The sequence below is a fragment of the Anoplopoma fimbria genome, chromosome 7 (genome assembly GCF_027596085.1).
Source record: "Anoplopoma fimbria isolate UVic2021 breed Golden Eagle Sablefish chromosome 7, Afim_UVic_2022, whole genome shotgun sequence".
In the NCBI taxonomy this organism is placed as follows: Eukaryota; Metazoa; Chordata; class Actinopteri; order Perciformes; family Anoplopomatidae; genus Anoplopoma; species Anoplopoma fimbria.
Genome location: NC_072455.1, coordinates 17413660 through 17702017, shown reverse-complemented (window position 1 = coordinate 17702017; position 288358 = coordinate 17413660). Strand labels below are relative to the sequence as shown.

Below are 288358 nucleotides of genomic sequence, written 5' to 3'. Positions count from 1 at the left end.
CTTCGGGTTACAGGGTCAATTATGATGGGCATACACTAAAACTTCCACTGTTCATATCTATTTTATCCTCTTCTTAAATTGTGTTTATTTATTTATATAACCATTAAAATGTATTAATTAATATAAATAATTGTAAAAATAATCAGCTTATATTTGGGAATTTTAACAAAATCAAAGAAATGTTTAACTTGTAAGAAAATCATATTTCATAAAAGCTACTTTTTCTGTCGTGAATTTTGCCCTTTCCTACCCATTAAATGCAGCAAAGAGAAATAGGCTTGGCGGTAGCAAATAGCCTCATGTTTACCCCGTAGCACAGAGCTGGTGCCATGTCCAGACTTGTAAATCAGGCCCATTGAGGTAGCATAATGCTGATGATTATGACAGCCAGTCGCATGGGAGTGATAGAGGGACGTTGAGTTATGGGCTTGGGGAGGATGCCCAGAACTGGAGAGTCTCACAAATGGAGAAGCACTTTCACCAAAACACAAGTCCCCAGATGGGGACTAATGCTGCAGTTGGCGGCTGTGCCACCCAAATGAGTGCACATTAGCTGCTCAAAACCCACAGAATAGTGAAGTATGTTTGTTTTTTTATCTCGCAGTTCTGCCGCTTCACTCTATTACTGCTAGATAATATTTCAAAAAACACACAGACTGAATAAAAGAGCAAGAGACAGCCAAAGTATTTTGAAAGTGTTTTTCTGTTGCATTGGCATGCAATGCATCACTTAACTAGATGACTTCAGGATGGGAAATGCATTCCCATTCACTAGCTTCCTAAAGAATGTCACGTTTGTATTCTGCTTTATTCATTCGACTCCCCTTTGCGGATGAGCGATCATTCATTCGCATTGATCGTCAGCCATGATAATATAATCAGGCGTAAAGCCTGACAAGCCTAGCCGGTCCGATAGATCAGAGCTGCTGACAGTAGAGCTATGCACAGGTCATAAACCCTCACCTTCCCTGTTTGACCCCACATCAATTTGGCTCTTTCCAATATGAATGCAAATAACAATGCATTTTTGGTGACATGTTTATGGTTATCTCTGTATCTCTGCTCGCTCCGCCTGCTGCCCCTAAATGTGCTGATGTTACCGAGCTAATGGGAATGAAAAGGGTAACCTATTGCTCACTAGTGGTCAGCTCACCACGGCCCTCCCCTCCAACACCTCCCCAAAACATAAACAAAGCGTCCGAGCATGCCCTTGCTCACACACACACACACACACACACACACACTCACACACACACACATGCATACGTCCTCCACCCCAGTCACTTGTGTATGCATTGAGCTGATAAGTGCTGCGGTTCATTTTCCCCATGGCAAAGCACAGTAAAAACTGGGGAGTAATAATTGCTTTGGGGTGAGGGGGGGAGACGAGGATGGCTAAATATGCTTGATTGCCTCCTAAGCTTTGGTGCTGTGTAATGAAATATGGCTTCTGCAGACAGGAGCTCCCGTGCGATAGCTTTCTTGTCACTTTCTCACTTGCTATTTTTTTTTTTTTTTTTTTTTTTTTTACCCCTTTGCTCCTCTGTTCTGGCTTTTCGTCTTTGCTCACCCGTTCCCTTTGTTACAGAATGGAGTCCATCAAAGCTTGTGTTGCCATTGAACACTTATCTAAGCTGTAATGTAATAATTACGGGGGCCAAATCCAGCCTAATTGAGTATTCCTTGCCACATCATAACGGCAGGCGTCCTAATATTCCTCTGTTCTACAATTTAATTTGTGGATTCATTAGCATGAACAGGGTGTATGGAGAGAAACCAGATAACAAGGAACTTGGCAAAAAAACACTGCTGATGGAGTCAGATTGAAGATTGCTCACCTGGATAATTATGTTTCACTGTCACTTTCACGTTAGGACTCTGAAACTCTAAATAAACAATTATTTTTCCACTAAGGCCCATCAAGACCTTTAAATGCAAAGGTCTTGGCTTGTTTGCTTCTATTTCTGCTATTACATAAAAAGCAGCCGCACACAGAAATTTGACAATCAGCACGAATGAGAAGTGTTGGGCAGATAGACTACTGTAATCAGGATTTTCATAATCATCATTGCCAATCTTCATCTGACCATGCCATAAAGCCCTACAATAATGTCTTAAAGATAATGAGTCAAATTAAAGCTCATGCACTGGAGCTAAATGTTTATCCGCAACTCAATTTTGTTGTAACCACCCAAAGCACATTTCACTCTGTTGGTTAAATAAGTAGCTAATCATTTACAAGAATATTAGACCACAGGCTTGTATGGGCACAGCAGCATCTGCTAATGCATTTAGCAAGAAAATAGCCTGAGAAAATCTACCCAGCACATTAAATGCAAGACTTTTTTTCCCCCCTCTTTCGCTTCCAGAATAACTCACAAGCCTAATTTGTTGTGCTACTTAAAGGAAAATGTAATTACACTTGTTTTCATTATAATTCACAACTCCAATCGATAACTGTTGTTAAGTCATTCTCTACTGCACATGCAATTTTCTGTTCCTTCAACTGAAAGTTGGTTGGGAAACGAGTATCCTGTCTGTCTTAACTATATATTGTGAACGTCCAATAATGGTGCTGAGCGATAAACTAATTAAAATAAACATGAAAATACGAGTTTTACGCCAAATACTGTGCAGTAAACTCCATTGGTGTTATTTTCATCAAGCGTTCCCTGCTGTTTATAATACATGGACAGAAATGTCTGATCTTGACTACATAGACAGGCTGATTAAGCTATTCATCCCTATCCTGTTCCTCTCTGTCTTTCTCATTTAGGCAGTTCTCTTTCCTGAGACGTCAACCACAGGATGAGGCCTGCGGCAGGTAAGAGACTGAAAAGAATAGCTGATGAGCGGAGTACAAGAATGTTCTGACCTCTGTTTTGCATCATTTCCCATGCAAGGCATCAAGGGCGCTCACCTGCTGTGCTATTTTTTCTTTTATGCTTATACATTTATTAGCCAAGGGTTCCAGCTGAACATGAGTCCAAATATCCATCTTTGTTCGAAAGAAGGATTTTATATTTTGAGTTTCGAGACAGGACAGAGTCAAGAGATATCAAATCAAGTGCTAAACTGAATCTTGACTGCAGCTCAATCCCTCCCATCTCCTGTCCAGCGATGGGGGCGGGGAAAAACAGACTATATCTGGCAACCTAAACCTTTTTAAAGTGACTGAGAGAGTGAGGGAGACTGACTGGCACTGATGGGACCAGACTAGGACTGTGCGATGCTGTGCTGCACTGCGCCCAGGCCTCACAAGCCTGATTGATAGAGTGTGATGAGACTGTCACTGAGCAAGGAGAGCAGCAGAGAGATAGGCGGGATGGAGGGAGGGAGTGAAGTGGGCTGACCAGGGTGGAGAGATAGTGAGAAATAAATTTGAGAACATGTGAAGGATGAAGTAGGGGGAATGAAGTGGCTGGATGGAATGTGTTTCGGACACTTGAAGGATGGGGATGTGGAGGGGGTGGGGGTGGGGGTCACTGGAGAAGAGGTGAGTCAGATACTGGAGGGCTAAGGGCTCCACTTATATTCAAGTTAAGTTTGGCAGAGACAGATTTAGTTGACATGATATGTTGAGAAAACAGCACAAATCTCAAAAAAGGCCAAAGGTGCAGTGTGTTTAGAATATAAATTCTGAAACAATTATGACAAATAATGGTTGGTTCATCCAAGTTACAACAAGATAACCCCCACATAGATCTACTTAATTCTGGTTTCTGGTCAAGCTGACTTTTGGTTTTATACGACAAGGTTTTGTGATATCCCTCTTTTCCATTTCTGCCCCTAAAACAATGGAGCTGAATGGACACATTGCCATTTTTCAGCACAAACACAATTATGTTTGATGCCATTGTATTGGTGAATATGAAAAGCATGCATTATATAACCAATGTTTATAATATAAAAAATGAACAATTAGAAAAAATGTTTTAATGGAATTATAAGTTTTCATGCAGTGCAAAACTTCAGGAAAAAAAGCGACATGTGAACAGAAACCAGGCAGCTATTGTGTTTCCTTAAGAGCCAATTAGTAATATAAGTTTATAAAGTTATTTCCAAAAAGTCAAGGTTGGTGTGTGAAATATCGTATGTTGGAAATGAAGCATACAAATGGCAACGTCACAATATTTTTGAACAACAGTTGAATTTGTCGCTTGCTGGATTAATGTAAAAATACTAAGTCCATTTTGAAATGCAAAAGAGCAAAGTTGTTCAGCTACGACTGTTGATCATCAGAACTAAATATTTCCTATTCTGTATGTTGTCCATGTGAATGTCATAAATAGTTACTGGCTTGTTTATCAGTCTATCAGCAACTGCTTCGGACACAATATTAGATTTTGTGGACACATGGCATCTTGGCAGTGAATGGAATACAGGCTGAGCTAAAGCCCTGTTCTGGGAATTCCACAGTTAGTGATTTCAGACTCAATAAAGGCGCCATGTTTTACTTTTATCCTTGCCTGAGGAAAGAAGGCTGACTCACCAGAACGGCAAAGTTATTATTAGTTCCTCACATGTGTGGAGAAAAGCAAAGCGTTTGTGAGTGTGAGTGTGTGTGTGTGTGTGTGTGTGTGTGTGTGTGTGTGTGTGTGTGTGTGTGTGTGTGTGTGTGTGTGTGTGAGAGAGACACAGACAGAGAGAGAGAGAGAGAGAGAGAGAGAGAGAGAGAGAGACTGAGCTCCAGCAGCATTGGTAAGTGCATGCAGGAGCAGCATATCTGCCGCCTGCCAAGCCCTGACCAGGGCACCCCAACTCAGGGCTCCCCTCCCCCCCCTCCGTCCCTCTCTAGCGCGGCTCCCCACTAGTCTGCTAAAGGCAAGGCGACCAGGTGAAATGAGCAATTCCCATTCAGGGACAGGAGCGCCGTGCTGACTCGCCCTGTGAAATGGCTGCTCACTTTGGCAGATCAATGCACTCCCTTTCCCCTTGCGCACTGCCACTGAGTGATAGCCAGGAAGAAAAAGGAAGGGGGGGGGGGGTAGAGAGAAGGGTAGAGAGAAGGGAGAGGTGGTTTTGTGCGTCTGTTTGTTTGTTTGTGTATGTGTGTGAGTGTGTAGAAGGAGTAGGGTGTTAGCAGGGCACTTAATGATATTTGCCATGGCTGCTCTGAGTGAGCGCTATTAAAGGAAAATGGGAAATGCTTTGCATATACTCAAAAGACATGCAATATTGCTGTAGCCTCTCTGGGAAGAAAATGTGGCGTTCACAGTCCCACCGGATATGAGAATATTCAGCCACTGAACTGGAAATTTTGATATGAATGATATTAGTGACTATCATTAAAATGCTTAGTTCTGGCAAAATTAATTCCATATCTCTACAGTGATGAAACTCGTATGTCAAAACATAATAGCGTAGGCACAGGCTGGGCATATATTTTCAAGGGTAAAACTGTGAGATGATTTGATATGTGCATAATCTTGGCTAATTTTCGACCAGGTAATCATGCAGAAACAGTAACCCGGGATTTATTTTACTTATACTGTGTATGTTCTTTGCATACCGTGTCTTTGTTCTTCAAAATGATGACACATAATGTAATAAATCAGGATCGTAAAAAAATATTAATGATGTCAAAGGTGAAACAACAGCATATATTATATCGGTATAACTTGAGATTTATAGCCCCTGAGTCAATTGTAAAATGAATGCTAACTTGTTTATGATCCTCAGTATTACAGAAAATGTATATCATATCTTAAGTTGTTGAAGAATTCTAATTGTGCCAAAGGTACATTTGCATTAGAAAGAGGCAGAACCTGTCCAATTGTCTACTCTCATATATTAAAACCCTCACCATGGAAATATTGCCTCACGCTCTGGCCACATCCTGCACTTGCAGGGACCCTGAATCATGGTTGGCTAAGGATGATTCCAACAATGCACTTTGTTGATTGGTTATTGGTTACATCATTGGCTCATGAGTGCCAAGTGATTCATGGCCAAATCTATTATTTAAATCTCAAAACTCATCCATATATTTTTCATTTCATGATAAATGCTCATGACATTTTGCTCATCTGAACAAAGTCTTCAGATTTGTACAATCTACAGCGTAAGCAGCATAGACACACAAAGAGTAATAGTGATTATTGCATTTTATATATGATTATAATCTTAATAGAGTGTTTAATATGCTCGAGCCTTGCAGCAGAGTAGCCTCAGGTACTAAATCTGTCAGAACCGTCAATACTATTGACCTAATAAACCACGGTAAGTAATCTTTACCAGAAGAAAAAAATACTAATTGGAATATCCAGATATCAATGGCTCTTAATTGGAAGACATTTAATTAACATGAAAAGCAATATGCAGAGAATATGTGCTACAATTATTATATGAAAACCATTATTATCGAATACAGTATTCGTCTATTTAGGGCCACTCTAAATGAAAATTATGATTTATTTATTTATGCATAACGACAGTATATGTCTCAGTTCTACAGCTTCTGGAGTAGTGGCTACTTAGCAATCTTGTTAGAAATCTTTATTTTTTGCTGAAAACTCCCTCATAGTCCAACCAAAATTCTGAACAGAGCAACAAGCAAACTATAGTCTTGTTTTATCCCCTTGATTGGTTAAACCTGATCAAGAATCATATGTCCCTCCATTTGTAATGTAGGGGAACCACAAGGCTACACCTTTTCTTTTGCAAAAACATTTATTTCTGTATTTGCATACTGATGATACAGTTTTATCCTGACTCAAATATTGTGTCTTTATGTCTTTCTCCAACTGGATTAACAAACAATGAACACAAAATATATCCATATAATTCTAAACTGTAAAATATGAGTCCACAACAATTGCTCCACAACAAGACATTGTCTTATCCTGATAATATGACAAGTCGGGATTCAGTGTTTTTTACAGTCTCTCAATATTGTTTAATGTTGACGAGGAAACAAATAACCCATGAATCAATCTCACTAAAACTTCCATCAATTATAAATTAGTTTGGAATCATTTTGTCATGTTTTGTATCCTTAAAAGCATAGCAAACAGCTGTGTACTTCAGTGGAGGGGCAGACTGAAATTTATAAGAAAATGAAATCACCTTACTCCCTCTTGTAAATAATGGAGTGATGGTCTCTTTGCAATTCAGACCACTTCAGATTCATTAAAGTGTGCTTGCCAAATCTATGCTGACTTAAAATGGCATACTGAACAAATTGAAGAAATGCTTTGGCGTAATGAATGAGCAATGAATTAGGGTTTCAGTTTGACTAAGGAAGTACAGAAGCACGTGACCTGAAGTAGAATTATTTTAATATTATAAAAATGTGCCTTTTACATCGGTGTGATAATTGCGGATTGAGTCTTTATAGTTTGGTAGAACACATACTCCAAAGACATTAAATTATTTTTTACAGTTTTACAATTCAATTTCACAAGCTCATTCAATATTTTACCAACTTACTGACTGGCTTAGTGACTTATAGATGGGTTAAAATGAATGACTCATCGAGAAACAAATGTGGCAGACAAATTGGTTTAACCTTTATTGCTACTGTTCCGAGAGGTCCCTTATTCTAAAACTACGGCTACAAGTCAAATTTGTTTCTACTGTCACTGTTCTAATTTATATTATTTTCTCTTGTCCATCCCTATTCCAAACTTCTGAAGTCCCTCAACATCAGTGGAGCCCGAGTGGAAAATATAGTCAGACCTATACAGACATGACAGCAATAAAGTGCACTTGATTACATGGTTGAAAGTAAGGACAAGGAGACAGAAGCCCAGGAAAGAAAATAGAAAAGAGCACAGCCTCTCGGCTCTGATCGCTCTGAACATCTTTAAGTTAGAAAGTCCTGTTTGTGTGCAGCCTTGGCAGGGGCAGGTGCGGGAGGGTTGCATCTCGGTCATCAGCTGTCAAGGCAGTAATGAACAGTGTTTATTAGTAATACCATGCGCTGCCACATTTCAGGGTGTGAAATGTCAAAGTGTCCATTTTCCCCAAGCTAGTCTGAAGCAACACTGTCAAGGCGTCGTCAGTAAACAATAAGAAACGAGAGGCTAGACAGCAACAAGGAGCTTTATCCGTTTCACCCATTACAGTCAGAGTGAGTGGGAAAGAGTGGTAGAATGTCAAGCTTAAAAAAGAAAATACAGATGCTTCTAAAGGTGAGAAATTGTGGAATCCAAGTGGATTGTATTTGGCAGACACATAATGATAGCTGTTAAACAAAACTGAGGGAAGGAGACTAGGGGAGGCTGAGAGAAAGACAGAGAGAGAGAGAGAGAGGCACAAAGAAACAAGAAGACAGACAGAGAGGATACGAGACAGACAGGTAGTGGGACACCTGCTGTTGCGTCACCTGCTGTAATAATAGTGTTGACATTCAGATAGAAAGCACTGACAATAGGAGCGGGCTGATGCAGCACCCAGTATGCAAATTAAAAGAACACATCATGAAATATTAGCTAGCGTCAGGAATTTCCATCGTACACATTGAATACCACTTGACCCTTTGGCATCCCACAAGTGCTTATGTATTACGTGTGTGTGTGTGTGTTGGTGTGTGTGCAGGAAAGCACAGTTGACATATTAAATGAGCTGATTTGCCACTTAAGTCTTCATGTCATAATAGCACCACATATAAGGCTTTGAATGGAACTCTGTTGTTAATGCAGCTTTGTTCATAATGTATATGCACGCATTGCAAAATGCATGGTAAAGCGCATCAGGTGCTCGTGGAGCGCGGCTGCGTGCTCAACCAGGCGATCAAATGTGACTGGAAAAATCTGGTTGGGGGTCTCTCTCTCTCTCTCTCTCTCTCTCTCAAATTAGTACGACATCAGATAAAAATGACCCCCTTCCCTCCAACATACTCAGTGGCTCTCTTACAGTCCAAAAGCTAACTAACCAGCTAGCTAGCCCTACCACATGTACCGTGATTAAAACAGGAAGGAACTGGTAAAAAGCGGTGTGATTCCATGGCTGGCGCTAAAAATGTAAGAATAAATAAACTTTTATACGCACCTTAATACAGCAAAAAAACAAAAAGAACAATGCGTGGCACAAGAGAGGAGTGCACGGCAGGCGCATTAAACCATTGGAAAACAATGGTTTTGCTGGCACACACATTGCTGGTGACGCTTCTCTAGCAACGGGTCTCTAGTGATCAGCTCCTTCGAGTGTGAATGAAGCCTTCCTAAGCAATTAGTTTAACCTGTGCTGTAGTGTATAGGGTTTGTTTTCTTTGATTGGCATTCCAATTCCACTTACACCTCCACCCCTTCATTCTCACTGTCATGCTATCTTGAAAACCCGGGTTAAACATAATTCAAAAACAGAAAGGATCATTAGTTGGCAAATTCATTCTTGAGTTTCCCTTTCATGCACCCCACATGGCCCCTCAGGGCCTATCAATCAAAATCCGATTCAGCTGATATCACATTCACCATTGCATAAATCTCATTTCCTTTTAAATGCTCAGCAGTCTTTTGTATCAATGTAGACCTATGGTGACTGCAGTAGAAACTTTTCATGTTTGAACTCAGTGGGATTTGAAGGACTGCAGACATCAGCAGATTCTCCCTGATGCACAGGTCAATACCTATTATAGTAAAAGCAATAGTCAATATGGTGCTCTCACATTACCAGCTTTGTATGTGGTCGTTTTCAAAAGCTGTGGTCCATTCTACAGCACTTTGGTGATGAATCTGATGGTTTAACAGCAATATGATTGTTTGTCCTGTCAGATACTTTCTCGCAAAATAAAAAAAGGAACATTGAGAAAAGCGCTTCTATCTCCACTATTCACAGAATAAACTCTATTGATACCATCAATTCTCTTTAGAAAGGCCTGTGCACTTTGGAGCTTAGGCTTTTCAAATAACCAATACCATAACTCCCAAAAACACACCTGTTTAGACTTGCCTTTATTTAATCATCTTTAGCATTAATACACATGCTAACACTTCCAAACCTCTAACATACACATATCCTGTTTATACACACATCCACACACGAACAAAAACTTTGTTCTTCTTATCTGGCCGCCTCGTCAGATAAGAGGAGTTCACCAATAAGTCAGCGGGGGACACAGGAGTTGCGCCTCTAACGTCACACACTTGCGTTTGTCCTTATGTGTGTTTCCACACTTGACACTTAAAAACGACCTGCTTGATTGGATAGTGATCTGAATTTTTTTCTCATCAAAGGAGCAGCTGTAACACTTCGGATAAACGGAGGATAAATATTCCCCATTATATTGGGTGCTTACTCTTTCTCCCTGCAGTATTAGTAGACACTGAGATCTGAAGTCAATGCGAGCCAAGCCACCTCAGGATGTAGTCAGGCTTATCAGAACCCAATGCAAGCAAGGTCCCATCTCAGAGCATTCAGACTTGACAGTTAGTGCGTCCTGGCATGATCGGATGAAAGAAGTTGAATTAAAAAGAGAAGTGGTGCCACAGTCGTTTTGCCTCAATGGCTAGCTAATGGTTGTTGTTATGCCCTCCGCTCATACTGAGCTCATTCTGCAGTTACTGATGCCAACACCATTAATATCCACGGGGTCATCGCCAAAGTACAGTGCCCACCCTTCAGTTCCTCCCCAGGTAAAATTCTAGCTCTGTCAGCATTGTTGCATTTGCACTGTTAGCTGCGAGCTGCCAGAGCAGCCATTTCCATGTGAAGAACGTTGTGGAGGCAATATATATATCCTATTGAGCACCTTTAAGAACAGTTTTAAGTTCATCACATTGCAAGTAAACCCATATTTTGTATAGGTCTTAAAGCATTCATGTTTTCTTCCAGGTTTCAATATACATAACTTGCTAACACACAACATGTTTAAATTACACTCACCTGAAAGAAAACATGATTTAATTCCTATTTAGAACATGAGGTAGTGGTGGCACTTCAGCCTCTTGTGGCAGCAAAGAGTATTATAACAACAAACACCTAGAAAAATATTCTTGATTAAAATAAAAAATCATTTTTCATATGCCATATTTTTTTTTTTCACTTGTTTTTACAGTTGTATTTCTTTTTCGGGAACTCAGAAGGATTATCCTGGCAAAAACCTTTTTTCACCTGCTCTCAAGTCGTAAACACAATTTGGATCAGAATATTTCTCACTTGCCTCTCAGGGTTACCAAAGTATCTATCATGGATAGCTAAGAAAATCACAAAAGTCTTTTGCAGAAATATGACAAAAAGGCCGTCAGTTGAAGCGCTATATAGATCTACAATCAGCTAACAACAACAACAACCTTGTTTCGTAAACCCTAGAAGAATCAACATTTGTAATTAATGAGTCCGTAACTTGGAGCCTTCTGGCAACATAATACCTTAAATCTTTAAAACACTCTGTAATCTCTCTCTCTACAACTGTGTGAACACTTTACCAATCATCAGATGCTGTCTTAAGTTGTTTAACTTAATTGATATAAAAATGTGTTGTGTTTTAATTCACCTAACATAACCATGTTGGTTTACACCTGTATGACTAAAAGCAGCTCATATTCAGCTGATATGTTATAGCCTAGTCTCCCGAGCAATAGTGTCTGATTTTCATGCCAGAGTTCATGTGCAATCCACGACCAACGATTTAGATTTGCCTTCAATCGATCAATATCACAATCTTTAGTTCCACTTTCCTTACTATAACCATACCTATAACAGAAATACTAAAGAAAAAAAGAAAAAAACACAGCAGTCTAAAAGGCAAAGAACATTTTCATCAACTCCGGGATAAGCAGAAGTAGTCAATGCCAGTGTTCCGCCTGGCCATACGGTTAGTAAATTAATATTGTTATAAGAAAGGAGTTCCAATTATTGCCATTGTGCTCATCTTAGTTATCCATGGAGGGGAAATTGTAAAAAAAAAATAAGACTGTAGCATTGACTATCTCCATGTATTCATAAAAAAGGAGAAAGAAAGAAAGAACTGCTCTGATTTATACAAGGCAGCAGAGGAGTGCTGGCAAGCTTGAGCGACTTTAAAGTTTTCTATGGGAAATGAGATTTGGTATATGACAGAGCGCCTAATATCCCTTTCGCATAGCATCCTAGCATGTATGCTAATGCCCTGTCTTGACCACTAATACACAGCAGGAAAAGTGGGCTAAATAAAATGAAGTAGGAGGCAGCGAAATATCATTCTGAATGCCTATAACGACTACAGTATCAGCCCTCTCGGATCTGTACTTCTTCATTCGGATGTTCTCATTTGTATCCACACCTGTGTCATTCACAGCCCTACGTCTTAACCTAATTTCATGGTCTACAGGTTTGGATGGATGGCTCTGCTGCAACTTGAACACTGAAGGAAGGAGAGAGAGCGCCATGAGTGTGTGTGTGCACTCACACAAAAAACACAATTGTGGAAGAGCGAATGGAGGAGAGAGAGCGTTGGGGGGAAGGGGCTGCGCTGCTACAATAGCTTAGAGAATTGTAGTCACTGCCAGAAATTAACCTTTTAACCTTGTACTTTTCTGTTAACAAAAATACATTAAGCTCCTTTTGATAGCTGACAGTGAATTGGGGTTTTAAAGACTTTCAAATCGTGTGACTGAATGATCAGAGGCAAAGTTAGTTTTTTTTTGTAATATGCTTCAATTGCATTAAAAGTTTGTCAAAAACACACAACTTTAAGCCGGATGATATATTGCAAAATTCGGTAACAGTAAATGTTATTTACATAAATTATGTGAATGTTGCATGAGCCATAATCAACTTAAAAAGCTAAAGCAGGGAAAACAAGATAACTGAAAGCAAATACCATGGTAGACATAGTATAAAATGTCCCCTTATAACCTTAAACAAGAGAGACATGTGATGAAATAACTGACATATCTTGACTAAGTGTGAGTAATTCCTATTAGTTCTTCTACAAATTGTTCTGAGAGCTTTGTACAGCATTACGCCCCAAAACCTTTTTTTGTCTGTGTAATTTCTCAGTATATTCTTAAGCAAAGTGTCAGCACTGCCCTTTTAGTTTGCCAGAGTATCTTCGGGTGTAATGGCTTATTTAGCCAAACCAGGCATGACAGCAATTATACTGGAGGGAAATCGATTCCAACAAAGCACTCTGCTTGGACAAACAATAAAATGATCAAAGTGACTGAATGTTTTTCTTGCGACAAGCTGCAAAATGAATGTTTACTTTAACCCAGTCGAAATCTGCAATTCTTGAAGCTATTAAGAGTATGATACTAGCGTGACATAAATACACAAATACAAAGATAGACAGAAGAATGAGCATGAAAAAAAGAAAGAAAGAAAAAAAAAAAATACAATGGCTTGAACAATTTTGTTGCAACAACACAAGGAAGATTAAGGCCTTTCACATTCCTTCATTGCAATTTTCCTTTTCCATTGATGTCCACAGACTGCTGCCAAATACACAATTCAAGATAATTGCTTTTCCACACATTAATTGATAAAGTTGGTGACATTTTATTTCAAAAAACTGTGGCTCCAAATGCAGATTTGGTGTCCAGTGTCCAAGCTCTGTGTTATGTTAATGAAATGTTTATTCTTCAATTGAAATGCTCTTGCAAGAAAACTGAAATGCCATGATAGAATAAAACAACACTGTGTCCCCTCATCTTACCAGTAACTTTTATTTTTCTCCTTTTCAGTAAAGACTTTTTAAGACCTCCATGAATAGAGTGGTTCAATATCAGCCTTTGTATGCTAGTTTGAGAAGCAATAAAGTATACATATTTTTTTATTTGTACACCTTCTGTATATACACAGAGAGAATACAAAGCAAAAAGGTGACATTTGTCTGGGATGGAAAAGACCTCCACTGCCGTATTTTATTATCTCTAACCTTGCCTCTTGGGCATTTGATTTTCTTTGTTTCTAGGAATTTTGAAGTTCAGATGAACTTTAGTGAGGCACACAGTTTGCTTCGTTTATTTTAATTACCATAGTAACTCACTTGTGCTGTGATGGCACCATCCTCACTGAAATGTACTGTACTGTGAACAATATTAAAATCATAATGAGTATTTTAATTATCCATTTTCATATTCAGAATCAAACAGTGATTTTATATTCTTAGGATAATAGCACCATATTACGTAAGCCATAATAAGTGCATGTAATTACTGACATAATAATAATGCGTGGCATAATACCGTAGTCCATTGTGCTGAACTAAGCTACGGATCTGCAGTATTATAGTAATCAGTAAACCATAACTTGAGCTCATAAACGTCCGTGTCTGAAGTGTTAGTGACTGTTCTTGTCCAGCTCATTTTTAAGGCTGTCGGCTAGCCGGTCCTACTCGCTGTCAATCTTCATTCCTGTTTCCAGACGCCAGTCTGTCGAAGATAGATCCCTCATATGTCAGAACCACGCAGACCATTTCCCAGAGTCCGCTGTGACAGTTAGGCTCCAACAACCATGAAAGCCGTATATGTGCAGCCCAAAATTACCTCATTGTAGAATGCCACAGACTACCAAATTGGTGTGGTAAAAACCCCCTATCTGTTCAAGAGACACTAAGGGAGCTCACCGACTCTTTTTAGGCAACTCTTTGCCAACAAACTATTAAACATTCTCAGGCAGAAACATAAAATAAATCCATTTTACAGTATGTGGGTAGAAATTGAGTTGAGCATGAATTATCAGGTTAATGGTGTCCATGACATTCGATGGGTTAAATCATAGATTTTGCAATGAAAAATGTTTTTTGGGGGTCTTTTGATAAGGCACTATGGCACCCAAAACACACTCTAAACAACATTGTAAATCTGTGTTGAATTTTTGAGTGTGGTCTTTAATGTCAGCACTCAGTCTTCAAATTTTTCTCCCGTCTTAACAAGAGGTGTCTGAGGCAAGAGTGGGGAAGAAACCCAATTCTCCCTGGTACAATTATAGAAGTGCACTGCAGTCACTTTGCCTGCTAATACACGGTGTGATATTAATTACTGTTTGTAAACAATGCACTTTGCAGAGATTATTGCATGCACTCGGCGTCCTCCATTTGTGTTTGGTAATTCTCACAAGTGATTAAGTGGTGAAGCTAGGACAGCTGTTCAAGATGAGTTCATTGGCATGTTTAATTAATTGCACTTGAGATAATTATTCAATCATTACTTTGATTAATTTTCTGCATCCCAAATAATGCATCAAACGTCTGCTTGATGTCAATAGTTTTCAAAGCGCGAGTAGAACAAGGCTTACCATTTTTGGGAGCCTGATTCAGGACTAGATTCTGCTTTGTGGAAAAAATGATGTCAGCTGGTCATGATATGAATTATTTTTTTATGGCTGCATGGTTGATTTTAACAAAGCTGATGCTCACTTAACAAGCATACCACTAAGGTTATCCTAACACCCCACATCTATAAGGGCTGCATGTATTCCATAGGTTTCCAACACACCAACAACACCCTGTCACTGCTCACTTCAACATTTTGAATCGATTCAGTCCGCATTATGTTTGAAACATGCTTATTCTTCACCCCCTCAGATATGCGGGGTAGTGGCAACATCCAACTGAAGGAAAGCCAGGCAAATCGTTTGTGAGAGATCTTGTCAAACAGATTAATTCCCACCCTGGGCCTCGGGGTTCTGGGCCGTTTTTCTGTCATGCTGCTTTGCCAGGCTCCCTCTTGATAATACCCCAAAGATAAAATTAATTGTGCAGGGAGATGTGGGATGGGGAGCATCTAAAAAGGACCTTGAGCAACACATGAAGCTTTCTTTTTCTCTCCGCTCCTCTGCATGTGAAAACACAGAAACAATCAAACCGTCAGAAGCATGACACATTGCACCAACGATTACTAACTTTGTTAGGAAGTTTCTGGAAGTGGGAAGTCCTGAGAGAGATGAGAAGGGACAGTATCAACCCTCATGAAACATCCTTGTCGAAGAATGTCTAAACTCAAATTACCATCAAAGTGAAATCCCTCGTTTCATCAGCAGTTTACAGAGAGGGTTGGCACACTAATATTTGTCTACAACTCTTATTTGACACTGACAGAGTTCCAGTGAACTAAAGAAGTGACAGTCTGCTCTGAAATAAGTCCACTGAGGGATTTCATTACAACAAGCGTAAGAATCTACAGCCATGCTAGCTTTTCTGTAAGGCTGTTCTAAGCATGGTGATGCTTGGAGCTAAACGTTAGGGTCATGAGCATGCTTACAATGATGATGAAGGGAACATCATTAGTTTTGCAGCTATTTGGTAAAAAAAGATAGTTATTGGACTTTGCAATTTTGATCTGATGGTGGCGCTAATGTTTATGAAAATTCCTGAGATCTGAATGTCTGCACCAAATGTCATGACAATAAACCTAGCAGTTGTGACACATTTTACTAAAATCCGCAGATGTCAACCTCATGGTGGTACTATTGACGAATAAAGTTAGGTGATCACCAAAGTAGGGATTTCAGGATACCAGAGATTTTGTAGTAGATACCAATACTAGTGAAATTCCACAATTACCAATAACCAATTAACTTCCACGGTAAATAACGAAAATATTTAATTACATTAACTTCAACACAGTCTTTAAATATCGTTTGCATACTGTACATTTGTAACAATTGTATTATTATTCCCCTTATGATCTGTCTCAAAAGCAACATTTTACAAGATTACATTCGAACACAACATGATCATTTTATAATTCAACTTCCCCTGAAAATGGTATCCTAATGTAAGTAAGTGCAACCTCCATACTTTGGCTGTTATCCTCGTCATTTAGCCAAGCAGGACTATGCTGCCCATCGGCTTCTATCAGCTAACATTACTAGCTCTACTGCTGAAAATTTCAACAAGTGCTTGTTGTGCACTTTGAGTACTATCAGGGAAATGTTCTATGTTCACTGGGACAATATGGCTACATTAGTCTAGAGCCAGTTAGTCTGGTATCTACAGTAACACGAGTACTATCGGGTTTTCTTAATTTTGGCATCCAATTCTCATGACAACGCTTTATCAAAGTCATAAAGACTCGTCCTCTGGGATCTTTGAATTTCATAGCAATCTATCTGATAGTGGTAGACACATTTCACTGAAAAATAAGAATTTCAACCTCATGGAGGTGCTGCAGGGAAAGTTAGGTGATCACCAAAGAAAAAGGCAGAATTTCATGGCAATCCCTCCAATAATTGTTGAGATATTTCATCCATAACTCTAGCATGGCTAAAAAAAACTATTCCTCCTGGAAATACTGCCCATTTAGCTTAACTGTACAGTATAGCAGTCAACTGCAATCACACTCTTAGTAAAGCAGACCTTTCCCACAACCTCCTGTCACAGCAAACAGCTCAGAACATTAGCTAACGAGTGCTAATCCCTGCTGTGACTGTGTGCAAGAACACAATGTCTCAGTCTTTCATCAGCGCTGGCCCTCAAAAGCCACCCAAAGACCAATTTAACCAAGGCATATTCCATAGAGAGCAAAGCAGAGGAGCAGGTAGATTGTGTGGCAGCTGCACGTTAGTTTTTCAATAGCCCTTTGGCTCTTGAGTTGCCCCTGTCACCTCCACTGGCAGATGGTGCAAATGAACCTTTATTTGCTGCTGCTAGACACTGTGGCAGCCAATGTGCAGTCACACGAGATCTATGTTTGCATGGGTAGAAGACTGAAACAAAAGTCTTGCTTTTAGAACTGCCATGGTCAAAACACATCAGCGACTGCTTCAGAGGTAGATAACGTTTTTATTACTACTAGAGCTTAAATCAGGGTTTTGTCGGCTGCCTTTTTTGCTGTGACAAATGCAGACTAGAGTGACTTGGCTGTTGTAATATTTTCTTTATTTTGTTAACACAGACGTTGAAGCTGTCAGGATTCATAGCGGTGTATGAATAAGAGATGAGATCATTGAGTTGTTTGTTGGTAAGAATGCACATTCAATTCTTTGTGTGAGTTTTCCAAGAATATTCTGTGCTTACAGCAAAACAATCCTTGTAAAAAATATTATGTTTGGCAGTTTCTCTGGATATGAATTTAGATCTGATTTTAGTGAGCGTTTCACACACATACTTATACACAAAAGAAAGAAATACACAATGGTACACAACGCCACATAAACCCTCACAGTCCCTGGGAAGGCCACATCCAATAGTTTTGAGCTAAAGTAGTCGCCGCTGTCACAGTGTGACATCATCAACCATGCTGGCTATGTCCCAGTGGTGTCCTCCTTTGGAGCCAGAGATATCCTTCAACAGCGCTCATCCACTGATGCTGCTGTGTCACTCAGAGTCCCAGACAAGCAGTGAGCAAGGATGACAGCCTGGGAATGAGAGCTCAAGAGCAGGTAGAAAATATTGACGGGGCCCTGGGGAGCAATTATGAGTGAAACCCAAGGGCTTGCTAAAAGGAACCTTGTTTAAGTCTATTGGAAACACAGCTCTGACCCCTGTTACGGAATAACAGTTCTTGCTAGTTAGCTAGTCACAAAAGTAAATTTGAAGCTCAACTGGTGACTGATTAATCATATAAAAGCTATGGGGGTTGTCAAATTTAAGAGTTTAGCTTAAAAATAAATTAAAGCATTTGGCTTTTCTGTCAATCATATAAGATCATGGCAGTGAGTAATTATCTGGAAACTGTGAATGTAGTGATGTGATTAACAAGCTGACCTCTTGCAAGTTTTTTCACTCCTCAGCATTTGTATTTCTAAGCTTATAAAAACCCAACAGGAATAAATTCAATAGCTACCGTTGACACTCAGCACATCACTCTCCATAAAATACCTGCACAAGATCAAGGCAGACAGATAATGGCTTGGAAGAGGACTCGGCTTGCTGCCCTGTGACAGACATTTCCAATTAAAAAGGGTAAATAACTTGAGATTCATCTATTTCACCCTGTCCTGAAATTTATCAGTCCATCAAGCTTTAAATCCGTTCACCCCTGAAATGGTAATATTGCAGATTTGGATTTACTTGCCAAAGAAAAATGTCATATAATTCCAATATCCTGACACTCCTGCTTAAATTTTCCTCCACTGTCTGTATCAGAGCTTTTATGGGGAAACCCAGGTGTGGGAGAAAGCTAGTGATAGCAGTACACCAACATGATATGAACAGTAGCTGGTGGTTGCAGAACTGTTGGATTTGGCTTTGTGCTTAGCCAGTATACCAAGGCTGTTTGACTATGTTCACAGGCCATCAAATCTAAATATATAATGTTTTTCAAAAAAAAAAAAAAGTACGCAGTTTGTATACAAATCAAACAATCAAAGACTTTTACATTCCCAAGATATCCCAAATTGCCTGGCCCAACCATGAATGGCACAGCTGGCTGCACAAATCGCTGCCACAGGTGTGATTAATGGGCCGCCATTGGCACAAAGCTTGCCCAAGTGCTAATAACTGGAGCTGAACTGGAGCCCCATGCCTGAATCCCCAAAACCCAGCCAAATTTGGACCTCTGGTGTCAGAATATTACCAAGTGATATTAAGCTGCAATCATTTGGACTGGATCGGCTACCTGGGCTACTGTAGATTAATTCTTGCACTGCCTTTTTCGATTAACTTCAGCCAGCATTAACAGTTTGCCTCATAATGATAGTGGTATCCACGGGGAGAAAAAAAAAAGTCTTCTTTTTCTGTAAATAAAGTGACATGACTCATTAATGTGATGAATGACCATGCAATTCCCCAGGACCTCAGCATCAAGCCTCTCCCAACCCCCTTCAGGCGTCCCTCTTGTGGGCCATTCCGGGTGAAAGCCGAACATTTAAACGTGTGCCTCGAAGTGCTGAGGCAAGCAGGTCCGCCGGCCAAATGGTTGCTCTTTTCAGCTGTTGAAGCTCCCAAGGACCCATTTCACTGCTAACATCAAATCATTAAATTCGCCCCATACTCAGTCAGATAGAGTTATAGGGAGATAGATAGCGAGACAAAGAGATAGGGTAAAGTTAAAGAAGAAAAAAAAAATATTAGTCATAGTCAGCTTTAATGGTTTAATAGGAGACAATATTAGGTTGGACATAAATAGAATCAAAACTAACACTTCTCTCTAGTCTTGATTCCATCTTGTCAACTACAAATGCAAATTACTGCAATTTTAGTTCATTAGGGTGGGGATCAATACAATAGGATTTGGTTAATGTGTCACTGTCAAAGCGCAGGATTTGAGATTATTCTGCTGTATTAAAGACGTAATTCCATCTCCAGTCATGTCTGAAAATCTCTGATAGCATCATACCTTGAACTCGTTTGAATACACATTTCAGAAGGACAGACCTTTCTGGCAATTTGCTAATTCTGTACAAGGTTTTGTGACTCAGAAAAGTAGAAATGGTGAAATGCGTTTGTACGATCTTTTATGGATAAAATGCATTTTATAAAGACAAACTATCCACAGCAGATGACGCAGTCCTTTAAATGTTCAGTCTCTCTGGTTAAAGGTAACCTTGATGTCCCTAAGTGTGTTTAGAGCCATTGTATCATTTAATGCCACCTCAGAGTACAAAAAGAACTCACTGTAGTGAAATATTTGAGGCCAAGACAAATCATGTGTTTATAGTAACAATTGAAATATGTGCTTTCAGTGCTTTCAGGCATGCTTGGATCTATATTTTTCCTAAATTTCACAGGTCCACACAAACCACTTGATACAAAACATCTTAATATGGTAGCCCCATTGTATCACTGAATGTACTGCAAAACAAACTGCCTGTTGATTACTTGCAATATCTTTATTACTTAGGATCTCAATAATCATCAGACTACACGACTTACATATATTGTGTTACAGTACAATATATGATAACCACACCACGTTCAAGACACTTTAAGAGGTGTTCTACCCTAAGCACCCTTGAAAGACTGCAACAAAAGCCAGTAAAAAGCACTTGTAAATGAATGGAGTTTTATTAAAACTAATATAGGTGTACAGAGGGAGGAGAGAGACAGACACTGAGCGAAAGAATGGCACACTTTGCTTAAAAGAAAGATAGTTGGAAAAAAATAGCACAGCACGGCACATTCACTCCAGGGGTGTTTGACTTTCCTACTTTCATTACTTTGAGCTCTGTAATCTTGATGTTCACGGCAAGTAGAGAGATAGCAGGTGAAGGCCGTCATGTTTGAACTAGTCTCAGTTGGGTATAATATGAACTCACAGCTGCACCGTGCGCCTGGAATCACTCAGATGCAGTACTCTGCGCTTCTTGAAAGAAGAAAGAAATTACTTTATATCAGCTTGCGTCCTTTGTATTCAGAACTTGAATCCACTGGAAATCAATTTCTAAATCAGACATCCAAATACACAAAGAGAAATTTCTTCATTCACAGGAGTATTTGCAGAATCAGTGTTTGTGCCTTTTGTATTGGCGTGGTCACTTAAGATGACTGATTGGATAAACTATCAGCTCTTGAACAGTGTAGCGTAACCTACAAACACTGTGTTGACTGAAAGATTGTGTGAAATGCACCTGCACTTATTAATATGCAGCATGTGGCCCAGTGTGTGCTGCTAATTAATTAGTTAGTCTACGAAACATGTGCCAAAGTTCCAGTCTGAACACCATTCAGTTCCCCACTGATATGAGTCATGCAGTACAACTTCTGTAGAGACTTCTCTTCTCGTTCTTTACCGACAAAAATACATCAATACATCATCATGAAACCTGAGAATGTCTATGTTTTAGTATTCAGCTATGTGCGCTTGTGTGCTCATGCGTCAAGTGTGGGCAACTGTGTGTGTGCATTGTAGAGTTTGGAGGTGAAAAAAGTTGAAGCACCTGTCAGATGCCTCCCTCGAAGGGACGGCTGTTTTCGGCAAAAGGCCCCCCTCACCCGCGTACATGGCATGAATAGAACAGAACGCAAATGTGTTCCTCCTTATGGTAGGTCAAACTACAAGGCAGTTCGGATTTTTCGGGCAGTTTATTACAGGGCTAAATCAAAAACTGAGTTTCAACACAGTGCCATATGAGGCTTTTGCCTCAAGGGCCTGATTTCCTGGTTCTCTGGTGTTTTAACAATGAGACTGTGCTTGACAGTCCAAACTGGGGCCGTCATGTTTAAGTGGCCCTTGAGTTCAGCCTGTTTTATGTATCAAAGTTAAAAGCGCCACATAGTTTCGGATTGCAACTCATGGGAGTGTGGCTGGAAAAATCCTATCAGGCCAATTCAATCAGAGGAAACAAATCAGCCGTGGAAACAAACTTATACCTATCTCTGTCAACTTGTTGATCAATCAAATGTGGAATCACTGAAATACTGTGAAACATCACATTTAAAATATTTATTAATACATGTTGGGAAAAGGATGAGTGTCCATTTCCCAACAAGAAATGGTAGACAAACTTTTACTCAGAATCATTAAGTAAGCAGGAATATTTTAGGAAAAGTGGACAAAAGCGTCCTGTAACTTTTGATAGTCTTGGTATTACTTCCGTTTGACTTCTATTCCAACTGTATTAAATCAGACACAGCACCTGTACAAACTGCTGCCCCAGACGGGATGATCCTCTTAGTGCCTGAGCAATCTGGGACACTATTCCCACTACTTACTTTTGCCAATTTGCTCCTGGGAGCCCCTGATACCTTGTCTTCATTAAGGGAGTTCCTCATTGATCAATCACTGTCAGAGGAGCTGCTCTGTAATTGCACTGTGGCCTAATCATGACTGACGTCTCAACCCCCCCCCAACTCTGTCACAGGTCTCAGGAGAGAGAATGTTCCATGACTTTCACACCTTCGACCTCAAGGTAGGCCTCTCTAGAATTTCCACTCTTGTCTCTGTGGTTTATCTTTAGAGCTATATGGTTTTATAATGGACATTATAACTCAGATTTGAGCATTGGTGGAGATGATGAGGACAGGTAAATTAAGATGGCTGATGTAAGATTTTTTTTCTTCATTTTCATTTTTTTTTTCTTTGATATACAGCCAACTGTTTTCGGAAATTGTGAAAATCAACTTTTGCATATCACCACTAACATCCAACCACTAATGCAAAATCACTGATCGGCCATTATAGAAATACAAATAACAATACATCAATTCATCAAAAGTGGCACAAGACATTTAAACTACAGTACAACAAGTTGCCAATTGCAGTGCTGCAGTATCTGGCTTGAGTTCTTGATAATCATCAATCACGCCACATTTTCATTGTGAACTGATTTATATGTGCTGTAGGACTTGCACTCTGTTTGTCACATTCAGTAAATAGCCCTTTACATCTGCCAAAATGTATTACAGTGAATGTAAGACAAAGCGAAAGTCGTAACTGCAACAAATTAACAGCCTTTGACGTCTTTACTAGCAAACCACTTCAGAAATATGCCTATATAACAAATATAATGTTTTGTTATATTACCCTTGTTAAGCTAAAGACTGGAAATTATCACATTCTAGTATCATGCACCTCATTTTTTTTTTACAGCTAAAACAAAGTCACACCATTTACTATGAAATTTACCTGAGATATGTCACCTGTGTGAGACTGAATAAAATAGTGCTTCATTTAGAAAATGAACAGTGTTTAATGTCATATAGGTGTTAGAACATAAAATGTAACATAGTTACCAAATGTTTTGGTAATTATTCTTGTTCGGCTCTTTGGGTGACAAGTCAAAGGGAGAAAAAAACATTTTAAAAAATCTGTAATTTACAATGTAAACAATGCCAGCTCTGTGTTGACCAATTTAAGTAAAAAGTGTCAAATATAAAACTAAATTACAGTAATACAAGATTCTTCAGGGTATATATGTACAATCCACAGGGTAAAGTCAATCAGTGAAGGGTTTATAGACTGATACATCCAAGTGTTTGACCAGTTTTCATATCACAAATATGAACTAGCAGTTTGTCTTGACTGGTGAAACACAAAGCCTGGTTGCGATAAAGGGAAATTACTCGGTTTTTACACTGACCTCAAAAGAACAGCTTTGGAAAACAAGAGTAGTAGCAATACATTAAAAAAGCCAGATAGCAAGAGTTTGGATTCAAGCCAGTGCATACTCAAAGAATGCCTTTATGACCATTTACTGTAAATATCATCCATGAGAAACAGACAATCTGCATTGCTGCACAAAAAACAACCTTTCTTTAGCTGTGGTTTGTGAATCTACAGCTTTTTTATTATAATACTGTGCAGTTCATTGATTTGCTTTTCTAACAATATGGCTAAAATGATGAGCAGCTGGTCTTGGGACGTTAGTGAATACACTCAGGAAGGGGTAGTGTTTCTGTTCCCCCATGTAAAGGAGAATGAAATTATAATATCCCTGCCCACAGTTAACTTCTCAAAAAGAAGGGAAGTTTGCCATTAGCTCCTTAATATTTGGTGTCACACCAACACACAAGTCTTTGGAGAACGAATTGAAAAAGATGCAAAATGATGTAAAATAGATCAGGAACGATTTTCTGGATTTAAATTGATATTTCTGCCATGATATTAAAACCACTGGGGTACAAAAGTTCTGAAAACTTCATGCAATTATTGTACAATGATTTGTGAGTCTCCCATTTTTGTCACTGAAAGGGGTTTCACGTGGGTTTCATAGCACAGCTTAGTCTCAGTCCTCTCGTGATCTTGCATTAGCACAAGGTTATTCATGCTTACCAACAGCGATTGGACTGAATGCCTACTAAGCCTGCATTAAGGAATGGGTGTATGTAAACCCGGTAAAATTCTGCTCTCCAGATATTTCCTTGCTTTTTTTTATTATTTGGATTTTCAAATCGCAGTTAGCGGCTCATGTAAGGTGTTACGCGTGGATGTATGTGATTTGTCATCTCCGAGAGAAGGCATGGACACAATAGCAAACCCCCCATCCAAATATGCTAATGCTTTATCCCGTGCAGTATTTCATGCAAATGCCTTTCATCGTATATTTTCAAATGTCATTTATATGACAGCTGTAGCACAAGCATCCATAATGTTTTGACTTGGGGGCAAAATTGCAACACGGATCTCGGTCATTGTGAATTCAGCCCACAGTCAGTATAAGAGAAAGTCAGGAATGCTGAACATGATTGTTTTGTGAAACGTTGAACACATGTTGATGATTGATGCTGCTGGGGCACAACATACAAAGGTTGTATGAAAATAAATCTTTTAGCTTTTGGATCTGGTGGGGATTGTTCAGTGTTTTTTTTTATATATATATATATATATATATATATATATATATATATATATATTTCAACAATGACAGGTGGAAGGAGTGGGAAAATAAAGTCATGCAGAGTTAGACTATACGCAGTGCTAACAACACACGAATAATTATCTTCATTTGTTTTTTTCATTTGTATCATCCATACAGTTCTGTAACTTCAACAACTAAAGTGAAAATAAAGTGTGGTATTTCCCTCCAAGTCTATGAGATTGAAGGCACCTTGGCATTTACTAAGCCTGGTATGTCATTGTCTGCAACACTGTTCAGGACCATGTAGTAGGAGGAAAGTTTTAAATTTAAAATGTAATCAGCACAATCACCGCAAGCAATCAGTTCCTCTTCATTTCACCTGATCGAGCCCCCCCGCTAAAACGAGCCTGTTAAATAGAGCATCTTATCAGGCCTGGATTAAGTTTTGACTTTCATTAACATCTGTATTTGGAGTTTAGAATGTCAAAGTTCAGATTTTGGGAAAATATAGTTTTTTAAAAGTCAAAAGCACCAGGTGTTACTATCAAGCAATACTTCTATTTGAAATAAGAATAATTAAAAAATCACTGCGGCACAGGGCTTTGTTCTTTTGGAGCAAAATGCACGCTTTGGTCATACGGAACAGCATAACAACATCTAAACACTTGATTTGTTGAAGAAATACTTTGACATTTTGTGAAATACACTTACACACTTTCTTGCTGAGAGTAAGATGAGAATATGGATACCAATCTCATACAGTAATTAGGATATTTGAGCCAGCAGACATTTAGCTTAGCTTAGCACAAGACTAGAAACAGGATGAAACGGCTAGCCTGGACTACATGCACTTCTAAAGCTCGCTTTTTTAGTAAACTTTAGAGGTGCTGGTTGCAGATTTTGCTATCTCCGACAGAGCCAGGCTAGCTTTTTCCCTTTTATGCTTTATGCTTTATGCTAAGCTAACATGCTGCTGACTAAAACTGCATATTTACAATACAGACACTAGTGATTTCAATCTTCAAATAGTAAACTCTCAGCAAGAAAGCAAACAAGCATATTCCCCAATATGGTGAACTATTTCATTAAAGTCCACAAAGACAATATGCTTCACAGTCAAATCACATAATTAATAATTTTGTTCTTACAAAACTGTGAAGGAAAAAGAAATCAAGACAATTTATGTGTTGAGCAGTTGAGAGAGAGAGTACACTAACATAACTGGGAACAAATGGCTTCAAGAGACCAACACACTGGGACACAAACTGCACAGGTGCAGGTGCAGGTGCTAGTGCCACCTGCACACCTGCCCACTACAGAGAGAAGAATGAGTGATACAGAATCACACAGAACACCACACGGCATTTGAATAAGGGTTTTGCAGCATCAGTAGCAAACTTGCCATGAAATTAATTTCACGTTTAGCAGAAACTTAAATTTGTAAGCAATTTGTGATTTGAGACCATAAAGTCATTCACATTGTTTGTCCACGCTGCCTCAATGGGACATGAATTTAATTGTCTATATTTTATCGACTGCAAGAGTTTTTGCCATTTTTTGATAGCACTGTTTAATGAATAAATCATGGGGTGCAAAATATTGTTTTCCTATTTATGCGGGTAATTATTTTGTGATAAATAGTGCTGATACAGCATGCCGAGGCAATCAACAACTTTAAGGAAAGACTTTATGACTAGAGTGATTTGCAAAAATCTAAACGTATCAAAGTACTGTATTTGCAGTAATTCATTAGGAAATCCACAACATGCAGTGCTGACTGGCCAACTATGAACACATAATGAATACCAGTGTCACAACAGTTGAGCTCATTTGGGGAAAGGCAAACCAAGCACACAGAGGCCACATTGAGGCATTATGAACTGTCGCCCTGTTCACAGAGGCGTGGAGAGGTGAGAACACCTCCGCAGTACATCCTCAGACACATCTGGGCCCATGCCCCTCGGATGATGTGTCTTTTGTGGAGTAAATAGGTCAGCCGTGAATACCTGGCTCATTCCATCTTAAAAAAAAAATCCTTTAACACACTTAATTAAGAGTTTAACTATGTGGAATGACTGAGATTGAATTTAGAAATGTTGGCTTGTTTTTGTTTTTCTAAACTGCTGCACAACTCATACGTCAAGCAAGGGCATGTCTTTCTCACCAATTTCATTTTTTTCATGAATTCTAAATTTTAGGAGAGGCTTCATAAGAGCCGCAGAGGCACAATAATGCACACTTGGCCCACATTTAGACACTGCCAACTTGGCCCTCATTTAGCCACTGAATCATTCAGATTGCACCGCTGTGATTGCTTAATTAAATGCCCGGCTGTGTAATGACTTTGCTTGAAAGGGAATTAAATGTCTAAATGCTGCAGAATCCGCGTTGAGCTGAACAGAAATCAATGGGACATAGTGCTGGAACCCAAGGTGTTTTCCGACTTCTTTAGGGTGAACGCTTTGTATTGATGCCGTCCCTCAGTCAGTGAGTCAAAAGCTCATTCCTCTTAGTCCAAAGCATTGATTGGTGGCATTCCAACAGTGTGCTTACTTTGTGCTTTCTGGTGAGGTCTAGGAAGGTAGCTTACTATGTCTTACAAGTCAGCATTGTGTGTTAAGCTGCATTTATATTTAAAGAGGTTGAACTCCTAACAACATCCTATACTCAAATTTTCTGTAAAACCAAATATACAACAAATACAGGGTCAAAACAAATTCACATCCTAAACAAAGTCCTGCTCTGTTCCAATAATGGAATCTTTAGAACCATGCTGGTGACATGGGTGCTGCTAAACTAAGATGGTGAACATTGTGACATCATACCTGCTAAACATCAGCATGTTAGCATTATTCTTGTAAGCACATAGCATTCGGACCATAGCATTTGGATCAAAGCAGTGCTGTGCCAATAAGTACAGCCTCCAGTCTTAGTATCTCACTCCAATCCTATATTCAGATTCAGTCCCAATCATGTGTTTATGCAACAAACTTTTGCATTTCACAACTGGTTTGAGTGTATAATATGTATTATTCCTAGTTGACCATTAAATGGCAGCAAAACATGGCTACATTTTTCTCAAAATAACTTTCAGTCCAGAATTATCAGTCTTCCAGCATATTGTTTTACCATGAAAGCCTGAAGGCAAACATTAAAACCCAACCCACATGGAAATAGTTCTTGAAAGGAGTGCAGCCAACTAATCTCGCAAACATTTGATTGAACCAAGGACCTTTAGAAACCGCAAAAGCTGGGAAGGGCACACAACTCCTAAAATGACAACCGATTATCAAACTGCCTCTGGTTCGAGACACTGTAATCCCCCAGATGTTGCAGTCTATGAAATATAAGAGTCTGAATTAGATCTCTCAAACAATGTCAGCTTGTCTGCATTCGTAAACCCTCAGCATTTGAGTCACAAAATTAAGTTGACCCCGTCAGGAAGCTTAAGGACATGTAACAAAGCCCCCGGCAGTCTTATTACTTCATCTGCTTTAGTCTCATCTCCTCTGTGTAATAAGTTCCCACTCTAGTAAGAAGACCACTGGGGCTAATAAGGGTTTTATCTGCTTTTGATATTAGATATTAACACCTCATCAAAGTTAAGCCAGCGGTAGGCTCGCGTCCTCCCTCCAAATTTACATTAGCCTAACAATGTCTCAAAAAGAAATCTTATCAAATTCAAATTAAGGACGAGTTGAATAGCCAGAAGGACACCGCTACCCATCACTCAAGGAACATGTAATTTGGTTCTGCGGCAAAGAACACAAGCCAGCTTTGCAAATCACTGCGATCATAGTTTTCATGCAATAACGTTAATACTTTGAATTCCCTCCTAATAATCCTGAGTCAAAACAGAGCACATTTGTAGCATATGGATGATGAATGTTTAGCTGCTGGTTATGAAATTAGTTCTGAGCGACACGATCAGGATTTGCTGTTGTTAAAACTCTATAAATAGCGACTCTAGTCAGACTGTCTTTGTGAGCTTATCCTGAGGGGAAACGCATCTGTAGCATGTGTCGCTTTGTTGCTTTCATCACTCAGCGCAGGTTGTAACCCTGTGGTTAGTTGAAGTCATCTATGAACTTCAATTAAATGCACATCCAAACTCAACATGAATCATTCATGTATCATAATCTGCTATAAGAAAAATATGATGTATAGCTTGTGTAGTAAAGTGTCTCCCTTATTTTAGAAGGCTTATATTTTTGGAAGATTCTCAAGGTAAATCCTGTATCTAGAGCGAGAGTGCAAAGGTTTCAGACTTCTTATCATCCCTTGTGGCATCCTTTGTCAGGTTGTATGAAAAAAAAAAAGAAGAAATATTAACTGGAAAATATAGCTTGGAGAGATAGAAAATAAATTACTTCAGTGTGGCAGGGAAAAGAAGATTGTGATATTTATCAAGTCAAGATGGAAATGCCTGCTAAGTCTGTGCCCCTACCTTGAAAAATTAAAGAGAAATCAAATGCCTTGGAGTACACAGCGATTGTGGTGGTAAAGGTGTGTGTTTATGTGTGTGCGCCTGTTTACTTGTTTTCTCTGGAATTTATTGTTGAGATGTTATTGCTCAATACCAGCTATTTCTGGTGTGATAGATGCAAAAAAAGATACAAGTTTGCATATCACTGTAATGATTAGGCAGGGATGCAACTTTAAGATTCACTCTGAAGTAGAGTAAATGCATAAAATTATACTCTTATGTAGAAAGTGCAAACACAGTCCACCATTAGCCTAACTGTAGTCCTCAGTCTTTTAACACTCAACAGATTTTCAGTGAAACAGCTTGACTGGCAAAATCTATAATTGTACAGATAAGTGAACATGTTAGCTAGATAAAGGTTAAACTATCAGGGATATGTTCTCCATCCATCTAAAGCCAATTTTACACATTCAGCTCTGGCAATAGTGGGTGGGGAAGGAAAAAAAAAAAAGAAAAAACTGGCAAGTCAATATTGATGGATCTGGAGCCTTAGCAATTACCTCCATGTGCAGAAGACCATGTTAAGGTCAGTATTATCTTAGCTCATTTTATGGGTCAGCGCTCTGGCTTTAGCTGAAATAAATTAATCGGGTAAACACTTTAGTTCACCTTGATGAAATTTACAGCAAGTGTAAAAAGCTTTGCATAGGTGGAAGGTACAGTGCCGGAGATTGACCCTTGATATTTTGCTGAACCTTCATGAACTCGGATGGTAAAAATGCAGTCTGTAAATGACACTGAATCCCATGTAATGGAACTGTTACAGTACAGTAATACACTGTATAAATGTAATGGGCCTATTCAATTGTATGTATTTCTTTAACCTATTTTGTTTTTAGATGTTAAATGTTGGCACCTTTGTTTTTAAAAAATAGAAAACCGCCAAATTTATGAGAATATTTAAGAAAATTAAAAAATGTCAAAGCTTGATCAATAATGTGTGTTGTTTCTGCTTCGAGCAGCCAAAATGCAATACACTGCTATCATAGAACAAAGAATATGTGGGTGTGACAACAATTTCTAATATATCTTCTTTGTAACTATCCAAACTAGGCAAACAGCACCAAGCAGAGCACACTATCCAACACTAATAGAGTCCTCAACTCTGCATGTTATTTCTTGACACCTGTATGTACTTCACTTGAGGCAACAGGGGGGAGCGTTATTAGTCAACCAAAACATTCCATCAGCTTTCAGTGCATCGGCATTCTTCTGTGGCCTTCGGCTGACTCGCAAACAGCTCTGTTATGTTCCTAAGCCCAAAATAAATTCAATTTCCAATGCAGTGATCTCCTTAATGAAAAGTCAATGTCCCTCACTCATTGGCATGCTCCCAGGGGGACAGTAAGAAAGATGAATTTATCAGCGGGCCGGAGACTGTGCCCTAGGGGACACCACCCCGTATGATCAAACAGAATGCTACAGAGTGTGTCCAACCAGTCCTCCGTTATTACCCAGCTTGTGCTCTTAATGTGAGCCGACGGAGGAGGGATGACAGTATTGATCTAACGAAAGTGCTATTTATATTCTCACAAATCCTCTCACCAGTGATTACTAAAGAACTCCACTATTGCAGCCAGCCTGTTCTCAATTTGTACAAGTGTACAGGGGGACAGTTTGTTTGCCTCATGTGCATGCAGCGTTATCTTACCATGCTTATTATGCAGAGGGGTCAGCATCCTCTATCGGAGTGCATGTAATCAAGTTTCAATTAATGCCTATTTCAAAACTGATATTTAAACATAAAACACAATTTTACTTAACATTAATAAAATGTTTGCATTCTCCATGTAGCTCAGGGTTTATTGTATAATTTCAGCAGAAGTTCTGCATTGTTGGGCTGCATCCAGTTCAGAGGTTTTTGGTTATTAATAACACCATGTCTTGTCAGCAGCTAACCCCATGATAAGGGGGACATGAGGTTGTTGTCACGGCATATGGTTAACAGTACCATAGATAAGCTTTAATCCCCACTAGGCTCCATGTAATGCATAGCAAAAGTGATGGGAGCACAGGACACACACATGTGTAAACATTGACTACGGGGGGAGAAATAGAAGTGTGTGGGAATTACACACGGTAGGGAAAAGAACATGAAATAGGTTGCTTACAACGCAGATGTAATTCATGATCATCACATTTGTTACTCTCTAAGTGCAGCTCTTGTGTAGCATTCTCTCACATAACAGGGAATCATGTGTACATGCATGAATATATTCTACCGCTGGCAATGGACTCACGAATAAACACTGAAATAAAGAGAAAATTATCAACCACATATATTTAACTGTGGACCTCAACATACTTTGCCTCAACCCTACATACCGTGCATTCTCAAAATAAAGACTTTTAGAATTATGATTTGAAAAAATAATATTAAACGTCACAGAAAGAATTTCGAATTCTTTGGAGTTTTGGCCAAAATGTACATGTTTATATCTGATCTTATATAACATTATTTTCTCTTGGGCTAGTGGATAGTACGGAAATATGGTAGTATTGGATATATGGACAAAGGAATGGAACAGAAAGTGTTGTTTTTTTTGTTGTTGCTTTCTCAGCATTTCTTTTATATGTTCTGCTATAAAGCTATTCATTTGATATTTTTCACAAAAATATGTTATTAGTTTATAGTAGGAATAAAAATATTCTAACAGTTAGTATATGCGCTTAAATGTCTGATAAATAGAGGTATCTTGTCTTCTAATGCAGATGGACCAAATGTTTTGCAGGACACAAAAACAAAAATAAAATACCTTACTAACAATGTTTTGTGTCAGTTATAACAGGTAGTAAATATAGGTATTCTAAATCTAACTAATGAAAAGAAAGAACTACAATTTGAATACCTGCATATATCAATAGGTGTTAAAATCCAGTAACAGTATTTAGTTGGAAACAATCAAAAGTACTGTGCTGATATCTCTATTTCTCTGTGCCTAGAAAAACCTGTGCCTAGAAACCTTAGAAATACATTACTACATTCTAGTTTTTAATTGAAACATAAAGTAAATATGCATTTGCATCTATTGATAACAAGAGTCCACAAAAGGGGCATGCTGGTCATATCAAACTTTTAAAGAATGCTCTGCTAACATCTGAACTCAAACTTTATAAAACTTGAATAATATTATGTAGTAAGATCATCTTTACGTCCCTTGAGAAAGAGCATACTGTCCTTAAAGAAAGGAGTCTAATTTATCGGATCCTTCACAGATAGAGGATCTCTGTTCATCTCAGTCTCCACCGTGTGAGTCTCTCTCTCTAATGTGGCTGTACTGCCCATAAACAGACATTGAGTGATTAGCGCTGCTCTGCCATTGACATCATTTGCATTTTAATAGACCATAATTACAACTCGGGGAAAATAAATTGCAGTTTGAAGAATGTTTGAATTACTCCAACTCTCCGGCTCTCCTTGCGAGATAGCAGTGAGCATATGCAGGAGCTGCCTGGATGGTTAATATCAGGTTGTGAAATGTACAGAGAAAGAGGATTGCAAACTAAAAGGAGCAGAGGGGGACAATGTGGGCTGCGCTAATGTCGTTCACAGTATAAATCAACGTTTTTGATACGAACATTTTCTATAATTTAGGTTTGAAACCCACTGCGAAATGGGTTTTTTTTTCTAAAACAAATTAAAACTAAACTGATACAGAAAAAGAACCTGCTGACGCTTGCTTGAGGATACTTTACTGTATAAAGAGGTGGTGATGGACCGCTTTGACTATTTATGGGATCAAATCTGTGACCTTTCAGCTACAGAACATGTCTCTAATCATGAGGCCACCCTGCTGCCCTCCTGTGGATTTTTGCTTTCTCATTAATGCCTGTGATAATTGCAGTTTGTCCATTTAATATCCCCGAGTCTGTGTTATCGCCGCACCTCACCTGCTGAGATGTGACACCTTCCTGGGATTTGCCGAGGGATGTCTAACCCTGGCAGCCAAAGACCATGTGACCCTGTAAGCAAGAGTGACAACACAATAATACTCCCTGCGCCTAATCTTTCATTGGTGGATTATCAGATTAGAGGCCCCAGTTGTTTATGGGTTCGGTGACTATCGAAAAAGTTGATCTGTCAAGTTTATCTTACACTTGTCGTATCAAGGCAGTGTTGGACCATACAGTTGGCTGCGGATGGAAGATAAGGCCGACATAGCTGAATGAAACCGCTGGAAAATGAGAAACACGGCTTTTCTTTTTACTCTAACGATACACTTTATCTAGTTTAAGAAATGGAAGCCAACAAAAAGCATAACCACTCTTTTGGATTCACTTGATTTCTTTGACCTCTTTGGTGTGACAGAGCTGCCTTTTTTTCATTTGGGAAGGAGATATCAGAAATCATCCACCATTTTAAGACCGGGTTAGTGTTGAGGAATCACAAGTTTCAAAGGGGACATAATCCATCTTCTTTCAAGCTGGCCTCGCTTTGTGGCATTTTCAAAGACTTGAACCAATATAGGTTTCCTATCAATCTGTTGTTTTGACAAAGTAAAAGGATAGAGGGAGTCCATTATTGAACCTTTGGATGCGGTTCACTAATTCCCGCTAACTGGTTTCTTGCCATTAGAAAGCAGTGACTCTGAAGGTCATGGCCTCTTCAGACATGAGTGTCATAAGATATCTCTGAATAACAGTCAGAGATGAGATCACTATCTTTATAAATCTGCTCTTATCGGATTTACAAGCCAAGGTGTAAATGTTTTGACATCGCCCCTGGTAGGATGGGAAGTTCAATTTCCAATTACTGGAGAGGCATACTTTATATGAGCAGAATGATAAACAAGCATAGCATCCTTAATGAATAGAATTTGCACTGTTCTGAGAAAAACCTATACAAAGCTATTCGTCTTCAGCTTATGTATTGTTGGTTTATCATCATTATTACCATTCCAATACATGTTAAAAGGATCTCTGTAGTTGCAATCTTAACCTTAAAGTTGAAATGGAATGAAAAATGCATTTTTAACCCTTTGAGATCACAACTCAAATCATATCATCCATCCATCCATTATCCTTAACCATTAATCCTGTTCCGGGTCACTGATATGACCGGGAAACTGTCATTTTAGTGTTTCCAATTAATTAGCTAGACTGTGATGGCCCGACAAAGTCTATTCTGTACCACCACAGTTCCTAATGAACCGAAAATAGTTTAACACTCATCAGCTGGGCTAGCTTGGCCCTGTCCGCGTGCATTTCCTCTCATTCGGTGCACAGCAACCGACTCTAGTTCGGCTCAGAGAGTGAAAGTGGCTTGCCACTCTGGCCGTGTCAGCTTTAAAACATCCCTCACTCGGACTCTGCCGCTTCCCGGGGCCGTAAACTGAAGTGCTTGCTGCGCCCTCTCCGCCTGCAGGGAGTGACGGAGCCCCCTTTTCCAGGCACAATCATTAACAGGGGAGGACTGCCCTCAGTGTCCATTCTAAGCCAGTGTTGCCAATGTACTACATAGATCATGAAACACCGACCCCGTCTAGTTTACCATGCTTTGTGAGTGTAAACTTTTCTGTTGTGACATCACCATTCATATTCATACAACCAATGTGTTTAGATTTAAGTAAAAGTTCTGCAATCAAACTCATATTAACAAACTGTTACTATAAAACTACCATCAAAATATATTTAAAGTACCAAATGTGAAAGTATACTCATCATGCAGAATGGCCCATTTCAAAGAATATATTAACGTTAGGCCTATATCATTGGATTATAATTATTGATGCATTCATGTGTTAATCACTTTCATTTTGCAGCTGGTAGAGGTAGAGCTGATTATTAATATTGTAAAATAAATTTAGAAAGGTTAAAAATACAATACTTCCCTTTCAGATAGTGGAATAGTGGACTAGAAGTATAAAGTTTCATTTCAAAATTGTACTTTAGAACAGTACTTGAATAGGCTGCATTTAACTTTTAAAAGTGCATATTCTTCTGAAGGAGCATGCCCCTGGACCCCCTTAGAAGGTCCAAGTTCCAACCACCACCGTCTCACAAAATACTGTCGGAAATGTTGCATATTGTGCACCTATTTAACATAATATGCATTAAATACAAAAAATACAAGCTTTTTTATGTCAAAATCAAATCATCTTGCTGTGTGCTGACGTAAGCTTGTACCAAACATTTTCAACCAATAATATACTGACATCCATCCATCAATCAATGTGTAACATTTTGTGACAAGGGAGGTGTTTAGCTCCTTATCGCTTAAATGTTATGCCCACCCACTTTTTAGCGGTCCGATGAAATGCGGATAATTTAATTTCAATCCCTCTTGTTACTGTAAACCACTCAAATATTATGTTTCACAGAGGAATACTCAATACTCATATTAATACTACACTATATTTTCAGTTTTGTGCCAATTATCAAATGTTAACATGCTAACTCACTAAACTAAAATGGTTAGCATATTGAAAATTACACCAAGTAAACATCAGCATGTTAGCATTGTGTTCTTGAACATGCTGACATTAGCATTTATCTTAAAGCACAGCCTCACACAGCCATTACAATGGCTGTAGACTCTTAGTCTTGTCATTAATTTGCATTACTGAATACCACCGACGATGTTGGCAGCAGACGCAGTGACACATGTTTCCTTGCTTTTAGTAAAAAGAAAACAGTTGAATTTACGGGACATTTTGTGGCTTACTCCAGCAGAATCCTCAGTCAGCTAACCTCTGCCAACTATATTCAACATTCACTGTATTTAGTGGATCACATTCATCAAACAGTGGCTTAACTGTTTGGGGATGCATGTCATCACATTGTGATTCATCTAAAGCCCCTTTGAGTATTGGGCCACTGTATAGTGCCAAACAGCCTTAGTGTGAATTATATGTATAAGCACTAGCCTTATAGTTTAGAATAGTAACAGCAGAACCCCCTCCTAAAGGGATAATAATAATTTCCCTATACCCCATTCCCATCTTATTTATGGCACAGCACACTGGTTTGTCACTTCCAGCCAGTGTGATTATTCACCTGGCGAGCATATTATTCTAGCAAATACCACAGCTATAAAAAAAAAAATCATATTTCATTCCAGGGGTTTGATGAGAATGCGCTGAATCCCATTTTCCAAAATATTGAGTACTCTGTGCGACAAGAATATGGCTTCCCTGATTACATTATGCCTCGTAGCGGTGTTTAGCCAAATGTGCATTGCTTGCAAGTATAATGTACAATAGGCTGCTGCAAGTGTGTCACATTAAGAAAAAAAAAAGAGATGGAGGGAAGGCAGAACATAGAAGGCTTAAATTTGTCCGTCACTGGAAATATAACGAAGTTAAGGTCATGCATTTCTAGTTACAGCAGAGTCAATGAAGGTTCTTGAAATACTGAAATGTCTCAAATTATATTATTTTAACTTGTGGCCTTGAAATATTGCAGTGTTTCAGATACTAAGTTCTGGAGGCTGAAAGAAATGTCTTTGTGTGACCCGGTAGGGAATCAGAGTCTAGCCCAGACACGTGGTTTATATCATATTAGTATCTATTTATTCTAATAGGTCTTTGTTAATAATATGGTAAGCAGCTGCGCTAGGATTTCATTATGATTTTACACACACGAACAGGCACACACAGACCTAGAAAACTGTTTTCATCCAGAAACAAAGAAACATTTTTATCTCTTAACAAGTTCTTATTTCAAAAGCAGCCACAATTCTACATTTAAGAACTAAATTATTCCTTGATACGAAAAGAAAAGCACCAGACCGAGACCTGAGGCACAACTAGGCAGTCTGTAGCACAGATGTCCACCACATGGAGTGGACGCATCTCATTTGTTGCACTTTGCGATCATTTATTTATTTCCTAGGTCTGGTATAGGGAAACATCTGTCACCTTTGCCTAAATGCCTGCTTGCATGATCCATAGACTATGTTTCAGAATAAAACACCCCCATATTGTTTGGCTCTTCAGTCCCGAGCTCAGGTGCAGAGTCCTGTTTGGCATTTGGAATGCCCTGCTGTTGCAATAGAGGCAGGCAAGATCCAAACACCTGGAGACCTCATGTGTGCCACCTGAATTAGTATACGTTGCCAAGCCATCACATGGCTTTGCTTTGTTTTTTAGTAACACCTTTCTTTGATTATTATCCATGCGATGAAATTAAAATTAATCAGTCCTAAGAGTATGTTTGCAAAGTGATACAAACATTGTCTCAAATGTACTCTAAATACATATTATTTGAGTTATACATCTATTAGACTGAAAATTGTAAACAATAAATAAACCTGTGCAGCTAAATATGGACAAACTTATTTGTTTATATTTTTTTGAATAAATGGACATCAATGCTTGTGACCTGGAGTGGTCAGTGCCATGTATGGTCTTAGATGATCCTGTGCCATTTTCTATGGTCCTTTTCCCAATGGCAGTCAGCACACCCCCAAAGTAAATTAATTAGATGGGCATAGTGCCACACTTGTGGAACAAAATCTGACACTCGAGTCTGAAGTATTTGAAGTGTCATCTAAGATAAAGGATGTTGGAGAGGTTCTAATTCTCGGAGCCCAGCCCCAAATAGCCATCTGTATTCTCGTTTCTGCAGCACTCACTAAATCAACACACTCGACACGAGCCTGAGGATGCCTCTGCACAATCATGCATGACAACATCAAAGCTTTTCTTTATTGCCTCTGCTCTTCATTTTCCCCCCCTCCTCAGTCCCTCTTAACTGCTATCTGTAGCTAAAAGAAGTGGTAACCACGGCAAATATTATCTTTGGGGTTAGTGCAAACACTGAAAATCCTGGCTGTTTCTTGTCAATGGAGCCAGTTGAATTGAGCCTTGCATAGGTGTGAATTTTAATAGGTGAACCTGCATGCACATGGATGACGGGAAAAGGTTTGTCGCCTAATCTGTGAATCGGTGGCCTTAAGAAAGACCTCCCATCTTCACAAAAAAAAGTGAACAGTGATAGACTGTTGAGCGTTCTTCAGGATCTTCCCCTAATTGCTTGTCTTTGTTCCTACCTCAACTTATAGACAACCATAAATCTCTAAAATGTCAAATGAGCCAAATCCCTAGATTTCCACGAGCGGGATGTTTCAATGATAAGCTGGAACTGTCATTGGGGAGCCACTCAGCACCCACAAACAGATTGAGCAGGCACCCAAAATGGATCTGTCGGCACTTCATTCTGCATATCTCTATTTAATGATATTATATTTCATTTCCCGAGCAAAGAAAACACCATTACCCAAAGCAGTGAGTCGGAACGAGCCATTCTGCAACAGATTCCAGGCCTCCTTGGTGGTACAGTAATTGAATTACAATCGCATGTGACACAAAGTTTGGAAATGATTGTATTTGTTTCCATTTGTTCCTTCTGTGTCACACACTAAGCTCAACTTTGCACACGAAACAATAACGGATACAGCACCTTAATATTGTTAATATGACCAAAGACGTTTCCAGGATCTTCAGTGGACACGTCATTCTCGAGCTTCACTACAAACAGAAATGATTATGCTACATGCACATATATGGGTAAAATGATATGGACAGCTGTCTGTAGCATGCTACACAATGTCATTGACTTTAAATAAGCATACAGGATGACCAACCAGTGGAAAGGTCACAAGAAATGGTCCTCGGGCAGCATTTATGTTGACTTCTAACAATCACTGGACCTATATTGATAACTGCTTCAAATTCATTTCCCTGGTAACTGTGGTTAAGTGCTCTGAAAGCCATTGGGGTTTTGAAAAGTGTGCCCAGTTGTTTTGACCACAGATTGAAAAGCAGTTATCATTTCAATGGGAGCGATATGCTCATAGGGGAAAGGACAAAGAGGTCAACAGAAGTGGAGTAAGTACTCCCTTAGGCAAAAACACAAGGCCATTCAAAAGGCCCCATAGAGAGACCAGAGGAAATTGATTTCAGCTTTATTCCTGTTCGAATGCATAACTCTGCTGAGGGGTGACCCAATGGTGGACCTGTCCACTCAAATTAGGAAACCATTTGGAGGATATGGCCTCATGTGAATGGCCTTTCACACTATGAATATTGCGCCACAATAACATTATTTCACACATCAAAACATCTAGAGGTCATCCAGTGCTCCTGTTTTGTGAATGATTATCTTTTGGTCGGGGCAGGCCCCCCATCTATGGTATCCACTCGCAAAACTGAACAGCGTCACTGTAAAGTGTTTCTGGGGCACTGTCATTGGCACAAATTACATAAAGACATAAAAGCTTCCACTACCGGCTGCATGCATTTTGACAAAGGATGGATTGGCACGTATCCTTTTTCCCCCATTGATAATGGAGAGAGAGTGCTTTCAGTTTTCAGTTCCACTGAGACCCCCCACCCCCCCCAGCACCGATCATCACCCATCATCATCCCCCTGAAAAAGGCAAGAGGGGTGAACATTGAGAGATGGAACATACAGTGCATCAGCCATTTGATAGTTTCAACACCAGCTGAGTTGACATGTTTTGAATGGATATGTAACAATTTGGTCAACTACTCAGTTATTCAGAAGCACAGAGGAAGTCATTCACACCGCCTTGGATGTGATGGTTACGGTTTAATTGTCACACAATCTTTGCTGTAGTGCATCAGTGCGCCTTAAGTGAGTTAGGAGATTGTTTGAATTCCGTGTGGTACAGAAACTATATTAACATGGCCCACATACAATTTGTCATGCAATTCTTCTTTCAGTACATTAATAATATTCAATGAATTAAAGTCCACTGTATATTTTGACTCATCGTTTTAGTTGTTTTTCACCCAAATTGCCAAAAAGCTAATTTTTTGTTTTGTATTGGGCTATTTATTTGGTAGCGAGTAGTTCCAATGCAAACTGTTTACATCAAGGTCTTTGCTTTATCCAGAGTGACTAAGACAACTTTATTGAAAAGACACATTTCTGTTGAATTATGATTTTGTTTTATCGCTGCAAAAATCTGAGCACAACCTTTAGATTACCATTCTCCGCCATCATATAGAGCGCTGCAGGCATGATATATTTTTTGAAGGCCAACCCAAAGGAATAATTGCACTGGTTTCCTCGACAAAAAGACAAGACAAAGACAACATTTTTGGATTATTGAAGAAAATAAGCTCAGTGGCAAGCGCCGGTTTGTGAGTTTATACTAGGAAGTTTTGTACACCAAGATACTCTTCATGAATAAACACCACTTTAGGATTTTTGAAAAGTTAATGCAATCAGCAGAAGTAAAAAAGCTATAAACAAACTACACCAATGTCAAATTAGTCCAAGTATAAACACAATGAGGCTTACAAATCCATGGGCTGTAAAGATTGACTAGTTGGTGTGACGATATTAAATGTCCCCGACAACTTCTGTAGTGTTATTCAGGCACTTGTTATAAACTACCTTTTTTAAGACAAAAAAACTTGTGAAAGTTTGTTGTAGAAAACAAATATGGACATCTGTTAATCGTGTGCTAACCACAGACCTCAGGCTTCTTACCAAAATTCCATTCAAAAACTGTACTTTCCATTGACCCATTGACTTTGAGACAAGGGAATCAGAAGTACAAAAAAATGCCAACTCATTTCCGGGTTTTAGGACTCATTCCTGCAGCCCTCAAAGCTGTTAAAGTTATCCCTTTAGCTCAGTAGAGGTAAAAATATGTATTAGTGAACCAAGCTTTTAAGTGTTCAATTTGTGTCCTATTAAAGGCCATTTCTAAAACATTTGCAATTATTTCATCCATTGTATGTGGCATTCACCTAGTCCCTCTCCTCAGCAAGCTCATCTACAGTCAATGTGTTGCCCTGTGGGAGCTCTCTGCTTAAAGCCACACACTGTGTGTTTACAAGATTTATGTATGTTTTGTTTGCTTTGCCGCTTTAACAATGGCGCAAATCAGCTTCATTTAAGAGCTGGTTTTCAGACCAAAAGAGGAAAAAAAAAAAAAAAAAACATGTTTTTTTTTTTTTTTTACCCACAACCACAATGTTTATACACTACACTACAGTATATGAAGCAGGACAGGAGCATTGGTACGGAAAAGAGGGTTGTACCAACCACTGCTATGTTGCTTCAACACCACGGACCTCGGGGCTGTGCATGCTGCCAAGCTGCAGTCACCCACAGAGTCGTGTGCTTATTTTCTCTGCCCTTTTCTTGACCATATGGAGCATAAGGGTCATAGGGACACGGTGTATCACAGATTTGTCTGTGTGTGAGTGTGTGCTTCAACATGTGTGAGTGTGTATATGTATTGCCTGTTTGCGAAATGAGCCAAATCTGCTCGCTAGTGTCTGTGGGTTTGGCAGCGGGGCACATTGATTTTGTCAGCATTTGCATTTTCCTGCCGGCCAAGAATACTTTTATTAGCTCTACCGATATAGATGCAGAAAGCAGTACATAGTCTTTCCACATTCTGCTGTGTTGGACTAAACACAATGGTAGTGTTCTTTTCTCAGCTTATGATGGGATTCCTTTTTTCCCCATTAAATTCAAAACCAGGAATTGCAAAGCCAGTGTGACCTGTTTCTATTCATATAAACAATGAACTATTCCACGGCACAAGTGTAAGGAAAACCCCAGATGATGAATGTAAATGCCAAAGGTTAAAGACACTATATAGGTGGAAGATGATGAAGTGTCTTTAACTCCATTGCCAGCTGATCGAGGGTCAGCTTGTCAAGAGCTGACACGGTGACATAGAAGCAACCTCTCACTTAATCACCATATTAATTCACCCATCACAAAAGGCCTAATGACACCGCCGCTGGCCGATTAATCTCCGAATTTGATTTAGCTAGTGTCCATTCATCATAACTGACTGTTTCAGTATGCAATCAATACAGCCCTTTTAGCACTTCGGACACCTAGACCTCAAGAGGTACACAGTCATGGTGTGAAGAGTGTTGTGATAAAATAAATGCTTGCCCAGGCCAAAGGTGGGAAACATCAATCAAGTACCAGTGCATACATCAGCAGCAATTTCCCCTCAGGTTCTCTTGAAAGCCTTTTGGGAAAAGAAGCAAAGGGTGGAGAGCAGTAGTTGTCGACACTCTCATCAACAGTGAACATGTGTCTGTCAATTCAAAGCTTCATAAAACATGTTCTTTCTGTCCAAAAATTATTTCATTGGGAACATATACTGACACAGCCTGCTTGCTAGTGGCTCCCAATTGCCTTGTGAAGAGATGTTTATATTCCTGTGTCTTGGAATAAGCTGGGTTGCTAGTGCACCTTGTCAGTATCCCTGCATGCTTGCTCTTGGACACACTCTCGCCTATACACACACACACACACACACACACACACACGCCACCAAGCCGTGGGGCGAAGGCAGCTCTGCTCACTCAAGGGGAAAGTGAACAGCTGTGCCTGTGACAGCTGGAGCAGTCATGACATCCCCTCACCAAATATCAGGGATGGCTTAGGACGCAACGGCGAATCAGCCGAGAGGGGTCCATTTACAACCTGGACGAGAGGCCGAGGCTTTAGCCTGCGACCAGACTGAAGCGACAGAGCTCGCTTTTTCCTCCTCGCATTTGTGGTGATAATGTGTGAAGTAATGAGTTTCTCCTTGGTCTACGGCCCATATAATAGTCCCCCATTTGCTTCAAAACAAGCCCAATGGAGCAAATTAGATAATGTTGTGCCTGTGAAAAATGAGCGGAATACTAATGTATATTTTCAGAAGTCCAGTTTCAAAGATTCCTCATCAGAATCTCACTAGAATCTTGTTTCATTGCTTACATTTCCTAATCTTATCCTGAACAACTTGGTAGTAATTCACTCAGGAGAAAAAACATCTGCTAGCTTAAATAAAAAAAATAAAAAAGATAGAGCTGTTCATTGAGAATTCAGTCTGTTTCACTAACATCGTGGCATGTCAATCATTTCGCCTTACCCTGGAGATAGATTAAGAATGCAATATGCTTTTGCACATAACCACTTTTACTAATCATCCCAGAGTTTTAGTTTTGTTTGAAATATTAAAAATGATGGATGTCTAAAATGTGTTGGAACCGCTTGTGATTGTGAAGGCAGCATTAAAAAAAGAAATCAGTGTACTATGCAAATGAGCATAATCACCTTCAGCCCCTTTAGCACCAGACCGATTTTAATTACACCTTAATTTCATGTATAAATACCCCCAATTCAGAGGAGCTGCCGCAGTAAGCCCCAGCAGAATAGGCTGAGTGGGAGGACTGTATAGGTACAGATAATTACAACTCGCTGTTATGGACTCCTGATTATGTGAGGTGGTGGCCAACATACTGTCTCCAAATAACACTGAATGAACCTCATCGGGGTGATAGATTAAAGTATATTACAGCTGTGACAGTGTTGTCCAGTAAACTAAGCAGTGCTTCGCACATGTCCAAGAGAGTGTCATTTTATCTTAAAGATTCAGCTTGACGAGTCCAGTTACGTAATGCGAACACAAGATAATCAAGACAGCAAGTCTTGTAACTTTATATTGCCAAGAGAATATAACTCTAGGATATATAAAATCAGTCTTACAATTAGGGTTATGTGGCCCAGTAAGAAGAAGCATGGTGGAGCTGGATTTTCCCTTATTACATGTTCTGAAAAGTGTTCAGTAAGTGGAATTTTGGGACTGGCTTATGTGTAAAACAGACCTCTTAAAAATTGCTATCTGAATTTTTCTTTTTCCTGAGTGAGGTTATTTCTAAACCAAAGACTTATGGTCATGTTTGCGGGCAAGTTTGTGTTTCCAATTAAGTGCGATTTGTATCCAGAAAGTTTCCAGCTTTTAATTAACTTGATAACATTAACTGATTTTACAGACGCAACTACATGTTAGCTTTTTTTCCTTTTGATGTAATATATGAAAAAAAAATAAAAAATATATATATATATGGCTAAATTAATGTCGAATGTCGAGAAACATATCGAGTAATACCTGGGAAATTAGCCCAGACAGTAGAAAGCAAAGCCACAGTCCATCTTGAGAAAACATTAAAGTTGAACTATAAATAGAGGCTTTTCTCCTGCAGGGAATGAAGATTGAGCATTGTTGCAAACACCGGAGGAGCATATGCTGAGGCACAGCTTGTTGCGGCCTCAGATGTTCCTTAACAGTTGATTTCCTCAAGTTGCATTTCCTTTTTCACCACGTTATTGTGCTAATTATCTTTCGGCACGTTCCACATGGGTGGCTTAGAGCGCAGACCGCACAAACTCAGCCCAGTTATTTTTTTTACTACCCCAGAAGCACCCAACACAAGGGCTGCTGTACATCAGCCCAGCTGTGTGACACATCGGTTCCTCAACACTATTGACTGTTTTGAAATGCGTACGAGAGCTGATGGAGCATTTTCCAGCTCTGCACTTTCGCAGTCAAATGAGATTTGTGCAGAGCAAATTTCCTGCAGAGTTGCTCTCCCAGTGTTGATATTCAGGTAACTTCATATAGAGAAAAACACATTGAATTGTTTATATCGCCTGATTTGGGGTGATTTGTGTGCTACTGTAGGTTCTTCACCTCCTACCATGCTGGAGGGTTCAGAAGATATGCACCAAGTACTTCTATTATTCACAAAGTACACAGTGATGCCGCTAGTAATTGCCATAGACAACAGCACACACTGACATTGGAGGCAGAACAGCGATGCAGTCAAAGAGAAATGTGTCATTTTATTGCTCGTCACGCGGAATTTTCTGGCTATACATTTTTCACATTCCCCTCAAACACACACACGGCACGCATGGAACCTCTGCTGTCTGCCGTGATATGAAATGGGTCTGTACTTTGTGTGCACACCTGTATACCAATGTTACAGTTAGAATCTGAACTGTTATTCATTTTCTGCTTGGGAGTAACTACTGCGGTTTGACCTGACTGTAAAATCTCCTGACTTCAGCGTACCAGATATGATCTTGACTGAAATGCCGGCATGGAAATTCAGACTAAATCTGTCAGTCTGTGATGATTCTAGTCATTTCTTGGTGGGTCTTTCAAGCAAGTTGATAACAAAAAAACAAAAAAAATTCAGCCCTGTGGGTGTTTTTTTCCTGTAAAAAAATAAGTATAAAATAAATAAATAAAAAGAAATAAGCCGATGCATATTTCCCTTTGTTTTAGGAGAAAGTAAAGTGCTGGCTGCTCTGTAATTTTGGACTTGCCTACTGAGGTCAGGGGTTCCATGCTTGAATGCCCACATTTGCATCTTTGACTCGCTGTGGCCCAGCGAGGAAGAATGAGCTGTTGCATCTCCTCTGATGTGCAAAAGTGAGAATGTACAACAGCATTCACTGAACTACATGCGCTCCACTGATCTCAGCGTGAAACTATTTCACCGCAGCAGGGTATGCCTTCTCTCACAAAATCTATACAAATGCAAAACCACAGGAAAATGGGGCCAGGTTTTAATGGAAACACATGGAAAACTGCAACGAGACACAATAAGCATAATAGTCATGCAAAAAAATGGGCTGGCTACATGTATTTTAAGTAAATAGCACATGGTCGTGCCTATTTTTGCTGTTTCTTTAAATGTCTTTCTGTGGCAGGTATATGCAATGCATTCCTTATCACCTCTGTTTTCCATTCCCCAATTATCATGCAGGATCATAACAACAACAGTAACCAAAGGCATTTGCGGTGGCTGGGCTATATGACCCTTGTTTGTCATTCCCAAGCTACTACGCTCACGATCCATGCAGGCAAGGTGAAATCTGCATCAATTTCTCATATTTACATATGAACTAATGATTTCCCTGTGGGCTGACTGTGGCCTTCCAAATACTCTACGTGGTACAACTGAGGTGATGTATGGCACTAGTGGGCAACTGAAGCTGGTGACTAACCCAATATGATACATTGTTTCACAGCCTAATTGCAGCTCCCAGCTGAATAGGCCATAAGCCAACAGAGACCTACTGACCTTGGTGAAAGTAAAAAAAAAAAAAAAAGGGGCCCCATGCCTCTACATGACCCACTTTGTCACAAAAAATTCTACGCCAGACATTTAACAGCTCTGAAAGGCTATTGTGAATGGCCGTATTTGACAACAGTTACCACAGTGGACCAGATGTCAGGAAAGCTGTTTGTGTATTACATATACAAAGAAGTTAACATCTGCCAGATATCCTGTAGAGAGAACCGTCATGGCAATATTTCTAAGGATAGGGAATTTGAACAGAATCAAACTGCCCTTTATTTATGTGGCATATAGGCCTCTGTACCAACTGTTCAGTTGCAGGATGCAACATTAAACAAACCACATGTCTGTTTGCATAACTTAACCAATACTGGTACATACTGCCGTGTCCAACTACATTAGACACACCTGGAGGAAATCTGCTTTGGTGGTGCTATGCCACCCAAAGATATTGATGAAAAAAAACCACACGCCATCTTTCAAAGAGGCAGATGCTGCCCTCTTTGTTCTCCATCACCCGTCTTCCTACCCCGTCGAAGCCAACAGCTGTTCTTTTGCTGTGCAAGTTAAGGCAGGAAACAGATAATTGAAAATGTCGATCTCATTAATTATCACAGTGAGGCAACTTGCATTGGGAAATAAATGGCTCATTCTGATAGTTTCAGACCTGGGTGCTTACAAAGCAAAATCATATCCCATCTCAAAACCTTTTGCCGATAGTTAGTGCTCTCAAAAGCTTAAAGCGGCATTCAATAGTTTATGTTGACAAAGGATCAAATGACTATGTGTGATGTCAAAGGGGTTGCTTGTTGTGACATTCACACACAAAAAAGAATATGCCCAGCTCTACAAAGCTGTATAGCTTCTTTCAGCAAATTGTTCTGATTTAACTCATTTGGTTTAATCTCACTGCTCTTATAGTGTGGTTTTCTCTATGAGAGGTAATATAAATCCACAGTACGCCACCTGACGTGCACCAAATGGCAGACAGAACTAGGGTAGCAGCCAGCTAGTCAACAAATTTAACATTTAAGGGCTTGAGAGGTATAACAAATATTACATATTATATAGAAACATACTTCCCAAAGAGAAAGAGTGAATATTTGGACGAAAGCTCATTAGGTGGTCAGAAACATGACTCCAAATAAATGCTAATGTTTCTGTTGGACGCGAAACAGGCAACTGTTTGGCAATGTGCCAACTTAAAATGTGATAATATGCCAGTATTGCAGGTTTAACTAAAGTTTGTGGTCACAAAACAATAAAATGCATTGCACAGATTGCTACTATCATACAGCCAAAAGTCACATTTCCACACAAACCCAAGGAAAACATGCAAACTCAACAGAAAGCAGACTACCCATCAACATTAGAGCTGCAAGCCAATGGTGCTGTTCACTCAACCACAATGCCACTACATTGATAATGTGGCTTCAAAGAACACAAATCAACATGAGTTGGTGTTCCTGTTGTATTTTAGCTGCAATTTGAGAGCTTATTTCATCATTGAATAACTTGACTTAAATAGTGAAGTCTGTCAGCTCAAACTTGCAACGTCGCAGATAGAATATACTTCCTTTGCATTGCAACCCCCTGCTGTCAAAGTTTTTAAAAGTTTTTCAGCAACTCAAACCTACAGTATGAAGCCGCTCCTCACAAGAGAGGAAGATTTTATGGACATTTTGTGACCAAGTGCTGCAGATTATATACTCTCACATGGCAGATTTAAACCACCCTACCTGGTCCATTTAGAGAGGTGCCAGCCAGTGTTGCACCTATAACACATACTACAACTCCTAATTGATTTTTACAAGGCAGCTTAGAGTCTAATTGCTGATTTGCCTGGGGAGATTCTTGATCCAAATGGCTTAGCAACTTCTTTTATTTGATGTGCTGTTAGGAGATTTTCATTCATGGGAGAGAAGATGGGATGGGGATTGAATGAATGCATCAATAAACAAGTCTTGTGCTGCATTTAGAGTAAAGACAGATATGAGCACACTGACATGAGCAAACAGATGCATTCCATGTACCTCACGCTCAGTCCACATCCAATTTGAAAGTTATCTTTTTTTTGCGGGTGGCACAGCAAATAGTGTTCACTTTTTGGAGTAGGATGATGATGATAACATTTTTGACATTACATTTTTTTTTCAGATCAGGAGAGCAGTAAATCATTGCAGTGTGTTAAATAAATGCTAAAATTTTCTTTTCAAATTGTTCAAACCATTCAAGACAAATCTTTTACTTGGTTCAAGTGAGGAAGAAATAATTGGATGTGTTTTAGAGTAAGCTACAGTTTTTTAACAAGTTTGACACCAATCCAGGGCAGATGAATAATTGGATAACAATATCAAAGAGATCTTAGTGATAGAACACAGCGCACTTTGAATTCCAATATAACTGATTTAGTTTCTCCTCACTTAATAAGTTGTGCTGTACAAAAGAAAACAAACTGCTTACCCAGTGTGCTTAAATCTTGTCATCTCTACTGCTTTTCACTTTGAATGAAGCTCCTTTCAAAACACATCAATAAATTGCCCTAATGGTCATCAGCACAGAGCCAGAAAATGCATCAATCAGCATTAATCAGTGCAGCAGTAAATCCCATTCATTTTTCACATTATTGAATGGCCATTAAGCTAATGCGGTTCTTTTCAAAACATTGTGTTGAAGGAATCACATGTTACTGCAGTGACAAAGGACATTTAAGTCTTCTGGCTGCAAACACTGTACCTGCTCCATAGACAATGATTATAATACTGACTTTGTGGAGCGGTGCATTTGCCATTTTCCCTTTTATGCTTCAGAGGGCTTTGTATAAAGGTCCAGAATTGTCAGCACTACTGGAATGTAAAGCTTATTCCAGAGTAAGATTAAAGAAATTTAATGGTGCAAAAGGCAATGTCTTATTCACTCTGTCGAAAAGCTGCAGCCTTTCCAGTTATGTGACATTACAGCAATTCACTCTAAGTTGAATCAATGAGCAGGATAGAAAAAGAAATATGAAGATTTCGGAAAAGAGTGTGTGTACAATATTGCTTACCATGAATAAAGCTTAAAGCTGTGCCTTATCAATACATTTCTGTTTTGAGCAAAGTTGCACCCTGGTCATATGTAGTGGTGGCATGTTGATTTCCTCTTGGTTGCACATAAAAATATACTTTTGTCCTTTTAGTTTTGATTTGTTGAGCTGACCATTCTCCTTACAATATTAGCTATTGTCTAATAGGGAAATTATATTTTCATTTTTCCTGTTGGTTTTAGCTCAAAACCTTTGTGGATTTTTTCTTTTCTTTTACAAGATAGTTAAAAATACATTTTAATTTAGTATAAATATTTTATATTACAACCTATTGGCCTATTCAAGCAAAAAGATTGAACTTAAGGTCATTTTGATTTGATGGTTTGCCTTACAAAACCATGCATACTGTAAGAAGTGTGAATAGTGAGCGCTAATAAATGTTTACTTAAAATGCATCCATTTTTCTTCAACCAAGGTTGTACATTCCTACTATATAACCGTAAAGACACCTTGAATAATTTAAAAAAGTGTACATAATCATAATAATATGATACTGATGTAATAACATGCCACTGGGACCTTAAACATAAAACCACACTCGCCATATCAGAGGATCAGAAAACCATGAATTGCATTTTTTAAGCACAAAGGTCCATGGTTAAGTCTCCACCGTGCAGCCCATCTCTGAATAGTTCACACATTCCACGTTGTTTTTGGCCCTCATTTCCAAATCTGCTCCTCAAACCCCCGAGAACTAAACAGTATGGGAATATGATGGGAGTAATCTGACAGAATATATGCAGTTTCATAAGACCAGCCAGGCAGAAAATAGATTGGAGGTTGTGATTTGGGGAGTTAGGATGGGAGTGGCGGGGGTTCCAGAGAAATAATGTGTCACTCACAGTGCCGACTGCTGCCTCTGCAACTGAGGCTGAGGCATGACCCGCAGCCTTTCATGTGATAAAAAACTGAACATTTGTAGCTTTCACCTTCAGCTGCTTTAAATGTTCTTAGAGAAAAAGCAACAAGAGAAAAGAGGTCCATTTAGAAAGCCCTTTTTCTCATAATTTATTTTGTCTGTAGCGCTTTGACATGAGCTCAGTCTCTCTGTATGTGCTTTGACAGAAGTGCAAGGTAATTATTGAAACATATGGATGGCTCAGCCCTCTCTTAACCCTCTCACTAATGATGCTTGGCTATTACAGAAGGGCAGGGGAAGGACACTTCTACCATTAACTGATATATCCCACCAGAGATCCATTCCTTATCTTACACTTGTTGGCTAAAGGGAAGCTGTGGAGCTTTAGAGGGAAGTGGGGAAAGAAAATCTGAAACATATGACCCTGTTCATGTTCATTGGTTCCTCAAAACACAAGATAGACGATGGCCCATATGATGAAAAAGGGGTTTCAGTGAAAACATTGATCTGTTAAGAACCTTGACTTGATATAATCTTTTTGTTTCAGTGTAATGTTCTGCTTCATTCTCACCAACATGTGGACCAAACAAAAGTCTTTTTTCACCATTATCAATTCAGATGGTGCAGACATCATATTGACATCCTTAGATTGCAAGGTGAATACAGCATGTTTAAAAAGGAAACTCTTATTTTCCCTACATGTAATACATGCTGGAAATGTGAAACTGCATTTCACTGCATGTTGTTACCAACAGAGTGCAGCAACCACTGATGGACTAAGACCATTTTAAAAGGGTTGCTCTCTGAGGCTGATGGTACTCTGGGTTAGCACATGAAATTACAACAATTCCCTAATCTTTGCTACATCAAAGCCTTTCCATTGGAAGCAGATTCACTTTAACTCCAGACAACCCACTTCAACTCCATTAACTTTCTTTGCTGAATGGGATCAGGGACGATGCCTCGCTATAATGCCAGCTCGCTTAGGGCAATTTTTTCAGCTTGGAAGCTGCAGCTCTCTCATGTTAATGGACCACAACAATTACCCTCCCCAGTCCATGCAAAACACTGTACATCCCCCAGGTACATCGCAGTGTGACCCAGCCAACTGCAGCTTTTGTTCATGTGGCCTTGTGGCTGTGGGCAAAAGTGATGCTGCTACACAATGCACTAAAAGCTTTGGCGGACAGCAAGAGTCCCCAACACAATGGCTGTAGCCGATCCAGAAGCAGCAGTTGTAAATAGCTTCACTCCTTCAGCTATACGCAGCATGTACACAATTCTGCTCAAATGGCCTTATGCTAAATGGACCTCAGCAGCATGAGATTATTAAATAATGTAAAAAGGATATAACAGACATATATAGCATTTTGAAAAGATTAACTCTAAATACAACTCTAACAAAGTATTATTACACCATGTTTTGCCTGACACGACCTGACTGTGCTGTTTATTTTATCTTCAGGCGGTGTAGATAGAGGGGGCCACTGGTCCAGTTGAGTGGGTGAAACTACGAAAAATAAAGGCCAGCAAGTACATCTGTTCAGTCATTCTAAGTGAAATTTTCTTGTCACCTAGTGCCTATAGACCCTCCTCAACACATTTTCCAACTGGCACATAGCAACCATCTTTGATTGGTCCATAACACCAGAGCAGCTCTTACATCCATCTCTCCCAGTTGCTAATTGAGACAGGAGAAAGGCTTCAGCCATTCCATTCTTTCCCTAAACGACTATGGGACGCTGGAGACCAGATGGTCTGTCTGCGGATGTCACTGGTGGCCAGTTGTTAGATTTGACAATGTGGGCTGATCTGGCATCTATCAGTACAATTTTGCTCCCTTCAAGACGGAGCAACTGGGAAAATAGCACTTGGATTGATTTCATCCCTCATTCGGCGCACAGCAAATATTTTTGACAAAGACATATGGTGGAGAGAAGTGCACAGCAGCAAGCTGGCCAGCCTCAAGCCGGAGCTGTTTTCACTTGATTGTTTCAGGCAACATGCACATTCAGACAAGCAGTGTATGCAATGTTCTCATGCAGGCATGCTGGCAGGCACACATGATGCTTCAGCTCGAACACAGAGGCGAGTGATGGATCTCTGCAGAACCACAAATATTCCTCCCTTACTGTATTATCCCCAAAAGCCTTCCTTTTTTACCCCGGAACCATCATTCTGTTTAAAATTATAATTCAACACATTGCTTCATGCTGGTGTTATTAAATCATGTTCATCATCCTACATGAAGTCACACCCTTTGTCTCCGGACCACAACACTGAATGCCAGATGTTGGCTGTAACATGTCAGGGAAGGAAGTAGCAATGCTGCCTCGAAGCTCCACCTCAGTCACCCTGTCTGCAGCGCCACCAATCTTTGAGAAATAGAGTCTTTCACCTTCAGTCTATTTGGAATTGGGGGGAACCAACCTGACGTTCAAAGTTGCTTGCTGAAGCAGAGTCCCTGTCTGGGCTTTGGCAGCTGGACTGATAGCCAGCCCTGTGGAATGGCAGCTGTTGAAGGGCTTTTTAAATTGCACCCAGGTTGATGGGTGGCTGTCAGGAGGGCAATGGACAGAGAATTTCGAAAAAAAATAAAATAAAGATCAGGGATGGAAGGACGGGAGGGAGGGGAGTGGAGCGGGGAGGACGCTGACCCCAAGGTGTCCAGAAAAAGAAATGTCTCAAATCTTGAAATAATATATAAACTAAAGGCATAGAAAGAATGGTGAACGGGGAGTGGGATGGGGGGAGGGGCACTGCTAAGGTGAAGGGGGAGGGGGGGGTGATATTAGTGTTAGAACAAATGGAGCGCCAAGACCTGTCATCGCCAGGGTTATTTAGGCAGGCAGCACATCATCACTGTTCATCATGTTTGATATTTCCAGACTGTGTTTACATACAGCAGGATAATATCACTCTCTTTGCAAGCTTGATCGCTTGTCACAGATACAAATGGAAATGGCAAACGTCTACAGTGCTCTCGCCCTCCTTTTGATGTTTTTTTTTTTTTTACAGTAACCTTTGTGCCCGCCAAATCTTACCATTCTATTAATTACAATAGCTAAGACATTTCTCTGCTGGCTTTTGAATCAAAACATTGTGAACGCACGATAACATTTCAAATTAAGCGAAGTGGAGATACTGTGTTTTGCCATTTACGGCGCGGTGGGACGCTGTGGGTGTCATATAATATGACTCTTTCAGCCTCACTGGCTAATCTTGCCTTGCTGTGGTTGTGCTGCGCAACAGATGGTGTTTTAAGAAGGTCATCATGTCTATTTCCCCAGTTGTTACACATGCTAGTTTTATAATTTGGCGATATTTAAGGCATAATGTAGAACGTGTCAAGGTGTCAAACTGTAGCTGAATAGACTTGGTGCTTGTTTAATCTATTACACCCCGTGGAGTGTTTAAGATTGAAATGTACTGAGTGGACACTAAGCAGCAAATTATTTTTAATAAACTATCCAATTAGTAGTGTTTAGCATACTCTCACAGTACTGTAGAGTGACTAGCGGGAAGGTCTGCCACCCGGACATTTTTCATACTTTAAAGTGAATACAGTCTTAGGCACCACTATTTGTGACTGTCTATTTTAGGGAAGGAACCTCAATGCCTGGAGCTATTCTCAGTTTCTTACAGGCACAAGAATTTTCAGTTTGAATTTATTTTCTGCATCTCTGCATACTCTCACAGTATTCAGCATAAAACACAGTTTGAATCCATTCTGTTTGTATCGCTAACTAACTGGCCCTGTGAGCGTCTGATAGCACCAGACTGGCTACATTCATGGCCAATTATTAGCCATAAATCTGTGAAGGGCGGTAGGACCTCTGACAGGTGGCTCCCTTATTGCCTGCTGATTGCTGGAGTGTACCTATTAATCATATCCTGTATTCCCCACCGGTCAGGACACCTTTCTTACTGGAGGGATGGATCAGACACAATGGGGCTACCAATTTCCTCTTCCCTAACTCTGTGTTGTGCTTTGCTTTATCTCACTCTGCTGCTTCCCAAATGATGCTCACATTACATTCCTCTGCAAGATATCATTGATGCTGAGCGTCGTTCAAAATGGATTTTCTTAAACTCAAATATATCAGATTTACAAAGTTTTCACACATAAGCTGACATAGACCAATTTAAAGGTTGTGGTAATTACAACAACGGTTCAAAGACTATTTAATATTTTTGAAATGAAGAGGATTTGTCATATCCTAGGAAATGATTGTATGCTTCCATTGCATTCACTGAATCCAGGCACAGCAGCCATAAGCCTGTGTCTAGAACAGCTCCGCGATTATACGCCAGTGAAATGACAGCATACTGTACATCAAACTGCAGCCGTTTAGTCTCAGTAACTCCATGATATAGCTTGCATATAAACTAGGAATAAATTCCCCTTCAGCATTTTGACAGCAGCTATTCAGATACTTAGCCCTCATACTCTGCAGTCATATTGCTCTGCCAGAATCAATTGCGTTGGCAACCATTGCCAAGCCTGAATTTTATCTCCCGGCTGGAAAAAAAAGGGGAAGAAAACAGAGCTTGGAGATATGCTGTTTATCGGTCACACGACTAATTCTCTCTCCATTCCGCTTTTGAAAGTGAACTTGTATTAATCTACAAGACCTTGAGCGCCTTATGCACACAATCAGCAGTGACGTGCCCCTTTTTTCCCCTCTTTCTTTTGGTCAATCTCTGACCTTTTGAGTGCCGCCCACATTTTAATTAATACTAAACTAAAAAGCTGCTCAGCGCCCCCCCTCCCCCAACTCCCATTTCTTCTTTGTTCTCACAACTCCTTTTTTGGTGCCCCAATGATATCCCTGCTAGACATACCACATTGAAGCAGTGACTGAATATCAGTGGTGAAGAAGGTTTTTTGTAACGGCTTGGAAAATTACAAGGGCTTAAGTGTCAGACACATATGCCTGCCAAATGTAATCAGTGGGTAATAAATGTTTGCCCTTTACACTATAAAAAGCAATGGCAGCACTGAATGTGTGCTCAAGCTCAGGGCAGCAGATCACTGCGCTGTTGTGGCTGTGATTAAAGTTATTATTTCCCAACATGGAAATCTACTGCCATCTTCACCCATGCCTCTTGAACTCTTTCCCACGAATGAAATAACTTTCTTATCATAACAGCTTTTTGTGACGGTGAATAAAGCGCAATCTAACATGTGTTTTTTTGTTGTTGTCCTGCAGCTCTTGAACTGTTGGGAGGTTTGCTTGAGTGCTGAAAGGTAAGCTTTTACAATCACGTCTGAAGCAAGAATCGTTGTATTGTCAACAAGAAGGATGGGTCATGACATTTTAAGCTGGGTTTCCATTTCTGCTCAGTCTCAGAAGAACTGTGTGTTAATGCTGGTTGCAGCAGAACGGAGCCTTAGAGGGCAGAGTGTGAAGGCCTCTTGCTCTTTTCTCCCCACTGTTTAATTAGCATGGTCTCAGAGAGTGGGGTGCCGCTTTAGCAATCACGAATCCTGCCCAGCCAATAAGAACTGGTGCTCAACCACGTCTGACAGAGATAAATGGCATGCCGCAACATCTCAGCCTCACCCATCATCTCTGTTACCCGTTCAGTAGTGAAGTCTATTGGTGGAGTGCCACAAATCTAAGTGGGCATGTGGGCCATTCGATAACAGCATCAATCTATCTGGGTGTTTTCAGTGTGTTTGTGTGTGCAGCTTGTTTGCAAAAATTAAGCAGATCTGCTTGTGTTTGTATGGAAAGGTTTGCTGAGCATACATTCAACATCTTGACTGAAGACTCAATAGATGCATTATGGAAAAGTTTAGAATAAAAAAAAAAATACACCCTGAGGACCGACCTGCAAATATGGTGCACTCACAATGTGAGACGCAGACTGAGAAGTAGATGTATTACGCATCCTCCGACTTGATCACGGAAAGCATTTTGGAGCTTAAGATTCAATTAAAGGGGGGATATTTTGGATAAATTCAGAAAATTGTTCCGTCTTTGAAACAAGGGAACTGTTATTCATCCATGCAAAATAATAGATTACCAGAGAGCTTGAACTGAATACATTATATGCAACACCCTGCATTACCTAGTCTTTTGAGCCAGATGCTTCATCTTGTTCAAGGCTAATCGGTCCAGAATATTTTTTTCCATAAAGCACACCTACGGCATATGATAAAAACCACCAAGATAATTATACCCAAAGATGTTGAAGTCACCATGTGTAAAAGTGTAAAGGTGTAAAAGTTTAGGATTACAGCAAAGACGAAACTGAAACAGAAATCCATCCATTTTACAAGCTTAAATCAGGCAGTGGAGAAGCAACAGAGATCACCACCCCACAAATGAATATATCATTTTGAATAAATTATACAATATATTTTAAGAAATTCAGTGCTGTTAATAGCTAAAGATGAACTTCTCAGTTAAAGGCAACTTGGCAGTGAATACCAAGCAAGCAAGGGCTGGGTTCAGAAAAAACCCAGAACTCATTGGGTTGAACCTAATCACAGCCTCCAGTCCAAACAAGGAAAACCTGAGAACCAAGTAAGTTTTAAAGGACTGCTTCTAACTTCATAGATATTTACATTAAATCAATTTGCGTTAGCTGATTTAACTTGCAGGCTGTTTCAGGTAAACGGTAAGATGTGATCATTTTCGTATTTTTTTCTGGATCAATATGTCGAAATTTGTGATGCACAGGGTAGAGCTCTTGCTACATGAACTAACTAGTATTCCTTAAATTCCTGTCAGAGAAGCCCATTTAAGTTGAACTGCACTCTGCAGGTACATCACATTCAGTATGCACTTCTGAGGACAATTTACAAAAATAGTGTCACTGAAATATTGCCACATTGTTCGAAAAGCCATCTCAACCTAAACAATTGTTATGAAGGCCGTATAGTGTCTCTTTATTAAAGAACTGTTTCCCACATCCTGACACTGACTAACACACACTTCACTTATGGGGTGGTTTCAGTATTAATTGCTGCAGCCTTTTCCCCTGTCTCCTGTTCCAGTGGATCATGGAGAGGGAACAGTTTGTAGCAGTAGGGGCATAATTAGTGATAGGCCTTGGACATGTCATACTCTGTTAGTCAGCCTCGCTTTAATTCCTTTGTCTCCTATCTGCTCCTAGCATTCATGCAGGCCGTGTGCATGTGTATCTTTGCTCAGGCGTTACGATGCGTATGCATACGTAATGTATCTAGTAAAAATGTATTTGACCCTATATAATATAATTATGGTAATACAGGAAAGATGTTTCATCAGGAGGTACGTTTGCAGTTACATGCACATTTTTGTCTGTCTGTACTAAGATACCTGTGTGAGTGCCCCTTTGATTTACATGTTGAACAAAAGAAAAACAAAGCATTCTATTTTGGCTTTGTCTCTTAAAACTGGAAAGGCTTCAATATTCAGCCGCCTCGCGAGGCTCGTTTTGGCTATATTTATAGGAAATCTTTTTTGGCTTTCTGTATATCTTTTTAAGCGGTTCCCTGTAGCAACAAAAATCATAAAAATTATGGTGCCAAAAGGTGGACTGGTGATTACTGTCAAAGGACACTTTTTTGGCATGATGAGTGTATGTGTGTATGTGTGTGTTTCAATGTATGTGTGTCTGGAGTTTGCAGAGGGGTTTCTCAGCCTAGTCTGCTGTTGTGAGGGCGGATAAAAGCCGCTTTGAGGCTACAGTATGTGGTTATAGGAAAAGCTCTTCCTCCACCACCTTTCTTTGCTTTCCCCCAATTTTGCCTCTCTCCTTCATCTCCCTCCCTTCCACCCTCTCTCATTCTGCTGCCACTCTACCCGTGCTATCTCATCTTGACTGCCTCTCCCCTCCCTCTGTTGTTTCCCTATCCAATTTTCCCCATACATCCTCCCCACTCCTTTTCTGTAGCCTCTGTCCCTCTCTCCCCATAGCTGTTTTAATGCCTGCGCTCATCTGCAACAGCTCTTCTCTCCGTCCTCTCTCTTTTACTTTGTATCCAATCACTCCTGACCCCTCTGTTTTCCCCAATTTGAGGCTGGCAGCAGTGAAGGACACTGCCTATAGCATGATTAGTCTATGAAACATTACCAGAAATCATTGATTACACAGGCATAAATGAAACTCCATGTCTAGTATACCATTCATATTTCTAGTTTGTGTAGTTAGTGCAGCCTTGTTGCATTACATCAACATTTCAAGAAGTAAATTCATTAATGTGGAGCACAGGGTTCAGGTGTGTGCCCAGAGCCTTTTCAGGGAATATTCCTTCGGCCATAACACATGGCACCTCTGCAGATAGCAGCACTTGTGTTCTTTCATCACGCTATATTAGCCTTACAAAGAAAAGAAAAACCCTCTCAAGTGTGTTTGGAAGTGAACCTTGAACTTGAAGTAAATTCAGCAAATAGTCAGAACTGTATAGCCCTACTAGATTTGGATTATAACCCCATGACCAGATCCTTCAGTCTGAACCATTTCTATTCAAGATGAAATAGCTTAAGTAATTAGTTTGGCAATACAAACCTACTAGAGAATACACTTTCACAAGCTAGGTATGTCATTCCTTAAATGGCACTCTTAAAGGCCTTGCCAAGCCTCAGGCGTGTTAATTAGTTTATCATATGAGTGTTTATAGTTTATTCCTGCATTTTGTGCACATTTATCAGAAAGTGTTGTTGTTCACTATACACGTAAATTGCATGTAATAAAGATTGTATCAGGGATGTGGTGTTATTAAGCCAGACTCTGATCCTTTCCATTACCTCTCATCGGAATTCAGACTTTGAATATGGCCTCAGACCTCAGATACACATCAAAGTCCACTGGTTGCACGAAGCTTTCTTGTTCTTGACTATCTTAAGTAGAACTAATTTTCAGGGTAAATTAGGACTGCTTTCAAACTAACAAATATGGCTGATTGTGATAGAGCTCCACACTGCCTAGCAGCAGAAACGAAAAGATGTTTCTAGGGGGGGAATTTAACAGTTACAAGGACATTTTGGATTCAATATTTAGGGATAATATGCCTTTTCAGGGGATTTATTCTGGTCTCTAAAAACTATTTTCATTGCTTCACCAAAAATGTTTGAACAAACACCAAATTATGGTTTATGTTTTCTTCTTTTGTGTTATTCGTCAGCAGGTGTACAATTCTTAATATGGAAATACAGCACAAAGCACTTTGTCTGCGGATGTATTGGATTACTTCTTAAGCTTAAAAGGTGCAGTGTATATTTTTGTCCAACTTGTATTGGACTAGTCGATATAGTTAGTTTCTTTCAAACACCTTACTGGGCCATCAAATTCAATCAATACCCATCCAATGAGAGATTTTGCCTCAGACACATATTTTAGATGTACTGTATTTTACCCTGCATTCACTGTAAAGCTTGCATTTCTCCAATGTACCCTTGCCCACTCATGCCTCTAGCATCATTTGCCCGACTGTAAGTCACCGTCTACTATTTGAAGAGCCCAGGCCGCTTTGCTTGCTATTGATTTTATTTACAAGGCTTCTATATTTTACTACGTGCAAATCAGAGCAATTGTTTCCAAGTGCATGCATGAATCAATGCTTCCCAGGAGCCCGCGCTGGCGACTGCATGCAGCTCAATACCTCCAATTTATGTTTTAATTACGATGATCTACTAAGTGTTGGTAGCTTGGCCCTGCTCTCACAATCAACATCAACAAGCCTAGCAGCATGCATTGTATTGTACGTTGAATTTTACCATCTACATAGGCAGACGCTGGTTTTGACTCTCAACTGAGATGGAGAATGCAGCTGCAAGGATCTTGCGCCTTTTTGCTGACATGGTTAAAGTTGACTGAATAATGAAAGAAGGGAAAAAGAGATCTCGTAAGCATTGCATTTTTTTTTTCATATCTACAGCACTGTTTTTGTTTGTTTTGGGAAGCCGCATTAAATAGCAAGTAGTGGTTTATTTTATGATTTGCTATCAATTGGTTAGGCACGGAGAATAAAAACCGCAAATGCTCAGCCCTGACCGCCTTGTTTGGCAATGTAGCTCCACTGGATTGTGTACCCCTCCATGCTTGTTCTGTACTGTTTTTGTTTGGCAGAACAGTATATCATTTGATCACTCACCATTAGAAGTGATTGCTCAACTCAGTATGCCATATAACTGGCTTCTGGCAAGCCTGAAATACATAAATTTTATTGACTCCTGTAATTAGGGGAGATCAATAAAAGGCAGTTTATTTCACTGCTTCCCAAGACTATATTGGTTGCTGCACTTCTCTAGGTCTTGGTTCCATTGCAATCCCAATATTATGACATAAAAGCACCATAAAATCCTGAAGAAAATCTTTTATGTTGTATTTTACAAACATACATACAGCAGCACAACAACTTTTTACAATATGAATTCAAAATCGTGAAGAAATACTGCGCTATTTTATGGACAAAGAGACCACCAGGGCTCCACTCTGCTTTCAGAGAATTTCTTTTATAATTTGTTGCTGTTGTATCATGTTACACCATTTGCAGATGCTCCACCAGTAATACCTAATATAATACAGTAGAAAAACGGCCCCATAGTGAGCTGCTGTCAAGCCTCTTAAATTGATAGCTGTGTCTTTGCACACTGCGGGGAAGAATCCCTTTCTGTCAAACAACAGCTGGTGAAGACAACATGATGCGGAGGACACGGACGAGTGAGCCATCAAACCTCCGTCTCTGACAGTACTTTGGCAAGCTACGTTTCATAAGAGTCTGTCTCACTCTGCTTTGCTTTTATGGTGCATGAATCAATGATAATTGTGCTCTGTTCTCACTTGAATGGCAGAAGTATCCCCCGTGCAGCAACAGTCAAAAAAAAAATGGTAGTTGGAGGGATGGATCAAGGAATACCCAAAAATTAGCATGAATGAAATGAATCCCAGTTCCCCAGGGATTATGATTCATTAGCTGGAAAATGTTCCGTTCAGAAGGCATTGGCAGAGCCGTGCCAATACGGCTAATATAATATAAATTATGAGCAGCTATGAAATGCAAGGTTGTGCATTACACATGCCTGTTGTTGACAGAGGTTCAAAGAGGAGTTATGAAAGACAATGAATCTACAAGTTGCTCTATAGCTGTGGCTAACCCAGTGGGCGGTAGAAAGTGAATACGAGATCATTTATTTTTGTTATCAACAATGTATTAAACCCAAGCTGTATAGCACAGCATCTTTTCATTGGCAGTATAGATTTGATCAAACATGCTACTCTAAAGCTTTCAAGCAAACTGTGTGATCAAATCAAAGCCCAAACAACCCTATCCCCAACTCCATCAGGGCCTAATTCCATTCCAAACCAAGCTCCCATTCTCCTTTCCCTTATCCCCTCTGAAAAGCCCAGTGATTAGAAGTAGACTTAAGGTTGACTATGGAAACCCCCCGCACACCTCACCCTAACCAATTCCCGACGGGACCTTCTTGAATCCCCAAACCTCAGCCAGTTTATCAGCATCGGGGGATCAGGCAATCCCCCCCCCCCCCTCCCCACCACCACCCCCTTCAAATGTGTTTCCGCGGCCTTCGGTGTAATCTCTTTGGCTGTTGACAGATCTAGCGACAGGTCAGCTGTGATAACAGGATCACTCAGGTGGAGACAGGGGAGGGGACCACTAAAGAAAGGGACAGAAGCTAAAAAAGAGAAATGTGGCAAAGTGCAGCAAGGCGAGTTCTGCTGGTGAAGTGGAGCTGGCAATTGAGATGAGGAATGAGATTTTTGTGGATCATATGCTAAGCCACGGGACGTAACCAACGTCACCAGGGGTGGAATTTTTTGTTAATTAATCACTAATGTTAATTAGTGATTAATTAATAACAAAAATGCTAAACATTAGCCTGATACAGCTTTTTAAATGTGTTAAATGTCTGCTTTTCTCTCTTTTATCAATGTAAATTCAATATATCAATCAATTTGCATCAACTAAACATCTAAATCTAAAAAACAATTAATAGATTAATCAATATTGTTAAGAGTCAATAAGACGAGCAGCAGCCTTTGCGTCAAATACGATTATTTCCTAACGTTTACGGTGGAAACAATAGAAAATCCAAAATTTGGTGCCATATTTGACATGTTCTGGATGACTGACAGAGCAGAGGGGGAGCTTGACCAGGCAACTTTGGCCTGTCGTCCCCAGTCTGCCTCTTGCTGCATCCACTAGCACTCTGACCTTGTATCTTTTTAAATTGCTATCACCCATAGAGAAAGAAAAAAAAGTGCAGCAGTGGACATAAATAGTGGGAAAAATGGAGAGGTGAAAGGTCATGCAAAATCGAGGCGCTGCAGTGTCAATTATACGCTTGGGCATCCAGTTGACATGGAGCAACACACACGTAAGCCATTACTCACACCACATACACAAACTTTTATAAAACATATTGTTCGCATGCGGACAACACTGGCATTCATACTCTCTCTCTCTCTCTCTCTCTCTCTCTGCTCTCTTTTTCTAACTCTCTCGCGCTCTAACACACACACGCTGAGAAGCAGCATGGTAGGCAGTGACACAAAGCTAATGCCTTGTCACACAGGCTGTCAGCAGATTAGCCAGTGGATTACACCCCAGCCATTAGATGTGCACAGAGCGAAAGGCCACAAACATGGCAGAGAGAGTGAGGAGGAGAGGAGAGGACAGCGAGGGAGGGAGTGCCAGACTGGCTGTAATAGAGCATATATTCTGGCATGGGGCATAGGAAAAACTAATGGAGGATAGGTTAAAGGAGGGGAAAGGAAAAAGAAGACAAATAAAGGCTGGTTAAGTCGTACAAAGACAGAAAGAAGTCAAAGTGACATAAAAGGAGATGTTGGACAGGGACGATGTAAAGATAGGGTCAAGAGAATTTGCAGCTAGACCAGTGGTAACAAGATAATCAGACAGGACAGGATATAAAAGGTAATGACAATGGTAGAGGGGGAGACACACTTAAAAAGGTAGAAATCTGTGAGAGGAAGGCGGGAAGAGGATCCAACAGCACATGAGGGAGCAAAGAAGAGGAGGAGAAGTTGTGTAGTGTGCAGGGGGGGGAAAAAACACGGAACAGAACCAAACGGATGGGAGGAGTGGAGCTGATGAGAGAGACATGAGTGGGAAGAGAAAAAGGGATTTAGGATGCCAGAAAACAGAACAAGAAGGGAAGAGAGGTTGAGGGAGGAGAGGAGAGAGATGGAAATGAAAGCACCAGGAGTAGAGATTAAAAGGGGAGAGATGGGATGTGAAGCACCAGAGGAGAGGATGGAGAATACTCTGCTGTACATTTAAACAATGCAGCACGCAGATGAGACATTAAGATGGTAAGAGGTAGATATGGACCTCTATGTTGAGTTTGGCAGAGGAAATGTAAAGATGGATTCAGTGAAGGACATTGGGGTAAAAATGTTGTCCTTACAGAACCCAGAATCGTAAAGCCATGGTGGGGCCTCAGTATACCTTGTCTAACCTCAAGATAGACCTCGACAGACTTTATGACATGTCACAGTAGGGAAAGCACAGGTGTAAATAATAAATCCAGTTTCAGGGTTCTGGTATTATGCATGGTGGCTCACTGTCACACTGTCATGGCTTACTGGGACGTTTGAATAGAACGGAGCTGTCATTAATGTTATTAGTAACACCTGTGCTTTTCCCACTATAAGTCAAAATGTCTGCTGTAAAAAAAAAAGGTATTTCAAGCCGTGATTGTCCTCTATTATATTCAAGCATGTTTTCTCTTTTTGGTTGGCTTAGCTGATCTGGTGAAAAACTTCGTCAAGGTCAGATTAATGCTTTGTGTCATGTACAGGTGCAATAATAACCAATTTGTCTGGCCACTTGGGGGCAGCAGAACAAGCTGAAAACACAATCAGACACTTAAAAAAAAGATATATGTAATTGTGAACGTGTAAGCAAACAGTTGCAACCACGTTCATTACGTTAGTAATAATGGAAACCCAAGATTGCTTTCCTATAAGCTCGGTTTTTGTCTCCACTAACCCCTAATAAACTGTACCTTTAGCTTGCTAGATGTTCAACATTGTTCACAAGCTACTGACAGCTTTATCTAACACGCAGTGCTGGTCAGGTAGTGTACCGTTTAAAGCTAGGTTGATGCTAGTGGAAATTGCTGGCCATTACTAGAATAAAGAGCAAAGAGAAAGCAAGAGAAAAGAAAAAAGATTGCATGAAAAATGATGAATGAAAGCAGAGTTGGGTGATAATAAAATCCATTATTAATATAAAAATATTGATTACTACAGTTTTAACCTCTGCAAATGAATGGAAATACCCTTATAGCTAAGTTTATAATACAACAGTGAGTTGTATTCTGGAAGTTCGACCCGGACGTACTATTTTAAGTGTTTATCCGGTTACATTGACAAAACAACCTCACCTTAACCTCAATTTGGTTACCGTTCTCATGGTTTTCATCCTATGATCTTTATGAGCAGATAGATTTTGTTAGTCATTATTATGTATGTTCAAATTTCCATTATTTCAATCTAAATATTGCAGGTCATTTTCAGATTTTATCTGATCCTTTTGTAAAGCTTTTTGGTAAATAAATGAGGGGACTACATCTACAAATATTGTAATTAATACTATTATTATTGTTATTATTTAAAACATTCTTATTCTTATTATTATTATTACTATTACAACTTGCAGTCTCTCATTGAGAGACAAGTTGACAAAGACACCAAACAACACTTGTCAAATGAAGACACTCTGCTTTCCTCTAGATGTTACTAACTGCAGATGGCACTGTTGATGGCAGCAGTGTCAGAAACTTTTCAAGCATTTGTCAGTTTAACTTTTACCATGCCACTTGTGTATCACCATCTGCTGTGTAGAATGAAAGCTGCTCCCTGCATTGTGAGGAAATAATGATGCTTAAGCTATTTTTTTTTTTTAGCGTTTCTTTTTTCAATCAGTGTCTGGTTCCAAGTGGAGAGGTGTCAGGCCTTCTCAGTTGGTGTTTCATTTTATGATAATCGACTTCACTGCCCCTAACCGTCGCAGCCACCTACAGCCCCCTCCACAAAACCACTTTGCAGATGTAATGGCATATAATTGTCCGCTGGATTTGCCTGTTAGGAGCTTCATTTGGAGCTGGTATTTGTACAAGAATGGAAGAAAAGATGTCAAGTTAGCAGGGGCTAATGGGACATACTGATATCCATTCAGATTGGGAATTGTGCTCAGAAAAGCCATGAGAAGCACCTCATACTTTGTTTACAGAAAGCACATGTTTAGTGAGTAAATTGCATGTATAGAACGTGCTAAGAGTTCATAACAGTATATTCACTGATTATTCTTGGTGACTGAGGTGGGAAGGGCTTTTGATGTGTCTGTGTTTGCATGCATGCCAACATGGGTGTGTGCATTATGTGTATGCATGCATACATTTGTGCAAGCTTATTTGACAGCAAGGCTGATGTCATTCAGGACCTTTTGCCGCTTGAGTGATTTGAATGTGTGCCGTGGAATGAGCTGAGTCTCAGAAGTGCCGGAGGGAGATGGCGGGGGGCGACTAAATGTGTGAACCCCCGCAGGATATTAAGACAGTTTATTATGATAAGCCTCTGCGTGCACACGTTTTAGCATAAACATACATAAGTACACACATAAACTAATGTGCACATATGTAAAGAAAGAATGACAGAAAGGGGGGCAGATGAAGACGATGAAAATGATAAGGGGACAAAGAAAAGAAAGACAAAGAGCGATAGATGCTATGGAAGACCTGATTCACACAGCACAGTAATTGGTTAGCAGTTCACAACCTATAAAGACTAATTCCACACCAGCCTATCCATAGCCATCTCATGTGGGAGCCATTCCACCTTTTAAGCCGCCTCTCACTTAAAGCGGGCCCAGATGTAAGTCAAGGGGCTGCTTTGGATTAGCCAGAGAAAAAAGAAAAAAAAAGAAAACTAATTTCCTTTGCCATTTTACGAGCATTTAATTTGAAACAATTAAGATATTACAGTGCCGCGGATTCACTACACAGAGTGACAGCTGGAAGCAATCCCATAAACCCCTGAGCCAGTGAATGAGGCACCTTGCTTCTCTCTTTTGCTCCACTTGCTTCTCCCTCCTCCATCTCTCTCTCTGTTATTTCATTGAAGCGTTTAGCTTTAGGCTCTGTTGAGGTGAATGCGCCGCCTTTGTCTCAGCCGAGATCTCGCCGCTACCGCCAATTACTTTAGCAGCTCATAAATGCACCAGTTGGCTGATGATAGAATGGCCTAATTCCCCAAGACTAAAGGGAGAAAGTGAGCACAGAGGATGTTTACCTTCTGGTTGGCTTTTTGCCATCACACCTTTTATCGCGTTATTGGATTTATAGCATAAGTTGTACAACTAATCTTTGGAGGAATGAATGAGAAAGATGCAAACTACTGGGGGCAACAAATAGTAAGCTAATATGCAGACACACACTGTATTGGCTGTGTGGTCAACGTCATGAAAGTTTTTTATTGTCTCTATTGGACATATTTGAATTGGAACACTTGTTTTGGCATCATGCAGTTGTATAATTTGTGGACTTTGACAACACATATATTGATGACCCTTCATGTCCTTTCTGTCCTACACTTGAAGAACTTTTTCCCAGCCTGGCTTTGAATTCCAGCTAGCTTTGTCAACACTCACACATCAATTCACTTCCTCCTCCTCCTCCTCCTACCTTCCTTACTGGCATAGGAGGGCATCGGAGGTGTGAAATTGATGAAGGTGTGCTTGTGAAAATGTCAGTGGGGGATCACTGGCCAAAGGGAGAAATGGAGTGAGAGAATATATTTTGGGGGTTGAAGGGGGTGACAGATAGCGAGAGTGGAAAAAGCTCCTTTTCATGAACACTGAACTGTAAAATGGAGGACCCGGTGCAAACAATGGCTATGGTGAGAGGTTTCTCGTAAATACCCGATGCCAGCACGCACACGCTGAAAGACAGAGACAGAGAGAGAGAGAGGGAGAGAGAGAAAGAAAGGGATGGAGAAAGAGGGAGTGGAGGAAAGAGACAGACAGAGATGATGTTTGTGTCACTATTGGTTTGGGGAAGAAAAGTAAGAGAGGTGGAGAGCAGAGAGAGCTGATCTAGAGAGGGTAGTGAATGGGCAAAAAAACAGGGATGAGATGATGGCAGGAGAAGGTAAAAGGCTTTTAGAGTAGGGAATATTTACATAAATGAAGGGGAGCGGAGGGAGATGGGAAAAGATCATCATCATTTTTGTGCGGACGCAGCCATGTGGAAGATGGAAAATTACAAAAAAGGAATGAGAATTAGTTCTGTAACAAAATTATCCAAACAATGTCGCATCATCACATGAGTACTCTCAACAATATAAATCCTGGTTTACTTCATCTTATCTTCCCTGTGGAGGGTTTGCCATATCAAAGGCCTTCCTAAACCACTTCTTTGGGAGCAGAGGTAGAGTATTTAACTATATGACACAATGAGAGTGTATGCAACAGAGATGTCTTCAAAAACTACTAAATATGTAAAGCAGTTAAGTTTAAAAAGTGAAAACATCACAAGCTAAATAGGACTGCAACATTACCATCAAATGATTGACTCATCATTTGATCATTTAGTAAATAAATAGTCAATAAAATGAAATAGAGAAAATAATTGACAGAGCCTGTAACATAAGGTAAGGTACCTAAGAATTGCTTGTGTAGCCAGACAGTCCAAAACCCAAATATATCCTATTTATGAAGAGATAAAACAAGTTCATGCAATATGTGTTCACATTTAAATAGCTGAAGTTTGGACCTTTGCTTAAAAAGGGACTAATGGTTAGTCAATAACTGAAATTGCCATTGATTAATTTAACAAATTGATTAATCAACTACACATTTTAGTGATAGCTTATAATATATGTACACAGAGCACAGAGACCAAATGTTCATTGTTTTGGGATGTTTCGCATTCGGGAGGAAACAGCACACAATATAAGTCAAAAGCAGAGTGGCTAATGCAGCTATTAGTATCCATGGTGACGGATGTTCCCCGCTAATCGAGGAGAGTGTGCGAGTGCTTCTTACAATTTTACTGCTTATGTATAGCTTCCTTTTTTAATAGGAGGCGCCCTCCACAGCTGTGGTTCTGACTTTGTGCAGGTTGACAATTAAAAGCGAAGTGCTACAGGGGATGGGGAATAGTTGGGGAAAGGGGCTTTGTTGCCATCCACTTTCCTGACTCCTCCTCATTCTCCATCCCAATTTCATCGTCACAGCCAACTTGTAAGGGGGCTCATACATCGAGCACAGAGCCCATTTGCATGTGCGTGCTCACACTACACACACATTCAGGTACATATTTGCATGGTTTCACCGGACATGTGTCCTGAGCTGAGTTCCACAGAGGGACTCTGTCAGCCAGGAGTTGACTCAATCTGTCTAAGCCCCTTTTCCCTCTCCCTCTCCACCTCTATCTCTTTTCGATTATCTGAGCAGGTTGCTGCACACCATGGCTGCTCATGCCATCCCAGTTGATCTCTTAATGGACCTAATTGCTTTTCAGCTCATTGCACCCCCATGCCAACAATAAACTAAATCAAACCGAGGTCCCATCCACGGGCCTCGTCGTGAATCTGATTTCGCTTGACATCATAATAAGGTGATATTGACTACGCATGACTCAGCAGTTCCAGAACAGATGTGTAGGCACGTGCCTCTCGTCACGTCGTGCCCAGTAACAGGAGGAGCTGTTCAGGGCATATAAGAGTTCAAGTTGCCCTCTTTAGGGAGTGCAGACTATTGTGTTTTCATTGACAATATGCTTGTGACCCACTCTGTAGCAGACAATATATTATGCATTGTTGAACATTGAACTATGGATCATCAACACTGACATACCGAAGCAATATATGCTGCCTCCATACAGCACAACCTGTAGTCATGTCTGCTTCAGTGGTCTCACTACTGTGTCTTTTACTGATGGCATCTTGGGTACTCTCGTCAAATGCTACTTGAAAGCTAATCAAAGCTGATCAAACATGTAAAATAAGCGTGCAGTCAGCTCCTCCAATCTGAGGCAATGTCACACTAGACTAAACATGTCGTCAGCTTTAACAGAATTTAGGACTACGTGCAGTCAGCTCTGAAGGTATTGTGACACCAGGCTGCAATCAGCTGCTCCAAATAGAGTTAATATCTAACGGAAAACTGTTGGCCGCACCACCAGTAAGAGCTAATGTATAACCACAATGCTCTTTGCTCACTCACCTCTTTTATATGAGTCATGGGGCCTGACTTGAACTCAACGTTTTATGACAAATTTAGAACTGGTTTAATTTACATAAAATGGTGATGTCCTATATTGCTGTGCACCTATTAAAGTTAACAACATTCAAATAACAATGTCAACAATTGTGTGGTTGTTTGCTCATGTTGCCTGACTTGTCAATCAAATATGGTCAAACTACAACCACAAAGTCCTGATGAAGCAGATTAGCTGAGTATTTCAGTGTAAAACTTACACAAAATGATACCTAAAGATGTTTTCCCTAAATTTAAACTTTGACTTTTTACAGGGTTAATTTAATATTTCTGGATTAAGGAAGCGTTAGAGAGTGTTTTCACCAGGGGGACGTGTTATACGGCTGTCATTGTTTCCAAGTTATGTAAGTCACTGAGTGAATTATACATACGCTCTCACTGATTGTGTAAGGCTCCCGATATAGTTTTCTGACATCAGACCAATTATAACCACATATTCCCCATAATGTACATAATAATGGCTATCAATGCTGGTGAAAGCATGGGCTGCATGGTTATCCATCCATCATGTCTGACAGAGTCTAAGAAGGAGAGAGGTATAAGATGTCTCAGCCAAGAACTACACTTGGGTGTTGGTTTACATTTTCCCTGCCTTGGAGATGTGTGTAATATCACCTTGGCATTTGTCACTTCATCCCCCCCACCGCCCTACCCTCCCTCTCTTGACTGCTTGGGCAGCGTCCATAAACGAGTCAATCTCAACACATTGGATTAGATTTATCCGCTTAAAAATAGATTGTTATCCTGAAGAGCGCGAGTCTCGCTTGATGGGGAAATTAATTTTACGATGACTGGTTTACTTGATCAGGGTTGTGGGGGAGGTGGGGCCTATAAATGTATCAACTCTGGGGCGTTAGGAGCTGAAAACCAACAGTCCTTGTTTTTTGATTCAGACAAGTTGTCTCTTTTCTCCACCGTATTATACATGGGGGTGTCTTTGGGTAGCAGAAACTAGAGTAATGACTTGACTGACAGTCATTTGTAATTCGCCAACAACTTGTCAGGGGTGAAAAGGCCTGCACCCCAGGCTATAGGGAGATTGACAGTGAACGATATTGTATTTTCACGTCTGTCCGTCTCACATTAAATGTGAGACGGACAGTTTTGTTTGTAGAATTAAAAATAGGCTGCATGATCACAAGTACATGTAACTCATTCAGAAATAAAATCCTTCTGAAATAGCTGCAAGGCCCTCCCAAATCTTAAGATATAAACTGGTATGGCAGTTATTGGATTGAGTTACAATGGAAGTGACCTCATCCTATTTAGCAACAAAATCCAGTCTGAGCCTTCTCCTTAGTGTAAAGTTAACTGACAAGCTTCACTTAAAACATTGTTTTTGTTGCAAACTAAACACAAACAACTTTCTTTGCAACTTAAAGAACAACGTGATTGGTTTTCTATCTGTGTTTCCTGTTTGTTTCCGAAATTGTATCCCCACTGAGATAAACACTGCACTCTGTAAAGGAAACCCTACACAATCTATAAATTGATTTGCTTGATACAGTAACTTGCATAGTCCACAAGGCCACCTCTAAAGACAGTGCTGAGAGAAAATGTACCATTTAAGTACAAGGTATCGACTAACTCTAGCACCGTGATAATAAGGTGCTGACAAGGACTGAGTTTTTTGGTAAAAAGCAATTTTCTAAATAAAAGCATTATGAAAGTTATGATTTATCCTCTGGGGATCATGAATATCTGCATTAAATTGAATAGCCATTTATCCAGTAGTTGCCAAAATGTTTAACTTTGGTTCTGACATTCTGTGTAATAATCAACAGCACTCTATTTTAATATCTATGGTGACAGTGATATTGAGCTACTAATGAACACTAGCCCTTACTTAACACATTCTAGAATAGGGCATTTAATTAATCTTGTTCAGCCTGTAAGGCAACCCTCTGTCATTTTTAGCATGAAAAGAAAAAAAAGGGAGATAACTGAACAGGATTTTAAAATAAATGAGAATATTATATGCTAATTAGTTATGTGAAATCTGAATAGTCCCCATAGATTTACTGTGTGGGCAGCTATACAGAAAATACACATACATCAGAAGATCTCCTCACATTATTTAGTCAAAGCAAATGCATACGGATACTGTGTAAACTTTTGCATCCCTAGCTGCATTCGCATTGTATTTACATAGTAAATGTCAATCAGTGATACACTTTACCTGACCTCACACATGTATGGATATAAACATGCCTTAGGCAGTTTATCAAACACTGTTGGCTCATTTATTAGTAATATGGTGTCCAACAAAGAAAACATTGGCCATGTGAGTTAAATGGCCTTCCCACTGTCAAGAGTATTAATAGGCAAACTTCACCACCCCATAATGCTGCATCTCAGCCCAGCACTCTGGTTTTCTCTGTCTTGGATCCCTCTTATTGAAGGACACATGGTTTATAGACTACCGTGTCCTGTTGGCCGACAAAGTTCAGCCATGATAAGCCGGGAAGGAAGGCCCTTGATGAATCCTACCCTTGCACCGATTTATCAACAAGTGCTGCTGTATTACTGCTAGAGATGGTGCCAAGAATATGAAAGCACAAGGCTAGATACAGAGCGGAATTATAACTAGTGTCATCCAATTATATTCAAAGATCATGAATACAGGTGAGGGACTTGAAAAATAAGTAAGACGCCCCCTACAGTCACGCATCGAAGGTGATCGTCGTCAGGCCTCATCATTTCATGGAGGTTTCCACAAGAGCGTTCTGGCCTTCAGTCTATACCAAACAACTGCTTGGGTGAGAGTCAGATAATCAGACATTTGTGATCTTCAGTACATTGTGCCTCGAGACACAACAAGCCATCACTCCCACCGTGTTTTTCCTCATAGCCAGCAGTCACGGGCGATAGTTCACATAACAGTAATTTCATCAAGTTTCTCTATCGTTCATTGTCACAAAACTAACACTTTCTTTTGGCCTATAAATCTGCATGTGGAGGCGGTATCAAACTCTGCCCTTAATAAATGGAGCTCGCTACTATAATTTGCAGGTATGAATCACGATCACAGTTACTCAATCAGACACGTGGCATGTCTGAGTGCAGGTAAGAAAAACAGATCTGCTGACTGCAGTAGTCTGTCTCTCAGAGCACTATTGCTGGATGCTAGATGCGTGGTGTCTGCAGGGCTAGGTTGTTCATCAGAAGGCTTGGGTTGCTGCCACAAAAGCAACTTTTCTCAAAACACAATTGGTCATAGTCATCTGTCTCCCCGGGCCAATGCTGTTATTTTTCTGTAGCCCCTACATCAGAGGACCCTGCACTTGACTGTGTTATCTGGAGCAACATTGTCCCTCTATGCATTGTTGTGCACCATTATGTCTTTTCAGTAACATGGAAGTGAATCAATCACCTCTTGGAATCATTACATGAAATGTGTGATCATTATACATGGTTTATAGAGGTTACTGCTCAGCTTGGCTGCTCTGACAGGCTGACCTTGGAGTACACGATGCAGTATGTGAAGGCAGCTTTCCTCATACAGAAGCAGTACCTTTGATACATTTAAAAAAAAAAAAAAATGGTTAGATGACAGGCATGCACACACATTCAAGACCAGCCTGACAACAAAATCGATGAAATATCTCTACAGGGACCTATATTGTGTCTGTTAGTGATGAGTTTGTAGTAATCTTACGGTACATGTTGGCATTTTTATGGAGTTTGCACTGACATTACTGCCATGAAGCATCCATTTACACCAGGGTTCAACTCTCACTTGCTTGAAGGTGCAATATGTAAGATCTGGACAGAATATTCATTCTAAAAAAAAATAAAGAAATGAACAAATATAATCAACAACATGTGAAGAGGTTACAGAGTTGTCTTTATGTAAAACATGTCCATGTCTTGAATTGAAGAGCTATCTACCGAAATGAGCATGCTAAACAGCTAGCGCAGGCCCGTCCTGCTTTGTAAAACCACTTGTTCCTCAAGAGGCGATAGTGAGTCACTGTAGCGTCCAGTCCGCCCTCCGTTTACTGGATTAAATCCAAAGTGGTAGGAACGAGAAAAGGATTTGTGTTTTCATTTCGTTCTCGTCCCCACCAGGAGACCACTATGCCAGCAGGAGGGCATGGAGGAGTTGGGAGGACGAGTGGTTTCCTTGTTTTTGCCACCTTGGATGTATTCCAATAAACCAACTATCAAAACATAAACAGACCATGAAGCGGCACAGTAAACATACAGATGGCTAACATAAACAAGAGCCCAAAGCCTCACATGAAGATTATAAAGCAGTGTCATGTTAACCATCTCTCAGAATTCCCACAGTTTGGTCGAAATGTGCTCATTTTTGCCCTACTGTTGGTTTTATATAATTTGTAACTGATGATTGTAATTTTTTATTGTATTGACCAAGTAGTAGAGGTGAAATGCTGCCCCCTATTAGTTTGGAGCATGTGGCCAGATATTACACAGTGCACCTTTAAGGACCAGTGGTAGAAAGTAAAGTATATTCACTTAAGTTCTGAACTTAAGTATCCTGAGGCAGGTAGAGTGTTTGAAATTTGACTGTACTTCAAATCATGCTCATCATAGACATTCAATTGCAATTTTACTCTACTAGATCTATTTGACAGCTACAGCAACATCTTTTTCACATTAAGTTAAGTCAAAAACTTCCATTGAGCATCAAATATGATGTAGTATAAAAATGCACCATGAGGTATATATGATCTGATCCGAACTACATTAAGAAAAAGGGCACTTTCAAAAGTTGTTTTCTTGTCATCTTGCTGACATCAATTAAGACTTTTTTTTACAAATTGGCATCATGATGTAGTTGTTTCTGCATCCTTTCTGTCCGTTTACTGCAATTAAATCACCTAATAGCGAATGACAACAACACATTGTTTTTGCAATTTTCTTCACCATTTTGTAGAAATCCCTGTACAGCATGCTGTCTGTTATATCGCAAACAGTATGATTTTACTTTCCTTCATAATAACATAGCTGTAGTATAACGAGCACATGCAGACATATCTGGTGTCACACATGCAAACCATGTTCTCACGGTTTACCACTGGAAAAAATGATATATTCAAACCCCCCACACACACACACACACACACACACACACACACACACACACACACACACACAAATCATCCTTCCCAGTAACCATGTACCAAGTGCACATTCCTGTTGTGGGGGTGAAAGTTGATCCCAAATTCTTTTTGGAAAAGTGGGACCTCGCTGTGTGACGTCACCCCTCCTACTCTCTCTCTCTCTCTCTCTCTCTCTCTCTCACTCTCCTGTTGTTCTCTGCCTGGGCTTTCAGTCCGTGCTCGGATCTCGGCAAACACAGAGAAAGAGACGGACGGACAGACAGACAGAGTGAGAGAAGGAGAGAGAGAGAGAGAGAGAGAGAGAGAGAGAGAGAGAGAGGGGCTGTGTGTCCCGGCCGCACTCTTCACACACAACCACAGTCTCGCCACGTCCAATCCCATGACGACCTGACGAGCCCACCACAGACAGAAACCCCCCATACCCCAGAGAATATATATCACACACACGTGTTTTGGTCCGATCGCCCCCCCGAAGATCGTTTATTGCGTCGGTGACGGACAACTCGGAGGAAAGAACCGAAATAAGAGCGAACAAACGGGGAAAAAAGAAGAAGAAGAAGAAGAAGAAGAAGAAGAACCTGAGGACGGATTTCTTTTCTTCCACGTTATTTCATTCCCCCCCCAGGACTAGACTGTCATTACTGGATGTAAAAAAAAAACAACTTCGTTTTGTAGAGAAAAAAGAAAGGAGAGACCGAGTTTCAAACTGACCGCAAAAATGGTGATAAGGTAAGATTGTTTTGGCGAGTTTTGCGGCTGTGACAGTCGGGGCTGAAGTCGCTGCCGCAGTGGGTTCAGGTGTGAAGTTGGTCCAAACATCAGCTGTAACCAGCTCCACCTGTTTGGACTTCTTATATACAAATAGTGTATGTATGGTGTTTGAGGGATATGACCGTTTTTTATTTATGAGTCAGTAATTGTTATAATGCTTGTTATTATGAAAGTGCGCAACCTTGAACACATGAGCGCTCATCGAGCCGATGTATGTTACTTAAAAACGCCACGAATGATATCAAATACCGGCAATGACGGGTTCATTTATCTATTTGGAATATATATATATACATCTGCATATTAACTCCATCGTTTAATGGGCAGGTGGAGTGTTTCTGTCATGTAGTGCGGTTTGTAGAGGGGACTGATGTTAAAAATCTCTTTATTTTTCCAGTAATTCATCAAAACACATCGTTATACACACGTGTCGTGCTTTTATGTAACGTTTTGTGAAGGCTACAGTTGATTTGTTCACCCCCTTTTGTCATAAAAATGACAACAACCCGTCAAGCAAAATGATTTATTTGAAGCTGGGTGTCACATAAATACAGTTCATTAAGTGGACCCTTTTTGTAGAGTTGTGGAAGCCTTTTTCAGCGAGTACAATGTGAAGAATTTTTCAAAGAGCATTCCTGCAACTCTCCCGAGATCTCTCATCTTATTCGTCTTATTTTTAGAACACGGTCTTATTTTTCAAGATGTTTAAAGTTGACTTAGCTTTTTTTTTTTTTTTTTTTTTTTTTTTTTTTTTTTTAAAGAGCTCACATGTTTGAAAAAAGCAGCAAAGTATCAGTCAGTCACGCAACATATTCTGTCAATCAGGTGAAAGTGAACCTTTATTTCCAGTAGACCTGTGCTCAGTGTGCCAGTTGGGCCACTAGGGGACTCATTCTCCTCAGCCAGTGAGGGGAATGCAGTAGAGAGAGGATTTTAGGCACTATGTAGAAAACAATATTAACACGAATAGAATTTCTAATGCGCAAAAAAAAATACTTTGTATGGAACCATTAGTTTGCTGAAAATGAAGATTTGCTTTAATCTGCTAATTCATTTTTGGATGCATTGTGGTGTAAAACAAAACGCTTTAGAAAGTCTATACGACCAAATGCAAAGAAATATATTTCCAAACAAAAAGGCAGTGATTGAAGGCGGAGTAGGTATTCAAAGGGCAGTGTGTGTGTGTTCAAGCATTCAAATTAGTGTGTGTGTGTGTGTGTGTTTGCTCGAGCCATTCCCGATTTAAAGCCACTAAGCACTTCCCAGCACCTCCACTGTCCTACATGTTTTACGGTTCCCAGCTCAAAACAAATCAGCACAATTTTTAACACAGTGCAATTAACGCCGTCGCCGTCCGTTCGATTTCCAATTTTGCAGTTCAGACAGCAGGCGCTCAAAAGAGGAGACAAAATGGATAAGGTGGTGCTCGCTCAAAGTGCTGCTACCCAAAGTCGCTGAAGGGAGCAAAGTGTCTCAGTCAAGGAAAAGCGGCACTGACGCGGCCATCTTCTCTAAAAACCTTCATCCTCCACTTAGTGGCTTTTCGACATACTCCAAAAAAAACATGTCGTTTTTTGTGAAGAATCTTGATGTACATTGTGAACAGGAAATTCCTTATTATAGTGGGAGAGGAAATAAAAAAGGAGAAATGAGTCAAGGTTTCACTAGTGTGTGTGTGTGTATGTGTGTGTGTGAAGGCTACAAACAGTTCATGGCATGCAAGCCATTACATTGAAAAATGATATAAGGGCTTAGAAAGTGCCTATAAGGGAGTTCGGCCATTTTTGCGTTCCTGCCGATCTACTTTTCTCTCCAGCTTTTTGTGCCTGAAGCACATTCTGAAGTCATTTCCCACATTTTTGACAGTGTCTAGAAGGGACAACAGGGCATTTTCAAGAATTAATGTTGGAGAAGTCAACAATGTCTTTCAGATGTCCTTTTTTACTTCTCAAATGTGCACTCACCTGCCTAACTGCTCCATATGCGGGTGAAATGTTAAGCTCACAGATAAAAGCTCATTGACAGCAATGAATTAAATCTAACAGGCATCTTGAAGCACTGCAGGATCTTTCAACATTCCTTTATCTGAGTCCTTCTTCGGCAAAGCAAGCCAAGCCCTCTTACAAACAAGTGTGCCTGCACCTCACAGTCCCATTGTCTTATGGCACAGTCAAGTAGCTCTGACTCACTGGTTTATTTTCAAGTGCGGACAAAAAGAGTGAGAACAAAGTTTGTTAGTGTGTGTGTGTTTTACGTGTGTGCCTATGTGTGTAAGAGCACTACTTCAGGAATTCCAAGGCCAGGGCCCCTATTACGAGCGCGGAATGAGAAATCAACACTTACATTGCAAAAATGGATACGTAAACATAGAGGCCACAATTATCAGGCGCCGTGGTGTTGGAGCTGGAGGAGATGGAGTGCCAATAGGTCTGTTAGCAATCACCCCTCCCCCCCTCTCTGCCTACCCTCTGTAATCCAGTGGGTGTATTCTAGCTTATTTTGTGCCAGCAACAGTCCTTAACTACCCACTGACTGGCAGACCGGCTGGCTAGCTGGCAGGCTGGGTGGTTGGTGAATGCAGGGGAAGTTTGACTGGTAGAGGTCATGTTGGAGAAGAAAAAAAAAAAAAAAGGATCGGGCAAGGTGTATTCACACATGTCGTAGCGGTGTTGTTATGTGCACTGTACTGTACATTATACATGCATATTACTACATGCGTGTAAACATTTTGTATATCTTGCAGTTAAGTTTACTGATGTACATGAACCGATGCGTGCGCCTGAACGTCACGGGCCTCCAGCCGACTACACAGCCGCTTCACGGCGGCCGGCTTGATGCATTGTGACAAATGAGAAAGCAGTTTGATTTCGCACAACACTGAGCTGCACTCCGGCATAATGAAGTGATCATGACTTTACCCTTGGTTCACTTTGGCCCTGGTCCCGCTGTGTTTTTTTCCCCCTCTCGATTCAATCGCTTCACTCACTTATTTACTTGGCAAGCATTTCCTCCCGTAACCTCTAGTACTGCATAACTAGCGTCAAGGGTGGGTTGCTTGATAAAAACCACCGCTATGGGGCATTGGTTTTACACATAGGGGAGCGCGAGCAGTTTTTTTTATTGATATTCAAGTTGCCACTGGGATGGAATAATAAGAAGCCTATTTTCACGCCCAGGCAAAATCACCTCTACTGTCCATCACCCTGTCAGGGCAGAAAGCTGAGGCGTAAATATTATTTGGCAGTGGGAGAGCACAGTTCTGTAGCTGAGCTTGTTCTTCTCTGTGTGTTACTCTTGTTTTCTCTCAGTCTTTGTATCAAGGAAATTTTTTTTTTCGTTTCTCCACATCCTTTCATCCTCATTTCACAGCCTGCATCTCCCTCAGTGAAATTGTACTTGTATGTATTCTAACACACAAAGCATAATGTCACTTCCAACATGGTTCAACTTCGCCCAGTCTCGGCTCTGCCTCCAGGCTTTGCGTACAGGGGGAGCACCGATGTGTCAGAAACATAGAGGGCTGCTTTTCCGCCCCAGCTGTCCTTTGCTTGTGGATTGGGTTTCAGGGGATATGATTGATGCCAAACGCCTGTAGCCAGTTGTGAAGACATACAGTGGAAGGGGGTATGCCGGTATGGTTTTGGATTGGGGTCAGTGGCACTGGCAGAGGAATGGAATTCTGCCCTTGACCTCCATTTTAGATCCCCCCCCCCCCCATCTGGCAACTAACAGCCTGTCACTATTAGCACTTTGAGGGAGTAAGGACTAATTAGAGGAAAACTAAAGAGACGCGAAAGATAACTCTGGTTTCAAATAGCACAAGAATGTAAATGATGGGGTATATAAAGGTAGCTTGGTAATATTATTTTGAGGACTTTCTGATTGTGCTGCAACCAAAAACATTATTTGTTTTTATGCCATTCCCATTGTCTCATTTTCTCTTTTCTTAATTTTTTGGGGGAAAGGCTGAGAGCAGAATCCACTGAGGTTCATTTGAATAACCGGCGGAATGAGGAAATAAAAGCTGGAGGAAGAAAAAGAAGTGGCGGTCGGCCCTGTGCATTCATGTCACACAGCTTTATCAAATTATTCCACAATAGCAGCCACACAAGTGATGGAATTTCAATTAAACTATGACAGTTTTAGAATTTGCTTGCAAGAGAGCCAGTAGAGGTTGTGTTTCATGATTTTTGGAGTGGGAGTGGACGACAGGGAGGGTCTCCTATTGGAGACATATTTTCCAGTCTATACTCTCCATCTATCCCCCCCCACCATTCTCCATTAAAAGGGAATGACTTAGCTGAAACACTTTTGTTCAGAGGCACTCTGCGGTTAGAGCCTGGAGCTGGGCAAACATGGGGTGTTATGATAAAGGTCCCTGCAACAAGAAGTCAAAAACAGAGCCTTTAGTTGATGGGCTCTTTCCAAGAACAATTACGCTACCTGCTGTGCCAAATAGAAGGGTGCAAGAGATAAGTGCAAGGGAGGGGTGCAGAGCTCACGCTGGTGGCTACCTCGTAAACTGGGAAAGAGCAATGTATATATATGACCCTCAGGGACTGAACCGCTTCAGGGATAATTTTGCAAGCTCTCAAACACCCATACACACACATATGTATGTATATGTATATATATGTATATATATATATATATATACACATGTATATACACACATATATACACACATATATACACACATACACACACACACACATATATATACACACACACACACACACACACATATATATATACACACACACATATATATATATACACACACACACATATATATACACACACACACACATATATATATATACACACACACACATATATATAGACACACACACACACACACACACATATATACACACACACACACATATATACACACACACACATATATATATATACACACACACACACACACACATATATATATACACACACACATATATATATACACACACACACACATATATATATACACACACACACATATATATATATATATACACACACATATATAGGATATATACGTATATATATATATATATATATATATACACATACGTATATATATATATATATATATATATATATATATATATATATATATATACGTATATATATATATATATATATATATATATACATATACATACATATATACATACGTATTTATACACATATATATACATATACATGTGTATATGTATATGTATATACACACACATACATATACATATGTATATATACACACACACACACACACACACACACACACACACACACACACACACACACACACACACACACACACACACACACACACACACACACACACACACACACACACACACACACACACACTGATCGAACACACACGTATATATTCACTATGACAGAACAAATCTAACATTAGGCAAAACATAGCATTTGTTGCTGCAGCAGCTCTGCATAAAATGATTTGCCTAAGATGAACCTAAAATAAGATCATTTGTATTTTTTGGCCATTTGCATTTTTTCAGACCACTGGAATTGGCAAAGAGGATTGAAATCCATTAAAAAGTGCAGTGACATTGCCACATAGCAATTTCACGAATGAGGAATGCATTTAATAGTGGATGGATTTTTCATAATTTGGAAGTGTTTCCCCAATTCATGCCATAATTCTTGAAGTGACACGTGTTGTAATGGGATCCAGCGCCTCCGCTCCGCTCACAGTCCGGCACCCACATGTCCACAGGGAGATCTTTGAACATGTATGTGTATCTCACAAGTAAACTGAGAAATACTGATTAATATCAGCATTTTGTAAGTATTGGTTTTAGATTAACTCTTATTTTATGCATCCCTTTTTTGAATTCTAATACCCTGCATCGCTGCAAGGTTAGGAGTCAACGTTTACATTCTGTGTAACCTCAGCATTCCCTCTCTACTCAATCTGCAATTATAGCTAGCTGCTTTGAAGAAGCCAGGCGGAACTAAAATGACTTTTCATGTCCGGTATAATGACTGCCATTTGGAAGCGAACATGGAGAGAGAGAGGGCAAGAGAGATAGAGCAACAGAGGAGAGAGTGAAAAGAGATGGAGGGAGGGGCAGAAGGAGGGAGAAAAGGGGGACAATCATTGGATGAAAATGGCTTAGGTCACCTCTGGTTCTGACTAGACAGCCCGAATCAACCACCTTTCCATCTGTCATTCCTCTCAGATGAATCTACCACGTTTTGTTCCTTTTCTTCCTTTTCCTCTGCTGCTCACTGAAACTTTCACCCTCTTGTCCCGGTGTGTCCATCTTTCCTGCCATTGGTCTCAATTCATTTGCCATCAACGGAAGCTTAGCAGCTTTAAGGCGGATTACAAGATGAACAGCACAGAGCGAGACGTCGTATATTCTCTTTAGGGTGGGCCACTACTGCCAAAGGCCAGAGCTGAGTGCCGTCACCTGGGCTAGCAGCTGGCTATCTTTTACACTTCCCTCACTAATGAGGCCAGACAGTTGGGGCTGAAGTTATAGCGCAGGCTAGATGCTGTGTTGGTAATCTATTATTTAGACTGTCGTGGGGAGGCTGGTCTCAAGAATTTCATGCATGCATTTTGCAAAGCAAATGGTAGCCCCGGGGGAATACAGAACTCTGTGTGGGAAGAAAAAGAAAAATGAGCGAGTAGTAGACATTAATGTGAGTTGCAGCGTTTCGTTGACCTTCCTATTTCAAACCTGCCAAGACCTGAAAGGAAATTTTGGGGTGTTTTGTCATTTTTCTCATAGTAGAATAGGAATGTTGCTCATACAGATGTGCTTCAGTGGTGCTAGCAATGCTGACAACTCCATCCGAAGTTGTCTTTGTCTTTTTTTTTATTCAGTGCTTATTCCCGCCTTCCTTCCTTCCTTCATTTCTTTCCTGGTTGTGATATTTTAGGGATGACAGACGGAGGTTGTGCTCGCGTCTTCAAACAACCGACAGAAAAAAACTGCTGTATTTTTCCATTCCCTTTTCATGTATATTTTAGGAACTATTTCAGAGGGGTTTCGGGGGGTTGCATCACACCGTTACAGATAACACTGCTCAGACGGGCCTTGTTTATATTTAGTCGGGCTAGAAAACTATGGCGCACATGACCCCGCCGCTGTATTTATAGAATAATTCCAGTGTTAAAATTCCCTTAAGTACCAGGGGTTGCTATGGCATTTTTTTTTTTTAAAACGTGCATTTCCCAAATCATTTATTAATTTCCAAATTTAAGTAGCATAATGGCCTGGTACCAGTCACAAAATCAGCAAATAAGGCATCAGTATCCAATAACTTTTACAGCCCCATGAACCGATTTGGCAATAAACTATATTTGGACCTGTGTAAACGCAAATCTACTCCAAGATGAGATGGCAACAGCTAACATAGAGAGGCAGTTTTAGCCAGAGCAGACTTGGGTTACTCTTAATTGAAGTTCATGCAGAATGGCACAAGATACCACAAATAGCTCAGAGTCGTGGATGGCATAAATAAGCTACACATACCAAACCCCATGAAGTCACCAAGTTATTTATGACTCCACATGTAATGCAGATCCACATCATAATCATTTTATGTTGATATTTGCACAGGCATGAAATACGCCATGAAGCAAAGAAAGGGGCCTATCAAGTCATGAGAGTTGCAGCAAGAGAGATTTGTGGTGGCGTACTTATGCCATTTCATTCAGTGGCACAGTGAGAAGTATTTTCAATTACACATCCACAAACTGTATATAAGAAGTGGATGTAGTCACTGCAATGTCAACCATTGGTTTTTTCGACTACTGTTTTGAATCTTCAAGTTTGTCATTTTGCCCGTCGGCATCTTGAGAGGGTGGACGCTCGACTGAACGCTTAATTAGACGTTTTTCAGTGACCAAAATGTTACAATTAACACTGAAATCACCCTGAAAGGATTAAAGTTGTATGATGAAAACACAGACAACTCCCAGATTGGACAACCCCGTGGTAGCAACCTATCAATCACAAGGTAGCCACGCCCTAAAGCATACCCTGCTTTATCATCGGTTTTACTCTAAATGGGACCATAATTTACGAGGTGAACATCGTGCTGTATTGAAGAAAAGACTTGAAACTAGTGATTTAGACCATAATCTCATTTTTACAATGTATGCTGATGTTTTACATGAAGTAAGAAGTTGGGTCATTTTTCTTACAGACCAGAAGAGTCGCTCCCTGCTGGCCTTTAAAATAATTTAGTGACCTGTAATATGAAGATTTTACTCCACATTTCTCGTGCTGTTCAAGAAAAGTCAATGCCAGGTGTAGGGCAATGTAACCCAAGCTGCCCCACTTATTCCTCCACCTACCCCTACCTTGTCCTTGCATGTGTTCTCCTGTCGATCTAGCCTAAAGAAACATTCCACGAAAATTTTAGCGTCGCTGTAACTGGACACCATCATGGCCTGTGTGGGTGTTTGACAGTGAGAAAGGGAGCGTTTATACGTGGGAATTGGAAAGCTTGGGTGTGTCATTCTCTTTTTCTTTCTTCCAATCTGTGAAAGGTTAATACAACATGCCACCTGGGTTACATGATGTAAGGCAACAAATAAGCCCGGGCTCAGGTCCCTAGGTAGCGAAGGTTAATATGAGGTTTGGTTTAAGATCGGATGACAACATCTTGGGCATGAGTAATGTACAATGCAGGAAGGATTTCGCAAATAGAGGTGGTGGAATTAGATGAGGGTAAGAGAGAGAAAGGGATACACACACACACACACACACACACAACACACATTGCTACACACACACACACACACACGCACACACACACACACACACACACACACACACACACACACACACACACACACACACACACACACACACACACACACACACACACAAGGAAATAGGGATAAAAGAAAGGTTTTGGAGAGTATCTTAGATACACAAATGAATGGTTTGAAGGCCACTCAAGAGAAAAATCCCTACGGAAACCTAACCGCCATGACTGCAGTTGAAACTGAGATTTAGATTGACTGTGAAACAGCTTACTAGCGACTAAGTGTCGTACATATTTGATGGCTTGCCTCAGGTCTAGACAAGGAAAAAAAGCGTCAATTACAGCAGGTTTTATTTTAAAAGTATTACCTCAGAAAGAAAGCTAATTAGCACCAAAAAAAAGTATAATGCTTGCACGGATGGCAATTTAGCTTTTGATGGTGGCCGTACACCTCAAGCTTTAATACCGCATATGAATTTTCCTTTTGCCATAGCTGATTTTCATTCCTGTGACAGCCCAAGAGGAATGTGTGTGTGTGTGCTTTTTACAGTACTACTAAACTCTGATTCCCAGTCTGTGGAAAGGTTCATTTGGCAACCATGAAAACACATTACAATACAATCCCTTCCTTACCCTTCATTCTGCTCTCTCCCCCGTCTTCCCACCCTCCGCTGTTATTTGGAAACCTTCCAGACCGTCTATTGTGATAAGCTAAACACAAAGCTGTGAGGAGGATGTCCTGCGCTAGCTGCTAGCCATATTGTTGTCTTGCTCCTCCGCTTGGACTGCCAGCCTGCATAACACTGCACCAGGGAATTAACCTCTGCTGCCGTTTCTTCCATATTGTATAAATTTCTGCAACAGCCACTCCAAAAGAGCCGCGGGGGGAAAAGTGCTGCAAATGTTGCCAAATTACTGACAGTTTCTCTCTCGCACTAACTGCATAAATACACAGTGAATGGGATAAACAGCTCAGTCACCCTTGCTTGTGGCTGCCTCTAGTGCAACCTTTACAGAAATAAAAGGGCATGACATTTTTTTTAACGACAAGTAAGTTGACGTGAAAGTGGGGAGTTAAATAAAGGAGAGTGTAGTTCAGTGAATGGGACATTACTATATTGTCACAGTTTGTGACCTTTCCCATTTGCTCTGACAAGCCTGGGTTTCTCTCTGTCAAAATGGCCTACGCTGTTTGCAAGCGATTCTTCCCTTCCTGTCTTCCCCCCCCAATATTTGCCATCTGCAGTGACTGCATGACGCCGCAGCTTCTGTGTCATCAGTGACAACACTCTCACACACACACACAGAGGGACTAGACAAGAGAGAGCGGAAGGGAAGAAAGAGGGAGACAGAAGAGACAGTGAAAAAGAGAGCTCACTCCATCCTTTAATTGTGTCTCAGAGTGTCCCAGTGGACTTCATTACCCAGGCATCCAAAGAAATCTCACTTGTTTGCTCTTGGAAACATGTTAAAAGAGTTTGTAGTTCTTTTTATGTCTCTACAGCAGCATGAAGTGCTTCAGTTGGGGTAGTCAAAATGTCTCTGTAGCACAGATCGCGGCATATTTCAAGCAGTCAGTAAATCCAAGGATTGCTTTGCAGTGAGAAAGTTTTGATGATTATGTGCTGAGCTAATGGATCTGATGGATCTCCTCAGCAGGTCCTCTATGACAATATATTTTACAGATGCAGAATTTAAGTACATTTTCATTGAACTTTAAATAATATATTTAAATGTGGGCCTGTTTAGTTTAGAAACTTGGTCAGATTTTAATTTCGCTAATGAATCACTCGTGTCCATAGAAAATGTAATATAGTATTACCAAATGTTTGAATATTCTAAATTTTCCTGAATACTCATGCCATAGTCATTAATCATGTCATAAACTGGCATGTTTAGGAAAATAACACCCTTTCCTTTACGACCTAAAGACAAACACTCGCTTGCGTATACCTTACCGGAGGTTTGGAGGTAATTTTTGACTTCATTAAATCCGAGGCTAAAAAATCTACAGCTTCTCTGCATAAAAACACAGCAGGAGAGGTGATTATCTTTGGAAATTAGCTCACTCATTTAGAGCTGTGTGGATGCAGATGCCTCCGTTCAATGGAAGCCTATTATTCCAAACGACTCTCATTAAGCCATAGTGAAATAAGGCAAGCTGTGGAAGCAGTGAAATAAAATCTTTAGACTGGCTGTGCAGAACTCGGCGACGGTGAGCTACGCTATCTTCATTAAGAGCTCTGACGTCAGAAGTGAAATGCACAAAATGACTGTGTGAAAGAAAAATTGTATGCAGCTGATTTCTGCCTCTTAAACCCTAAATAAGACTATTTAGTGTCTGTGCTCCGAGGCGAGGGAGCCGACAATACAGTCTGAGCTTAATGAGTGAGTTTACCTAATACTGAGGAGCATGAGTCACAGCTGATGTATCATTTCTGTCTTTCAATATAGACCTGCTGATCATGAGCTTCTTTTGAATAACATTCATAGCAAGTTACTTTCCTGATTAGCCAAGCCTTGCTGTTCTCACTTCTATGTAAAACTCATCACCAATATAGTTTTACCATGGCCTACGATACTGGTTCCCACAGACCCTGATGGAAAATCTACATCCATCCCATTGCCGTTGGCAGTCTCCCGACAGCAAACGCTTGTCTGCCATTGCTCAAGTCCCTTCCAGGTAGGCGTGGTCACAAAAAGCAAAATACCTTATGTCTTTATTAAGTGCTGCTTGTAGTCAGCTAACAGATCGCAACGGAACATGTCATCAACCTTCTCTCCTTCCCAATTAGCACCATTTTCCCTTATTTTTATTAAGGGAGAAAAAACCTGCATTAGCCAATTCAGGCCAGTCCGCCAATCATTCATTACTCAGTAAAGCTATGAACTAAATTATATAACTATACTTTGATGAAACACACCAATAATGGTGTTGATAATGGCATTCTTTACCAAATGTATAACAATCTGCATTTAATGGTTGAAATTGGCTCAAACCACCATCTACTGTTTTAAATCAGCCCTATTCTTGCAAAGCCAAATCTGCAATATAGTCGAGCGTTTTGGGAATAATCTACGTCATGAAAGAAAATAATGTTAACGCTCTCTCATCAGACACCGCACCCCACAGCATCTATCCTTTTAACCTTTACATTCACAGCACAGCACAAACCTTTCTCCTTCTCCTTTCTCTGTATTGCAAATGAAGCTTTCAGCTCATTAAAACATCTGGTGAATCAGTGTTAATGACGATAATAATTTGGCAAGAGCAATGTGCTTTTCTACGCTGTGACAGGAGTGTGAAGATGAAGCATTTTGTTTCATTTTTCTCATTTAGCGGCTGGTTAGTAAGCTAGCTAAGATAAGCTTGCTATTTACAGCATTTTTTAATACTAACGTTACACTGGATACAGGAACTGAGCAAATCAGCGGGCTGGTATCCAGACAACCCTGCTCCCCACCGTTAGGAAACCACAGCCGCCAGGAGAGCAGACAGGGTTGAGGCTTTTTTCATAAGAATCCAGTGGTTATATTTACCGCAAGTATTCGACTTATGTTTACCTCACAACTCACAACTACATCCAATGCAGGTTTTGTGAAACTTGCATAAAAGCTTACTGCAGTAAATAAAATAATTGATAATAAAAACAGGATAGTTGTTTTTTTTATAAAAAAGAAAAACAATAAGTTATACGATTGGTTTGATCTGTTCTCGACAAAACCCTGCACTGCAGCTTTTCTGAATATTCCAAGACTGTAGTACATTACATGACACCATAAACAAATGCTGCATAACAAAGCACCAGGGGGCCGTACAGCATCTGGACTATTTTTTTCCCCCCAGGAACCATTTCATGTATTGTGGGAAGAAGGGATAATAGATGGACTCTTGTCAAATGAGGAAAAAAAAATAATGGGTCTCACGGTTTCCTTTGGTCTCAACAACACAGCAGGCGCCCTTCATTTGCATCTCTCATGAGCTTACCTCCTCCCTCCCCCTTTGCCGTTTATTTATGACAATGGCCCCAGGTGGAAATCAGATGACTGTCAAATCGCCCTGATGCTGAACAAGGTTCTATAACGTGCTGGTGCGCACAAACGCAACAGACAGTCTGTTTTTTTTTAATGTTTCCCAGTTTATTACTGCTCTATGATAACCTCAGTTCATAGATTCATGTACTGTTTGGCCGGGGCCCTAAACATCAGTAGCCTGTATGAAGTGATGGAATGTACACATTAAAATTCGATCTCCTGCATCAGTACATCCAGTGCTGGTCAGGACGGCAACTATAAATTTCTGGCCATTATTTTCGATTAACCACACTGACACCATGGCCCATCACATTTCTTCCCATTTTTACCCCCTGTCACAGTGCCGCTATATTTTCAGCGCCGTTTCATTTTAGATTGTCCTGAAGCATGATAACACAGACCAGAAAACCTCGGGACACAAGCCAGCGGGCGATTTTATTAATGGCAGAGCTACGATAACAGTAGTTGTCTACGTCCTCAGTTGGTATCTCGATCTTCAGGCACATCCTTTCCAGGGCCTGAAGAGCAGACGCGTCATATCGGGTGCGAAGGGGCGATGACTTGACAGTTTATCATCGATATGATGGGGAAGTTTTATCTTATGGGGAGGGGAAATAGTTGGCAAATAGACAAAAGTAAAATGAAATAACCTTCATACATTTATAGACCCTATATTTTCATCTAAAAAGAGGCAGTATGCATGTTAATTTTAATGTGCCAGATTCACCAACCTTGGAAGCTTATTAAACATTATATGGGGATAGGATGGATATGGATATGGTCAGCTGCCAGTGGACATTGATAGCAGATGCACAACACAAGAGGAGCAGATATATGACTTTATCAATTGCTCATTCTGTAAAATAATGGCCAGTGTCATAAAGCAATAAACCACTGCCAGAGTTCCAGTGTTATCAGAATATATAGTAATTTCATTGCCTTAATTATAAAGCCATTACAATATGCACATTCACCTAATTGCCTATTTTAAGGTTTGAATATAGTTAGTGATAACTGATATTAAAATCATTGATATGGCCTTGGAGCCATAGCCATAGAGTTCAAAAGGCCAAAGGAGTAAACTGAATCTGTGAAAGCAATCCGACCGCTAAGCTCTTGTTTTGACAGATACAAATTGTTGTGTCTGTGCGGAAATTCCTTCTCTTAGTTCTTAATTAGTTTATTGGTAATCAATATCTCTCTCTCGTCCACTGGCATGTGACACTGAGGCCATGACCCCAAAGGGACCCTTAGACGGTGGAGTTGAGTGGGTCAGTGAGAATTGGCAGTTGCTTAGGCAGACAGGAACGTCCTAGTTTCACCTATAGGTAAGATGGAGGCAGGAAATGAAGAAAGCATCATCTTTGCACGTTGTGTAGTAACTAGGAGGCATAATGTGTCTTTTCACTGAAATTAAGATAATTGCTTTCTTATTTTGTTCTCTCATATCCCTCATTTATTTCAAGGTGCTATTTTTTGTATACATTCTGCAGCGCATGCTAACTGCTGTGACTTGTTATCAATGCTCTTTTAAAAGCAGACCTTCTTAAAGAGCTGGGTCTGCGTCCCTGTCAAATGCTGCACAAAACGCTAGTTTGCCTGTCATTCAAAACTTCTACGCGGAACCTTTCTCCCTGTGATTCTATTTGTATCCTGCTGACATGGGCACTTGTTTGGTAGTGTTTTGTTTTTTTCATTTTTTCAGGAAGATGGGGCCCGGCCTCCCGTTGGGGGTCAGAGCAGTTGACCCTACTCTGGCGAGCTCTCAGTCTGCCTGAGATGATTTTATTCAGCCCCACTCAGTAGAACAGCGGGGTGTGACCCGGGTCGATGTGGCACTGCCAACGCAGATTCCATTGAGAAACCCAAGGCCCATTCAGAGGCGCTGATCAAGGGTGCCGGATGTTTTTGATTCACACTGCTGAGCCTTTTTATATCAAACAGTCAAATCAGTTTGCTAAAATCGTTTTTGTTTCTCTTTTCTGGAAACATGTGATTCAATTAAGCTGGCAGGGTGCAACGGAGCTTTGCTATCAATTTTAAAAGATATAGTCTTTATACTACGGTTCATGTCAAACAAACTGTATATGAACATCATTCAGGTTATTATTTAGCCAGATACAGAGCAGAACAAAGGAGGGAGAGAAGGGGATATCTGGCAAATGAAAAACAATTGGGCCAGGTGCCAGACTCAAGTCAAGCATGTGAGCTCAATAAAGCACACTGTATCGATTTGCGAGTTATTCATTATTTGTTTTGGATGTGGAGAAAGTTCTTTGGAAAATGATTTTGGTGTGCAGTTCAGACTCTGAAATAAATGGTTTGACAGATCATCAATGACCACAGTATATGATAGTAAATGGCCTGATATTGATTTACCTCCCGATACCCCCTCCTCTTCCCATGAGCGGTTATGCTTAAAGAAAGACCAAGCACTCCCCTGAGCATTGGTTTGTTGTCCACCCTGCTTTCAAATGTGAAAATGAGGATTTATTTTGTCCTGCTTCTTGAGTGATGCTTACATGGTAGCATGGTTTCGAGAAAGGATATACATCACACCGCACTTAATATCTACCATGACAACAAACAACCTTACAGGTTGTAATATGCAAGCATCTCAAAATGCTAAAAAAAAAAAAAATGGCAGCTTTGTTTACTGCTTCCGAAATAAATGGCTGAGGCCCCGCTGTCACTCACAGATGGCACTTCCTTTGAGAAAAAAAAACTGCAGAGCCAGTGACTCGTAATAATGCGTTGGCATGGCGGCAGCCATTTTGCACAACCTCCGGAGGCACTGATCGTCACAGAGAGGCGTTGGCATTGTCTTGGCACCGGCCCGACCCCAGGCTTGGAGCAGTAACTGATAGCCAAGCTGGAGCTTGTCAGGCCTGACGCCTACCACTTTTGACATCTGTCCACACCATCTCTCTTCCTTCGTCTGTAGCTGGCCCCAGAACACTGACCTTGGGATCTTTTTCTCTGTTTCCCCTCCGCTCCTTCTATGTCCTCATTTGGCACGGCTTCCATGTGTGTTGTTTCGAGGCTATCATTTACCCTTTTAGACCTTGCTCTGTGGTCAGACATGACTTGCAAATCAATGTTCAAGCAATGACAAGCCCCCCTGCATATTTGGATTCCTGCTTGTATGTAATAAAATCATATGAAAGAATGATTTATGTTAGATATACATTTCATATTATTTTCCCTTGGGAAGATCTGATAAGAAATGTTGTGCAAGTACAAAAAGTACAAAAGTTAATTTGTGATTTTAAAGACAATTATGTAAACCGTAATTTAACTCAAAACTGAAATCTGTCTGCAGACAGTATGAGTTTTTTATTTTGCTGTTTCATGTGTTTGCACCAACAACACAAAAGAAAAAAAAAGAGTAAAGAAAGACAAGCTGCCGCACACAGCCCGGCGTTAACAGGCTGGCAGGAAATGCTTGAAATGATGTGTTGTGAGGGAGTGCTGCTGCTGCTGCCGCCGGAGTGCCGTGTTGCTGTTCGTCAGCCTAAAGAAAGGGTCAGCGTGGCAAGCACATCCAGACACACATATGCCCATATGGCATCCTGAGTCAATTTGTGTTACGGCTGACAAGAAGAATATGGTCATCACTCAGCTTTTACATATGTAGAGGGCCTTCCAGTTTAGAAGCGAATAATTTCATCCTCCTTTGCGTGAGAACCAACACCAACACCCCCCCTATTTAAGCAAGTCAAGGGGGGGCTTGCGAGTTTGTGTGTTTGCACGAAGCAGCTGAGATATTAAAAGCGCTAGTTAGACTCCCACATTGCTTGCAATTATAGATCTTTTTTGCTGAATAGTTTTTTGCCACTGAGTCACCACTTGAATCAAAATCCACAAATCGTTTGCATTTACAGCAGAGTGTGTTGCATTTTCCCGGGTTACATTGCGCATCCTCTTACATTATGCTACTGTGACTCATCGGCAGCCCTCACCCCTGGCCTCCCTTATGAGGTAATTAAGCCCCTGGTTGTTTGTTTAGCTGTCTGCATGTGTGTCCTGTATAAAACACAGGGGGGGCATATGTTCTTCCTACCATAAACCCATTTGAAACAGCGGGACATGAGTGGTGAGGAGGGGTCGACTGTGGATGTGTGTGTGAGCTTGTGCTCTAATTAGGCAGGCAGAAGTGTATTAGCCTCACTGGGCAACAGCCAGCTGGGAGCATCTGGAGTCGTCTTTCATACTCACCAACTTCCCAACCACACACATGCTTGTCCACACACAAAACACACACACACACACACACACACACAAAATTAGAAAAGATATCTATGGAACAGCAGTGTGATAAGAGAGCACAGGTCAGGCATGACGGGTCATATGCGCAGCTATTTAAGTCTGCCACATTTCAAGCCTCCCTCACATCACAGCCCCCACCCATGCCCCGTCTGGAGTCCTTGTTTTAGAGTAACGGTGCCACTCTCACGTCTCTCTCGAAACTGGAATGCCAACGGCAGAGAGGGGAGGACCTCATCCATTCCCAACAGCTTCTGCACTCCCAAAGACGCATCAAAGCTGTTTGAAGGGCCAAAAGAATTTAGTTTCAAAGTGGGGTCAATATCTAAAATAATCCTCACAGCCTCTTGCAATCACTCTGCTCTCCGTGATCGGTTTTGTTAATGACACATGGGAGGCCATTTAGCTTTTATATCGTTGGCATTTTGATTATTTCATTCTTTTAAAACCCGCAACTTCTATTCGCCTAAGTTGTGAAACTTTAGCAGCCCCTGCTATATATAAAAAGTTTTCTCTTGTCAATATCAATGACATACTTCAGCTGCTCCCACTCACTGCATTCCCTCTAACGTCCAACCCAGGTTCCTGTGTAGGTGCACACTCACCGCTCTCCTAGATACATCACTTCCTGTGCACCAGCTAAATGTATTTAAATAAATACTGCTGTCACACACCGTAGAGGGGAAAAAAACTGAAACACTGAGTTGGCACTCTGAGTATTTCTCCTATACAGAGAGCTCAGCGGGCCAGCTGAAATAGTGTTTCTCTGTGCTATTGATTAGCTGGTTATGCCATGAAAAGCCGGGTACAAGACAGCCACTGAGCTCCCTTCCTCTGGCTTACGCTACAGCGTGTCTGCTCTCTCACTTCTCTCTCTCGCTCACACTTTTATGCCCTTTTTTTCCCTCCATCTATCCCAATCCTCTCTTTGTACTGTATTTGTTGCCCTCATTCTTGTGCTATTCTTACGTGTTTTACTATTCCGCTCACAGAGGAAAAAAGCCCCAGCAAGCCGCTTGCAGAGTTAGATCACAGGAACCCAGCTGTTCACAGTCAAGGGCCGCTTCTTTTATTAGCCGTGAGTAGGCCGACCCGGTGGGGCAGCGAGAGGGAGAAGGAGTGGGTGGCAGGAGGAGGAGCAAGGGCAGCGGGGGGGGGGGGGGGGGGGGGCACAGATTTCCCAGCTGTTAGTCCACAAGCTCTGCCCCCCTGTCAGAGATTAAGTAGAACAGCAGGAACGCTAGCACATACACAGCGGCGAGACAAGACAGCTGACAGGAAAGAAAGATTGAGATTGTCCTCCTCAAGGAGGATAGTTGTTGCATACGAACAACCAAACTCTTTAGGTTCTTTGTTGCCTGAGGACTTTACAGTGCTGCACACTGCACCACTAGAACGTACAGTGGGGTAAGGGACAAGCCAGCAACTGTGCAAAGCCTTAATACCCCTACAAATCCCCCACTCCTGCCTTGCGTCCCTTTTTATTTTTCCCTACCATCTCACAAACCCATGCCGCCATTCCGTCTATGGAGGACTTTTTTACTAGTGAGCCAGGGACACAAAGGACCTGAGTGTAAAATTATATTCCAAGCTATATAACCAGACCTCCATTGTTCCATTTTTTACGATATTATTTTCATTAAGATTGCAGGGTTGGTTTTTAGCCTTTGTTGTGCCTCCCCTCTGTATATGCTTCAATTCTAACCACTGTGGAAACAAAACCACTCAAAAGAAGTGGCAGTGATGAGAGCAGCACAGAGTGCTCCCATTTTGTATGATTAAATTTACTGTGACAAGCAAGCTTGCTGTGTTTTGGCAAAACACGTTGCAGTGGGAACACATAAACTTTCGCCCCACATGAGATTTAAGAAGGGGTATCCGGCAAGTCTTTGCCTCAACTCCCTTTTGCAGTTGAAGAAGTAAAGATGTTTTTATTCTATTTGCATATTTATGAGAAATGGGTGTCACAGTGATTAAGTTAACTGGGAGCCAGTTCTTCAGAGTGTGCATAAATAAATTACGTGAAATGCGAAAGCTCCCTTAACCTTGTTCACCTGGCGAAGATTTTTTAAGAATTTGCCTTCAGCAAGATGGACTGATAGTTCAGGTCAGAAGATGGCCCAGAAGCTTTTGAGATTGTTGGAAGATGGTAAAAATGACAAACATCAAAACATACAGGTTGCAAAATGTCTCCTGTACGCATAAAACAACTGTCACAAAGATAAATCCAGAGCAGTCAGGAAATATATTTTTGCCACACATTCATGTCGTGTTTAAAAAACATGGAACCAATATGGACTTCATTACTAAGTGCTTGAGACCAATGTAGCTCAGTGGCCCCAGACAAGTAATTAGAGTTCACACTGAGACTGACTCTAAAATACAGTCATTATCCCAGCAAAAATACAACCTTTCCAGGTCACATCATTTTGTTTGCTGCAGTAAAACAAGTTTATTTCTGCATTGAGCCACCATTATAGTAGCCCCAATCCACTTGCCAGCATTTTATGGAGCACAGAGTGATTGGGGGCGACTGAGAGATTCAATAAAAAAGTGGTAACACAATTGGCTCAAAGCGAGGTAACCGCGTGAGCGTGACATATTTTTTGTGGAATTTGTGCTTGATTATAGAATCTTTTTATAGGCCTTTGTATGCGATGCATGTGTAGAATAGTTTTCATCACCCTAATTTAACAAGCGCCTCCTGAGCGAAGCCCCAAACGACAGCACCAAATTCTTTACAGGCCCCTTAAGAGCTCATCAGCCATCTTGCAATGAAACACTAGAGTTTATATTGGGCCTTCTCACACAATAGTCCCAGTGTACGCTTATTGTTGAGCTCAAAGGTCTTGGCAAGAATTAAACTCATCTTGTTGCTGTCTTGGTGATAACTAAACTGCAGACAGGACGGAAAAAAGGCCAAAATCCAAAGACAAAATATAGGTCTAATGAACTTTCTGCAACCGCACACTGGACTATGGACAGAAGTTCTTCATAACAATGAGAAAAGAATGTACCTACAAAAATGCCCTTGGAATGTGAAATCATTTGTGAATATTCAAATCATCTCCAGTTTCCTCCTGTAAGACTCCTGAATCAGCAAAAAAGTTAGTAAATATGATGTGCGTCTATAAGTGTCTGTTTCAGGGACACGGTTTGCAGTGCTCCATTTGGTTGGATCCGTTGTCAGTTGGAATTGTAGGATAAAGACACGTATTGAGCCTTAATTAAACTGTTGTACTGTTGAATAGTTTTTTATAGCATAAGACCGTTTTGCCAAGATGTTGATACACGGACGATTACATAATGACTCAACTCAATGACAGGTATTTATAGTACACTTGACAAGATTTTTTTTCCCCCATATATCAACCTATGAGCAGATGATACTATGGAGGATAAAAACAATGCTACTTAAGCTTTTGGTGACTCAATGGTGATTCATATTGAGCGTTGGAATTTTTAGTCGTCCGTTTGGACCAAACCCAGGGAAGTGCTTTCTCTTGTTTTTCCCAAGAGGCATCACTTGAATGGGGATACGTGGGAGGATCACGCTCAAACGCTGACTTTCAGCATGAGACGAAGGCTGTATTTTCAAAGACTATGCACTTCATCAAACACATCAGCAAAGAGGAAGGAGAGGATGACCCCACTTACATATACACAACACTACGGACACCACTGCCAATTCATCACACGTAATTTCCTCAGCTCTTGACCTTTGACCCCTCCCCAGGGCTGTGTTTGTATTGAGGGCAACCTGCAACTGTCTGAACTGTCTGTCTGAAGCCTCCCTAAAGGGACACAGCGGTGTGTGCAGGAGAAATCTCCTGTTTAAGCCACTGATGTAGAATCCACCCTTGTGCCCAGCATGTGTTGCTGTCTCTGTGTGTACGTCCATCATTGTATTCTCAGCCCTGTGGTGTTTTATGCATGCTGCTCATTAGCTAGACAATGGCCACACTCACAAACCCTTGGGATGAAAGAAGGGAGGGTGGCAGCAAAAAGAAAAGAGAGGTGAATGTGAAGGTAACGACAGATATATCATTTGGATAGCTCAAAAACAAAAGCGACAATGTATTAAACGAAAGAGGAGGGTTTTTCCTGTTTTTCATAACAACAATCCATGAATAAAGAATCAGCAAGACCACAGTTCAACCCAGCAAACCTGCCTACACGCAAGCCCAATGAGTCAGAATGCCCTGACCTCTTGTGCTTGCGAGACTTAGTGGAACAAGCACACTGCTCCATGCATGCACCAGCCGCACCGCTGCAGCGCTAACTGAGGCACTAGCTCCATCCAGTGTATGCTGGCTCCCCCTCCCCTTACATCACCGCGTCTGGAGGCGGAAGGTGGGGAGGGGTGCAAGATTAATGATGGTGCTAACCGCGTATTTATCATCCGGCTGGAGAGTAATGCGACACCTTTCTAATCTGAATATATTTCATTGGGCTGTTATGGCACTCAGCCCTGGGCCCCCATGTATGTGTGTGTGCTGGTGTGTGCTTGCACTTGTGTGCGTCACTGGAAGTGTATTTGAAAGTTAATCATAGCTGCTCAGGTTTGTGCATGAGAATGCGAGTGCTTGTAAAGGCATGTGAGTACTGTGATACCAACCAGCCGCCATAAACGCTCGCACTATCTACCCCTGTGGTAATTAGATAAAGATGAAGTTCCTCTTTTCAGCACGTTGGGGCCACGCTCCCGAGATCCTCTTCTCTGATTCCAAGCTGCCCTATCAGGCGAACACCTTTCTTCCATCCTCCTCTCCATCTCTTCCTCTCATTCTGTTATTACTTCTTTTTGGCACTCAGCAGAAATCAAGATGGATGTCTACCCAACAGAGATGGGGAGATAGGGAATGTGCAAGGCCAAGATGGGGCCTGATAGGGCCCACATTGGGCAGCCGCCAGTTAGATTTAGTCAGCTTTACTGTGGCCAAGTCTGCCAGAAGTATTGAGGAACTTTGGTGTAGAAAGTCCACTGTTAGGAGGGTCATTCTGGACATTCACAAGACCACACACAGATGTTGAATTATGTAATAACAATAAGCGTTACCCAACTAATCAATGGATGTATTAGAATCTCAAAACAGGACAACAGATGAGTATGAAATCTTTTCTGCATTAATTTTCCTTATACGTATATTCATGTCTTTGGTCTTTCATATGGGGTGAAAGTGTGGTCATGTGCATTTGTACCAAGATAGCATAAACATACACTTTAGCAATGGTAATGGGAAAAAGGATTTGCAAAATGCAGTGATAGTATAGAATATTTGAACATCATCCATAATTAAATGTCTAAGTCCATTGCTAATTACAATCACTCAGTAGGTACAGCCTTAGTCTTAAGACAGTCTTTGTACTCACAGGATTCTCCATCTTAAGCGTCCACAGTATCAAGCATACAGGCTTGCATTCCAGTCAACAATCACAGCGGTGACAAGGACGTCGGCATTTTATGCTGGAAGGGAGTACACACACAAGCATGCTTTCTAGAACAAAGAGGGTTTCTCTCGGAGATTATGCATCTTGCTTTCTTGTGTACCCTTTGCCAATATGCCATTTATGCAAGTGAATGTATTTCAGACTCTAAAGCTTATTGCACGCTTCATTGTTCAACTTCATTGTATGGCAACAAAGAGAGAGAGGGAGTTAGACGAGGTTTTTTTTTAAGTGAGAGATTTTGATAAGGCGTACTAGCAACTAACTAACCTACACAGCTACCCATGCTTGCATTTAACCCATCACAACAACAGTAGTCCCTTCAACACCTGATTGAAACTCCCTTGAGATGCATAAAATGGCTAGATACTCAGTTTACAATGTGATAACAAATGATAGTATATGTTCCTATTGCCTTTACCAAATGAATCAACATTGAAACAGTACCTTCTGTTATCATTGGCGTCTCAGGGACCAATTTCTCAGCTGTCATGTATGAGCTCCAAGTTCATTTCCTCGCCTGTGCAAGAACCTTTTCAACCTCCATCATGTCAAAGAAGAGTAATAGGTCTGGTGCTACGACAGCACTGACTGACTCATGATGTTTCAGTGTCATTTCAGCCCTGAGCATCTTTGGCCAGACTTCAGCGCAATTCCCCACCATAGTGCTCAAATGAATCCCCAGAGGGAGGGGCAGTTTATCTGTGGCAGTTAGCAGCTGGTGTCTGCCCCAAAGACTCCGATAGCCCCCAGCAAGCGTTGCCACTTCAGATGCTAGTCATTTAGCAAACAAGTCAATCATGTGCAAGCCAACTGCCAGTGCCTTTCCAATGTCCCCAGTGATCCAACATGTAGAGATGAGGGGGCAAAATAGAGTCACAGCCTGCTGGGTCATGGAAATCAGGTCAACATGGTCATAAGAAAATTATCTAGGTCTAACCTTCTGTTCTCATAATTTCCACTGTTGAAATTGTTTGTAATGAAAAAGATCAGAGGCCCTTGGTGTCGTTCCCAGTCCACCAATGTTCATTAATTAAAGCCCGTGTCATTGGCCAGTGGATTTCACAACTAAGTTAAGAATTATGACCTGAACTAAGTTTCTTTCAAAAACATCTCTGCACTGAACTATGTGAGTAAATGAGCCAGTTAGACATTCATTTTCTGGAATTGCAAATAAATCTGTGTTGGGAAGGGAATTGAATAGCATCTCTCTGTACTAAACGTGTTGTACTTTTGTCACAGTAGCTCTGAAGATCTTAAAGACTGCAAAAATCAAAGCTCCTTTTGAAATAAATGCTACATTTACTTTTTCACCACATCAGGAATTCAATTTAGTGGTAAACAGCACAATGAATAGTTGCGTTATCCTAGCTTTTGTAAGAAAGATAAAAAGATACATATTCCTCTTGTTCCTCATGTCTTGTCTGACAAATCAGTTTTAGATGTGGCACTGTAGACCAAAGGGCTGACACACGTGGCGTCAATAAAAAACACGAGTTTGAAGACCGACAATGTTAGTGGCATTAACTCACTTGCTGTCTTTTGTTGTTGGGCTCTAGGAAACTTAAAAGTAATGCGTGCACAAAAATGTCACTTCTATGGATTCAATTAGCTTCAAGGAGACAGGAAATGTTTTAGCTTTTTCTTTCATCACGTAGCACAGCCTCGTACTCTTAAATGTTCTCCAGTTTTATTTGCTGGCCATGACAACGTAACCCAAAAATAGCAGTTGGAACAACTGGAGCAGAATTTGCATCACATTAACTCAAAGACCATACATATCTCCCAAGTTTTCTTTGGCTAAAGCAAGGGGCGAATGTATTAATCTATGCCTGTTACAACAGTTTTTATCAAATAGAGTAGAATGATCAAACTCTGCTTTAAAAGGCACTACAGAATAAGAAACTCAATTTAGCATTTGGTCACCATTGGAGAGCTATAAAAAGTCCACTCAGCTAACTCATACAGTAGATACAGTTTAGTTAATCATCAGTTAGTTATACAATCTAAACCTGATAAGAACTGTTAATGGAATGGAAACTGTTTTGTTTCCATTAATTACATAAAATGTTAAAGGAATCAGAACTAACAATCGCCATAACTTCACACAGTCTTGGAAACCACCAACTATTTGTAAAAATGTAACTTGATTTGGATTAATAAAGGTTGGACCAATGAAAGAGCACAGTGATCTTGTGTAGAAAGTTCCATCTTAACTCAAACCGACAATACATTTCTAAGGGTGAATTTCTATTGAATTCACTTGAACAATAATGTGGCAAATAGTGCAATGTCAACAAAAAGACAAGGTTACAATCTGCTGCACACACAGGCATATGCATGCAAGCAGCCCCCCCCCCCCCCACACACACACACACACAAACGCAAAGGCAAATACGTCTCTATCCCTGTAGTGCCCTCCTTGGCAAAATCTCAGTGCCAGTCTCTTAATGAAATGCTCAATTAGGGTCTTTAAATAGGTAATTATGCAGTGCCTAATCCCTTAGCTCCTGGGCCCTATCTCATTTAGATGACACTTGGGCAGGCAAAATGGGAGGAGCAGGCACAGGGGCCTTGGTTTCTGTCATCAAAGCCCCTCAGTGGTGGAACAGGCGGCCCTGTTAATGATAAGGCACATCCAGACAGTCAGTCAACAGCAACTCCCAGTGAGGGCCACTGACAGCATGGGAGATGGCGATGTCAGGCTTGACAGTGTCTTAATCATGTTTTTGAGTGTTCGAGGGTGGATCGTATTGGGTTGGGGGAGCTTGCATGAAGGTTTCTAAGAGGATGTTAGATAGAGAGTGAGGGCAACAAAGACTACTTGTGTGATGTGGGTTCATGGGCATTTTTTGCAACAATTTCCAAGTTAATTTTACATGAAACAAGGACAGAGGGAGAGTTAATCTCTTCCAAATGTCAAATTCTGTATTTTGCTTGATGCAAGGCATTGACAAAACGGTTTTGATTTCCTGTACTGACATTTGTTTGAAGGTGGCATTTGATTTGAATTTCAATATCCAAACTGTGGCTGGAGCAAAAAGGACCTATTCATTCGTTTTCAGCATAATAAAATGTCTTGTTCGAGTGCTACAATATACCATCACTGACCGGGGACCTGTTCTTGTTTGGTTGCTAACGTAGCAATGGCAAGCATTTGTCTTAGTGAAACGACAAAGAGGGAATTGCTGCTTTTGCCTCGGGGTGAACCATTGCTTTTCCTCGAACGAGTTGCACAAGCAGCCTGCACTGCCTTTCATGAGAACAATAGCTTTAGCCCGGCTAAAACACCTTTCAAGGGCGTCCAAGAACTTAGAAAAGTTCAGCTTTTCAAACCTATTAATCAGCTGCACCCACATCAAAGAGCTCAGTAAACTTTAGCAAGGATACTTGAACTGCGGAAATATTGAAACGGCTTTCTAAAATGCTGTTCAACGCTGTCCACCCTGCATGTCCTTTGACAGTCTTATCAGGATATAGATGGAAAAGCAGAAACAACACAATTTCACCTCTATCTGTCTACTCAGCAAAAACATCTCATATCTGTGATAATATTTTTTGTCCCGTTGCCCTCCCTGTTGGCACTGATGTATTTTCATGCATAAAGCTTTTGATAAGCTGCTGGTTGTAATGCCGCCTGTCTGTTCTTTCAGTTGTTGACTCAGGCTTTCTTATCAAATCTGAGTCATGGCAAAAACACCAGTGCACAAAATACACTGAAATACAAGAATGGCTGTCTGTGTCCTCATGAACACTGTCCAACTGTTCGACAGTCAGACTACAGTGACACAGGAAGACACTTATGCATTATTTGAAGCCTGCGGATACAAAATAATATAGAGTTAATATTAACACAGCAACATTTCCGCCTATTGGTTTAGCTTAGATATCCAAAGATCAGCTGCCTGTGAAACATAGGAGTGCAAATATTAAAACATCCACCGCATCACCTTAGGAAACAGATAGTGTACAGTATGCTAGGCTAATTGGAGGGAAAATCACCCACTGTTGCCTTAGTGCAGTACAGCAACCATAATGTGGCGTTACATTTTAGCTCAGGGTATATCAAGGCAAATTAGCATTTAGATAATGGGAGACATTTGGCATTTTAATTATTTTGCTGCCCTATGAGTGTAGCGTGTATGCCCCGAGCGCCTCCTTACATCCTTCATGTACGCCTAAGTAGTGCATTTACATACCAAACGGCTTGGCTTTAAAATGTCACGACTGCACAATGCACCTTGGTGTTCAATTGTTTTTGAAAAGATAAGGAAGCATATTGTTGTGGACTATTGCCACATGTATTAGGGAGCAGCACAATGGCCAGTCCTGTATGTTACAGTTATTTTCAATAGAAGTCTGCTCCCGATGTTTTTCTGCCATGTTGGCGAATGGTAGTGAAATGCTGTTTTGTCTGTTCGAGGTCTGTGTACTTTCCATAAAACGACACGAGCTCAGGCTGGGAACAACCTCCCTCTCACCCTCGTTCCTTTCTCTCATTTTCTCTGCCTCACGGATGTGAGATTATTCATCTTCCCACAGACACACAGTTGCTGTGTTGGGGGTAGATGTCAAAGTGCCAGGAGCATGTGGTGCTAAGGGTATGCGTGCCTACTCTGCTTGTACGTGTCTATGTAGTGCACATGAATGCCTGAGTTTACATTAGTTTGCCTGCATCTGTTGGAGTTGCATGTTTCAGGATGCATCTATTGGATTGGATGCGGATCTGAGCCCCAGTTTGTGCATTTTAGGGTGAGGAGAGTTTACATGCGCCATGTTTCTTATACTCTCATTTTTTTTACCTGCTGTCATCTTTCCAGTGCCCTCCCTCCAGGAAACAATACCTTTAGACTGTCAGAGTGGTCTTGCAACTATTATCTCCCCTTCAGCAGCGCCTGCTTTTACCTCCTTCTATTCTTCTTTCCTCTCCTCCATCCCTCTCACACTGCCTCTGTTAGGAGTACGAGCACAGACGGAGCGTGAGAAAAGCTGGCAGTGAGGTGCATTCCCCCTCGCTTCCCTCCCTATGCCTCCACCTCTCCTGCTCTCTACCCAACACCGTGCTCTCCTCTCGCCTCCTTCCCTCCTCTCCCCTCCACATTACTTTCCCCTTACCCTCCTCTCGCCACCTCTCTCCCTCTCTGCCTCGTTGCTCCCCTTATCCATTATATTTCCGCCCTCCCTGCTCTGCCCTCCCCTCACTCCCCCTTTCTTTTTTTCTGGTTCATAATATGTAACATGATTTGGCCCTCCCCTGTTCATGCGGCATAAATTTAATCCCAGCCATTCCAGGTTGGCTGCTGCTGCTGCGTCTACCATTTTTCTCCCATTCTCTCCCCCCCCATCCTGCCACACTCACTGCCTCCTCAAACAATAGACTCCTCAAGATTCAGCCTCTTTTGCATGATAAGTTTTTTCCCTGTGCTAAATGCTGATGCGCAAGGTCAAGCACGACCCAAGTGGAACCTGCTTGTACTCTAGTAGCCGCCCACACTGTGACAAGCAAACATAACCAAAGAGAAGGCCGCCCAACAAGCAGGCAATTATTTAAATAGTTTACACAGCTCACACGCATGCACAATGGACGATTGTGCTGTGTGCTGGTTTTATCTGCTGCACATTGAAAAGGCATTAGTGGCGTCCATTAGAGTTCAATAGGCTGTTTCATCAAGGTCAAAGGACATGATCCAAGCATGCACGCAAAGATGAAATACGTTGCTTTGCTTTTTTTTCCCTCCTCAGTGTCCTTAAAGCTAACCCAATAGCTATATAACCTTGTGTGTGTGTGTGTGTGTGTGTGTGTGTGTGTGTGTGTGTTTGTGTGTTGTGTTTGTTTGTGGCTGCCTGTGTGTGCACTGTGTGTTGGTATTCTTTCAGGGAGCAGCACAACAGGGCACAGGGATAATCAGTCACTAGACTGCAGGTCAGGGTCTTGCACTGTTGGGACCATCCATCTGAACCCAACAGCTGCTGGGAAACGTGGTGAGAAGAAAGGGACGAGAGAGAGAAATATGGGTGTGAGAGAGAGAGAGAGAACAAGTGGCGAGGTAGATCAGGTAGAGAGAAAAGTCAAGGAGAGGCTTAGGAAAACGAGTGGGAGGAGGAGGTGGTGTATTTCTGTGCTGATGCTACGTGGTGATTTTTTCTTTTTACTAAAGTTTAAGCTCAAGGTCAGTTTGGGTGGTCTGATTTCTCGCGAGGACACAAAATAATCTTTGCACCCAAACAAGGTAATGGTTTTCAAATTGCAACATCCTCTCCTTGAACTATGTTTCCAATACAAACTTGTTTTCACAGCAGTTTGTATCCTATGAAGACATGTAGCCTCTATTTGCAGCGGCAAGTATTCACATTAAATGTCAAACTATCACATAAACGGCACAACAATAAAATTTGATTAATAACGGTGTCCACGAGCTAGGTGAATAAATGCTATTTTACTGTATTTGTTGTGTGAGATTTAAAAGTCAAGGTCATTTTTCTGACAAAGAGGGGGGGGGGGGGGCTATGAAATCTCATGGAGTTATTTTGCAACAGACACACATCTGAGATGGGACTGTGATCGCTTTGTTGTCCTACAGCCGCAGCAGGTGCTTTTAGACCAATTATTAGAAAGACAAATGTCATCAGATGCAATTAGCTTCCTGCTGTGTGTTTCAAGTTGGACCATTCATTTATAAGAAAACGAGATACAACCAGAGAAATTAGTTACATCATTGGCAGCATTTGCTTGTCAAAAATGAGTCAGGCTTGCAGGTGCAACTGTGAAAACCCTGACTTTTCTCAAACACAAAGTCAGGCGGTACCACCCAAAGGATAGTTTATGACCGTGGGAGGCTTTGTCAGGGGAGACGAGGAGGGAGGGGGAGAAAAGTAAATAAATAAGTTTAGCAAATAAACTCCTCTGATGTGTGCTTGTCAGGGTCTTTCATGTGGAGGCTGTACTTGAGGGCATAGCTTAGCTTAGCTTGAGGGATGTTATTACACATGCCGGCTGATCGGGAGCGATGTGTGAGAAACGGCCTTGTCACTCGGTCTTAAATCACACCATCGCGGGCAGAGGAAAAGTAGCGGCAGATGGAAAAAAAGCGTAAAAACATAGATGAAAAAAGCACGAGGGAAGGAGCGGTTAAGAAAAGAAAGAACTACAGCTAACGAAGGGACTTCATGCAGATTGACAGACTTTATACCCTGGCATTAAAGAAAGGACTAGTAAAAAAAAAAAGATAAAAGATAGCTGCAGCTAACATGTGAAACACATCGTGACTGAACCTGAATTCAACCCCTCTTGAGGAGGATGTAGGGATTGGCAAAGGCGGTGGGTGAATGTGGACGTATGAGGGAGCCTTTGATGAGCTTATTTCATAAATCTAGTCATATGATGTTTTAAAAATCCCTAGAGGCCCTGTGAGTGGGTGCCTGACACAGGAAGCCATGTTTTACTGTTACCAAATCTGGTAAATGAAGGGAATTGTTGTTGCACTGCAACCTGTGCCCTTTTACACGCCCTTTGACTTTGAGGCCTTATTTAAAGCAATACTGCATCCTTACGTAGTTTAATCGTATCCCCACACCTGCTCACATCTAGAACAACCAATTGATGCCATGACAAGGGCCCTCCTAGTTCTCATAGAGTAAGACAAGCTAGGGGCAAAACAGAGGGCAAGTCACTGACATCTATTGCATAGACAGGGAGGGAGGTGTGTGCGACACCCTTTCTTTTTTTTTTTTTTTTTTTTTTTATTTACATAATTTTCGTTTTACATAATTTCATTCATTCAAATTGTATAATGCCATTCCTAAAGTAAAGCACTTGTAACATCAGGCAGCCTGTTTAAATTAACAATACAATAACAATACTTTCAAAAAAATCAATCATAAAATCAATTATAATTAAGTACTACAATTAAATTGTTACAGGGCTATGGTGCAATACCACAGCAGCATATATGGTGTACTATGTTTTTTCGTTCTACAACACACACGCACACAGTCAGGCGTAGGCAAGTGAAAGGTTCAATACAATTCATCAAAATCAAATATGTTAACAACCCTTTATTAACAAATCATGCTTTATTCCCTAAATGTCTACCATTGGGCCTTCATCAGGGGGTTTTGAAGAATAGTTCAATTACGTTTAATGTCAGCAGCATAAGAATGGTGGTGGATTCGCCTTCAGTGCAGTCCTGACTCTTCTCCACCTTGCCCCTACTTCACTTCAACTTTACCCCAACTTTCTGAAGCAGGGTTCTGTCTCTGTCAGCATCAGGCCAAAGTCAAAAAGAGATCACAGACTTCATTCCAGTACTAACATATTAGCCTACCCTGTGTGCTCACTACCATAGTGCTGTGTATCATTGCAGTTAGAAAGTGTGCGTGTGGGGGGGTAATTACTGCATTCTTTAACTCTGCTAGTCCTGAGGGAAATAGAATGTCCTGCCTCATAAAAAGACACTAATTCTTATTTGCTGTGCCTGGCTGGGCATGATACTGGGCAACTTTTGAAAAGCCAATGCAGTATGGATCACATCCTCTGTAGTTTCGCTGCGCTTTGTCCTTGCATGTGTTGGGCTAATTACAGAGGGATTGGCCTTAATAGATTTGGTGGCATTTTTGTGGCTGCTTTGGTCTGTTAGTATAACATACTGTGAATCCACTACTCCATTGAAGTTCAATTCAGCCTGTGCATGGGCCTGAAATTAAAAAACACCCCATTTTAAAATCCCCTGGAGCTGGCCAAAGTGAAATTAGTCAACTCGCACGAAGATGGGGAAAAATGTGGTTCAACTGTTATGCTCAGACCCATGTTGAATTTGTTAAAAATGGCACCATCAGTAGCATTATCGTGTCAGCACTTGTTTCCCACTGGTTTGTGCTCAGTTTGCCAAAATATTAAAGCATGTGCGAGAACATGGAAAGACAAAATTGACGTGAAACTGATGTTGTGAACTTGCTACTTTATGGAGCTCATTACTAATCCGCCTGCATTACTTCCATAACAATTCAATTGCAGAAAGGCTGGAATATAAGATAGATATGACTGATTCTTTTGTTTTTTTGTTATCCCCCTAAATAATATTGCTCATCTAAACAGACCAGAATACCAAACACACACGCTGAAATGAGAATAGAGACCAGCCATTATAGAGAGCGTAAACATCCCACCCTCCTTCTCTTTCACATTTCTGATAAGGATCATGGGGAAGGAAAGAGAGTAGACAGCTCAACAGCCCCTTTCTTTTTCTTGCCACACACTCCCCCCCTTTTCTAATTAACATTGTGCATGTTGTCAGGCTTTGTTTAATAATGCATGATTGCTATCAGCAGCAAAATCCTTTGAATGAAGCACCACTGAATGGGAACACAATAATACCACCAGGGGCTTAGGAAGAAAGACAAGATTGTTTTTCTTTTCTATTGTAATAAATGTTCAATGGAAAGCACCAATGCCACCAAAATGATGCAAGTGAAGGTGCAGAGCGCATCGCAAAGTGGCCATGTTGAGGATATAAATGGGCAAAGGTGGTGCCACCTTTGAGGGAGTCCTTTTATATGGACAAATGAGAATAGAAAGGATAATTTGTACTCGTGTACGTGCTCACACATGTAATCAAACATGCATTAGCACAAAAAGCTGCAGCTAAATCCTATTGCCAGATAACGAAGCACAATGCATTTGGCAAACTGCTGCTTCTCTGCCAGGTCTGGCAGGTGGCTTGTCCACCCTTAACACATTAGGAAAGGAATCTGTAGTGCAATTTCCTTGTAAAAAATTAACACCACGTATCAACACCATTACTTTCATTTTTGTTATTAATCAAGTTTTCATGGGGTGTTTTAGCTGTGCTTACATTAGCTTCTCCTTGTATTTACTGACATGGCAAAGCCTCTTGGTTGTCTCACTCTTGGTTACACAACATACAGATGGTTGTGTTTGCCTCCGTCAGTGTGTTTGTGTGTGTTGATGGGTGTGTGTGCATGCAGGGCGTGATTAGAGAAAGGGAGTGCTGCTGAGTACTGTTTCTTGTCACGTCATTATGAAAATTTACACATTAATTAACTCAAAGGCTATCACTTAGATTTGGAGGGGCATATGCGTGAAACAATAACTGGAGGAGACAGACAGCTGTACCTGTACTACGTATGATTGCACTGCAGCTTTATCCCCTCACGCCCTGCTCAGGTTTTTCAGTCCAGTTGATTCAAATCAAATTCAAAGTCGCTACAAACGCTGCTCAGGTGAAAAGTCTGTCTGGTGTGCTCAAATGTATGTATATGTATACGCGGCCGTGTTTGTAAGCGTGTGTATGTGTGTGTCGGTGGTGGTGTGAGCGGGGGATGAGATTGCCTCAAATTGATTCCCTTCGCCACGCGTCCCCCGCTCTCGCGCTTGCTGCCGGCCCTGCGGCGCTCGGAGACAGGTAGTCATGTCTATCTCCCCCCAACACAAATCGAGTGTGACAGGTGCGCTATCTTCCCGTCTTTTCTGCCATTTACAGCCCACAGAAATGAAAGAGGGAGAGCTAGTGCCGAGAAAGAGGATGATTGGTAACAGGGAAATGAGGTACTTTGTCATCATTGCGCCCGGTGATTGGGCTTAGGGGGGGCTTGTTTTTTCTTTTTTCTTTTTTTTTTCCTTTTAGTGGGTGGCGGTCAAATCTGCGGATAAACAGCCCAATAAAATATTATTTCTAGCAAAAGCATTTGTATGCACAGTTGCGGTCTCCTGAACAGACAGTTAAAGAAGCTGCAGACTCCTAAAACTTCTAAAAAGATCGTGACAGAGCGTGTTCTGTGTTTGATCTCATGGGACATAAAGAGTCTGAAATGTCATGGAACACGGACCCTGTACTGGTCCTCCTCAACCAGTCGCAGCAGCTGAAACAACAACATTTTGCAGAACAATGCAGGCAGAGTAGCTAGCATGCTAACCAGCAGTACAGTATGTCATGAAAGCTCACACACTTGGATTAGCGGGGAGGCGTATTACGAGCCCAAGACTACCGCAGAGCATCCATCACCAAGGATCAAGCTCTGGCTTAAGCAAATGGATGACAGAGATCCAGAGCCGGTCTGCAGCTAATACTAGCTCACTGTATCACATTGATTTTCACAGCCAATGTAGTGGCCCCTTCGATAAAGAGCCGAGACATGAATGGCAACACTTAGCCACTCTGTCTTATAGATTGTATTTGTTTGAGCTGCTTTAGTTTGTGTGTTAAAGCTAAGTTACTCCATCCCTTTATATAGACATTTAGAGCTATTAAACCTTCTACTATGGATTACACGTTATAAAAGAAGCATGAGTATGAGCTTCAGATGCATTTGTTTAATGAATGTGTATATCATAAGGTACTGTAACTAAGCATCTTGTATTGCACTTTAAAGAAAAGCACCCAAGAAAGTCCCAGCAGTCTCGCAGTGGTCAAATGTACTAAACTCCTAATTTAAGAACTATGAAATAGCTGTCAGCGTTTATGAATATATCCTATATTTCCCGACATGCAAGAGAGGCGCTTTTTTTATGTGAAACAGATATCAACACTGATCTTAGGAGGACTTAAAATGTACTCTTATTATGCAGCGTATTTAATTGGTGCTCGCGACCAAAGCTGTGAAGACAAAATCTTATTAGTCCACCCTTTCATCTGTGTGGTTTCTCCTTCTCGGTCTCTATCTCTCTCCCTCTCACGCACACGTGCACACGCATTGTGTGAAGTGACTATTCCATTTAGAGAACTGTCAGAACATACCCCGTGAGCACATCAGCCTCTTCCTATCCTCTGTCAGCTCCAGCCGAGGCTGTGTGGGGGTATGTCAGAAATGTGCAGGGATAGATAAAACCCGTTGAGCCAAACAGCTTTGTTTCATTCAGTCCTTCTCTCTCTTCCTCCCTCCTTTTTTTCTCTCCCTCCCTCTCCCTCTCCCTCTTCCCACCCCTCCTTGCCTTGCATAGGCTGTGAATACCCTGCATCTGAGAAATCAGACCAGACTGACTCACAGGGCTCTGTGAGCCAGCGCCACCGAGGCTGCCAAAGCATGCTGGTGCCAAGCTGTCCCACCATGCACAGAGCCAGACCCACGCTGCTGCTGCCGCTGCTGCTTGTCCTGGGTCTGTTTCTCCACCTCGCCGACGCTCAAAGTAAGTGGACCGTTGGCTTTCACATGGGCCTCAAGTGTTGCTGGGATGGGGGGGTGGCAAAGGTGGGATTGGTTCTTTTTTTTTTTTTTTTTTTTTTTTCATTAAACATCATCAGACACATCAATACTTCATGTAACACACATGAAACTTAAATAAATACTTAAAGAACGCATGAAACACACACGCTGATCTGCACTATGATGAGACCGTTGATACACCAGGGAGATATTACCACTGCCAATATGAGATTGCTTTTTCAGTGCTTGTGCACATACATTTGGGTACTTTGCTGACTACCAACCCAAAAACTGTGAAATAAGATCCCAAATGTGATTCAATGAGCCCTTCAGACTTGTCACTGGGGGTGTCACAATACCATAAATCCAGTTGCCGATACTAATGCCAGTGGAATTCCATGATTCTCAATATCCAATTGAATACCATGGTAAAGAAACAAAACAAAACAATAAATCCCATGTACTTCAACATACAGTCCTTACCTAGCGTTTGCATACTGTCATTATTAATCCCTGATGATCTGCTTCAAAAACAATAATGTGTTGGTAACTTGAACATATCCTAATAACTTCCTAATTTACCTTCCCCAATACTCACTTCCAATAGAGCATGATGCATCATAATGTAATGCAATGCAACTGTTAACTGTGCTGCCCACACGCTGCTATCAGCTTACGTTAATAGTTCTCCTACTGACAATTTCAACATAGATTAATAGATAGAGACATTTTCTAGGACGAAGGATGCCGTTAGGCTCAAGCCCTTATCCCGGTACCTGCATTGTTGTAGAAAAACAGGCACCGTCACATATTCTAAATTTTAGCACCGACTTGTTACCAAAGTATCAGTTCTTGTGACATCCCTATTTGGTTCCCCTAGCTTTGTCACATGCAGACTTATTAGAAAAAAACGCCCCCCCATCTGAGTATCTCCACCCATGGGTTGGGGAGCTGCAAAATATTTTCCCACAAACCAACCACAGCGAATTGGGCGTTTGAGGGAGGTGAAGCTTAAAGAGAGAGGCGCATTAAAGCATGTAAACACAATCCCGTAGAAACCCCCCAAAAAAGTATGATCCAACTCTAGCACTGGCAAGTAGTAATCTTAGCATCATATTGAACTTCTCCTCACACACACACACACACACACACACACACACACACACACACACACACACACACACACACACACACACACACACACACACACACACACACACACACACACACACACACACACACACACACACACACACCTGGAAACACGAGCACCTATATTGCACAATGATCCATCTCTTCATCTCATCAGACAATCAAAATGTGTTCAAGTCCCTATTTTCCAACTACATTTTTCCACCGCAAAAACCATCATCTGAACCAGAAATGCTTAGGCCTCAGCCGAAAATCTCATCATGAGAAGTCATTGGAATTGAGTTACTTGACATCAGACACCTGCCCATTGATGTGTGACAATAGTTTTCAAACCTCATTGAGCTCTGGTCTTGCACCTCAGCTCCCCCCCTCCTCCCACCCACTTTTTTTTTTTTTTTTTTTTTTTTTTTTTTACACTAAGTTCCATGAATCATTAGCTTCTGGAGTCACAGAGGGATGAATAAAAGTTTTATTGCTCCCTTTGCACCGACTGAAATCCCCTCAGTTCAGCTGAATATATCTGACTGAAGGGATCATTCACCCAAGGTCATATACAACAGAGCCACGCAAAGTGAAATTGATGGGAGAGATTCACAACTTTGTGCTTGAGAAATGTTCCCTGCAATCTGTTCAAATGTGTTTTATTCTTCTTCTCTGCCTCCCGCCACATATGTCTCACAGCAGGGGGAAGAGGCAAGCGGAGAAATGTAGTCTCCGTTTATACCCCGTTTTATGTGCAGCTCCAGGATTTATTGACACAATTTAATTACGGGACCTTCCCAAAACGGCATTAACAGTCGATAAACGTTACCATTGAGGGGGCTCTTTAGTGGTTATCTTTTCAGAAACTCCCGTCTTCCACAGTCAAGTGTGAATTTACATAACGGCATTTGATGAGAAAAAAAACACTACTGCCAAAACCTTCCCTCAGACAACTGCCTTGATGAAAACTTCCCTGCTCTTGTGTCCAGACATTCCACAGTCAAACTTTGAGCACACATGTAACAGAGACCTGCACAAGTGTAGTCAGCAGCCCCCAAATCATGACGCCTCTGTGCTCACCCACCCCCACCCCCAAATCTCTGTCCTTTAGCTGTCTGTCCGTGAGCAGCTGCTGCTACCTCACTTAGACAGCTGTGCTGGGTCATCATTTCGAAGCCAAAACAAACGTATCATGAGGTAGCCACAGTGGCTGTCTGTTAATGACTGAGGGGGTGTGTGTGGGAGGTCACGGGGGTAAGGTGTGCGTGTCCTGTCTGCAACCAAGGTAAGAGAGCAAGTGTCCGTTCCTAGGCAGAACCACTTCAGGCAGTACATATTAGACCTGGGATTTATTTTTGCTGCTTTCCTTCCCTGCACTGGCTGATCTCCCACATGCACGATGTTTGTTCCTCCCCTTCCCAACTCCCTTCTATTGTTTTTCCTCCTAATCGCTCTCTTGCCAATTTTCTCCTCATTTCTTATTTTTAATTTTTTTTTTTCTTTCTAATGTGTTTCTGCCTGTGTCTTTGTCTTCCCCCCACCTTCTCCCCTTGCTGTTTGGAAGCAGTGCAATAGCCCCTTCCAGCGACTGAGCTGCTCCTTAATTTCCCTCTACTGTGCCGCTGCATATGCATACCCCGCCCAGACACACTTTGTGGCTCTCTCCAATAAAAAAAAGAAAAAAGACCTCCACTCAGTTTAGTCTGCTCCAGACGGACCCAGAGCACCAAAAAATTTGGGTGCATTTAAAGGAAAAGCTGCCCTCTGTTGGTGCTCTGGATTCATTTGTGTCTGAGCGAGCCTCCGGCTATGGACACGGTGGAGGATATGAGACAAGCGAGAGCAGAAAATGGCTGAGTCGGCCTGCTCAACAGATGGCACGGTCCTCCGAGCCAGTCCTACTCACCACCCCACACAGTGGACACTGCAGCCTCCTCTCAAGAAAAACACCCATCAGGCCCAGAACAAACACACATTGCTGTTAATGGAAAGCTCTACCAAAGATGCTCTTTGTGCAAATGTTTCCAGTTCGGACCAGGCTATAGCTGGGAAGAACATGATGGATTCAAAAAAAAATATCTATAGCGATAGGGGGTTGTGTAGCTATTCTTCTCTGCTGGTTTGTTTTCACTCTGCCATTTCTTTTTTGTCTCCCCCCCCCTCTCGTTTTCTCCTTCACCATGTACCCCTCGCTCTACAAATGTGGACCAATTAATTTGTGTGGCAAATTGGGCTTGGCAATAGCTTGAATGAAGGGCATAATTGTCCCTGGTGAGCCAAGGGGACAGATCGCGAGAGACGAAGAGCAGGGAGGCAACAAACAATTCCTCTGTGTCATTTGCTCAACAGTAATGCAAAAAAGGAAGCGTCTGAGGATGAGAAGAGAGCTGGGAGCGTTTAACGTCTCCACCTGGGCGGGGATGAGGCAGGCTATAACTTTGATGTGGGCTTCCGTACTAAATAACTTGGCCGTTAAATAACTGGATAGAGTGTTTCATTAGTCGGACACTGAAATGAGGAAGGAAAAAGCCTATTACTAAATGTTAGTGTCTCAATGTGAGAAGAAAGTTTCCCCCAGGTATCATTTTGTGATTGAGCTACAGTAAGCAGTACATCGACCCAGCCGGATTGAGCTACTTTACCTATTTTTTTTCTCTCAATTAACAAATCATATCAAAAATACAGTTTTATGAATAGGTTTATTGATAAGATACTTCCATAGCGAAAGCCGGCTTGCAAACACCCATGAACATACCATCCCATGCTGTGTTGGACCATGTCAAACCCTGAGTCCAATAGTGTTTTAATTGATTCGCCTCCTTGTTAGTGGTTGGCGTGGTGAGTCCCAGCAACCCAGCATGCCTCTCTTTAACATGTCGAATGAGTATCGACAGGCCCCTCCAGCCTCTGTAAACATTAAGATGTTAACACCCAAACCACTGCACACACACGCGCACTCTCGCAACATCCACAGGCATCAAAATGTATGCAAGAATCCTTTTGAGCGAGCAATCAAAGGTTAACCACATTGGAAGAAAAACGGCAAATTGTCTATTGATGCGGCACTTCTTTTGAGCCATTGCAGTGTGAGAAAAGCAAGGTAGGGCAGGATGGGGGCAAACTTAGTCACATTTAAAACATGATGATGGTCACGTTTAAATGTTTGTTAAATAATCAGAGGAGAGAAGTTCCACTCTCCTGTTGCATGTATATTGGACTCTCATGCTGCTTTTGGGAGAGGAGTCAGTTTTCCATATGTTCACTATAAAGGCGCAAGTAACACATTTATGATCTAAGAGCATCTACGGCTCTATGAGGAGTCATTTGTTGAACAGTACGGCAGTAACAATCCCAACAGCATCTGCCCGTGTTAAAGTCAGTTCTAGTATTTTGTGGGTGGAATGCAGATTATCAGAACTATGTCTTGTAGTGGTGTTTGTATATCTGTGTATCAGGGAGATGCATGTCGGTATGGACAAGAACAACTAAGCATGCCTGCCTGCCTGCCACACGCACACACACACACACACACACACACATAAATAGAAAGGGAGTAGTCCCAATTACATGCATGTGCACAGAAACACATGCACACACGCCCCTGAACAGGATCACCTTGTAGCAAGTCCGAAAGCTAATGATACTCTATTCCCCAGATGACATCAGGCTGTAATATGTATGCTTTATGCATGCCTGGCCTAATATGAATTATTGTAAAATAGTGTTGTATTTGCATATGAGCTTCCAGGCTGTTCTGAAATTAGCATTTTTACAACAGCTCAAATTAAATCCCTCTGCTTAATTTCCCTGCATGCTAATTTGATTTAAATCGAGTCTATTCCTTTCCCTTTTACTCTCATACCCGCACAGAGCTAACATACAGACCACGCACATGCGCTTATTCAAGCACATACGAATGCACAGAATGTACATTTAAGAGCTGCACGCACACACACACACACACACACACACACACACACACACACACACACACACGCACACACACACACACACACACACACACACACACACACACACACACACACACACACACACACACACACACACACACACATTGAATTCGACACAGAAATAAACACAACATAAATCTTACATGTTTGTGTATACACATCAAATCAGATTAAAGCAAGAGCAGAACTGAACTCGTAGCGGTTTTGATCCAACTTTAAATCACTGTAATTCCCCCAGTCTACCACCTCGTTCATCATTCTGCCGGACACTGCTCAAGTGGAAATCTCATTGTTGGCTCCACTCGTTCATTTCGGAACGCGGCTTAGCACAGTGCGTCTTCAAAAACAGCATCAGTATCTACAAGAAGAGAGCGTTTGCATCATGTTCACACTTCAAATAAAAAGCCGTGCAAACACCTTTGCCGAGATTGCCAGCACTTAATTGCAATCTAGTTGTTTGGATGCAGACCTTGTGACAAGACTGGGAATCTGAGATAAAACAATGTTATCAGCGCCATGCAAGATGTTTCTTGCTAGCAGGTTGAACTTAATGAGTCATTATCATTTTCTTCGGCAGAAAATGCCTGAACCAAGTCCTTGTCAACAATGTGCCGTGCAATTATGTTTAAAGGTTGTATCAGACCCTTTATTAACTCTATGAATGCAACTAAAACCAAGTGTATTATTTAAGGCCATTAGCCTCATCTATGGATTGCAGTCATTTTTTCTGGCACTTAGACCACAGAATCACACAAAAGCCGAGCAATTTTCACCACACTCATGACCCTCCCACTTTTAAGAAAAGCAGATAATTACATACAATACGGAGATGTTGTACAGGCCCAGATGCAGGTAATTAAAGGCTAGCTCCCAAGCCACTAACACTATATCTAAGTGCACTTATGTCTGCAAGACACATTGACTTGAAAATGGTGGGGCAATTTAACGATGCTGTACCATTCATGTCTCAGTGTGGGAATATTGACAGAACAAAAGCACCATAATCCAAATTGTAAATCAATTGGAGTGGCAATCAACAAACTCCCAGAATGCCTGTCTCTAAATCCATATATTTGAATACCTTGACATGAAATGACTGGGTCTATCATAATATGAAATGGTATGGATTTCAGTCAGCCTTGTACCTTTTTATCTGTCCTTCGAGCTTTTTAAGGTGCCAAAAAAACAATAGAGGACAACGTTAACGCAGTGCACAAGACTAGGTCTCTATACTCACACAGTCTTTTTCTCTAACACACACACACACACACACACACACACACACACACACACACACACACAAAGGGTACCTTGTAGCATGCCTTTGATGCCGGGATCAGCCGGTGAGCCGAGCACAATGCCAGCTGTTTTGCATCTGCTGGGTTTACACTTGGCATGATTGAGGCCTTGCTTGCATATGTATACTAAATCTGATCACCCTTCATACGCTATGCCAGTTAACTGTATAACAATGCAGGTGTTTCGTGACATTGCCCCAGCGACAGTGCAATTAATAGATTGATGCTGTAGCTGCGGTAATGGGATTACTGGACCAGTCAAGTCTGAAATACATCAGCGTTGCCTGCACGGATGATGTTTTACCGCAGTGTGCAGTCGGAACAATGAAGAGCTGCTCAGAGTACATATCATCTACACGTCCCGTATTCTAAGACAAGGAAATCATTCTAAAATATAGACTGATGGCTCAAAGATGATGACAGTTAGATTTTTCAATCCAAACGCAAAAATGTTCAACTCTTTTAAATACAAAATACAACTCAGAATGGTGCAGTGTGTATGGATTACGTCCATTATGTTCAAGATCAAAATACTCTGCAAGTGGTGGAGATGGTCTGATGGCCTTATTTGCATTATTGCATTAATGGTAACTAATTTATCTACCGAGTCAGGGTGAAGTCATTAGGCACTTTCTGCATAAAGATATTCCAGAATAAACGGTCAGTCAATGCAGCTTTGACTAAAGCATGTTCTCGCCTGCTATACTGTTACAGCTTATTTATTTGATTTGTAAAGCTGACCGATTATAACAAATTCAGTGATTATTAACACTGTGTGGTTTTAAAACACATGTCTTCAGAATGTGGCATTCACTAAGATAGGAATCGAATAACCAGTCTGTACTTTTTATACCGTAAGCAAAACAGGTAAACTTAAAAATATGGTGAGCCAAGAGGTCAATGAGCATGCGTGATGCCAGTAATTATTTGTGGTTGGATTCATTAATTATTCTTCACCGTGTAAGAGCCATCTGGTTATTGCTGAATTCTTCTCTTTGTTTAAGGGTGTACAATCTTACCTTCCTGAATGTGTGGGTTCAGAGGGAGGGAATGTGTTTTTTGTGCACTTTTATAGTTCATATAAGTTCAGTTATAAAAGGCTTTTTGAATTATCTGCCTCAGAATTCATGCATCTGTGTGTGTGTGTGTGTGTGTGTGTGTGTGTGTGTGTGTGTGTGTGTGTGTGTGTGTGTGTGTGTGTGTGTGTGAGAGTGTGTGTGGCCGTGTATGTGAGCTAGCGTGGGTAACACCTGGCCCTAGGCTGGAGCTTTGGTCTCACTCCAGGGGTCCTAAGAGTGCGACACATTGCACTGATCTCGGCGTAGCACATTTGTGTGCCTGTGGGGTTTGTTGAGATTCTGCGGCGGGGTTAATGGTCTAAACCATTCATCTCCGTGGAGTGCCTCGAGGCGATCTCTCAGTCGCAGCCGGAACGCTAACATCCCCACCTTCTTACCTACAGCACTCTCCAATGCTTGACGCCGATTGGGAATCTCTATGCCCTAAGCTCCTCTTGTCACAGTTGATTTACATTCAGTGGAGGGATGGGAGTGAGTGCTCAAAGTCCGTCTTTTGAAGAGACGTCTTAAGCAACTGATACTCTCACACGCACTACATCTGTCACTATTTTCTGTCACTCCTCCCTCCCACTTGTTTGTTTGCTTGCTCACTCATTATTAGCTCACTCGCAAACTTATTCACACACTCCCCGACTTACGCTTGCTCCCTCTGTGGCTTCTCTGCACCACCAAGTGAGTCATGCCATTCGTGGAGCTGAGATTTATTGTGACACACAGCTTTAGTGTGGTTTATTAGTTATGGCAAATGAGAGTGAAAGCCTCCATTGAGAGGCGAAAATGCTCTCACGCCACAGCCAGACCCATAGGCTTTTCCAGTTGAAACTGAGCCAAGCTCTTGTTTCTAATGGCACAGCGCTCTAAGTGCCCATCCCATCACGCCGCAGAACTCAGAATATGCATTCTCACACACACATACACACATACACACACACACACACGATTACTAAAGGGTCCCTGGACATTTATGAGGCGTTTATACAGCATCCATCATAGCATCCATGAACAGTCTGTTTCCCCTCAGCTTTAAAACTCCCTTGGTGCAGTCTTTCATGTCATTCATCATTCTCTCATCAACTAATTAATTACCACAATCCCCTCCATCACTTGAGTCATGATGAAGGATATATCTAGTTAAGTGTAGATTATTAATGTACAACAGAGAGAGGACAGTGGAATCCAAAGTGGTCATTTGCTTCGAAAGGACCTCATCTGGTTTTCCTCCTTCCTTAAGAATCTTTAGGACAAACACATATGCTGACATATTTTGTCACAAACTTTTAGTCCTCTCAAGCTCGATCTCAATCAATCTTTACACAGTCATCCGTTAATCCACTCATCTCCCCACTTTTTATCTCTCCCTCACTCTGATAGTTAGTACAAGAGAGCAAGTATGGGGGGACGTGGGGAGAAGGCTGGTGAGCAGACCTGATGATGTCAGGATTTATGCCAACAAGGATTTCTTTAAGTACACCTTCCAAATAAGATTTTCCTGCGCTCATCCTCATGGCCCTCGGAGAGAGGAAAAAATAAATAATGATCAGACAGTCTCGAAGAGATTCCTCTTCACTTGCTAAGTCTCTTTCCTGCCACTTCCTGGGTAGGACTGAAATTTCACACCACATGAGCTGCTGCCTCTCATTACATGGCACAATTTAATTGGCTGTGCCTCTCCCCCCGTTGTGATTATCCATGGAAAGGATAAACTGTAGATTCCCACAGGGACAACCTTATATTTGGCAAAATAATGGGATTTTTAGGATCTAATGCAATTTTACATATGCAGTAGTATGCACAAACATGCACACATATGCAAGTATGCTCATTGTATTGTTCACACTCCAACACGTACAGTATGTGATAAGTATATGCTAGCATCTATGCACAGTGGTACACATATGCATAGTCTGCGCAGTATGTTTGTATAAAAATAGTCCTGTGTTCTCACATGTACTGGACACCTAATGGAACCAAGAGATGGACAATATGGCTTATCTGTAATAATATGCTTTCATTCTCCATTACTGCCAAAGAGCACCACTGATCAGATGGTCTGCAGAATCCACTTTGACCTGTGCTAAAAATAACCATATTCTGGGATGTCTGCCTCAGCAATGTGCTGTATGCACAATATACAAACAACAGATTTGTTTCCAGAGATGACCTACACAGTGCTTGGTAAGACACCTTAAAAATAAAATAAATTAAATAAAAATAAAAAGTAGGTAAGGGGAATGGGTCAGACTGACAATCAGAGTGAAAAACTGTCTCAGTCGTGGAATCTCATAATGCCATGGGACGCAGGAGACAAGGAGTAGATGGATAAAAAATAAGAGCTTAGATGGAGATTAACTGAAAGAATGGATGGATTGACTTTCAAAGGAATTCCAACCAGATGAGGCGATAGAAATGAGGGAAAGACAAAGATAATATGAGTTACAGCGATTCCTTTTATGTTTCTTCACTGCTTAGTCACAACTCTTCTTCTTTTGCGAAGCTCAAAGATAATTTCCAAAAAGTAATCCTGGAGCCTACAACTTTAATCCTACAGATATGATAAGGTTCCTGATATCTTATGAAATTATCCAAACCGTTCTTTTAAGGATCTTAAAAGAAATTTGATAATGAAAGTCAAAGGTATACAGATTAAAGATATTGTATTTGGGATTGAATGTCACCATTTTTTAATCTTACCTAAAGTGTCTTGTCACACACAATGAAAGAAGTCAACTTTTGTCTCCAAAGTATTAGTCATTAAGTTTAACTTTAACCAACTTCTATCAAAGCTGGGAGTCAACACTGAGAGGCCACATGAATAAATTGAGTTTTTATCGGTGTGCACAAAGGGAAGCAGGCTGGCTTGTGGTACAGTTATGATAGCAATTGGGAATCCAGGCTTCATAGGGAAAAATAAAAGAATAATGCAGCTTTATAATGTGTGCTGGGTAAGAAGAAGTGAGCTGAAAATGCAATCTTTTGTTAAAATCATATTCCATTGCAACAGACCGTCAGGCTATACGCGGTGAAAATAACCCAGGTCCGGGCAACTTAGTAGTAATCAATTGGTTGCATAATAAAACTAAAGCGATTCAGGGATGAAGATGGGAGTCACAATAACAGCAAACAAATGAGCAAAACAGAACCATGAGAAGGTATTCTTATCTCAAGATCTCGTGGAAGACAGCCACTTTCGTTTTGCTATGCTTCATTGTGTGGAGTCTTTGAAATGCACAAGGGCCTGTTACACAGCATTCATTTTGTTTCATCACTCGCACAAAGGCTTGACTGACATTAGTTGAGATAGTTTGTTTCAGGTACAATGAGAGCAATTATTAAGACTGCATTGAGAAGTCACTGATAGAATATTACAGCAAATTGTTAACCAAAGCTACACAAACATCTGCGTCTTTTTCATGATTCATAGTCCCTCATCAGTACATCATGCTGTGGCTTTTTAGCACCGGACTGTAGAGTCATATCTTTGCTCACGGTTGCTTTTGGTAACAGAGAAAAAAACATTTGGGTTTGCCTCAGTTAATAAGCAAAAAGTCTGTCAGTGAGAACTTGTAGACCACCCAAAGCACTCCTGCACTCCCCAGAAGGTGATACAACAGCTGCAGGAGAGAGGGAAGTTTTTCAGCTCGTTGTTTTTCCTTCCCTAACATAATCAGGTACAGTAGAGCCTGTGTCGGCTACTGAAAGAAGCTGAATGCCCGTGGTCATGCGTTCCTATTTACTGCAGCACTGCTACTGTTCCCAGCTGCCCTTACACAGGGCTTCTTAGAAGGCAGATCTATGCACCCGGTCACTGCTCTACATCTGTACAAGATCTGGAAATATTGATCAGGTGATAATCAAATTGTCCATCCCAGCTTGATATGGATTAATAATTGCCCACTAATGCCCTCCTGACATTTTGCTGTATTGACTCGATACTGTTTGCAGCACTGCGCCGATAATTATGACGCTTGGCATTCTTCAGTTTGTCCCTAATGAGACCAATCAGAATTGGCTCGACTTTTGCCTAATAATTAGAAAGGACTAAGAAGGAAGGATAGATTTTCTTGGAGGACCCATTAATCAATGATTTGGGTCTTATCACAGAGATATTTCCTTGTCTTAGAGGAGCATTTATTTTCCTACATTCATCATTTCTTGATGTGTAATTAGTGCAATGTCAGGATAAGGATAAACTGTCATATTATTTTGGCCCAAATCACGAAAAGAGGACATCTTTGGACAAACAGCATCACCACTAGGCAAACTATAAATACTGAGATGAGAAGGTGGTATGGGCATGATGCCACATCACTGCTTCGACTTCCTCGCTGCCATCTGTGAGTGTTCCTCCTCTGGCATTCTCACAAAGGCCTTTTGTGCTTTTTTTCCTCCTTTGTCCCTGTTTGCTAGGTTTAATTAGGTTATTTACTTGAGCCTCACCTCCCAGTGTTTTCATCATAGTGGGCATTGCAGATAGGGCTTCACATAGGGCAGGGGCAGATAAAAAGTTAGGACAAAAGATGATAAATGTCGCGAGTGGAGACCGGAATGCAATCTGGCCGCCACGATGCAGAGATGCTCTAATGGCTTCCCAGCAAGGAAGGGGGAAGGCACTGTCGAGATGGCAACATGATAAATGGTGCCGGGATGGCCGTAAGGACTGTAGGCAAGACGAAGAAAAAGAAAAGAGTCATGGAAGGAGGAAAAAAACGAAGATGACCACAAAATGGAATCTAATTAATCTGGACTTGGTTCCCCCATCTGACAAATACAGTGCAGAAGAAGAAGGGGAAGGGAAATTGTTTTTTAGGGATGTCCCCCCCCCTTCCACACCATTCCACGTTCCTCCCAGGTTGAAAAGGCAAAGGGACGTGTGGGTTCTGACAATGCTTCTGCACCTGTGGAATGATTAATGACAGCAGACTCGCCTTACACGCTGCAGAGTGGAAATAAGCACGCCAAGGAGAACCCTGCAATAAACATAATTCTTCTGCTATTTGCCGGTACATTACACAAAAATAGGTTTTAGAGTCCCTTTAAGTAAAGCAATACTCATTGTGGATCTTTTTTTGGTTTACACTTACGTATATAATGCTAATATTTCTGTACAATATAAAATTCCAGACTGGTTTCTAAAAGGTAAAATACCATTATTACACAAGTCATTCACATAAATTACAACATACCAATATAAAAACTGAGATTAATGTTCAAAATGGACATCACAGAAGAATGGAAAGAGAAAGTGTCTCACACAGGGATGAATGAGTGGATAACACTGCATTATTGCCTATAACTGATTCAATAAAACAAGTGATGTCCATACTTTTTCGACATACAAGTGTCCGTGGAAACTAATTGACATGCTACAATGAGAAACTGCCTCGCCATCAGTTTGACCCTCTTCAAGTTGAAAGTCACTTTGTCTTTCCTTTATGGGATGGAAATGTGCTAGATTTCTTAGAATATTCATGAAGTTAACAATCATGCCGACTCAATGTGCAGACTAACTATTTAACCTTTAATCTATGTGAGAAAAACGGATGAAGTCATTACTTACTGAGGACCATAGTACCTTGTGGCATTTTGTGACAATGTCATTGGCTTTTTACTCTTTTTTTCCTCGCAGTTATACTACTCCACATTAAAAGCCAATAGCCCCAGTCATTACTCACAGTTGTGCTTTTAGAATAAACTCAGATAACTGTGAAAAGGGCATTGTGGATAGATAGGTCTTTGTACTTTTGTGGGGGACATTTCTGTCTCTCATCTTGCTGATTTATGACCAGAAGGACTCTCTTCTCAAATATACAAGCACATTATCTAGGCCCATAATTAAATGAACTGTACTGTCTGTACAGTATTCCTATGTACATACATTTAATGCACACACAAAAAAAACAAAACACACGCATTCACTTATCCAGTGGACTTGAGCCCATTACTACTGGCAAACATTTGCACTTGAGGCCAGCGCCTTTGTTTACCCTCTTGCTCTGTCAACTGAGGCTCAGTTTGGCAAAGGGTGAAAAGGACTGAAAAGAGAAGCAAAACAAACTCCATCAGTCCAAAGGCCACATCTCCGGAACCCAACGGTCTTTTACCCCGAGGAGGCTCCTCGTCTATAGAAATCTACCCCTTTTTTTCACCAGGCCTCTTGGAAAATATCACACATATTCCATTAAATCAATATGCAGACACAGTTGGAAAAATATAGTACACATGAACTCTGAGAGGGATTCTTTTAAACATACTTAATGATATAATATTATAAAATAATAATAAGTTATTTGAACAAAATTGTCACTCTCTTTTAGTAAGTTGCTTTTTTATGGCAATTGATATCTTCATATCTGGTTTTATTAACTTGCTTTGACGGATTTCCAGCCTGAACCAGCCAGGTGTATTCCACCACCCAGATCATGTTCACTTTTATCACCTCTTATGTGATGTGAATAGGTTAAAACAATTGCATTTTCTTCTAATCACATTACAAAATTGGATTTCAATGGTAAATTTAGAACATGATGCTATTTTCCCAGGTTGATGACTAGGAATGCATCTTAAAACTTTGGCTCAAAAGCATAGTTTTTAGTAACTCCCACACACCGTGCACACAGACAGACACATGCACACACAGAGTCATCCTCTTCAAACTTCGACACATCTCCGGATGAATCATGCCCATATCCACACACATCAAGAAGGAGCCTTTTTAAAAGTGATCTGAAGCACTTAATTTAACCGGATTATTTTAATTATGTCCCCTGAGGGTTGTTGTTTTTCGCTCCTGGGGTGACATTGCACTGTTTGCTTCCAAGTGAAAAGCCCATTCGCCAGTCTGACCCTGATACCACCCGCCCTCATTTGTTCCCCATCTGTAGCTCTTCAAAGACATAGCCACACACACAAGAGCTGAACAGTTTTCTTCAGGGGTTTGCAATTAAGAATTCAAAGACCTCAGCTTAGATTAACTGCATGTGGTTTAGTTGGAAACATATAACTAATGTTTAATTGACACAAACAAGCCTACACAGCTAATGTGTTATCATGCAGTACTACATGTCACTCATTCAATGCAAAACAAACTCATAAAAAGAGTACAGTTATGAATAATCATTTAACTTTAATTATTTTTCCATTTATTTGGAATTTTGACATTTATTATATCAAATGCTGCAGTTCAGAGGCAACATTTTGACCACTTTTTTTGATGAATGCTTTTATAAATTTTGATCAAATCAAATTAACCAGGGAGCCAGAAAGTTGACAAATTAAATTGTGAAGTGACAGCATTATAAGCATTTACATTATACCAGTCGGGAATTGAGACTAATGTACTGCTTCAGTCATTCAGTGACATTATACCACTGTATTTGCACTAAGGTTGGTCTCTACAAAGGCCGATCATAAAGTTTTTGAGTTGTGTCTCTGGAGCCTCTTTTGGACAGCATGTTCAAGACGGGACTGTTACGTCATTATTCTGCCTCGTATTTCTCACACATATACACTTGGGCCCCAAGAATATTTTGAGTCATCATTATTTTGTTTATCCGACTTACGCCATGTGATTGACTAGAGGACTAGTAGCAGTAGGACATCGCTGTGGAGTGGACTGAAAGCTCCGCTCTGCTGGAGCAGCATGGTCCTCAATGCCTCAGCTTTCCGGATCAAAGCCACAACGTGCTGCTGCAATCAGCTCACCCAGGACAGGATCCTGGTATGGTCGACGGACACCCCTTGTTAGACTGACAGGCCTTTAGTGACTGATGCCCAGATACCTCCACAAATATAATCTAATTCTGTGGAAAACACTGAAGTGGAATACGTTGCCGATGCTGTCTGCTAATAGATTAACAGTTGACCATGCATGACACTTTCTCATCTCTTACCTTAATACATAATATACAATTTTGTAAGGAATAGTAAAACAGATAAATAATATTACATGATAAATAGAAAGCTTTAAATAGACACTGTGATTGGTATTGCCCGTTACTACTTCCAGGGATTGGTGATCAGCCCCTAAAATCCTGATAGTAGCACCCTTAATCAGTATATGTAGTAAACTATCATAACAAGACATGGTTGAAACCTAGCAGCTGTTTGGCTGGACCATGTATGGTCAATGTGCCATATTTTGGCCACATTTTTACAAGGATAGTCAGCTGTAGTGTCAGTCTTGTAAATTCCTGGATAGTAAATTAAATCTGCAGTGGTCGTAGAAATATTTGTTCTTAAAAAAGTATTGAAGAAGAAATTCATGTGAAATCGTTTTTTCAAAAATTTAAATCCCTCAAAATCAACAATATAATCATATTATTTTACTGTTCCTGATTTTTTATTTCGTAATCGATGTTGCTTTGTTAAACAGACAAGATCTAGTCCAGGTTTTTGCACCCACACTGCGCTACTCTTATAACATATGCATCTAACTGCATCAACACCCTACAGCTACATGATATATCACAACATCTCCCGCATATTTATTGAGGAAGTAGATCAGCTGATGGATCGCTGCAGCAAAGACGGCCGACGGTGTAACGTCATCACTCACTTCTACCAATGGTGTAAGTTCAAAACGCAGCAACTTTATCACTCAGTAAGTCAATCGATATTACATTCATACAATACTTCTCTCAATTAATCCCTACCAATGAGAAGAATGTCAGACAGTATTCAGATTTCTTACAATCTAGTGTATTCTGACATCGTTGGCCTCCAAAACGAATAAATAAAAAGGTGATTTTTGCCTTAAAAACGTTTCAATCACAACCATTTTTCTTCCTCTCTTTTATATGCAATACTCTCCCTCCACTGCTGCATAAAATTTAGTGGCCTGTGAAAGGTCACTCTGGTCCTTGAGTGACTGTTTGTGGTACCTCCCCTGCATATTCCTTTTCCCAGTAATAGGTTTTTGGTTTGAGGATAGCCATGACTACGGCTTGCTGCAGAGAACGGTATGCAGAGAGATTGCTCTTTTCAGGTTTCTCAGAAACTGCATTTTAATTGTAGTTTCATATTCCAACATTGTCCACATTCATTCCAAACAGATTTGTGAAATATTCCCTGAACTTTACAATGTGAAAATTGGTTGAATGTGATGTTTGGAGGTAGAGTAGACTTGGAAATTTAAAAAAAGGCCTGTTTATTTTTCCCAGAAAGCTTGGTTTAGGTGTAACCTCCTTTGCTGAACTTGGGGACATTTGCATGATATCGTAGCGTTAAAGGAAGCCAGTTGGCATGTAGCAGGATTGCTGGAGCATGAGCTAGTTTGCCTGTAAGCGCTTGAGAAAACACAGTGCAGGGAATGTGTCACTTCTTATGGCCTGACAACTGGCATCCATCGGTAATGGCTTGGCACTTCTTATCCATACAATTAAAGTCTGTTTAAATATACAGTACCGAATTGCTGGAATGATTTGCAACATAATCCATCTCTGCTCCTACGGAGACAAATATGAAGCAAGCTTTTCCGCTCCGTGGTTGAGGGCAAAGAGAATTATTTGAAGTTTATGCTGTAAAGAGCATACAGTAGGACAGGCCAGAGCATAATGTAATTCTCTCTTGAATATAGCCAGTCAAAAGCTTATTTGATTTTCCATTCCACTTTCCCCATCCATATCTTTTGATTTCTGCTACATGTAGTCGAAAGCCAGCAGCTTTGTAGATTCTCATCTGCAAATGCTGTCATGGTGATATTTTCTTATCAATCTTACATAAGATTTACATCACATGTGTGGTAGAAGCATCTGAATCATACACAACCACTCTCCCTTATTATCTACACATGTGATTACATTGGCAGTAAGCTGACAGGCCAAAGAATGTTTATCACTTTTGCCATTTTTAACATCTTTTCAAGTCTGTGCAGCCCCAGCATGATAACTACTGGCCATTTTGCTGCAGCGCTGCCATTTAATGAATCGTTCCATTGCCTAGTGGATAACAGAATGAACGAATGGCTTTCTGTGTTAGTGGCTGCCACTGCCTATCCTATCAGATAATTAACTTTTTGCAAATAGACTGCGCTGACTACCAAACAGAATAAGCCTGCACAATTAGAATTACTTATCTATGGTTTCTCTTTTTTTCAAGATGTTGGAGGAAAAACAAACAAGACAAACAAATCAAAATCTCATACTCCTTATTCAACTGTTCTTTCCTTAAATGGTCACAAACGCATTCGCCCTAGATTTGTGTATTTATAGACAAATGAACAAGGCATGCATGAGGGAGGATGTCTTATTGAAATCGTATTATTTCGCCTTTTCGTTCGACAACCTCAGCCCAGATGTTCAGAATCTCCTACAGGAGGGTCTGGTGTTTTCCACCTCCCTCCCCCTACTCCTTTCGCTTCTTATTTTTTTTTCTCTAGCGGATGGTCTCGCGCCAACAGTGGCGCAATTCAATATTTATATGTTTCCTTCTGTTTGGTTTCCACCGCAAAGGGAGGTGGGCTTTCATGTGTCTGATTTGCCACAGCAGCTATTCAGTTCCAGCTTTTTAAAGCGTTGGGGGCCGTTTGAACAAAGCCATCTGTTTGAGTGGGCCGTTTTATTAAGTGACAAACTGGATCCCTCTAACTCGCTAATGTGTCCCTTGGGAGATGCAGTAGTGTGTTTGTGTGTCTGGTAGAGAGACACACACAGCAAGAGAAAGAGATAGAAAGGGGTTTCGCTTTGCAAACATTGCTATATACCACAGAAGAGACTACAACACTAGTGTAGCTGTCATTGCAGAACTGAAAGGTTTATGCCTTTAAGAATCTTCACTGATAATTGAACAAGGGGGCCTTTCAGATGCCATCGTATCCCATGAAACACAGGATAAGACTTGTCACTGTTCCATAAATAACCCTTCATATTTATTTAATGGAACCTTCCCGAATTTTCTATTGTCCTAAAACCCCCAATTTATTAATGTGGTTGGCCCATTTGCAATGTGCCCTCCATCCAACGAGAATATTCTAACACCCGTGAGAGTGTGTGTCGGTGTGCTGCTGTATGTGCATGATAGGTTGTGTACCTCAGGAGCCCTTTTCCCCTATCCAACCCCCCCCACCCCTCCCTGTCAGAGAATCTGTCAGTGCATTAAATTTGGAACACGTGCATTAGCTATTCTTTTTGAAGCTGTTGCTGTTGTCTGAGAAAAAAGTTCCTTAACTCCTGCAGAGCTATTGCCAGAAGCTGAAGCCTTCGCATAGCAGTGCCAGCGAGCATGAGTAACACAAAGTGTTACGGAAGTCCCATTGGCATATGATTTATGCAATCTCAGTCATTGGACTAAATATTTGGCAAGCAGCCGTGTTGTAATTGATGATATGCATTTATTTATTCACTGGAGAGTCTTGCCGGCTTATGAGCCAAATAAGACACTCCGACCCCGTCGCAAAATGGACCTGCAGCCCAAGCATCCACATGCAGTCTCAATATTAATGTCTCATTAAGCTGCATTTTTGTATGTACTATTGAATTAGTTTAACATAATGACTGTTATGAATTTTTGCTTAGAGAGCACATTTTAGCAGTTGGGAGGCGGGGGGGACAGTGTAGGAGAAGGCTTGTGTTATGGACTTCATTATGTGTGACAAGCAGCACAATATTGATGGAGGAGCGAGTCCCCATCATTGCACTGCATTAAAACCTCTGCAGTGAATTAATGTACTATTCCTGATCCAGTAATTAACAGTCATTCGGGGGCCATATCCCTTTTCAAGTAATCACTAATTGCAATAAGAATTTCAGTTTCCATTTAAGGCAAGATTACCGATGAGCAGGCAATTCGAATCAGCCAACAGTTCTAATTAAGCTCTGATTCCTTTTCATTCTTTCTGCTTTGTGGGCACATACAATGTGCAGTTTGTTTCCTCAGCATTACAAAAGAGACATTTTTTTATCATAATGCTGCAGATAGAGAGCTATGCAATGTAATGTAGTGTATGTTTGGTTGCAATCTTTATCTCTGTGCTTGTGTGTCTGCATTACTACAGTCACTTTTCTCTCTGGCATGGGGGTTTACACGTTTTTGAACACTATATGGGCAGTTAATTAATCCATAGAGGGGGTGTTGCTTTATAAACCACACAACTGGAATCGCAATCAACAACAAACCCATCCCCCTCCACCTTTATTTATTTAAATACTATGATGAATGATATTGTTGCAATGGACTTTCAGAATACTTAAAGGATTAGATAAAGTCAAATGTCCTAGTTACATACTGTATGCTATGTGCATCACTTTTACCCTCTTCCAACATTAGCCACTTCTTTCAGTCCTATTTGCACCACTTGCTGCCATTGTGACAATTCATCAATAGCGCAGAACCGATAGGCTGCGGCTTAAAGATGTCGAATGAGGTTAATGGCATCTTTAAATGTTCCTTTCTTCAACCAGCACGTCCAAAATTGAGCAGGGTATTTGCAGACTGCCACCCAATGTGTTAGGATTAATTATCGCCCTCCACAACCCCACCTCACCCTGCAAGTTAAAGATTCAGAGAGGAAATGGCCCTTTTCATGCAAATGAAATTGAATATGTCAGTCAGTATAATTGTGAAAACCGAGCCATCTTGGACTGGTGTCTGTGCCGAATAGAGGTTCGAAACTGAAAGTGGGTTTATTAATGTTCTTCTCTCCACTCTTTGATTCATGCTCTTTAATGGCTTGGCCGATCAAACTTTAGTCATGGCGGAGCCCTGATGACTTGAAATGTTTTGCCCATTATGAAAGAAACCCAGACTCTGATCTATTTGAGAACAGCATTTAAATGCATGTTTTGCTGGAAGTTAAGCCAATATCAAACAAACTTGTAATAAAGGCTGATCCGCAAGATGCTCTGAATCAAACTATCCTCCAAGTTTAGCATGGCGATAAAAAAATATGATATCATTAGCCTCCGTTACGCAGTCCACTCAACTTATAGTCTCGTTCTGCAACAGGTTCCTTAAGTTCATCCGAAGCTGTGCCACAACTGGGAATAGAATATTCAAAGTCAATGTAGTTAAACTGTCTTTAAAAAAAATAATAATAATAAAGTCCTGCTCTATTTACGTAATCTTTTCAGAACATTGCTATTCAAGTCTTTGTTTTTCCCGACTTTCAATTAAGACATTAATTTCCATTTGTTTTTAGGTTTGATGGTTAGGGTTAATCAGGTAGGGAAATGATTGATACAATTCTTGGCATTCTGACTTTAGGTCAAGCAAGTCGTGGCCATGCTTTTATAATGTCATTGGTGCTGCCTCTCCTCTGCTTTGACCGCAGCACCCTTTGGTGTAGTGCGGTGGAGCAGTTTGTTTGCTACTCCTGCTCTTCACCTGGTAACATTATCTTTGTTTTTGACATCTCTGCCTTTGACATAAATAATAGTAGTGTGCCAAATTGTTGCGTGTCCAAGAGCTTGATCAGAGCAATGTTGTTGAACACTGCAGCCTGACATTAGTGGGAAAAGCTGCCCAAGTTAGGTGGTGATCACCTAGAAACACCTCATTGATTGGTCAGACCACGTAATTTAAATGGCAGTTTTAAAAAGGCCTCAAAAGGGGGGCAAAATGATTGGATAGTTTATACTACCAGCAACACTAGTTAAATTGGCTGCACACATTGATGAAAGCTTCCAATTCCCATTAAAAGAAACATACTTCCAGACAAGAAATGCTCTGCCCCCTCAGCCCTGTGGACATGGGTGTTCTTCAGAACGGTAAAGGCTCTCAGTCAGCCACCGAATTATATACATGGTGTTAATCCATGAAAAATAGAGCAAGGGATGCTATGAAGATCTTCTTCCTTTCCATTGGCAGCGATGTGAACAGGGTTACATAATGACCTCCAGGGAGAACAGGCACAGGCCCATGTCATCAACCCTTTAGCTTGTGACAGGCTTTACACTTCTCATTTGTTTGCTGGCGACAGTTTAGCACTGGATTAACAGGTGCCTCGCCCCGGTATTAATTCACGGTAAACTCTCAAAGGAGATCCCAACATGGTGCAGAGGTACCAAGAGCTTTGATTAGATAGCAGTTCATTTAATAGATATTTATTTTATTAAAGGCAAAACAGTGTGCCCACAATGAACTAATTAAATTATTTTCTATTAGAAGTAACATGATTGCAGATTAATCTTTCCACGGTTTTATTATGGAAGCTTTTGTGTTGTAATGGTTTGTTGTAGTTTTCCAACACAATCCTTAAAAAAAAAAATACAGGTTTTTTTCCATGGTGCATGCACAATATCTGTTCATAGACCGAATCATTTTAGTTGCAGTCAAGGTTCTAGCCATGGCTTTGTTCGGGGAAAACAGAGGTTTCAATCAGCCTCTGTCTACCTGCAGCCATACGAGGAGTCTACCAAAATGGATGTTTGTCAGCGGCAGACCTAAAATGGGGGTATGATGGTGCTATCAGCGGCCATGTCTGTGAAAACACCATTACCTCCATGTCACGCCTCAATCACTCCCCATTGTGTGATGACTCTCCCCCACCTCCAGTGCTGATCTCCCGTACATGTCGTAGTAGTCTATCACAGCCGGCGTAGGGAGACGCAGCGAGCCGTAATGGATGGCCCCGGAGCGAAAACAGCCCCGATAGCATATCAATTACCCATCAGCACCCTCTTGGCTGGATGCCAATGTGCACCACACCCGAGCAAAGTCAATGGGATAAGCGCAAATTCAGATATAATGGCGCGTTTTGCCGCGTGCAAATTACACAGTGTCAACTCTGCTTCCCACCTGTCGGATCTGTCAGCCGCTGAATGAGAGAGTCTCTGAGAAGTATGTGTGTTTTTGGTTTTTTTTGTAATGTGCGTGCGCATGACATGAGGCAATCGGGTGATTTCCCAGACTCATTTGCCCAGTGGAAGCCCAGCTGCTTGCCTGTTTATCTATTCGCCCCTTTTGATTGCTGACCACACGTTATGTCACCTCTCCATGAAGCCTGCAGGTTAATTTGTCCCTCTCTCGCAGCGCTGTCGCCGCTGCTGCTGGGTAGTACAATCTGGGAGGGGAAATCAGTCTACACACAGGCACACGAGCAGGCACAATAGCACACACAGAGATGAGGTGATTCAGATGGTTGGCATTACTGCAGCTGTGTGGTCCTTAATGGCCTGCTGAAGTGATTGATAAAAGGCAAACAGTTGCTCCGCAGGGGGACAGATGGAGCTACACCTCCCACTGAAGCCGGTACTCCAGCTTTAGATGAAAATACTAGGGTAGTCTGACTAAGCACTAGGACGTTATTTAAATTAGCGTTGATCATTGAGATGAGGCTGGAATGTAAATCTCAAAATCAAAATCTCATCAGGGAGAGACAACTTCCTGATTTACCATCACTTTTATTTGTTTTGTTGTCAGTATAAACAGGAACTGATAATCCTGGAGGGGGTTAAAAAATGCAGAAGAACTAAATTATTGGAATTGAAACTAAATTGAGAATTGTTTTAATGGCTGAAAAAACCTGAATTATATTGGGGAATCATTTTTTTACTTGACAAAATGTACAATAATTCAAAGAAATCAAACTGCAAGAATATGGTTGCAGCTCTCTTCACTGTTATTGGGATCAGAGCCCGAACAAATGCCATTGTACAGTGTTGGTAAAACCACCACAGTAGATGGGAACGTCGCTGTCCACACAAAGCAAACACTGTTCCTCTCTGCTATTCTCTCACCTCCACTCCCATGCATTTTTAGCATTTCCATCCTCATTGCCTTTACACTTGACTTGTGCTGAGTTGAGGGACCAATTAGGAGCAACAGAATGCTCTCATCGGCGATCAGAGCATTGCAAGGATCTTAACGGGTTCGTGTCTCATTTGTGTGGGGCACAACCAACGTTCTGATTGGTGGGTTTCTAAAGATTAGTTTAGTCTTTTCCTGAACGGATAGGCAAGCTTCTGTTGCTCTTCAACAGTTAGGAAAATGTAAGCCTATGTTGTTAGAAACACTGAAGGGCCACATGATTTGTATCCAGCAGGTAGACTGTGTTATAGATTAGTTATAAATGAGGTTTAGGATTTTCCCTAATTTTAAGAACTCTTGTCCCTCTTTAGTGGTATTCTAAATGTGTTACTCACTAGCGGCCTGAAAACCTAATTACATATAACAAAACAAAGGGTTACAAATTGTAGTAATTTCCAGTATAGATTTCTCTGTACTGCGTAGTGAACCAACTAATTCCTAAGTGAACAGTTTCTATAAACCATACTAGACTTTCACTGAATTTGCTATGGGACAGTATCAAATAGAGACTACAATGAGGGAAGCGGCAAGTTTGCAGCCTCGACACAAACGCAAATATCGTACAACAATCGCATCTAATCAAACATCATGTATATTACCTTTCAACTTCTTTTGTCCAGTGATTGATCTCAGAGTCAAGATAAAATGCCCTCCTTCCGCTAACCTCTGATCTTAACCACTTGTCATCCGTTCCACTCACACATTAAAGTCAGTACGATCTATTTTCTTGACCTCCAAAGAGATTAATCTCAACAGCTACATGCTGAAATCTGCAACTTTGTTTTTTACTAGTGTGTGTGGCTTGATAAGAAAGATGAATTACTCTGTCTGAAAAGCTTAGCATGCTTCTAACTATTTTTATATTTTTTTATTCTGTTTCTGTCTCCCTCCAGCACCACCAAAGTTTTTAAGAACCCCCAATGACCAAACAGGCGTGCAAGGAGGCGTGGCATCCTTCATCTGCCAAGCTACAGGAGATCCACGACCGAAGATTGTGTGGAACAAGAAGGGGAAGAAAGTCAGCAACCAGAGATTTGAGGTATTAGGTCTATTGTTCTGATGTAAAATGCTCGACAAAACTGGAATGCTTCAAGCACTGCTTTTGGCTCTGCTCGCACATAATCCATCGCGCCAAGCCCAGCTCACTAGCTTTTCGCCCCGACTTGCCACCACGCATTAGCAGGCTCTAATAACCATGCTGGCTAGGCTTTTTTACATGCATGAGTTTTAATGAGCAAGTAAACAAAAGATCTGGGGACAGATTTGTAATTAAATAAAAGACAAGAAAAGAGCAATTGGACAGAAAAAAAACAACAACGTGTGGTGTGACCCAGATACTTTCATTAGCATCACGCCACATTTGCCAGCTTTAATGCAAAGTGAAAAGGGAAGTAACGCTTTCACTTCGAAATATCCTTTTGCTTTGTGGCATCTTTATCTAAATGCATGTCCTACCCTGCTTATTTTGGCTGAAGCTTTGATTTCTGGTCAGCTTTAATCTGCACTTGGGCTCAATACCCATGAGAAATAACACATCATTGCAGAACACTGATAAGATTTCTATTAATTTCTGTGTCAGTCCCCGGGACTATCATGGTGTCCCATGGTTTTCCCACCCTCTGCTCTAGATGCCATATTTGCTTGCTACTGCACAGCAGCAATGGCTTAACGTAGCTCGGAGATCTCTTTCCGCCTCCTCTTCGCATCTCATGCCCACAGAAATCTAATCTTATCAGAGTTCATCGCGTCACTCGACGTGCTGAATGCTAACACGCTAGTTTTCATTCTCTCATTACCTCTTAAGGCTTGCTGGCTGCCACCATTCCGTGCCCATTCAATCATGCACTGCCTCCTCATCTTCTAACAAAAACCCATTTCCTTTTCAAAGTCCTGCAACTTCCTTTCTAATTCTGCTGCTTTGACTATGAGAGGAGGGTGTTTTTTGTTTTTTTTACCATCACCTGCTGTCAGCTTGAATGCCAACACCGCTATAGCTTGGCCAATGAAATGTTGAGGTGTATTGTTAACTAACACATGCACAGATGTATTGTGAACTTTTAAAATGTCTGTAGGCCTCTGCGTGTTTGTGCGTGTGTGTGTGTGTGTGTGTGTGTGTGTGTGTGTGTGTGTGTATGTGTGTGTGATGGTGTGCTTGTGTGTGGGGCAGAGGTCTCAGGCCTAACTGTATTGAAATCTACCTCTATGCTTAAAAGAGATAGAGTTATGACACAGGGCTTTCTAAAATCAGTGAGTATACAACATGTAGCATGCAAAAATAGCTGAATAAGCTACAACAAACACCTGTTTGTGAGCATTTTATGTGTCGTTCGTCCAAAACGGTCCTGTCTTATGTACCACTATCTCACCTCATGGTACAACTGTCCGTTACCGTTTATCAAGCCACCTTTAACTGTTTGTGCTTGTTTCTGTCCCATTAACACAATCCAGTGTGATGCATTTCCGAGGGATAGAGTGTTAACTTTAAGAGTGGGACACGTTCAGATTTAAATTTCACTCTACAACCTCGATATCAAGAGTAAAAATTCCAGCCACTATAACTTTCCCCATTCTTAAAGTTAGTCAGCCGCATCGATTATTTTACCGATTAATGCACAAATTGGGAGGAGATAGTGAATAGTTCATTAACTTAAAACAGCACATAACAAATGGACATATCTACAACAAAATGGCTAAATTAATATTTTTCCAAATGAAATATGCTCAGCACCTACATATTAACAATACAAATTCTACTGCAAAGATCTTCATGATACTTTTTGTACATATATATGTAGAGTTTATGTAAGTATACAACAACAATATTCACATATGAACACAAAATCACTAGCTTTCAATGTAAGGTAGGCAGCAGCTTTTGTTTCTGTCATGGGAAGCACATCGTGTCAATCACCATCAGTGTCGATAGCCAAATGTCCTACAATGTTGTCTGTTTGTTCTATGCGGAAGGTCCCTCGCCCATTGTGAACCAAAAAATCTCCTTTAACATATCCTGTCTCTCGCACCTGCAGGTGATAGAGTTCGACGACGGCTCTGGTTCAGTGCTAAGAATTCAGCCATTGCGCACGCCCCGAGATGAAGCCATATATGAATGTGTCGCCTCCAACAGTGTTGGAGAGACGAGCGCGACCACCAGACTCACTGTTTTACGTGGTAGGTCCTTCTCAGCAACCCCAAAAGAAAAAGAAAAAAAAACATACACCACTAACATGCCCTTTTTCTCCCAGCTAACCCAGGTAAGCTTGCATTTACTTGTTTAATATTCGTCCCGTCCTTTTTCTTTTTTTTCTTATTGTTGCAATGCTCAGTCAAACACAATTAGAGACTCTGGTTACACTCACGTTGCGTCTTTTAACTTGATAAGATTTAGTCCATTAACCATTTAGCCAAGTAAGTTTCTGCTTCCAAGTGACTTAAGCCATTTGCATACAGATTCCTGACACAATAATTAAGATGCCAGTTAAATTATGCAAATAGCCATCCATTCCTAGCCTGCGGTGGTTAAATGGAAAAGCTCAGCAATCATTTTCAAATCAGTCATTTTTCATCTCAGCATTTCAGCTTTGATATTCTATGGCCGTGTAGGAAAAAAAAGCAGTGTATTATCGTTTGATTAGCAAGCATGTATTGTTTATGGTAGTATTCCAAACCCAAGTTGCCTTAATGCCAGTTCCTTTCAGTGGCCAGCCGCTGTTAATAGCCAGCCTCTTCAACACAAACGTTTGTAACAATCCAGATGGGAAAAGTCAGCCACTTTGTTTACTTCCAGTGAACAATGAGAGTAAAAATCAGATGACAAATATCAAGTTGGTTGACAGTGCCTCTTTTATAATAAGCACTGAGCAACATTTTATCTTGATTACACACAACATTCCATTCAAAGGCATAATATGTGGTGGCCCTGAGCTTAAAAGGCTGAGTAATATCTCTCTAAAGAATGACTTGTTTGGCGGTGAATGGAGAAAATGGCTTTAGAAAAATGCTTCGGGCTGCCTGAATGAGGTGTGCTCCATTATGTACCACAATTACACAACATGGCAAATGAGTTTCTATTGAGAGGGGTGCTTCCATCCTATAGAAAAAAAAGCTGGCTCTGTGAGTCCCTCTGAAGCCCCCCCCCCTTCCCTGCTTCTTATCTCACCAATGAGCCAACAAAAGGCCCTTTGCACCGTCTCCAGAGGCAGATTGAAAGAGAAAGGTGGCACGTTCACATGCAGCCCTCGCCTGTTTACTTTGGAGCACAAAGTGAGGGTGTGTGTATGTGTGCACGTGCTCCCACATGCAATACTGTGCGCATTTCCTGTTCCCTTTCACGCTCTATCTCTGTTTTTTTCACACACACACACACACACACACACACACACACACACACACACACACACACACACACACACACACACACACACACACACACACACACACACACACACACACACACACACACACACACACACACACAGAGATAGCTGAGGGACAGGTACAGAAGCTGCTCTTCCCCGCTCTATGGCCTAGCATTAGCATGTTTATTACCATTTCCATTTTGCTCTTCTGCTCGCTCTCCTTTCCCATCAATGTATTGAAGGTGAGTAGAGGCCTATTGCGGACCAAAAAAAAAATAGGAAAAAATGGGGAAGCTCATTGTAAATAAAAAGGATGTGCTTCCTGTCCTCACATTGCCTCCAGTGGATGCATATAAACCCCAATAATGTTGGCATTGTGAATGATGCAGTAATGTTCTGCACAATTTTTTATATTATATATGTTCATTTTACTACCCTCTGTCACCACTTGCTATGGCAACAGGTATTCAACCTATTCCCAGGTCAAACATTTACATTTGCTAAACATCTATGTGTGTGTTGTAGGTCAGACAGAGGAAATGTATTGTTATGCACACACTGGTAGTGAACCAGCAAATAATAAATAAAAGACCTGAATAATTATTATGAGCAGTGATAACAGTCTTGGCTTGACAGACAAAGGAAGGGAAGCGAGATGAAAATCAAATATAAACAAAAGGGGAAATGACGCCACAGTGCTGGCCACAGACAAGGATAAGCATTACAATGATACCACAAACTCTAGCTAGCCATATTCTTTGAGTTCGCACTTCAATTGTTATAACTTCAGTTGTCGACAGCCATAATACAGGCAAGCTGATTATAATTAAAGACCCAACATAAGGATGACTTTCAGGTAGTTTGGAGTAAGCTGACACACTGCATTGTGGGGGCAGCAGTACTGTATGGGTAACACAAGGTTACCTCAAGGAGGCTTTATATATTATTTAGGAGACCAAAAAGCTCCCTCCTTCCAAAGGTACTTCGTACAGTACAATAAACACAGCACTGCTGGTTTGCCACTCATCATTCGACATGACATAAACTGCAGTTTGAAAAATGCAACTACACATTTTTGAAGTCCGATCCACCACAATGCAAAAAAATGATTTCTCTCCTCCTTTGGCCCTTTTAGTGTAGTGTGTGATGCAGGATTGGAGAGATAGAAAAATAAGCAAATACAGATAAGTGCTACTACACCAGGCCTAATACATATAAAGTGACTGTTTAGTTCATTTGGGCTCCAATGGTCTGTGGAAACAACTGCAAAGCATCTGTTGTGGGAAGCTCGCCACAGGGGGTGATGCCTAATTCCATGAAGGAAAAGCACATTGTTGTAATTGCAATGCTATGAGGAGAGGGACTCGAGGTGACGAATCCAAAGTACCGGGGGATATAAGTATTGGAATGTGTCTCTAACTTGATGGGAAGTGCCATTAGCAATGAACTTCAAGGCGTAGGGAAATGATTTGCGTGAAAGGCAATGTACTGATTTTACGAGTCAAATCTGCTAGTCCACGGCATGAGCTACGGGTTTCGTTAGTGCACTTTTTTTGGGGCCCTCTGTTTTGATTAACTATGAGACGACCCGACTCATATGCGACTCGTGTCTTTGAATTAAAGTTGTCTTGATTTACTATGTAATTGAGAATGACAGGAAGGGATGGAGGAATGGAGAAACAGCACATTTTGGGTGTCATGGCTGGAATATGAGTTCAGTAAAATGGTATTTGATCTAATTTATGAATATGCCCCCGTAAAATACAGAGACATGGAAAGCCTTTTTATCTGTCACTACATGATGTTAGGACATTTGGACAGTTTAACAAAAGTAAACAAAAAAAATACTCAGAAAATGTAGGAAAACTCCCCACAGGGTCTAAACTCTGCTAGGAGTAGTTCCAGCGGAATGATGTGTGGATTTGAGTGCTGCAGTTCATGATTCAGGCATGATTAAGGATTTATATTGCATCCTCACACTCCCATTATGCTGTCAACAGCCATTTCCTGTGCCCCGCACACAAGCGTGCAAACTTATGCAGCTGTGCACAACTTGACAGTGGGAGCGGAAAATGGGAAGCCGCTCTCCTGTGACGGAAAAACAGAATGCATCATTTCCATTTGTATGGAATGGTGCAATGGCACGGTCAAAACCATGTAGCTGAGACGGATCTTTCCATATACAATGAAAGGGCTGCTACATGATCAGTGATTATTCATAGACAATTTATGCACTCGGCTCTTTGTCATTGTCATAAGAAAAATGGTCTCAAAACTTAATAAAAGACACCTAAAGCTGCTTAAGTTATACTCCAAGCCTAGTTAAGTGATATCCCCGAGATGCAGGTAACGCAAACTGCACTGATGTGCCTGCAATGCAAAAACACATAGAAAACTGCCTAGAGTGACTGATAATAATAATTCTAAATGTAACTCATTCCTAACCATCGTTTTTTTAATCTGTGTGCTCTTGCACAATTTGCTCAATGTATAACACTTTCCTTCTTACAAGTGCAGAGTGAAGGATGAACAAAAGCCTGTCTGCATTCTCAAATTGCCGAGCAAGATAAATGCTGTGTCAGCTGTCTCGGATTGTCGGAGCAAGGGATGCAGTGGGGATGAAGCAAGTGACCATTGTCAAATGACTGGGGGGGGGGGGGGGCAGCAGCTACCATACAATTCACTGGTTTACTGGCAGGAGCTCTAAAGATTGTAAGACCTGGGCTGCCACATGGAACACTCAATTTTGTTAGAAAAATACACTTTTCCTCCAAAAGTAGTGCTGTGGAAACATGCTGACTCCCTGTAGGAGTTTAACTCTTTTGTTACATTAAACTACGATATTATGGACTTCTTGGAAGAGCATTTAAGGTCTGAGGGAATTCTATAACCCAAGTGGTCGGTCCACTTTAAGGCATAATTGATACTCATTATGCTCTAACAGTATGTAAGATATTTAAAACAGATTTATCTTGTCACCAGTTCTGGTGTGTTTCAAAAGCCACTATTATTTTTGCAAGTTTTTTATATAAATGAGATACATTTTTTCTCAGAAACATTTTTCTCACTTTCACCGCAGCATTCTGGGACAAATAGGTACCGAGTGCAACTAACTTCACAGATCATCAATTATCTTCATGTCCATTAGATGTTTCATAAAATATCCACAGGCAGAGTTATTGCTTGGGATTTGGCCAATACTGATTTGATGCTACTCTCTGCTCAATTCACAACTACTCTCCCTCGTACGTCACAGAAATGGAGCATACGATGACAAGCTATTCATTATTGTAATTAAAAAGATGGAGTTGACTCTTCTCAGAAAAAAAATTAAAAGAACCCCCACACCCCCTTGTATCTTACTGCGTGGTTAATGCTGGGAGCCAATCAGTTTCTGTATTGTATGCAAGAGGATTTAAGGCATAACCGCTGCCGACAAGATGGATGTTAGACTTTATAGTCTGCATAGCGTGTGAGGAAACATCTGTTGGAGCCACAAAGGCGCTCGGACTGCACACTGAACATGATAGATAACTCTGTGCAGGCTGTGGCTCCGCATTTGTTTGAATCCAAGTAAACACAGCCTCCTGAATTAATAATTATTGATTCAGACAAATGAAGAATGTGTTTTGTTTGTTTTATTTTTCCCTCTCTGGCCCTAGATGCCACTGTTCTCCAGAGTGACCTTACTGTACTGGGAGAGTAATTAGATCTTGAGTGATTTAAAAAAAATGCAAATTGTTTCTCACATCTTGTGTCAGTAAATAACAAAATATGGTAAAGAAAGGTTAGACATGTGCTTAAAAAGATCGTTGATATACATTGTTGTGTGTGTTACACTAAAAAGTCTAAGAGTCTTCATGCAGCCACGCTAACCGTTCTGTAAGGCTGCATTTGCTCCATCCTCTAAAATGATATATTTATGCCAATCATAAGATCAAACGTTTATTATTTTTTGCTTGAAAAACATTCATCTAAATTTGTGCAAATTACACCATATGTTGCAGAATATAACACAGAAATATTCCATTAGCTTGACTGGAAGGGGAAACAAGGTCATAAAACGAGGAGTAAGTCTGAGCCAGGTAGTCGAGGGGTGCTAATGTTAGTAGCTTTGATCTTAGCTCTACTGAAGTCGTTTTTTACTAGATTAATTGGGTACAGCAGGGTCATCCTTAATGCATCTAATGAATGAAAAAAAAAAAAAAAAAAGATCAAGCTGTGAAGGCTGCTTGCGTGTTACAACCAAACAACGTTGGACTGAGAACGTGGCAAGAATAGATTTTTGGGTGTAACTATTTGTCTATACATTATTACAAGTAATACAGCAAAGATGAGTGCAGTTAATAATTAAATGTGTTATGGCTGCATGAAAGGGGGACAAAACAAGTTCATCACAAGTTTCATCAGCATTAAACCGAGCTGAAAAATCTCAAAACATTTGGCCTCAATATCTTAATTTCCATAATAAAACAATGGCATCCAGTGCCTGCTGTGACACCCATCATCCCCCCCTAGTCATGTTTGCGGAGAATGCCCGTCTGATGAATTTGGGAAGCCTGATATAACCCCGTTTTCCATTAAGACTTTTTTTGAGAGCCAAGAGGTCCTTCTCTGCAGGATGTCAGAAAGCATGAATAATCTTTATACTCCCCTCTCCTGTAGCAAGCTTTTAGCTATATCAATTATTGAAATGGCTGCTGCTAGGTTTTCCCTTTCTCACAAGGAAGTGGACTTGTATGAAGTCGGTTTCCTCAGACATTTATACGGCAAGTTTCCCAGAGTACTCGTCTGGGTCTGATGATACCATGTTCAAATTAAAGAGTCCTTGGCCGTGACCCATAAAGATATCTGGTGATGCACAAAATGCTAAAAGTGATTAAGGCTCAGAGGATTTTGTGGAAGCATTCTGACAGCTGATGGGATGCTTTCTTGCTGGTAAAGTAATACACACCACACACACACGAACAGGTCCGTACAATCCATTTAACGCTAACATACACCGATTTCTGGTAATGCACAAAGGATATGCCCCAAGACAATCCATGCCAAAGTATTAGAAATGCCCATTTGATCAACCTGACCCACCTGCTTCTGAATGTATAGTACATGAAGGTTAATGAAGCAACTCAGTGTCTCACAGTTTTGCCTTTTGTCTTTTTCCCGCCCAGTCGGAAGACTCACCTGTGGTTGCTGATTCTCTCGAGCCCTCACTGGCTCCAGCTTCTGGCATTTCATCAGCTTCCCCTGAAATGACAAAACAAATGAATCAACCTACATAGTTAGATTTTATTGTATGATAAATGTTGAAACACAAACGTTTACTTTATTAAACTTGACACATCAAGCATCATATAGTCATCCCAAGTGGGCGTTAAGAGGGTGAATATACAAGAAAAGCCTGAAAGATAAAAACAGAACAGATGTCTCGCAGTATATGCTTCAAAGTGACAGGGGTGTCTCCAAGGAGGAGGTAGTGTGTGGATGTTTATATATTCCCATCCACGTCCTCTTTATTTGTGAATGTTTAATGCACTCAAGAGGATCAAATGATGGTTGATGAACTGTTACAAAAAAGCTAAAAGAAAGAAGAAGAAGAAGCGGCTTCCTAAAGTGTGTTTCATGGAGGAAAACATATTTTAGCTTTTTGTTTGGCTCATAGCTCAAAGCATTATCAAATAGTTCTCTCCCTCCTTCTTTGAATATTGCTAATAATAACAGAAAAAGTGCTGATGGCAGATAAGATGACAGGAGCAGAAGTTTTTTTCTTCGTTTCCCAACTGAATAAATGGGGCACTGTTTTCTGAAGTAAATGGAACCATTGCTCAAGGTAACATCTAGGAAATGGAATATGCAAAGTGAAATCATGGAGAGGGTTGGAGAGGGACAGAAGGCAAAGAAGATGGGAGACAGACAAAGACAGATTAAAACGAGAGTCTTTAACATCAAGCATCTTTTAAAGTATCAGATGAGCCGCGACTGGATCGAGGCAAATTAAGTCAGTGAGTACGGCAAATTCAAAAGACAATGGCAGTGTGGGAGAAAGACATGATTGTAGGTAAAAAAAAAGGTCTTGAAATCTCTTTTTCACCCTCTCTACTTCCTCCTAGGTGATCTTTACTCAGAACAGTACATCTGGCTGAGCTGACGTGTAGTCTGTAAAGCAAGAAGAGAGGGGGGGGGGGGCATCTGAGCGTAAATGGAGCTTTGTGCCTGGCTTCCTGCCTGCCTTGCTGCTTGCCCAGCCAGGCCTGTAGAGAAAGGCCCCCTCTCCGCCCTTCCTGCTTCATCTCTGCTTTTCATCTCCCTCTTTACCCATCCATTTTAGTGCTATACCCCTCTGGGGCATCCGACACTAACACTCACTCTCTGCTTTCATTCTCCTCCTCCAACTCCCTTTGCTTATGTTGTAAATGGAAGAATATCACAGCTAATCCGTCATGTTTATGAACGACGTGGGGCCAGGGGAGAGTTGGGGCGCCTTGCCAGAAAGTGGCGTACACCTCCGTTGCATGCCCTCTGCTTGGCTGATCCAATCTGCCCCAGCAGCAATGGCCATAGAAAATGTCTCCGGGGGACGACAGACGGGGTCATTTTAAAGCGTAACACATCATAAAGAATCTTTGACCTGGATCGTGTTTCTCAAATTCTAACCAAATTCAAATCCAAATACCCATCTATGGAGCACCCAACACAAAAGTCCTAAAGAGAGAAGTGGACTTTCCAAAAACCAATCCAAATTCCTCCCATGATTGTCAACAGTATAGCTACTTCTTCTTGTAGAAAAACATGATGGTGTGCATATTTCTTTCATGGTGGGATATAAATATGTGGAAATATAATTAATGTGTGATCCACAAATTAAATGTACATGTAGCTGATTTTCACGTGTTTAAAAGAAATAATGTACCAGGACAACAGTTGATCAACTTAAAGTTTTACATCTAGTTCCCCAATGTCATTCAGAATGAGGAATGGTTTGAATTGTTCATCTGTGAAGGTTTTTCTGGGTGAAAAAAAACAAGGCTTGGTGATTAATAGATTGACTCTACAATGGTTTCCTCATAATCTCAGGCATTAGGCGAGGGTTTTTAATGACAAATAAGCACCATTCAATTAATAATACAATCTCAAAGGCGATTTATGGAAGAAACAATCAGTGCGGGGCAAAGGGGGAGACGATGCTATTTTTCACCAAGACAGGTGCCATGAACCTTGGGTTACCGGAGCTCTCTGTGCCGTCACCTTCCTCCTCCTGTATTCCGTTCCAACGTTCATCATCACAGGAGAGGGAACACACTGGATGGTATTTCTCAGTCCATTTCTATTTGGCTCCCTGAGGCAACAAGGGTAAAATAAAATTTTAGTGGATACTAGATGGTCCCTAGTTGTCGGCCCTCGGGCATTAGCTGTTTTCTCAAAGAGACTGCATTTGTTCAGCAAATTACTGAACTACCTTTTAGAGGTACCACACTAGTTAGACTTAATGCCACTTTGTGTTGAAGTGGGCCTGCTCCTCTTAAAACTATTATAGTATATTGGAATTAGCTGCTTTGGCCAATTCGGGCACATTCACAGTAATATTCATTAGCGTGCTCTGTACCCGTTGAATCAACTAATGTCTTAAAGCATAATTTCATCAGCCCAGCTACACTTTTTCTGTATTTCATTAAAGAACCCACTTTTTCAATGCACAAAATTCAGTATATTGGGGCACATTTGTAAAAATGAGCCATTATGTTTCTAGTTTCTAAAATGCCTAGTGTGTAGGCCATAGTAGTAATTTACATTTTACAGATAAATTACTGTACACAATAATTGTATTTAAATTTCCTCCTTCATACTCCATATCTATGAGATAAAAATAAATGATGACTTGTATCTGTGAAAATAGGGCCTTGACAAACAGTAGACACATATACTGACATAATCCTCTCTAAGTTAGCCACTTTATCAATGTTGTTATGAAGACTGACACATTTATATATGCAGTCGAAATACATGGATCATGGTCTTTAATAGCAAACCCTCCAGCACTCTGATAGATACTACAGGATTCCTTTTGACCTGTGATTCCTCCACTGACGCAAAATCCTAAACTGAAAAGCAGTCATGCCTTTTACATATTAGTTTGTCTAAGGCTTTGGAACCAGGCATATAATCGGGACGTGAACCCTTCAGGAGGATGAATTTAAGAACTCTCCCCCCACTGCACACTTGTGTGCCTTATTAGACAATATGCTGAGCATTTTGTTTTCTATTATTGGATTACTTAAGCAATATCTACCCAGTGCAGGTGCCAGGAGGCTTATTTGGGAAATCTGGCTCAAAGGAAGCTCCAAGGGGAAACCTAATCTTATTTAGACTGGACAACATATGTGCCAAACAGCCCTGGGATGTATCAGTGAGATAAATACAGGCTTTGGATTCTCTGAGGGCATTTAGGGAAAAAGTCAGACATCTCAATTTGTTATTTCTCTTTTTTGCTCAGCAATGATGCACAAGTGCTTTTATACGCTGAATGCTTGTCTGACGTGTTGTCCTCTAAATAAATTATGCTTTACTTTCACTTGTATCTCAAAGCATCCACATGCTGACAACAAGGTCCAGGCATGAGTGCAATAGTAGTCATATCAAAAAGTGTTCCAGGTCTAGGTTTGCGTTCTGTGGAAGTTTAACTGCTTAACTGCCCTGTCTAAAGCAGTATAATACTAAAAAAACTGCGTCAAGAGTAGAAAGAATGTTTCCAGTTTACAAGAACAAGTTGATTGCATCAATATAATCAAATGTGTGTGTTTTTTCATTGGACATAGGTAATAAGGGATACAAGCTCTAGTCCTATGGTCAAAAATGTATTTGGCTACAAGTTTTACCTTAGCAAAAGTGTATAGTCAGAATGATGGATGCAGTGTTGAGTAAAGTAACTCTGTCTGAGTCCAAGTTTGAGATAGTTGAACCAAGCTGCAGGTAGCTGATAAAGCAAAGGGTGGGCTCAGATTAAGAACCTGTCAATCATTAGGTGCTAGATTGTAAAAGTACACCTTTTTACCATAGCGTTAAGTGTACCTTGTGAGTGGAGCAAGGAAATCAACATCTATGTGGGTTTAAGTGGTAAAACATTAGAGAGACGGAAGAGGAAAATAGAACAGATGCCGTCATAGAATTGGCACAAAATGGAATTGCTGTCTGCCTTTGTTAATCAAGAGCTCTTACGTTTGGTTGAGTAATTTTGTTTGTGTGAAAACAAAAGCATAATTAACATTCCCCTTTCCCATGCCAAAGGGAAAAAAAAATAATTGAATACGTCAGTTGAACAGGAGCCGACCAGAACATTTTGTTGAAGAGGATTCAGGTCGTCTCTGAGCGGATGTATTAACTAGGCTTGCAACACATTTTTGAGAACTGTAAACAAATTATAATGGACAATGTTGCCATGTTAATGTGTTCCGAATCAACAACCTCATTTCGAAAAAAAAATTGTATGTCACAAAGACTAAATGTCTGCTCTGACAGTCTCTGTTCAATTTAGTTCATGTTCCCGTGTGTCAAGATCTATTTTCTATCATATTACTGCACTTCTACAAGTCTTTCATCCTTTATTGTGTGCATGGAATTATTTTCTTAATTAATTACCTTTTAGGAGTTTATAAAACACCAAGTCCTAATTTAATCTAGGTCAGCTAATGCATTAGCAAACCATGAAACAAGCAAATTCCAAATGACGTCCTTGTGAGCAGCAAGAGTGCTGTATGATTAACATGATTAGCACCCTAACCCCTGCTAAATTCTTCCATCTTCTTTCTCACTTCTTTTTGGATTTCTTTTTTTTTTAGCGTGGAAAGAGCTTTAATCACTGTCCCTCAACTTCAAATTATATGCTATGGTGTGCTGGGAAAAATGGCTTTGGCTCAGGCTGCTGAGAAAAATAAGCAGTGCTGTCACACTCCATGGGTAATGTTTTGTGGCTCATCTTTTTGTTCTGGCTGAAATCTTATCTGGGGAGGGATAGCGAGAATCAGATTGATTCCTAAACTGGGCAAGGATAATCTTTAGGGCAGAAGAAAAAGCAGTGTAAATTGTAAGAACGTCATACTTGAAGACATCTGCCCCCAACATTCCCACACTTCCATAATCCAGCATCTGTGGTGAGGAGTGATCCTCAAACAACAATAGGTCCTGACACACACTTTTCTCCAGCACGCTGCCACAGCAAGTGACCTGTGACAGCCTCTTTGAGGAGATTGTATCCACTCAAATACGTCCAACAAATATATCTTATTTTGGCCCTGTGGGGATTTTCCCTGAAGAATAACCTCAACCGCGGGGTGAAAAGTCTTGTTCCGCTTGGGAAGAAAAGGGTCGGACCGAATCCAATCCTTGTGCAGCAACCACGGAAGTTAAGCCAGAATGTGACTGGAAAGGTTTATGTTTTTATGGCTTCACTTGAAAAGTTCAGTGCAACAAAGGTTGAATTTCTTCACAAATTCCTTTGTACTTATTCTGTAATGTTGGAGCCGAATTGGATTGCAGTGACATAAAACACATCTCACTTAATTAGACTTAAGGAAAAGATTTACACTTAGTTTACTTAGAATTTCACTGCTTCTGTTTTACTTCGCAATGACAAATGTTAAATTGTATTTTGACATCCCTACCCACTATTTAAATGTCAATCATCATTACAGATATGTCAACTCCTATGAGCTAAAGCATACCCAATATTAGCAGACTACCAATATCTCACTGTGTAATTGCTTCCTCCAAAATCTCTGCACTGTGTACAGTCCATCATAAACCAGAGAAAAAGACTGGACGCAGTGGTAGGTATACTGTCTGTGCTATGCAGGAGAGCGGAACTCACTTTTTATTTGGTTTTCTGGAGCCAGTTCCCCACAGCTGTCAACACCTGGGCAGATATTAAACTAAAGCACATGTCCTGGCATTGGTTTTAGTCTGGTTCCACTATTTGTTTTAATGAATAGCACTCCATAGATGTAACTGCATTAGTCCTGTAGTACCTTGTAAACATCACCTCAGTCCACACAAACAGAAAGTGCCTTGCCGTAACACTAACCAAGCTAAGATGTTTACAGTAACATCTCACGTTTGCATGGCACCTTTACCTGTCGAGACTCAATTAGGCTCATTTAATTAGAGCTTAACAAGGAGGATATTACCTGAGTTTGTCACTCTAGCCATTATGGCACAGCAGGTGACAAGTTTACTTTGAACACAGTCTGTGATTGTTTGTTTTTATTGCCAGCTACTGCAATGGAACGACAGACTGTGCTGACTTTATGCTGCTCTCAAGCAACATTTTAGAGCCCGAAATGGCCACTGTTTATGTACAAGGAAAATGGGATTCCACTTGTGCTCATATTTTGTATGAATGATCAATAGATATAATTTGCTAATGGGTTTAGTTTATATCCACTGGCCTTATGTGTTCAGCAGAAATCTGCTCACTGAAGTACTTTTGGAGCCAACGTCCTTTTTATACTCCTCCCATACTTGGCACCGCACACTCATATGGCCTGATAGCCTGGCAGTGGCTAATGTGTGCAAATTGTCATTGGGAGTCTTTTTATATCAAGCACCAGTGCTCAGCACTTCTTTAGAAGGTGACTTCAGCATTTCTCTCCCTTCCATCTCATTTAGTGTGTAGATCCATTGTTGAATATACAGTATGGGTCTATAAAGCAGAAACTGCCCTTGTCTTATAGGCTGTCCTTGAGATTGCAGTTAGTGGTGAGGTAGAATAAGAAAGCAGGGGAAATCTGTACCATTTTCTTTCTGTTTTCCCCTTTTAGATTTGACTTTCACATACTGTGCAGGGTAGCTTGTGGCTGTATGTTCAAGTCATACAGCATATGTAGCCCCAAAACAAACACTACAAGAAAAACAAATCACATTTCCAAAGATGCTCCTTGCTGATAATGAATGTAACCACAAGTTGAAAAAACAACCTCTTAACTGTTAGCTGGACTGCAAACATGGCACATGGGAAAGACTACTAGCCTTTTGGCCCCCGGTTGATTAATTATTTCATTCTTAACTTTTAACACTTTGTCAATAAACCAACTTTTCCCAGAAATGTACACCAAAGAGGCTTGAATTACATAGTGATTAATCTGATTTCATTTTGGTCTCTTTGCCTTGTAAGGGAAATGCTGCCGCAGCTCTGTTGACGTGAGTTGTTAATCACAGCACAAGTTAGCAAATGTGTTCAATTTCCTTGGCTTTATTTATTATCACCCTGGTAATTCTCTTTGTGAAGTAAGTGAGGGTATTGCAGAAAGCTGTAGGGAGCTTGAGAACGTCATGGTACTTCTGTTTATAAATCTTTCTTTGTATCTTAATTCCAAGTCTTATGCAAGAAAAGTTTTGAGATACCTCATGGTTGAAGTCATGACTTTGTGGCCATTCTAGACAAGTGCACAAAAGCAGCTGTAAAATACATTTCTGGGCTGAGCAAGAATGCATTCAAAAGGCCAGAAACCTTTATAACAGATCATTCATTTTTAATGCCCTGCCTGGAGTCACATCAGCTGCCTGCACCAGAGTTACGGGCTAGCATCATGTAAGAAACACATTCTATAGGACATGGAAGATGGGTTTGGTCAAAGTGCCCTTTGTACACTTGACCCACATTTTTATGTATTCACAATTTCAGTGAGCTAAACTGTAGTTAGCCAGTAGTGTAAATCAGACAGAACTGCTATGGTTTTACTGTCCAAATATTGGACATGATCCTGACTTAGTTAGGAAAGTTAGGCTACACCATTTACAATTTTAAATGAATGTTGCCGCACACCCTTTTCTCCATATAGCTGAATAACCAGGGACATTGCGTTCAGCAGCATGAGAACAATCCTGGCTTCTTAAAGGACAGCTACATTATGATCTCTTGAGCACTTTGTTTTAGAATACATTGCAATTTCACAGGAGTTGCTTTTGAGTTTGCATGGATTGTCACATCCAATTACAATATCCAACATGCACTCATGCTCTCAGGCTTGCTTCTGGCTATTGTGTTTGATCAGGTATACTTTTGACTCATTGTAAAATTGACTAATTGTCTGTTCGACCTTGAACAGGCTGAAGGGAGCTTGAAAAAGGGCTAGCTTGTACAATTAATTCATTTCAACCTCCTCTTTGTCTTTCTCCATTTGAATGAGCAACTTTAACTTTTAAACTTGCTTTTTTTAGATTAGACTATTCCCTTATTCCTTGATAGTTGTGAATGTGATTCTTCTGGAAGAAATAATTTGCTATGAGCAACGGTCTCTCTGCTACTTTTATTCAAATTCATGCATGGTCTTAATGGAGAATGCACTGTCACAAAACTTTAATTATCATATGTGTGAATATAATCTTCTAACGGAAAGTTTTGATTGTAAATACAAAAAACACACCAATAGAAATTCATGGTCATGTGAACAATGTTCACATTACATAATTCAGTGCAGGTTTTTTACACTGCGTTGTCATTGTAAATCAGAAATAGAGCTAGATGATAGCTAATAGAGTTCCGTGAAGCCTATCACATAAAAACCTAAAATTAATAGAATACACCATCCGTAACCATGCAATCACAGTTAACGACTGTAATGCAGATATTAACGTTGGCAATAACAAGTTAAGAAGAAAAAAGGAGGGGTTCTTAAGGTTTTATACTGAATTGGTTCTGTCCTCCAGCTCAACTTTCCCACTGTAACTGTGATGTTAACTAAATATGGCAAGTATGAATTAAAAAGTTAAAGTGTTATTTGTCTTAATGAACAGAACATCAATTTGTGCAAGCAGCAAGCAAACACATTGCCAAACACCTACAAACTTTTAACAAGAGTAAAGCCGGGGCAGCTCTCATTACCTTAATGGATACTCAAAGGGATAAATATATACTATTTATTGTACACCATGTCAAGGACTTACAGTGATAAACCATGAGGATGCATTGGCCAGGAAGTCCAGTATAACTAACAGCGCACGCCTGCCAAGAAAATGACCGGTGTTCAAAGTATGCATTATATAGGATATGAATTCATTAAATTGGTTCAAGGAGAGTAAAGAGAATGCTGCTTTGTGATTGATTTTAAAGCATTTAACAAACAATACCCTTCCATCACTGTCAAAACAGTGATGTCAGTTCAGGCAGGGACGCAGAGTTGCATCGGAAAGTTTTGCAGTTCAGTCTGAAGTCACTCATTTGTAATACAGTCCTAATTCTGAGAAGATTTATCCGTCGCGTTGGTTTATCATGCCAGATACCCAAAAGCATTGTTGGAAGGCGGCCATGATTGTCGTTTGGCTGTGTGCAGGCTGTGGCATCTCGAAGCTGTTTCCAGACTGATGTCTCCTCATGAAAATTTAATGAAGTAAAGTGTTTCCAAAAAGGTGCACTTTACGAGAGCAGCGGAAGACACTAATTAGCCATATCACAGCAGGGAAAGGAAAACTTAAAAAGGTGCACATAAACCTCATCGGCATTTCGAATTTAGGTCTTGTTTTTCAGATTTCCTTTAACTATGCGGAGAGGCAAACATTTTGCATACAGAGATCTCTTGGCGCATAGAAAATTCCTCTCTGCACCCTCTCAAAGATCATCACTTTCTGCAAGCCGGATATACGTCCTGTTCAGAACCGTGTGCTTCAGAAAAACTTATTCTAGACTTTGATTTTTCTTTGTTTCGCTAAAAGAACATGCTTGAAGCGAAGAGCAATGTGAGTTATCTCCTCTCACATCTCAAACGGCAGCAAGATGTAGCCCGCCTCTGTTAAGTCGATAAGTTGAGACCAGGCTGGAACAAGACAACTTATTCAACACAGCTAAGCCGCCTGCCACTATCAGAGAACTTCAAAGGCGGATATATGGTTATCCAGTGCAGCTATGGTTTCTTCTTTTCCGTCATTAAAATTAATTTGGGAATTATCCTGTTTAGGTTACTCCTAGCTTGTTTAACTTGGATATAGTGTAATCTATCTTCTCATCTAACACTCGGCAAGAAAGCTGATATTTGTATTTCCTCAAATACACCTGAACTACTCTTTTAATTACGTGGAGATCCGTAATCTGTGCTGTTGTCCATTTTTACTTTTTGTTTATTTGTGTCGTTGTCAATACCAAATATGGGTAGGGAAAACAGGTAAATGTCATGGCTTTAGTGTAATAAAAACAATATCTATTTTGCTCCTGAATTGTCTCAATCCCTCAATTTATGACGGAACATTGTAAATACATCTTTACCTCTTTCTGTTGCTCTACACTCATGACTTTAATTTTCCACTGGCTCTCCCTCCTCATTAGCTCTGTACAGGGTTTTGAGGAGGACAACTGCCTTCTGAATCTAACCTCTGCAACAAATGTCTTTCATCTTTTTCCAGAGGACCAGCTGCCCCCTGGTTTCCCCACCATAGACATGGGCCCACAGTTGAAAGTGGTGGAGCGAACACGCACCGCCACTATGCTCTGTGCCGCCAGCGGCAACCCCGACCCAGACATCTCCTGGTTTAAAGACTTCCTCCCTGTCAACACCACCAACAACAATGGACGCATTAAACAGCTCAGATCAGGTAGGTTTCCTCTGCTGAAAACTCAATTTCAAAACGGGGAGTCTTCTTTCTTGTTATTCTCTTTCTGATCTGCTCCCCCTGTAGTCTCCTCTGTTCTTTCATCCTCTTCTTCCTCCCATGATTTAACTTCACATTTGGCTTTTAATTTTGTAGGTAATGGCATTGTTTCTACTACTTCCTGTCCTCTACTCTCTATGCGCCCCGGTGTGTGCTGTCTGTATGTGTGTCTCCCTTTGTCTTCCAGTGTTGTCATGGGCTGTTGGGATTGTTACCCCTCTGTGTTTGCTGGCTTATGCCCTTAACTTCTACCCTCATTGCTCACTGCTGTGACTTTTTACAATTGATTATTTTTGCGTTTTTGTGATAATTTCCTGTCCACTGCATTGGTGCAGTGTTTTTTTTGGGATCCATTCTTTTCCTTTCTTATGCCTCTTTTTTTTTTTTTAAAACAATAAATACTCAAAGTTAAGCTTCATTCTGAATCTGCTAAGGAGTGCACATGATTATAAAATAGGAAACATGCAGAAAAGCAAATTTAGCATCGTCCTTGTGCATTTGTTGAACTTTTACTTTTGAAAGAGGGATCCTTAAACCTTCTTTGAACACTGCATAAAAACTTCCTTTAGGTTAAAGAAAAACATCTATTTCTGGAAACTAATCAGCCACAGTAGTGTGTAAAACTTCACAAGGCTTTTCCCTTACCCCTTGATTCTTTGAATTAACAGCCCCTGCTTCAGTGTGTAGATGCCAGCTTTGTTTTTATTTGCCTGTGACATTCCCCTAATATAACCCTTCGCCTGAATACCCCATTTGATTTTACTATCTGAACACTATCTCAGAGACTATTCTATATTTCTATGAAAATTACTTCAATCATAGCTTGCAGCTTTATGTGCCAGCGAAAGGCAACACATTAGCGCAACTACGTGTAATTTTTAAGTCTTGTATGTTTGACCACCTGTCTTCAGATTTCACAGCTTTCACAGCCTTTGTTAAGCCGTCTTGTGAACTGACTTCCTTGCTAACTTGTTTTTCAACAGAACTGTGTAGAATTAACCCTTATTTCTAATGTGCGACTTTGATTCACATAGCTGATAAAGCATTTTCGAAACTTTTGTTAACTAAACTTACTTAAAGCATATAATCATATACTTATGCTGTCTTTCTTCTCTCTATATTTTTAAATCTACAGAATCCTTTGGTAAGTGCTTAGCTCTAAAGCACACATCACCCCCCCACTAATTTCCATGTCTCCAACAACTATTAAAATGCATGGCATGCATTTTACTAACAGATAGTTTAGTTTGAGGGCTAGTACTAGAGGCACATACACTATTCCCTTACCCCCACGGTATTCAAGTGTCCTACCACTGCCAGCTTTAGTATCACCTTTATCTGGAGATTATAATCACCCAACCTTAGCTTATATTGTCATATAATGACCTGTCCTCACATCTTTCTTACTCACTCACTGACCCACCACGTACTCACTTATCCTTTAACACCAGTAAAGTAGGTATGGGAATTTTAAAAAAATGTTAGGGAGGTGACCAGCTCTGCTTAGCTCAGGTGAAGCAAAGGGATCTCAAGTTGTTTAAATATGACTGCTCTCAATCTCATACACAAAGTCGTCAAAGTCTCTCCCTTCAGGAGACGGTCCTCAGAAGCTATTGCCACTTCCAAAATGGCACCTCCCCGTTGCACATCAATGTACAAATTCTTCTCTCTGACCAATGATTTTTCAATGATGAATCCTGTCTTTCTTTGCCAATAGAGTACAGAACAATTATCTCTCTCTCTCTCTCTCTTTCTCTCCTTTCTCTTTCCTCTAGTACCTTTATTTACGTACCCTGTTAAATCTAATTTGATTCTTCTTCCAAAGCCCCAAGCCTCTATCTACTCGTACTAATGCTTCTTCTTTCTAATCTTATTTGCATTCATATTATCCACCCAGGTGGTACACCAATAAGAGGTAAGAGTGCTGAACTGACGTTCACAGAATGAAAATAATACAAATTCATTCTTGCTGTCAACCCATCCATTCACTTGAATCACCTCCATTTTTGTCCTGTTTACCAAGACCGAAACCCATTACATTCATATGGACCTTCCTTCTTATTTGTCCTATTTTCGTTAACTAAATTTATATTCCATTTTTCTTTGTCTATGCTTTATTTACTCCTTTTTATTCTGGTTTCAAGAGCCTGTTTAGCTCAGTTGCGATATGCTTGCCCTGGCTCGAATAAGCATATCCAATGACAATTATTTTTTTAAACTATATTTTTTCCGTTCATTTTTTTGTTTTCTTTTTGGCCATAGCGAATCATGTGTCCCTCTTTTTGTCCAACTAAAACAACCAAGCATTTTTCCCCCTTAGCTGTTCTTGTTCAGCACTAAAAAAATATGCACAGATGCTGTGGAATCACGCAGGCATGCTGAAGACAACATTGCCTCTCCTCTGCTTTTTTCTCCCAAAGAATTCTTTCTATATTTGCAAACTATTTTTTTCCCATTTCTTCTATTTGCTTTCCTCTCCTGTACCTCTACAAAAAAGCCCAAACAACCACTTTTTTGATAAAGTTTCTACGGTGCTTTTTTTCTCTTTCACCTATTTTTCTTACTTTTCTTGGGTTTGGAGACTATTTTACTTTTTGACTTTTTTTCTTCAGGGTTTGGGGAAGGCAAACAGTAGAGTCTGGCGAGGACCTGATTGGCTCATTTTTGCCGTGTGACATGAAAGCTGGAGAGTTGTTGATGCATAAAGCCATTTTTCCCTGGGTCATATGACACCACACTGCTGATCCCATTGGTGGATTTTTATGGGTGTCTTTTGTAGCTTTCACAAGCTAAAGCAGTGGTTGGTTACCTTCTTGTCGGCTCAGGTCGATATTTTGAATTTTGTCTTCTAATACAAATGCATTTTATTTTTCAGCTAAGGGTTGTCAGAAGGTTGTAAGTTGTGCCGACATACATTTCTTGCCAAGATTTGCATGTCAAAACTTTTGTTATTGAGGGTTATATGTTGGTTTTGACTTACATAATACTTCAATTAACATTTTTCCACATATATGAGCAGCATTTTTCAATTTTTTGTATGGGCTGCCTTTTTTGAAACTTACTTCACCTAGATGAAGTCCCAAAATATTCAGTTAGGTGAATATTACACACGATCTGTGATTGAATATGCTAAAATTCATACCTAAATTTCTTTCTTTTAATCGTCCTCCCTTGTTATGCTGCTTTCTTATACTGTAAACCTTTTTTGTTTGATCCATGTTTCCCTGAAGCAGTATCACTCATCCCCATATTGACCAGTCCGGTGACATGTTGTATATTGAAGGGCTTGCCCCTATTCTTCAAAGTGAAATTATGACATTTTTTTGGGACATTGGCGATAGGATTAGGGTCTTTTTAGATCCTATAGCCATATAAGCAATCTGGCTTTGTCTCTAAAGAAGTCATCTTCAAGGTAAATGTATTATAGACAGAGGATAACTTAGGAGGTTTTTTTTCGTTTTTTTCCTTTTCTTTTGGATTTGGTTGACAATGTGTTATTTTATTTTCCCTTGTTGTTACTTTAGCCCTGTTAAATTGTATTACAATGTCTTGCATGATTACCATTTGCAGCCAGCCCTCACCTATAGTAGGGTAACACAGTCCTCAGCCAGTGGATCAGGCTGTGATAATGATTGGGGGCTAAACGTTAAAATATAAAGTCTTAAGTAACAGATGCAAGAACGTAGTATTTCACTGATGCAGTTTATTGGATATTGTTTAATTTCAACTTTCCTCAAACTGTCTAACTACTCAGGCTTAACAGGACAAAGCAAAACTAGAAATGAAGGGGGCTGATGTTGGCCTCCTTGAGGTTAAACAACTTATTTTCTTTTTTATGTTTGCTTGTGAACACGATGGGAACAACAACATTTTAACCAAACATACTCCACTACCCCGTTTGCTATTCCCAACCAGGAGCCCTCCAGATAGAGCAGAGCGAAGAGTCTGACCAGGGGAAGTATGAATGTGTGGCGACCAACAACGATGGAACCCGCTACTCTGCCCCGGCAAATCTATATGTCAGAGGTAGGAAATACGTGTTGACAACACTGGCATGCTTTCTATCAAAAATGATATTAATGTTCTCTTCAAAATTCATGAGTAACCTTTAAATCAGCCAATAAAGTCTGCAGGGGCCATGTCCTTTGAGGCCATTGTAAGTATGCTTTGTTTTTTGGTTGTTTTGGTTCTTTTTGATTTTGCACTTGACTTACCTGCACTGATTTGAACCTACGGTATATCTGCTGTTATGTGTCTCTGGTCCTTGTTGATAATCCTGAGTCTAACACCAATGACTAGACTGCTTGCTGTGTTTATCTACTAATTGCCTCTCAAACCTGACTGTCGGAGGTGGTAAAGGGTGGCCGGCCCTCCTCCATCAGTCCCAACTCTTTCCCCAGCAGTGAACACATCCTCTCTGGCCTTGTTTTCTCCCTATTGATCAACAGCAGAAGGACACCTTTAATCTCACTAGTTTTACTGACTATGAATTGTAAAAAAAAATCAACAGTTACAACTGGTATAAAGTCATTCTAATACAGATTTTTCTTTCATTATCCTACTCCGTATGTAAAATTATCTTTTAAAAACATAGTCTCAGTTTTTATGTTTAATAATATATACCTAATAAATAGCTTCAGGATTTTAGCAAATACAAAAAAAAGAACCTGCAGAGTAGCAGCAATGGCTCACTCTCAGTAACCATTTTTTTCAAAGAGGATGTAATCTAATCTCTTCTCAACTTTTACTCGCACACAGATTTTATGTATAAAACCCACTTACTCTTCCAGTATTGTTAAGCATTTTCTTAATTAAATTATCTATAAATAAGTGTAGCAGATAGAAACTGTAGATATGAACGCATTCTTTTTTGTAATTTTCAAATAAATTGTACAATGCTCTGCAGCCTGTTGGTTAGCTTTTGTAAGTAAGATCATATACAATATATAATAAGCACAATACATTAATTGTATTTATCATTTTAAGCTAACCACATTGCTTGGCAGATTTTTTTATTAAAAGTAAACATTCTCTCTTATTCATAATGTTTGAGTTTAGACAGGTCAGACTTTAGATTTTTATTCTGGGAACTAGGGAGATACAAGGGGCCACCTTCACATGGAGACAGAAGGTCCAATCTTATTGTTTTAGAAGCATTTGAACACCTTAAACATGGCCTTTTTACTCTCTGTGTTTCCCTTGTTTTTCTCCTTTCCTTATTTAATTTTGTTCTGCATCAAATTTCCTACATCCCTCAGAGCTACGAGAAGGTTGGTGTGTTTTTACTTTTTGAACACAACACAAAACAGAAATAATTTCATTTGTTTGCAAAATAAAACATGATTTTTACCTCTATTGATAGCATTTTTATCTTTGTCGCTCATTCAATGTTCATTTCCCCATTGAGAATGCCCCTGGTCTTTGTCAGAGTGCTTGACTGTCCAACAGGTGGTGCATGTTTGCATCTCTGAGGTGGGGTGGTAGGGATGATATTTGCACATGTCTGAGGATCTATTTGCATGGTCACCTCTCAATGCTTGATCTAGTCCTCCCCCTTGCCCTGCCCGTACCCTGTCAGTGTTCCTGCTTGGTTTAACCCATGACTCGCCACACAGCAGGTCAATGGGACAAAAAAGGAATACATTTGTATTAATTAAATAAGTTCATTTTAGAACAGAAAAGAAAAGTAATGTGACACACAAGGCCAGCATAGAAAATGCCCTCAATTGGGCTCCTGGAACTAATAATTGCTGTTCTACATAGATGCAGAGCTGCTCCATATGAGCTCTGAATCCCCCCCCTCCATAGAGCCATTCAAGCATCACTGCACTAAAATTTTCCCTGTGGTGCTCCATCCGATTGAAATTTCACAGGGATAATAGTATGTTAAAGCAAAATCAATCCTTTGTTGAAATGGGCACTGAAGTCAAGCGACAAGCCTTGCCCTTAGAGATTATACACTTCCTTCTGACGAGGATGTTTCTGTGCAGGAAGTCGTGAAAGCATGATGTATTTAGAGCATTATCCATAAGACTTGACAAATGTAATGATATTCAAATGAGCACGATAATATTATGTCTGTGGGGAGCGTGATCCAATTGGATATTAATTAAATATTGAGCGAGAGAAACGTTGTATTTAATAATGCAAGCAGTTCCCCTAGATTTCCTCTCTAGGGAGAGCTGCAGTCTGCTCAACAGAATGGGCTTGTGAATTAGTAGCAGACAGCAGGAACTGTGTGCCTATGTTGCAGTCCAATATACCTGCACAAATAACTAGTTCAGAGTCACAGGAACTACTGTAGAGGGTGTTTACAAAGATGGGACAATTAGCAAGCAATAAATGCAAGTATCCACACGTTTAAAAGGGACTTGTTCCAAAACAGCTTTCTTCAAAGTTCACTAAAGAACTGAATAAATACTCTAACAAAAGCTAACAGTACTCTATTTCCAAAACCATAAGCAGTAACACTGACTTTACTTTTACCTTCAACCCTCCCTAAATGTTTTATAACAATACCCGGTAGTCCCTTTCTGTTTCACACATACCTAAGCCCCTTAGTTATCCACATCATTAACATGCACTTAAATATTTTTGTATAAAATCATTATAAGTTCAACCCGAGGAGGAATAATATGTTGTTTTTTTTGTTCCATCAATAAATGTACCCTTTGTCCTAAGATGTCTTTGTCTTCCTCTCCAAGTGTGTTTTAGTTCTCCCAGGACCTTGAGCTTGTACTAGTCTCATTTAAAACAATGAAGCACTACCAGACTAACCCTCCCATTACACAGTGTGCTAGCACGTCTTCTTCCGACCCCATTACCACTTACTTTACCCCTGCAGCCCTCTTCCCCCTGACTCCCTTACATGGTTGCCTCACAAAGTCACATATTGTTCTTGTATGCATGACGGAATCTTGCTCCCCTCCAAAAGGCCTTGAAGCCGTCCATGTGCATTATGAATGTTATACATTTAAGTTAACTTAAAAGTGTAACCTTTCTTTGAAGTTTTAGTCTTTTATGTTACATTTTTTTTGAGAATAGTTTTTTGGGGAATTTTAATCCGCTAGCGCTGTCAAATGATATGTTGTTGTTTTTTTAAATCCAGATTAAAGTGAATATTGCTATAGGTGATCATGATTAAAATTTAATTAAAAATAAAATGTCACTTGATTGTATTTTAAAAGTTACATGAAAAACATTTGTTAAGCGTCAGCAAAACATACAAAAACATTCATAACTAATCTTGTATTACAAAAATATTGGTTAAACTCAAATTTAAGAGACAAGTATACCACAAACCTAATTACTCCAATGTTCTGATGACAGTTCTGACAAGACTCAGTCTTGGAGTATCTTATCTCCCTCTATTTAGACGTGTGGCTTGTCCACGTAAAGTTACATTTCAGAACTTTCGATCTGAATAAGCTCCCTCAGCCTTTTATCTGAAACCGTAACGAGGCCTGCAGTCATGTTGATATCATTTGAAGTAGCATCAGTTCATATTTTTGATTTGGATTCATTCACAGGCTTGGACTGATTTTTACAATCAGAGAACAAAATGTAGCGATACAAGTTAATGCTTTAAGCGCCAGCATAATTGGTCTTCTTGTGATAAGCGTAAGACATTTCAATCGCCATTGAATTCACAAGCATGAAGAGAGTATGCATAACTTTTAACTTTAATCCTTTGAGCTGTATGACAGAGTTCACAAGTCTAAAGCCACTTTTAAAAGTAAAGGGAGAAGAGAGAGACATGTTAAGGGCGATTGAGTTATGACCCTGAAGTTTATTCAAGGTGTGAATGCATAACATTTGACAGCCCTAGTTTCTACTTTGGACCTTAAAAATTGCAGAGAAACATGATTTTCCTTTGATGTGTGTGCAACTTCTCGGAGTATTATCTATGTTTGTTTGATGTGAGAATGTGATGAGGCACATTATCTCACATCAGCTGGAAGCACGCGGCCTAAAAGTTGTTTCTTTGCATACAACTGTGGAGTGCTGTCGGCTCTCCAGCCACTTTGTGTAGTTCTGCATATCTGTTCAGATGGTGATACAGTATTTTTATGCATGGCACTCGTGTTGTTCATTCATCATTGAAATATGTAAGTTTGGATCAAATGTTTTTTCCTAACCTTCATCAAGCAGTCATAAATTATCTATCTAGAAACTAATTTATTTTATTTGCTACAATTTCCCCTCTAACAATATGCACATTCTATTATATAATGTATAAATGTTAAACAATCAGTTTTCTTTTGGCAACATTTGAGGAGAATACAGAACATTTTTTTTTAGGAATGGATTCAGTTCCATTTCTACTGGGTTTTGACGCCACCTTTTGTCTTTTTCAGTACGTCGGGTGCCGCCACGATTCTCCATTCCACCTACAGACAATGAGATCATGCCAGGCGGCAGTGTCAATATCACATGTGTGGCAGTGGGCTCTCCCATGCCGTACGTCAAGTGGATGCTGGGTGCAGAAGACCTTACGCCAGAGGACGACATGCCCATTGGACGGAATGTCTTGGAGCTCACAGACGTCCGGCAGTCTGCCAACTACACCTGTGTGGCTATGTCGACCCTAGGGGTGATAGAGGCTGTCGCACAGATAACGGTGAAAGGTAAAGCTGTGCTTCTTCACGATTAAAGGCTGAGTAGTGTGCTCAGCAGCATGCTGCTACAATACACAAAGGCTACAGCTTGACTTAGTTTGCAGATTTTTTTTCAAATTATGCATGTCATTAAAAAATAAAAAATGTATATTTTAAAAAAATATATTTTTCTATTTTATTTAAATTGCATGCATATAAAATGTTGATATTTGGAGCTACTGTATATAAGGAGTAAATACCCAAGCAGAGACGATGGGTAATGCTTTAAAGAAAGTTATTTAACCCTCACTGCCACGGTAACTTATCTGTGGAGGATTCCTTAAAGCTTTAGACAAGCCCTGGCACCAGCCTCAGTGCATTAGATGCCAGATCGAGAATATAGTGAAGTTCTTATCTCTCAGCTGGAGAGCGACAGAGCCACAAGCTCACCATTTCTGTGAGCAAGAGGTAGAGCAGGGGGGGGGGAGGGGGATGAAAAACGTAGCGAGTGTTGTTTGGTGTCCTCTGTAGGCACGGTACTTATCTGAGTGTAATCATATCTACACAGCAGCGTACCAGAAAGATATCCCAGATTGGTGTCGCCATGTTCACGTGCACACAAGGGACAGACACACGTACACACACACTGTTTTTTCCTAGACATAACATAGAAATATTAGTCACAATATAGCAGTCTGGCAGCAAGCTCCCCCAGAAGCACACTTGAGATGGCATATAAAAACAATATATTGCCCTGATATATTTTGCCATGTGCCACAGCGTGGAGAATTAAAGCAATAAATTTATCTGTTAAATTATTAAAGTGAAAAACACTGGGAAATCCGAGATTAACGACAACAGTACTCTCAGCTGCTGAACATGGGGTATGGAAACCTTTAAACTCGCAAATAAGTTCATATGCAACCTTTGTTTTTTACAAATGTAGAAAAGTGAAATAACATCCAAGAAGGCTCACAACATAGAAGTCTCTTATGGCTCAAGATATACTGTATATCATCAGTGTCAAGTGTAATGGGCTGGAAAATGTTGGGCCGATAAGATAAAATTAATTATTCTACAGAGTTATAACGTTGTTGGATATTTTGTACTCCTATTAATATTTATGTAATAATTATCATCACAGCATTGCCTAAGGCTCCTGGCATACCTGTGGTGACAGAGCGCACAGCCACCAGCATAACATTGACGTGGGACTCTGGCAATCCGGAACCGGTGTCCTACTACATCATCCAACACAAGTCCAAGTACTCAGAAGACTCGTACAAGGAGATTGATGGCGTAGCAACCACTCGGTACAGCGTGGGAGGCCTCAGCCCTTATTCGGACTACGAGTTTCGGGTGGTGGCGGTGAACAACATCGGGCGGGGGCCACCCAGTGAGAGCATTGAGGCCAAAACAGCTGAGCAGGCACCCAGCACGGCACCAAGGCAAGTCAGAGGTCACATGCTGAGCACCACCACAGCTGTCATCCACTGGGATGAACCGGAGGAGGCCAACGGGCAGATCATGGGCTACCGGGTCTACTACACCATGGATTCGATCCAGCACGTCAACCTCTGGGAGAAGCAGATTGTTCGGGGGGCTAACTTTGTCACCATCCAGGGCCTCATCCCCAATAAGACCTACTACATTAAGGTTTTGGCCTACACCTCAGTAGGGGATGGACCTCTTTCCACAGACCTTCAAATAATCGCTAAGACAGGAGGTAAGCATGGTTTGTTTTCATTTGCGGAATTTCTATGATTTTAACAAATTTAAGTTTAACAAATGTTCGTACCTCACAATTAGTGTCACAAACATTTTAAAGACACGTTACTTTTGTCACTGATCCTCACTGGTGGTTTATAGTTGTCATAACATGATCATCTTCAGGCTTTCTACAAAAACTTAAATTTGCTTTCTCAAGTGGAAAAAAAAAATGTTTTGTATTTGTAGTTGTTTACTTCTTCTGAAAAGGTGTTTTTTTTCCCTCATTAAGTAACCATTAACTCTGTGTCTCTTGTAGCAATAACTTAACGCAAAGTGGCATCTGTGCCAGTATGGCAGTGATGATAATGAATAGTGCAAGATGAAATGATAAATGAATGAATCTACTTATTCCATCTGCAGTTCCCTCCCAACCAACGGACCTCAGAGGAGAAGCCAAATCAGAAACAAGTATTTTACTGTCATGGATTGCCCCAGCGCAGACTGGACAGGAAAATCAAATCACAGGATATGAACTTATGTACAGGAAGAGGGATGACAAAGAGGAGGTAATCATTTCCCTTACTTGACCCATTTCGGCCTACCATTAGATGTTATGTCTATTATAACAAATAAGATATTGTGAATCACACAGGAAATAATTACTGACTAGTGGTTTGGTTATGTCATGTAATCATCCATAATATTTTATGTACTTTCATGAAATGATCATTTTCTTCTGGTTTCCGAATACCAACACCAATAGCACTAATTGATATGTCATACATATGTACATATTACCAGATCTGTAGGAATAACTTGGTCTAATTTAATTTGTTTGAATTTGCATGTCTCTAAATGACACCTAAAAAAAAGTGAAATGCAGAGAAAAGAGATGGGTACACATTCTTATATAACAATTACATGGTGGAATTAACAGCTCCAGTTTTGTTTAAATGAATATCAACAACTAGTCATGAGCAGCCTATAATCAACCAATAATGTTTTAATGTTCCACCATTGCACACAATACTAAAAAGATACTGCCAAATGACTGCATAATTGGTGTTTGTAGTAGTTTTTATCAGGACTAGGTCATACAGTATGACAAGTCTGTAATGTAAAGGGAGACTTTGGTCAGGCACTTTTGAAAAATGGGCTTCACCATGTAATTTTTATATTACTCTAAAGTGTACTAATTTGAATGTCCCACTCATTTATATGATCTGACAGCTTGTTTCATTTTTGACAAAATCTTACACCATCACATTTTATTTTCATATCAGAAAGCAGCATACTTATTACTTATTTTTTATTAGAAAACTCACAAATGAAACTTTCTCCACAGAAACGTATTAGCTTCGAGCCGACAACAACATACCTGCTGAAAGACTTGAAGCCCTTCACGACTTATACTTTCCGACTGGCTGCCCGTAGTAAACACGGAGTCGGAGCTTACACCAACGAGATATCTGCAGAAACTCCACAGACACGTAGGTCTTCTTCCTTATCTGACAGAGTTTAAACCGTTTGGGACGGAGCACATTTTCAAATGCATTCTAAATTTAAGTATGCTGCAAAATCTAAAAAAGTGACAAGGATGTCAGGAAAGTCTAGAGCACAGATAAAGTCAATATGAATATTCTTTAAATGGTCGATGCATTTGAAAAGATGTGAACATTTGAAATAGTAAACAAGTGTTACCTGACCATGCAGTATTCACTTTGAAAATGTTGCATGGACAGCGTACCCAGGCTTCCCTGTGAAGTCAGGAGACAAGGTTACAGAAACCCTCTCCACCATTGTTGTGCAAAAACAGTCTCGACTGAAATGGATGATAAAGCTTTGAATTATTAACATGACTGCCCACATCTGCATTACCCAACTGTTTTTCCATAAGTGAAAGGGCATTTCAGGAAGCCTTGTCTCTTGACATTGCATGTCAGCCAAAAATAAAAGAGTAGCGAATTTTTTTTAATGAGCTTTCTATGTAGCTAGACTGCCAAGAACCACTTGGGATTTTCCCATTTTTCGCTTTTGACGTTTGTACTCAATTCAAATTAGAATCAAGAAATCTGTGGAGTAACCATATCATAGAAAGCTCAAAGCAAGTATTGTCTCTGTAGTTAGGGACATTTCCACCCAAAAGACCCCAGATTTATGAAACAAGTCAACATTGAAAAATTGGATTCTGTTACAAAATCAAACTAAATAGAGTGCAGTTCAATCAAATTTGAATAGTAGTCAACGAATCCCCCCTTAAACCATACGTGAAAAAACACTGAACTGTTTGACTTTGCACATTAACATAAATCTGAGGTCTCTGAAAGCCAAGGGCAGGGATCAGGTGGGTATAAAAGCTCAAACTCTGCCTCGATGTGTGTTCTGAGGTAAATGATGAAGTGAATCAAAACGTGCATGCCAATGTCATCAGAATCTAATAAATCAGTCATGTCTCCTTGGGAAGTTCTCTGTTGTACAATCAGGCTTTTACCACAAACCAACAGGCTTCGGAAAGGTTGGTGACAAATACAACATTTTTCTATTTTAAAAAGTTAAAGCATCAACCTTTATGTTTTTGGATTGATGGTAACTGCTTGCAAAATTTGTCTTAGATATTACTTAATATATTTTGGAATGGTTTATCCTAAATTATTATAAGTCTTTTTAGAATTAAAATTATCTAATAAATAGAATATTAGGATATATGATTTTAGTTTCCCTTTTTATACATATATACTTTTTCATGACAAAGGTAGGTTACATATGTTAAAGCTGTCCTTTTCCAATCAGCACCTTCCATTCATCATCAGTGTGTACACGTTTGTGTTTGTCTCTGCCTTTTGTTTTGCCTGTATTTTTGATTTTTCCTTGATTTCATATACTTATTTTTACCCACATAAGTCTTTGTGCTTTTTCATCATTTTGTGTCATTTTATTTTCCCCTTTTTCCCCCTTTGTTTGGTCAATTCTACCATCATCACCCCGATCAAACCAAACTGAAACTCCTTTAAAACAAAAAACAACAACTCAATGAACGGCCTGACCAAACAAAAAAACCCTTCACCTGCACCAAATCCAACACATCCACCAGAACCCTCAGGCCCACCTGAGGAAGTCAAGTGCCACAGCCACAGCTCCACCAGCATCCTGGTAAGTTGGCGGCCACCCCCAACGGAATTACAAAATGGGATCATAACGGAATACACCATCCAATATGCTGCAACTGAAGGGGAGGATAGTACTGCTCATCAAATACCCAGCATCACTCCAGAAAGCTCTCAGTACCTTTTGGAAAACCTGGAAAAATGGACAGAATACCGCGTGACGGTCACTGCTCACACGGATGTCGGGGCAGGACCGGAAAGCCTGCCACAGCTCATCCGCACAGAGGAGGATGGTATGTGTTCGCTAAAACAAAAGCTCCAGCTGAAAATCCAGTCTACCCCTCTTAACTTACCCCGACAAATACTAACAACCTCACCTATATCTACAATTCCCTCTGCTTTTCTACCCCCTCTGCCTGCTTCTAATAAAAGTGACTTTCGCAAATTGATACTTTTAGCCCCATTTTGGACTGTGCACTTTTTCACCGACACAAACTATGACTCACTTTGCAAAAGCACCTTTTTTTTTTGTACTTTTTTTTTCCTATGCTGCTCAATTTCAACACATGGTATGGCATTTTCAACTGCAGGCCTCTAACTTCCAGTCCCAACTGTCATTTTTGAACAGCAGCATTTTTGTATAGCTCACTTTTTTGGAACTTGACAAAAGGACAAGTTCTCGACAGTGGGAATAACAATAGGTGGAAGAAATTTTTGAAGGCCATTTTTTATATATTTTTTTCCCCTCATGTGAAATAATCATTTTTTTATTCATTTTTTTCCTCCCACCATAGCCAAAATTCTTGTAGTGCTTCAAGTATTTGAAACACTTGAAGCCCCCCTTTGGCTCATCTTTTCTATTTTGGCAAAACACATTTTTATTCTATGTTTTAGAAATCCACTCTACCCATTTTTAATGTTTCAAGATTAGGTCAGTTGTCAGACCTGTTTTTGCTGTTGTTTTTTCCCCTTACCATTGTTGAAATATTGATGTCATGCAGTGCTTGTTGCAGTTTGCTGCAATTTTGTGATTTTTTTTTTTTGTCACTGCAGCATTTTGCGCTACCGCTTTTGGGCAGGAAATAAAAAGAAGGCGAATGGGGGTCTCTATAATTTTGACCTTTTTTTTCTATCCCATGGTGTTCCTCCAGTTCCTAGCGGGCCACCTCGTAAAGTTGAGGTGGAGGCTGTCAACTCCTCATCAATTAAAGTGATCTGGCGTTCACCGATGCCCACCAAGCAGCACGGTCAGATCCGAGGGTACCAGGTGCACTATGTCAGGATGGTTAATGGGGAGCCTACAGGACAGCCAGTCATCAAGGACATCCTGATTGATGATGCCCAGGTACAACACCCTTTTCAACCAGCCACCTCATCTCTCAGACACAAAGTATCGCTTTCTCTCTCTCACTTTTACATACGCTCCTGAAAATAATTTTATTTGGAGAGAAAAAAAGTTAATTAAGTTAAGTAATTTTACCATGTCATATTATTAATTAAACTGAATTGAAAATAGTTGCAATTTAACTTCTGTGTCATTAATTACATTTCTACTGAATGCAGAAGGTTGGCACATATTTATTTACACAAGTCAATATATGATTATTGTTACTTTTACTATAATTATTTTTATCAACATACAATTTATTTGGTGGTTGCAGACAAACTGTGTGTGTATATTTTCTCACCAGTGATTAGTGTCTGTACTTGGCCTCATTTGTTGTCTCTTTTCTCTCCATATTCTTATATCATAATCAGTGGGAATATGATGATTCTACCGAACATGTGAGTAGTTAAACTTGACAAAATTCCAATCTTGTTTTCCCCTGCTGTCCTCCTCTGCATGAATGGCATGTGTCTTTTGTGCATTGGGAGTCTAAGACCGCAAGGTTTTAAGCCTTAGCTTGAGCGCTATTTCAGCTTCTTAAGATATTTAACAGCAGATGGAATCCTTGACTAACACTTGTACTGACCTTAAAGGTTTGAGGTCTATTGGTGTTTACTGAGAAATGTATTTCGTTACATACCAAAGAAACGTATTGTTTGCCAAGAAATGTATTTACCAAAGCTTATCAAGACTATTCCTTTCCACTGAAGCATGCCTCACTTTTAAGTATAGCTGAGAGAATGTGTCTGTGTTTTTCGTGATGATTATGCTGACATATCATACTTTTATCTCACTCCTTGCTTGCATTTGCAAATCACCAAGTAAGTGTCGTGCAACTTAAGTTCTGCATCTTTACAGGAAATGATCATCACAGAACTGCAGGCTGAGACCACATATTCAGTTACAGTGGGAGCTTATACAACAAAGGGCGACGGTGCACGCAGCAAGCCCAAACTGATCACCACCACTGGCGCAGGTATTGCAACCTTGACCACTGACCAATCTCCTGTGGTTCAGTGCTGTACATTTTCATCTGAAACTGCATTTCTGCTCCGAAAAGCTGTGAAACTGCAGCCAATAAGGAAAAAAAGTGCTAGGCAGATATTCTTGTCATCGAGCATGTAAAGTGTAAATGCAGCTAATTGCTGTCTCATTTAGTGCAATAACTCTTACCCACTGGTGTGACATGGCACTGCTGAAGGCATTTTCAAAATAATTAAAAATGTTGAGTGAGCAAGAGAAAGAGTAGAGGAAAAAAAGGATGTCCAAGTAGCTATTTTACACACCTCTTGACAGTGTTGTACCGCAAGTAAAATTACTTACAACACAAAGATAGATCAGCTGATAATGAATGCCTGTCTACTACAAATATGATACGATGGAAACATGGTTCTCCATATTCATAACTATTTGCCCTTTTCTCCACTGGTACTGTCCTAGTTCCTGATAAACCTCGGCTAATGGTCAGTACAACCAACATGGGCACAGCTCTCCTCCAGTGGCATCCCCCAGCAATAACCCATGGTCCCCTGCAAGGCTACCGCCTCCGCTTTGGCCGCAAAGACGTGGATCCACTGACAGTCATTGAGTTCCCTGAGCGAGAGAACCACTACACTACCAAAGAAATCCATAAGGGAGCGTCATACACGTTCCGTCTTTCAGCGCGCAACAAGGTGGGCTTCGGTGAAGAAACAGTCAAAGAGGTCACCACAAATGAGGATGTCCCAAGCGGCTACCCTCAGAGCATTACAGCAGAGGGTGCCACCACCTCCACCATTCAGGTCAGCTGGCAATCTGTTTTGCTGGCGGAGCGAAACGGCCAAATAGTGAAATATGCTCTGCAGTACAAGGACATCAACAGCCCACGCAGTCCCTCAGAACTCTTCATCACCGCCCCGGAATCAACAGTCATCCTGGATGGCCTTAAGGCAGATACCACTTATGATATTAAAATGTGTGCCTTCACCAGCAAGGGCTCTGGTTCCTATAGCCCAAGTGTCCAATTCAGGACACAGCCTTTGGATCAAGGTAGGACCAGTCCCTGAAACTTTTTTAAGCTCTTTCCCTTTTAAAAATCAACCTTTCCCTGCGCAGCCCTTTCCAACTACAGCAGCTTCCAATAATATCAACTGGCAGAAGTTGAAAACATATGGAACCACCCACAGGACTTTGGTATTAACATATTGTCCAAACATTAGTCTTCCTAATCTAGAAATGATTTAAGAAACTCACATGGAGTAAGTATGTATGTCTGTTTGTGTCTTGTCGGTCAAGCAAAGCTCAGTCATTAATTTAAGGGTTGGTGTTGGTAAGAAGGTAAGAGGACAGTGATGAGTTCAGTGTAGTACTGCCTGGTTTTGAAGAGACAGTCTCAGGTAAGCCCTGGTGTGGGACCATTAGTGTAGATGTATATCAAAAAATGTGATGTTCTGTGTCTAAATCACCTGCTCCCCCTTTCTTTTAGCAGTGTTTGCAAAAAATTTTCATGTGAGAGCTGCTATGAAGACATCAGTGTTGCTGACCTGGGAAATCCCAGACACCTACAACCCGGCTCAGCCTTTCACTGTGAGCACTGCCAAGATAAATATAAAATATTTATGTGTATTGACGTAACAGACACAATGCTTTGTCACAGAGAATGATTCAGTTAACACCCAAAACCAAGACTTCACATAAAACATCACCTCATTCACATACAGATCCTTTACGATAATGGGCAGAGTGTGGAGGTGGATGGGAAGCTGACGCAGAAGCTAATCACGGGTCTTCAACCTGAGACACAGTACTCCTTCCTCCTGACCAATCGTGGCAACAGTGCCGGTGGTCTGCAGCATCGTGTGTCCACCATGACTGCCCCAGACATTCTCCGCACCAAACCCTACCTGGTTGGAAAGACCAACCCAGACGGTATGGTAACTGTGGAGCTACCAACAGTAGAGACATCTGAGAGAGTAAGGTGAGTAGAGATGAGGAAACGAAAAGTGACTTCTAACTACTCGAAGTTTGGACAAAACACCCCCTGAGCGCGGATGATTTCAACCACCCGTTGAGAAGCTCCCAAGTTGGCTCGCATTTTGTCAGTCAAATTAATGATTTATTTTTTGTTTGCTGTTACTATACACAGAGTAATGACCCCTGACCCTATGCATTGACCTGGAGTTCTGTCTCAGAGATGATTCTGACAATCTAGATTGGGTTACTTCTCTACTTGTAATTGGCAATGTGCACAAAATGGGTCTTTTGTTGGATATTTGACTTCATCACTATGGTGCTGTGGTACTTTTTCTATCAATTGCTAAAGTCCATTGTACTGTTTATTTTATAATGTCTCAGTAATAATTAATAAAATAGATGACTTGATAGTTGACTTTGTCAGGGGTTATTGTTCCAAAACAGAGTCATTTATATTCATCCCCACATTTCAGTGTAATATCCACTTCACCTCAGTCATTACACACTGAAACAGCCCGCCTCATGTAAGCGCACTCCTCTAAGCTCTATGAAGTCTCTTACAGCCTTTCAACAAAGCCCAAGGTTGTCAAAAGGCCAAGCAGCACATCCGATTGTAGACTGATGCTTCAAACCCATCTTTGGTTTTTTGATCTTGCTGGATGCACTTAGCCCACGGTCTCCCATGCCAGGGCTTAAGCTAATTAGTTTCCCATTAGCCTGCCACACTGCCTTCCTGGCTAACGCTAGCTAGTGCGTTGCCCAACCAGGAAGCCCAGAAAACTCTGGCAGAGGCCGTTATCTCTCCTGCCACCCTGATGAAGGGATGAAAATCCCTCTAATTCTATATCTTTTCTTCGTTCACAGAGGTCTCCCCTAATTAGCCCAGGGGGGGCCTCACTGAGGTGTTACTGTATTGCCCAACTTCTCTGAACATGCTCAAATTAAATAGAAAACATAGAGGAAAATGGCCCCGATCAAGAGATAAAGACTTTCATTTCTTATGGCATAATTATGCATCCTTTTTCATCAGTGTCTGTATTTGTTGTTGCCGTCATAGGGTTTGTTTTTTTCGTCCAGGAAACAGTGCCAATCACGTACAAATGCAACTTGTGTCTTTTGATATGTAGCATGATCTTTGCCTTACATTTTTAACATTTTATTTTCCAGGGGATATTACATTGTAGTAGTGCCTCTTAAGAAGCAACGCACCGGCAAGTTTTTCAAACCCTGGGACAATCCGGATGAGATGAATTTGGAAGAGGTAACTGCTATGCTTATTATAAAGACAGAAAGTAAAAGTATAAGAAAAGAATAAGTATAAAATATTACATCTTCTATTATCCAGTTATTGTTCACAGCTTATTAATAGGGCCTATATAACTGTTTGCATATATCACACATTTCTTTTCTAAAAACTGGAAAAAATAAGTTGAGGCCGTTAGGAGGGCAGGAGGAACAGGAGATGAGTCTCACTGATTGACGCAAATAGCTGCAGAGAGCACTGTTCATATGGAAATGAGAACATGAAGTAGCCATCAAGTGGACTGCTCAACCCCCATCTCCTCCTCCCCCTCCTCTTTGTCTGTGGTAATTACCTGAAGAGCTGCATCAGGCCTCCATGTCCCTTCTCATTCCATGCAAAGCTAGGCTACTGCGTATGTAACATTGAGAACACTGTGTATTGCAGGTACGATTTCATATGTAAGCAAATGAAAGGATTTAATCACTATGTATTCAAAGCTGTGATTATATTTAAGTTTTCCTTTATAAGGGGTGTTAAACATTGTTCAGGACATTCTGTGTAGAATATACATATCTGTCCTAGAAACGTGTAGAAATGGAAACTTATGAAAAGGTATTTCCCCCCCGTAACATAAAAATTGAAATTCTGGCAAGCATTCTTATTTGTGAATAAAATCCTCTGGCAAATAATAACTTATTTTGCAACTGAGATTTAAAATATGTATTTCTTTAGTATAAACATCACAAATGTATCACCATTCTAGGGGGCTAAAATAAAAAAACACACCATGTCTCATCTGGCATTGGCTTTACTGCTCATGTCTACAGGCCCATGTCTACAGGCCCATGTCTGTAGCCTTGACCGATTGCCCAAAAGTCGCCCCTCTGTCAGAATTTATTTGTTTGTCAATATTGGCACTCACCTTTTCACAACTTTTCCCAAGGGCAGCTAGATTTAGCCGTGTTGACAGGAGAGATGATTGAAGACATTATCGGGCTGCACCAACAGCCCGGCAGCCAAAACAGAGCACACACAAGAACGCACACACTCTAATGTGAATGACAGCCGCACAGAGCACACACACACACACACACACACGCACACACTCATGCATGCACACAAGTCAGAGATATGAAATCAGACACCCAGACAACTATCGGGGCTTGATTAGCATAATTACGATCCGCGCTTTGTACTGGAAGTTTAAAGTCAGGGAGAACAGACTTGTATGAAGGACACACTTGATGTGTTTCTTTCATTAGTATATTATTGTTGTTGGCTGAAGAAGCAACGGTGGTGTTTTTGGCATTATGTAATTTATCCTCACTTTGCATATCTTTCATTCATATTTATTACAAAATTAATTGGTTTGTGGTTGTTTGATAATCCTCATCTGTTTTATATGCTGGGTATTCACAGATCGTCTAATCTCACAATCTTTTGTCGTAAAAAAATACAGACAAATTAAATCATTGATGTTTTCTGTAATGTTCCGCCTGTTGCAATCAGCATTGTCAGCTCGGCAATCAGAGAGAGATCTAGATAGACAGATTTGGTTTGTGTAAATGTGTTTTCGTGTGTGATGAAATGGGTCCCTTTTGTGTTACTTACTGCCTGACTCTTACTCCCAACTGTAGCTGCTGAAGGAGATAAATCAAACTAGCAGAGGCCTTCGGTTCCAGAGGCAGGCAGAGCCCAAAGCTTATATCGCTGCCTACTTCAAAGTCTTGCCCAACGAATTCAACCTGGGAGATGGCAAGACCTACAGGGGCTTTGAAAACAAGCAACTCCAGAATGGCCAGGAGTACATTTTCTTTGTGCTTGCTGTTTTGGAAATGTCTGAAAATGTAAGACTGCTTTCTCAAACATGTATTATTTCCATTTTATCTGTGTGCCACATTTTTTACTTGAGTTCAGCTTCAGACAGGAGCTTGTTCGCCTCTGGGACATCCCTTACTAGTGACGGAGGGTCGGAGTTTTCCTCTAGTTAGATGTGTTTCTCTGAGCCTCTGTGATGCTTTGACTTAAAAACTTAAAGCTGCAGCTGGCCTAAGAAGCTGACCCTTGCCGCTTTGGGGAGAGAAACCCCTTAAGACCTTAGCTGATCGCAAGAATACCTCGATAACAGAGCTCCACTTTAATTGCGTCCTACGTGCGGTCCACCTTATCTCGGCTGCTGCAGCTAGTGTGTATTTGTGCCTGTGTCTTTCTGGACTGAAGACCCGAAAGCTGCGTGATAAGGCAGCTGCAGGCGCGATGAAGGATATGATGAGCTTCAGGGTCTATAGTGCTGCCTCGCACTCTCTCCACTAACCCTGGGTTCAGGTAGAGCAAAACGATAATGGCAAATGGAGGGAAATCTCTAATTTGCTCACTCAAGCATATTTTTTCTTCCCACTAGACCTTTTTTTTTATCTCCTCGTAGAATGTGAAATAGTTCAATCAAGGCTCCTGTAAAGGAAAGATATTGAAGATAATTTTGATTGGTCAAGCTGCAGCTTAGCAGAAATTACATAGCAAAACTTTGAATTGGCTTTTAATTTGTATTGTTGGTCATGCTGTCTTTGTCAGAGTCCTGTTAGATATGCTCTGTGGTGAGGGTAAATTAATTGAAGTTTTGCGGTAGTGCTTTGAATATCCTGAGGTAAATTAAGTCTGGATCCAACATATCCCTCAGCAGTTCGGTGTACGCAGAAGCAGCATATGACAGTTGGTAAAAATATATATATCACACAGGTTCTATGATTGATTGACCTGTGATCTGCCTTTCCCTGGCTCAGATCATGTATGCCACAAGCCCCTACTCAGACCCCGTTGTGTCAGACGATATCGACCCGCAGCCGATCATCGATGAGGAGGAAGGCCTCATCTGGGTGGTGGGCCCTGTGCTAGCTGTTGTCTTCATCATATGCATCGTTATTGCCATCCTCCTCTACAAAAGGTGAGGATATTAAATGATCATCTGCATATATTAGATTACAAAAATCAATTATAATAACTGTTCCCACTAAGTGAACAAAGGTCAGGAATCCACCACAGATAGGACAACTATCTTGACACTAAACGTAAATGCAACTTTCAGCAAACATTTTTTGTCCACTCACAATTAACGTATAGCTACTCAATATTCATGTATGACCATTCAATATTGATGTCACAATAGACGACCACCTACAAATCTTCAAATAGGACATTGGAATATAGACACTTAATGTAAGGTTTCAACTTAAAGCCTGAGGCACATTGATTTTCAGACTACCCATGACCCTCACTCTCAGCAGCAAACACACACTAATCTCTCAGACGAGTAAATCCAAACCTACAGCTCACCAAATTGTTAAGCCATCGAATGCAGACGCCCACAATTCTTCACACCGACACGTGAATTTTAATCAGACACACACACACACACGCGTAACATGCAGTACTCCACTTTCACACCGAATCAAAACAGCTTTTTTTTGTCTGAAACCCCCTAGTGGTAGCGAGACCACGTGCTGTCACTGCTCATCAGTCAAGCGTGGGAGGGGAGAGCTTTGACTATCTGCTGCATGTCACCACATGTGTCTGCAGCTTTAGACAGGCCCTGGAGCCTGGGCAAGCATCCCAGCCACCCCATCCCCTCCCCCTTTTACTACTACCCATTCCACGAGGGAGACTAGCTCTAGATCCCGACTCTGACCTTAGGATGCCCTCCTGCTTTGCCAGGATACACACAAGCGCATATCTAACATGCACGCGTCCACACACTAATTTTTGTCCGCCCTTCACTCTCTCGTCTTTTCTCACCTTTTACATAAGGCATATTTTCATGCAGTGTTCATTCAATCAAATGTCCAGTCCTAGGCAGAATTTTACTGTAGTCCTCAAGAAGTCATTTTGTGTAGGAAAGATTAGCAAGTGAAGAGTCAGCACACTGTAATCAGTAACAGCACCAATACTGAAGACAAAAAAAAAAAAAACAGTAATAGTAGTGTTATGTAAGAGGTTTATGCATACAGCTTTATTCTCTTACACCTGGGATTCCATTTAAATCAAGGTTTGGTTTGGATAATACGAAGGTGAATTGAAAGTGAACAAAGAACGCGTGTGCACGAGCTTCAGGCGGAGTTTCCATTTTATGGCACGCAGATTTACAGATCGGTTACCAAGCCACGGTCACTGCCACGTTAGGGAACATTCAGTGCATAACCAGGAGATATTTCTCCTGTCAAGATCAATTTTTATGTGACAGAATGCTCCTCTTGTGCACAACAAAAGGCAACAACTATGTTGTGTTGAGCTCTTGGAAGGGACGTGGGAATAACAATACGCAGCTTCACCAGAGAGAAACATAAATCAGCGTCATTCATGCAGCTACACATAGAGTAATTGAAGTCAAGTCATCCCACACAACTGATTCAAACAAACGGTAACATGCATTTTAATGTGGTGTATGCCCAAAGTTATACAAATTCATTCAAAAGGATGATCTCACATGTTGTTCACATTTATAATAGTACATACATCAATCCTGAATATGCATAATTCTTGATCTCAATAAATCTCACTGTGCAGAAAAGACACAGCAATTAGGAGCCAAGAGATGACTTTTATGCTTGAACAAGAAGCAATCAGCTGAAACTGCTTGAAATAGAAGAGATACAATGTTCAAATCCTAGATGCACCTGTGAAACTGAAGTATTTGAAACAAAGAGCCCCAAGGCTGCATAATTGAGCATACATTCTCGAGTGAAGCATCACTAATCTTGCACGCAAAGGACAAAATTGGGATATGATTGGTATCGTTTGTCTCTTAGAAAGTCTTTCACCTAATCTAAAGAAACGTTTCTGGAATTCTCCATTATATAAATCCAAAGGTCTTACCACCTAATGTTGTGTCGATATTTCTTTCCTTGCTGACCAATGGAGCAGCAAACCAGACAGGTAAGAGTGAGAGAAGTAAAGAAAAACTAACTCCCTTTAAAACCCTTTTCTCCCTAGACTGTACATATTAAATATAAACACATGAAAATTGGTCGCCCACTGGAGTGGATATCATTCCTGAAATCCTGCTATGTGCTTAATCAACATGACCATATGTGAAACACATCTTATGTACTGTTAGCAATGAGACGCTATTCATATCAAAGCTGTCAGTAGGCAATTATTGAGAAAAACAAGCACAAACGTTTTTACTTTTCCTACTACTTGAAAAACTTTGAATGTATAATGTCAAAATATCCATCACATTACCTTATTATTGTATGTCAGTGACCAATTTTGTGTGGATTCCTATGAATGAAAAAAACCCATTTCTTTCTGTGAAACTGAAACATGGCATCTTGTGTCAAAGGCAACAATGTTGTGAACTAAAATACATGGGAAAGAGACTCTAAAAATATGAATATTGTATTAAAATTACTGAGAAGTAAACCTTAAAATAAACACTCTACAACATAATACAATCCAGTATAATAGCCCTGTTGTAAATGTACATATGTTAACCATGGGACTTTTTCCCTTTTTTTTCATGTTTCTTTAAGAAAGGTAACTGGACCAGGTTACAATATAAAGCAATCTCAACAACACTAACTATGGCTTCAAAATGTATATAGAGTTGACTTGACACCTTATCTGACACTTCTGAAACATTAGGTTTAACTAAAAGTAGCATTTACTGGTTAAGGGCTATTGTATTGAATTGAAGTGATGATGCTATTTAGTCCACCCCCTGTAGTCTTATGTACTGTAAAAATGCAGGCTTGTCACCTCCTCCATTAAATATTTGCCTGCAGTATATATTAGACCACAAGGCAAGCTTGGAGGTTATAGAGTAGGCGTTTTAAGCATAAAAATGAAAAATACAATCTACTGTTTGTTCTGCAGAAAAAGAGCAGAATCTGAAGCTAGGAAAGGCAGTCTCCCCAACAGCAAGGAAATGCCTCTGCATCATCCAACTGACCCGGTTGAGCTTCGACGCCTCAACTTCCAAACGCCTGGTACGTATTCCAAATGACGCCAGTGATTTCTCATTCACTGTGAATTTAAAAACTGAATGTGCTTTGTAAAAAGTTATGCCAATGCAACGGATTGCTCGCTCAAAGGCATACTATATATTCACAATTAGCTTTATATCAAATCTTGTTTCTTCATTTGCAACCATTGCTGACATTGAAACCTAATGAGGTGACGTCCTAAAAACGTACCCATCATCTTGGCAGTGAGATTGGCACGACACAAGTGAGCAGTTTGCCGGTAGACAGTGGACAGGTGCTTAGACAAGACGCAAAGGGTCAAAACTGACAGTTTCCCCCCCAAGAGACACCTCTCAGTGGAAAATGAAGAGGCAGAAATGCAAGCTTGACAGTTTCATGGCAGCTGTCCTTTTCCTCTGCACCTGGGTTATCCAGGTCATCAAGACTTGTCATGCTTAGTCAGAATAGCGCAGTGCTGCTTGGAGGGTATCCTGCTGCTAGGAGACTAGATGCAGCACTGTGGAAGGTGAGGGAAATACAAATGTGTCATGGCTGCGTGTTCTATTTTGAATACGAGCCAATGGATAGTGTCGGAAAAAATGGTGGAAAGCTGTAAACACTAGTGTTCACTCGCTGCGACCTTTAGTGCTGAGGTGAGGGGTGGTCAGTGGGAATGCTTTGACTCGGTCATGTGGTTTTTTTCTCTCCTGGGGAAACAATGGGAGTCACAGTCCATTTGTCACCTGGAAAGGAGGTATGCATCTTTGCCCCCGTCCTGACCGAGAGAGAGATACACTTAACTGCTGTTTGACTTCCTCTGGCACCGACTGGTTTGGGGACAGGTGTTCAGAGACTGCCAATAATGTTGTATTATCAAAACCATATTTTTCAGGTCAGCTAGTATGAGAGGAGGATGAATTATCCCTGCAGGATCATTTTTGAGAAAAAATGATTTTGCATATTTATGTAAGCTCTTCAGTGATGTTAGGACCATTACCGGCTGTTTCATCCTGGCAGAGGGGTATTTTTCCTTTTGGCTCAGAGTGATCTCAACCATCCTCCAACTATTTCACTCACCTCTCAAGCCATTATTCCCCCCCCCCCCTCCCCCCAACAGCCTTTCTGAGAGCTGGTATCTTGGCTCTCTCGCTGCTCAGAAAGGACCAAACATTTTTTTCCTACCACGTGACCACTTTCTCTCAAGTCCTGAAGCACTTCTACATTAGACCACCTCTCTCCCCTACTCTCTCTACCCTGTCTTCCACCTCTTTCCCCCTCAATGGACATTTTCTTCTTAAGGATGCTTGATGTTTGAGTGATGGCGTGTTGGAAATGGTACTTTCATTGTCCCCTAGTGGTGGAAATGGATTTTGAGTAGCGGGCTGCAATAGAAACCCCCTTTGCCGTCTTTCAGAGAGACGTGAGAGTGGGTTGGAAAACGAGGCACAGCTACCATTAGCTAATGCCCACTTGTGACAGCAACCAAAATGAAAAATCACCTCAAACGTGAGAGAGAGAGAGAGACTGTCATGCAACTGTAGTGTCAAAATGACACCTACTCAAGCTGAATATCTTTGGCCACAGGCTGGCTTTTGAAAGCATGTTCAAAAATGTGTCTTTGCGTAGATCAGTATTGTTCAAACACTACACTTCTGATTGTTTCCGCAAGCTCTTAAATATGCTGATGACACACCTCAACAACCACCCATATTCAGCAATGTCAAAGTCAAGTGAACTTAACTGCAGACTATGCAACTAGTATATTACCATGTCAGCATCCTCAGGTTAAAACAAAGATCAAATAATATCCCATGGTGGACTCTTTTTCCATGAAATGTGCATGGTGCATTAGCCAAGCTTCTAGCATGATGATTTGTTTGTGACTAATAAATGTCCCATTTAGAATACACATAACCATTCAACTACTTTTTGTCACATTTCAATTGCTACCTTCTGTTTGTGAAGAAAATAGTCATCACATTGCTAATGACATCTGCTATGTATTTAATTACACCGCCGTTTCCTTCACAGGTTCAGGTGCGTCCAGTCACCCCAGTAACCTCCATTTGTCAAGTTAGTTGGTCTCGATTATGCACTTGACATGATTTGTTTTTTAGCTTTAATTTCTTTCTTTTCTGCATAGTCTTGCATTCCCATCCCAATCTAATCCATCTGGTGGTAATGCAATGTCATCACAGGAGGCGGAGTTTGAAATGACATGTCATCACTCAAAGCAGACATCAACATCTGGCCTAACAATTTGAATGTTTTTCTTTTCTTTTCTTTTTTTCGGGTTGGTTCTTCGTGTTTGTGTCTCACTGTCATGCTAACTTTCCACCGCAGCTTTCTTTGTTAATAACTTTTTTCCTCTCTCAATAGGGAGAGTCCCAGTGGGGCAAGTGTGCTCGATGACCTCTCATTGGCTTCTGTGTCCATATTCTCTTTATGAGCATGGCCACTGCTTTGAGTGAACAAACTAGCCTAACCAGAACCACTCTCTCATTCCCCCTGTTAAACACATGCTGCTTATCTAATGATTCACTGTTGGCTTGTGCTTGGGTGATGCCCTCTAACAAGACCAGTGACTGACCTTCAGTCCATCTTATTGACAGGTATGGCTAGCCACCCTCCAATCCCAATTATGGACCTGGCAGATCATCTGGAGCGCCTGAAAGCCAATGACAACCTCAAATTTTCACAAGAATATGAGGTAAGTGTCAGTGAAGTCCCAAAGTTGATTCAGCAATTGTTATAAATGCCTTAGCAAGAGTGTTGAAGGATACAGACAACAATAACTGTCTGAACTTGAGATGCAAAATTTGAGTTTGAGTTGAGAGAAGATGTTAAGGACACTTCCAATACCCAAATCTGGTCCCGTTGCCATATACCAGTCCAAGCATGTCAACAATTGGTGGATGACTTCCCAATAGGGGAATTATGAATTACTTACTTGAGAAACAGCTATATCAGAGATCTAAAATCAGTCAGTATGCCCCTATTCACAGCAGGCATTTTGACATGCCATAGCTGGAGACACACAGGTGTAATTAATAGCATTAATAATGGTTGCTCTCTCATTTCCAGAGCCCTGCTATTGTACTGCTGGCTCACTGAGACCATTCAATGGAAAAGCATTGATATTAGTAGCACCTGTGCGTTTTCCCATAAAAATGGCAGTCACAGCCACAACATACCAACAAAATCTGTGCAGAGAAAACATTATTAAGGAGAAATCAGGACTATAATTCAAAAGGCAGCACTACACCTCACAATAACTATGTGTTGCATACAGTGGGTACGGAAAGTATTCAGACCCCTTTAAATTTTTCACCCTTTGTTTCATTGCAGCCATTTGCTAAAATCGAAAAAGTTCAAATTTATTAAAAAAGAAAAACTGAAATATCACATGGTCATAAGTATTCAGACCCTTTGCTCAGTATTGAGTAGAAGCACCCTTTTGAGCTAGTACAGCCATGAGTCTTCTTGGGAATGATGCAACAAGTTTCTCACACCTGGATTTGGGGATCCTCTGCCATTCTTCCTTGCAGATCCTCTCCAGTTCTGTCAGGTTGGATGGTGAACGTTGGTGGACAGCCATTTTCAGGTCTCTCCAGAGATGCTCAATTGGGTTTAGGTCAGGGCTCTGGCTGGGCCAGTCAAGAATGGTCACAGACTTGTTCCGAAGCCACTCCTTTGTTATTTTAGCTGTGTGCTTCGGGTCATTGTCTTGTTGGAAGGTGAACCTTCGGCCCAGTCTGAGGTCCTGAGCACTCTGGAGGAGGTTTTCTTCCAGGATATCTCTGTACTTGGCCGCATTCATCTTTCCTTCAATTGCAACCAGTCGTCCTGTCCCTGCAGCTGAAAAACACCCCCATAGCATGATGCTGCCACCACCATGTTTCACTGTTGGGATTGTATTGGGCAGGTGATGAGCAGTGCCTGGTTTTCTCCACACATACCGCTTAGAATTAACGCCAAAAAGTTCAATCTTGGTCTCATCAGACCAGAGAATCTTATTTCTCATAGTTTGGGAGTCCTCCATGTGTTTTTTGGCAAACTCTATGCGGGCTTTCATATGTCTTGCACTGAGGAGAGGCTTCCGTCGGGCCACTCTGCCATAAAGCCCCGACTGGTGGAGGGCTGCAGTGATAGTTGACTTTGTGGAACTTTCTCCCATCTCCCTACTGCATCTCTGGAGCTCAGCCACAGTGATCTTTGGGTTCTTCTTTACCTCTCTCACCAAGGCTCTTCTCCCACGATTGCTCAGTTTGGCTGGACGGCCAGGTCTAGGAAGAGTTCTGGTCATCCCATACTTCTTCCATTTAAGGATTATGGAGGCCACTGTGCTCTTAGGAACCTTGAGTGCACTTATACTTATGACCATGTGATATTTCAGTTTTTCTTTTTCAATAAATTTGCAAAAATTTCTACATTTCTGTTTTTTTCTGTCAAGATGGGTTGCTGAGTGTACATTAATGCGGAAAAAAAAATGAACTTTTTCGATTTTAGCAAATGGCTGCAATGAAACAAAGTGAAAAATTTAAAGGGGTCTGAATAATTTCCGTACCCACTGTATACAAAGATATTCATCCAAATAAGTGACCTTATGATTTACTGCTGTGCTGCTGGGAGTGACTAACGCTCTACTAGAGCTGACGTTACAAAGGTGACAGTTTACTGACACTTGTCCAGCCGGTGAATCACATCTACACTTTAGCTAAAGTCTCACTCTGGGATGTATGGCCACTATCAGAATAAAAATGCATAATGCAACAATGGCGATAGTTACGTTTATATATCCTGCGATTAGACCTTGAAATGTAAAAAGGCCTTCGAATTGAAGTGCCCTCAAAACCCTGTGGGCAGTAGACAGACAATGTAAGTGTTTCCTTCATATTGGCTTTGTATTGTACATGAACTCACAGAGCCTGAAAAGCTATGTAAGCAAGAGGCCCTTTCAGGGGCATTTTGTGAGATAGGAATGATGGTCATCTTTTCTCTGCCCATTTCTCTCTGAGGGTCCTGCAACAGTTCCAAACCCGATGAGGTCACCCTATGGGTGGCTGCCAAGCTGCCCAGTCATTACTGCAGCTTAAGTACATTGAATTCCAATTTCATAGTGCTTATTTGAGAGCAGTGGGAAGCAATTTTGCGGGCACAATGAATTAAAGATTTTTATTATGAGCATTGCTGCAGCCCACTGTTTCAACATATTTAAAAAAAATATCAGGCCATGCCAGGGGTTTGTCCCCCACATATTGCTGCTTAAAGTGATTTCTGCAGATAAAGATATTGGTGCTGAAATGTATTGTGTATTCACATTGAGCTCATATGCTCTTAAATACCTCTTAATGTATTTGCTTCCATGGTCATAGTAGTGTTCTAAAGTTTGCCATTATTACAATTATTAATTAAGCTTATCTTAATGCTTTTATTGCTACCATAAATTAGCATAAACAAGTCATGAAAGTACTATAATTATGATGATAATAAGCAAGGTCAGTGTGCTAATGTGGCATCTAGTTGCAATGTGTCCTAGTACACTTTGGTTTCTACTTTCAGTGGAGATTAACTCATAAAAGCAGTCTGCAGTCATTAAAAACACAAGCACGATATTTTCCCCGTAATGTGAGATGGAATGCCGTCTTTCAGGCCATTGTATTTTCCCTTTGTGATATTATATTTTACGGCTCATTTATCGGTGATGAGGGAGCATTGTCAATATCTGCTTTACAAAGCTGAAAGAAGGCTCGGATAGCAAATTCTGTTGAACTGGTCTCAAGTGTGGTATTCTAGTATGTGCCGTAAAGTCCTACGACTCAAATGAGGAAAGCTGATGGAACACAAGCTTCTCCTTTGTGACCAATATGGAATGTTTCTTTCTGTAAATCTAAACATTTATATGTAGCAATTATTTTATGCCAAAGACAACAACATGTTCACACTGCTCTTAAAACTATCTGCTTTTTAAGTCAAATTTCCATCTACGAAATGCTCCCCTCCGACTTTAATTAAACTTTGCAGACCAAAAATGTCAACTTAGATTCATGTGTCTGTTGACACCCCATTTTCTACAAGATGCTGAGAGGCCAGAACAGATTCTACTTAAATTAACTGGAGAAGAATAAAAGTCTGGGTAAGACTATTCATCAACTAAATCAGCTTTCAGTCAGAGAACAATAATTATCTTTGGACTGAATAACCTCAAGTACGTTTAGCTCATGGTCACAGCTTAATTTGAGAGCCTCCACGTTTTGTGTGTAGAAAGAAGACACTCACTGGTTATTAATATGTATGCCAGCATATACAATATGTTATATCTTGAATGACAACACACGTGATTACATTAATGCAATTATTTATTTGAAAACATGGGCATCATGTTTATTTTCCCTTGTAAATGCTGCATGTATTAATCATCTTTACTTGGTTGTAATAGTAAACTGAAATATCCAGTCATATTTAGTGGCCTTAAGAATCAAATACACTCTTAAAGAGATGAAAACATAATAGAGGCGGCTGTGGCGTAGTGGAGAGCAAGGTAGTTCTCCAATCAGAGGGTCGGTGGTTCGATACCCGGCTTCGGCAGTCGATGTGTCCTTGGGCAAGACACTTAACCCCAAGTTGCTCCTGAAGGCTTGCCATCGGTGTGGACTGGATGTTGCATGAATGTTAGTTAGAGTCTGATGGTGGCACCTTGCATGGTAGCCTGTCATCAGTGTGTGAATGGGTGAATGATATGTAATATACTACTGACTGTAAGTCGCTTTGGATAAAAGCGTCTGCTAAATGACTGTAATGTAATGTAATGTAATAGCACAGTATTTTCAATTGCCCTGTGATAAAAGGCATACTTGTAAGCTTTCTGATATTGATCTTACACTAACATCTCATGGGCAATTATCATGAAGATGAATTCAATCTTAGCAATGAACTACTGTTAAATGTTTATTTTTATATATATATAACATTCCATTGTAACAAAAATGTTCTTCTACTTCACAGTCGATTGACCCTGGACAGCAGTTCACCTGGGAACACTCTAACCTGGAAGTCAACAAACCAAAGAACAGATATGCCAACGTGATTGCCTACGACCACTCCAGAGTCTTGCTCTCTGCTATTGATGGTATGCCACCCACCAACATCTTCCCTCTAAACTGCTGTATCGATTCTACAGACAGCCAGTACAACTGTATCTTTTAGACCCATAGGAGTGCAACCACGCTGTACTTTTAAATTATATTTCTACACTAGCACGTCAGGCTACTTATTTCCTTTCATGCCTCAGGTGCTTGCAAAGAAAGTGGCTGCATTAGAAACTGGCAAATTTCACTTTAAATGCTGAGGCAAGCACTCAAGACAGATTAAACTGACTGATTTCTGACTTTATGGCAGGTGATTATTTTATATTGCCTCGCACTAACATTTTGTATAAAGCCATGTCCGGTTTCTTGGGCATAATTTATACCTTAAAACAAGAACAGTGAGTATACTGGAAGATAGACATCTTAGCTTATTATAACTGTACCTTATTATAATTAATTTTGCAATAAATACTACTTGTTTCTGGATACACATTTGTCAAATCCGACATGGCTATGTGTTTGCCAATATGCCATCTGACAAAAAACTGACAATGCACAAGATAAAGCGCTTACATTGGTGGGAGTGAAACAATCGACAAGGTGTCGCTCGTAACATTGTATTGACAAGACTCACTCAAGATGTGGTTGCACAACCCCACTTTAGCCCATCACGAACCTGCTTTGAACCAGCCTGGTAAGTGTTTGGCCCATTAAAGAAGTGTTGCTCCGTACAGTACAGCTTCTAAAGAATGACAGGCCATTTTGAAATGGCTAGTTAAGTGCTGGCTCTTTCACCAGTTTATTGGATTAAACACATTTGCACATACACACATGGCTATTAATTAACCATTTCCATTGAGCTGCTCCCATGGAGGGCGAAGAGAAATAAACAAAGAAGTAAATGGCTATTGTGAGAAAAACAGATAGATAAAGGCTCAAAGAGCCCTTTTTGCATTCTCCCAGAAACAACACACAGCTGAGTGTTGATGGAACTCCATTAGCCAGGCGTTTGAACACATCTGCACGACCATATTGGAGCCTTTGTGCTGCAGCAAGTGAGCAGTTCTCAGCCAGGGGGACAAGAGGGACTTCCTCTTTTCCTTCTGAGGCTTAAAGCCTTTTGGCAAGCAATGCGTCTATTGTTTACTTTGATTGAGTTCTTTGAATTAAAGGGGATTTGGGATTTGACATCAGAATTTGAAGACAGCTACTTTCAGAATTTATTGATGTGGGGATGGATCAGCAGAATCTTATAACACAGGCACTCTGATGCGCGAGTACATTTGTGGACGTTGTGGTGACGTCACTGAATTTGATCTACTTTTGACCTTTGCCAGCTTGCCTGACCATGCAAAATATGTGCTTAGCAGGATTAAACATGTTTCTAAATTGAATCCCTAAAACTTTGCCTACCCTTCATTTTCCAAATTGTACAGTTTCTAATTTCAATTGGTAATTGTTAGCATGTTCTGTTGGGAACATTACATTTATTCAAAGCAAATTTATGCAGTTTTTCTGTTGATCTATATTTAGTATGTGGTAGCTGTCACAAGCCTGTTATTCTACAAAGAGGTCATTTATTAAGAACCTATAAACGAATATCTAACGTGACAACCTTATAACTTTATCTGTTCTGAGGTAAAACAATGTGGTAATCTGAGAAAGTATGAGTGGACATCTGCTCGCAAATGCACAATGTCTTAACATGCACACTCCAACAACTACTAAGAATAACCATCATTATGACCATAACAGTGCTGTACCCTAAAATCTGTGTTCCCTTAAATATTATTTTGCATTTCTAAGAGGGGTTTTAAGTACTGAACAACGCTGGAGCAATGTTTATTTCTCAATAAGCATATTGACTGAGAAAATGGTAGAATTTATACAAATCCTGAGTGACAGAAAGCACAAAGGCAAAAGCCATTTGCAAATGTGCATTAAACAACTTGCTTCGTTCTCATTAATCCACAGTAATGTCTCTTTTTGCTTCTTCTTTTCAATTTGAAAACGCACTGGGCTTAATTGCATTTATCCCTTGTCCATCACGGAAATGTACTGCCGCATGGCTGTGTGGACAACTTCAACAGCAAAAGCGAGGGCGGGGGAGAGTTGAAAAAAATAATGTGGGTTGGTCTTTGAATGTGTTCATATTCCATTTTCCTTTCCTTTTTTTCTGTTGAATAAGTTACCTGTGAGTAAAAGGGAGTTTGGGGGAGAGGGGATGCAGTTGGAGAGTGGGGGATTCTCTGATACGTGGCGTCCATGCAGATGAGACTTATCTTGGTCGACCATGTGTGCACGAAGCCCCTAAACTGCCAGTCCTGAAGCATTGACTAGCTGTCAGCTCTGTCTCTTCCGCCTGGATTCGAAAAGGCTGCTGTGCCTTTCATTTAATATAAGCAAAGGGAAGGAGGAGTGAGTGAGGGAGAAAATTATTTTGCTACTTTTTGTTGGTTTGTTTTTCTCCATGTGAGGTGATAGACTTCTACAGACCAAGCTTTATCTGTAAGCCAGTTGCAGATATAGAATGGGAACACAAACACTGTCGATTTAAAAGTGTTGTTGATGGCAAATACAAATCCTCATCCAGACTGTAACACTGGCTCCAAATGTTAGTGCTTTATGCCGTTTTTCATTTTTAGAAAACACTAAGGATATCCTCATGAGGTGTCATCTGAACCTTATGTGGGGGAGAATCTGATGCTACCGCAAATAACTGGAGGGCAAATCAATACTTAGACCAACTTAGGACGCAAGAAATGTCACTATTTTGTGACAAATATCATCATCTCTAGATTGTGTTAAAAAACAAAGTTAACCATTGTATTTGAGATTCTAACTCCCACCATCTAATTTTTCTCTTTTAAGGTATCCCTGGAAGTGACTATATCAACTCCAACTACATTGATGGCTATAGGAAGCAGAATGCCTACATTGCCACCCAAGGAGCTCTTCCAGAGACATTTGGTGAATTCTGGAGGATGATCTGGGAGCAGAGGAGTGCAATCATCGTAATGATGACCAAACTTGAGGAGAGGTCGAGGGTAAGAGACACAAAAAGAGACACAGCCATATTAACTCTGTGTTGCTCTATATCTCTCAAGGCACTATTCAAATGGAAATGACAGGGTTGAACCCAGAAGTTTGGGGAACATTCGTTTTATTTTAAGTTTCAGATTGTATAACCCCAACTCATTAAAACGCCCAATGATATAAAAGTCTGAGCAAAAATCAAGAAAGATATTTCCAAACTAGCTAAAACTAGGAAAAGTGCCTCTTTTTTTAAAAGCGGATTACATAAAAGTTCCATTCTTGATTTCACATAAAGTTAGAAGAATCCATTCTGCAAATCTAAGTGACACAATCATAGTGAAGTCCTTGCCTCTTGTTTAATTTGTAAAGTGTGTTGTGATATGGCCATCCCTAGATGCCTTCGTATTAATTCTCCAGGCAAAGCCAAGTTTTTTTAGTGTGGATTGATTAGAGAAATGGCTCCATTCATTAGCCTAGCACTGCTGAAAGCACTGGATTACAATCAGTGATAAAAAAAGACTCACAACTCCTGGTTGGCTCTTTCTCTTACACATCTTACAGTGTTTGACTGAGCACATGCAAGCTTGCACAGACTCCATAAGCTACTGACCTTCACACTTGTATGGCTTTTCTTTGAGCCTGGCATAGTGTTAACAGTGGTGCTGAGTTAGTCCACAGAGCAGTTTTCACTCAGTATCTGTACAATCTGCAAAGCAAATAAGCCCCTCTGTCTAATTTTTTATATGATAGGTGCTGTAAAATTCATAATGCTTCAATTAAATCCGCTCTATGTTGTCAGGTGTCCCTTTGACTCTATAGATGCTTTGTAATATAAGAGTGCTTCTTGACTCTGCCGTAAAGGCTTCCTGCAAGACATCCCCCACTCTGATCTGTTCCGTACCATTATGTTGTTTGACATTTGTAGTGCATAATGTGATTTTTTTTGCTGCCAACCGCTCACATCTTTCATATTAATCAGTCCTATCATTATCTGGTAAGCACTCACGCTGTATTTGTATGTTGTATATCTAAAGCTTGAGTATTCGCAAGTAAATGCTGTTATGAATCATTTCATTACTCCCGATGTCACATCACTCGATCGCTACTGGTGTCAGGGTTATGACAACAGCTTAGGAAATGAAATTAATGGATAGTACACTTTTTACATATTTGAATAGTCAAGTGATACAACTGGTGTCCTGTTGTCATACCTTTCCACAGTCACATAGCACCAGGTTTTGTTAAGCATGATGACATTTCAATTGTGTTGAACACACAGCTATTACCATATCAGTTTAATGGACATTATGAAGAAAAACAAGTGAATTGGAACCCAGTTATTTCCTCCCCAACACCTACAGGGCTTCCCTTTGTCAGCTTAGCAATAATGATATAATGGAACAGTTTTTTATTGACCGTTAACCAGGAAACAAAGCTGTGCACTCAAACGGCGATAAAGCTGAGCCGGTGATATGATTGGAAACTGTGGTTACTTTTGTAATAATGGAGTACAGCAGGGTATTTAATAGCTCCCTGGGCTTTATACAAATATCTCAGGCCATTTAATTGTTCAATCAGTAGGAATAAGGTAAATTTGGAAATTTATTTTACCATTATTTGACTTTGTGTAATACTGTGAATGGGAAATGAGCATTTATACTTAAACTTAAACTTATACCTCAAATGGATAAAGATTGTTATTTTGTGATCATAAAAAAACATCAAGAGTAATATTTTCTAACTATAGGGCAAAACATGTTTATTCCTATCAATACCTTGTGTAATGGAATGTTTCTCTCCACTGCAGGTTAAATGTGACCAATACTGGCCTACAAGAGGGACAGAGACGTACGGCCTCATCCAAGTGACACTGCTAGACACAGTAGAGCTGGCCACATACTGTGTCAGGACATTTGCACTTTTTAAAGTAAGAAACATTTGGATTTTCTTGTCTTGTAGCTACTTAGACCACACAACACCTGTCAAGTGCTTGTTGGGAACTGTGTTGGTTACTAACCTTTCTGCACCTCCGTAATTCAGAATGGCTCCAGTGAGAAGAGAGAGGTGAGGCAGTTCCAGTTCACGGCCTGGCCAGACCACGGGGTACCAGAGCACCCCACTCCGTTCCTTGCCTTCCTGAGACGGGTGAAAGCTTGCAATCCTCCAGACGCAGGGCCAATGGCGGTACACTGCAGGTAAGAAACAACATGGTATCACAAAAACATCCTGAAGCATGAATTGATTTGTTATTTCCATTTGCTGTAATGAATATATGAATACATATGACTAAATGGTTATTTAAAGCTTTTTATCCGAGTCATTTGTGTACTGATATTAGATCATTTAAATGAATCAGACATGAACCAGAGGGAAACATGTAAGCTAAAAGTAGAATATTTGATATTGAGTCACTAACTGTAAGCCTAAACAAATTTATCGGACTAGCTTTCACAGAAGGCACTTCAAATCTGAGGGTGTTTTCAACATCACAGCACAAAGAGTACTAGTGTCATTGCCCTCGGCAAACTCAAACATCTCCTCCCACTCACTGACACACAAACACACGCAGACCTGTCGTGTTCCTCGCTACACCAATACCATGTCACACATCAGCAGCCCACAAGTCCTTGGCTTATCCCCTGGGTTATTGCATCCGAAACAAATAACTTTAACGCCAACTCCATTTCCCTTAGCTACATAAGCGGCTACATTTTCAACAGAGAGGCAGAGGGATATAACACAGACTTCTGGCTCCTCTCAACTCAGCAAGTCAGAGGCTCAGCACAGAGAAAGCAAGTGACTGAAGGGGGAAAAAAAGACAGTCAAAAACGAAGCAACAGCCATAAGGAGTGTAATAGATACAAACTTGTGTCAGAAAGTGACAAAAAAGGAAGGGGGATTACTGAAGAATTAGAATTACCACATGCTGTAGTTAATTAGAGCTAGTTGCCGAATCGCTTCAAATTGAAAATCCTGACTTTCCACAATGAAGCAGAATGCAGGAATTAATGTCACTCTGCAGATGGGAGTTTTTAATTCCTCCGGCTCCCTATCAGATACAGGCATTTCCAAACTCCAAATCCTTCCAGAGGCTTTTCTTCATTTTATGTTTGACCACAATTTTTAAATAGAGCCATCTTTTTTTTTTTTTTTTTTATCTACATACTTGCTAAATAATGTTAGGAGTGTTTAGTGGTTATACACAGATATGCTGCAGATACATTTATATTTTTATAGTAGAAGCTAAAGCTGTCTATGCACATGCAAAAAGGGCTAAAGTTAAGCTAAAAGAAAAAAAAATAGACTTGTTGAATATAATTAACAGCTTGGTACAGTCTCTTAAGCAGTTGATAAATTAGTTGGTGCACCATTTGCAGCTTACCATGTACGTACATGCTGTGGGGCCTTATGCAAAGATCATAAAGAGCTCTGGGTTTGTTTGTTTGACTGATGATGAAGTTAAATTTATAACTGTTTAAAAAGAAACTGCACACTGCTCCTAATCTTTCTATTACTAAATCACCAATTAGAACCAATGTCATTATATATTGTCTAACACAGATCCTTGGATATACCCAGTTGATCATTACACCGCAATACAGGGATTGTTACACTGTAAAATTGAGAAAAGTTTCCATAAACTATATCAGATATTCCTTTATTGATCCCCATGGGGGAAATTCGGGTGTTGCAGCAGCTCAAGTACAGAGAAACAGATTAAGATAATAAATAAAAGATATTAGACAATAAAAGAAAAGAAAAAGAAAATAGAACTAAATATCGAATATCGTAAACTTTCATCCATGCATTTGAAAGCTTATGATATGGCTTAGGGCCAAGAAATCTTCCTAGAAATAGAAATTAGAGCATTTTGTGTTGCACATGCTTAACATTCTATAGTAAATATGGGTTAAGATCATCATTCCACCATTGTGTATTTCACAATAATAAGCAATGCATTCATGTGTTTCCACTGCTCTTTGACTTTTCACAAGGTGAAATCACAGTTTGCCTTATGAAAACTGCCCCCCAGACACATTAAAGCATGTTTCCCCGGTTCCTTGTTCCTGCTGTTTTCACTAACCCATAGGTCAGGGACTGTTTTGCTGTTCCAGCTAAAGGGCTACCCAAGCGTTGTGAGGTGGTGGAAGAGGTTAAAAGGTCATGATTGAATGTCATGGAGAGCACTGGCCTCTCCCAGTCGCACTGAAGTGAAACTTTTGATGAAACAACCCACATTCTGTGTATTACTGTGGTAGCCAGCACATAATGTACAATGCAGTCTACTTACCTAACAATTAAGGCATGTCTGCTGCGAAGGATAAATAAAAATAGCTGCCAGCTAAAAAATAGTGCCAGCAAAAATGGAAAGTGGGTATTTACCTGTTTTTGCCACAATTGCTTGGAGCTTAAGTGAACATACTGATGGGCAGCAAAATACTGGATCATGATGCAGGGTCAATTGAGAAGTTTATATGGACTTTTCACTGTGAATGACAATCGCAATTGGAATCCATTACGAGTGCTCCGAGTTAAGAAATAGATGCACATAAGACAAATAACTTTGCTTGCATTGTCTACTGGTGGTGACTACATGCCTGACAAAAGTCAGGAAACCGGTAGGTTGTGTACCATGGGCTTACAAAACATCCCTGTTGGAAAAATGTAATATGGCCTCCTTATTTCCATCAAGCAATAAAGTTGTGAGGCTCTTCCAAACAACAGTAGTGATTCTAATACAATGCAGTAAAGAGACTGGTCAAAAGTGTTTCTGCAAAACTCCATCTGCCTATAACCTTGGTATAGTTGCATCCGAAGGAAACAGTTGTAGGCATGTCAAAATGCACAATAATCAGCTGTATAATTGCAAAGCCTGTTTGAAAAAACAAAGATCCCTGTCTCCAAGTCAGAAATGAGACATTTTTTTTCAATTCACTTTTCACATTTTCAAAAGCAATCAAGGACTAAAATGATTATTGACACCATTAACAGCAATGAGGTGATCCTGGTGAATTTGAGTAAATGTGTGCGTGTTCAATAGGCAGTGTAGGGAAATGGTGACAGGTTAGCTGACGGCAAGAGATTTGGTAACAATACATATGTAATTACTTTCACTGCTGCTCAAGCTTTATCTTTTCGGGACTCATTGCAGCTGTATTTTAAACTGCACTCTCTCCCTCTCCCATCCCCTATTCCCTAAACTCCTGGAAAGCATATTAGTCTGACACTTAATGTGTGTCGACGTCCAAAGCAGCTGGTCTTGACTGGCTGAAAAGGCGGTGTCAGGTCATTAGTGCAGTCAGTCCGCCAGCTCCCCTTCAACTGCCAAATGTACCGACGTCTTTCTGCACCAACACACACACACCATCACTTGTCGATAAAGGAATATTGCATATGTTCCCAGTATTTCCTGGTCTTACATTTCAGAATAAAATAGTGCTGAATATATATTCCTGCTGCTCAGTCTTTTAGAAAAACTAACTACACAATTCAAGGTAACTGGCGGCATCTCTCCCTGCACAACACACAACACAACTCCACCTTTGCTGTCTCCTCACCCACCTCCCCCATTCCTCATCTTCCACTGCCTCCTTCTCTCTAGCTCAATGCTGTCACTCTGTCACTTACTCTCTCGCAGGTCATCACTCTCCCACATTCAGGTCTGCACTGTAAAATGTTTTCAGATTGGAAACAGCTGGGGTAGAGGGAGAAATCTCTCCCAGTCTCTGCATCACTCGCCCAAGGGCTGAGGTGTTCTCAGACATGGAAGTGATTCATTCTTCAAATATCCGTCAGATACTTTCACATTTCTGAGCAGCCTTTGACTCACACGACGATTTTGTAAAAACCCCGAGCTTTGAAGAGTTTTGTTATAAAACAAAACAAAGTTCGGTCTCATTCAGCCAATGTCAGCCATTTTGAAAGTGATCATCAGATCATTTGTTAAAGCCAATGACTCCCATACGTGTCTTTATTCCATTCGCAGCACAGTTCCAGCTCAGCATGGCACATTAACCAGCCTTGGTCCCCAGGGACTAACTTTACTCCCTCTTGAGTTTCCCTACTCAACCCTTTCTCCGTTTCTCAGAGCAAATGAAAAACAAATGCTCCATCAGAAGGAGGAGGCGCGAGAGCATGGCTCACACCTCGTAGGCATGTCAGCTTAATGGATTGAATAACCTATTTACTTTGGAGTGCCAAGTGCAAGGTACTGTCTTTGTCAGTGCCGAGCTTTGCAGGAGGTGGGAGGAGAGTTAACGAAGAAGATTTAACACCACTCTGTCGCCCCACGGTAAATAAATTGTCATCAGAAAACATCCTCTGTGCTGAGGCATGAGCTATTAAAGCATGTAATGTGCACGGGGTGAGCATTTTTTAACTGTCAGCAGTCTGCAGAAGGGGGCTACGCTTATACAGCAAGTCTCTGGCTGGTCTTTAAGAAGAGGTCAAAGAGAAACAGTAAAACATGTTCCCTCTTTGTCAGAGTGCTCTGTTCACTTGTGCATTTTTACACACTAATGTAACACTGTGCTGATGTGAATCTTAATGAAGAGACCTGCCTTTCAGTGCCTCTTCTAAAGCTCTCATGTTATTTGGGTGCACTGTGCTAATCTAATGGCATTAATTGAAGTCAGCTGCACTTCTCAGCAGTTGCCCTGCACATTAACGAAGCCCTCCAAAAGAAAAAAAAAAAATCATCCTCACAAAATTGCGTCGTCGTATCCGCATTTCTGTGTGCGTTTGTTCTAGTGGCACTTTCCGTAACCGTGAGGTAAAGGTTAAATGTTGCCGTTGCATTAGTGATTAGCCCTGATGGATTGGAGAGCACAGGTGGGGTCCAGGGGGGAGAGACTAGATTGCAAAGCCAGCAGTCAGCCCGCTGAAGGCTATGACTGCCAAGCCCTCTTCTCCGCACACAGGCCACTTCAGATTTAATTACACTCCAAGCCAAATGGTCCGTCCTACAGTGGCAAACTTGGCGCCGAGTTTACCTTTTGGCCTCATCGATGGGAGAAGGGAGTTCTTCAAGCCCTTGTACATGCTTAGAAGGGACAACTCTCCTTCCACTAGACCCTCATTTATAGAAGTTAAGATAAATGAAGCGCAAACTTGTCAGAGTAGGGACCTTATACACCATGTTTCTATACAATGTACGCCTTTTCACATTGTGATAACCGAACTTTTCTTGCAGTGCTACAACTGAGAATACTATCTATTAACAAGCTCCCTTCTTTGTCTTGTTTTTGACTGCAGTGCTGGGGTGGGACGCACAGGTTGCTTCATCGTGATTGATGCCATGATGGAACGTATAAAGCACGAGAAGACCGTCGACATCTACGGGCATGTAACGCTAATGCGTGCCCAGCGCAACTACATGGTGCAGACAGAGGACCAGTACGTCTTCATACATGACGCGCTCCAAGAGGCCGTCAACTGCGGCACTACCGAAGTGCCCGCCAGAAACCTATACGCCTACATCCAGAAACTGACGCAGATAGAGGGTGGAGAGAATGTCACCGGCATGGAACTTGAGTTCAAGGTACGAACTGTTCAATGAAGCATTGGGGGAAATTGTATGGGTCAGGTATCACTATTAGTGAGCAGTGTTTTAGCTTTAGATTCCTGCATGATACCTGACCTTAAGTTTTACACCAAGAATTTACAGGCATCCCATTGGCGAACATTTTACGAGTCAAATGGGTGCCCCTGTGTCAGGGATTGGGAATTCTCAGTGTAACTCCTCAACTCTTTTCCAGTTCTCACTAGGCTCACTAGACAGCGTGGGGCCTGTGGTTTCCTCTCTATCCCACTTAGCTGACTTGTTTCTGTAACCCAACTTGGGATAAATTATCCATGTCTGATTTCCCCTTCCCAGAGCTCCACTTCCTTGGGTTACAGGGGTCTTGGTTTACATGAAAACGTAAAACACAGGTTTCCTCGACCACAGGGACTTGAGCAATATACTCTGCATTTACAATGAGGGTCTCAACTTCCTTTTCTAGCATTTCGCAGTCCATGTTTGTTGCTGCATGCATGGTATTGCCTTGCTCGTCACGCAACTACTTTCTTGCTCTGTGATGGATGCTGATTTGACTATGAGATGATTAACAGGTTAGATTACACTGCTTCTGTCCACTTCAGGTTCACTTGCGGATCCATTCCCCTGTTGCTTCATTTTATGCTTGTCTTCCCCCTGCAACAGCAAGCTGTGATAGTAATCACTGATGCCATTTCTGTACTTAATTGCTACATGAAATAGTATATAACAACATTAAACTGGGAACCATTATAGTGTAGATAACATCACCCACTATGTCCAGTTTATTATTGTGGATTCTTCCTAACTCCCATGGGGGTAGAAAAGAATCGGAAGCATGTGATTGATTATAGTACTCAGATCTTTATAATGTACAATCCACCTTAAATGTCAAACACAGTCAGTCACTAAGGGAATTAAGAAACACCAGAATGTCAGTGCTGAAAGGTCTCTTTTTTTCTGTCTTGATGCAGCGTTTAGCCAACACTAAAGCCCATACATCACGATTCATCAGTGCCAATCTCCCCTGCAACAAGTTCAAGAACCGCCTTGTTAACATAATGCCATACGAGTCCACACGAGTGTGTCTTCAGCCCATTCGAGGAGTTGAAGGCTCTGACTACATCAATGCCAGTTTCATTGATGGGTACAGGTAAGTGTTCACGGACTCCAAAAGCCATTGCCAATATCGCCTGAATATAAATGCATTGGACTTGAAAATGTCTAGGCATTTCATAGAAAAAAAACAACTACATTTGTTTAATTTAAAGAGTAATAAGAGAGTATGTTTTGGCCAGTCATTGCCAATATTCAACATCTACAATTCACAGTGAAGCTCTAATGTATTTCTATGCTGATTGTCTCAAATATTTTTCATAATGTGATTAATACATTCCCACAGGCAACAGAAAGCCTATATTGCCACACAGGGACCACTGGCAGAGACCACAGAGGACTTCTGGAGAATGCTCTGGGAGCACAACTCCACTATTGTCGTAATGCTCACCAAGCTTAGAGAAATAGGCAGGGTATGCCAACGCTTTTTTCTTCTCCACAGTTTTTGGCACATTAACCTTGTTCTTCTGGCTACAATCACAAAAAAGCATATTACAACACATCTTGTATGAAATACCATACACAGATTCAGACATGAGAATAAAAGCGCTCATGCTGAAGATACAGAAATAATTGAATGAAAAAAATCTGGAAGTGAGCACAATGAAGCGAGTGTATGAAGAGAATGTTGTGGCTTATTGTGGTATTCTATTTTTCACTCTACAGGAAAAGTGCCACCAGTACTGGCCAGCGGAGAGGTCAGCCAGATACCAGTACTTTGTGGTGGACCCCATGGCTGAGTATAACATGCCCCAGTATATCCTGAGAGAGTTCAAAGTGACTGATGCCAGGGTAAGCAGACCATGTTTCATAGAACAAAGTTTAAAAATCTAAAAATTTGACATTGTTGGAACAGAGCTCCAACTCCAGTGCTGTTGTTTACAGTGTGGCCTAGTGTTTTTACTTTCAAAGTCTGGGTCGTGACCTAACCATGGGTGACGGGGGACAGTGGATGCATTACGAAAATAATATTATAATAATTGAATTATTAAGAATCCAATTGGCTATTTCAATTTCTAAATCCCATTACGCAATTTCTTAATCACATAATTTGATTGACTGAGAAAGAAGATTTGAGTGACAGTGCTCGATAGCACCAGATTGGCATTGTATCAAGTATTTGTTTATACCAAACTATAGCCTAAAGTGTAAAATATTTGTGGGAATTATGACATATGTCAAAGTGTAAAAACAAATGAGTGCCGGCAGCACTGAGCTGCCAGAGTTTTTAATTCCATCAAAGGCTTACACAGATAAATGGCAACGACTCCTTCCTTTGTAGTGCATGTTACACTGTCTCGTCAATGGGATTGCTCTCCTTATCAAGGGGATACAATATCACTTAAGTAATGCACACCCTCAAAGTCGATTCTCCAAGCACCCTGTCGAGGGTAGCACATCAAAGGAATTAGCATTTTCAGTGTTCATGTTTAATACATTCAGGGGACAAATGACAGGCATCTTTAATAACAAATCTTTTTTTTTCGGATGCTTTACTTGGCGCCTGTGCTAGATTTTTGGGGAAATTCCATCTTGCACTGTAAAACCCACAAAATACTTGGATCATGATGGAGATGGATATGGGATGAACTGCCATGGGTTGGCTTTCTGTCAAACATCTCAGATTGGCTTCACTCCAAGTTTTAGTGTTCGATTTTAAGAGCTGCTTCTGTACATTCTCTTTCTTTTCCCATCCTCTGGTCCCAGGATGGACAGTCGCGGACAGTAAGGCAGTTTCAGTTCACAGACTGGCCTGAACAAGGAGTGCCAAAATCAGGAGAGGGCTTCATCGATTTCATTGGCCAAGTACATAAAACAAAAGAGCAGTTTGGCCAGGATGGGCCTATCTCAGTCCACTGTAGGTAAGTGATCAACCAGTAAAACCCACCAAACTATATCACTTGCAAATGCACAATTAAACTGAGTGCAAACATCGATTGAGTTCCAAATAATATGTATCTACACAAATACTGAATTAGTATAATGGTACAATGTTTGACCTAACTTGTTCTATATTTATCTGGATTCTCTGGCCTCACCGCTGACATTTCTGCCTTCTCTCGCACAGCGCGGGTGTTGGTAGAACTGGAGTTTTCATCACCCTCAGCATCGTCTTGGAACGAATGAGATACGAGGGCGTAGTAGATATCTTTCAGACAGTGAAAATGTTACGAACACAGAGACCAGCTATGGTGCAGACAGAGGTGAGGTGTTTTTTCTTTTCCCACTAAAATTACAAAGAAAACCTAACTCACAACTGTAATGAGGTAGTAATGTAACTAGTTAAGGCTTTGTGACACTGTAGATAACACATGGAATCAGTTATTGTGTTACCTTTTTGATAATTGCCAATAAAAAGAGCTGGTGAGATTTCGAGTATGCCTTGAACTTAAATGATTAACTAAAGCAATCCTTGGTTAAAGACCATAATTGATTCAGTAATTGAACCAGTATAGAGTAGTCTGGTTTGGTCTCCACTGCAAATGTATCTCATCAATATTATACTAACCACTTTGTAATACATAAAAAAAAAAAATGTCATGGTAGAAGTGCAATGTACTAAAGATTGTACAGAAGATTTCAAAGATCTCTATGAGAGAGGTGTGTGAGCTGAAGTCTTCTCTTCTTTGTTTCCAGGATCAATACCAGTTCTGCTACAGAGCTGGCTTGGAGTACCTGGGAAGCTTTGATCACTATGCAACGTAAAAGACCCAGTATTGGAAGAAAAAAGCAGAGGGCCCTTTGGAAAGAAAACCCAGTGAGCCTCTCTTCTGAGCCATAAATTCCTGCTTGAGAAAGTACTCCTTAACTCCTTGCTAACAACTCATTAAGTGTTGGATGTGTGACATGACTTGTCAAAAAATGAAAAAGATGATTCCAGGAGGACCAAGTATTTCCTAACCCCAATAAAAACCTCGCCTTGATACAGAGTGAGGGAATCCTGACTGTTGAAGCATCGTATGGAATTATCTTTTCTTTTGCTTCAAGGATTCATTTTTGGGGCTCATAAAACTGAATGAAACCAACACAACAAAAATATAAATGAACAATAATGACATCGCCAGAAATGCATCAGTGATTATGAACCATTACGAGAGACATTGGAGGCACACAGAATTGCGGGGGGGGGAGAAAAAACTTGATGCACATTGTAAAGAAAAAAAAAATCTGTTTCACAATCAAGTACACACAGACAAACCATTGCAAAAGAAGACAACACTTGTTCCACAACAGCAGGACAGACAAAGTAATAATGAATAAATACCCCTTTTCCTGTCACAATGTTCATCATCTAAATTTTGGGAGAGGGTAGAGCTCAAATGATCTATGAAATAAATACAAATTATTGATTTAGTTTTTTAGTACTTTATGATACAGCTGATGTGCTTTTTTTGAAATGTGTGAATTTCCTTTTTTTACACAAATTTATTGCTTGGAAAAAAGTGATAAAATGTATTTACGTAAATGTTATTTTTTTTTTTTTTTTAAAGCTGTAGAACTGTTCTGACATATGTGCTTTTTAGCAGAGAACCCCTTTGCTTTTTTTTTAAAACATTTAGTTTATATTTGTTTCCCTCATTTTGCTGCACTTAGTGCACAGAACAGAATTCACACTACCAAAATGTAATTTGTTCAAGTTATTTTTTAATCTTTATTTTGTTTTTTGTCCACGATCACAGACATGGTAATCAATTACTCCCATAAGAATAACTGGGGCTTTGTGGAATCAACAGGGATGAGCAAAGTATAAAGTTGCTGCTACCGATTATCTTAGTTCTTCCATGTTAGAAGGATGATAAGAGAACCTGATGAATTGGATAAGATATATGAATATATAAATGTATGGTACAGATTGTCAAATATATGTGATAAATATATTAAAGCATAAATATAAAATTCTAAATATATATACATAATATATGACTAAAATTATATGAAAGACGGACTGTTTTATGAAAGCTTCCAGATTGAGAGTTGTGTGCTATGGGGGAAATGAAATGAGATATTTCACTGGAATGCACATCAGTAGGACACAATTGTATTCTGATTCAGTGCATCTTTTCTTGTGCAATAAATATTTGTGTGTTTTTAGATAGGGATATATGTGGATATGACATTCACTCGTGACATTGCTGTTTCACCCGCAAGTGAGGTGTGGGAGTGGGAACGGGAATGTCGGGTGACAGTCAAAGGATCACTGGTGCATTTTTTTCCCAGCTCTCATTAAGTCTGTAACTAGTGGCAGAGGGGTCACACGGACACAGTCACCGCTCCACACAATAGGGCAAGGTACAAAGACATCACTTTGTTGTGGTTCTATAAAGCATTCAATGGTAATAACTTTCTTTTTTTTTTTTCATTTTGCATTTAGAGTGCCTTATATTTATGCCTGTTTTTATAATGTTTCATTTAACGTATTAATGTATCCTTTGAGTAATCTAGGCATTTAGTATAACTGTAACCATATTGTTTATTTACATTTAGTATTCATTGTCACATAATGAAATTATATATGCAAATACGAACATTTTAAAGCTCATTTTTTTCATTTTCGGTGGCCTTATTGTGGCTGAGTGAATTAGAATAAAACTCTATACATCAATGACCTCTACAGAAAACAGTCAAGGATATACAATAGTTACAGAACACTGCAGACATAGAGACAGGAATGATAATGCAGAATATTGTTTTCAGAACTAAACTGAATAAAGGCCCATCATAATGGCAATAAGCTTTTTGTCTAACATTTTAAGACAGCAATTATCCTATTTTAAATCGTCAAACTAAAAATTGATTGGGTTAAAAAGAATGCCTGATGCACAAGTCATCATCGCAGGGTTTTTTCTTCATGCCTTAGGTTTGAATTCCGGCCTTCATGTGTGTCACTTCTACACAACAGAGAGTGGATCGAGAAACACAATCTGCAACAAACCGTTCTGTTATCCTGACAATCCTAAACGGTGTGTCATGTTCCTTTTTTTATGGCATTACAGTTAGAGACTGGGGTTTAGTTTGGTTATGTTTCCGTCTTCATGTTGAGCAGCATCGTTTACTTCTCCATACCCTCCTGATAGCTTTGTGGATGTGCATTCCAGGTGCTTTCTTTCCCTTGTAAACTCAAGCAGCTATGTGTTTGATTTTTGTCAACTGCTTAACTGATTACTTTTGTCAACATTTTGAGATATAAAAGTGCTATTATTTAACTTCATGGTGGCTAATGTTATATTATGTTCAAGTCTCAGATGTTTATTTACTCATCTCAGTTTTTCCTTTACATGTTTTTTTTTATTAATTTTACATATGCAGGGTGATACATTGCAGAATGGCCAAAGCTGGCCTGGTAGGAAGATTTGCACTTTCTCTATCTTTGTACTATGCACTGCCCTATTGATTCTAAACCCAACAATATATTACTTGAACCCATCTATAAAAAGAAAATCTCCTTCAACGTTCACTTTGTGTGTATGTAAATAACACAAAAAAGGTATCAACTCTTGAAAAAGACAAAAAAAAAAAAGTTTGTGGCGAAAAAGAGCATCCATTCTGATGCCATGGTTACTCCAGCAGATGACTTCAGAAAAATCTGTCCCCCAACCATCTGTTCTTGTGGCTTTGCCATTCAAGCTTGGAGTGTCATTAACAGAAATAAACGTTGTGTTCTCTGCTCTCTCTATCTATCTCTCGTCTGGATGCATAGACTGAAAATTAAATAATGAAATTGTAAAAAAAAAAAAAAAATGGCTTGTTCAAAAGATCATACAATTACCTCTGATTAGTTGTAAGCGTAAACTGTTTCTTTTTCTGAATGAAAGGAGTGCTTTTTATTTTCTTACTTAGGTTACAATGGTGGCGAAAGAAGTCTGTATGAAAATCAGTTCTTTGCTGACACAAGTTCCATTTGTTATAAATTAATTCTATTAAAAAATGTCAGTGTTATGCATCAGCGTTTCACTTGTTTCCCTCCGCCTCACTTTGACTTGAAAAGACTGATGGAGCTATTTTACCCCCTACTGGTCTGGGTCCAACACATTATCCACAGTTCTCTCATGAAAGGGGAAATTGAGCCTCACCACATTTTAACAGATTTCCATCGCTCTGTTTTTTCTGTCACTGATGTCAGCTACAATGAATCATCAGGGGAACCTTTGACAGATGTGCAATGTTTTCGAAGCTGCCTGCCTTGTTTTTACCACAAATTTTGTTCACCATACCAACGGAGTGGTGTAGTATTGTAACTCAGAATTAAAACCACATTGCATAACATCCAGTGCCATTGCACTACGTAAACACTGTTCTTTTTTTTTTTCTTTTGCTGCTTTTCATCTGTTTTGTACATACTTAAATCGTTAGCAACACAAAAATGACACCCGTAAAACCCGCAACCACAAGTTAGGCAACAATAAATAGTTGATCTAAATTCATATCAACCATTAATTGACAATCAAACATTATCACTGCACTGGAAAAAATACAACCAACAGAGTGTTATATATTAAGATATAAATATATATAGAACACTGTATTTTTACATAAATATAAATACATTCAAATTTAAAGCACCGTTACCAAATCCACAGATTTATTTACAAACGACCCACTAAAAGGTAAAATCTACACAGAAGGCGTTTCAGCAATACTTGAATGACTGGTAACAATTGTGCTTATTTCCCAACATTGTTACTTATACAGCCAGAACCATTAGTTAACATCGCAATATATTAACGAGGGCATTACTTTGAGCATAATTGCACATTATATATATATTATATATATATATATATATATATATATATATATATATATATATATATATATATATATATATATATATATATATATGTGTGTGTCAATCACCCAAAAACGATCTGCACGTATACTAAAAACATTTATTTCACTGTGCTTTCCAAAAGGTACACATTAAAAGTCAAGGCGCTGGAATATAGCCAGGGGCTAAACACTTTGAAATATTAATATTACATTATCTATGATGATATATTCATAATCATTCGTTTTTGGAGGTTACTGCAGAGGCCAACTAGGTCATGAATTAACGTAAAACATTATGTCACTACTACAATTTATTCACAATCTAGCTACACGTTACTAAAACCAACAATAGCACATGCTACATTATTGTCAACAACTCAAACCTACAGAATTCTAACATAGTGCCAATAACCAGGACAAGGAATAAATAAATACATAAATAAACCATTTAAGAACAATATTAAACTTCAGAAGGCAGTGACTGCTTGCCATTCAGCAGCCAATTTTAAAATATCGTCCCACATGAAAACAAAAGAAAGTTGCTCTCTGGTATGACACTAAGCTTGGTAAACATTATTCCTGAGTCCACCCTGGGAAGTTTTGATTTGGAACAATCTGCACAATATATTCGTCCAAAATGGCAGATCATAGAAGCTTTAAAATGATACAAATATCAATAAGTAGAAACTGGGATATTGGTTTTGAGAGCTGTTTGTTATTTGTGTTTGTTTTTCAAAAACACACCGCAACTAAATTATTGCATCTGCCAGAAGCAAAGTGCCTTTGAAAAGCTAATATAGCCGTACATGTTTAGAATATGATTAACCACACCATGAGAACTCCAAGACTTCCGACGCCAACATGGAAACTGGAATAGACAGATTGCTCTAAATGAAAAGTATCATATTACCATGCATAAAGTATTGCATATGACATGTAGGACATTTTTCACAGATTACAGCATGGCAAGAGCAATTATTGCTTCATCTTGTTCCTGACAATTTGATGGAAATTGGCCAAAATGATATTCTAAATTTCTTGAGCAATCAAGCCAATGCAGATGTCTGCTTCACAAAATACGGAACTACTAATGTGGTCAGCTTTTATTTTTCACCAGAGACGGCACTTCAGATGTGTCAAGCAGATGTTCTGTCTTCGTCTCTCAGCGTTTTTTGCAGAAATATGAAACCAACCAGCTAGTCATAATACTGCGCACAAGTCATTTCTCATGTATCCCTTCTCCCCCTTTAGAAAACGACAGCTTGCCTCACCCCCTCCTGTGCTTTATTTTCCACGTGCTAAATTTGATGAAACATGTCCAAATGAAGGCTAGGGAGCAGTGCTGCTTTGTGAGGGGGATTCAATAATTAGGTATTTATTGTATTCTCATAGTTTTTAAAGAAGAAAGGCTTCTGCACCAGATTCTACTGCAGCCAAAATAATTACATAGCTGTGCATTTCAAGAAATCAATTATATTGGCAGGTTACCTTGATCAAAAGTTGTATTGCTCCATTCCTGTGTTGACCAACAATCATCTTTTACCACCTCACCAATTTCAAGTGGTGTCATTTTCACTAAAGGATTATCTTATCTTATCTTAAGATACTGTTGGCAGTGATGCTCCATATGCATCCATGTTCATTTTAACATTGCTTTGAATATATTCATTGTATGTAATGGTACAGGTGCACATTGCATGCAAAAAAAAAAATATATATATATATAGTATCAAAAGATACCTATGATGATCAAATTTTAAATCATGGAACCTTTTCATTAAACAAAAACCTCGGTCTGTAGGGGGGGAATCTCATGATGCGATTCTTGATTTACATGATTTGATACAGAATTGATTCTCCAATAAATAAATAGAAAGCTCTCTTTAGTCCACTCAGCTGCAATAATGAATATTAAATACAGTAAAGCTAACCGATGATGGTCACAGTCTTACCCCACCAGAAGAACTCCATCAAAGAACTCCAATAATTTGGAATTAAATGACTTTGCCCGTATGAGAATATTGAAATAAAAGTAAATTATATTGACCAGCTCCACTAGCTGAATGTTTTTGGTTGAAAATTAATTTGATGAACTACAGAAAGGAAAAGAAAATGCTTTCGGATGAAATATTTTTAGTAAGATTATATTTTTTTTTTTAATTGAAATTGCCTGCATATTAACAAAACATTTCACTTCCATCTTGCAAAGACAAATTGGTCATCTTCTTTGAGGCGAAAATACAAGATAAGTCTAGTGTATCTGTGCTGTATACTGAGTGGGTGCTGAACTGTACCCTCACAGCTTATTTCTGCCTTTTCTTTCCTACAACAAAACTTTATTAAAAAAGAAAAGAAAAGGAAAACAAGTTTTGGAATCTGAATTGAGAATCATGATTCCATTTTTGTTCACCCACCGCTACTCATTTTTGTTCCTGAATTGTTGCCAAGCATTATGTCATTCATAACCTCCTCGTTATGACATCTCCAACAAATGTTGTGAAATGTTACCTTATTTACAATGCTTTTCTACAGCATTTTTAAAATACCTTCAGCAACAACTCAGAAAGAACTACAATGAAAATAAAGCAACACAGCTCACCCTTATGACCTCTACTTTGAACTGATAGTCAAATGATTTCCTCACAATGACAACCTGAGCAGCCCCGATACAATAACCATACCTTGGCTTAGGGTATCGGCTGATACCAAGTACCAATCCGATCCAAGTGTTTAAATAAAAAGCTGCATCCCTCACTGTGTGGAAGTGACTGGACTCATTATTCTATGTATATAAGGCAACTTCAGGCTTTTATAAAACAAAATGTTACAAATAAATACATAGACATAAATGTATCAAATGCTTATTCATCATTAAAACAACAGATTGTATAACAATAACTTGGTCAAATAGAACTGAGTAAAATTGCCCCATTGTCACGATATATATCTGATCCGGCTATCTGGGTCCGTATCGGGCCGATGTCGGTATTGTTAACAGTATCGGTGAAACCCTAGCAGTGAATTCATTTTCTAGTTAAAGGCAGAGCTCACATCTTCACCCATTCATGTCACAGCTGGCGTCAAGCAAAGCTAATATTAAACTTGAGCTAAGCAGCTGAATAAACAGAATTTTCACTTTCTTGATTCCTGGCTTAAGTGGACTAAAGGCACAATGTAGAACAAGTGAGGGATCTCTGTGCTGCAAACTTAATGGACAGCTATGGGTCCGCAAGCAGCGCATCCAAGGGGCCTTTTGCCGGCAGAATAGTGAAGGCTGCTGTGCAGCGGAGAGACAGATACTATGCCCTGCAGCAGGCTGATGATGAAGATCCATATGGGGATCCTCAATTGAGTGGGCTCCCGGTTCAACGATGAAGAACCCAGATCAGAGCTGACACTGCAGCCAACGCTACATTGACTTTGTCTGCACATCACATTAGAGCTACTTCAGAAGCAAAATGAGGGTTTGACCTTTAATGACAACTGCAATGGAAGGAAAGGAAGACAAACACAAAATAATGGTAAAAGAACGCAGTTATCAGTGTGATTATACATTACTGTTTGTGCTTGAATTGCCCGTTATTCCTAGCTAGCATTGTGAAAATAGTTCTTTAACTGTGTAACCAAGTACAGCATTAGAGAGAGAAATTAGGAAGGTAATAATTGCTACAAACGAAGGGGTATAGTGTAAAGACGACTTGAGCAAAAAGCTCGACTGGAGAAATGACAAAGATAGTAAAAGAAGAATAGAGAGGAATCCAGCATGAGCCAACAAATGCCGCAGTGTAAAAAACCTCTGAAGGTTAATTTCTCCCGCTCAGCATCTTGCCAATATCCCTGTGATCAGAACCTCTGTAGGCCAGCCATCTGCTTCCCTTTCTCTCTCTGCCTCTGCACTCCTCAATTCTAGTTGGCTTCATCTGGGAGTGGACATGCATCAGGGCGCTTTTAGGAACTAATCTCTGAATGTGGATGTGAGGGGGGGAAAAGCATTTTGGCATTCGATCTCTTGTTTGTAGTTAGCCAGTTTGCTGCTGAAGATGAACACATAGTCAATTTATTTATTTAGCAATTATTTTAATAGTAATACCAGATTATTATATATAGTACATCTCCCTGTGAGAGTACAGCTAAAAAATGTACTCAAGTTACATCTATGGCTGGAACTAAGGACTCTTTCCATTATTGATTATCTACTAATTGTTTTCTCAAGTGATTAATTGTTCAGTCAAATGTCAATAAATAGCCCCACAAGATGCCAGAGCACATGGCGACGTCTTGAAATGTCTTGTTTCGTCTTATCACTAGTCCAAAACACATATTCAGTTCACTCTCATAAAAGACTAGGAAAACCAGAAAATATTCACATTTAAGGACCTGTGAAAACAACTTCATATTAAAATAGCTTCTGATTAATTTTAAGTTGAGTGATGGAGCCAATGTTACTTAAAAACACCTCAAAGTGCTCAAACACAGGAACTAAGTGATCCAAGACTACAGAAAAAAAGTATCCACTCCCTCGGAATTTATTGAATGCTTTTCTTCTAGAAATTAAACTGTACGTAAATCAAGTTCCTTAAACATTGAGCTGAGGTTTAGGTCAACTCCTTGATTGACCTAAAAACACACCACTGGCATCCCCAGTGACCTTATATACCTGACTGACAACAAAATAAATATATACAATATATAGGCTCATTGAAACCAATAGGAAGTTCACAGCACACATCAATTATCCTGTCAAGACTGAAAAAGGAGAACAGGAAATATAATTTACAAACTCCCCGAGTTTGTTGCAACCAAAAGCAATAATACACCTTTAGTTCGGTGCTCAGCTGCAATCTTTTCATACACTGCCACCTCACCGAGGGGCTAAGTACTAAGGGTATATTTTTTGTGATCTCAAAGGACACAGTGTCAATTATTCTGGGTATGGCTCTGTGGAGGACTTCATTTCCTAATCAAAAAAAAATGGCCAGGGCAGCAGAAAGTGAAAGGAGCTAAGCCCCAAATATTCCTTTGAGACAGCAGGGGGAGTTTGGGCCACAAACAAATCCATTACAACACGGAAAATGGGACGCATCAGCACTCTTGGCCCATTTGAATGTTTCTAGCCCCGTGACCACCCCTGCATAGGATTCCTCCATTTTAGACGTAGGGCCTGATAGCAAGAGTTTCTCTCTTTTTTTTTTACTCTCTCGCACACCGCCCTGCAGTCAATCTTACATAATACATTCTGATGATAAAACTCTTCCGTGTATGGCAGCTCCGCTAACTGAAAGTGGCTGTGACTAACTCAGTGTAATGGGAAAATTCAACTTCCTGCATATAATGGGAAAAACGTGGAGCAAGTGGAAGTTCAAATTTTAATGCAATGCTGTAGCCTAATGTGGTCTTAAGCAATTCATGGATCGGTTGGAGGTGGTGATGGGGATGCAATTAAAATGAGCTGTCCTGAAATTAAATGCCCCCCCCTTTTTTTTTTTTTCCTTCACCAGCTGGTAGTCATTTCACTGTCAGGGTGTATATAATTTCAGCTGATAGTGGAAACAGTTCTGCTCTAAGGCACCATTTTTTTGCCATGGCAAGAGTGCTTTTAGGGGGCTCCTCGTACTCAACAAGGCTTTCATATCGTCCATCTTAGTTCTGAAGTCTTGTTCTAAATGGTTTGTCTTTCAAAATTAGACCTGGGATAATATAAAGCTGTCATGTTGTACAGAGGTTTAGAGAGTCAGGCAATGATACACTCAACCACAGAAGCAAAGAAAAAGGCACCCATTTTGAAAATCATGGGGAATAATTTAGAACTGTCAGGTCTATTATCCTGCAGCTTCAAGACACAATTTCAGTTTCATGCCTTTCCTCATTATTGAAGAATGAATTTACTGATACTTTTCACACTCAACCTATTCATTCTCAATTCTGAGCACTCTGAATAGTGGACAAAATAGTTCATTTAAGGCACTGCTTCAAGAGGACTACTGAGTCAACCTTTCATCCTCTGTAAATGCTATGAACGTTGTAATAGCTCTTTTGCCCTACTCCAGGGAGGTTGTTAAAGCACATCCACTATTGAAGGCCAAGGCTAAGAGTCGCCGGCCTTTAGCGCAGTCGGTGTCAGATTCCATTTTCTGCGCTAGGCAGGAACTCTCACCTGAAGCTACTGAAGCGCAGAAATTGTTGTCATTTAAAAAAAACATTTAGTGCCATCTCTATCTGATAGCCCATGGTTTATGTTGGGGGTGATCAATGTATTGTGACATCAAAAGTGGTAACTCATTAAAGGGAATGCTAATGAGTGTGAGGAACCCTGCAGGATTTTGTGGTTGGCACAAGTCGAGCCAGTAGGCAATTTGAGTCCAGTTTGTTAAATGAGACCATGTGGCAGATGGAGAATGGAATTAGACTGAAAAGATAAAGTCTTCTCACTGATACCACACCATTGACAGAAACTAGGATAAGCTACAAGCAGACTGCCAAACACTTCCAATCAAACAATCAATGCAGTATAGTAATACTAAAAAGGCTTAAAACTGTTACCTTGAAATGAGCTTTTCTTTCCCTCATGTCATACATTAAAATAGGGCTGAACCAATTCCCCCGAGAGCAAGTAAAGCAGAAAAGAGGGGATGGTTGACTGCTACAGCTCAGGGCCATACAAGAGCATTTAACTAGCAGAGATTAACTACTGTATTCCCACTGGTGGCCTAGATGTCCTAGTGTACTGCCTCAGGGAAGAGAGATACCAGAGAGGGAACGGGTGGAGGGAGTAGAAGAAAAGGGAGGTGGGGGTGGAGTGTCCATGTAGTGCTGACAGCTTCAGTCACTTGAGAGCACAGAGTGACAGCTAATACAAAACAAAACCAAAAAATCCTCCACACCTACATTGTGTTTAGCATTTGAGTAGCACTGTAAGGTTATGCTGGGTAGCAACCGCGTTTTTCTGCTTTGTATATTGAGGATATTCAAATAAAAATGGTGGAATACAGTGACTGAACCCTCCAGCTTGTCTCGCCTTCTATTTTTAACCGCAAACATACAAAAAAAAAAAAAAAAAAAAAAAAAAAGATGCCATAGCAGCTGTGTTTGCAACTCAATTTATTCCCTCCTGAAAACTGTCTCTCACTTCCCCTCGGTCTTGATGCGCCATACCTAGACATGGCAGCAATCCTTCTAACTCAGATGGACACATTGGTGGAACTTCCTGCAACTGCTCCTGATCCATCTGTGACATTTTCCCAGGCCATTGCTTGTTAGCATTCATAACATCACAGCCATACCCGCTGGCATTCATGTTATAAATACTGTATGTTATATATTACATTCAGATGCCAAGGTGAGACTAATGCCTTTAGGTTACAGTGTCATGCAATCGTCAGTCATCCAGTCAAAAGTCCCACTCCCCAACTTTAACTTTACATTATGTCTATAAAATAGCTCCGGTTTCAAGAAATATAATGATACATATCGCAAGGACATCCTTCAAAAATTCCTGTGCCTCTCAATACCACACCTTTCACATACAATTGCAATTGAAATGAAACTGCAGTTTAAGTACAAATCGATAAGCGAATGACATTATCATCTACTGGTGTGGTAGTTGGTCAAATTTTCAAGTTAAGAGCCTTGGTAATTGGGACCATATTGTCCTCACAGTCCTTTTTTCAAGTGCCTTCAAGCAACTGAAACAATTAACACCCCCAACCAGGACAGTGGACGGCTCTGTAGGAACACCACAGAGTTTATTATATCAACAGCTTGCACTGAAGGCTTCCGCCATGTCTTCTATGAGCCTGTGGAATATATAAAAGCGGGAAACACACAGCAGGGCTATTTTGTCTTTTTTTGGCCTCCCTTGACCGCCCACCATTTTCCCTTCCTGCCTCCCCCTCTGTCGTTCTCTCTCTGCTTCCTTGCATCTCTCCTCTATGTTTCTGCCTGGAAGTGGAACCGATCGTTCTGGCTTCCTCCAATGCCGAAAAAGCTCCTCTACTTGTGATGCAGAGCGGACGATAAAGCACAGGAATATGGCACGACTCCAGCAACGTTGGCTCAGAGAGAAGGAGTGCAGCATTTTGTATGCAGGCAGGATTAGCCTAATTGAAGTGTCAGCCTGAGAAAATTGTGGATGCGTGTGGGTTAATGTCTGGGTATAGCAGAAGCTTCACTCATCTCTGCGATGATGAGGAATTTGCAGGCCTCATTTGATTGTGTATGCGTGTGTGTATGCGTGTGTACATGTCTCTGTGTGTGAAGACCCCATCCCATGGTGATGTTGATTGTAAAACCTACCATCTAGTGTATTTATGATGCTGAGACAGCAAGGTGGAGGCTGGTGGCCACAGAATTACTTAACACCATTGGGCCATTACATTAACAATTCACATTAAAAACAGCAGCAGTCTTGATTAATTCAATCTATGTGCAAACTTGCAAACTGATGAACACAAACCTTAGCCTTTTCTAGAGCTTCCTTAAAGTGGTGTGAGTTTTGTACAGCAACTGCACAGCTCCCACATTTGTTGTTCTCTCCCTCTTTCTGCTTCTATCAGTGTAATCGTCAATGTAATTGAAATGTGTCAGTGTGACAGCAGTAACCGAGAATTAACGCTGAACCTACGAGAGAGAAATAAAACAATACAGGCCTCACAGCAGCACCGTTTCCCCGTTCTAAGTATACACAAGAGCTATTATTGCCTTGTCAAGGCATGGCACCAAAATGACTACCTTAAACAGGTCTCACTCTCCATGTGCACAGCGTATCCAGCGGAGATGATGTTGAAGGCTTTAGTGCTTTCATTATACTTTTAGAAGTAAGGATCAGAGTTAGTACTATCCTGAACAGCATGACAGCATTTCACACTACACTTAGCTTTCATTTTTCCTGGTAAACAACTGAGTTCAGTCTAAAACCCACAAGTGGCACCTATCTGTGGTTGGAACTGAATAGGAACCTTTTCTGCTTTATCATCACAGTTAACTGTATTTTGTAACAAAGGAGATAAATTCCCATCAATATGCCAGTTTAAAACAGAGCCCCCCACCAGAGGTACTTGAGTTCTAAATGTAATTCATCTTGCCTTGTTTCTCTAAAATAAAAAATAAAAAACGTGCACTGTTTAAACAGCTCTAATAGCCATTTGCTGTGTCATTCAATTTAATGGCACCCTTTGGAAATTTAAACAGCAAGAGATCATTTTAATTAGCTCTTGCCTGTCATGTGAACACGTTTTACAAGGTGAAAGTTTTAGCTGGTGACGGCTCATGTCATGGGCTGATATGTCTGTCAGTGGAAAATGTCTGTAATAGTGCCTTTTAGCTGGCCAACTTGGTTGTGGTTGGTTGTGTGTGCTGTCTGGTGCCAGTAGCCATGATTCCATTTACCTATTTATATGCACATTGAAGTATTGAATTAGAAAAGTTGTATGCAAATTGCAAAAAAATATCAATAAAACATCTTCAACTGCACAAAAAAGGTTGTATGCTTGCTTGAGGGGGTTTTCCTTTTGTTGAAAAAGAGATGATGCACTAAATGGATTATGCAAACGCCTTTCTCTGATAAGTTCTGATGTAGGGAACATTTAGCTCACATGACTGATCAGCTGTTTCTGCTTTTGATGACACCATGAAGAAACACCAACCTGTGATATTGTAATAATCTTACTAGTAACTTCTAGTACTTCTCTGTTAGGCAGTTATTACCTCGCCAGGTAGTCTGTAAAAAGTATAAAATGTGAATTTACATGTACAAATGATAAGTTTAATTCCCGAAAGTTATTAATCTGTGTGCTTAAACTAACAAAATGTGTATCATTGAATCAGTATTTCTCAAAATATTTTATACAACATACATTTCTGAGAAGTCAGACACACAATCTTATCTTGTATGTAAAGTATAGCCAGGTACAGTATCTCGGTACAACCCAAGTTGACAACTCTAAAGAATTATTTTGCTTGTTAGGATCGAGCATGGACAAATTAGAAATGATATTACACTGATTGCCAGCTGAGCAATAGCAACATGTCACTTGACACTTATTTAGGTGACTGAATGCCATCAACAGCCACAGCAATGTTAGTGCCAGGACAAGATATTGTGTGAAGTAATGTCGGCCACATTGACAAGTGCAGTTATCCTACACCGAAGAAGAAGAAGAAGAAGACCATCCCTATACCATATAGTACTTCTTAAGCTACGTGCTTGTATGTGGCAAGACGATAAAACCTATGCAGGAAGAAAAAGATATCGTTGCCTACTACTATGTATAGCATTCAATACATAGTCTTGTTATTTATTTATGCGATATACCAATAATTTTGTCATGATTTATTCTAATTAACCAATCAAACAGTAGTTACATTGAAACTATCACGAACAACATATTTAACAGGTCGCAGCATGCGTTGTGTTGACAGTCGGACACATTTTGTAGTAGTTGTTTGATTACTACACAGCAAATGCCCATTCCAAAGAATCCTCTTTAGTTTGTATAAACTAAGTAAAGGTATGATGTCATTCAATATAGGATGGATTTTTCTTGATGAAGTCAATTACCTTAATGTGCATGAGATGGGATTGGTGGCTTTGCCTGTGTCCACTATGGGGTTGCCCAACTGGAGGACCACCTTTCAGTTTAATATTGCTGAGTCATTTTGATCCTGCAGATGAGGTCATTCTTAAATGCTGTTGTAGTGATACGGCACCATTAGTGATATAACTGAAAGGTGCCGCTGTCAAGGTAAAGACCTCTGTCAGCCCTTCTGCACCTCATGCCAGCACTCCAACTGTCAACTCAGACTCATGAATATAAACCTGTAATACAGTATTCTAGGGACACAAGTACAGGGAGCTAAATGGCTATTAGTCATAAAATAAATAACTCGTTATTTTACTGATTTTTAAAATGAGAAATTTGTTGAACATAAAATAAAAACATGCATCACAGATGCTGTTGTCCTGCATTCACAAACCAACTGATTTGAACTTGGTGTAAAATATAATTTTCATGTACATGCAGAAATTATAGGGCAAATTCATAACAAAGGTAATGAAAATCTCCAAAAATGACGTAGATCTTGCAGCCCTGTCTGAAAGCATCAAGCCCACTTTGCAGTAGGTAAACACCTAAATTACGGTTAATTTACACTGATGAGAAAGAGTGGGCGAGCAACTGGTAAATACTCAGTACAACTGCAGCCAGTATCTTACAAAAAGAGCCTGGCTCAGAGTTGGCAGTGGCACGCGTGGGATGGATTAGTGTCTTCTTGTTTATTGCGCTTTAATAGGATTTGATTTTATAGATTGTGTTGGCAATTCCTCCTCCTCCGAACACAGCATCTGAAGGCTGAGAGATACAGAATATGGATTAAAAAATGCCTTCTTTGAGAAAAATGTGTGTTGCTTTGCTTCAAGAGGATATTATCCTGCTGTTAAAGTATTTATAAGTAGATGTATATTAAACTTTTTTTGAGAATGGTTTCGTGTTAACATGCAGGACCAAATGAATAATACAAAGAAATATCAGATGGTCTTGTAGGAAGTGATTTTTTTTTTGCCAACAATGAGAACTTGAAAGTGATGTCATGTCCTCTTAGCGCACCAGTGTGGAGATTACAGTAGCAATTCCACTCAGATATTGGATTATGTTACTCTCAGAACAGAGGAGCTAGTTAAGTGTTTCCAGAAGTATCCATTGTAGCTGACGGAAGAGTCAGAATTTGTTGAGCTGTGCCGAATTAAGTTTTACTGTATACTCAATGGCATACATCACATTTGGAGTTGGGCAACTATTTCATGTTAATAAAATAAAATGTTAGTACGCAAAGTATATACTGCAGCTTCCATTACAAAGTACTTGTTAAGGTAATAAGAACCAGATCAAGTTTTACCATCTTTTAGATAACTGCTTTAATGCATTTACAATTTCCTGCAGGATTTTGTTTCTCTGGTGAAGTAAAAAAAAAATTGCCTTTGCGCAAACACGAAAGCAAGGGATAACCTAACACGACATGGCATCTACAGATAGGTTGAAAGGGAGTGTCTTTAATTATAATATACCGTTGTGCATGAACATACTAAGGGCAACAAGCTTGAGGTTACAAACACAACAACCTCATTTACTGAACAACCAGGCCACTTAGCAGGGATGTTTTTTTGTCATGTGCTTAAAGGAAAACACATCAAAAGCTCCCCTTGGAAGACATTTTGAACATCTGCTCTCTTTGCTGTGAGCTACATGTTCCAATATTCCGATTATTATTTGAGTGGATGATCAGGCAGAACTCTGAGAGATCCCAGTTAAAATAAAATGTAAATATCAAGACCAAAAGCTTCAGATGGATGCTTGCATTGGAGCTCCTGTGTAATTTTAGTGGAATGAGACATTGGCTTTGCCATTTGAAGTGGATAGCTTTGGCCCTTTAACTTGACAGTCATTTTATTGCACCCATTAAACCCTTAAGAACCTCAAGTTGTTAACATGACAGCAGCAAAGACAAAAAAGTCCATGATCTAGTGGCCCACTTCCATCACGAGAAAGCCAGGGAAATGGGCAATGTGTCATGACAAACACTTTTGTAGTGCATTAAAATATTAAATGTAAAAGCCTAAAGAGCTTGGGGTGCCGATTTAGTTTGGACAGAGATATAATTGGCTTTGGGTGTCGTCCAAACCCTGTATAGTAAGCCTCCAAATGCAACCCATTAGAGATGGTTTCTCCCCCTCTTGGCCTTGCTCTTTAATATAACGAGGCAGTGAGAGAGCTTCCTTTCGACTACAGACTTTAAAACTTTCGTCATATTTTTTACCTTATCTGTAATAATGCCACTGACAGCCTGCAGATAAATTCAGAGCTGCCTCAGAGCTACAACGACAGCTCCAAGAAATCCTCTGTGGGAAAGAACCCCCCCCTCTCACCGTGGGGTAGGGCTGACAAACCCTAAAGCCCCTGAACCTGCTCTTTGTATGCAGATTCCTCAGCAAGATTTAAGAATAATGAAAGTATGCAGCATAATCACAACAATAAATGTTGCAAAAACCCGTTAACTGTATACTGTAAATATGATTTCTTACAGTTACAAACATGTGACTGCGTGTGTCTTTTATATGAGCAGGGATTGGAGGTTAGTGGAGTAGAAACAGGAGTGGGATTTAGAGAGAAAATAAATGGAGGCTTCTCAGTTCATTTGCTACAGTGTCTCCCAGCGCCAGAGAAGGAAACCCATCCTCTATGTAACATGTCAAATCTGTGCTCAGGAGTCATCACAATCCCTGTCACATTCTCTTTCCCTTCTGACTTTTAAAAACTTTGGGAGTATCTCAAGAACTTGTACTTTTTACAGAGGATATTTCCATTTGTATTCAGTCGCATGCCTTTTATCCAATTATTTAAAAAGTATTTACCAATTAAAACCCAACCATACATAGCCATGGGTGTTTTGCATCAGCTCATAAAGTCACAGATACACATCAGACAGATTGTAGCACTTCAAGTGTCATAATCATACGCACACACACACACACACACGCCGGCCCCTCCAATACACCAGTGGCTCTAATGGGCAGCCTCGTCACTCCTTCTGCTGCTCAAATCTGTCTCCACCATCCCTCCCCACATTCCCTCTTTCCCCTGATGTATTGTCTTCTCTCTTCAACTGTCTTGGCAGCAATTTGTTTTGCTTAAGTCCCCTGAAAAAAGCTCTGTAAGACATAACCCAAGTTCTCTAACGACTAGATAAAGTTGGTTTGCCAGCCATGTCAACACATACCTATGTATTTAAGTTTGAATCACTTGTACTATATCATCAACAGAAACACTACTGCAAGGGAACATTAGCTAGCCAACGTTGACAAAAAATGCTTGTCTCTACCTGATGATGTATGGCGATTGGCATATTGACATTCAAACATAACTGCTCGTTGAAATTATGCATTTAAATGTTTTCATTCATGTGAATTCTATGAACACATTAAGATATAAAAATAACTAGCTTTGTTAATTACCCCAAATTTTTTTCTAATTTAAAGGTTCTTTTTACAAAATGAAGAGGATTAATATGGCAGCAAACAACTATTTGCAAAGTAAAGACATTGTGGGTAATGTAGTACAAAGAGAAAGAAGTCACTCTCCCTCAGAGTGTGTTCTAATCTACTTTGATTACATTTATCGCTCTGAGGCTCGCTCGCCTGATTTAAAGGGACATTTGCTGCACAACATCTGTTCGATACTACAAGAGGTAAAGTTGCTACTATAGATGGACAGACTATACAGGACCAATACTTTGCAAGGACCTAGTGCAACTTAATCTCACAAGGATACCTTGAGTTTTATGCATCATGTGTCTCTCCCATCCAGTTGGAGTATCACGTGGGTTGCGGTAGGAATCAATAAGAGCTCTGATAGCATTTTTGAAACATAAACAAAAAACTTGTCTTGACATATAACATTTATAATGGGAACACTCAGTCTTTCAAAAAGCCAAGTATATCTTATTAGACAATATAGCTCGTTACATACAACTTGTAAAGGCAAACCTGCAACTTAATTTAGATAATGGAAACAGACAGACAATGGAAAACAGATAAAACAGTGTAAATGATATGGAGCAGTTTCAATAAAATACCTAATTACAAATACTAATGTGTGCACTTAATAGTCTAACAACCTGAGCTTTTAAATGAGCTTGTAATGAGTTGTTACTGCATTCTGCATTTATGACATGGACTTTTGTTTATTCAGGCTCACTGCAGACTCTACATCACAAGTTTCGAGCTGATAGATGAAGTATCCCAAGAAAATAAATTCAAATTCTCTGACTTTTATTGCTCTGGTTGGACAAGCATATGGTCATCATCAGTCTCTAAAGAAATACAGGAAATCCTGAGTTTCATTCAAAAATGCAGTGAGGACAGCTGCTGTCTGTGCAGTGGGAACTAGGAAAGGTAAACTGAAAGGGAACGGAAACCAGGCATGTTGCCCTATGATGTCATCGTCCAAATATAAGGTAAACATGCCAGTAATAAGCCAAAGGTCTGTCTGCTTTCACCGTTATTTGGGATGACATGTGCTTAAGAATGCACCATGACCCCACTGTCGAGGAATGGAGACTGGGGAAGAAAAGAGGGGAGCAAAAGTGTGGGCAAGTACAGTCCAGAGAGACTAAGCTCTGAGCAAACAAACTCTTGGCAGCCCAGCAGAGAATACTGCACGGGGCTTCGTATTACGCAAGTGGGTTTTAAGACTACAGTCTGAGCAGCAGTTCCATATCAGAGAGTGAGCTCTGTATGCTTAATTTCAAATCTTTGCATATCTGTTCGAACTGAAAATTTGCATGTAGATTCTCAGTCAGCCTGTCAGGATAAACCGAATGAACCCTGTCAGTGGCTCTCCTCTCGCAGCAGCAGCCCAAACTCCCTTCTCAGTCTCCTTTAGCAAAAGAAAAAAACTTTTCAACTTTATTGGGTGCTATATATATGAGGGATTACCTCTGATCGATAAACCTGAGAGATGTTCATCCTCAAGTGTGTTCTTCTCATTATGGTTAATACAAGCAGGCTTCTCTTCTTTAGCTGCACTTAAGGGAAAATCTCCTACAGATCGCAGTACAGATTCTTGAGGACAAAACACGTACTAACACTTGCAGTAACACACTCTTTGTTGCTAGGACTGAGGAATGATAACAGACATACAGTGGATATAAAAAGTCTACACACCCCTGTTAAAATGCCAGGTTTTTTGTGATGTAAAAAAACGAGACAAAGATAAATCATGTCCGAACTTTTTCCACCTTTAATGTGACCTATAACGTGAACAATTCAATTGAAAAACAAACTGAAATCTTTTAGGGGGAAAAATCAAAAATCAAAAACTTACAATAACCTGGTTGCATTAATATGAACACCCTCCAACTAATACTTTGTTGAAGCACCTTTTTGATTGTATTACAGCACTCAGTCTTTTTGGGTAGGAGTCTATTAGCATGGCACATCTTGACTTGGCAATATTTGCCCACTCTTCTTTGCAAAGCTCCAAATCTGTCAGATTGCGAGGGCATCTCCTGTTCACAGCCCTCTTCAGTTCACCCCACAGATGTTCAGTTGGATTCAGGTCTGGGCTCTGGCTGGGCCATTCCAAAACTTTAATCTTCTTCTGGTGAAGCCATGCTTTTGTTGATTTGGATGTATGCTTTGGGTCGTTGTCGTGCTGAAAGGTGAAATTCCTCTTCATCTTCAGCTTTCTAACGGAAGCCTGAAGGTTTTGTGCCAAAATTGACTGGTGTTTGGAACTGTTCATAATTACCTCCACCCTGACTAAGGCCCCGGTTCCAGCTGAAGAAAAACAGCCCTGAAGCATGATGCTGCCACCACCGTGCTTCACTGTGGGTATGGTGTTCTTTGGGTGATGTGCAGTGTTGTTTTTGCGCCAAACATACCTTTTGGAATTATGGCCAAAAAGTTCAACCTTGGTTTCATCAGACCATAGCACATTTTCCCATATGCTTTTGGGAGACTTCATGTAAGTTTTGGCAAAATTTAGCCGGGCTTGGATGTTTTTCTTGGTAAGAAAAGGCTTCCGTCTTGCCACCCTACCCCATAGCCCAAACATATGAAGAATACGGGAGATTGTTGTCACATGTAGTACACAGCCAGTACTTGCCAGAAATTCCTGCAGCTCCTTTAATGTTGCTGTAGGCCTCTTGGAAGCCTCCCTGACCAGTTTTCTTCTCGTCTTTTCATCAATTTTGGAGGGACGTCCAGTTCTTGGTAATGTCACTGTTGTGCCATATTTTCTCCACTTGATGATGACTGTCTTCACTGTGTTCCATGGTATATCTAATGCCTTGGAAATTATTTTGTACCCTTCTCCTGACTGATACCTTTCAACAATGAGGTACCTCTGATGCTTTGGAAGCTCTCTGCGGACCATGGCTTTTGCTGTAAGATGCAACTAAGAAAATGTCAGGAAAATCCTACAAGAACAGCTGAACTTTATTTGGGATTAATCAGAGTCACTTTAAATGATGGCAGGTGTGTACTGACTACTATTTAACATGAGTTTGAATGTGATTGGTTAATTCTGAACACATCCACATCCCCAGTTATAAGAGGGTGTGCACACTTATGCAACCACATTATTTTACTTTTTTTCTTTCTTTTTTTTTCCCCTAAAAGAAAAAAAAGTTTGTTTTTCAATTGAATTGTTCACGTTATAGGTCACATTAATGGTGGAAAAAGTTCCAACATGATTTAACTTGGTCTCATTTATTTACATCACAAAAACATGGCATTTTAACAGGGGTGTGTAGACTTTTTATATCCACTGTAGGTTGGTCCTAGTGATTTAAAAGTGGTATATGCTTCATCTCTATGCTGTGTATTTTTGTCCGTCTGCAACAGAAGCATGACTTAGCTGTGATATTGCTCAAAGCAAAGACTTTTAATCAGTGTGGCTGAGAAATGACCCGTCCTTCTCAGATTCATCATGAATATGAATTAATAATACATCACGGGTGATAAGCAGAGATGCTAGTTAGTTGTTCTGGCATAATTCATTTGAGTTTAGCATCAGAATGAGTTGTTTGTGAAGTTTTTATTTATCAAAAAAGCGACTAGGTTCAGAATGAAGAGACTAGAGGAATTCAAGAATCACCTGGTTAACATCTATGCCGCTGGCACTGAATATATTAATTGCACTGGATATTAAAGATGCAAATTAATGATCACACACACGTGTGGTGTATAAACTGTTAAAATTGGCATAGACTAATCCATAGTGCTATAGAAAAAAAGCCTGCACACCTACTTCATTCCCTTTCTGAGAAGATTATCAACATCATGCAAACATAAAAGGTAAGAAGCAGACCTCTGGCCGACACAATCAAAAGAAAGAAGCGTGGGAAGAGGGGAGTCAACATGTGTTCTTTTTGCATACTATCAGACTGCAAACATTAACCACTGTATGTACATAAGAGAGACTTGTCTTGCAGGAATTGAAAAAAAAAAAAAAAAAAAAAAAATCACATTAAAAATCTCATTAAAATCGGGTAATCATGCTTTGCCTCAGGACTGGGGAGGAGGGTTCGCGAGAGGAAATGCTTACAAGTTGAATCAGCCTGGGGAAGAATACATCTGCTTTTGCAGCATGCCTTAATGCTCCAGAGTATTATTAATGTTGAGAGGAAATAGATCCCATGTGGTAAGGGAAAAAAAAGGATGTTGCCTCTTCTTATCCTGCATTAGGTCACCAACTGATTTACTACTGCGGCTGCTTTGTGGTACAGTAGAAAGCATTTTCCAGGTTTGTATTCCCACATAGGATAAGGCAGGTGGCTTGGGGAAATAAACCTAGTGTGGGAGAGCGGTCACTAAAAGTATCATCCTGACGTGTGTTCCAAATATTCTTCTAGTGTAGATTTTGTTCCTCAGAGAGTAATCATTTTGCCTTATGTGAATAGCAAAACATTTCATACAAAGTCAAACCATAAAACTGTACTTTTTAGGATAAGCCAGACTTGGGTTTTTTCTATTTTCTATCCACCTGGATACATTAAAATGCCACCCATCAAGGGTCAAATGAAGGTTATTATAGCAAAAATCATGGATTTTCTTTATGGGGTCTACAACTGGCCTGAAAATAATTATATTATTGCCTCCATTGAACTAACAGCATCCAGATTTTTGTTGGGAAATGTACATCAATAATGTCTCTGTTCTAGCTGTAAATTAAGAAAATCTTTCTTTTTATCCCAGTTAACACAGCATGACCAATGCCATTTCACATCGTATATGGCGAGGGTCAAACAGAGTTAATCAAAAAAATAAGAGAAGAAAAGAAAGAGTGCTGAAAGCATTAAACTGATTTCCCGCTGCTTGTTCCCCACTTATTCCTGGCATTGCACATTTAAAAAATTCCTATTTGCATTGGCCTCCTGCAGGTCATGGCCATGAATACAAATAGCAGGCACCCTTTATGTAGCTTTTTATTCACACCATTTAAGTAATTTCAAAAAGCCACAGTTGCAAACATCTGTTGGAAGAAAGGTTCATTTATTGCTGTCTATAACCTTTCTTGGAAAAACTGTGCCAGGGTAAACATGGGTGACTTCATTACTCATGAGAGTCAAGTATGGATGCACTGTATCTAATTTAAGTGGCTTCTGTAGATAATGCTGTTACTGAAGCAATGAGTAACTCGGCTTCCCCCTTAGTTACTGTTGTCAAGCTTTTCATTGTAACACAGCATACTGTATATGCAGTATTATTGCTTTAAACAAACAAACAAACAACAAACCCTGTATGGATGTTCATTTTTAACATTTAAAAGGTTTGCTAAAGAGAAAAATGTATAGACTGATGTAAAAATAATCCCTCTTAATCCTCATTTATGACCCACTAGAAGTGTGTGACGGTGTCTGTATCTGCAGAGACACACCCCTCTGATAGCATTTTCTCTTTTTATTCTTATATACCTATGTTTGGGACTCTTCTGGGCGTCTGTAAAGAACATTTGGACCCCGAGTTGGGATGTAACCCCCAGTCACAAGCAAGGTGTGCAGCCCAATCTCATTCCCAGGTCAAATACCGCCGCTTTGTCACGCCCATCGGTGTACCGAGGCTCACAAACCCCCCAGGCCTGACACAGACTGGCACAGAGAGAGCAGACAGGCCATGGCAGAATGAAGCTCTTTGGGCTGCACTCGTTCAAAATTCCGCAACTTCCTGCGGGTGTGTCAGTGGGTTTGTGGGTGTTTATTTGTGCTATAAAACGTAACCACACAACAATTTGAAAATAACACATTATTCTTCTGATTCAAGGATTTGTTCTACCTTACACTGGTCCCCCTCTCAATTCTCTCTCTCTCCCCCTCTCTCCCTCTCTCCCTTGTGTGTGCCAGACAACATATTATACCTTTAAGCATTTGAGGATGATGAATAGGAGATGTGTTGACCTCCCGTGACGTCACATATTCCATACAGTAAATGTGCCGGTTCATAGGCTTCTTCTAATGTAGCTGTAGGTTGTAAATCAATCAGCTGAGCTTATGGTTGCAACTTATGATAGAGCAAAGCCAATGTTTTAATCATGACATTTTTGCTCTTGTACTTTTGGTTTTTGAAAAGCTAACAAAAAATGACAGCATTCTGTAAACTCTTTCTGTAGTATAACTTTTAAAACAGCACCATGCCCACTACCCCATATCACTTTTACCTACCTACCGTTATATATATATATTCATAACCTGGATGGATAGGCGGAAAGATAGAAAGATAGAAAGATGAAAATGATTTTCAATGACTATATGCATCATTTGTGTGTGCAGAAGGGATAGGTAATATCAATCAGAAGCCTCACGATTCCAAAGGTCTTCTCGCTCAAGCCACAGGGAAACATTACCCTTTGCCTGCCTTTTAGCGCTTGACAACTGACATTAATTACAGTACTCACTGTTCCTTTTAATTATGCCCACTCATGTGCAACATGTATGAATGGACCACACACGCCAAATGTAGAGATTATAGGTAGATTGTCAGTTGGATGGATAGGAAGAACATCCTTTTGTGCTTGGCCCAAAATGAACACAACAATCATAGCATTTTTATGGCTCACACAGTGAAGGCTATTTTGGATAGCTCTACCATTACCTCTCCACAGGAAGGGAAAAACGTCCAGTAAATCATCCAAGCCATCAACAGTTGAGTATCATACACAAGGCCGCTGTAGACTCTAGAGACATTAAGAAGGATGTGGGGACCTAAAAGTGTGGAATTTATGACTGTGAGTTTATATTCTCATTGCTGCAGCGGGGCTACTTTGAAGGGAAGATTGATTCCTCCTCCTCATTACCGAGCTATTCAAACTCTACTTTAGATTATTCCCCCTCATAATGATGCAAATGGGGAAAGATAAACAAAACAAAAACTGATCTGATAAAGCTGGAAACGCATTGTTGCTCTGTTCTGCTACGGCTGACTTGGGGGACACTAAAATAACCACTGCCCATGTGTGTTTTCTTTAACTATTTACTCATGTTTGATCAAAGTTAAACACCAATGAAAATGAGCTCTCATGGCATTGAAATGAATGCTTTGGTGGTTTCTTTCAAGGTTGCTTAGTTGTTACAAACACAAAAGGCATGAAGAAGAAAGCATCACACAAAATCAACAAGTGGCCATTTCCAAACTAAACACTTTCTACTACATTAAGTTCAGGAGCTCAACAACATGGAAAGCAAACTTCAAAGTGAGAAAGACCAATTTTCTCTACTATTTTTCCATGAATCATCCTTTCTGGAGCTTGTAAACCTTTATACCCCAGCAGAGTGGAATAGCACTTACATGCAACTATAAATTCTCATACTACCCGGCAGTGATTTCTTAATGGTACATAAGTATAAAAAATTCATTGTGGAACTATTAAGTTTGGTTGTTCTAACGGAAAGGGAAGTTATGAACTGACTGGAGAAATCATGCCACTTGAAAACCGTAATTGCCCCTAATGTCTCGGAGAATGTACTTGAGATTTGTTCTCTTTTCAGAGAAATACAGTCATTCAATAATGGTAACAGCTGTGGGAATGATACATTAAGTTCATCAGTAGATGTGAACTGCCTTATTGTTCCACAAATAAACTAAAATGGGAATGTATAGCCACCTAATTACGATACAGATTTTTGTCTTCAAGCAATACACACATGGAATAAATACTGTATAAATTCATTAGGAGGGCAATTGAAATTTGAAATGGAAAAACCACAAAGGTCAGACATCAAGTTAGCTAAAGACATGTGCAATTATATAACAATAAAGATTAAGCAAATGTATGCCGCAGACTGAAAGAACAGGTTCTAATTCCAGATGTATGTACATTGAAAATAACATTTTGAAGTCTAATCTTTATCTGGTTGTATTCAGGCTTCAGTCTTTTTCACTTTCCCCTTCTGTCTACCGCTCCCTCTCATCTCCTAGCCCTCAGTGTTTTGCTTTCTTCTCATTCATTTTTAATGAATTGTTTCAGGTGCAGGCACGAGAGGAGCAAATCAAGGGGACATTTAGCACTGGGAGAAAGGAGGTGACTATTGAGCCGATAAACCAAAGTAATGAAAACAGGAGCTCCAATCTCAATGCTCTCCGCAGGACGTTTGTCTTTTTCTCATAAGCGGTGCGCCAATTCAGTGGCTCTGCCTCTCGTGAGCCATAAGAGTGTCAGACTCAAGATTGTAAAGCGTAAAACTTGGGCCTTGGGCCTTTTGTGTGAACGAATTCCCACATTTCTTGTGTTCAGTTCTGCAGTCGGATTGCATCATGTCTGGTGAACGTTGGGTTTTGTGGGTGCCTGTGTGTACGCTTTGTGGGTGGTCTAAAATTAGCCAATTTGTGGGGGTCGGAACATGTAGGAAATTCACCATGAGGTCATTGGCGATGATGGGTTGAGGGTGTGTGTGTGTGTGTGTGTGTGTGAAACCGTTCAATGTGCAGCAGCACACATTTGGCAGCATAAAAGATATAGTGTGCCATCATTCATTTTCTCACATTCACAGACCCATAAATAGGGAAGGAGTGACCTAACAGTATGGCTCTCCAAATCATGGTTACTGTACAAACAATGTGATTATGTTGACATCATAGCACTTTGGTTATATTAGAGACCATCACCGCCTGACCACACTGTCCTCCGACTTGGCCAGTGTTGGGGACACACTTACGTAATGGGAGAAGCTGTGTGGGATCAAACTTGGACTCAGTGCTGCTTTGGCAAAAAACTGAAATGTTCCGTGCCAGGGTGGCACATTGAAACAAAGACCCTGCTACACAAAGTCTGTGTCTTGAGTTCAGATATATTAGTATTTAGTATTATAAGTATTTATAATATTTATTTTAGTTGGAAAATAACATAAAATATGATGCGACATTCAAGAGAGCATTGGTGCAGCTTAGCATAAAACCTGGATGCAGGAGGCAGCAGTTAGACTGGCTCTGTCAAAAGGTAAGAAGATACATCTACCAGCATTTCTAAAGCTCACTAATAAACAGGTTACATGTTTGCTTGTTACACACCAAAACAGTAGTGTTAGAAAAAAAAAAAAAGATTTGAGGTTGAGCTTGAGTACATCAGTGACTATTCCTTGGCTGGTCCGATTAGAGACGGTTTAGAACAGAGACAGCGAACTGAAAGTGTCAAGCGGGTTTCACCACTGCCCCACCCCTTTAGGTGATTAGTGGCAGGTCCTGAGCCTACTCACTCCAATGGGAGAAGTGAACTAGTGCACAGTTTATGAACAATTCCTTCGCACCCTTGTCATCAAATTAAATTCTGACCCTCTTTTTGACAAGTGACGTATTTTCCAAAGCAGTCCAACACTAAATTGGCAATTTGCAGACAAACAAATCAGGAGAAAAGTGACTTTGTTTGATACCTGTCTCTGTCTAAGAAACACACTCTCGCAAGATCTGACACCAGTCTAGCATTAATATTATCCTAACTTACACTTACTAATTATCATAATGCTAAATATGGCTTTTAGCTGTGTAAAAAATAAAATGTTAATACATTAAACTTTGCCCATTTAAGAGAAAAGATGTGTATACCATTTCATACCATTGGCACAGATTGTAATACGTCATCTTTTGTTATAGAGCATCTTTGCTCTAAGTTGTCTTTACCGTGAAGTTGCCAACCAACCAGTGGAGAATCCAGTCCTGTTACTGCTCTTGGAAAGGGAAGGGGCTGGCAAACAGCTAGCCTGGCTGCCTTAATGTAAAATATCAGCTAACAAGCCACTCAGAAGTTCACTGATTAATACATGCAATTTCATTTGCTTATCTGTACAGCAACCAAAATTAAATAAAAAGTCGTGGTAGACTTTAAAGTCACTGTACCTGGTAAATAAATAGTCTTGCGCATAAATCTGTGTAAAACCGCAACTAGTTTACATTTTACTGGAGAATCATATACAGTTGGGGCTGACCATGATGCTTAATTGTTAAATTACTTATATATTACTCTTAATCTGATTTATTTTTGCTGTTGTAAGTGTCGGATGCTTATGCCATCTTAACTTCCTGATTATCTTTCAATTCACAAATTGATGATGGTAATGAGATGGGGTGAACCATGAAATTAGATATTGGTGATAAAATGAAATCGGCATATTTTTTTCCTAATTAATTTTGTGTTTTCTGTGGTTATGCCATTATGGAGAGTGTGGCAGACATTATGGCTGAAAAGTAATGCTTTGGTAAGGGAACACACATTTCCACAGCATAACAATACTTTAAACCCCTCACTGATTACAATTATCACAATTTTACCCAATTGTCTACCTGGGTTGCATGAATTATGCTATTTTTGAAGCTAGTGTGGGCTGTATACCTACAGTCTGTCAAGGTGACAAGCGCCAACGCATTTTTTTGCAGAACTGCTTTGTTTATCTGCTTTTCTTCTTGAATAATACTTCTTTACTCAAACCAGACATCAGCACAGAAATCCCTCTTTGCCTAAGTCGAAGCAGAGGCGACATTAAACTTTAAATGCTGATGACGTTGTGAATCATAAAAAGATTGTTAAAATCCCTTTTGGGGAAAGAGCATCTGATTCTCTGGAAATGGGATATCTCATCGCCTACGAACAAACATGAATCACAAAATTGAGGAGTAATGATGTCAATTCCAAGAGTTTGTAGCAAATGGCGGTCCACCTGCTGTGAAATGACAATCTGTTCAGCAGGGGGCCAAGATCCACAGTGTACTCGGTTATGAGCACACTTAATAAAACACGTTTTTATGATGGAAGTTCAATATCAAAATGGTAATGTATAATCAACATTTTATGAGACTGATGACATTTGCCAATCAACTGCAGATGAACAGAATCTATTTACAAGTATTTTCTCACCTCATTGTTTAGCAGAAGATTTAATCTATTGAATGTCAAGCAGGAAAAATATTTTGTGTAGCATTAGTAATTACTGGTCGCGCTCCTTCGCTTTTTCATGGTTCATCAGTTTGAAATGACAAATCAATTTGAGAATGTGCATTCTGTCACTGATCTGAAGAAAAAAAAAAAGTAGTATGCATTTGTTTTCAACGCGGCATTTCGGGGCTAAACCAATATTGTGTTATTTGTTTAATGTGTTTTCTTATTTTCACGCTCAATTTGACATGAGACGATAAACTGTGTAGACTTGAAACTTTACACACATCGTAAATGTCTCATGTGGTGACATGCCAACAGAATGATTAAACTTCCAAACACCCTGATTTACGTTCACTGATACATGTTTTGCTGATGCTGCTCTATGATTCAGCAACAGTATAAGCCATCTACTTGTAGTGCTTTATTTCCAATTGACGTTTTGAGTGTTTATTATAGCAATATGGTATACATCATTATGAGCAAGTATTGTTTGCAAATCAGCGTGTCCTCATACCAAGCTAGCCCTCTAATCAGTGACCTGGTATTATATATTAACTTGGTACATTTGTACTAGAAATACAGTATTGGCCAGCAAGGCTAGAGTAGAATGCTCAGATTAAACAATAATGATTCACACAAAAGACTCTTCACAGGGTTGAGATTTGGATAAAATTGGGAGCATATGCTATAGGACCATAACCCGCCCGATGGTTTGTTTAAACAGAGCCATCATAGAAGTCGTCATTGGAAACGGTTTGGAAAAGGGCACGCACTTCCAAAGAATACTTGGATGAATCATCTTTCAATCAAAATGTCACCTAAGCCAGACAGGAGAAGAGCAAAATTGTTTTTTCCAACGGAAAAGGTTTCAGTGCCGTTCTTTGCTTTTCTTCCAATAAATAAATACTTTCCAGTTTGGACTGATGCTATTGAAGCATCTACGTTAACTTCTTTAGGAGCCTCCATTGTTTTTTTGAACAAATAGCTGCCCCCCTGCGTAGACGCCATAGACTATATGTAAGAAGTGGAAAAAGTTATGCTGATATCACCCATTGGTTTGTGGACTGCCGTGGTCAAGCCTTGTGTTCTTGGAATATGGCCGTCATTTTGGCTTTTTTGTAACCGAAAAGTGACATAGTGACGCCGGATACGAAGTGATCTGGTCACTGGTAGTGGCATCAACCAGTCGATCCCAGTAAGCCCGCCCTAAAGCAGCCTCGCACACACATATGCAACGCCCGAAGCTGCCAGTAGCTTATCACAGGACACTGATATGTCCGAGCTCTGGCTTACCAAACACAAACGCATTGCTTGGAGCCTGACAGGATAGACTTCTGTGTGTTATGTGATCTCTGCGGTTCTCGCATGATCTTGTAACATAACGAGAAATCCACTGTCGTGCAAGGTAATTAGGAACAGGTTTAAGTTGTGCTTTTTTTGGTGTCAAGTTTATGTATGTCTACAATATCATATGGAATAGCATTTAAATTCAATGTTTTTGGTGATATCAGTATATCATTTGCCAGTTTGCATCAATATCAATGGACTCAGGTTGAACATTTGCTCTCCAAATTAGACTGCATTTCCATAACTGATGGACTGATGGATAGGACTGACTAGCTTCTCTATATTTGACAGGTATTAAGGACTAAAATTGGGGCTGCGCCCAAGAAACATCGTTATAAACTACTGAGAGAATGCACTATCCATGTTGTCAAAATGTACTTGCTGAGAAAACACTTGAATCACTTATTTGACAGCAATATTTGTTGAGCAGAGGAGCAACAAACAGCTGCACCACTACAGAGTGACACCAACAGAGCCTGAAGTTTCACGAGAGCAGAATACCATTAATTTGGATGGCTCACATCTGTGTCAGATGCTGTTTGTTTCAGACACGAAACTGGGTGAATTTGGTCCCTGTCATATCAAGTCAGGTCAGTTGTTTATTGTATCACTGCAGCCAGATATAAAAAGCATATTTAACGCCTAACTGGATTGTATTGCCTTTTTGCAGAGAGAATAAATATCTATGATAGCACAAAAACTATACCTAGATAATAAAGGGAGAAACACTTTTTACTCTGTGGTTACAAAGGTAAATCTTTCTACTGAGATGGGCTTTCTGTCTTCTCTGTTGGAATGGTGCTTAACGCAACAAAACATCCAGAGTCCTGAAAACTAAAATGAGATTTTCAGTGGTTGATTTGCTCTCAATCAAGACAGGCTGTAGCCTCTGTACAGCAAAGGCCGCTTAATCACTGTTTTTGTATATAAAGTGTGCATCTTTACAGCTAATTTGCATCTCTGCCATCTCCATGAGGTTTGGAGAATCTTCCTAAGGGGTGTGTTAATTATAACTAATTTTACACTCCCGTCTTTTTTGAGAGGGACCCAATTTGGTGTCTGGCCCCTTAGCTTCCTTAACCTGCCATTTACCACTCATCACTACAAAGTAAACAGCCTGAACAATAGATAATCAGAGAGGGGAATGATGAGGAGTGTGTGGCAGATGCGCCTCTGCATTGCAGAGATCTGCTGCTTCTGCTTCAAATCAATCTGCAATTAGCGCCATTTCACCGCAGCTGTTATGGGCCGATTTATTTCACTGGAGTGATCCCCTTTTCTGATCAGCCCCAAACTAAATTGCTGATCCCTCTGAGGCCTTGCTAAAAGAAAGATAGGCAGCAAGGGTGAGACTGAGAGAGACGGATGGGGAGAGAAGTGGTGCATGAGAGGGAAAGGATGAGGCTGATGGAGAGGGAGAAAGGAGAATGCAACGAGTGAATTATCTGAGTTCAACAGCACAGGAGACTGCTGCTGGATGACGCTTAAACAGCTGAACGCCTTTTCTGAGCTAGGCTTGATAGTGTTCTTTGAAAGTAGGAAAAAAAAACAAACAGCAAATTCCATACTACTCTATCCTATTGAAGACGGTGTTAAATTGTGAAAGAAAGGATTCTGTTCAATGGAATATTAATGCAGTGAAACACTGGACTAGTTAGTCTCATGAATGTCTCTGCTAGGGCAATAACTAGCCGTTATATTCCATATGAGCATACGGCATGCACAATAGTCCAAAAGCCCTTAAGCCTACATACTGACATTTAGAAGTCTTGACATGTCAGTGTGGGGAGTTGCACAAGTGAAGAACATTACTTAAACCTGCATTAACTGAATTGTGGCGACTTATGGGCAGCGCAACAATCTGTAAGCCGAACCTCATCATATTATCACTTAATGGATATTGCAGAAGTGTTAGCAAACAGTTTGCTTTTTTTAACATAAAGCAGACAATATCTATTAACTTTACCAGAACTTAACCTGCTCACGACCACCTCTGGGATGTATTGAAACGTTGACTGAAAGCCAGGCCCTATAGCTTAATATGTATTGCGTGACCTAATGCTCTTTTGGCTGAAAGGGGGAAAAAAAAAAAATCACTGCAGCCAGGTTCAAAAAATTGTGTGGAAAGCCCATAGGATAATATGCTGCTTTTATAGCAGCATATTCATGCCCATGGTTTTAGAATGAGATGTTACTCAATGAGGAAACTGCGATCCTGGTTAAAGCTCTACAAGCTGTAAAAGAATATACAGTAGACATGCTTCCTGTTGAGCTTTTATACAACTATGCTCCTGCAAGAGTGTATAGTCTCCAACCGATCCATAAAACATGTAGCATCATTTTCCTACTGTTAAAAAGCCAAGTCCTTACCTCAGACAGCACACAGAGGAACAATTTCCTTTGAAAGATCACACACAGTGAGCCAGAGCAGTTAGTGACCACAAGCTACAATTATGGCTGGCCTCAAGTCATATTGTCCCAGTCTTTATGGAAGGAATTATGTTTCTATGGAAATGCTTTTATATAGAGTAATGTGATATATTATTGCATTTCAAGGTTGGAAAAAGTGTTGAATGCAATGTATTATTTCCTTTGGATTTCTATAATTCCCCACAATTTAAGCATTGCTAAGAACATGAGATGCCACTTATTGATCTAACGATACAAGTTGAAATAGTGTAAAAAAGTATAAAGCATGTACAAATATACAAATGCTGCTCAGGCTTCCGTTCAGTTTTCTGGACATTTTTGAGACAGATTTTGCTAAGACTGACATGCCCTCACATGCAAATGATGAGACAAAAGTAACATGTTGTCAACCTGACATCTTCACCGAGTCATCTTCTTGATTGCATTTTTTCCGTGTGATAAGCAGGAGACCTTCAATGTCAGAAATGAACGACATGCAAGTGAAAATGTATATATATCATGATTCCCTTCTCTCTCCTCCCCCATCATCTCGCCCCATTAAGTCTTTGAAACTCAAGCCGTTATCAGCAGGTCCCTGAAAAAGTATGAAATTAAGTTCTTACAAGAAATGTTGATAACATGTCAGCTGATTGGCAACAAGCTACTGATTTTATCTGAGAGAGTGAGGAAAGTATTAATTAAAGAAATTCTAACTTTGTCCTCTATTTCCCTTTGCTCACAATACTTCACACAACAAACACAATCAGATTGTCTTGAATATGCAGCACAGTGATCACAAAAGTGATGGAAAAGTAATGCTTAACAATTGACAGAATGTTCTGTGTATGAATTACATAACAAAACTATACTTTTTCTTAATGATGTTTGCCTTACAGTCCCAATCTTAGAAATTGCAAAAAAAGTGAAAATCATCTTTTTGGTGTAATTGTTTGCAATTGTTTAATTTTCATATGTTCCATCTTATTTTTCACAAAGAAGGTGGACACTGGCTGTAGAAGTCATGATATCAGTCAGAACCTCAGAACAGACTTATGATTTTCATCTCTGCCAAGATGTATGGCCTCAAATTATGTCCCTAGTTTTTCCCTAGCTGTTGTTGATGGCACTTTGGGAGGAAAGTGATAGCAAGTTGTGAGAAAGCAAAGTGGTGCGTCTTCATGACCTATTGCCTTGTCTGCCATCTGCAGGGATCAATTAGTCTTCCTTGTGTAATAGCTGAGAGCAAAAGAAAGCTCAAAGTATGCTTTCTCTGGAGAGTAATAACAGGGTTGGCACTGGTCACATGTATGGCCCTTAATACAAGTGTATTGTACCCATATACAAGAAAAAACAAATGTGTCTGCTTGTATTGAAATTTAAAGCTAATTAATTTTCTTTTCAGCTATAATTTATCTCAACTCCAGCTTTTGGAACATAGAAATACATGTCCCCTGCTGTTTTGTCTGGACTGCTGTGATTGACTTCAGGACAAATGGAGTGTTGGCTGTTGAGCTGACACCATCAAAGCGCCATATTTAATGGATCACACCCAAGAGGTAAACATGTATCTTTCTAGTCAGATAGTCTTTTCCCATGCTATATGTTCACTCTGAACATCACAAAGTCCATCTTGTGAGCTAAATAATCAATGGCTTCCCTTCTGGCAGCCTCGGGGCTATCTGGCAGAGAACAGGGAGAGGGAAACATTGCATGTTTGCCCAGAACAAAAAAAAAAAAAAAAAAAAAAAAAAAAAAAAAAAACTGCCCTCAAGGATCAAAAATGCTACAGAACCATTTTCTTCGTTTACCAACTTTTTCTCCCATGGGTGACAACTTGTCATCGACTTCAGGGGGACAAATGTTAATTGAGAGTGACACCCTGAGATGTTCTTTTGAAAAGGGTCATTGCACTGGGAAATAACTGCACCTAATCAATCTTCAAAATGTTTTTAAATCTACAGACACTGTGTTTTGGCTGTTGAAAGAAAGCCCTTTAAGAAAAAATGCTTTAAGAGAAGAGAAATCTTATGATAAAACTAGAAAAGTGCACTCAGTAGATCTCAGCCGGTAGTGTCTGCAATGACCACTGCTGTCGTGTTTGATTAAATTAATATGATTGCCCCCATCTAAACCACAAGCGTATCAGATGCATATTTCACTTACACATCTCATGCAACAGGCACGTTTTTATTTTAATCTAAATAGCTGTCTGCACCAGCTCCATTCAGGCTTGTGTAACAGCTGCATCAAGCCAAGGTTAATGGTAAATAAATAGGCACTGAATATATATATATATATATATATATACATTTTGCAAACTAGGTGGAGCATATTCTCATATCAGATCTTAAAGACAGGCTGTCCGCATATTATTTGTTATTTGTAAGTGATCGGACCGGATTTGAGTGTCCAAACATCCCCAATCTATATGCATGGGTAGCCGTGGTAACGATGTTGGCGTGAGTACCTACATAGCTCCACTGGTGACACAGCTTTCTAACAAAGTAGCATTCGCCTTCAAAACAATCCAGTCATCAAGTCAAGGTAAAGAACTCCATCGTCCCACCAGTCAATCCCCGCGTCAGAGGCGGCTGGTATACACTGAAGGGGGAGGTAGCAATACGGCCCTTCCACACTTCCACTGGAATCCCAGAAGTGAGGATTCAGCCGCCAGTGACGTGACAAAACAGTCAAAGAAAATGATTTTTCCAAATATTGTTAACCCCTGTAACCATGAAAGGTCCTTGAGCACAACAAATATTAGGTTGATGGATACAGTAGTATGCAAGATAAATTGTGGACTAACAGACACACATGATCCCCTCCAGACTTACGCCTGGCAGAGATAATAACAGTTCTGCCAAGGTAAGATTCTATTAAGCAATTTAAACATATCTGCTGCAATCAAATCTCCTTCTTCTTTAATCTGGCTGTCCTCTTAGATCTAGAACATCTTAAAATTGAAGGGAGTTCACAACAGAAAATAATGCTCTCCTGGAACATTAGTGACATTATTTTGTAATATATATAAAACCAACCTACAGACAGCAAGTACTACCACATACTGATTGACAAATAGGATTTATTATGCAACCCAAAAATAATATAAAGTTAAGTAATTAACAGTTTTTTAATCTATCAAGTAAAGAACATGACAGTACTAAAGGAGTTATTTTAATGCAACAGTCCTTATAGCCCCAGTTTGATGATTATAATAATTGTTTTCCTGCTCTATATCCTGAAACATAATTCACCCCGTTCTCTCAACACTAATATTAACATCGAATTCCAGGATAAACCCGAGCGTATGAAAGGACAGGACATTGTATTAGTTCACTTCCTGTTTTCCAGACTCCCCATGAGATGTTTTGCCTGTGGGTGCCTTTAAATAAGCACACGTTGATATTAGATTTTCAGAGGTTTGTCATTTAATAAAGACATTATAATGAGAAACGAGTTCACATTCCCATACAGTAATGCGACATAAGTGCCCCAGGTGGTTTGTCACTAAGCTGAGGATTTAATTAATATGTTACTCTCTTGCAGTGTCTTAAAGTGGCTTTAAAATCCTCAGAGGAGAAAAAACGACAAACCAGAAGAAAGAGACACTTAAGTAAGCATGCTTTATGAAATAGCTACAACATATAAAGACACTATGGTTTATAGTGTACCCTATTTTATGATAAATATTCAATACAATTACTAAATACTGTATATCAATCATTCTTAAGTTTCCCTACACTGTCAGAAACTATAAGGATAACCTGATTAACACGTACATATTTTTGAATATTGCAGCTTACACAGCTGTACACACTAATATAGCCCATTTCTGTCTGTTTTTAGTGCATTTGACAAAATCACAATACTTGCCTCCTCCTTTGCCTCCTGCTTAGTACTGGAGCTAATAACTTTGGCCTTGACGTCCACCACCATGGACACCACGGTGGACACCAAGGCCTCAACTGTTTCTATCATTCTAATGAGGTTTCCCCTGCATTCGCTATCAATTACGCTTTCATACTGTGAAATACAATTCTTGAGCAATTGTATTTTGTTTGGAGCCAATTGCAGAAAGCATTTCCGTGTGTTTTTATTATATCATGCATCAGTACTATAGACAGATAATGGTACCATTTAGACTGCTTTTATGACAATGACAGAAACATATTCAACATAAAAAAGTAAAGAACGGAAAATGATTCTGAAGAGCGTTTGTATAAAAACAAAGTATTATTTGAATGACAATGCCACTGCTATTTATTAGCTCAGCCATAGTCTCACTCATGTAAACAAATGGAAAGACTTAATCTGAATGCTATTATTTTGACAACAGCTATTTGTGGAGAAATTAAACAATACCAATTTTTTTAATTTCAAAGAGCAATTGGGTGCGTAAAATACTTTGGCATGTTCAGATTAATCTGGAAACTAAAAATTCCTTGAATCCTTTTCTTTGTTGACCAAACCTAGAAAATGGCACACAATCAGGTATACCTACATATGAATGCTGTTTAAGTGTACAGCTAAACTTACTATCTTTCTCAAGACAGACTGGGTCTATGAAATAGTAAAGCCTATGTAATATTGAACCATGCATACATAACTTTGTTTTCAACTCTATTAACTCCATTATTCCTTTAAAAAAAAAAGTTTAACTGTAGTTGTACTATTAACCTACACGGACAGTAAAACTAACGTCACTGACAAAAATGCACATTATTTTCAAATTAATTTTTAGATGAGATAGCACATGCTGTCAAAAGTATGGAGAGGCAATAAAAAGCAAATGGTTCAAGTGTCCTTTTCCAAATGGTGTGCCCAATGAGGCCTTCCTAACCTCAGGCGAATGTTATTTGCCCACTATTATTCCCATTGTATTTAGTTGGAATGAAACATCCGTTCTTATTTCACAATCTGGACAAGGCAATCGCATATCTACCGCTGGGCCCCCATATTGTTAGAAATTACGCTTTCAATTTACCTCCGCACAGCCACACTGTAGCTTGCTTCTTTTGTGATGATCAGCAGGGACAATTGAAAATACAATGGATTTTTGAGGACAGGCTGTGACTGTTGTGATTGGCATCATAAACTGAACTTGATGAGGGTTCTTGACTACAGAGGTTCATGTGTAGAAAATGGGCCAATCAAATAACTTGCATTGCTTTGCTCCAATAAAATATATATATTAACTTGCTTTAAGGAGGAAAGGTTGATCAACAGTAAATACATACTATATATCCGTATTAGAAATGTATTTGCAATTTTTGAAAATATGATAATGTAGCTGTAAAACCCCCTCATTGGCCTAAACAGACTATTTAAGGCTATGTTAAAATACATATTTTTAGGCTGGTAAAACCACTGTGCTTATTCAATGTAATGATTTATGTAAAAGTGGGGCTCTTGGTGACATCACAAAAAAAATATCTCTTCAACCAATGTTTTGGAGCTCACTGCAACAACCTAATCAAATTAACCTGACAATCAAATATGAAATGTTTGTTGTGCACATTTGTCATTTGATAGATTTTTTTAATTCAGAAATCCTCAAGATTGTTTTCACCATTTGTTATTTACTAATTTATATAATATTGTGGTACATAGTGTTGAACTGATGGTGTTTCTTATGGACTCTATTCTATCTATCTATCTATCTATCTATATCTATCTATCTATATCTAGATATAGATAGATATATCGATATATCTATATCGATAGATATATATATATATATATATATATATCGATATATATATATATCGATATATATATATATATCGATATATATGATATATATATATATCGATATATATCTATATATAGATATCTATATCTATATCTATATCTATTAGATGTCATATTCATTATCCATTTATTTTATGTGTGACGGATTTCTTCTCAATTAGTTGGACAATATTTAAATAAGTTTAACGATAAACCTATACATATCTTGAAATGTTGCATTCCAAGCATTTTAAGGATACAACATCAGCAGTTTAAAATGTAACAGTTTACTCAGTCTGGCTCCATTTTTGCTGAAAAAGCAGCACACACTAATTTCAGGGAGGGTTGTGTGTGTTTGTGTATCTGAGGGAGAAATCAAGCAAGTCAACTTCCTTAGATTACAGAGAGCTCATGTATATATTTTGCTGCCACAAGAACTGGGAAATGATATGTCTATTTTATGTTAGTGTGTTTCTCAGTGGATTCAAAGGAGGTTCAGCTGTCTTTTTGTCAGTTGAGACTAGTCTAGAAAGATTATTTACATTGAGAAAGGCCATAACCTACTTTAGGTTGGATGATTTTAATATTGCATGCACTAAGCGGTCATTTTGATTAAATCTGAAAAAGGTTTTATTTCCTTTACCTAACCCGGTATTAATAACAGTCCCAAATACCTACTATACAGACAGACATCTTGTGCTTTACAGTTTTTGTTTGCTATGAAGTTTTATCAGGTCATCATTCTGTTTGGTAGGTCAAGCAAGGCTCCAAAACCTCATCGGCTGCAGAGTAAGCACTTATGAATTGTGTTGTGTATATAGATAAAATAAACAAACAAGCTTTCATATTGGGCCACTCTGCAAAACACTGCTCGCTTTTTGTTATTCACATAGTGTTGGGTTCTACTATATTACATTTGAACTTGGGTCCCCAGTTGTTAAACATCTGCCAATCACCCAAAGGCAAATCCGCATCTGGGAGAAGGAGGTGCATTATAATAGAGAGTCATGCATTTATACAATATCTGTCTGCAAAGCAGTTGGCCTGCTGAGTTAATTTCAAATGCTTGTTTGTTTGATTAAATGGTAAGTGCTGACTTAATTAATTTTGAAATTCGTATGTTGGACATATATTTGCTTCATTTTTGCAGTAGGTATTAAAAAGATTAAAAGCCCATGACATTATCTGTGAATAAGCAGTGCTGCTGCCACAAGGGTCCCCCTGCCAAAGAGGATTCAGCTGAGCAGCTTCCTCCCCCATGTAAAAAAGAGCTCTCTTGTTATGTGTTGTGCCCTAGAATGCAGAGCTTCACAGCTGACTGGGTTCCATCATCATTCCAGCTACCTAATGAGTGATTGTTGTGGGCTGATAAAATTAAATTGCAAGCCTCGCTGATTTCAGCAACAGGTGTTTTTCTCTGTCTCATAATAACATGATAGAAAAGGGTTTTCACCACCTACTCAGGATGATAATGTATTCTGGTATACCGATTCTCTTGGTTTACCATTCCCCTCCCACATGTAATGAAAAAAAAGAGAAAAAGATTTAACCAATTATGCTTCATGGAGGTTCATTATGAGAGCTGATATTCTCAAAATTCCTTACTTCTCCCCCTTGTCTTTAAAGCTATAATCCGTAATATTTGCATGAAGTCAAATCCAACTTTTTATACTTTTAAAAGTCTTTAATTTTTTGTGGTGGAGTCAAACATTCCCAAGTGATATTTCATTTGCGATACATTAAAGAAGGATGTACAGTAAATGAGAATTGCAGGTCATCTATTGATTCATCATTGATAACAGCATGTGTGTTTATCACTCGCTCTCTTCACACCGTGTCAGAGCTGTATTAAGTTAATATTAAAGCAAACATAACAGCCTTGTGGTGCTGCCTCTCATTAGTTGGGTTAAACTGGAAAAACATGGGATGGCCTCCATAGTGAAGAAGCTACGGGAAACATAACAAATTTGAAAGAAAATGGAAAACTACTTGCAGAGTGTGCAGCATGATGAAAATAGGCAGATTATTGAGTGGCTTCTTTATTAAAAGTTGTTTTGCTGCACAGCAAAATAGGCACACTCGTTGCTATTCTATTTCTGACAATGACTGAGTGTTTGAAGCACCAGAACTTAAGGACCTGTAATATTAAACCTTGCTTACTATTACCATCAGAGGAGGCTGGTTGTTACAGCAATAGTGGCAAAACAGGTTGCTTAATACTCAGGGCGGAATCACTTCTAACAATTTCATATCATATTTTTTTTCATGCTAATCTCATATTGGCAAAAAAAACGACATTGACATTCCAAGGAAGGACGTCCTCTTTTGGGGTCCTTGCCGATCAACAACCAGAATACAATATTGACATCGCGTTTGTCCAATGATGGTTTACAAACCTCATCTAAAAAATGTATCACTGTATATATGTGACAGACTGGCAGTAAAGCCAAAAGCCGATGGTAAAGTGATAGTAATATACTAAAAAGATATATCATAATGGGCATATTGTTTTTCAGATTTCCATTTTCCTTTATCTAATCGAGCAGTAGCTAGCTACTTGCGTTAGACAACGCAATAGTTAGCTTGTGGTAGCAGCCCTGATGGACCCGTTACGCAGTCTGTCGCCCATACATGGTCCCAGATTTGTGGCACCTCGGGGCGCACCTGTGCCGCTGTCCAGGAGGCGGCCAAACATGCTGCTGCACGCTGTTCACCCAGGATATCAGTATGGGCGACAGACAGTTTAGCTTCAGGCTTTTAGCGACACATTAACGTGACACACACACACACACACAAGGTTTATTCCCATCAAGAGATAGACTGTTTTAAAAAAAATCTTGTGAGCAATTGTTTTACTGCTTAATTTTTTGTTCAACAAAATAAAATATAGATAAGAAACCACCTTGTTTAGTACTAATAATAACTGTATTTATTTATTTATAAAGCATAAAGTGTTTTTCAGATTAAAAGATATTCAGATACACAATATATAAATATTGAAACCCGCATTAGTCCCCCCTATACAACATTCACAAATTAAGAACATGAGCGTACATATCACGCATCAGTAAACCACATACACAACATGGAGGTAAAAATCACATGAAGCTGTGGGTTGGTTTTCCTGTCCTCCCCATGTTTTACGAGTCACTAGGGCCACAGGATTACCCGATTACCATTTCACCAAATCATCTTTATTATATCCAGGACTTTTCACAAGTGGTTAAAAGCAATGCTCAACCACAAACATAATGCAATTATGCAACCTGAACGTATGATTTGTTGTTTATACAGCAGTTTTCTTTTTTCCAAAAGAGCATACAAATTCATCAGCTGTTTTTTTACTCCAATCCACTAGAATTTAATTTTTCTCAGATTATTAGTAGTAGAATTAGTCAATTTTGTGTTCCCATCCAAACACACGGCATGATTATTTGTAAATAGGAGAGACTGTGACCCGTGTAAAGTACAAGTTTGTATTGATGTGGTATCCTACCAAAACTTTCACGACCAGTGTTTTCACATTTGGCCTCGATGCGCCATTCTCTTTTTTCCACTATGACGGTTTTTACATAAAATGTAACCCAATTATTAGTGTTCACTAGTGTTCAATTCACAGTAAGGAATAAGGTAGCAATATGTAGAAGTGATGTTTAGCTACATCAGAAACTTAACTAAACTGTTCTGGGTAATGGAAACTGTTTGTATGACTATGTTGCTTGCCTATTTCTACCTGGGTTACGGGATTTACATCAAACCTGTATTTCAGCATCCTTATTCAACAGAATTAAGATTGTTCTTTCATCCAAGACACTTCTTAATGAAATCATATCTGCAAGTACTTAATATGATAATCTCAATTATGATCAATGTTGGTGTGTGAATATGCCATGACTTCTGTAAACAAAAGTAGTTCTGCTCAGTGGCAGGATTCACTTCCAAGCCTTCAGAGAAATAAAATGTTTTAATAGCCTCTTTCCCTGTTAATGATATTCCGTTCGTTCTTAACACACCATTGCACAGATATTGAAACCATTCATTTCTGTAATAGGGAAAAGGGGCCCACAGAGAACACAATCTGACTCCTGTTTTCCTGACAGTTTGTTTTTTCTGTGATGAATTTTTTTACATTCTGCAACATCATATATTCAGTAGATTTACTGATTTTATACAGGGTCTAACAGTTGGATGTTTTGGTTAATTCCATATTTCATAAAGTCAAGAAATGACATCCAAATTGTTGAAACTCTGGTCTCTCCAATGCCGTAGAGAAGGAAAAATAGAAAATGTAATGTGCAAGGATCACATTTATTATCACGGGTCATTGCAGTTACAGTCTAGTTTATACACAAAGTTGTGTATTTACACTATGAATAATATTCACAAAATATATAAGCCTTGTTCTCTTGAAATGGCTTCAGGTAATGTAGCGGTGGCTTGCCTCGGGCAGAATAAAAAGCATGCCCTCTCTAATATTATTTTCTTTTAAACAGCTCTCGTTATTGAAAGTCCTGGTTATGGCCTCAGTCAATGACTATTTTTGAGGTCATGGTCTCCAGTCACAGTATGACATGAATGCAGACACTTAATGAAAGAAAATAGCATGGTTGCTTTCTTTTATCAGCAGTTTTTTAAACACGTGTGTATCCAATTATTCTTTTTCATTTATGGTAATCCTGATGTAAAAAAACAACAACATTACATTTATTGTCAAATCATTTGTAACACATATAAAGATAGTAGCATCAATACTACATTTCCAAGTACTTAATGTATTCTAGCAATGTGATGTAATGTATGAAGTCAGCAGTAGCTTCCCCCGGGGTCAAGTGCTGGATCCAAAAAGACGGTTAAAGCTAAAACGAGCCAAAGGTGCTAACAGCACCCGCGGGGCTTTACTGCAAACAGTGTCTGCGCAGTTAAGTAAAAGGCTTTATTCAGATCGATACACAACACATTAACCTTTAGCTCTTCAACACAGCCGATCAATACACTCACACAGTTAACTCACTCCGCGAGACTGTGGCAATGTTACTTAGAAGTGAACAATCTGGATGTCTTACTATTTCATTAAACTAAGACTAAATAAATGATGGGGGTCATGGAGGCAGCATGATTTAGAAGTGTCACTGTTGGCTGGTGTTTGGATTCATCCCATTGATTATACAATGATGTGTGTCACTAAATAGCCATTGGGCACACCTCATTGCCATACACTGCACAGAACAGGTTGGATATGCATACGCATATAGTAGGTTATGTTATTGCCGACAATACATGAAGGGTGATTTATAATTGTGTGAGTCTGAAAAGAAGTGTTTAGCGGTTTTCATACCAAAACAAATAATGACACTGCAATTTACCAGCTTTAGATATGAAGACAAACAGAGAGAAATATGTTAAGAGGAGAGAGGAAAACTGTGCAGTGAGGCAGAACTGAAGCAGCGGTCGTGATGTCTTGGTCAAAGACACAAAAGGCCAGATTGCCTTGACCGGAAAGCAAGGTAACATGACCGTTGAAATAATGACAGTATTCTGCATCAACTAGATTTCCCCTATGGAATTGATAAATGAACATTTCCACAAGGTTTTGAGGCAGTCTGAGAATATTCATCTGGCCTTGAATGTCTGGGGTATGTCCTAACATTTTCCCCTTACAAATCTGCCAATTGAGACCATTTGAACACACGCATCTCTTTGTATACAATTTGGTTTGAACTACCAAAGAAAAAACTGATCGTACTTACCTCGGGATGCTGTGCCTATGTGTGTATTTGAGTGGCAGGCACACACCGCCAGCAGATTTAGCCCATTTTAAATTACACTGCACTGCAGAATGCAAAACTGATTTGTCACAACAAAACAATTGTCAACACGTTTTGTTATGTTTAATGCAGCTCTCTGGAGGAATGCTGTTTCTACGTAGGTTTGCAAAGTGATGAGCTGTTATTGCAGTATTGGGTTGGAATAAATATAAAGTCAGCCAAACATCACCAAAGCATAGAGCCAAAAGGTGGCCACAGTGGAATAAACAATGATATCTGTGCACAAACACACTGACTACAACTGCCTGCACCACAATAGAAGATGGAACAGACTTCCAACTGGCATTTTTCATTAATTGTATAAAAGACAAATGAGATAGGAGCTGCCAGGCAGTAGTCAGATATTTCCACTACTGTAAGAGGCCAGCACCTACACTCACATTGTTGTTTTGTGCCATACATACTTTTTTGCTTAAAAAGGATGGAAACCAAAGACTACACTGTCTATAGTGGGATACAGACCATCCTCTTCGCTCCTCATGTACAAGGAGCAATCTTGACAAGTCATCGCATCAGTTAATTTCACACTTCACTTGATACTTTGTGATTTAATGGGAAGCCATATTGCTGGGGTCTTGCATAGTCAGCCCAATCATAATCACCAATAATATGAAGTGGGTGAGTATGTAAAAGAGTTGCTGGAATTACCGAATGCATTGAAGGATTTCATTGTGTTATAATTTTGGACTGCGGCAAGAAGAGGGGTAGGTAGATAAGGTAAGGGCACTCTGTGTGTGTTTCACTATGTAGGCCGGCTTCTCTTAAGACAGTGGATGGGATGATGTGGAGAGAGGCCCAAACAGCCAGAGTAATATGGCTTTTCTATTAATCGAGCGAAAGACTCGTCTTCTGTTGGCACTGACTTTGAAGCAGGTCAAGGGAATTCTGCCTTTTTCAGCTCAGTGTATGTTTATGTATTGGGCATTGAGCATCATACTAAAAACCACATGCATCTCAATTAAGTGTTGGAGTGTTTGTGTACTAAGTTATGTATTAGTTGTTGTTTTTTTGGACTGATTTTGTTTCAAAATGTAGGGAATGCCCTCTTTCTTTTGTATTTTATAATGCCACATTTAGGGACATTTGACTGCAGACAAAGATGGTAAATCACGAGCAGAAGCAGATCTGGTGTTGGTGCTGCAAAATAATGCAAAGTCACATTTGCTCCAGTTCAAATCGTTTCATCTTGGGTGCAAATGTCAGCTTAGTCGTAGTTGTGCGATAACAAATATATAAAGACGCGGAAAGAAAGGGGAGGGTCTGGAGGAAAATAAGAAAAACATTTTCTTCATAGGTTTGTGAATAATTTGTTCGTGCTGTAATACAAAGAGTTGCTGGTCGTTGTCACAGCAAACATCAGCGGTAGAACTGGTCCATTGACTGCTTGCGGCCATAAGACACAGACTGGAAAACCACTTTAGCAATCAAAGGGAGCCAAAGTTTCCTTTGCTCTGTGTCTAAATGCAGCTCAACTGTGAACTGAGAGAACACAAACATTCAAAAAGCTCAACTATAGTGCTCTGCTCTGCTCTTAGAGTGTTTTTCAAACAAACACTCTTTTTAATCTATTTTTTTAAGCGTCTGAATCAATATAATTCCTTCTTTTGAGTCCAGGGTTGCACCCAAAACTCCATACTAACATGCAATTTAGTATGCTACGATTTTGTTGTATGTCAGAAACCTTAGTATGAAACCAATATTAATGAAGTGAAAACTATTTTTGCTGAAATCTCACAGTATGCAAACACTGGACACTATGCACTAGGCATAAATATATAAAATAATCGCAATATAGATTAGCAATTTAAAAAAAACGCAATCCGTATCAAATCAGCACCCAAGTCTCAATGAGAAAAGCGTTTCTTCCCAGACTTACCAAATCATAGAATTCACTTAAAATTGCAATCAACTTTCTTTGCTCTACAATGGGCATCACCACATGCATCATGTTGCATCATTATTTATAACACCGTAGTTTGACCTACCTATTTTAGGTCAACAATTGGATGTTCAATTGCTAACGCAATGAGCATTTCCTCTTCCAACAAAGAATCCACTTTTCAGAGACTAACAACCTCCTCACTTAATGTTTTTCTCTTGAGGCAGACCTCACTGTCTTGTAAACAACATTGCAAGTTAAGATGCATCACACCAGCTATTTAAAAAAAGAAAAAAGAGAAGTCAAACACAGCATATACAGTAAAAATAATTCAATGTCTGTTGGCCAAAACTCACATTTAAAACTGCTATTAAAACTAAAACATTTCACACATTCAGATAGCCGTAACCTCTAAAGCTAAATGGAGCCTACCACAAATATGGTAGCATGCAAAAAAGATCCAATGCGGGAGAGAACATTAGAAATGACTTCCACACTCATGGACCATAAACATGAGAGCAAACTCAGATCAATGAGATTCCATTACCATCCTCTCTCATTTCCCAGAGCTGAATTGGAAATGGGTTAGAGATGGATCGTGTCATTACCAATTCCAGCGGATCCACGGGAGCCATAGATGAGGGTGTGAGAGTGTGTGTGTGTGTGTGTGTGTGTGTGTGTGTGTGTGTGTGTGTGTGTGTGTGTGTGTGTGTGTGTGTGTGTGTGTGTGTGTGTGTAGGGGGGTTCTATCTGCACCCGCTGCCAATGAATAGGTTTTTAGTGACAAGCAGGAAGGTGAGCAGGAGTTCATGCACTATCACTACCATCATAGTTGTTAATATGCTTGCCTGGAGATGCAGAGCTACTGGTTGTCGCTGAACTAAACAATTTCTGACATTGTTTTGTTTTGAGTGTGAACTAACGCTATAATCTCTTTTTGATGGAAGATTAATGGAACGGACAATTTTGCCTATTAGATGGTGCCTCCTCTGAACACCAGTACACCTACAACATGTGGTCCTTCTTCCCCCGTTAAGCTTCTATCTGGTAAACCTAATCACTGTGTCTGCCATTCAGCTACAAACAGCCGTCATGACAAGTGAATAATTATCCTGCCAAAACATAATTTGACCTTCACAAAAAACAATGCATTTAAGCCCCCCAAAATACAAGCATTAAAAACAGCTGTCTACTTTTCCTCTTATGTCGTTATCGTCTATATTCAAGCTCACTGTACCTTCCTAATCCCCCTTTGCCAAATATTGCACCCACAAATGTTCCATTGAGAAGACAAGTTTTAATAAAGGAGCCTTTTAAGCACTGAGTTATAAGACCATAAATAAGGTTTTACCAACTCATTCTGGGCAGCAACAATTACTCAAAATGATTGAAAAATCCTGTTTCAGATCATACACACAATTCTCAGCTACTATAAAAGTCCTCTGTCAGCCTCCTTTTCTTCAAACTCTCCCACTTTTACTTATAAGCAGGAGGGGCAGTTGTAAACTATAGTAAAGCACTAGATACAGGCTACTCACAGACCTGTGGTGATGGTGTTAGATAAGAGGGCAAACATTTGGAGGAATGATGTAAAATGTGAAGACAGATTGAGCTTTTGGTCCGATGAACAACTGGAAAACTTGACATTCTCATTAAATGTAATGTTAATTTAATTCTGAGTGATTTGCTAAACTCACTGCAAAACTGAAATTGCAATTATAGCGAATACACTAATAAAAAGGTAGAATGTGAACAGCAGCAACAAAAACACAGCTGAATTATCTGACAAACTACAAAGGTCCTGAATACATTTTCAACCTTTACAGTCAGTCTGATCAAAACAGTGAAATTATAATTTTTTTGTGATCCATAGGCAAAGGTTTTGCGTAACTTAAAACAATAATTTACTGTATGTAGGTTATGCATCTGACCATTTCATGTGCGACACGGGTATGCCAGCAGACCTCACAGCTTGTCGTACTGTTGTTCTTTTGCTATAGCTCACTACGAGTGACATGAAATAGACTACTGGTAAAAATGCTTTGATCTGCCTTATTTCAATGGGGACAACACATAGGGAATACAGTTAAATCAAAGAGTTTTTGCATTTTGTGAAAGAAATGACAGGAGAATCACTTGGAACAAATTGTGCAGAAGTATATTGGTTGTTTCAAGCCAGGAAGAAACATACCAGTTGATAAACAGTTCTGCCAAATGACATGTCGATGCCAAGTCACCCAGCACTGTGCAAGCAAAAAACAATTTGGCATCAAACTTTGGACACCTAGAACACATTTCCTCAACACAGAGAAACCTTGCTCTGCTAGTGAAAGTCTGCGCGCTGATGCATCTCATACATCATGTTTCACAGGCTAAGGGAGGAATGTCGTCATGGACAATTTCTTTAGAGCACTCTCCCTGGCCAAAAAATTGAATTGCCAAAAAGACAAGTCTGCTCAGAACTTTGAGTAAAATAACTCATGCTCTGTAAAAGCCAACATGCTGGAGAGCTATAGTCAACAACTGTGAGGACAGCTGGCAAGACAACAATAACATTGTCCGCATTCGAGCCAAGAATGAGCACATTTTATATCTACACTGCTCATCTATTCATTTTCCACAGCAGGATATGTAGGCCTATTGTACGCTATTCATCCCACCTGAGTGATCTGGCTGCTACCTCTGACCAAAACCTTATAGCAGAAATGCTTCAACGAAAACCAAGAAATGGACAAAATACAGCAGCTCTCAAATCTCCATGTTTCCTAAGAGACAATGAATTACCCGACCCAAACAAAGGCATGTGAATTGTATGAACAATGCAATTGTTATACTGAGAATAAACGCATAAACAAAACCACTAAACCATTTACTGTGTGGAAGTAAAAGAACAGAATACACTTTGTACTCTCTTTGAGTGAAGCTGCAACAGAACACGTTTTTTTCAATATAACTTACAATTAAGTTTGATGCCTATGCCCAAGGGACGACAACAAAACCCCTTTAAAAGGGAAAAAAAGGAGAGAAATAAAAAACAATGCTTTTGTCACTTTAATGGCTTATTTGAGAAATAAAATTGTGAATATTAATTTGAGTTGAGTTACAGTAGATTTCGTATGATGAAGATGAAGCATTCCCTGCAGTTGATTACAATGACGTGAGAGGGAAATCATTGCAGATGCCATCCTTCATTAGTTTGTGTCATCAGGGATACCCCATATACACTTCAGAAGTCAGCATTACTTGAGATGAAAAACAAAATAAATTTCGTATGTGCTTTATTCTGATTCCAATTTTTACTGACTTTGTCAATCTTTTTTTCTCAATGAATTAATATAACTTTCTGTCTATTTACTTAGTGTTTTTAAAAAAGCACGGCCAAGTCAAAAGCACCGAATTGCAGTCATATGTCATCCTTACTGCCAACAAGCTGTCCCTCAGAGAGAACGATGTGTTTGCTGTTCAGATCATCGAGCCCCGGACCGGCAGACGCTCCTATCTTTGGTCATCTCCATCCGATATGCACCATCTTCACTTGTACATCAATCGGTGTGATCAATTAACATTGTCTTGGCTTTTCCATTCCGCAGAGAGTTATCACGAAAGATGCCTGAAGGTGAGGTGCAGTGTGGCAGAAAAAGAGCGGCTTGGGGGCAGTGGTCTGCACAGGAGTGCATGGAGCATGTCAATGTACTAGAGCTACTGGCTGTGCACCTAGCACTCAAACACTTCCTGCCATACCTGAGAGGGAAGCATGTGCTTGTCCTGTTGGACAATAACTCAACCATTTTTCAAAGAAACAATCCAGGGTAGGACTTAATCTGTAAGGTTCAGGCAAGTGTCCCGGGTTCTTCTGACTTGGGCAGACCCCCAAAAATGACCAGCCTGCGGGCAATGTATCTACCAGGGGAACAGAGATCTCCTTAAAGGAGAGGACCAGCACTTCGGGTCAGGATGCTCTGCTCACGCCTGGCCAGAGTGCTTCAACAGGGCCACAGACTGCTTGGGGCCCCCTTATGGCCAGCCAGGACTTGGTTCCTCCTGCTGCACAGACTCTGCAGCAGGACGCCCAGATGTCTTCCCGACAGGACAGACCTCCTGTCTAAGCTGGGGGGGTCAGATTCAGCATCCGGACCCTTGCCGCCTTTAGCTGTGGGTTTGGCTGCTGGAGGGTTCGACCCGCTACTGAGTGGTTACATAGAGCCAGTCAGGAGCCTAATTTATAGTATCAAACACTATCAGAGGGTCAGGGACACTCAGTCATTCTAAAGGAGACACTCCAAGATTCAGCAGACACAGAGATCCTCTTGTGCTCTGGCTGTTTTCGTTTTACGCAATATGAAGTTTATATGTAACTAGAAATGCTCCCAATCTCATATATAGCATCTCTAAATTTAGCTTAAGCTTTCAGGCTAAATTGAGAATTATGAAACACTATGTTTTATTTATCGTCCACAATGTATGAGGACAAATGTTTTCTGTCCATGCTTTCATTAAATGCCAGCTTCACAAACAATTGTATAGGGTAGGATGAAAAAACCTAACCCTGGATTACATCAGTCATTACTGGGGAACTACCATCTGCAAAGTAAATAATTTACAAGTATCTGTGCTGTTAGTAACACACAAACATACAAATACTGGGGGGAAGAAAAGAGTGACAGGGAGAGGGTGGGAGTAGGGAAGAAATAAGATCATGTTAGTAGAATATAGAAGTGGGGTGAGTTTGGAAAGACCAGATTAGACAAACGACAGACAGTGGTACTTTGATGAGCAGAGCCGCCCGTATTTATGATTAAAAATTGTCCGCTTCTCTCTGCCAATAAGCCCTTATCTGTACTGCATGCATACAAGTCTGATAGGGCCTCTAGCCATAGTGAAAGATACAAAAATAATTAGCTAACATTCAGCTTTGAGCAGACAGAAATTTCATACTAAAAGGAAAAAAAACACATTGGAGAAGGAAGATAGGAGGGCGAGCTTTACACACAGTTTATTCTTACATCAAATGTTTTTGTTTATTTCCGTATGTTTGTCAAAGTGACATTATTTCCAATCTGCAAGTACAGGCAATTGCTTCAAGATAAGCAACTACTGAAAATCTGCACTTACACATTGCCGCTCAACTGAAGTCAATCTTCAGTGATGTAAAAATGGATTTAGCATCAGCTGGGATTCCTATGTATGGGACTGTTTTTACCCTTTAGATTATATCTAAACTTTTAAATTTGAGTGATGGATGATATGAATGTCAACACCTTTTACTTCTAAATTTAATGACCAACTCGGGAGGACCACTTAAAAGAAAATAAATACCCTAAATTACTAACAAACTGTTTTGTGTCTTTTGTGCCACATTTTCTTAGAGTTTTTTTTTGAGAGCTGAACAAATATAGAAGATGGGGTGTCACAACAAGATATTCCAAAGTTTAATTACAGTAAATATTGATATTAATGTTGGAAGAAAACACTGGAGATAGAAAGCCATACCAAGGCAACAGAAGCCTTCATAGTCCATGCTGTAATATGCTGTGGTTTTAAGATCCTATTATGTTACCCAATACTTACACTATGGCAATCCTCAAGATACAAAGATTGAAAGAGTGCCGGTAGCTAATCAGGTACACAGTATACATAACTTATTTTTTAACCTGACTAAAAAGGTTTTTTTCTTCCCAAATGTACCTGGACGTGAAATATAAACTGAAAATCTGAAGATTTACTTTCGTTCCCAGACTCAAACTTCTTTCCTAGCCATAAGTTGAACACTGATGTTTTGTTCTGAGAGCACACTGTAAGCTGAGATGGTGAAGACAAAACACACACAACGGGAGAGACTGAGACAGACTGAGCAGTGTCCTACAAAGGAAATGTCTCATCGTCTCATCCTTCTCTATTTAGTGCCAAAGAGAAAGTAGCATATGGGATCCCAACATTTCTTATTAATATACATTATAATTCAAACTACTAAGCCAGATTTACTTTGCCACTAATAGCAGTTGTATTTTATAAAAAAAATAATGTCCAATGTAAAGGTTATAAATGTCATTTTTTGCTGCACTTAATGTTTTGGGTGGAGTGCCAAAGACATCCCATAGCAATTCAACTAAGAGACAAAACTTGTGGGGACATACTGTATAATTAGACATCCCTTAAAGAAAGAAAGATTACTTGTCTAAAAGCATAGCATTTCTCTTTACTTTCATAAGAGTTTTTCTTTTCCTTATCTATATCATATTAAACAACCGCGTAAACTACATATTTTTAGAAAATTTGCAAAGCTCTGTTCAAGGTGATTTAAAATCAGAAAAACTTTTCTTAATTTGGTATTCAAAATTCCTTGTCAACTTAAATTGATTGAAACCTACAGTTGCCTCAGAGGGCATTACCTCACATCAGCCATGTTAACATTCAACATTTACATATAGACAAAATAAATCCATCTTAAGGGAAATCACTACATCCTTTAAAAAGGTATAGTGTGTATGCGACTACCTAAAATAAAAATTTGCTTTGGAGGCAAACACAGTGCCACAGACACAGTTATTTACAACACAGTGACAAAGATTAGAGAATTGTTTTTTTTTTTTTTTTTTTTTACTTCAAAGTCATTAAAAAGTCATGGGTCAATGTGTTTTTGTGAAGGAAGTCCCATCTCCTGGGTCTTTCTCAATTTACGATTATTGTAGGGAAGAGGAATCTCAAATGATTCTTAGGGTGATTCCTTTCCTCACACTTATTCCAGCTGTGTGTCACTTGTCTTCTATACGTCACAGATGCCAAAAAACACTTCAATAGATACACCGGTGTATCTACGCTCAAAGCTTCTCCGGCATTTAAAGAAAGCTAAATGTCCTTCAAGATGGAGCGCTGATGTTGATTTACAGGTCCCCAACGGGAGGATCAAGGGGTGAGAGATCGAGAAGTTACAAAATCAGAATGAGAAAACCCCTTCAAATAAGTGAATGGCGCTTGAATGAGGGTGGTAACCGTAGAATGTACACACGCCTTATCAAGCAACAGGAGGCAGGGGGAGACTCCCACTGGTTAAATTATTACTGACAACTGGATCCTAGCCGACTGGCAGTGCAGAGAGCCTCCGGCTGGGAGCAGCAAGTGGCTCGGACTGTAGTCCATTATCTCCAAACAAATCATGGTTCAAGTAATGAATCACCAAAGCAAGTGTTGGATACAGTAGTATTTATGTAGGAACATTGATTTGAGTAGATTCAGCTCCCATAAGGATGAAACAACAACGGCTGATTTCAAGCAAGATTCCTTGAACCAAGTGTGAGATTAATCAGATTAGAAGGCTGGTCTCTACAGACTAAGAGGGAGGGAGTATGGCTTTTGCAATGTATTCCCTTTTGTGTGGTTGGAGGTAATAATGACTAATCAATGCTGGCATGTTTAAGGGAGCGGCCAATGAAAATGTATTTACTCAATCTAACGTGTTTCAGCAAAATGCAACTTCCTATCACACTTAACTAACCAAATATATTTTCCAGACTCCTTATAAGAAACTGGGCTAGGCTTACTCAAATTCATTGTTCAAGATTGTATAATTCAAGGGAACCAAGGGAACAGAAGTATCTAATGGAAGTTAATGATAATGATTGTACAGTATTTTGTTCGGTGATAGAGGCTAGAATTGTATATCCTTGTATCTTTAAATGCTAAAACAATATTCCAGTGCATGCTTGGATTCCTATTATTTATGTAACTACTTGAGTCACACCACCATTTCGAAATTAATCTCTTTCCTCTGGAGTGCCGGCATGCTTAATAACCCAATCCATGATAGCATCTGAGGAGGTTCCCCCTTCTCTCTCTGTTACATGAAAATGGCCACCACTTCATCAGCTCTCAGCAAGCCCTACTTGAGTGAAAGAGGTTAAGGTGGGGGTCAGGTTAGGGTCCTCGATTTGAGAGTATAATATGAGATCATGCATATGAGATGAGTGCAGTCCTTGGACCTATATAAAGAATACAATGTTTACTGAACACTTCATTGGTACAGTGTTGGGAATTGTATACATTGCACACTGTAACATTTACTCTTTGAATTACACCCAATAATATACCTACAGCCAAGAAAAACGACACTTTGGATTTATCTCCCAACAGTCCTGATGGGAACTGGTTCATCATTAAAATTGTTACACCCTTAGATACTTTTCAATTGTTTAGCATCAGTCAGTGAAATTCTGTGCATGTCAGAATTAGTTTATCATGAAATGCTTTAAAATATAGTATAGAGTATGGCAGGTATATACCTCTACATGAGTAAGTTATGTATATACACTTCAGACAAAATCAATATGATACACGTATCAGCCAGTTATACAGAGACGCTGTTACATATAGTTGTTTTACCTCAGTGACAGTGGTCTGGAACAAGTGACATAAGGCCAAACTACACAGAAAGTCAAATATTTGGCAAAACAGTGTCAAGTCATATACTGAACAGAAACGTAGGCAAGACAAAGAAATGAAAGCTTTGAACTTAACTAGATAGACATAAATATTAATTTGCCATTATGTGCCGTACAGCAATCATCAGATAAACGGACAACTACAACACCACAGACACCAGCAGCGCCAAAAACAAGCATCAACGACTGATAACGTTTTGTTTCAGTGTGTTCAACTGCAAGCCGGGTTGGTTCGGAGGGATGGGAACCTTTACGTCTGCCTGATGGTAACTGCTCGTATACACTATATATTATATTCACCAACAATGAAAAATACCGGGCAATAAAAGAGAAAGTTAATGCTCTCCACAAAGGAGCGATAGAATACGACCAAACTGTGTTGTGAGTATGTAGTGACTTTGTTTTTTTACAAACTGTTTCTTTTTACTATGATATTCAAGTCAGTCTATTCAGAATGATAGTCAAGTCTAGGGTTGTCAAACATTTTGACCTAGGTCCAGAACCAGCCCACCAAAGGCTTCATTCCAGCCCACTGGATGACTTTTCAAGTCATTAATAAAAAAATTCACTACAATGACCTGCTTAACGTATTTGTCCACCCACACGCATGGTCCTATTAAGAGTAGCGGGCAATATTCATTGACCAGTTCCTATTTCATCACATGGGTAAATGGGAAGCCAGTATCTTGGGCACTCACAGCACCTTTCAGTGCTCAAGGACTATAATACTAGTGCAAGAACAACTGAGCACAGACAAGATCAATTAATTAAAAGAAAAGGAAACATTAAGATGTGTTGTTACTTATAAGTTATTATGCAATGGTTTACTGGTCCGGCCCACTTGAGATCAAATTGGTCTGTATGTGGCCTATGAACTAAAATGAGTCCGACACCCATTTTGCCCCCATTACAGTGTATTTGCTGGAGATGATCATGGAGTCAGGCAGCTCTTGCATCATTTGAGCGACTAATTAATCAATGCAGCGTGAGACACACAGCACCACAGACATTTACCCGCAAGCCTGAGGCTCCAGAAAGTCAGACAAATACCAATCTAAATAACCCAGCTTTGTTTTGACTACTGTGTTCTGCTTTAGTTTGCCACAGTCTGGTAAAGTCCCGGGTGCTCATTTCACGTCTCTGTCTGCTGTGACAGGATGAGTCATTACTCAAATCCAATTTGCCTGCAAGCCTTTATGTTGCCTGCTTTGCTCATGTGTCTTTCTGTTGACATATAAAAAGCTATCTCTTTCCATCCCTGGCATGTGACCAGCATGTTTTCTCTTATTCTCTCAACTTCAGTTGGCGAGGAGGGGCAATAAGTGGACAAGTTGCCACTCTAACCGAGGGCAAAAGAAAATGAAGCCATTCATCTCCCACTAGGTCATGGAGAAACACTGTTCTGCTTTCAGTTATATTCCCGTAGATGGGGAGGCTGTGTGGATGGCTCTCATTAGGGCAGTCCCCCGCCTTTCCAGCTTCTACCCCTGTGGCACTGACTATGGCCTGCGCTGGCTGCAGCCACTATGCCCAGCTGTGAACAGATGGGTGGCATAGAGCAGGCCAATATGTCAGGCCTGATGGTGTACTGCAAGAAATATGAAGATTTGCTCTGTGGCTTACTCAGTTTAGATTCAGAAAATGCAGTAAAGATATCAGACTTTTATCTACAAGATACAATGTGAGCATCCAGAAAATGTGGCCAATTCAAACCACTGCGATTAAATAGCGTTCATTATCAACACAAATTGTTGAATACTGATATCACAACTTTATCAGTCATAAAAAATGATCTTACTGTTTTCGTGGAAAATTAGTTGTCATAAATATTGGACTCCTACTCATTAAACTGTATATGTGCTCAAGCCATGTGCAGTCAGAATTGTTTAGGTCCCAATGATATGCTTTAGCTCCCGGTTCACAATAACAATACTAAGGTTGTATTGGATATATTTACTAGTAATGACATTTGATAGCATAATTCATTGCAATTTGTTTCCTTTTTTTTTTTACAACTCACCATGGTAATAGTTGAATCATACACTTCTAAAGACTTTTACTTTGAAAAAATGTCTAATCTAATACAGTCATACAAAGGGATTTTCCTTCTTCTTGTATCCTGCTATGAAGTCTAGCCTTCTGTTAGTTAAACAAGTCTTCTTGTGGGGTTGTTAGACTCAAAACAGTTCATCCATTGTTTCTACAGCCGCAACAGTAAGGGTGGAGTAGACTGTGGCAGAGCCTATTACGTAAGCCAATGACGTCCGAAGTCTAGGTTTTACTAACATGGTTGTGACTGGCCAGTGAGCCCAGTCCCGGAAAATGCACGCAGCACACCCCAAAATTAAAGTCAAATAGAGAAGACCAGATACAGACAGGGCCGAGCCACCAGTTATACCTTAACTTAACATTACTTCCAAAGCCAGAATGCAACATCCTCAGTTCAAGCCATTCCATGGGGTTACAAGCTACAAGTTATTTTTTGGGCAATTCATTCTGTCTACAATTGTAAGATTTAGAAATAGAACATTAGCAACATTAATTTAGGAGGCTAGAGCTTGCAGAATGGTCATAAGAACCCCCAACATACTGTATAGTTTACACAACATTTAGTCATCATTGTATGCACACGTGGGGCCATATCAGCTTTAACTTTTTGCTCAATAAGCTGGTTTTTTTTAATTCACATCCATTTTTTTTCCTGTTATCTTTTTCTTTTTAAATTGATTTTCAAGAAAAAAAAGTAGCAGTAAAAGTTAAACACAAGAACATCAGTGCACTTATTTACGGAAAAGGTATAGCCAGATATTGTGGAAACCATCTTAAGAAGCCACATTACGGAGTTCTAAAGTATGTTAGGATGTGTTCTGTCAACACAGCATTTGCAACAGACCCCTAATGTTTTGTCATTTCAACGCACTCCATGACGCCATTTTTTCCACACGGTCAAGTGTTGAAGCAGCCAGGGCTGCACAGCTTGTCCTCTCCCCCCTCCAAAAACAAGATGGAGTCTTCTAATAAATGATTAGCTTGATGAGGAATCATGATCTAGATCAAGAGCAGGCTAATGTCAGCAATCTGTGTTGTCCATCTGTCTCATTACCCAACCAACCACCAAATTCCCTCTACACATAGAGAAAAGCAGAATAGGTTTCTGTAGAAATGCAGCTGTGAAGGAATTTCTACTGCTTTTGGTGGTTTCACTCCAAGAAACCTTTATGATTTTAATGCATTATGTATGACATGTGTGGTTTTCTGCCCTTACTTCCTGAAATACTGACCCTGAAGCTTGTATCTTGTTTACATGGGACAGGGGAGGTTGTGTTGTATTTGTAAAGCACAGAACATTATGTATCATATCACCCTTGAAAATCAAAAGTAGATAAAGTTAAACTGTTAAAACAGTGAAGAAAGGAAAAATGGACAAAATAGAATTGCTGCCCATAAAATGGCTGTTTTGTAATGGTTAACTGACTAGAATTGCTAACTATAAAATGTGTGTGCGCGTGTTCGTGTGTAAAAAATGTTTGAAATGAAGGTCATCCTATCACCATACATGCAGGAGTCATGATTTATCTAAAAGAAGACATGGTCTAACAAAGTTTACAGCAAGCAAGCTCTAATGGTGACATTGGCTTCACAAACAGCATTTGCAGTTGTAGAAGGAGACGAAAAAATGGGAATAAACACATAAGGTGCTAAATATGCACCGAGGTCCCACCAAGTAACCATGAAAGGCAATCGGTAAGGGCTTTTTTGTGTACTTTATTTTATTTTCAATTTCACTCAATTTGTCATATGCCTTAAAAACAGATATATTTAAAATATTTAACTAATGGAATCATTGATACACACTGTAGTAGAGTAATATCCCTTGTATACTCTAGCATTAGAAATTGTCAAAGTTCTTCAGGAAATAAAAACATAATTTAATCTCCAAAAACCTGACATGGTAAAAGTTCATTTTAATCATACGCTACAAATTATAATTGTGTCTTTAGGGAGGGGGAGAGTAAATAAGGCCTGTCACCAAAAAGAAGAAAGGTCTTTGTATCCTCATCATGAACATCTCACCGCTACTACCTATATTTATGTCACACCGAGAGGTACCTGTCACATGACTACACATGCAGGCAATGTAGAGAATAATGGTGAGTGATGTGGTGAAATGGCTCACAAAATGAAGTCTTGCTCACTTGAGCTTTGCCATGCAGTGCACCATCCATTTGAATTATCTGCGGTCTGGTAAACACATTTTATGCGGCATGCAACGTTCATGTGAAAGCTCTCAAAAAACACAATGCATTACAGCCCTTGAGCTGGCAAGTGTGGGGTGCACACACTCATTTTTCACCTGTTACATGACAAGAACTGTCACAATAGCAGGTTTTGTTTGGAGGAATTTGTGGAAAATAAATGGCTAGCATTTGTTTGGATTTGATAGATCTTGCAGTTTTTTCATGTAAAGAGGTGTGAAGCTTCAAGACACAGGTTTACAGGCAAACATAAGACTGTATGCCACAACTCAAGCTGCATCAGTTTGTACACACACTCACACACAGCTAAATGAAATCGAAAACAGGTGTGATGCTAAGAAATGATCTCTTGCTTTTAACCAGTAAGTGCATCTGACGTATGCTAAGTAATAAGCAACGCCAATGCGAGGCTGCCTCGTGCCACGCATTACTTTGTAATGTTGCATTACATTAGACAGCTCTTCCTAAGTGCAAATTCTAACACTGAAGAAGTGACATTGGTTGCACATCACTTGTCCCATGGGTACCTGGCATTGGTGTGCAGAATGTAAGGGATGCAGATCCTGCCAACCTCTATCCTGGCACTAAGCTGACCCAGACTGCTGCCGATGGCATTATCACCAGCTTCCCCACCTTCCCTGGCATGTCACGTCTGGCTAATCCCACAGTCAGTTCGTCTCTTGGCTTGGACAAGGTTTGTCGCGAGGTCTTTGAGCTAGTGCGGGGACCATTTCTATGCCATCAGAGGGAGTACAAAGAGAGCGTAAAGTCTGATCCCGCTGTCAGGTTTATGCATTACAGGCAAAACGCACATGGCTCAAGTATCTCCGTTTTAAGAGGGACTGCATTAGTCTTTTTCACAACATTGGAAACTACTTGTCTGTTGAAAGGGAAATTGATGTCAAAATTGTGACAGAAATTGAATTTACTGTATGCAAACTCTACCCACAGGTGAAGTGTACCTTTAAACAGGTCGTTTCATAAACCATTATGAATAATTCAACATAAACAAATGCATCACCAACACACAAGTACAGAAAATGCAGGACTGGTGCTTGTTGTCACAAATTGATTGAGAGGTCTACAAACACATTTACTAACAAGAATAATACATTTTAACCATTACTGGATGTGTTTGATGCGTTTAATGTGGTCTAAACAGGTTTAGCTTTTTAATACAGCAGTAGCCCAGGCCTATATTGTAGACCTTGATAAGTTCCTTATCACATAAAATTCTTATATTTCATCCAAGTCAAACTTTTCAATGATATCTGTCAACGTAACTGTAATTTATATGGCCAAAAATTAACTGATTAGGTCTTAAGCAGCCTTGTGGTCCAGCTGGAGACGTGCCAGACTGACGGAACGACTATGCAAAAATGAAGAAATATTACCTGTGGGGATGGATTCTGAACCTAAAACCTGGTGGCCATATATTATCCCGATAAGTCATGTCGACACAAGACAGGGGACCCATTGTCAAGCCCCACCACCTAATGACGGGAAACTGATAAGCGGCCATACCATGTCATCCGCGATGTAAAACAAAAATAGATTAAATTAATCATACGAATTGCCATTTATAAAAAAATAAGATGATGGGACAGGCTCCAGACAGGTATGAGAGTCTAATGAAGAATAATCAGTCAGTGAATCATTAAGATTCGAGTGGAAGGACACGAGATTTGACTGCCAACATTAAGAATGGATCGTGTTGGACTACAGGAATGAGTACAGCAAGTGTAGGAATACATAGTATTTGCAATTGGCAATATAATTTGATGTAAGTTAAGTTATATACCTGTAGTTGTAAACTGTAAACAAAATATATTACAAGTAAAAAAAAAAAAGGTTATGTACTGACAAATTTGATACCATAGAACAACACGTTTAAATCTCTTAAGCTTGTGTTAACTACAGACCTTATTTCAGGCATCTAACCAAAAACCCATTTAGAAATCCAATCCACTTCAAGACAAGTGTACCGGAAGGGTAAAAATCCTAACTCGCTTCCTGGGTTTTAGGACTGCAGGACTCTGCAGCCAATAGGATATCATGAAGTCAGAGAGCTGTTGAGCTGTTGTTTCTTCTTAGGAAAATGTGTAGGTTGTTTTTATTAGTTTACATGATATTGTAGCATGCTAAAGAAAAAACTAGTCTGTTTTTTGTACTGTATGTGGATCTAGTAGTGTACTGTATAAAGAAGCTCAAAAAGTTGCTCCTTGCTCTTAAGAGGGGCAAGGAGAACTGACATCCATGACACTTTTTGGTCACCATACCTCAACCCAACTCAATTATAAAACATTGCAGAGATTTAGAAGTAAAACCATGTTACCAGCAGTATTTAAAAAATGTCAGCAATATCATGTTTGAGAAGAAACCTTAAAAATGGTTGTCTATTGGATTAAGAGTGTGAAAGAATGAGGAGAACAGTTTATGAACATTAATCTAATTTATGTCACTCAAGACCGAAAGATGCTGCATCTTCCCATCTCAAAGCTTGTTAAGGTGCACTGACTTGCTTGGAGACATTGTCGATGCCTTCTGAAATGTGAAATTAACGTCTGTATCTCTGGGCAGGTAAAGAGAAACAATTCTAATAGTGTGCACTGTAAGTAACTGATCTAGCGATCAGATTTACGTGCAAAATACTTTTTTTCACCACAGTGATAAACAAATAATAGTATATCCCAGTGAACTGTACCCATGTGTTTTATTAGTTAGGAGAGATAAAAAAAATAAAGTTTCTTGAGGGCTTGAAGCTGGAACACTGAATTTTATGGCTGATAACTACCCTGCAGAGTTGATCAAATGTGTAAGGTGATTGTCATGATCTTGCTGTCTAGTGACAACTTGACAAAACTCAAGACGCACCAATACTGATATCGGTCTGATACTGACTCAAACAGCTGGATCAGCTGATCAAAATAGACTCTTTTATTGCTTGTTATCCGGTGGTTCATTCATTGTCCTCAATATAATGCTTGGTCCTAAATTATAAAATGAAGCACAATGCCAGCCTTCTTCTTTGCCTGTATAAAACCTCCTTTTTGTATTGATGTGTAGATTTTACAATCATAACAAGCTGGCTACTTGGGGAACGCTACTTTTAGTGAGTGAAATGATCGATGTCATGCACGCCTACTACAACATATAAAGCTCTCATCTTATATTGCCGTCACAAGAAATAAATATATTGCAGACTCACTTTTGATTTACAAACCTAATTAGACTAACTTAAATATTCATTTAAAAAAGGGAAAACACTCAGCAGTTAAATAGTATATATTATACAATTTGCAGGTAGAGGGTTAATTGCATTATTTTTAAACTAATAGACAGATCATCAGCTAATGCTAAGCTGTTGTAAAGGTCCGTGGTTTCAGTTACTTAAAGGCTATAGCTGGTACATGGACAGCTCACAGACAAGCTAATTACTTGTAATTAGACCACCTTTAAAGTTTATCAGTCTCTACTTCACCAATGATGCATTGCCAAAACTCTTAAATCAACATTATGTCCTGTTTACCGGTAATATTTATATGTATTTACTTGAGAATTAGGTGGCCTTAAAAAAAAAAAGAATTGTGTTACGGCACAGAAACGGCACTCCTACACAGCTTTCTTATAAATTCCATTAACCTGTGAGACCTATGACAGCTCAAATGAATGTTTAATGTCTTTAGGCAGGACGTAAGTCTTCTGCATTATTATTGTATAGGTTTCCAGCATTAGCTCTGTAACGGCCTGGCACAATGTCACATCTCACAATCCTATTACAACGGACAGGGCTTTCTCTTCACAACCACTCCACCTCAACATCTGATGAGTATATGCATGGAAACATTTGGGAAAAACATTTCACACTATGATATATCTCTGCTTAAACTCTTTTGGTTTGCCTTCAAGACAAATGTATTGCCTTCCATGCCTCATCAGAGCATCAAAAGTAAAGCTATAGAGTATTGTTGGAGTTAAGTTATTTACTTTGCTTTACAAAATAAAATGTAACTTACTGCACAGTTGCACAAGATAACTTTTGCCTTTCAGTAGTAATGCGTACTATTTTAAGATGTGTAATTGTTCCTTTATATTTTATCATTTTTTTTCTCTACTCCCACCTTTTTAACTTGACTTTTGTTCTCTTGACTGATCCCTCTTTTATCCTTCAGCTTCAGTTCATATGTTTCTCCTCAACCTCATTTAATTCACTCCCTTTTCTCTGTTTTACCCTTTCTCCCTGTGCCTTTTTTCTTTGCACTTTCACTATCTTGCCTCCGCAGAGGGCACACACAGAAGTAAGTAGGCACAATGTTCTGGGTGCTTGCAAAGCATCTGGCTTCTACGCCCATACAGCCAGCCGGCCAATATGTTTGCTCCTACAATGTCTGTACACAAGCCACACTTGTGACTGCCTGCTCGAGTTGCTAAATACAAATTACTAGCCAGCGGGGGTCTGAGCTTCTCTGCAGTTCTAAAAACCTCATTTCCGTGGCTTTATTTTGTTTACAAGACATAGTAGGAAGAGAGCTATACAACCTGTTTGAGCTGACACGAGTAAGAGTTTTAAAGGAATGTACGGATAAGGAATTGGGTTCTAAAATTATTTGTTTAAACATGCCATGACAACTGCAGCTGTTCTGCTAGAAAAATGTAGATGTTAACTTGGATTCCCCCATTTGCAAAATGCATTTTATATCGGATGTTTTTATGAATGCTACACTAGTCACTACTAGTATTTTCCAACACCAACCAAAAACAATGGAATGGTTATCGATAACAATGCAATGTTAGTCTGATTCTAACGACTGACAGATACCCTGTGAAAACTGTAAGTATTTGTATAACTGTATATACAGACTTTCTGTGCTGAAAACAGAAGTTAACAAACGTAGCTATTTTGCAATGGCAAGAGTTATTGCTTAATCACAAACAGAACAGCAAAATGCGAACTATGTCGTCTATTTTGCATATATATATATATATATATATATATATATCCAACTCCCCTTAGTTTTCCGTATGTTAAAACTGCTCACACATCATCTAAATTGGTCAGAGCGGAGCAGAGCTACATATGAAAGGCACCTTTCCTTCATGCTATTCACCTTCCTACTTGCTCATTTCACAGGCTGTTAATCATTACTGTGATTATTTAATTAATAACTTTTTTTCTGTGGCCACGAGTCTATAAAGACTGTGCAGTTGCCATGAGCAACAGTATGTTCAAAGGAGGACGTATGACATAATGAGAGGAGAAACGTCTGCAGGAGTGGCACCAGGGACGGCCTGTGTGTCCTTCTGACTAGGCCACAGTTGGATTTGCAGAACAGAGATCTGCTGATGTCGACAAAGTTTCCACTCCATTTCATTGATTAGTTCCACCATGAGGACAACACACCACCCTGCCATATATTATGAGTCCATCTGCAAGACGATTAGCGGGTTTGTAAACACAGGGACATCATTTTCAGAGCTCACAATTGGTTTGGTCTCATCAAAATAAATCAACACATGATTAGCTTGTTAATAATTGTGTGAGATGATTCTGTTGCGCTGGCAGTAAGGTCTGTTTCTCTTTTGGGGAGATATACAAAAGGCTTGGTTGAAGCACAAGTAATCTTACAAAAGTTGTACTAAACAGCATGCATCAGCGCACTTAAATAATGATAAGGATGTAAGAGATAGAGTGTAATCTTTACTTATATGCATAAAGCTGCTACAGCTTTTCTAAAAGAAGAACATAACTCAAGTCTGGCAATATCAATTGCTCTATTAAACTGCCATTGTGGTTGTCCTGAAAAAAAAAAGCTTAGATGGCAGGGAACCTCAGGCCATAACAGAACTTCTAAAACTCTGAGCGATAACTCTACTTACAGGCCCGTGTCCTCTATGCGTCTTATTGAGCAGGTATTGGCAGCTGTTCAGAGGAGTTAGGCCCTTCAGGTGCATACACTCCAATAGTGCTCCATTCTTCACCATTAATTCATCATCAATATGGATCCATCTTTTGTTGATGGTGGCACACTTGCACACTCCCTGCCCTGTTGCTGCGCCCTGGCAGGCCTGCTTGAATAAAAATGAAGCCAATTTCTTCCATCGTGGCAGTCATTGTGCCATTTGTTGAGTAAAACACACAGGTCCATTATTGGAGTGTCATGACGCTGTGTGTTTGGAACGCGACAAATCACCGCATGCTGTCACCCAGGCAGTTTTGTGGCATTACTCTCAGCAGAGAGGAACGCTGTTAATGCTGACAAACACTGGAGCACAAGGGTCATTTACTACACATCCATTAAGCAGGTGCCAATACTCCACAGGCAGCAGATACGTCTCTCACTCACAGGGCCACGTATACATTCAGCTGCCCGTTTGATTTTGTTGAATTAACACATTTGCAAATATCAATGGTGATAACAACTAAAGTCAGTAAAACATGTGCTTTATCTTCTGAAAAAAGTAAAGTGTTGGTGTGGTTCGGTTTTATCTATCGGCCCATTCATTCATCACTTTACTGATATTAAAATGAATAAAAAAATGATTCATCCATATATGATTCACAACCCTTTCGGTGTTTCCCTCCTACATTAGACACTGATCAAACCAACAGGCCGCATGTTTGGTTTTTGTCAAAATGCCCAGAGAAGCCTTTCAGAGTTGCTGCAAGAGGATGCAAGAAAGATCACAAACTTCAAACCCCTTTCAAAGCTCTTGCTCAGGGCTCTAGTTAAGGCTTATTAAAAAGTATTATCAAAACACTGCAATATCAAAACATGTTAAGTTAATTTGCCAAAAAATAAATAATCATGATGAGCAATAGACCACAACAATATGAACCCTCTTAGCCCCAATGAAGTATTAAAGATTCGATCAGCGCGCCTTCCAAGTAACAACACCCCTCATTTGAATTAGAAGGAAAATATAATTTATGACTGAACCCAAAACTCATTTTTCTTTCTAATTGTTGATATTGCCTGAAGGCACTTTTCTTTGTTGGATTCCTAATATGTGTAAATGAGTGAAAACGATTTCCACTTTTGTCCCCACCCCTAGGAAGTCAGGTGTGGAGACCCCTATATCCTTAGACAATTGATGCACACACATTAAATGTGTTTTATGCAACTTAACTAATACAAGCCAATTTAAATTTTGTTCCATAAAGTATATCTAAAATGTATCTCCTCCATGGTAATTTGCTAGAGCTGGTGTGATGGATGGGTGAGACATTTCAATTCTGACATGAAATATGAATCTCTGGAATTGACATTTGCTGACCTGTTCCCATGTGAAGAGTATAAAAGGTCCTCTCTCTTTGAATAGACAGCTTGAGTCTCATAAATATGACATAGAAGCACCTATGACCAATTTTGAGGCTGGCACAGCGCACTGAAATAAAACTAACACTGCTAATCTGCACATTTCATGCATCATTAAAACATCAGTTCAGGGGACTGAAGAGAAGGTCATTTCAAAGTAGCATGCTGTTACAAATGGTGTGTAATCAACCAATGAATGATCTGTTTTGAGTCTAGAAAATTCAAATTTGAGCTTTTGCTTTGAGCTGGTGTTTTTGTTGCTGTACATACTGCAGTTCATCGTGCAACTCACAGCCATGTCAGCAATGACTCATTCAACCAACATTGAATTGTTATGATCGTTATAAAATTCACCATGAGACTCTGGTGGTTATTGCGGTTACAATGATGCACCACAATAGCATGCTTCAAACCATCCAAGACAGCCACTTAAACGTCATATACAAACAGGAAAGTTCAAACATTTTCTCCATAAAAACAATAATTATAGGATATAGATATAAATCAGTTGCCCCCATAACAACAATGAATAAAAAAAAAAATAGACTGTTTATGTCAGAGGGTGGTAACGCTTTGTTGGCTGTGTGACCATAAAAGGAAACAAAGCACCAGTGGAAATATGATTATGTAAATTGTGATGTGTTAAATGTATAAGGAATTTAAATCAAACTAAGCTCAAATATGTGTTCAAAACAAACTGTGGGTTTCAAAGTAATTTGTGGCCATTAACAATAGAATTATAGCACTCTATATGAAAGCAATACACCTGAATAGGTCCACATAAAAAATATATAGCCTGGATCTAAACTTTGTTTTAATGGTTTCCTATAATATTCTGAATGTGTTATAATAGCTTTTATGAGAAGATCGGAGTGCTGATGTGTGAAAAGAAGTTTTTGGCAATTCTTCAATGACCTCTCTTCGACCTCAGCATAACTGAAAAACTGATGTTTAAATTCAGTTTTGGATCATAAAAGGAATGGTGTACATGCAAAATGTAGCTGAACAAAAACTGCTAGCTGCTGTATTTGGTTTTTTTCTTACTTATTTCTCGTATTTTAGTTATTTCTTGTAGGTTACACTTGGTGTAACCTACAAGACTTACAACCATTCTTCATACCGACGAACTAATCATTTTCTTAATTCAGCAAGTCACAAGTCAGGGCTGTGCATTATTTCTCAGCTGTGTAACAACAGTCAGAAGGTGCTGGAAGCACATCGGTTTCAGATGACTGGTCATTGGTCATGGCTTCCTAGAATAGGGATTCCCCAAAAAATGCACCATCTAATAGAGACTTTTAGATGCACTACACTGCATTTATCAGTTAAATATAAATATGTATTTGTGTAATAGTTCTAAAGCTTTTAAGATACAGGTTTCTTACTTGTTTTATGTGATATGCCCTGGAACATAATGCCACCAAGGCATGCTATGAGTATCACTATATAATAATACTGTACTTTACAATAGCTGTATTTTACTGTGAAGCTGCAGAAAACAGAATAATACAACTTTTGGAAGATAATGTATTCCAGGAGGGAAAAAAGACAAAGAGCATCAGCATATGATGACATAAACCGCAAGAGGAGGCAGAGACAACTACAGACAAAATAACTTTGATGTGAGAAACTACAAATACACAAAAAGTGAGCCCAAGGTCCAAGAAAAAAAAGCTTGAAAAGTTCCACATCCTCTCAAGTTTTGAAGTAATAGTTTGCTCATCGGAATGGTTGACATGTTTATTGTATTGAATTTTCAGCTTTTTATAGTTAAGTGGGGAGGAACATCAGGTGGGCTTTTGCAAACACTACAATTAAAAACAGCAAGGGAAATTTGCATAGCATAAGCATATCATTAACTCTCAGGGAAATAGAAACAATGTAGTCTCCAGGGTGACATCCAAAGATAGGCCTCAAATCCACCCCATGTAGGTGGTTGCACAGCAGGCTCCTCAAGATAATAATCCACACAGTATTTACCACACTCTTAATATGGGTATCCAATTCCACAATATTTGAAATTTCAATAGAATCCGTTTCAAAATATAAAAAAGAAATTGAAGAGTTTGAATTTAGCAGAGTTTATGTTGAGTAGCTGGTGATTAGATTGTAATTATACATTATTTAAATCTGTAGACCTGTATCACATCATCCTTTTAGTCTGACACTGCTTATTGCTCATGAGACCAGCACATTCCTTTAAGATGAGAAAAAATGAAATATATTGATGTTTTCTCTTTGTTAATCTTCTGTTAGGGTATTTTCATTTATGTTCACAACAAAAGAACCTTTCATAATAAAACTAATGCAAATTGTTATGATTTTTAAACTATCAAAGCGAGATGTTAACTCATTTTTTCTCAAAACATTATAAATTATGGAATTAATATCTGAAGAAAAAAAAAAGATGATTGTCATTTTTTAGTTAGTGTTCTTATTGTGCAAAACGAACACTGACAGAGCACATGAGGAAGTCTGTGTCTGCTGCATCTGTGTCCGTCTCCTTCAAAATGACTGACAGAGCACCTTTATCCCCCCCCGATAGTGTGTCATACTTTAATTCAGGACCAATGGCAAACATTTTATCTGGTCAATTTTTTATATAAAAACTGCATAGGCTTCAGCTGCGGGGGGCAGGAGAACAATATGAAGCGATAAAGGTTGGGGTAGCAGTACTGGCGAGAGCTTTAATCTATCAACAATGAAGGGTTTCATTCCCCAGCAATAGATGCCACTTGAAGGTTTGAGACATACTCCAATATATCTCCTGAGATAAGAGCTGATGGGATTTAGTAAAATTTCGATCCACTTATCATGAAAACTATGGTCATTAGGAGACAAATAAAAGAACCTCACAAAAAATAAGAAGATGAGGGTTATCAAGTGGCCGAGAAACCTAGTGCTACAGTACAGTAAGTCTCCATGAAGGCCAGTGCCATTGTTGCCCTTGTCTGGATGTTAAGTCATTCTCAGTCCTCGAGAAACTGGAGCCTGTGCCCATTAAGATTCACAATCACAGGGAAAAGTCAAAGGAGCAACTGAAGCCCTTAGAATAATGTAATCTAATACGCTTTCAACACCTTAAGCAGAGTGTTGAGGAGAATGTGAAGAGGAAACTGCAGAGAGTAAGGAGTACGTACTTCCTCCAGAGATACATGCAATATGTATGCAATATTTAAGATATTATCCAGATGGCACGGATTAAAACTAAGGATTCTTTTGTTTTGCGATGTTCAGCTTTTGTTTCTTGATTCAAATTACAGCCAAAGTTCTTTTAGGACATTAATAGGCTTAATCCTCCAGTGCTTACCACTGTGACCTGTCAAAGTGAAGGCCCTGGGTTCAAATTACCGTGTAGGTCCTTTTATTCGTCTTGCTTCCAGTTTTGCTGTGTGATGTACAGTACTGTAACATCAACATTAACTTCTCCTACGCATTAGTTTGGATTACTTAACGCATGGCAGTTGTTTGAGAAAGTTTTCAAAATTATAGTTATTAAAATCAGACTGCAATTTTCTTGGCTCATTTGTATTCCGTCAGATTTCAATTTTCTCTAATTGACAGCATAAACAAACGTTTTTGTACTTTTTCCTTCATCAAAATTTTAATTTCCATACGCCAAGTAACGGGACCTTCTCTGAATCAAACAAATCTCAAAATAAATGTGCTTGAGGACGTTACTGGGAAAATAAAATCCAACTAAAAATGAATTACAGTATATCCAACATCAAACATCACACATCTAACAGCAATGTGGTATATGCAAATGAACGACGTTCAGCTTCCCTCCAAGTTACCTGTTCCCAGAGCTACCCGCTCACCGAGAGGCAAAAGTCTGCCATTTGATACAAAGCCGTTTGCAAACCGGCAATGTTTCACTTCAATATCATTTCCTCTCTGACTTATCTTGAACTTACAGTTGTTACAAGTTTTGAGCTTCATGTCTTCTTCACTCAAGCTGAAGAACTTCCACACCGATGACATGATGTGTTTGTGTCTGTGATGTTACCGTCTGTGCTGCTGTGTGTGCAATGCAAAACCATCATGCAGAACATGTGTAAATTTGACCGGTAAAGAAAATGTGATCTCAAACTTCATATACAGTAACTTTGCAGGAGTGCAGAAAACACTTCACTTATTCTCAGTGGATGCTTTCTACACTTAATAGCTCTAATAGAAAAACAATCTCATTCTTGGAATTTGGCAATATGTCAATATATTGTGCAACTATAAAGATGTCAACCGTCAGTGGTTTAGCCGTAACGTCTAAACCCTGGTGGCTAACTCCTTTAAAATCTCTGTAGTAGGCCACTGTATGCAATGTTGACTGTCAATGAGCACATCTGCTGCTATATATATATATATATATATATATATATATATAACAAGGTTTAATGAGGCTGAGCAAAGCTACCAAAGACATACAGGCCAGGGTTGATAACGTAATAAAGTCCCTGTCCACTTTTATTTTTCAAGCGTAACATGACCACCTCATCTTACACCTCACACTAACGAATATATCATCAGCATGCCTTTGAATATTCATCCTGACTTGTTAAAAAGTAAACAATCAATCCCTTGGTCAAATTCTTTGATCCTTTGATCTCAATTTGCACTGAAGAATCTGTGTACATTTTCAGTGGTTTGAATGAGGTATACAGTTTCAGTAAGTCCCATAAAACTCCTGTTACATGTTTTTGTGCACAATGGAACAGGGTTGAAAGAGGGGAAAACACAGAATCACTCCATGTGTAATTTTGAGGTTGTGTTTGCAAGTGCATGACCTGAGCCATATGAGTCATATGACCTTATTCGTTCTTCATCCCACACAGTTCAGATGAGGGGAAGACGAGTGAGTCATACGTGCATGATCCATTTGATAGGTGGTTGGCGACACTGGGGGATTTTGCTTTTCATAATAATGGTCACATATCATCCCAACCATGCATTGAAAAATACTATTCTTATTTGAAGTGGAACACTGCCCAGATAGTGTTCATGGCATAGACATCAGCTTCCATCCATCGAACCCGTTAGTAGCACTGCATTGGTAAAAACTGAAATGGAGACCCTTAACTAAAGGCAAGCACACAACAACAAAGTACAGTATAATAATATAAAAGCAATGTGATTACTTAGCAATCACATGTTGATCAACTTCTTTGTGGCCAGTGTGTGGATAAAAATATTATATCAATAATCACAAATGTCATTATGGAGAACATGCGCACATATGCAAATTTTGCAAAAGATTATTCTGGTGGGATACAGTTTCTGAACTACATTATCTAATGACATTTTAAACCAACAGTATCGATAGTATGTATTAAGTTTTGTTAGATATGATTAGATATGATCTATCAATGTGTTGCTTTAATAAAGTGTGTTGCAGGTTGTATGTAACATTATGCAGGAGCATCGTTAATATAGCTGTGATCCGGCATTCAAAAGCGGTGCACAAAAGGGTTGTGCATTAATTCTACGCAAGTTAATTTGCAAGTTACCCACCGGGACTACTATCAAAATTATTTTTAAAAACAAAACAGGTAGTGTAATACATTGAAGCCACATCATAAGAACCTTGCAGTATCTTGGCTTAGAGATACTGAAAATAAAGCCGGACCAAACAAACAGCCCCAGATTTAGATAAATATCCCACTATTTCCAGTCAATGCTCAAACAAGATAAATAAGTCAAAACTTAGGGTAAAGGTTACAGAAAACAAAAAGCTGATGTGCAATCAAGGAAGATATTTGACAGGAGCAACATTTAAAAGAGCTGGGGCTGATGGGATGTGGTGGGTCTGGGATGTGTGTTTATGTGGATAGCAATGGCCGTATAGCTAAAACAAGCGAAAGAGGTAAAATAGGGAACAACACAGACAAGGCTGTTTGACATAGATAAATGCTGCTTATTCTGAGTAACCGGAGGGTGCAAAGCAAAAATAATAGGGCCATTTGTGGGATGGAAGCTTGCCAGATCTTACTCTGAGCAGATGCAAAGCCAAAAATGCATTTGGGGAAGCTGATGTACATATGCCAATATGGCATTTACTCCATTTTTATTCATTTTTGGTCATTCTGGCACAATGCATCTAACCAGGTTTTATTTTTTACTGTGCATTCAAAGACTAGTGCCGTCATAAGCAATCAATAAATCTATACACCCCCCCTTCAGTTCAGCCACTGTTTATGATGGATTTCCCTGGTGATGCTATTGATTCACATACACCTTTATACCAACACCTTTTTCAAATTGCATGTGAATCAAATCATGCGTAGATCATTGTGAAGTCAAGCTGGACCTTCATAGGTCACTGACAAAGATATATATGAAATAATATCCTTGCAAAGCACCCTCATAAAAATCCATCAAACCAAAAGGGACCAAGAGGATCCCCTTGAACCTCCGTTGACAGGCTTCCATGTCAGGTTTACAAACATATCGATGGCCAAGCTGGAAAGCCTTTTTTGAAGTGCTGATTTTGAGAGACATAATCATGGTTTGACCAATGTGTGGCAGTTGTGTTATTTAGTGCTTTATTTAATCCCCAGACATAGGGCTAGGCTTCTGGTTGACAGAGCCCAGATCCATTGTGACATCTTAATCCAGCAGATCTAAATGGATGATGCCTTAGTGTCACTGGCTCAGTTAATGCTTGTAATCCAACAAAGCAGTGCTAAACATTATCGTTTTACGTTGTTAGCAATAGTTTTTAAGGAGCTCTTGCCTTACCATAACAATTGGATTGGATACCATTTGTAAAAAACATTATCACACAGATTTCCAGTAGCAACTTTGATAATCCTAAACTATCCCCCTGTATGGTGTTGCTAACAATACTATTTTGCTACACTATACAGATCTGGATAAAGTCATGACTTGCAATTAGATGAATGACCTCAACTCAGATAAAGATGAAGCAAATGTTATATTGAAAAGGGGAACTGTGAATCAATTTTAATAAGGTCACTGAGTACTAACCAGAGTGGGGAACATTTGATCAATTTGTCGTCAAAGACTAAGTTCTTTGTTGTTTGAATGTCAGAAAAACAGAACTTTATTTATATATCACAGATGGTTGGAGAAATATGAAATAAGCCATGTCTTGCAATGTCTTCTATGCAATATGGTCACACAGCTGTGGATCTTGGTTCCATTGTTGGGTAAATCCAAATTTAGCTGTCCAGTTGGCTGCAAACAGCTAGCCTGCAGCATAATTCTTTCACTGAGAAGCCAAAATTCTGAATGTTGTACATAGATTATCTTGGAAGCCTGTTGACTTTTTTAACAATGAAATCCAGTTTAACGTTGATAAAAGGAACAATGACAGGCAACCCTTTGGTTTCTCAGGCTGCTTCACTGCTCCATGTGACATCAACTCCTGCTGGCTGAGTGAACTCTATACTTGTAGGAGGCAATCTATTTTGTATGGTGTCGTCATTGCTCAAACTGCTGCAATATCCTTAATCTCATCAATTGAAATTATATAATTTTGAATGCTGTCTTTTTCAATTTCAGGCCACTTTTCAAAGCGAGTCCTTTTTTGAAATATGCCCATTTAAAGGTTAATAGAAAACATCGACACATCTATTATGTAAGGACAGCTACTGATGGACTGCAATGGTTCTAGCTAGGTTTGTTCTGCTGATACACTCACTGTCGGGTTTATGTACAATACGTTAAGCTGAACGCCAAAAAATTCTTGCAAACAAACAGAAACTGTGAGAAAAACTGTTATAAATTTGAACTGACAGCAAGTGAAATACAGAGAAAGAGAGAACTCAAAAGATTTGCCACATGCGGATGGACTCTACCAAATCTAAAATGAGGCAAAGACTGAAGAGGGAAAGCTCTCTCTCTAAGGCTCATTACTCCCCTCATAGCATGCCAAGTGCTGACCTAGCAGAATTACAGCCCCCTCTCCTCCTCTTGCCCTTCAACCCCCTCCTACAGCAGGTGAGGGAGTCACATGCTTTCAGGCACATCCGCCGTCAGCCCATTCGGTGTGTGACACCCATAAAGCAATGCAGGATGGTAGTGCTCAAAGAGCTTTAGAAGCAGCCAATGGCTACTTTAATGGATGGCTACACTGTTGAACTTAATTCATGCTCTGTTCAAGCCTTACAGGGAGGATTTGACCTCCCTTAGGTTAAATAATGGTCCCAGCATAGATGGGTTGGACGGGGGCAAGAAGGAGATAAATGCACTGTGACATTCAGCTCACTCCAACGCTCCCCGATGTGTGATTTGAGAGCAGTCTATTAGGCACACGCCTTGCTTAAACATGGGAAGAGTTATTAGACGGGGCAGCAATGACTGCATGAGGCAGCATCTGAGGAGAGAAACGGGTGTGAGCAGAGCTTGACTGCCATTTATCAAAGCAAATCCGAAAAGCATAAGAGAAGCCATTGTAAAAGATAGTATGACCAATTTAAAAAGGTCCAGCTTGCATTTGGTGTTTAGAGTTTGGGCTGTTGGTGGGACAAATGGAGCAATACGAAGACAAAACCTTGAGTCCTGAAAGCTGATTTTTCATCAATCTTTTTAAAAAAAAAAACTCTGATAAACAGACTATTGATAAAAAATATATCAAAATCCATCAAAATATGAAGGCGTATTTGATTCACACAAGAAAGCGAATAATTAAAATGGTCTTTGAACATGTTTTCCATCAGCAATAGTCTCTCTCTCTCTCTCTCTCTTATGTATATCCTTCTCTTTATATTTCTTCTGCGTGATGTACAGCAGTAACATGTCATCAATATCATTTTTGGGGCTCCGACACAGCTAGAGCATACAGCACTTGCTCGGCGCCACTGTAAACAGAATGTTATCGTTCATCAGTTTTGATGACCACATTGTTATAGGTATGATAGGGGTGTCGTCCAACTAAAGCTCTGATTACCATTGACTGACCAACGAATCATGGTTTTTTTTTGGTCAATGATCCCCCTCTTTTTGAGCTATATATAAAAAATAAAACTGAAATGCAATAGATGAACGGACTAGCAGACAATATTTCTTAGCTTGCTTTCTTTTCCTGGTTGTAAATAGAACTTTCAGCCCTAATTCCATTTTCCACCACTGTAGCAATCGACAGGCAGTAGGGGCACAATGGAGATGTTCAGGGAAAGAGAGAGACACCAACGTTTCTAAGCACCTCCCCCTGCTGATTTTAGAGAATCACTCATAAATGAAAGATATATTCAGCTCTCTGATAGTGCTACATGCTTATGTGAGTGTTTTCATTCATACATGTATTCTTTGATTTTGTAACAGGATCCTTGTGTTGTGGTTATATAGCCTTCCTGAGGCTATCGCCGAGATGCTGCTTCTATGGCCTCACAAATTTGGATAGTACATAAATGGGAATTAAATCACACACATCAAGTAGATTGAGTGAAAGCACATGAGTTATTAATATTATGATATTTAAACCAAATAATTATTGGGAGAAGCCAAGCCATTCTATGTAAAATCAGGCATTCAGCAACCAACCCCTATATAGCCCATATGGAATGATCCATGTTTCATAAAAACATTTTTGTGCCACTGCATTGAATCATTTGTGAGACTCATGAAGTCGACTATTCAGGGTTTGTTTTTCACAAACTCACTTTTCAATACTTCTGGCACACATAAACATGAACACCAATATTACCAAATAGGGCCAGTGTTTGCTGCATATGTCATATGAAAATATATGAAAGCAAGAAAAACATGAATACATCTGTAATTCTTTTAAAAGGACCATTTTACGTCTTTAAAATGTTATTTTATGTCAGATGGTACAGAACCACTATGCACAACACAGGTTGAATGTGTCAGCAGTCATTGATTGGGCACAGCACTTATGATTATCACATCAGTTTGACGTTCTTGGGTTGTCTTGGCCTTCACATGACTGACATAAAATGTGCAACAATATTTTGAGCACCACTGGCATGAAGAGACCACAGATAACTTGAAAAACTGACTTTCACAGAAGATACGTGTTCACTTATATTTAGGGTGCCCGAACATGTTGGCCGTACTATAGAAACAAATCATACAGAACTATAAAGACATGATATTTTATGATTCCCATACACATTATAGAAACAAAATACTGTCCTGTTTTTTCATGCAGCTAAAATAAATCCTTTTTCCAAACGGTATCACATTTTATGATCTTTCACTTCCCATTTCTGCAGCTGGTAAAAGTTAATAAAACGATTTCTATTCTCTGTGACTGACACTCGGCATGCTCACTTGCCTTGCCAAATGCAAAATGTATTTGTTAATACCACTTTATTCCCCGGGTTGAAGACTGTTCTTTAGGTGACACCATTTTGAACTTTGTACTATTAGTTTCAAGGTAAAAGTGTGAAACAAGCACCATTTTGCCTTTAAAATAACTAAAACTAGGTTTTTCCAACTATTAATGTAACTAAAGGTTGATCTTGATTACATTTTTTATAGTGCCATCGTTGCATTGTTGGTTAGAATACTCCCTCAATTTTAACTGGCTTTTGATTAAAACTAGTTTGCTGCTAATAAATGGTACATCAAACTGAAATTATAAAACTCTTTTGATCATTTACAGAAAATAAGTTCTGCCATTTTATGTTTCAAACATAATTGCAGCACATCTAGACCTTTTAAACCATGAGAGAGGATTGATTAGGTGACTGACCCACGAGAACCAAAGTGTGCATTATTCATCCCCAGAATGTGTTCATATTTAACCTGAGGGGGTCAAGAGGACTTTAAATACAGGTTAACATGGAGATGCGTGGAAGGGTCAGACCAAGTTTGGCCATGCTGTCTCTCTCCATCTTTCTCTCTGTGAACATCCTAACATCCGCCCCCATCTGCATATTCCCAGAGTGACAAAACTAGTTAGCTGAGTAATAAATCAAACCTCGGCTGCCCAATTTGGTTTCCTAATGTAATTAATAAGTGCTAAAAGCACTTAACTGGCCATAATTTGCGGATGCCACTTTGAAGTGACTATTAAAGGAAAACTTTGTGTGCGTGTGGAAGAAAATATTATGTTGGCACTGAAATATATTTGCAAGAAGTTGTATGCAACAGCGTGCAATGAAAGCATAACCCACATACTTATTTAGAAAACCTTCAGTGACAACTAAAAAAGCAGTTTGACAATATCAAGATCCATCTACATTTACCTAATCTGTGTTGGGGAATAACAGACTATCTGATCAAGCATTACAGTTTAGAGCTAAAAAGGCAAACATATTTTCCAATATGCAAAATACTGGTTGCAGATGATTTACCCATGATTATATTGGATTAAATTCTAAGATTTGAAGACATGTACAGATAGACAAATACCGTTTATAATCCATAATCTGTCACAGATTATATTTTGAATTTGAACTTTCCTGATCTTGATGCTCTTATGAATTACTTTACTTTTAATTTTGTTGCATAAATCATTATCAACGCATCCTAACGCTGCACTTCAGCCTTTCAAAAAGATTGACTCTCTCAGAAAGGATCTATCAATTAAATCTCCATTATTTGGGACCCAGTCCTTGCAGTCACTTCCAGACTTGTTTAATCCCCTTTTTCACTTTCTCTCTCCGGCAAACCACTGAGAGGATAGCGCAGACAGAAGTGAGCAGAGGGAAGCCGAGAGGAAGGAAGTAGAGAGGGGTGATTGCCGAAGAGCAGAGCTTGTCATGAGTGGATTTATGGCTAGGGAGACAGCGGCAGGAGGCGGGCGAATTGATGGGTGACACATAATCAGCCTCCTTATCGCAGCCCCACAAAACTGGATTGCATCCAGAGGCTTGTGATCCGTCCGGATTTGGCTAATGTCTCCCACTCCTCTTCTGAGCCCCGACGGCTCTCCGTTATCAGGGCCTGGCCTGGGTTTCTTTTTCCTCTCCTCTGACTGCTATCCATCCACCCCTCCACCCACTGCCTCCTGCATGCTGCCTGTATCTTGACACGGTGTCAGGTGAAGAGGCAACTAAGGGTTTGTTGACCAGGTCTGTCTGTCCAACTCTCTTCCTGCCTCATTCTCACTCTCCAGTACCACTTTAGCCTGTTCTTCGCTTCTTGTACCTCTTTCAGCATTGTTTCCTTAAATGCCACACCAAAGTCTCCACAAAATAAATCTCCAACCGTCCTGCGTAAATCAGTATCAATTGTTTACAGTGTTGTTGGCAGAAATAGAACCAAACCATCTAATGTGTCACTGCTGTTGAAAACAACTAGACAAGTCTCTGTTCTTGTTTGCATTTTGCCAGTTTTTAGTCAGGGATGTTTATTGTTTCGTGACTGGAGTTACAAAACCAAACAGCTCAAGGAAGAAGTGAATCACAGCTTCCAGGGCGGTTTGGGGGTGAAATGGAGCTATGCTATGACATAATGCTCTGGTTCACTCACACAAGCTCTGCACTACTCTCAAAAATATTCCAGGAACTGGATGGCAAAATACTTTTTCTTGTAATATGTTGTTGGAAGGACTGGCCAGGGTCATGGAGAAAACCGGGCAATATTTATGAGAGTTTGCCAGAGGCACCAAGTTGCATGCACATATATTGTAAGTGGTGCCATCTGGGAAATATTTGTCCACTTCCCCCAGCCTTGACATTTACCAGCCAAACTGAAATAGTTGCATAACTAATTCAATATCCAATATGAAGGGCTAAAAGAGAGCTACGTGAAGCAATGAGACTGTATAAGGTGAAAGGAACAGGGGCATGCCAATGTTTTAAAGGAAAATAAAGTGAATTGCAGCTGTTTGTCCAGCTGATTAGGCAAATTTATTAACAGTCAACAGTTTAGCAATTAGGTACTTAAATACTTATCTGATGTGACTGAGTTATGACTCCGACATGATAAAACATCTGTACAGTCAGTGTGACTTACACTTCCCAAGGATAGCATTATCTACCAGGTCACTGCCATGCATAGAACTGTTTAGAAAAAGAAGAAAAAACCTGCTTGAGAATCATTTGTATTTTAGGTTTTCTTCAGTGTCCATGTAATCCAGTGATAGGGGTCTGTGCATCCATAACCCTAAACCATTGCTAACAGGAACTGCTGACAAATAATTTGTAGTCTCCATTTTGTCCATGCTCAGGCCAACAGTGTAATCATTTGAAAATGTGTGGTCTAAACAGCCTAAGAGACAGTTACTAGCCCAAAACCTGTGTAGCTTGTAATGTCCAATAAACCGTAGCTCTGTTAAATAGCATAACACTACACAAAATACCAGCCCATTAACTAGCCTTCCCCAACTCAACATCAGAATCCAAAACTTAACTGTCAAAGCATAACTGCTGGTCACACAGCATTATAAGGCTGCCACAGTTTAATAATTGGAGATTTTAGGAGACCCCTTTGCCAGGATTTGGAATTATATCTTCTTTTTCTGGTTAGTTTGCAAGGCGTATCTAAGACATTTACTTTACTTCTGCTGGGCACACCTACTAGAAAGAGACACAAATGAAGACTTTAGTGCAGTCAAAGAGGGAACTAAAGTAATTTGAAAATAACCAAGCCTGAACCTGAACCAAGCCCACAGCTCGATGCATGCAACAAAATAGTCCAAACTGTATCTGAATCCAATGCTTTCTGGGCCCCTTGAAGATGGGTTGTTACATTGTCAATTTGGCTGACACTGCAAGTCTCTACTTTAACTTTGATTCAAAGTGAGAATAAAACCACATAAAATGACAGAGCTTTGTGGCATTTTCTGTACTTTGTGTTGGTAAACAGAATGCAGACTCAGTAATGAGCTTAATTGCTGTGCTTCAGAGCTAACATAAAGCGGTGTTGGCAGGCTGCTGGATTAAAAACATTTATGATGTTGCCTGAACGAAACTCCTGTCATAAAAAAACAACATATCAAACTCAGGCTAGTTAACATACAGAAAGAGAATGCTGATAGTACCAACAGTAATGTACTGTATCACAGGATTACTGCTCAATATCCAAGTATGGACTGAATGAATTACCAGCACAATAGTAGTTGGAAAACAGCAAAACAAACCCGTATGCACCTTTCTGTTATAAAATGAACAATGCAATTTGCTACTCTCAACATCAAGTGATGTACAATGTGTAATGTAAGTGATGACATCCCTTTTCATGCTCACATTGTCCCAGTTTAAAGGCCAACACAGCGAGCACAATGCAAATCTCTGTTCCTTTTAAAGAAAATTAATACAATGTAATGATACTGATTGCAGTTGCCATTCTGAATGACACAAAACAAAACCAGCCAATGCTGACATAATACAATAAGCTCATTACACAGGAAATATTACATTTACATATAAATTGAGTTAAGTCAAAACTCACTCCACTGTTTCTTAAGATTATTCAGTCTTATCGCTATTGGTAAAGATGTTGGATGAAAAAGAACACTGTTGACATTGCATTAAAACAAGGACAAAAGTGCTATTCCTTCTTTATGAAGCATCAGCAATAAGTACGAGTTACAGTAAGATGGTACTGCCCACCCATAGAGGAATTTGGGGGACAATGCAGATATTATGGGATGTAAAAAAAAATATTGGACATGTGTATATATATATATATATATATATATATATACATATATGTATACATATATACATACACATATATACATATATGCTTTTAATGGTGCTGCTAACATCAATATTTAAAGTAACAATTGTAGCCAGTACCACTGGGGCTGACAGGGATGTCATTAGATTTGTAAATATTTGGTGATGAACCCATTCAAATGTGGATTTAATGACTGAGCTAGTTGAAAAGTCAAGGGAATACAAGATTATTACCATTTAACCTGTGGGCGAGATAAATCTTTGTACCAAATGTCATGGCAACCAATCCAAATAGTTTACCTAGAGTACCTACACATTTTTCTTTTTTTTTTTTAAACATTTTTATCATTTTTTTTTTTAATAGAACTCAATCCCAGAATGCAAAATCAGAAATTCTGAAATCTTACTCATAGTGGCTACAAAAACGAACGAGCAGTACGCAAGGTCAAGCAACCACAGCTGGTATTACAGACTTCAATTAATGTTTCACACTAGTCTTTCTTGTAGACCAATGCTCATGTCTTTTAATCGAAGAATAAATGATGATGATGATGATGATAATAATCTGGGTTAGGTACACTTTAGCCCTTCTGATTTCAATAATTAAAAAGAGTCCATAGCACAAACAGTCACGATAAGGAGAAACGCTGCCATTATGAATCCTTGACTCTGGAAAGTGGCCATTTACAAAAGGTGGTTATGGACCATATTTGCAATCAGTCATTCTCCCCGTGTCCTCATCCTGAAACTGCTGCAATTTTCCCACGATGCAACAGCTGGAAGACAAATGATTGCTTAAGAAGCAGTTTAAGAGGATTGCAGTCTGTGTCTCTGCTGTATGTGTGTGTGTGTGTGTGTGTGTGTGTGTGTGTGTGTGTGTGTGTGTGTGTGTGTGTGTGTGTGTGTGTGTGTGTGTGTGTGTGTGTGTGTGAATATATGAGAGTGTGAGTGAGAGAAAAGAGAGGCCAAGTAACAGCAGTCCACCCCTACTGATTTATCGTTTGTGGAACTACATGAGGAAAACATTTACTTTGGTGAGTTAGCTAGAAGACGAGGGAACATGATGATTTACTTCATTACCTAGAAGTGATGAGGACCTCTGTAGGCTTGCTTCAAATGTCCATGGCAGGAATAAGGACCAAAACGTCCAGATACACTGTTTCAATGTCACCCTACCTAAAGCTCCACAACACTTCAAAAAGGTGCAAACTCAACTTTTTACCGCCACCTGTTTTTACCGCCACACCAAGAAAGTGTCTTGCATGGTGTCAGGTTTATATCATGTGTCGCTAGCGTGATAAAAAAATGCTTGCGAGCCAATTATATTATTTCACAGGCTTGGATTTTAACTGCCAATCGGGCGATATAAGTCCTTGCTGACCAGTTCAACAAGTGAGAAATATACAGGCAGCTGAAAGTGAGAAAATAAATAGAAAGAGGTACGGAGGCGTATATGGAACTAAGCAGCAAGCACAAAGAGTCTGCTTGGCGAGCGCTTGAGGGCAATCACGTTCTAACAGGTTGCTAAGGTTTTGAAACTACAATCACATTTCGTATGGAGCATCTTGGTTTGCCTTGAAGCAAGTATATTTGGCCTTTAATGAGCTTCTTTAAAATGAGCCTTTATTTTGGAGGCTTATTGTTTGGAACTTGTGTGTAATTTCTTTAATGTTGCTACTTTTCAAGACCCTGTTGATGTTGGCCCGCGGCATAAAAATGATTGAACTCTGTTGTTTCAGAGTTGGGAGGATTTTTTTTCATTTTCTTGAATGAGTGCCCCATGACAATCATTAGTCACACAGCTCCATCCCATATTGATCACTTGGAGTGGTCAGGCTATCTGACATCACCTCGTCTCAGACATCAACTATGGCGAGATTCTCCATCTCGTCCGGATCAACAGGACAAAATAAAATCTGCACACATCACGTGTAGAGGCCTTTCGTGTCAAAACACAGTGCCGAGTATTGACTATAATGACAAACACATTTTACCCCTTGACAAAGTACAGCATGGACAAAGCACACACCGAAAAAGAGAAGTGAAATCCAGCTCTTCGCATCTACCCCACACACAGTTAATCTAATTACGAATGTTTGATCGTGATCGTGGGAACTGCTTGCATGTATGATAAATAACAGGTTTGTTCAGTCAGTATAGAGCAGTTGACTTGTTTGTGTGGGTTGCTTGGCAAGTACGCCCTGAGGTTTGGAAGCTGCCATGGTATATGTGGTCAGCAGGTCAGATATATCTGGCAGCTCATAGTTTGACTGTTCCACTGCCCGCAGACTCAAAGTGTTATCCTTAAACAAAAACAACACTTTTACAAGGCAGACTTCAAATAAAGGGAAAGTGACAATTGGATGAAATATTAACTGACATGATTTTTTGCAGACCCCAACTGTCAATTTCTGTCCCATTGGAAAACTACTTTACCCTCCGTTTTGTTTTATTTTTGATCGCATTTTAAGCCAGTCTTTGCTCCAAAAATTATACTGTATAATATAGTACATATCCTTATAACAGCATTGAACTGTATTCATAAAATTACAATACATGTCCACTGAAAAGCAAGAAATACATACATTATTGCAAGTTAAATATATTGTCTAATGTGTGTGCTTGTCTTAATTAGGTTTGATGGGGGCCTTTTGACTAATGCTGCACATTAAATGTGAGAAGCAAGTGCAGAATGTGCAAGGTTGTTACCCTGTCATACTGTTTTTTATTACTAAAGCTATCCCTTTAGAAAATGTAATTAACTGAAAATATTAATCTGAAAATCAAAGATTAGTCTTAATAATAAAAAAACAGGATAGTTAGATTCAAGGTTGACAAATATAAAATGTAAAATATGCAAGATGGGTGAAACTACAGATGTGTTGCAGACTGTGTACAAAGGAAAGGTTCTAATGGCTGTTTAAAAGGTTACTTTGAATGAAAAAGAAACAAATAATAATAATGTCCTAAGTGGTGAACTAAGGATATTTCAAAATTCAAAATTCAGACATCGAAAAAGCTAGCGCAGAGCTCCTAAGAGAGCAGCAGAGAAGTGACACGCACCACTTGAAAAATGTGACTACGCGCGCGAGACACCTCATAAGGCACAGAAGTTTGATTTGACATCATAGCTGGGAGATGAGTTTTCCAAAATAAGTACCTCATAAGCTGTTACAACAACAACCACCTTATTAATTCTAGGCACAGAACTCCTCATCATTCAAGTCTTCCATATCTTATTTTCCAGGCACTGAATGGTGTTTGGCCATACTTATATGGAACTACTGAATCAGGCCTATCAAATCAATCAAAGACTGCCTAACAAAGGATTTGAAAACTGCGGATCCATAAAGAGACAATACATGCTACGCGCAACCCATCTCAGTACTATGTATGCCGTGTCTGTGGGAGAGACATACATCTGGCAAAAGACATTCCAAAACTATTAGTCAACATGAACAACTCGCTCCTAAATCCATAACTAGAGAGATACCATCCAAAATTTTGATTTAACACTTTTTTCTTCTCTGGGAAACTTAGCAGTAGGTGAATTTGTGCCAGAAACCTTCCCTCTGCTTATACAGATATAATAAACATAAGAGTAACAGCAGGCTGTTAGGGGGAGAAACAAGTCTATATGACTAAACTTCAAAGAATGCTTTAAAACCCCACACTGCTACATTTCAGGACACTGGCTGCTAGAAACCTGTCCAACAATAAATTGAGGTGAAAAGAGGAGGGAGCATGGAAAATGTCCACTGTGACACTGCCACTCACTCTGGTGAACACGCGTAGAAGTGTTCCCTCCCTCTCTGATCTATGGACTGTCAAGATGGATATTTGCTGAAATACTTTATCCAATTTTCTGCCAAACGAACACCAACTGCCTTTTGATACTAGCTTAAGGGAACGGGGAGTTTAGAGGATCAACAAAAGACCTTTGCTACTGTGTATAAACTAAAGTGTGGTAAGCACTAGAAACTAGAAAAAAAAGAGGCATGCGAAATATATCAGTTGGATGTCAGAAGACATGTGGTGGTCATTTTGCGAAATACAGGTTGTTTTTGTTTCTGGGGATTTGTATTGGAAAAGATGATTCATACTCAACAGCATTGTGGTTGAAAACCTGACATTCTGACTCCAATTTAGGCCTTGGATTATTCACAGGAAGGATCCAGTGAAGGAAGCTTGCCCTTTGGAAAGGACACATGTGGGTGACCTCAGAGATCATAACATTCTCCATCCACAATTCTCTCACTTTGTTTTTCCATTTGCTCCAAAAAATACTTAATCTAGTTGCTAGCGTCTGCCTCTAGAACCACATATAGACCTCCAGTTTCTTCAAACTAAACCACATCAAAGTGTCCCCCTCGTTGAGCCCCCCCGACTTGCCTGAAGAAAGAAAATAAACTAAAGCAAGCGCTCAACCAACTCTGCCAGAAAAAAAATATAATGATGCAGCGCGAGTGAATCCCTGTGAAAACAACTGTCAGTTTTGGCCTTGTGCTGATTTGTGGTTTTTGGCAGCCTGACATGGTCATTACACAGTGGCCAATGTTTACCCCACCCCTCTCCTCACACACGCACACCTCCAAAGGTAATAATATCTTCCTGATGGGGCATGTTTATTTACATCAAGTACTAAATATTGGAGGAACCCAACGCTGCTTGTATATCTGCCCGGGCCACTTTGAAAAAAAGTTTATTACGCCATGCGCAAACAGTAAAATGAAGACTGCAGAGGTTTACTGTGTTTGTCCAAGCAAGCTTATTTTGGAGCTTAAGACAAGCAAAGCAGGACAATTGAGCATCATCGATAGCATTGGGGAAAAGAGTGAGCTGGATATGTGCGTCCCTCGCTCTCAGACTATTGCCCCTCCCAAATGCCCTCATGCATCAACTGCTCCCGTGAAGCTGTGCAGGTCCAAGTTGTGGTTAACTGAGTGTGAAATGGCATTGCTGAAAAGGAGGATCTGCACTCACCAAACAGTCCCTGGAGTAAATAAAATTGTAAACTTACATCTGCAAAGGAGAAATGAAGCATGCACGCACACGCACACGCACACACACACACACACACACACTATTTTATTACAACCACTTGTTAGATCACTATTTTAGTCATAACTTGATGTTAAAAAGTTTAGGATACAAGTTATACTTCTGATGATAAAACTCAGTTTTGCAGACTAATTGAATGTGGGATGAAATGTAGGTATTCTACCTCTAAAGCGATTCATTCTTCCTCATATGGACTGTTATGGGGTACGTTAGTAAATTGAAGAGGTCTTTGAGAATCCACGACAGCTCCACAAACATTAACATTTTCATTCTCGTCTCATCGCTAACGGCCCCAGGGAGACCCAACCATGCGTATTCTATTAACAAAAGGCACGCCCAGTGCTCCCAAGTCTCAGACTCGATTCATACACATCCACAAATCCCTTGGCAAAAGCTGTTTGTGTTCACTAGAGCCTGCAAGGGGGACAGACAGAAAAAAACACTGAGACAAAGACAGAGAAAGGAGAGAGAGAGATGTAAGAAAAGCTGAAGTACAAACCATCTACAAAAAAAAAAAAAAAATGACTTTTTGCAACAGGACACAGCCCATGGCTGAGCTTCTATACGGTCTGGGTAAAACCAACATTTTACCTACAAGGTCTTTTAACCTTGCCTTCCATTAGCTTGTAGATCCTGAAAAAGTGTCACACAAGTCTGACAACTAAACAACATTCTGGTGTCTTTCCTGAATGTCAGCTCTTGTGCTGACCTGCCTGCCCAGGAGGTCATAGCCAACAGGGGCATTGGTTTTAGCTATTATGAACGACTTACAATGCATTTGCAGAATCTTACCATGAACACAACTGAAACAAAATCTGAAGCATCAATAAAATACTACAGATTGGGTAAAACTATGTTAAAAGTTAAGGCAAAGAAAGGCCAAAGCCTTTTGTCGGGATAATTCATGATTTCCAAACAATACAATATAACAAAAATAGACTTCAATCTACCTTTTTTTACAAAAGAAATCTGTAATTGTTGATATTTTATACAATAAATGCAATTCCCGTTTCTTCTCGGCTCACACTGTACTGAGGACGTACATTAAGTATCAGCTTGAGCTACTTGTCAGCCCTTCGAGGGGTGAGTGTTGGATAGTGAAGATAGATTTTGGGTGGAGTATCACTTAAACAATAGCCTCCCTTTCTGTGTGGTGCAGTCCAGATGACACATCCTAAACAAGCGTGCACACACATGCAAAGTCACTGTGTAGAAATATCTGCAGTGTTGTGACATCATCAGCACGTAAAAACGCTTTGAGCCATAAAGAGTGCAAGAGACGTGATTCATAAGGCTGCAGGCAATGCAGGATAGGATTGACAAAGCTTGATGCTACCCGGGGCAGGTTGAGCAGAAGGAGGTGGTGAATCCCAATTTTCATAAAAATATTTGATAATACACAAAAAAAAAAAAAAAAAAAAATCAACATTGTGCATTAGCTGCTATCCCCCTCTTTCACACAGTTTACTCTCATGTATTGTGTTCATCAACTTGAGAAGGAATTTATACTTTGCAGAAAGGCAAATACTCCTTCCAATTGGATAGTTTGCTTATTTGAACACCTTTGCAAGTTTTCTGCACTCAAAACACACGGACAGCAGGGATAATTTTCTTGTCTGATAGAAATTGAAAGCATAGTTAATTTCACAGCAGGAACAAGTAGAGCCAAGTCGAATTGCTGATGGTGGAAGTTGTTTGCCCAGCAGGTATGCAACACATCACTGACATTTGCCTCTGTTCATTCACACAAGGTCTGGAGCCTGCTGTGAGCTAGCCAGTCAGAATAGTAAAATGGTCTCTTGGTGGGCAAAGTTGAAGAACCAATCACACTTAAGAGCTGGCTTTCCTCAGGGAGTAATGACATATGAATGGTCATGTAAAAGCCATATTTGGAAATGGCCTGGTATACATTACACGCCTGTAATCCACTTGCTTTTATATTTTGTCCCACCAGATTGGTGTGATTCAATCATTAGAGCCCTTCTATCAGTAAGATGATTGACTGGGGTTCGGCTTGGAGGAGCAAATTAATAAACTGTAGTACGGGCAGGAATAGAAGTGTAAAAAAAAAAAAAAATAAAATAAAATAAAATAAAATAAATAAATTGTATTCGATTTTTGTATTATGACCACAAAAAAATGACATTGCACATTTGAGTTAGTTAGAGAATCAGTCCAACAAGTTTACTGTTGCCATTTCTAAATCAAACTTTCTTGGACTTCAAGTACTGCACTGAGCTCTGATAGTGAAAGGTGTTTATCATGTAATGGTATCCACAGTGGAGCCACTGCAGGGCGCAGATAGCAAGCTGCTGCTGTTTTCAGATCAGTTCTGTTCCAGCAGTCATAATGGTTGTTGCTATGATTAAAGATGGAGAGACAGTTCTTGGACCTTCATCTGCTCTCTTATGGGCAAGTTAGGACTGAAGCAATTCATCGCTCAAAGGACATGAACACAAACAATATTGTTGTTGGTTTTATTACTTTTCAGAAACTTCTGTATAATTATGTCCTTTTTCTTATTCCCCAACCTGCAAGTTCCTGTTTTCCTTTAGAGACCTACAAATATGTTTTTCAAAGTTTTGATATGTCTGGTTGTTTTTTACCATTAAAAAAAAAAAGAGTAAAAACCCTCACAGAGAGGGGCAACAAAGATGGACATGAAATCCAGTCACAGCCATGAGTATTACTGCAACAGTAGTTGTGGCTTGAGACAAGAAAAGACAACACTGCCCCCTAGGTTTAGAAAATGTAATAATATCCAGTAGAGCAGAGTGGGGGTGA

The 288358-nt window shown here is 39.9% G+C and overlaps 1 protein-coding gene across 2 annotated transcripts; it reads left to right on the top strand.

Moving 5' to 3' along the window:
- The first annotated feature begins 74924 nt into the window (after window positions 1–74924).
- On the top strand, window positions 74925–202821 carry LOC129093562 (receptor-type tyrosine-protein phosphatase delta-like). Of its 2 annotated transcripts, XM_054601615.1 has the most exons (34): window positions 74925–75428; window positions 109942–110127; window positions 134261–134406; window positions 136397–136538; window positions 153110–153298; window positions 157271–157381; window positions 161713–161982; window positions 163097–163678; window positions 164083–164228; window positions 165008–165152; window positions 166754–167059; window positions 167918–168111; window positions 168525–168551; window positions 169012–169129; window positions 169594–170181; window positions 170621–170718; window positions 170853–171109; window positions 172273–172366; window positions 173986–174195; window positions 175129–175289; window positions 178217–178329; window positions 180337–180378; window positions 180918–181015; window positions 185311–185434; window positions 188265–188440; window positions 190237–190356; window positions 190470–190624; window positions 195684–195969; window positions 196941–197119; window positions 197369–197495; window positions 197749–197874; window positions 198790–198944; window positions 199151–199286; window positions 199720–202821. In XM_054601615.1, the coding sequence occupies exons 2-34, from the start codon at window positions 110025–110027 to the stop codon at window positions 199786–199788; spliced, it is 5793 nt and encodes a 1930-aa protein (XP_054457590.1). In that variant the 5' UTR covers window positions 74925–75428; window positions 109942–110024; the 3' UTR covers window positions 199789–202821. The 2 variants fall into 2 exon arrangements, with proteins under 2 accessions (XP_054457590.1, XP_054457589.1); XM_054601614.1 differs by lacking the exon at window positions 180337–180378.
- Window positions 202822–288358: the final 85537 nt, after the last annotated feature.

Coding starts and splice junctions, on each gene's coding strand:
- LOC129093562 (XM_054601615.1), top strand. CDS start 110,025: ATGCTGGTGCCAAGCTGTCCCACCATGCACAGAGCCAGACCCACGCTG. Junction 170,719..170,852: donor ACCCGGCTCAGCCTTTCACT/GTGAGCACTGCC, acceptor ATTCACATACAG/ATCCTTTACGATAATGGGCA. Junction 178,330..180,336: donor CCTCAACTTCCAAACGCCTG/GTACGTATTCCA, acceptor TTTCCTTCACAG/GTTCAGGTGCGTCCAGTCAC.